Below are 243793 nucleotides of genomic sequence, written 5' to 3' on the forward strand. Positions count from 1 at the left end.
CTAGGATAGTAACAACGGACGAAATCCCTGTACATATACGCTGTAACGGTCCTATCTACGAGCTCCTAGACTATTTCCTCATTTTCACTGTATTACAGCAACCTGCTAAACTCGAAAATCTACATCTATCAATTAGTATATTAAAGGACGTCACCTCACATATTATATGATTGTATTAAAGCAGGAGTCAAATTTCATGACCATGTAAGGAGCGTGACGTCACTCTACTTATAGATATAGATATACCAATTTTTATTGTTCAATTAAAATACTTTATTAAGAGTAATTTCAATGAACCACAGTATATACTCGTAGATTTTAAGGCATATATTAAGATTATCATATTTTTAAGCACTTTTAACTATTGAATATTATTGAATTTTAATGTACAAACTTACTTTATTTATAATTATAGAAATATTAATTATTGTAATAAAGCGAATATTCTGAGCTCTAGATAATAATCCTAGGAACATGAGTAAAAATTCGTTTTATTGATAGCAACTTACTAAGGAACCATTCCAACCCTCCGCCTCCGATTTTTCTGCAATTAAGATATGTTATAATTCGTAAAAAATAAAAGACCGGTATTTTTTTTATCAGCGAAAAAAGCTATCTAAGGGATGAAACCCACCCCAAAAAAACAGCCGCAAAAGCAGTTGTATAGCAATATCTTTAGTTGTAATGAATATTTTTTTATGAAACAAAAAACACAAGATACTTATAAAAAACGTAACAGACACACATCAATTTTGTCCCTGGGGGTTGCAACCCTTATGTTGTATAAAGGAAAAACTGTACTTTTACCTTACAAAATCGAAAAATTATGTTAAAAAAATTTAAAAAATGATATTCTAGTAGAAAATGATGAAAGAAAATTAACGTGTTTCGGGGTTATCCTATTATCTATTTCGAGGGTGAACTGCCCCTTAATGTTATTAATACAATATAAGCAGTTGTTAATCGCAGATTATACTGGTTATTTCATGTTCTATGACGCTCCAAAAAGCTTAACACATGTATACTTTTGTTTTGCCGAATAAACTATTTAGTGGGTGAAAGCTACCCCCGAAAGATACCCCTCAACACCATTTTATAGCAAAATTTTCGTATTTTATGCACAGTTTTCGATGAAACAAACTCTAAAAAATTATTTAAAAAATTTTAGTTAAATATATGGATTTCGTCTACAGGGGTTACAACCCTCTAAGTTGCTTGAAAAAAAAGCAATGTTTTCAAATATTTTCTTGAAAAATTTTTCCAGAAGAAATGAAGTTTATGAAATTCCGGTTAAAATCTAACACAAAAGTATACAGTATCCGTCACTAGGGGCTGCTACCCCATCATTAGAGAGTGAACAGAGCATTCATTTGTTACCCTGATCCCCTACCGCCCCGAACCCAATTTCCTTAAATCTCGAGCAAGTTACCCTGCCACGCTATAACACGTAACTCCTACACCCCAATTTCATCAATCCACGAGCTGGTTACCCTGCCACGCTGTAACCCCGAACTCCTACACCCGAATTTCATCAATGCTCGAGCTGGTTACCCTGCCACGTTATAACCCGTAACTCCTACACCCCAATTTCATCAACGCTCGAGCTGATTACCTTGTAACTCTGTAACCCCAAACTCTTAACCCCAATTTCCTCAACCCTCGAGCCGGTTACCCTGCCAAGCTCTAACCCCGAACTCCTACACCCGAATTTTATCAATCCTCGAGCTGGTTACCCTGCCACACTGTAACCCCGAACTTCTGCATTCCAATTTTCTGAAATCCGGAACCCAGCTTCCTGTCATTCATAATCCCGATTTCGAAATATTTATAGTATCGTCAAATAAAAGGACATATGCACGTTTTTTGTAGATGATAACGTTTAATTAATTACGTATATTTATGTACAGGTAGGAAAAAGCAAATGCAACTACGAAATCATGCAAATTTTTGAAGTTTGAAATAGCTACGGGGAATTTCATTTTTAAATCATTATGTTCAACATATATTACTACTATCCCTGAGGAAATTCGATTATTATGTTATAATGAAAAAATTCATTAGACAAACTGATTTTGCCATACTAATAGGTATATGTACGTATTTCGCGAGGCGGTTTTAGCCAATATAAAAATACTGACATGAGATAATGTTACTCTTATTTTCCACCTTAAACACACTCGAGTATGTGCGTGGCAAAACAAAATCAAACTGTGGCATGACGTGGAAACCACAATCAACGAATGCGGTTCATGTGGTTCAAGTAGTAAGATTGGAACTGCAACTGTTTTTTTCCTTGATAGAAATCGCAATCATTGACGTATGTGATAAGCCAAGATCTAACAGTGGAGGAACCTCGGGCACCTTGATTTGATATCGGTTTGTGTGGTGCCAACTTCAAAACATGTTTTGTTCACTTACAGTATATATAAGCATATTCGATCAGCATACTTCAGTAAATTAGTAATAGAACATTGCATTACATCTACGTTTTTGAATATCAAAATTGTGTTTGAATGGCAATTGAAATTCACAACGTCAGTCAAAAATTACTGAAAACATTCCACATAAGTGCGGTTGTAGAAAGCATACGTATATTAAACGATGCAGAGAAGCAGCTACACGATTATGTTGAAGATATATTGAGAAAAAGCATTGAAACGAATTCAGGTATCGAATGTGAGACAAGTGACAACATATGTTTTCTGGATGATGATTTTGATATTAATCCAGAAGTAATTGACGATCAATTTGAAGAAATACATAGTGTAGACTATGCCGATGTACCTACTTGTACGGTAACAAATACGGTACTCGACGATGGATATAAAAGAAAAGCTGTTGAATACTGGGAAAGTGGTAAGAAAAAGAAACTGTCTTTAAGTTCCGTCCAGAGAAAATATAAACAAGTTTCGTCAGAACGTCAGTTGAGAACATGGAAACAGCAAATTTTGAAAGGCGGGACCAAAAGAGAGAATCTGTTTAAAGTTTCAGAATATACTTTACAACAACTGAAAAATGCTTTAGATCGGAAGTTAACAGTGCATGATTTAGATCTTAAAAGATGGGCTTTACAAAAAAAGTAAGAGTTAGATATGCCTTGGTTTAAAGCTTCATTCAAGTGGATATTACTATTCAAAAAAAAAAGAATAAAATTGTATCGCGTAAAATAACTAAATATGTGACTAAAGTATCTGTTGAAAATGAGGCTAGTTTAAAGTTAGATTGTCAAAATTTTACCAACCTCATAAAAACAGAATTATCAACCAAAAGTGCAAGTAACATATACAATACCGATCAAAGTGGAGTCAATTTAGAAATGCATACTGGCAGAACATTGAGCGAAAAAGGTAAGAAGACAGTCGAATCAGTAGTACAATCAGTATCATCGACTACGTATAGTTATACGATTTAACCGACAATATCTGCAGAAGGTACATTGCTATCACCCCTTTTTATGGTATTAAAAGAAACAAATGGAGAATTCGGACCCATTGTTTCAAAAAAACTATTCAATGCACCTAATATATTTTTGCGAGCAAGTGCATCATGAAAGCTGTCGAGTGAATTACTTCAAACATGGTTGCAACATGTATTTTTTCCTAACTGTGGGAAAACAGTAGTCTTATTACTAGACTCATGGAGTGGACAGTGTGAACGAACTGTAAAAGAAGTGACACCAGCAGATACAAATTTTCGATTGATGACAATTCCTAAGGGTACGACAGTCAAAATTCAACCACTAGATGTATTCGGTTTTCGATTTTGGAAAAACTTTGTAAGAAAAATATCTGATGTTATTATTTTATTCGGATCAGACATCAGTTTACATGAGAGGAATAATATTATAAAATTACAGTCTATCACACATAATCAATTATTTTCACCTAGATTCAAAAGCGTATTTGAATATGCTTGATACAAAAATGGGTACTTGGATAAAAAACCTGATTCGTTCGTCAATCCTGTTGAATATTGCTTCGAAATTTCAGAACAGCCTATCTGCGAGATTTGTGAGAAAATAACAATTATAAAATGTGCATGGTTCAAGGAACTAATATGTCTACAGCATTTATTTATAGAGTATCATTATTGTTCACAATATTTACAGTGATAATGAGCGCGGATCGTCTTTTTATATTCAAAAAATATCAGATGAAATGACGAATTAATATATCGTAAATATAACATAAAAATAAAATAAATTTAACGTTATCTTCTACAATTATTTCGCCTATGTCCTTTTCTTCAGAGATATTACAAATATGGTGAAATTGGGATTATGAATAACAGAGAACCGGATTTCGGACTAGCAAATTGGAAAGGGCAGGGTAACCAAATCGAGGGTTGATGAAATTCGGGTGTAGGAGTTCGGGGTTAGAGCGTTGCAGGGTAACCAAATCGAGGGTGGATGAAATTCGGGTGTAGGAGTTCGGGTTTAGAGCGTGGCAGGGTAACTAGCTCGAGGATTGATGAAATTCGGGTGTAGGAGTTCGGGGTTAGAGCGTGGCAAGGTAACCAGCTCGAGGGTTAAGGAAATTGGGGTTAAGAGTTTGAAATTACAGCGTGGCAGGGTAACCAGCTCAAGGTTTGATGAAATTGGGGTGTAGGAGTTACGTGGCAGGGTAACTAGCTCGAAGTTTAAAGAAATTGGGTTCGGAGTGGTAGGGGATCAGGGCAACAAATGAATGCTCTGTACACTCTCTAATGAAGGGGTAGCAGCCCCTGATGACGGATACTGTATAATTTTGTGTTAGATTTTAAACGGAATTTCATAAACTTCATTTCTTCTGAAAAAATTTTGCAAGAAAATATTTGAAAACATAGCTTTTCTTTCAGGCGACTTAGGGGGTTGCATCCTCTGTAGACGAAATCCATATATTTAGCTAAAATTTATTAAAAGAATTTTTTAGAGTTTATTTCGTCGAAAACTGTGCATAAAATACGAAAATTTCGCTATAAAATGGTGTTGAGTGGTAACTTTCGGGGGTAGCTTTCACCCACTAAATAGTTTATTCGGCAAAACAAAAGTATACATGTGTTAAGCTTTTTGGAGCGTCATAGAACATGAAATAACCAGTATAATCTGCGATTAACAACTGCTTATATTGTATTAATAACATTAAGGGGCAGTTCACCCTCGAAATAGATAATAGGATAACCCCGAAACACGTTAATTTTCTTTCATCATTTTCTACTAGAATATCATTTTTTAAATTTTTTTAACATAATTTTTCGATTTTGTAAGGTAAAAGTACAGTTTTTCCTTTATACAACATAAGGGTTGCAACCCCCAGGGACAAAATTGATGTGTGTCTGTTACGTTTTTTATAAGTATCTTGTGTTTTTTGTTTCATAAAAAAATATTCATTACAACTAAAGATATTGCTATACAACTGCTTTTGCGGCTGTTTTTTTGGGGTGGGTTTCATCCCTTAGATAGCTTTTTTCGCTGATAAAAAAAATACCGGTCTTTTATTTTTTACGAACTATAACATATCTCAATTGCAGAAAAATCGGAGCGAAGGGTTGGGGTGGTTTCCTAGTTAGCTAAAAATAAAATAATTTTATCCGTTGAATTCCTTAATACTTCTTCGTCTAAAGTTGACAATATTCTTTATAATGGATGGTCTAATAAAGAAAATATATCAACTTCTGAACCATTACTATCACTAAGAATGTATTCTGGATATTAGTTTTCTTTAGCTTCTATAATTTTGTCGTACTTCGGATAAACTTAGTTATCATAAATCCGTTTATTATGAAATCTTAATTTATTGTACTTACTTTTAGATAAACCTACATATACATACGTTGCTACAAATTATTTATATCCTGTACTTTTTGATTTTCTTTTAATTTGAGAACCTCTAGAAGTTCATCTTTATCATGATTGGCAGCAAGCTTTGAACAACGTCTTTTTTTCGTCCTGGAACATCCTTCTTCAAAAGAAGTACGTGGTCTACCTTTTCGAACATCACTAGATTGAGATAATGTATTAATGTTAATATTATGTGATCTTGTATTAGTAGATGTCGAAGACTGATAATCAGAAAAATCCACAACAAAATCCTTTTCTAAAAAACTATTGTATTTTGATATAAAACGATTTTTGTTTCGAGCAACATTAGACCAATTTGAGTTAAATTGTGATAAAAAAGTTTTCTTTAATTTATCACTTACAATTTTTTCGATATAATCAGAAAATGGATATTTTGATTTTAATTCAGCTAAAAGCAAATCCAATTTATCATTTTTCGATTCTCTATTTTCCCAAACTATTTTACACAGATCATGAAATTTTAATTGAATTAAAGTCATTGTCAAAATTTAAATTAAGTGTACAATGAGAATAAATAAAAAATTATAAAGTATAAGATAAAATGCGTTGCGTGGAGTTGTGTCACAGATTTCGCAAAAAATATGTAGGTAATAATCTTTACATACTACAACGTTTTTCAAAATTAGAATACAATAAATATATTATATTTTAATAAAAGTAGGTGGCAAGAATCCAGTTATTCTTTAAAAATATGTAAAACTAATAAACGTATTATTAATCAGTTAATTCATTTTTAACCTAATTAAAACATTGGTATACTTAAAATATAGTATATTGTATGACTTTAATGATTGTTGAAATTGGACTGGAAATTTGAAATCTATAAATGATGGGTATAACATTCATAACTTTATAATATCTACCTTAACATTTTAGGTTACAGATTTTTGAATTTTTTTCTACTACTTGAGAAGCCAATACTCAAACAAAAAAACTAATGTCATCTTACTTTATAATTCTGAGTTTCAAATTTTGTTGAATTTTAAATTCAAATTCATGTATATGTTGTTTATTACTATTAGAGTTAAAAAATATAAGTTTAGTAATTTTATTTCAGACTTGACCCTATTGAAAACCAAATTTACATGATCTTTTAATTTTATTGCCATTTATTTATTTTTATTTCAATTTTCACAATATAGTAATCATAGTTTCACTAAAATAAGTTACCAAGTATATTCGGATATGCATTTTTTAAAAAAGATGAAAGTTTATAAAAAACTTAAAAACAAAAAAAATGTGGATTATGATCAATTTCAAATTTTTTCTTTACTTTTTGTTTAACTAAAAGCACGATAGAGGTCTCTATATACTTATGTATTGTGTTAAATTGGTGTGGTTGAGATTTGGAATTTTTGGTTTTCAAATTTATCAGCTTCAGATTTTTTACTTTAGGATTTGGAATTTAAGATATTCAAGCATACGAGGATCAAGTTTATAATTTTTTGTTAAACCATTAAACGGTTTTTTCGAGTTTGAGGCTATGGGGTATTGGGTTTATGGTTTTAAGAATTTGGTTTATAGAATTAAAGATTACAAGGCTTATAGTTTTTATGCTTTTCTATTGAATCATTAAGAATTTTGAACCAAAAGAATGTTAAATTAAGATTTATAGGTTTAAGGTTTGAGGGTTTAAGATTTGTGGGTTAAGGGTGGTGAGATTATGGTTTAAAGGTGGGAGGTTTGTAGACTTTGGATTTACATGTTTGGGGTTGGTGGGTTTGTTTGTTTATGGACTTAGGGTTTGTTAACTTATTATTTAGGTAATGAATTAAGGTGAACTTTTGTGGTTTGAATTTTGTTCATAGCGTCTCGTAGGAAATAATTTATTTTAGGTTCTGGTCGCAGGCTCACTGTTAGAGTAGGTTACCCTGAACGGTTTAAAAAAGAACTGGTCGAAATTTATCACAGTATATGACTGATGGAGATTTTTGTCCACTTTGGCCCTACTCTGGGAGGGCACGGGATGGTGTCGGTCAACGGGCCTGGGCGGTCCGGGCAGGGTAGATGTACCAACTCTTCGTATGAAGGAGGCGGTGCGTCCAGGTGTTGGATTGTCGAGGCTGGTTTCACTGGGCGGGTCACTTCTGTAGTTGCATCCTGCCGGCACCAATATTCTTTTGCGCAACGCGGGTAGATTTCTACTTGGGTGTTCCTCCGGCCGCAGTTGCCACATGGCTTTTGACTGCCGCGGGCATGTACGATAACTAATTATTATAGTAAATGTTAATCCGTTATTTTGTCCGAATAGTATTTTATAATATTTTAATGACTGTATAACACTAGAACATGTTGAAAAAGTCAATTTGTTGTAAACTGTTATGTCATAAAATACTATAACATAATTTAAAATAAAAATAAGGTATAAATAAATGAATATATTATAAACATATTATCATTTGTTACAATATTTTTGAATAACTGCAATAGAAATTTTATATTACACACTTACATTCACCTTGAAATATAACTCGACTACACTTTTGTAGTCATGCAAGATCAAGTTAATGCGCTGAGCGCGATACTTCTAGCTCACAGCGGGCTAACGACGCCTTAGTGCTTTCGAAATATCAACTAAGAGTGATAGTTAGATAGACTTTCAGTTAACGCACAGTATTTTTGATGGTTCGAGGATTATGGTAGTGGGCTCTGAGCGGGTACAGGTTGACGTACCTTTGAGCAGCCGCATTAGCCGTTATCTTCAATCCAGCTCAAACACAATACCATGTCGGCGTATTCTTCGGTGGTATAAACGTTGCGTTTAGTCACCATCCTACAATGAAATATTTTGCGCCGAAAACGTTTATCAACTCCATCAATAACAATAAATAAATAACAATAAACGATTGCTATTCATTTTTTCAACACTTTTGCTGCTGCTGCTGCTTGGCTGTTCGAGAGGACATACATTACGAAATATTCTGATCTTCGAAACTCCGAGCTTTAATTAAAATAAATAAAAAGCTTTATAGCCAAAATCATCACCATCATTGCCTATTGCAACTATACGTATAAGTTCAATATGCATACCGTGCAGTTACGCGTGTATTTAGTTACAATACGTATAGTAATTATACATTTAATCGGAGCCATTAAAAAAATATAGGTACTGTGACGGTAAACGTCGTATTAGCGCTAACAGCCCAATCATGCGGCTGCCGGCGAGGGCAGCACCCGCCGGTTGGAGCGAAATGTATTGAGGGAATTCGGTACGAGACGCGACAGAACGGGCGCGAATGAAAACAAACCAGTCGAGGATTAGTTATCGATACCTCCAGCTGCTATTAAGAAGGACCAGAGTTTTCCCCGAGTTTTTCGGAGTGCAGAGACAAAGGAGAGAAGCTGTGCATAGCCTTACATCCGGAAAGTGTGCATGCAAGTGTGCGTGAGTGGAGAGTTTCGCCATCGAGGGCGAAACCGTGAACGAGAGGCATCATCGCCCACATATAAACATTTTCCGAAAGACTAGCGTGTGACGTACGAGCTTCCTTCATCTCACTTGTTACCCGTGCGAGAGTTAATAAGGTAAGCTGGCCAGCTTAATTTCGCGATCGCGATAAAATTGTCTATAACTAATCTCTCGTACTCGACAAGAAAGGCGCATGTAATAACTCTGCGAACAATGAGCGGCGAGCGATCCGACACTGCATGTTGTTGTCGTGCGCGCGGCATGTAAACATAAACACGCGGTCCGAATACAGTGTAGCATTAAGAGGCAATAAACGTTCTCGCTTGTGATATTAACAATATTTCCGACGTATTTATTTCATGTTAGTAAATAGTTGGTTGACTGACACCCGTTCCCTCCTGCTCTCCGGTTTTTGTGTTTGAACGTTCAGATAATCACGCGCGCTTTTCTATGGAATCGCGCGTTTGAAATAAATAAACGGTATTAACCCCGTTACATGGCGCCCAACGTAAAAGAACCTACAGCGTTTATGATTGTTCAGAACGCTGGTTCTAAACATTGACCTTGCGCTCAGTCAACCATCTACTTAGGTGGCAATCAAACTGTTGTGGTGCACACGTTGTATTCAAAGCCACATAGTAAACATAGCCTCTCTGTTAGTTAGCTTGCGAAAGCTCGCCGCGACGATAAATTGTAAACAGTCGCTGTAAGCGCGTGCGAGTGCGACCGAACGACTCTTAACCAAGCGTAAACACCAATAAGTTTTGAAAGTTGCCGCATAAAATATTGTACCCGTTGGCCCGGGGAAAACTAACACCGGCAACATTCAAACAAAAGAAATTCAAATCGGTAATTTTATTTGATATCGTGTTGTCTTAACGTAAATGTAATTTTTAAATATTGATAGCTGCGGTTATTGATAATTACGCACATAGACGCTCGTTATAATATTTTAGATACTAACCAACATAGCCGCGCTAACAAACAGTTAGTGCGCCTGATAGGCAGGATCATTATATTGCGCAATAACGAGCAAAGAGCCTTTCGGTAAATACAATAGTGAATACCTTTGGTTGAGCCTATTGTCGGCTAATAAAGTCTAAATTTTTACTTGTTTACCGATTTTTAATATAGCACTCGCACTCGCATCACGCGTGGAACAAGCTTGTAAATTTACGTTAAAAATAGCCGCAACACAACTAACAGATGACAATGGACCGCACTCAAAAAGAGGTAAAAGACTGGGTGTTGACGCTCCAAGACGAGGAAATTAATGAGTACCTCGAGCACCTGGAGCTCAAGACAAGCGGGAATAAGCTCTCGAGAGCTGGACGACTGCAAAACTGGTTGTTAGGCAACTACTCTGCTTCGGATTTCGCGGAAGTCGACAACCAGCACAGCAATCCAGCAAGAAGGGCAGCCCTACGCTCGGAGCTAATAGTATCCTTATGCGCGGAACACACAGCATCCGAGCAAGAAGGAGAACACCCGCTAGCCCAGCTAATGCAGAGTGCGGAAGTGATATCGCGGATTCAAGAAACAGCGATAAACATCACAAACGTACTAGATGACGGCGAGAGTACGAGGAGTAACAAAAACATCACGATAACGGCTAACGATGGTAGCCAATTCCAACTCTCGCCGGCATTCGCTGTGATGATTCAAGATCTCATTTTCTGGTCCAGAGAGAATGAGAAGAAGCTCGAGCTGCTAGACTCATTAAGAGTGAATGTGTCGAGTCTAACGAAAGTATCAGACCAAATATACAACAACTGCAGCCAACTGGACGACCTATCTACCAGGATGAGCGTATTGGAAAATGCCGAAAACAGAAATGTACAGCAAGACAATGCGAATAATTCCAGCGAAATGCGAGAACAAGAGAACACGCGTAGGAGTGTAGCATTCCCAGATACCTTCACCTACCATTACAACACCAGGTTACCTCAAAGTACTCCAGCTGGACCAGGACAGAGGCCCACGGGGGCCACCGGCAGGACCCCCCTCTTTCGGAGAGGGTGGACACCATCAACTCAGTGGAGTTAATGCTGAAGTGAATAACCACCCGCCGAGTACGTGGTCATCTCAGCAGACAACAAACCCTTGGTCGACTACAAGGGATGTTGGTCGCATTGTCCGAGGTTGGAAACTGAAGTTTTCAGGAGAGGGCAATGCGAGTATTGACACCTTCCTGTCTAGGCTGGACAACTTGAGGAATGGCGCAGGACTCACAGAAGACGAGATGCTCCTAACGGTATCGGAGCAGCTCGTCGGTCCCGCCCTCACCTGGTACGTGGCGATGAAGGAGGAATGGCTCTCCTACGCTGAGTTCTAGATGGACGCAAGAGAGTGGTTTGGGACCAGTGTGCAGTAGCAACAGCGTCTAATGAGGGAAATTCAGAGCCAGTATCAGGGCGCCGACGAACCCGTGAATGTTTACGTCGCTAACATGATGGGCCTGATGAAGCGGATGAACCCCCAGATGACGCCTGATTGTCAATTGGACCTGCTGCATGCCAACCTTCTCCCGGACATCTAGGGCTAAATACGGCGGTCAGAAGTGGATTTCATACGGACCCTGAACGCGCTGGCCACGGCGGCACAGAACAGCTTACACCAGCGAAAGGTAGAACGGGTGGTACCAGACCCTCAGTCAACTCTGTACCCAGAATTAGCGTAGCACCCTCGCACCGATGGAAACAAGGGCCGTAAGGGCAAAGTGGCAGCGATGTCCAGTGATAAACCGGAGGTCAGCGACAGGTTGGACCGTATGGAGAAAGTGCTCGAGAAGGTGACGCACCAGGTAGTCTATACGCCGACGCCCTCAGGGGCGACACCTAGTCCGAGCCTAGAGGCAGTTGATGGCGAGAAGAAGGCTCCACCCACCGATATACTGAGCCAAGTGCTGCTATCTCTCAAGGAGATATCGGAAGGGATGAAGAATAACTTCGCCCGGAAAAATCTGCCCTAGAGGACTAAACTAAGAAGCCGGAAGCTCCTCGAAGACGGGAGAAAGACTTCTCCAAGTCACTCAAATGCATCGAGTGTGGATTACTGGGGTACAGCAGGAAGTACTGTCCCCAATGCAATAAGGGAAACGAGGAAAGGAGTGGTTAGGTGGGGTTAACCCCACTCCTTCGTCCCCTAAACCAAGCCCCGTAAACGAGATCTCGTGGCCTTCGCCAACACAGTCAGCACCGATAGTAGCGAGCGTTTTAAGCGACGAGAGCGAGAACTCCCCTGGTGACGCCAATAATGAACGTGGCGGTAGAGTGAACGCGGAGAGAGAGGGTATCGACGTTAGTAAAGCCTAAGATTCTGGACCGGCCGAGGTGGTGGCGAATGGATCGCACACGCCCTCGGGGGCGCGGGTAACGGCAGATAAACCGTCCAAGGGTAACCCCATGGAAACTCCGATCGTCAGAACCAAGGTGGTTCGAGCGACAAGTGACGTCACTTTACCACGCGAGAGCACAGTACCTAGCGCTATGGTGTGCAAAGAGCGAGGCTGTGGAGCCGCCGAATCTGTTTCGCTATATTCCCCGGAACAGGAAACGCGCTGGTGGCTACCGGTGAAAATAGGAGACTTCCAGATACGGGCTCTCTATGATCCGGGAGCTTCCACCACAGCAATGGGTAGTAATGCTCTGCAGATAGCGTCTGTGCTAGGCATCAGGTTAGATACCACTCACGCGGGTACGGCAGGACTACCTGATGGTCGTAAGTTGACGATCTTTAGCCATGCCAGGTTGCCGTTTACCGTAGAGGAGATGACGATGCCGACGAGGGTAGCTATCCTCCCAACCCTCGTCGAGGAATGTATCCTGGGAGTGAATTTTGTCAGATTATTTAAAGCGATACTTGACCCCGACGATAATATGTTGCTGTTCAAGGAATCACAAGCCAAGATGATGTTAGAGGTAGCTAGCTTAGAGGCTGGTCCGAGATTAGCTACGATCGGACTAGCCGAGGTGACAGCCTCTCAACAGGCGATATTGCAGAGGACCATCGAAGAGGCTTTATCGCAGGCCCCCGTGGGCTTGGGATGCGCGGCAGGCATTGAACGCGAGATTCGGGTCGGTGATACGAAACCGATAAAACAGCGCTACTATCCGGTATCACACAAGGTCGAGCAAGAAATGCATAGACTGGTAAGGGAGATGTTAGACCAAGGGATGATCGAGCCAGCGGACAGTGGCTGGTCGAGCCCAGTGGTTATGATACGAAAGAAGGATGGCTCGTATCGATTCTGTATAGACTTCAGAAAGGTCAACAAGGTCACCGAGCCAGATGCGTACCCCTTACCGTTTATGCAAGATATATTGAGGCGCTTACGAAAGGCGCGCTATATTTCCTCGCTCGACCTCAGTAGCGCGTATCACCAAATACCACTCAAGACCGAATCTCGACCTATCTCTGCCTTTACCGTGCCCGGACTGGAACATTTCCAGTTCGTGCGAATGCCATTCGATCTCTCGTACGCCGGCGCCACCTTCCAACGGTCGATAGATAGCGTGATCGGACCCGAGCTTGGCGATTTCGCCTTCGCCTATTTGGACGATATCATCGTAGTATCGTCCAAATTTGAAGATCACCTACAACATCTTAAAACCGTGTTGGATAGGTTGTGTAGAGCTGGCCTCTCGATTAATCGAGAAAAGAGCGTCTTCTGCAAGCCTGAGGCCAAATACCTGGGTTTGTTGATTAACCGCGAGGGTATCAGCGACCCTGAAAAGGTACGCTCTATCGTGGAATACCCACGACCAGGAAACGTGCGACAGCTGCGCAGCTTCCTGGAGGTTGCTTCATGGTACCGCCGGTTCTTGAGTGACTTCGCCACACACGCCCAACCGTTAACGAAATTGTCGGGGAAAATAGAGCGAATATGTGTGGGGACCAGACCAAGAACAAGCCTTCGCCAAACTTAAGGCACTCATGATATCCGCACCATGCCTCGGGTTATCGGAACCCGACGGGCAGTACGTGCCGGAGACAGATGCTAGCGCTACGGGAATCGGTGCCGTCCTAATTGGAAGAGTAGGAGACGGAGACCGGATCATCGAGTACGGTAGCAGAGTCCTTAACCCGGCGGAGCAAAATTACTCTGCCACGGAGCGCGAGTGCTTGGCGGTCGTATGGGCTAACAAAAGTTCCACCCATACATAGAGGCGTACCGGTTCAAGGTGGTAACGGACCATAACAGTCTGAAATGGCTGTACAATCTGAAGAACACGATTGGACGTCTAGCCCGATGGGCCTTACAACTACAAGGCCTACTTTCGAGATCGAGTATCGAAAGGGGGCAGACAACGTGTTGCCCGACGCGTTATCACGCGCTTTTGAGCCCACGAAGGCTGAGGTTGGCGCAATGGACCAACCGAAGTCAGGGAACGACGCCTGGTACACGGAATAGTTTCAGCACGCCGAGGACCACCCGGAAGACTACCCGGACTGGAAAGTTGATGTACTATCACCAAAAGCCGAACTGTGACTACCAAGGCGGAGATGGGTACGAGGACACTTGGAAGCTTGTCGTACCGCCGGAAGACCGAAAGGCGGTCCTGTTCGAGAGCCACGACCTTGAGACTGCGGGACATTTGGCCCGCGTCGCCCAGTCCTACTATTGGCCAGGGATGTACGCGGATGTCAAGGGTTACGTCCAAAAGTGTCAGGATTGTCAGCAGTGTAAGGTCGAACAACGACTGCCGCGCGGGCTCATGCAGGATCGGATGTTGTCCACGCCTTGGCAAGTGGTAGCAGGCGACATCGCCGGACCCTTTCCGAGGACCCCTCGAGGGCATGAATACGTGTTGGTATTCATCGATTTATTCACACGATGGGTCGAGTACGTACCTATACGTAGTGGCAACGGCAAGACGATCGCGAAGGAACTCCGGGAACGAGTAATCCTGCGGTTCGGTGCGCCTAAGATCTTCCTGTCCGATAATGGCACCGAGTTCCGTAACCAGCTTTTAGACGGGTACCTGAGAGACCAAGGGATAAAACGGACCTTTACCCCGACTTATACCTCACAGGCTAACCCTACGGAAAGGGTTAACAGAACGTTGAAGACGATGATAACCTCGTACCTGTGAGGGAATCACAAGGAATAGGACCGAGCGTTACCTGAACTCACGTTCGCGTTGAACACTGCTGTCCACAGTTCCATGGGAACCAGCCCTGCCATGCTCAACTACGGCAGGCAACCGGAAGCCCCGAACACCCTTCGGAGACGAATGGACGAGCTTGTAGCTCGTGAGGAAAGTTTGCTCCGAATCGGACAATGGAACGAGCATATGCAGAATAACCGCTTCGTTATTCAGCAAGCTCGCGAAAGCGCTTCGGAGGAGTCCCTGAGGCAGGCGAGATATTATAACGCCAAGCACAGGACCCCCGGGTTTAAGGAAAGGGACTAGTTATGGAAGAAGAATCGTATACAGTCCAGTGCAACGCAGGGTATTTTCACGAAGTTAGCGCCAAAGTTCATAGATCCCTTTATCGTCACGAAGGTACTCGGAGTCAACTCGTACCGCCTTGCCAACCAGAGAGTCACGGAATTGGTCCACGCCAAGGACCTCAAGCCCTACTATGGACAGGAGGACGACTTACCGGAAGATGGAACCCGACGACGAGATGACGACGATATCTCTACCACCGAGGGAACCAAGGCGACGAGCGTCCCGCCTACTGCGAGCGATGCGACGATACGCGGAAACGGGCGCGCCAACACTACGGATAACATACTCCGGAATGATAACGCGACAACTTCGAGCCCACCTCGTCACGCCCCTTCCGATCCCTCCGACAAGATCCCAATAACCACCCCCTCAACTAATACGGTGAAGCGCCCACGAGGGAGACCTCGCAAGAATGCACTAACCACACATACTACACCGCATCGACAGAATCCACGTATCTCCCCTTCCATTGTCGGGAAAAGTAAGAGAGGTAGACCAACGAGAACACCGACCGTGGATGCATGAGGCCCTGCGAACGAAAGACCTGGGAGACCGACGCCAAGGACCCCACCTTCAACCCCGGCGACGAAGGCCCTGGGCAGCCGAAGAGGCTGGATATTGATGTGTGGGCTTGTTACAGGATGCAGATCACGCTCGAGCAATTTGAGCAGGCGGCGGCCGCCCTCACTGGGCTAGACTTGGGCCCCGCCGTTGAAGACGTAGTACACGCCGCCCTACACCTCCTGGGGGAAAAGAAGGAGGAGGAGGAACAATCACGGATGCGAGCTCACGTGAGCTCGTCATCCGTGATCATCGAAGAGATTACGGGCGAAGAACCACTGCGCCCCTCGACGGTGCAGGACGTCGTACGTGAAGAGGCCCCCCCCCCTTGCCAGGAGTAACTGCGGCAGCGATCCCGATGAAGGCCCCACCAACCCCCACGGGAACGCAGACGGAGGAGACTTTCAGCGATGCGACCTGGCGCCCCAGGTTCACTAGCAAGGCAACCTCGCCTGGCGAACGGACCTGGCAGGAGATCGTGGAGGGTTTGAGGGAGGTCGAACAAGGCTGGACCACCCTCAACACACTCCAACGAGCCGTATACGCGGAATACGACGTAAATCACCATTTTCGCACTTTTAGGTTAGGATATCTCAAAATCCTGACGTTCTGGAGAAATTCTGAAGCCGGATTCGGTTTCAGCGACAAAAATTCTTCGGAAAACCATGTATGGTTTGCCTGTACAAAAATCTTCTCGGACTGTGTAATAGAAATGGAAACAAAAAGCAACAACTCGAGTATTTTCGAAGAGAGTAGATTGCTGAATTCTGTGGGCACATTTGAGCTGTCAAGAAAAAGACTCGAAATGCCACAGTGCCTAAACTAGCAAGAGTTTTGGCATACTAAGTATTACTGCACCAAGACTCCCGTATGTGTCAAATGTGCTGAACAAAAATTGACCATTGAAGGGAAAAATAATCAATGTAATATGTGAAAACTAAAAAGGAAATCTTCCTACTAGTGTTAGAGGTTGCTCAGTACATAAGCAACTATAACAAAAACTTTTTCCTGCCTTAAAAGAAAAATCAACTGATCCACGTAACGCAGCAAACATAAAATCAAAAAATTTAATATCACAAACAACAAATCCGAACCACACATACGCAGAAGCCGCGGCTGGTATATTACGGACTGATTCCGCGATCCAAAATGAATCAGAAACCATCATAAATCTCCAATCAGGACCAACTGAAACAAACAGTGAAAAACAGTTAGAAGTAATGATGGCAAAACTTATGAATAGAATGGATACGATGTTGAACCTGCCGACAAATACTGATTAGCAAAATATCAAAATGAATAACAAATTTAAAATAGTAATTTGAAACGCTAACAGTTTAAGTTAAGGGAAACTAGAATTTGAAAACTTTTCCACTCGTGAAGAAATCGATGTCATCCTAATTTCAGAAATACATTGTACAAGTAAGCACTTCTTTAAGATTCGTTATTATTCTGTTTATCAGTCTGATAATCCAAATAATAAAGCTCACGGAGGAACTGCTTTATAATCAAATCATCCATGAATCATTACCCTATTGCTAATCATCATACAGTAAACATGCAATCTACAAACATGTAGTAATAATAACAGACAAAATGGGGACAATAACATTGTCAGCAATATACTGCTTTTCAAATCCCTCAATTGACAAAGATGACTTCTCTTCTTTATTCAAGCACTTATAACGGAGTTCCAGATCATCCACTCCGACACCAAGGGGAAAGCAACTATATGAAACAATAAAGAAAAATGGCTGTTCTACTTTATGAACCTACTTATTTGCCAACATATTTTATAGATTTTGTAATAGTAAAGGGGATTAACTCCTCCTACTTTGAAGCTAGTTCTTGTTTGGATTTGTCATCAAACCACCCCTAGTAATAATTACGCTAAATACCAAAATAACAAGGAACGAATATAGAAAGAAATTTACCGTTTGGACTAAATATAATCAATACATAGAAGATAATATGTACATCAACATACCTCTTAAATCCATTGGTGATAAAGAAAACAGCATAGAACAATTTAATAAGTTGATCACAGAAGCATATCATCAATCTACTACAGTTTCATTCCAGAAAAGCGAACAATACCAATCAAGTCACGTAATAAGAACAATTAAAGAAACAAGAAAACTCAGAAAAAACTCGTATATTACTCGACACTGGAGAGACGAAAAAAATTGAATATTGCAAATAATGAATTGAAAAACATGTTGCTAAATGAAAGAAATCGAAAAGTGGAAAAACACCTAAGTAAACTCACACCCACAGTATTCACAGATTATTCACTTTGGATATCTACCAGAAATCTTAAGAATCCACAACAGTTTATCCCACCAATCGATCAATCCTGCGGCAATTAGGCAATGAGCAATAAAAAGAAAGCTGAAGCCTTTGCAAAATATCTTAGCAATACTTTCACACAAAATCTCAGAAGTATAACAGAATTAGAGGAAAAACAATTGCTACGAAATTCAAATAGAAAGTCGGATTTCCAGATGAAATGAATTCAGATGGCTGAAGTAATTAATATTGTCAAGACAATGAAAAACAAAAAAGCACCTAGCTTCGACAGTGTAAGTGTAAAATGGTCAAATAACTACCTACCAAAGTAATCAGACATATTATCTACAACGCCTGTCTCCGTCTGTACCACTTTCCAGTTAATCGGAAAATGGCGCAAATTATAGTTATATCAAAACCTGGGAAGATTCTAGAGCAAGTCACATCTTATAAACCTATCAGACTTTTGCCAGCCTTTTCAAAGATGTTGGATAAAGTAATTTTTGCTAAAATGAAACCATTTATAGAGGAAGGAAATCTTATTCTAGACCACCAATTTGGATTTCGCCGTAAACACTCTAAAATAGAGGGAGTACATTGTAGTTCAGATAAGAAAGGTACTGAAGGATAAGAGGTATTGCTCAGCCGTGTTTCTTGACATCCAACAGGCATTTGATAGGGTCTGGCACGATTTATTCCAGATAAATTTTTAATAAAACCAGGTGTCCCATAAGGAAATGTCCTGGGTCTTACTCTATATACAATCTATGTAACGGATATTCCAGTAATGAAGGAAATAACAATAGGAACATATGCTGACGACACAGCTTTGTTAACTACACAGAAAATTATGGTGGAGCCTCATCGACTCTACAGAAATATTTTAATAAAACTTGATTGAACAAGTGGAGAATCAAGGTGAACGAAGATAAATGTAGCCTTATAACGTTCACATTCAAAAATAAAATCTGCCCACCACTCAGATTAAACGGAAAAAATGTCCCTCAAAGTACAAAGTAAAATATCTTGAAATGTATCTGGATTGTCGACTTAATTGGAGAGAATACGTACATCTGGATAAAGAGAAAACAGCTAAATCTCAAACTATACTAGTTGATCGGTAGAAAATGACAATTAACTCTTCAAAATAAAATTCTTATATACAAATCTATTCTCAAACCACTATGGACTTATGAAATTTAACTTTGAGGGATGGCATCAAACTCAAATATAGAAATTTTAGAAAGGTTCCAATGTAAGACCTTATGGACACTAGTTGCCGCACCCTCGTTTATTCCTAACGATATCATCAGAAACGACCTGGAAATACCAAGAGTGACAGAAAAAATTATAACATACTTCAATACATACAAAAAGAGGTTACAAGCTCATCCCAACTCAATGGCAACTCGCAATCGTCAAACACATATTAGCAAATCACGCCTTAAAAAATACAATCAACTAATTTAGTTTTCTCACATAATTAATTAACAGTTAAAAATCATACAAATTATCCTTGAAACGAGTCTTTAAATAGAAACCCCACCTTAATAGTGCTATTTATTGTATTAAAATTAAATAATTAACTAAATGTCATAAACAGACTGTAAATAAAAATGGGAGAAAAAAAATTATTTATATTTTATTCTGGACATGAAAAGAGTGAAAAAACTTATATTTAGGCTAATTAAAACTTTGGGACCCAATAAATCTTCCAAGATGTGATGATGCGTCATCACATAAAATAAACTTCGCGTCTACAAACTCACGCAACGCACGAAAATCCTTTCGCGACAAGAGGACGCGAACGATCGATCAGCTGACACTGTAGCTGATATGCCCACACCTAAGCATCGCCTCGAGACCTCGCGAAAAAGACATTTCAGGACTCGCTCGACCAACGCGTACCATCCTTACACCCGCGTACGTATACTCTTACACACACTCTTCCTCAGGAAACAAAGCGACGATGAAGATTGCAGCCGAGATCAGCTGATCTTGATAGCTGATCACACAGGGGGAGCACTGCACATATTGGCATTGAACAGCACGCAATCAACATATCCGAAAGACAGCTCGACAGACATATACGTACAGACTGACCTTAGGAGCACCGTGAGACGACCATGGAGAGCGGCAACAAGAGCAGACTGACCAACTAATTATAGATAAGATAGAGGTGGGCCGACAAATAGAATAATTAGGCTTTAAGTAACTGACCAGTAGCAAAATTACGCGGGGCAGAATAACGAAATAAACGGTTGATATGATGCCACTTTGGATCAATTAAACGAAATTCCGTGACTAGAAAGAAAAGGAAGCGAAAGAGACGCAATGCGATGCTGCGATAGTCACTGCCTATTCCCTGGAAGCCGTAGCCGAGCACGGATCTATTCTCGTGGAAGCCGCAGTCGAGCCCGGATCGGATAGTCAACCAGTGCGCTAAAAAGAGCCATTTTCATTGTATGAGTCTCGGAAATGGAAAAAGATAACAAGAACTTCGTCGGAGATCACCTGTGAGTACCGTGTTGTATCTACATCGTGATCGGGAATGTGCGAATTCACGCAAGTCTCGCGGACTCACGACCTGACCGATTGATTCACGACTCGCCAATGCGTAATCCGTCGTCCATTTTGATTCTCTTGAGTGTTCGTGTCGGAATGCACCTACGGAAGAGATGGTTCGTGTGCTGTGCGACGGGGAATAGCAACGATGCGATTAGCTAGGGCAGGCCGTAAGGTTAGCTAACGCGTTGATTGAGTAATATATAGACCATGTAGTAGAATTTCACTGGATGATTCGAGAATTCGAAAATCCAGTGTTATCCTCAATTATAAGGCATATTTAGGTTCGTTTGCTTTTAAAAGCCAGTAGTGCGCATGCGTGCGATAACTTTTCTCTTTGTTTTTTTCTGCTGTTGCTGTTATCATTTTGTTGCTGTTACTGTATTTTGTTGCTATTATTGTTCGTATTGTTTTTTATAGTTCTTGAAAGTTACTGTGATGGCGGTAAGCCATATTTTTTATTTATTATTTCTAATATTTTATATATATGGGACGTTCTGTGTTAAATGGAACAAGACTCTTCCTAAAATTCATACTAATAAATTTTAATGATCATGAGCTTAAAATGTTTGTTAATAAATCCTCTTCATGGGCTAGTGTGGCCTTTTTAAAAAATTCAAAATGGCGGCTCAATATGGCTTTCCAAAATCAGGAAAAATCAAGATTTTGCAGATAAACGTTAGCAAAACAAAAAAAAAGATGCTCAATTCAATCGGATTTAGGCGAAAAAAGTCTGTTATTAGCATGCTTAAAATTTGAATAGGCAAGTTAGCGAAATCCAACTTGGCGGGTCCAAGATGACCTCTAACAACCCAAAAATCGTCAAAAATTGATATAAATCGAGACTGTGACTCGAGATTTTGATATTTACACTCTTTAAATTAATGTCAATTGCTACAATTAGATTACAAATTTCATATTTAGATTTTCAGAAATGGAAAATCTAAAATTGCGGCTTAAATCGACCCAAAAATTTCATTAAAACAGAGGAAAATATTCTTAGACAAATATATTAGTGATTAACTCATCAACAAATGTTTGTTTTTGTACTATACCATGATTTTGATTTCATAAAATCATCATAGTGGAACTAAGGTGGCACCTGAAACCTAAAAATTTTTGAGAATGATGTAAATCAAGACTATTACTAGAGCCGCCATTTTATATTTTCCATTTCTGAAAACCTAAATATGAAATTTGTAACCAAACTGTAGCAATTGAGTTTAATTTAAAGAGGGTAAATATCAAAATCTTGAGTCACAGTCTTGATTTTATAACGAGTTTGATGTCAACTCGTTATGTCTCTCTTTCTACGGCGATAATATTAAGAATACAATATATCTATAATGTTATATTATTTGAATTATGTTTCTCCTTAGCAGCAGCAGACGACGACTGCGGAGAACAAGGTAAGAGAGAGTGCCGGCAGAGAGAGACCGCGTGCGCGTGTAGGCATAACTATATGTATGACGAGCCGCGTGCAGAGTGCCGCGTGCCGCGTGACGAAGGGCCGACAATTAGCCGATAGCTCGCGAGCCGTGCAGAGGCGTTCGGACATGCCTATACTTTTATTAGCTTTTCTTTGTGAATCGCCTCATGGCAAGAGAATGACCTTTGACTGTGAGTGGTTTGTGAGGAGCAACTGTGCGTGCGACACCTCCTCTCCTTCGTGATAAGCGACTATTCAAATAGGCGAATTCATTAATCTTGCCGAATTGTAATCGAGAAGCTCTGATTAATGTAAGTACCGACCGTTCCTTGAATCTCTCTCTCGCTTTGCCTCTCTTGCCGCTATCTCTGAACCATCCTGTACACTGACACGTACATAGACTATATATATACTACTACAACTGCATGGCTTTTCTTTCAGACTACCTTTCCTTCCTGTCGCTTCCCTCAACTTTCGCGATTTAAGCTGCGCGACCCACGACGCTCTCCGCGGGCCAGTTGGCGATCTGACCTACCGGGCCGGTCTTGCGTAGCAGAACGTAATTCCACAAAGAGCTGCAATAATGCCAGCCACTACTTGATCTCGGTTAAATTAATATATTGTAGCGGTCTAAATTCCCGTTACAATTTATATCAATATTTGGCGATTTTTGGGTTTTCAAGCGCCATCTTAGATTCGCGATGTTGGATTTCGCTAATTTGCCTATTCAACTTTTTAAGCATGCTAATAACAGATTTTTTTCGCCTAAATTCGATTGAATTAGGCATCTTTTTCTTTTGTTTTACTAACGTTTATCTGCAAAACCTTGATTTTTCTTAATTTCTGGAAACTATATTGAGCCGTCATTTTGAATTTTTTAAAAAGGCCACACTAGCACACGAAGAGGTTTTATTAACAAACAATTTATGCTCAAGATCATTAAAATCCATTAGCATGAATTTTGAGCAGAACCTTGTTCCGTTTGACACAGAACGTCCCATGTATATTAAAATCTTTTCTTTGTTCACTTAGCTTGCTGCCGCTGCTGCCGTTGTGTCTTACACTGTTGCTCGCTGCTGCTATACTGTGCTCGCTGCTACTGTACTGATGCTCCCACATGCTGTGCTGTCTGCTGCTATTGTGTCTGCTGGGATTACTGTTGTTTGTATTGATGCTACTGTTGTCAATTCCATTTTATTTCAGATAAATAAAGTACATATTTAATATATATGTATAATCTAAAAATATATGTATAATAAAAATTTAACTTTTTTTTCTTTTCCAGACAATAAAAGTCATTCTGGAAGAGATGACATCGTCTCCTCCTCACATGGAACAACTACTAGGGGGATCGATTTTTGATCCCAACATTGTAGATCCGCGACTATACACGGAGTATAATTTGGTCACGTGTATATTCCCGTTACCATCCTTTGCTTCCTACTCGGAACTTATAAAGTTAACGGTAGAGAAGCAAAAGCTGCTGCACGAGAAGCAGCAATTAGCGGAGAAAAATTTAAGTTTTCTTTTTATATATGTGTGTGTGTGTGTGCGCGCGCGCGCGCTCATGTGTGTGTATTTTGTTAATATTAAAGATGATAATTCTCTTTTTTTCTTTTACGGGCTGAAGCTTCCCGCCTTGGCTTCTTCTGAGCGCTGAGATTGATTCGCGTGCTGAGGAAGCTACAGTAGTCCCGAGAGAAGGACCTTGCCCGTCACAACAATTTTGTTCTGCTAAAGGTCGAAGTTGTCGCCATGCGTAGCAGGAGGGCGCTACGCAAGACGCGCACTCGGTGGGATACGTGTACAAGCGCTGTCTCATCGATTCATCCTCCTCTCTCCAATGATCGAGAAATCATTGAAGATCATGAGCAAGATATAAGAGCACTTCCTGATGCAACAGCGGAAGAGGCGACACCGCAGCAGTAGCAGCAAATAAAACGCAGGATGAGTCGAATCACCGACTCAAACAGGCGGCTGCTCCCTCTCCTCGGCTCTACCGAGATAAATGTGGAGAACGTGCCTCCTCCTTCACCACTACCAACACCATCACCACCACCATCACCAAGGAAGACCTCCCGCCAACGTTGAAAATAATCATACGTAATGGTGGTAGTTTATTTTCAATATTGTTTAATTTATGTATATATATTTTGATTTATATATTTATATATATTATTTTTTAATAAAAATTATTGAACAAATAATGTAATATTTTATTCAACGACCTATTCGCCCTACCCATTCATTATATAATTCATACTCGATTACTTTAATCAAGATTTTTTTAAATCTTAAATATATATTAATAATAATATTAATAATAATATTAATAATCGATATTTATTGATCAACTAGTGTATTGATCAAATTCGATTCAACGTCCTATCCCGGCACATTTTTTATATATACAGTGCCGGTCAGCCACTTTTACCCCCCCCACGAGCAAAATCAGTCTAACTTCAAAGTTTTATATCTCTGGTAGAAATTAACGTACAGAGACGCGCGTGGGTGCGTTTGAAAGGTCTTTCGGAGAGCTTTCAAATGATATGACTCACGGTTACCATCGATTGTTTTTTTAAATTTTGCAACAATTATGCAAAATTGAAAATTCTGAAATTTTTTTATTATTTTTGACAATTAGCCAATTTTGGAAAAAAAATCGTACGAAAATTTGAAGTACACCATTTTTTAGCTATTATCAAGCCCTATCTGAATCACTCATCAAAAATTTATTTTCGTCAAATATAACGCGCGCACGGGCATTTTTTCCTGGAAGTGACAGTTTTTTTCAACATTTTTTATCTCCGTCAAATTGTAACAATCGAAAAAAATTTATAGGAGAAAAAATGTTTGTTTTTTCACGTAGAATACTGCAATAATTTTTTTTTTGGTTTTTCGAAAAATTTTTTTTTTCGGTTTAAATTATTTTTCAAGGTCGAAAAAAAAAAGATTTTTTTTTTGATGTAATTTACGATACTTGTTATGTAGTATTATTGAATGGGTGGAAAAAAATTTTTTTTTGTGGTTTCTCATCTTCTTAGCGTACCGACTGAGAAAAAAAAATTGAAAAAAACCCAAAAAAAAAAATTTTTCGAAAAACCGAAAAAAAAATTATTACAGTATTCTACGTGAAAAAACAAACATTTTTTCTCCTATAAATTTTTTTCGATTGTTACAATTTGACGGAGATAAAAAATGTTGAAAAAAACTGTCACTTCCAGGAAAAAATGCCCGTGCGCGCGTCATATTTGACGAAAATAAATTTTTGATGAGTGATTCAGATAGGGCTTGGTAATAGCTAAAAAATGGTGTACTTCAAATTTTCGTACGATTTTTTTTCCAAAATTGGCTAATTGTCAAAAATAATAAAAAAATTTCAGAATTTTCAATTTTGCATAATTGTTGCAAAATTTAAAAAAACAATCGATGGCAACCGTGAGTCATATCATTTGAAAGCTCTCCAAAAGACCTTTCAAACGCACCCACGCGCGTCTCTGTACGTTATATTCTACCAGAGATATAAAACTTCGAAGTTAGACTGATTTTGCCCGTGGGGGGGTAAAAGTGGCTGACCGGCACTGTATAATTTATTTATTAAATAAATGTTAACACTAATTTTATAAATAGGAACGAGATTCCTCTCAAAGGCATATCAGATAGCTAATACAGCCCAAAACACTAGCTATTTCAGTACGGAAACAGCATTGTCATTTATTTATAATAATAAATAAATTTTCGTCTTTTTATTGCATTTTTAAAGTAGGGGCATCTTGACTAACAAAAATAAATTTTTTTTCCATAAATAACTTCATTAGGCTCTGTAAAAACATAGATTGCGTTATTTATAATAATTAATAAATTCTTTTTTTTTCAATTTTTAGAATAGGAACGTCTTCACGAACCATGATACACTTTTTTCGCTAATAACTGCATTGGGCTTCGTGATAACTCTGTTGCGATTCGAAAACACAGATTGTGTTATTTATAATAATTATAAATTGTTGTCTTTTTTTTTACATTTTAAGAATAGGGGCGTCTTGATTAACAACAATAAATTTTTTTTTGTAAGTACTGTAGTAGTATAGCAATGTATGTTCCAGCACACCGGAAGTCATACCTGCGGGGGGGGGGGGGGTATTGTTAATAATTGTTAATGCTAACAAATAGTTAATGTTAACAATTATTATTAACAATATTCGTGGGGGGTCCCTGGTATAACCCTTTGATTCCCTGGCCTAACGCTTCAGTGTTAATTATTATTAATGTTAATAATTATTTATAATTTTTTGAGGAAGATTTCTAGGGCTCCTAGTCACTAGGGCTCCTATTCCCTAGGGACCCTATACCTAGCGCTTTCAGTCTAATTAAATTTAAAATTTTATTTTTTTTTAAAGTTATAAATATATATTATTGACAATTTACTTGCTTTATTGAAAATGAAACGAGTAGAAAATAGCGACGATTTTTGAAAAAAATGAAGAGACAGACGGGAGATTCGAACCGGAGTCCTCTGGGTTGGCAGGCTAGCGTTCTAGCACTAGAGCCAATGCCACATGTACCTTAGAGGATGCATATTGTGTATATTAGCTACACACGCATACGTTTGGTATTGGGCCTGAGCGTGCGGAGGAGGGGGAGCGCATGCTATCTATAGTTCTAAATTGAGGATGCGTGCTCTCTCTTTCTCTCTCCTACGCTCTGACTCAGCGTGGACCATAGCGCGCGGAGGAGGAGGGGAGCGCATATGCAGCTATGCTTACTACCTACTCTCTTATCTTAAGTTGACTATGTCTATCACAAATGTAGATCACAGCTGGTTTGAGGATGATCAAGCTTCTCCACTACTTTCCGGAAGAGAGAAAAAGAGAGCAGCTATGCTTTGCTACCTCTTTATCTTATACTTCATGTTGTAGAAAAATATTATCTGTTATTATTACAAGCGTTCAGTAGGATTTTCGACGGTCAGTCTCAAGGCAAACATCAAGTTAGTCATAGCACATTGTGAAATTAGTTTTTCTATTTATTTGTATAAAAAATTTGTGTTAGTGAAAATGGAAAGTATAATTAATGTTTGTCAGCTTTTAGAAACTGTAAGTAATCATTTTAAAAATTAAAAATAATTATATATATATAATTTTATTAATTTTTAATTATAATTTACAGAATACTAATGCTATCCCACGTGAGCTGCTGTATCGGCTGCTCATTGTTATTTTAAACGTAGTAAGGTCTTTTTATTTATATTATTTAATATTTAAATATTTATTTATTTATTTTCAGTTGCTTAGGTGTGCAGGCAACGCACAACACGTTGCCCAACTCACCCAGATTATTGCGATTGTTCGTGAAGTAAGTATATTAATATTATTATTTAATTCTATACATGTACTTATATAGATTTTTCATTTTCAGTGGATCAAAGAATCAATGACTGAAAGACTGGTCGCACAACAATTGGCCTATCAGATTGAGAAGACTATTTAGCTATGTCGCCAGAAGCGCGCAGAAATAATGAGAAAAAAACAAGAATTCTCACGATTAGAGCGCAAGAGAAAAGCTGAGCTGGCCAAGACGGTGCAGGATGAATTAGCGGCCAAAATAAAAAAAAGATTAGTTCCAGCAGAATCATCGTCATCAGCGTCGTCCTCATCTGCATCATCTTCAGTATCGAAGACGTTGTCATCATCGTCTACGTCAGCATCGTCTACGTCTGTGTCATCTACGTCTGCGTCTGCAACATCATCGATGCCTTCGCTCGACATTTTACAACAAGATGAGGCAATTGATTTGTCTACTAAGGTAAGAAAACACTTATATTTATTATAAAATTTATATATTTTATGCGTTTATTTTAAACAAAATTAATTAATATTTTTAATATTTTACAGAGAACTGTGCCGAAGAAGCCACAAATCAAGAGTAGTGAGGCTATTCGGCGTAGAATAATTATGATTCCAGCTAAACCGACAACGAGAAAGCCGACTCGCCCCCTCAAGGTAGTAGGAACGTATAAGAAGAAAGAAGACAAAATAAAATAATATTGTTTTTGTAATTATTAATATAAATTTTGAATAAAATAAATTAAAAGAAATAAAATGCTTAATTTTTTTAATTAGAGAGAGGGAGAGAAAGAAGTGAGAGATTGAGAGAACTAGTGGTAGAAAGATAGAGAGAGGGAGAGAGAGAGAGTTACATATGCTGTTATGATTAGGTATTATATATTTAAAATTAAATTATTATTATATTTAAAATTAAATGCTTTTATTCATAAAATTTAACGTGATGTACTGAATGTTACACATTTAAATTTGTTTAGCTTATATTTAATTGTATTAATTCCAATTTATATTTAAAATTAAATTATTATTATATTTAAAATTAAATGCTTTTATTCATAAAATTTAACGTGATGTACTGTATGTTACACATTTAAATTTATTTAGCTTATATTTAATTGTATTAATTCCAATTTATTTAGAGAGTAAACTATATAAACTAATTTCTTCACATCATCGCTGATTGGATCTGCCAGTAGGCCCTCCGACAGAGTGCCTTCCCCAACCACCCATCCACCTACTCTACCCACCCACACCCACCTACAGAGGTTATTAAGGTAGGATGCTGTAGAAGTTGGTAGGGTATTGAGTAAGCTATATGATGGTTTCTCTCATTCTCCTTCTATAGTAGGGAGCATAGTAAGCTTATGCTGGCTAAGTTTGGGCCCTCGGAGAGGGGGTAGCGTCTCTAGCTTGCTAGGCGCGTACGCCGTTTAGTGTGAATGCTATTCTCTCTCTCTCTCTCTCTCTCTCTCTCTCTCTCTCTCTCTATGATTATAGGCAGTTTGTATTAAATTCTAACAATATATATATAGTGTATATGTATATATATATATAATTTTATTTTTTTATTGAAAAGCATTGTGTACATTGATCATATAATGTCTTGTTAATTTTAAACTAATTTTTTAACATCACCACTAATTGGATTATATTGTACAATACGATCATGTAATATTAAGCAGTAGGCTGCAGTATCTTCAGAAAAATCGGTCCGAGTTTCAAATTCTAAGCGAACATAGACTGGAGCGCTTTTGAATGTTTCATTTTGTTTGGAGCAGTCTATAACTATTAACGGCACTTTATTAATGAAATCCTTTTTATTGAGTAACGGCTCGTTTTCTTTACCATAGTAAGCGTTTTGAAAATTAGTATACATATCGTAGAGAACAGAAAACTGATTTTGATTGATATTTAAATTGAGATTTCCATACGGATAGCATTGTGAATTGAGGAATAGCTTCACATTACTAATATTACAATGATCAAAATTACTAGAATTAACACTTGCTGAACTTTTACGTTTAGTTTGAAAAGCTAAAATAACAAAGCGAGGCTTTTCCAATTGATTGGAAGTCTTAACACTCCAAACATGCTTTGATGTTCGAGGTAATTTTGGATACTCATACATTTCCCAAGTACGATAACTCATAGTAATTGCACGATCTCGTCTAATCTGATTGAGCAATTTGATTTTTTCTTTGTCTGCAACAATCACATATGGCATCAACCATTCAACCTTAGTTAAAGTAATTTTTGATTTTTCTGAAGCATCAGGATTCCTTACTAGAATACTTAAAATAGCATTCAAATCATCTTTTGATCTTGTGAAAATAAGTTCATGCTTGACATTGACTACAATTTTCCGATAATCTTCAGCAAAGCCCAGCCACATACTGAGAGGGATAGTCACATCAAAAAAACCTTGAGCGTTACATATTAAAACTTCATTGTTATCACCATTCCATCCGGCATTTTCAGCGATAGAGTTTTGACATGGATTGAGTGAAAGCCAATTTTTCATAAAGCTCGTTAAGCCTACATTTTTCACTTTATCAATTTCAATAGCATTTATTTCATATCGTATTTCCTCGAACAAATGACAGAGGGCGTTGTTGACTAATAAAGTGTTCTCCACTGGCGTAGTACCGTCCGGCTTGGTCAACCGACCACAAATATGAATCATACTGCGTGATGGAAGCAGAGATAAATCTTGATGTTGAATTGCTATATGGATTTCATCACTATTATTAAAATATGATAATGAATAAGGCTGATGCGTATGAACTTCATAATGAGCTATAGACTCATTGAAAGCGACACCTGAATGAATGTCTAGAATTCCCTCCATATTGTTGTTGTTGTTTTATACAGCACATTAATATGCACAATATTGACTTCCACGATTTTCGACGACTTTCAGTCTCAAGCTTTTCAGGAATTGTCTGTTCTGAGGTGTGAGCGGTCTGATAGCTCGCTGTTGACTGGTTGTTGATTGACATTTTTGTCTCTTAATATAGCCTCGACCGGACTTTATATTGTAAATGATACCCATTACTAAGATATGGTCTTTATATGTACTCGCACTGTGATGACTTCTCCTCGAAAGTTAACTAGGTTTCCGTCTTGATCAACTATACGAATTTGAAAATGCTCCTCACAGCGACTGGAAGGTAAATGACTTGAGAGGGAACTTCTATAATCTTATATCCAGCTGGGACTGCTGGGAAAAATTCATGTATGGTATGTACTTTGCGTTCGTTTATGTAAGAGCCTGTAGTAATATTACACTCTACACGTAAAGCGTTGACTTTGAGAATAGTGACGGGTAAGTCAGAACTATGTGTTTCGTTTTCAACGAGCACACGTCTAGTGAAGCCTATAATTGATCCAATAGAATCTTCTGGTTCAAAATGTATTTTTTGACTGCACTGAATGACACTACGTAAAGTATTATTATTTGGTTTCAGGCTAAACAATATACCTTTAGATGCTAATGCTTCTTGGAGAAAGCTTTCAATATCTTCTATTTCGTAGCTACCAGTTGGTAAAGCGATAGCTTCTTGACCTTCAATGTAAAACTTATTATAACCAACGTCAATGTTTGGTATTGAATTAAATGTTAATAGCTCAACTAGACTAAGAACGTATTTTTTGTTTGGTATCAATTCGATCGGTGGAAAATAATATGTTTCGAATACGGATGATGTTCCTGAGAGACTCAATGTCATTCTCCATGACAGATTCATGTCAAATGATAGTCATTCTTTGAATGAGTATTTTATATACTAGTCGTCTTTTCTATAGTTTGTTTAAAAGAAATTTGAGACAAAGATGGCCGCAATTATATGTATTAAAATCTTGATATCTAATATAATTATACATGATTCTATTAACTTTGAGATAAAGTAATAGGTGGTTGTAGATTACCAAAACTATCAAAATACATAACCTCATCACCTTTCTTTTTGTATGCCACCCAATGAGTACTTGGTCCACGTTTATCATCTAAATTTACAATAGCTGTCTCTTTATATCGTGGTCCATCAGCTGGCAGAGTATTACGCATGAAAACACCTCGAAAATTTGCAATTTTTAGTATTTTAGCATATTTTCTTATATCATGCTCTGTCAGTGCTCGATTAGGTAAAGTTATTTCGAGCTTTTTTTTTTAAACCTTTTCCACTTGAATATGGTTTCAGATGAAGACCATAACCTTTACGATATGGTTTCAAATAAAGTCCTTTACCAATAGCAATAGCTTCCATAGTTTTCAAGGAAAGTCGTCTTGTAAATTTTATTTATTGCTGAGAAATTCATTCTGTAAAATAAAAAATCAAAAAATTAATTATTTATTTATTTATTACTAAGGTATTAATAAACTAAAATTATTTAAATATCTTACTTGTTTCAATAGTTAGTGGAAGATGTATTAGAGGTTGAGGTAAGACCGTTGCTTGAGTGAGAGCTGAGCAACTATTTCGAACAAGAGTGAGCTCTTAGTTTTATAAATGGCATCCCCACTCTTAAAGCTCAAGCCGCCGTCGCCGCTTCCGTCTCTTTCAGTCTCCCCTCTTTCATGATTCTTCATCTAAAACCATTCTCCCACTCTGTAGACTCAGGTATCCATTGTTTCTCCCTCTCCATTACTAATCATCAGCGCCATCTAGTAACTGTCGAAGGAGTAGAATTCTTTCGCTAGTGCTGCCCTCTAGAATTATTTTCTTCAATTCTGAATCTTTTCATATTACTATTTTGTTCTATCACTTCGTCTTCTTCTCTACTATATACCTCTTTCTTCATAGCTGTTCAACTCTTTCTTTCATTTGAGCAATTTCGAGAGTTTTATAATGCCCCCATGGAAGTGTGTCCGGATTATTATCAAAAATACAACGTTTATCATCATGAGGGCTTAGTGCTGTCTTTTCCTCTCTCTCTGTTATTACTTGATGTAATTTAGATCGAATATTACATTGAGTACGTTTAATAATTTCCATTTCGTTTAAACACTTTCGATAATCTGGGTGAGTTATTGTATTTTTTACTGTTATTTTATGTTTTTTCACTCCTTTTGCCTTTTTCAAGGGATCCTTATTTATTATTTCAATACTGTATAGTTTACTTCATAACCCAATGTACTCCCTCATAATAGCAGCATTACACTCATCCTTCATAACACCAAGAACTTTTTTGTTAGCTAGAGGCATTCCAAATTGATTATCAGCAGGATAGTCCTATGTGTCAAATTTATCAATGTCTATTTTCATGATCTCATACATATCGACATCTTGAATTTCATAAATGAGACTGTCAGTATCAGTATAAAGTAATTTACATTTTTCACCAATTCGTTGCTTCATGTAACCATAATGAAAGTCATAGACTAATGTTTTTGAAAGATCTAATACACATAGGCCGATGTATATAGGTTTTTTAATACTGATAGTTGTCCAGGATAATTGAATAGCAGCTAAATTTTCATGAAAGATGGAACTACTATGGAAATTTGGTTGAGCAATTTGAGCTTCAGCGCCATATCTACCACCCCATTGATTGATCAGTTTGACATTTTTTCGTTTTCTTTCGTCTTCCATCGTTTTTCCATATACTGCATTAATCATAAGCTTGTAAAATAATTTTTCAAACTCATTTTTAGCTTGCTTTCTTTTTTTAGTATTTAAATCAACATATGGTTTCAGCAATTGTTTTTGGTTGAATTCTAGCGTTCTATATATCTTTTTGAGTTTTAGTCCATATTTGAGAGCCTGTTTTAACGCTCTATAATGAATAACGTATCGTTTTTTATCATAAAGCGTTGTCAAAAGTTTTTTCTGTTTAGATCCGGGTGGTTTAGTATTTTCAGGACAAAGAGGTAGGTCTTTATGATCATCATGCAGCTCTTGCGGATACTCTAGATCTACTTCTAAAATATAGCCTACGTTGCTATCATCAGAGATATTGAAAAAATTTGATATATCCACATTTGAAACCCATTTAAAACCCTCAAATGGTAGTGATTGAGTCATAGCCCAACCATAAAGGTTGTTTACGTCATAATACATTAAAAATTTGTTTGGCTCATCCTTATTGAATTCTTCACCCATATATTTATTGTTTGCTTTTGAAAATCTATTGCAGCATTGACTAATACCTCCACGAATACCTTTTTGAATGAATAAAACCATATCTATATCTGTTAATAGTTCAAGTTTCATATTTGTATATTTTAACATCGCGTCCCATGTTAATCCAGGGGTAGTGTAATAATGAGCAGGATCGAGATCATATATGCATTCTTACAGGTTAATCGAAAATTCTCAAAAATATCAGCTAGTAAAAGTACATCAGTTTTCAGATAGAGATCAGAATACATTCCTAAATCTATTTTCTTCCAAATACTACCGAAAATATTCCATACGTTTTGAGCATGCTTATATTCTTTAGTAGAAATATCACTATCTGTCAATTAACTATGAAATTTTTCAATAGATGGTAACTCTGTCTTAGTTAATCTATTTAACCCGTTGCGGCATAGTGGTAAGTATACTTACCACCTTTTTGAAATGAGATTTTCATGTATGAAGGGCTCTAATAAATCGTTGCTCACGGGGATTTTTAATATTTTATCCTTCTAATATGTTAATGAATGTATAACTATATCAAATTATCGATTTTTAGTCGCCATTTTTTAAAAAATGGCTGAAAAGTGCACCAAAATGACGATTTTTTTGAAAAAAAATCATAATTGAAAGCAAATGTTACTATAATCGTGCAAAAAAAATTACTTGTAGGTTTTCAGGGTCACTGAATACGAATCTGCAGTCAGAATTTGAAAATTTTAATTTCCAAGATGGCGGATCCAATATGGCGGATCCATTTTTCAGCTAAATTTTATTTTTTTATTTATTTTGAGTCAATTTCGGTACTAAGGGGTTTTTGGGGTCGCTGATTATGAAGCTGAATTCAGAATTTGAAAATTTTAATTTCCAAGATGGCGGATCCAATGTGGTGGATGAATTTTTCAGCTAAGTTTGCTTTTTCCATATATTTTAGATCAAACTCGTTACTTTGGGGTTTTGAGGGTCGTTGATTACGATTTTTAAGTCAAAGTTTGAAAATATTTAATTCCAAGTTGGCAGATTTAATATGGCGGATCCATTGTTTAGGTGATTTTCTTTATAAAATACTATAACGTGTGGTAAATCACTCGTTATGTCTCTCTCTCTCTAACAACCACTCTTATATATATATATATGTATACTTATATATTTATATTTAAATCATCCCATGTAACTATATGTACGAAGCCTAGATGTGGCAGTCGCAGCAGACAACAGCGTGCGAGGTAAGAGAGAGATAGCCGCGCGACAGGAACCGACTTAGGTTCGACAGAGTAGAGGAGAGAGAGTGGGGGAACGCTTCCGCGACATTAGCTTGAGAATCGCGGCCGAGAACGCACGTGCTCCTGCCGACCGGCTTTCACAAAGAAATAGAAATATTGCCCTTCTACACATAGACGTTTCGGTTTGGCCCAGCGGCTGTAGAGAATAGAGGCTTGCTACTGTAGATAGTGCGCAGTGCTGCAAGATAGTGTGTGGGACTATTCAAGTGCGAACTAGTTGATCGTCTCCCTTGCATTCAAGTATTTGACAAGGCTCGTCGGTGGCCCCGCGCGCTCTTGTAAGTACCTACTTGCGTACCTTGTCTCTCTCTCGTTAGCTAGCCGTTCTCTCTCTCTTTATCGCCGCACTGCTTTCTTTGTAAACTTATAAGCTGTATAAATATTATTTATTTTACGTAACCTATTTTCTTATTTACACCTGACTCTACAACTTTCCACGCTTTTCCATCAGTGAATTTACTTAGAGATTAGCTGCTGTGTCCACGACGCTCCCGCGGGCTTTAAGGCGTAATTAAGTATCCGGGCATATTCTCGCGCGGTTGCTGTACACCCGCATCGAGTCATATAAAATAATAATTGATCTCTCGCGAAATAACGCGGGCAAATATAAACCCCGTTATATTGGCGCCCAACCGACAGTGGCATTCGAAGTAGCTTTTCTTCTTGTGCGAGAGACACGACACCGCATGTTTACGAAAGCGATAGAGTACCAGTGCGTGTATAACAGCGACTCAGATTGCGCAGCGAATGTAAACACAGTGTGTTATTTACACGGCAGCCTTGAAATTGCTATAAGCCTCGCTAGTCGAGCAATTTCAATTTCAAACTTTTTCGATATCGAAATATAATATATTTTTCAAGGCTACGCCGTTTGAGAAATATCACACAATTGTAAGTAAGAGAATGCGTATGTAAACATAAGACTCGGCAAGAAGCGTGTAGCGATACGCGAATTCGACAAACGAAGACTTTCGCTCGCCCGTAATTAAACAAGCTAATCAAATTAAAACAATAATATACAGATTAAAATACACATATATAAAAATATATAACAACCTTTCTCAACAGCGCATACACATGTTTTCTTCCTTTAACATAATTGCCTCGCGATTATTCTTAGCACGAACCCAACTAAACGGACGCCAGGAAGAATTCCAACTCTGCTTTTAGAGCGAACGCAGTATACATTGCGCTAGATATCGAATTAATTAACAATCGTTTAACCTAACCTTTAACAACTCCGGCAACAACTTTTGTTCGTCTTCTTCGGCAGCGCCTACGAACTAGCTCAGTCCGCTAATAAGCAAAATAATAAAAATAAACTCAAGAAACGACAACAATGGCGACTAATTGGACGCTCGACGACTTAACAATCTTTAAAGAAAGATTGAACGAGCAACTGCTGGCCTGGGTCCGAAACTTATCAAGTATCGACTTAGACAACGCACTGTCACAATTGGAATTGCACAACGAGGGACGCTTTCTTGAGCGAGCGGACAGATTATACCGCAGACTACAAGGAGACTATACAGCACAGGACTTCGTGGCGCCCAAAGACGAAGATGACATGTCGACCCGTACAAGACGAGACGACTTAGCCAAAACATTCTTCGAATCAGGTACACTACTGTCCGACATTAGTAAAGACCTACATACAGCTTTAGAAATGGAAAGATATTTAAGCCTTCAAATCACCATAAATGAAGAAAATGAAGAGCATCTGGCAACCAGCTCACCTCACAACAATAACAGCGAAATGTCGCTAACTCTCGGAGCAGACTCACAATCTCCCGAACTCACAAGGCAAAGCCATCAAGTATCACAATCACCACAAATAAGTACATTTATGACGACAAAAATAACTCCCGTAAACAACGTCACTACTACCGCGCCAACGCCAAAGTACGACAGCACTAGTCAAGAACTAATAAAAATCGTACTGCCCAATGGCCAGACAGAAATTACGACGAAGCCGATAGCGGACGAACTGCGTAGTGGATGGAAACTAGAAATGGCAAGACAAGCAGAACGAACACAATTCCAGACGCAATTCGCAGCCTGGCAAAAAGAAGTAGCAGAAACTAAAAACCTGCTGAAACAATACGAAAACCATTTCAGTCGCCTTGGAACGGACTTACAAAAGCTCAAAACAGAAAAAAACACGCTATACACAGCGAACATACAACTGCACGAGCAACTAAAAACAAGCTGGTCCATCAACCAACAACAAGCAGCGGAAATCACTCGCCTAGAAACACAAAATTCAAAAACAGTACAGTTCCAAGATACCTTAAGTTATAACTACTACGACGAAACAAAAATTCGACGACACAGTTCATCCCCCAACCACTTCGTCACTAAACCCACGGACGCCGATGTTCCATTCCACCACAAATCCCTCTGCGATGGCGGCGCCGAATACATTCCTCTCCACAATCACCTCGACGGCCCAAAGGCATTTTACGCCCCCGCAAGCCTACTCACACGACATGCGGCATGCCCCATGCACTGTCCTTTCTTCGCTCGGCCTGACGGCTTCCCTCGTTACCTCGACTGCCCCGGCAAGCTCGAGCTGGGGGAGGGGGGCCATACCTAGCGCGACAGTGAACTCATCACAACAGGGTGCATGTTTCTACCCACCGGCAGCCAGCCAGACGACTAGTTTACATCAAACAGGTCCAGCTTATTACCCCTCGAACAGGAACCTGGGGAAAACAGTCAGAGAATGGAAAATCAAATTTTCTGGTGCCGAAGGGCTAAGCATTGAAGAGTTCCTGGAAAGAGTAGAGGAGAACCGACGCCTAGACCGAGTGGCGGATACAGAGCTGTTGGACTCCATGACTCCCTTATTCACTGGATCAGCTCTCTTTTGGTATAGGGCCCTAAGAAAAACCTGGGACACTTTCGACGAATTCAAAGAAACTGCTCTCACAACCTACAGCAAATCTAAGAAAAATCGGAGAAACCTAGTGGTAGAAGCTCATTGCCGGACCCAGGGTGCAGAAGAACCGGTGACAGAATATACCGTAGCTCTGCTTACCATTTTGAAAAGAATGGATCCGCCGTGGGAGATGAAAGACCAGATAACTCTCGTCATAGATAATATGCTGCCTAAGCTTCACAAGAAACTGAAGCACTATAGGAACAACTTGGAGGACGTGCGGGTTCTTTTGACCAAAGCCCAAGAGGCCAAAGATGATGAAGCTGGACAGTGGAAGCCCCCACCTCCGGCTGAGTACAGCATCCTACCGGAGACCGCATATAGGCCTCCGAGAGGCACCAAGAATAAGCCATCCGGCCTATCCTCCATGAACGAGAGCTCCCTTAGCGCCTCGGCGGACGAGTTGGAAAAGTTGATGACGAGAATCCTAGAGAAGAAGCTCAGAGAAATGGAAAACTCCAAGTCACCTACTATTCAGACCAAGGAAGGGAGCCCTGGTACCAACTCCGAGCCCAACCGCCGTGAGGAGCCTAAAAACCCTCGTTGAGACTCGCCTAGAGGCAGAGGCCGTGGTCGGGGAGGTCTTAGACCCCGTGACAAAAATCCCTCCTTCGTGGCTACGCCCAAGTCGGATAAGAATAAGGACCGGGCAGCCGGCCCTGACGGAGATAAACTTCTCTGTTGGAACTGCAGTTGGCCCGGCTATGCGAAAAAGTCCTGCCCTGAGTGCGGTCCTCTGGAAAGCGCTAGACTCAAAGCAAAAAACGACGAAGGGAGCACGTAGATGAGGTCCCTACTGCTCCCCCACACCACGGGACCTTCGAAACTAGCGGCGACAGAGGAGCTCCGCAGGCTGTACACAACAGGGTGAACGACCCGATGCTAGCTCAGGTTAGTTCTTCCGACGTGCGACAGCCCTGCGACGGTGGTACTGTGGCCAGCGCCCAGGTTGAGAAGTCACCTCGCTGGTGGCTGACCGTGAGTGTCGGCGACTATAAATTCAGAGGCCTCTGGGATACCGGATCTTCCCGTACTGTCCTTGGTCCACACGCAATTTCGATTGCCACCGCCTTGAATAGGCGCGTACACCCCTACGTGGGCCCAGGAGCCAAGGCAGTCGATGGTCACTACGTACCTATTATGGGTATCGTAAAGTTACCCTTTACTTTAGGGGGGGGGGGGGTAACTCATGCGATTAACGCTCTCATTTTATCAGAAGTCGACACCGAGTGCACTCTAGGTGCTGACTTCAAACGCGCCTTTTCGGCCATGTTAGATCCCACGACTAACAGGCTGACTCTCAAAGGTTGCTCCAAAGGCGTGCCTGCGACTCTCTCCTCCGAGAAGTCTGAAGAGGCAATGGCCTTGTTCTCTCTGGGGATCGAAGATCTCACAGGTGAGCAGAGAGCCGAAATCGATAGGGTTATGCATAGCTTGATCCCCGAAATCTCTGGTGAACAGTTAGGTTGCACCAGGTGGATCGCTCATGAAATTAACCTCACGAGCCCGCGTCCGATTAAGCAAAGATACTATCCAGTGTCTAAGAAAATTGAGGACGAAATGCACGAGCAAGTACGTAAAATGTTGCAGATGGGAGTGATCCGAAGATCCAAGAGCGAATGGTCTAGCCCAGTGGTAATGATCCTGAAACCAGATGGAACGTATAGGTTTTGTGTAGACTATCGCAAAGTTAATGCGGTTTCAAAGATATCGGCGTATCCATTGCCTTATATGGATGTTATTTTACGCAAGATACAACACGCCAAATATATAAGCGCCCTAGATTGTTCGGGAGCCTTTTGGCAGATTCCGCTTAAGGAAGAGTCTATTCCGATTACGGCCTTCACTGTCCCTGGTATGGGTTTATTTGAATTTACTCGGATGCCTTATGGTTTGGCTGGCGGTCCTGCTACGTTTCAAATGCTGGCGGATAAACTTATCACGCCCGAAATGGAGCCTTTTGCCTTTGTCTATTTAGACGATCTGATCATTGCAACGGATACTTTTGCCGATCACGTAAGGTGGCTCACGCTGATTTTGAAGCGAGTTAACGAGGCTGGGCTCACTATAAATAGGAAAAAGTCCAAGATTTGTATGTCCGAGATGCACTACCTCGGCGTACTGGTGAATCGAGATGGTTGCCGCCCGGATCCAGAGAGTGTGAAACCCATCTTACAATACCCAAGACCTAAAAACTTGCGTCAACTACGTCGCTTCCTGGGCATGGCCTCATGGTACAGGAAGTTTCTGAGTGACTTTGCAGCTATTGCGGAACCACTCACTTCCCTTACTCGGAAAGACTCCAAATATGTATGGACCGAAGAACATTGGGCCTCCTTCGAGCAAGTTAAAGCTCTCCTTGCCTCCGCTCCAGTTCTGGCTAGACCAGACCCTAGTGCTCCCTTCTCTATCGAATGTGACGCCAGTGACACGGGCATTGGTTTCGTGTTGGCTCAAAAGGTAAATGAAATCGAATATGTCATTTGCTATGGCAGCAGAATCCTTACTGCTGCCGAGCGTCGTCTGTCAGTCACCGAACGAGAATGCCTTGCGGTAATCTGGTCGATTGAGAAGTGTCGCCCGTACATCGAAGGCTATCACTTTACAGTGGTTACAGACCACCATAGCTTGACTTGGCTCAGGAATCTGAAGAACCCCAATGGGAAACTGGGCCGCTGGTCGTTACGCCTTCAAGGCTACGACTTTGATATAGTGCACCGCAAAGGTAAGGACAACGTCGTGCCCGATGCACTTTCGCGTATATTCGAGACAGACGAGGATGTCGCCGCCGCTTTAGCTTCATTCTCCCTCGATGACAATTCCAAAGACCCCTGGTATAGACGCAAGATCTCGCAAGTCGCTCAGGATCCAAAAGCGCATCCCTACTGGAAGATAGTGGGTGGCCGCTTATATGTTTATCGGCCTGACCCGATAGTCGATGATTTGTTGGGGAATGATGACGACGCCTGGAAGCTAGTAGTTCCTCGAGAACAACGAGAGAAAGTCCTGGCGGAATAACATGACGAACCGACAGCGGGCCATCAAGGGCGATATAAGACCCATCAACGAGCCGTATTACGCTATCATTGGCCTGGCATATACAAAGATGTTGCGCATTTCGTGCGTAACTGTATGATTTGCCAACAAGTGAAAGTGGAACAAAAATTCCCTGCAGGACTCATGGGTAAACACGTAACTACCCGTCCCTGGGAAGTGGTCTGCGGTAACACTATGGGGCCTTTGCCTCGCTCGCCCCAAGGCCATGAGCACCTGCTCATCTTTATGGATGTGTTCACTCGTTGGATCGAATGTATTCCGATTCGTAAGGTTAACGGTAAAACCATTAAGAGAGAACTCAATCAACGGGTCTTCCTTCGCTTCGGAACCGCTGACCGTTTTCTTTCGGATAATGGCACGCCCTTCAAAAACAACTTAGTCGATGAGTTCTTGAAGTCACACGGGGTAATCCATGGAACATGCGCCCCGTATAGCCCTCAGTCGAACCCCACTGAGCGAGTAAATCGGACTATTAAAACTATGATTGCCGCTTTCATCGAAGATAAGCATGCGAAATGGGATGAACACATTGCGGAATTTGCATTCGCCTATAACTCAGCCATCCATGAAGCTACTCGCTCAAGTCCTGCTTTCCTCAACTACGGGCGACATCCTGCGCCTCCTTACACAGTTCGACGCGAGGAGGAGCGTGCGGCGGTTCTGCAATTGGAGGCTACAGCCCGTGACGAATGGCGCGACCGTATGGAAAAACTCGGCGAAGTACGAGCCGGAGCTCTGGAAAATAGCAAGGCCGCGCAAACGCGACAAGAAAAGTACTTTAACGACTGCCATCGCGACGTCGTCTATAATGTCGGCGACAAAGTCTGGGCGAAAAATCACGTCCTCTCTTCAGCGGCTAAAGCCATTGCCGCCAAACATTGCCCAAAATTCTGTGGTCCGTTCATCGTGGCTAAACGTCTGGGAATGAATTCCTACCTGCTCCAATCAGAAAGTGGAGTAGATATTGGAAAAGTAGCCGTAAATCAGCTGAAAATATGCAACGACAAGGAACAATTCCCCCACGACGCCCCCTCAGAATCGGTAGACAACACAGAAGGGCAATATAATTTAACTATTCGAGAGAAGAACCCGGAGGCAGCGGGTCATTCGGCGACTCAGGACTCTACTACAGTGGCTACGCCTTCTCCTACGGCTGACCTGACTTCTCAACCAGACTCAAGTCAAGCTCTACCCGCTCGGGAGGCGGTAGCCCCACGTAAAAGAGGCAGGCCCCGTAAGTCCCAAAATCTACCGCCTGCGTGGCCACCAGTTATACTTTCACCTCGCCGACTACGTTCGAGACACAATCCCTCATCGTAGTTATTAGTGAATATACGCTGCCTTGTCACTAACCCTTCCTACTGCTCTAACGCTTCTTTATATAATAAGCTATGTTTTTGCTTTTCCTTGAACATATTATGTAATTACTCATACATGTATTATGAACGACGATCTTCCTTACAGATCATGTTACCGGTAAAGCAAATGTCCGGTAAGCAAGAGACCGTTAAGGTCGAGGTTCCGCGCTTCGTTGCCACCCGGCTTTTGGAACTGGTCAATGAAATGGCCATGCGAACGGCCACACTCCCTTCCGAGCTGATTCCTCAGCTCCCATCCATCGAAGAGCTGCTCCTCACCTGGGCCGATACAGCTGGTGATCGACAACCCATCCGTGAGGCCCTAGCCAAGCCTTGGGTACCGGCTCTTCCGGCCCCTACGGCCTCGACCCGTCAAGGAGGAGATATGGCCAATGCCGTCTCCCCCCAAGAACAATGGTCGGCCGTTAGGCAGAAGATAAAAGATCTTCGTGCGGCTCGCCATAAGGCCGAGCAAGCCGAAGGCCAGGCCTACTCTGAGGCCCTAGCCCTGGCCAACCATCCTGACCAGCGGATCCGGGCCCACGCCCCCGAAGATCTGATCTGCAAGATCCAGGACGAGGTGGAGCGCCGCGTTTTCCTAGCCGATGCAGCGTCTCGCTGGGATACGGCGAAAAATATCCAGAAGGAGCGAGTTCGCCTGCTGGAGCTCCAGGAACAAAAGCGCCGGGAGGGAGAAGAAATTCAGCGCCAATTAGCCCAGCTAAACCTACTGGAAGCGGAAGTCAAACCGCTTTCCGTGCCTGCTGGGGTGTCAAAGGTCCCTTCCAATCCTGCCGCCGAAGCCGAAGACCTAGCGTCGAGAGAGATCCAATTCTCTCTCGATCAGCGCCGAGAGCTGGCTCATAGGGCCCAAGCCGCTCACTATTGCGAGGGCAACCAGAACCTGGTCCCTCAGCACCACGCGCTAAAGCACATGCATGCTACCGAGCCCTGTGGCAAGTGGGATGGGCCTAATGTGCCATAAAAAGGTGTCCGGTACTGCTTCGTGTGCAACCTCACCGGCGTAAGCAGGACCGAAAACTGCCCGAACTTCTTCCAGCACTGGAAGTTCGAGCTGGGACTGGCAGACAGGTACAATTACCTCGAGGATTACGGCCCCAGGGCCTTCCATTAGAGAACCATCCAGTAGCCGTCCCCACGCCTCTTTGGCTACGCCGAAGACTGAAGAGGACGACCCCTCGTCGAGAGATCACCATTTTTCTTTTTTTTGGCCATTGCCTTCTGTTACGCGTTTCACTTATTGCGTTTATCTAACAACTCATTGTAATCCGCGTGAATTAGCTACTTTCTTTAATTCTTTTTTTTGGGGCATCGCCTCAGTCCTAACCTGTAAGTCCTGTAAATAAAGCGAGGGAGAATAAAGGGGCTACTCGTAATAAAACATTATGATTCTTATCCAGTCTAGTTATTATACTCATTTTGTCCTAAACCATTACAGTTACCGACCTGCTCGATGATTAGCAGTCTTTGTCTTTCATATACCCCTGGTAGTTTTCTTCCCAGGACGAGAGAGATCAAGGTATCGAGTGGGTACCGCCGGCGTTACCAACGTCTGGGGGAGGGGGATATAACGTGTGGTAAATCACTCGTTATGTCTCTCTCTCTCTCTAACAACCACTCTTATATATATATGTATACTTATATATTTATATTTAAATCATCCCATGTAACTATATGTACGAAGCCTAGATGTGGCAGTCGCAGCAGACAACAGCGTGCGAGGTAAGAGAGAGACGGCCGCGCGACAGGAACCGACTTAGGTTCGACAGAGTAGAGGAGAGAGAGTGGGGGAACGCTTCCGCGACATTAGCTTGAGAATCGCGGCCGAGAACGCACGTGCTCCTGCCGACCGGCTTTCACAAAGAAATAGAAATATTGCCCTTTTACACATAGACGTTTCGGTTTGGCCCAGCGGCTGTAGAGAATAGAGGCTTGCTACTGTAGATAGTGCGCAGTGCTGCAAGATAGTGTGTGGGACTATTCAAGTGCGAACTAGTTGATCGTCTCCCTTGCATTCAAGTATTTGACAAGGCTCATCGGTGGCCCCGCGCGCTCTTGTAAGTACCTACAGTGCCGGTCAGCCACTTTTACCCCCCCACGGGCAAAATCAGTCTAACTTCAAAGTTTTATATCTCTGGTAGAAATTAACGTACAGAGACGCGCGTAAGTGCATTTGAAAGGTCTTTTGGAGAGCTTTCAAATGATATGACTCACGGTTGCCATCGATTGTTTTTTTAAAATTTGCAACAATTATGCAAAATTGAAAATTCTGAAATTTTTTTATTTTTGACAATTAGCCAATTTTGGAAAAAAAATCGTACGAAAATTTGAAGTACACCATTTTTTAGCTATTACCAAGCCCTATCTGAATCACTCATCAAAAATTTATTTTCGTCAAATATGACGCGCGCACGGGCATTTTTTCCTGGAAGTGACAGTTTTTTTCAACATTTTTTATCTCCGTCAAATTGTAACAATCGAAAAAAATTTTATAGGAGAAAAAATGTTTGTTTTTTCACGTAGAATACTGCAATAATTTTTTTTTCGGTTTTTCGAAAAATTTTTTTTTTCGGTTTTTTTCAATTTTTTTTTCTCACAGTCGGTACGCTAAAAAGATGAGAAACCACAAAAAAAAATTTTTTTCCACCCATTCAATAATACTACATAACAAGTATCGTAAATTACATAAAAAAAAAAATCTTTTTTTTTTCGACCTTGAAAAATAATTTAAACCGAAAAAAAAAATTTTTCGAAAAACCGAAAAAAAAATTATTGCAGTATTCTACGTGAAAAAACAAACGTTTTTTCTCCTATAAATTTTTTTCGATTGTTACAATTTGACGGAGATAAAAAATGTTGAAAAAAACTGTCACTTCCAGGAAAAAATGCCCGTGCGCGCGTCATATTTGACGAAAATAAATTTTTGATGAGTGATTCAGATAGGGCTTGATAATAGCTAAAAAATGGTGTACTTCAAATTTTCGTACGATTTTTTTTCCAAAATTGGCTAATTGTCAAAAATAAAAAAATTTCAGAATTTTCAATTTTGCATAATTGTTGCAAAATTTAAAAAAACAATCGATGGCAACCGCGAGTCATATCATTTGAAAGCTCTCCGAAAGACCTTTCAAACGCACCCACGCGCGTCTCTGTACGTTAATTTCTACCAGAGATATAAAACTTTGAAGTTAGACTGATTTTGCCCGTGGGGGGGTAAAAGTGGCTGACCGGCACTGTACTTGCGTACCTTGTCTCTCTCTCGTTAGCTAGCCGTTTTCTCTCTCTTTATCGCCGCACTGCTTTCTTTGTAAACTTATAAGCTGTATAAATATTATTTATTTTACGTAACCTATTTTCTTATTTACACCTGACTCTACAACTTTCCACGCTTTTCCGTCAGTGAATTTACTTAGAGATTAGCTGCTGTGTCCACGACGCTCCCGCGGGCCTTAAGGCGTAATTAAGTATCCGGGCATATTCTCGCGCGGTTGCTGTACACCCGCATCGAGTCATATAAAATAATAATTGATCTCTCGCGAAATAACGCGGGCAAATATAAACCCCGTTATAATACATTTCATGTATCGTAAAAAGAAATTTTACCTAAAAATCGGATTTCAATATTTCGACTTTATAATATAAATTGAGCGATAGAGTAAATTTTTTTAATTCTAAGTTTCGGTGTACTTTGATTATCCCATGTGTGTTCAAAAATTATTTATCATTTTTTTATGACGAAATTATTATTTGAGTGTTTTGCATGTTGTGCCTAAAGTCAGAAACAATTTTAAATATCTATTTTTTTTGTTAAAATTGGGGTAAGTTGATTTGTTGTTTGGTGATAGAACCTGCTGTTCACAAATCAAAATTCAGAAATTGGAATTTTACAATTCAAAATAACGGGCTATTTTTCATTTAAATTTTTTTCAATTCCAAATTTTCCATGTATAAAAATTACAAGTAAATTTTTCATAAATTTTAAAATACTTTATTTTACCATTTTCGCAGCTACAAAAATTTAGTCGTTTTTCAAATATATAGCTAATATATTTTTTATGTTCATTATCTTTGGTATTTGTTTGGTAATGTTTTTCCTGTTATAATTAATTTGATACACATCAAAATATGACTAGAGCACGTAGGGTTCTTGTGACAGTTATTCCTAGTGATTCGGAATCTATTAACGGATTATGCAATTCTGATATAGAACGAAATGAAAATGAGATAGAAGAAGAAGATGAAGATGCACAAGAGGAAGAAGATGATGAAGATGAGGAAGTAGGAGATGAAGTTTGAACTGAAGATGAAGAGGTGGAAGATGAAGTGGTGGAAGTATTGGAAAAAGATGCAAAAAGTAAAGAAAACTGGGTCAATAAAGCCAGATCGAAGGATGACATCCCTTTTACTAAAAATTTTGGCCCTAATATACCAGAAGATATTAGAACTCCATTGGATTTGTTTTCGTGTTTATTTTCAGAAGATCTTTTAGACCTCATAGTTCTGCAAACAAATAATTATGCTCATCAAAATAATAGAAAACAAATACCTATAACGAAAAATGAACTGATCATCTTTTTAGGCATTAATATTCTTATGGGAATCAAAAAAATGCCATCGTATCGTGATTATTGGTCTTCTGACCCTAAACTGAATGATCCTTACATAAGTTCATTGATGACCGTAAATCGTTTCGGATTTTTTCTTGGTAACATTCACATGACTGATAACAGCAAGGAACCAAAAAGAACAGAACCAAATTATGACAAATTATATAAATTGCGACCTATGATAGATAAGCTAAATGAAAATTTTAAAAAATATATGACTCCAAGTAAATACCAATCCATAGACGAATCAATGATAAAATTCAAAGGCCGCAGTAGCTTAAAACAATACATGCCTCAAAAACCAATCAAACGTGGGTACAAATGTTGGGTTCGTGCAGATGAATCGGGTTACATATGTGAATTTCAGATATACACGGGTAAAAAGGAAAGTACTGAAAAAGATCTTGGGCCACGAGTTGTAAAAGAACTTACACGAGAACTTGTTGGTGATAATCATCACGTATATTTTGACAACTACTTTACAAGCGTTAAATTAATGATTGATCTGAAACGAGACAATATTTTTGCTTGCGGGACAGTTCGTAAAGATCGAAAAAGACTACCTAAGAGTACCTGACAAGAATTTAGAACCTGGTAAATTTGAATATAAATGCTCGAATACAGGCGTTCGGTGGATAAAATGGATGGATAAAAAACCAGTTAATTTTTTATCGAACTATCATAATCCTTCTGAGGTAAGTACAGTCATGCGTAAACAAAAAGATGGCTCGTCAAAAAATGTTAGTTGTCCTGTAATGTGTTCAGACTATAATAAATACATGGGTTTTGTTGATAAATCAGATCAACTAATATCTACTTACAAAATTGACCGAAAATCAAAAAAATGGTGGCATCGAATATTTTGGCATCTCGTGGATACAACTATTCTTAATTCGTTCATTTTATATAGCAAAAAAGATTTCAAACCTTGCATGAGTTCTAAACAATTTCGCTTGACTTTAGTGGACCAACTGGTTGAGGGTAAATTCCCAACTTCTAAAGGTAGAAAACGTTTGAGAACAATTGTAACAACCACAGCCAAGCCTCAGGTTTCAATTGAAAAAAGACGATGTGAATCGTCTCATTTACCCATTTACACTGACAAATCGAGGCGTTGTGCTCATTATAGCACAAAAAAGGATCAAAAACGTTCATCATGGATATGTAAGATTTGTGAAGTACCATTGTGTATAACACCTTCAAGAAACTGTTTTCATTTGTATCATAACTAAATAAAATATAATTTTTAACAGAAATTAAAATAAAATATATAAAAAAATGAAAAAATGAAAAATAAAAAAAAAAAATAAAATAAAGAAAAAATAAGAAAAAAATTAAAAAAAAATAAAAAAATAAAAAATAAACAAAAATACAAAAGTGGAGACTTACCACCACGTCCTCGCTCGTGTCTCTGGGTTCGGCTAAGAGTGGTAATATTATCAAAAATGTAAAAATTATAGCAGAATATAGTATGGAATGGCGAGTGTAAAAAAAACACTGAACAAACACATGGGTCTGTCATATATCGGCTTTCTACTTCCATTCAGGATACTTCAATCTAGCTGAAAAATGGATCCGCCATATTGGATCCGCCATCTTGGAAATAAAAATTTTCAAATTCTGACTTCAGATTCGTAATCAGTGACCCCAAAAACCTACCAGGTAACAGTTTTCATATTTATATTATTGTTTCAAAAATGTGTGCCGCAAAGAGTTAAATTTTGTATGTATTCATATGGGAAAACTCCTTTTCCTTTGAGTAAATTAATCTGTTCTAAAGTGTAATTATCTTTCTGAAATTCTCTCTGTACAATATCTAGCTAAGGTAAATAATATGCTAATTTATCTAGAGATGTAGGCATAAATCGAAAGGAATCAATGAAACGAAAGCTGATTCGACTGTTTGCAACTTCTTTTGTGAAGGATATGTATCGCTCCTTGTTTTCAGCGAGAACAGAGATCTTTCCTTCAAATTCTGAGTTAGTAGCAATTTCTGTTATAATAAAATGTGAGTTATAGCCTGTAAAGTTATGAAATACGACTGGTATGAAAGCAGCATTTTTATAATTCAAATTGCAATGATTGTGAGCTGCACCTCTAAATTTTCCTGTTAAATGACAATGATCACGAACTCGTTTTTTGTTATCTTAAAAATATTCGTTGCAAATATGACATCTTCTTGCCGTTTTGAATGTCTGTTCATTAATAAATCATAAATCCATTTTTATTGCATTGTTATATATCTTTTCTAACTCAATCACTAGGGACTTCAATTCCTTTATAAACCATAATGCTGGTGATTCGTCTTCATTTAATTTTTTTCTATATGACTTATATATCGACTTACTATCATCATAACGGCATTTTACATATAATCCAATGCTATAGGCTTCATGTTCTTGGAAACTATGTCTCTTAACATTCAGATTTCTATTCCGATCTTCTATAGGTTTTAACAGACATTCAAAATCAGCGTATATAATAAATGGATCTGTGGTGTCCCACGCGAGGTCGCTACTGACACCACTCGGACGCCTGTGCCTTCAGCAGTGCTAACATCCACGCAGCGGGGAAATGGCTGTGGTGGCGCTCAGGTGCTGGAGGAGAAGACAGCAACTCATGAGGCTGATCGGAGCAAACCTTCCCTTCTCCTTCCGGACGCCGACCAGCGAACTCTCGCTCTCGCGCACGCCGTCGGGTCGATTATTACAGTTGCCTCGTGGCAATTCAGTTTTGTAATTCCGCTCGTTTTCGACTTTGATTTTGTGCTCCGTCCTGTTGGAAATCTCTAATAATAAATATTGTAATTCTACCCAGTTCACGCCTATCTTCATTTCTGTTCCAACCGCCTGAAGAATAACTAAAGATCTTCCTCTTTATGCTTAAAATTTTTAAATTCTAAAGTAGCATTGTCAGGTAAATTAGTCCTACACTTATTTATTTTGGAACAGTCAACTTCATGAGATTTCAAATTTTCCTCGTTAGTAAAATAATGAAGGCAACGTTCGCAAAGATAAATTTTTTCAGTATGTTGACTAACTTGTCTACGAAGAAGAGCAGATAAAGTTTTAATCCATACGTAGTGAGTTTCTAATTTGAATTTTTCATCATTTATTGATATTTGTGGTCTGTTAGTATCATTTTCATCAATATATTCGTTTTGTATTAAGAGTAAGTTCACATGTTTAGTTTGTTTTAATTTCGTTATATAGTACGGTGAGACTGCATATTTCGATCCATATTTTTTTAGTATATATAAATTTACACTTATATTATTCAACTTTTCAAATTTAGGTATACTTTTTATTTTTACAGGGAAGCTTATACCATCAAAATTCAGTTCATTCTCATAGGGCTTGTACTTAATTACTCTGTTTGGATTTCTTTCTGTGACGAGAGCAGGCCATGTGCCGGTCTCTCGTCTGCGTTCTCCCTCCCCCACTCGGCAAGGCGTGTTAGCCAACGTTAGGCGCATTAAAGTATGCGCCTAACACTTGGTCTTTTTGTTTCAGCGCCAAGGACGGGCCAGCGCAGTTGAGCGCAAGAAAAAGTTGAAGAGCGCGGAGAGAGAGTGAGAAAGAGAGAGAGAGAGAGTATTAGGCCCACGCAGGGATTGGCAGGCGCGCAACGCGTGACCGATAAGCGGCGCGTCGCGTGCCGCCTAACTAATAGGTCAAGGTAGGGAGAGGAGCGAGCGCCGTTAAGCGGCTGCAAGACGAGCGCAAGAATTAGTGCGTGAGGGAGTCGAAGCCGAGTCCTACTAGAGTGAGGGAGTCGAAGCCGAGTCCTACTAGAGTGAGGGAGTCGAAGCCCAGTCCTGCTAGAGTGCAGTAGTCCTACAGAGAGTGCAGTTTGGGATAGCCGGAAGGAAGGTCAACCCTACCGGCAACGGCTTTGTCTGCGACCGCAGCCAGCCACCCTTGCAAGGAGAGTCAACGTCGCCTGCGGATACCTGGTCGGCGATAGCAGCCAGCAGCTAGCAACGATCTGACCAGCGACGACGATCGGTACTTCTTGCGGCAGCATATCGCCCGGGATCCACGACGTTGCTAGGAGCGGTGAACAAAGGTCAAGCCTTCTTTTCTTCTTTCTCTCTACACTCTCTCTCTCTCTCGTGATACGACGGCCGGTGCGCGTTGAAAGAAATAGCCTGGCACTCACATGCCGGCTATCTGAAGGTTCGCGCTAAGTTTAATTTATAGTGATGTAAGTTGCGACCGGTGAATTGTCCAGGCGCCCACGTGCCGGGCAATTTACCCGGTATTAGTTCGCGTAGTTTTTTTAAGTAAGTTTGTAATAGGTTAAGTGCGCGATTAGGTATTAAGATGAAATGCGAAATGTTCATTTGTGATTATCTTAAGTAGTTTATTGTTCTATTTGTAGTTTGTTGGTCGGTAATTTAGATTATGTTATGCGCGCGTATGTTTAGTGTGAATAATGATTAATAATAATAGGTTGTAAGTGGGATTTGATTCCTGTCTTTCTATAATTCATTTATCAGCCTCTCCTCATTTACTCCCTCAATTGCCTTGAGCGAAAGTGCCTCACTTACCCCGCAAAGAATTGGTAACAAAGGAACGAGTTTTGTTACATGGCATCACTTGTGAGTTTGGCAATTGAGAGACAAATGAGGGAAATGGTTTGAAGATGAAATTTAGAAATAACGGTTAACTGATTTTCTTTGTGAACTAAGGGCAAAAGAGTGCGCGTAAAAGAATTTCGAGTTTTCGGTATTTTGAATTCCTTGTTAATGCTTGCCAGTGACCTTTCTTAGTAGCGGTGTCGGATGACAACGGTGCGTCATTGAGTCGCTTTGACGCTAGACGACTGCGTTCTTTCCTCGCTTTAGTTTTTCTTCGTTTTAAGAATTTTACTAAACTGCCTATTCAAAAATTACGGTAAGTAAATTTTGATAAATTATAATTTCTTTCTATAGACGTAAGCAAGGCGATTTCTTGCCGGCTTATAGCTTGGAAAGAAATTAGTCAGTAAGGTATCAGGTTACACGGACCGGTCGAGACTTGCTTAATCCCATAAGCTCGCGTCGTAGTCAAGTTACGGATGTTCACTTTTAGAAATAACAATGTCGCTAGCCTGTAGAGATAAAATAGTCTTGCGCAGAATATTACGCGATGCGCATGCGAAAAAATTAAAACGCAAAATTGATTCCACAGAACCGGCTGTTCTGTTGGAATTAATGCGCTATCGCGAGCTTAGTCTACACGGCAATCTTGAAGAGTTACAAACCCGGTATTTTCGATATATGCTGTTAAGAGAGCGGCCAGATTTGCAGCCACCGTTGCGCTCGAGCGATTTTGCGTCAGGCCGAATTCCGGAAAAGCTGTACGATGAACAGCAAGAAACGACGGTAAGCAGTGCGCGGAATGCGAACCTGGGCGATGAGTTCACGGTAGCTGCAGCACCTTTGGCGGCCGAATTATCATGTGAACAAGAGCAGGCGACACAGGCTAAAGCAAGTGTTGCCGCTTCTTGTGAACAAATTCGACCGCCGGGCGAAAATGCAGTCGCGCTCGGTAATAACGACGTGTTACCGATGGCGGCTCGCTCGCCGTCGGACAACAGGACCGAACGCGCACGCGAACAGGTCGCGCAAAACCAAGGCGAGCGTAGCACTAGCGCGATAAGCCAGATTTGGGGAGCCCTCACAGCAGTACCGCGTTGGATATATAGACGAGAAGTGCGGCAAGGTGTTACAGACGGTGCGAATACAGTATTTAGAGTTGAAAGAGAGGCGATGCACAGTAGAGCGGCTCAGGCCGAACAGCAGGCTTCATTGCCGCCTCAGGCCAAGCCGCTCGGCGACCGCGAGACACTAAACGCGCCAGCGGTTGCGACTGAGCCATTGGCCCACGCGAACGCACCAAACAATAGAGCAGATAGTACATTCCTCTATGCCGATTCAAATAGATCGGCGAGCACGAAATATCACGCGCCTAGAGTAAGTTCATGGGTTGAAGACTGGGAGCGCGAGGTACGGGTAGCTACTAGAGAGGAAATGGAAATACCAGCTCCATTAGGTGAAGGTTCGATTATTAGCGAGAAAAGCGTAATGAGCATAAGGCGACCTAAACAAAAGCAGGTGAGACAGGTAGAAAATATCAGTGGAAGCGACACTAGCTCGAGTCTATCGGATACTGATAGCTGCAACACCTATAAAGTTAAATCGCCGCGGAAAACCAAGCAAGTAAGAGCGGAAAGACCGAGCAAAAAGAGTGCTCCTCCAATAATCAAGTATATAAATGGTATACCTGCGGATGGAGTAAGCGCGCTCAATGCCTGGACTCTCCGTTTTTCCGGTAAGGATAGTACAAACGCACTAAGTTTTCTATCAGGTTTGAGTGATTGCCAGCGCTATTATGGCATCTCGGATGAAAATATGCTGATAGCAATGCATTCCGCGATAAGGCGCGTCCGTGGTACGAGGTTAATCGCGGTATGTGGAGGACGCTGAAAGACTTTAAAAAGAGTTTTTCTAGCGAATTCTGTCGACGACTGAACAGAGAACAACTTTACGGCGAATTACGTCAAAGAACACAGGGCGAGAATGAGAACATTACGGACTATATCGCGGCTTTTCAGACGATTTTACGCCGTTTTGATCCGCCCGTTTCGGTGAGACGCCAGTTAGCTATGATTATAGAGGGTCTACATCCAAGATATAAGCGATATCTTGAAACTAAGACTTTCTCGGATCTAAATAGTTTTAAAGAAGCGGGTATGGCGCTCGAAGATCGTATGGCCGGTTGGAAAAGGTGGCAAAAGCCGCCCACGGCTGACGTAACGCTAATTCCGGAATCCGCGTACACAGAGACGAAGAAGTCACCCGGTAAGCAAAAATCGGTCGAAACTATTGACGGTTTAAATGACGCGATTGACGAGGTCTTAATAGTCGAATCTCCTAAAAAGAAAGCGCAGCAGCAGAACAAAAAACTAGGTATAAAGGGCAAGAAGCAGAACGGTGAAATTGCCGTGGCTATTGCCGATAGGCAACAGCCACAGGCAAGAAACCAGCCTGCGAACGAAGCCGCGCCTGCTCATCAGAGCGCGCAGGCTTCGTTGGCCCCGGCTGCAGGTGTAGCCCCTAGTCTGGTCCGGCAGCAGCGCAATCAGGGAGGTAGCAACTTAAATAGGCCATTCACGGGGGCTTGCTTCAATTGTAACGCGGTGGGACATAGGAGGGCGCAATGCCCGATAGCTCAGGTCAATCCGCGGGTAGTTTGTTATAAATGCCGACAACCTGGGCATTACGCTAATAACTGTCCAACGCGAACTTCAGAGCCGACATTATATTGTCAGGTTTGTGGAACAATCGGCTACGTTTATAGAGATTGCCCCACTTGTAATCAAGTGAAGCAGGGAAACCTCAGCGCGGGAACCGTCGACCGCTCGACGACTCCTGCCTAAGACGGATTGAGCTGGCCATTGAGGTAGAGAAAGTGCTTCGCGCAAAGAGCGAAGACATCGTAGAAGAAAGGAATAGAGTTGAGGCAAAATGGGAAGGCGAGAACAAGGCAGAAACTGCCGGTTCTGCGCCTCCTTTCGTGAATTTGGTAAAAGAGGAAGGCGAGAACAAGGCAGGAACTGCCAGTTCTGCGCCACCTCTCTTAGACGAGGTAATAGGAGAATATTTGAAAGTCAAGGCTAAGGTTAAGCGTGCAGTATTTGTAGAATATGAGGATCCGGAAAAAGGGAGTAAGGAAATTGTTGAGTTTAAAAACGTGTTTAAAGGCGAGTTTAGTCGTTCGACATTGAAAGAAGTTCAGGCGCAGAGTGACGAGGGCGTAAGTTTCCCTAGTAGGATCAGCAATGAACCCGAAGAGGCAAATAAACGCGACTCGTTACAGCAAGACGCGGAAAGTCTTCAAAAAGGTCGACACACTATCACGCGAAAAACTTTGCCCGATAAGGATATGTACGATCCGATAGGGTTTAATGAATTTTGCGCGATAGTTACCTCGCCTGAGAAGTGCCCAGTGAGGCAAAATGAGTTGCCATCGATGCGCACGAACACGAATGAGGCAGGTTCGAGTATTTCGACCACGGTTGGGCAGACTTCGGAAAAGGCCGTTACTTTAGGAAATCAGGGTGAATCTGTGAAAGAATCTGTTGATAAGGAAATGAGCTCAGGCGCTGCGGTCCCGTCGGAGCGGGCTGCGACATAGGTCATGGTCACGCGCGATAGAAGTGGGCTTGTTGATAGCAGGGTTTTGTTGTTTGGACGTTCGGTCGTCGGTGCCGACGCACCTTCCGTTTTAGTGAGGGGAGGGTCTGAGTGGAACTCAGAAATCCCGAAGAAAACGGCAGATGAATCAGATGCAGCGTTAGTCGCAGTAGTAGAGAATAGGTTCTTTATTAAGGTCGACATAGGCGGGCAAGTCTATACAGCGCTACTAGATTCAGGTGCTCAGGTATCGGTAGTAGGACCGAATCTTGGTTTACGTTTCAAGGACCGGTTAAAGCCGCCTATTTTTGTACAGGGCATCTCAGGCGAGAAGCCGCAAACGTGGGGCGACTTGAGGTTAAGTATTGAAATTAGCGGTAGGACGAATTGGTTAATTGCGACGGTAGTATCTACGCTTAAGCACGACTTGATTTTAGGAGCCGACTTTTGGATAGCGTGGAATATAAATATTAGCTACGGTAATCGCGCTTGGCGGACAGGTGACCAAGGCGATTGGTATCCGTTAGCAGAGCAAAATAGTAACGAGATAGTTCTTTTTGCGGAATGCGCAGGTTTAAGCAGCTACGAGGAGGCTCAACGAGAGACAATCTTGACGCTCATTCGCCGGATTGTCCCGGAGCCTGGTGAATCTCCGGCGGTTACAAAAGTTATCGAGCACGTCATAGATGTAGGCGATGCGCGTCCGATAAAGACGCCGATGCGCCGAATGTCGCCTCCTATATTAGCATTCACGCAGGAAGAAACCATGCGGCTATGGAAGGCGAAAATAATTAGGCCATCGAATAGTCAGTGGAGTAGTGCGCCGGTAATCGTACGTAAACAGGACGGCGGCTATAGGTTCTGTCTCGATTTTAGACCAGTAAATAAGGTGACGAAAGTAGACGCGTATCCAATGCCTAGCATTGACGCTATTTTAGATAGGTTGCGCGAAGCAGTCTACCTGTCGAAAATAGATCTGCGAGCGGTGTTTTGGCAAATTCCACTTTCAGAGAATAGCAAACAATATACGGCGTTCGTGGTACCAGGTCTTGGTTTATGGGAGTTTGAGCGAATTCCGTTTGGTTTGGTAAATGCGCCGGCTACTTTCATGCGCCTCATGGACGCACTTTTCGGTCCAGAATATGAGCCGCACGTTTTCTGGTATCTTGACGATCTGCTAGTAGTTAGCGCAGATTTCAACAGCCACGTGATCTGGCTAGAGAAAGTTTTGAAGCGTTTAGTAAACGTTGGCTTAGAAATCAACTTAGAAAAGTCCGATTTCTTCTGTACCGAGGTAACTTACTTGGGGTACAGGTTAGATAGTGAGGGTCTGCGTCCGGACGATGACAAGGTGAAACCGATAGTAGATTATCCTGCGCCGAATAACGTAGCTCAATTACGCCGATTCCTAGGTATGGTAGGATGGTATGCGCGTTTTATCGAACACGAGAGTGAGATAAAGGTCCCGTTGACTAAACTCATCCGAAAGGACCAGCCATGGGAATGGAAGGAAGAACAGCAAGTTGCATTTGAGAGGCTAAAGCGCGCATTAACGGAGGCGCCGGTACTCGCGCGCCCTGATTTTACGCGCCCCTTTTACTTGCACTGCGATGGCTCTTCCTTCGCGGTTGGCGCGTGTTTGGTCCAGGTATTCGACGACGGCGAGCATCCCATATGCTACGCCAGTCGGATGCTGAATGCGCACGAGCGAAATTACACGGTGAGCGAAATCGAGTTTTTGGCAGTACTTTTTGCGGTAAAAAAGTTTAGGCCTTATATAGAAGGCTCACACTTTGTCATCGTTACGGATCATAGTGCGCTCATTAGGATTCTTAACAAACGCGAACTTACGGGTCGATTGGAAAGATGGGTACTAGAATTTCAGCAGTTAGATTGTGAAATAGTACATAGAAAGGGAGCGCTGCACCATGCGCCGGATGCACTTTCGCGAGAATTTGAGGACGAACTCGAGATTTGCGCATTTGATAAGATACAGGATGCTTGGTATCTACAACGCGTGAAAAACGTTCTTCAAAGACCGAAGAAATTCGAGAATTGGAGAGTAGAGAATAACGTCCTGTATCGGTTCATGCGCGATCACCTGCTCGATCCAATAACTAATCGCGAGGAATGTTGGCGCATGGTGGTGCCGCTGGAGTACCGAGAAAGGGTGTTGAGAGACGCTCATTGCGAGCCATTCTCTGGACATTTCGGCCGTGAAAAATAATACTTACGATCGAATTGCTCGTGAGTATTACTGGCCAGGAGTATGGTATGATGTGAGGACGTTCGTAAGTGAGTGCTCTCAATGTCAGAAGTACAAGGTAGTCCAGCAGGCACCCCAAGGTCTAATGGGTAAACGCGTGGTAGAAAGACCATGGGCCGTAGTAGCGACTGACGTCGTAGAGCTGCTCCGTAGCAAAAATAGGTTTAAATACCTGGTGGTTTTTCAAGACTTATTTACTAAGTGGGTCGAGCTGAAACCACTGCGATCGGCGGACGGCCCTGCTCTTGTTGCCGTGCTTGAGGAGTTAATCCTGTTCAGATGGGAAACTCCGGAATATATCATTAGTGATAATGCGAAGGCATATAGGAGCAAAGTATTTCAAGACAGGTTGCGAGAATATGGTATCGAACATATATTTTGTCCTGCGTATCATCAGCAAAGTGACCCGGTTGAGCGCGTAAATCGTACGCTAAAGACGATGATAGCGATGTTTGTAGATGCCGATCACAGGAGCTGGGATAGGTATTTGCATGAATTTCGTCATGCTATCAATACGGCGACTCAGGCGTCTACAAAGGTATCGCCGGCGTTTCTAAACTTTGGTAGGGATCCACGTCCGGTAAAGAGTTTAAGGCGCGAGATCGAGACAAAGGCCCCTATTGTTAAGATAGATACGAAGGCGTGGGAAGATAGGCTATCACGTTTAAATGCATTACGCGACTTGGTAGCTAGGCACATTGATGAAGCTCAGGAAAAGCAAAAGAAACACTACGATAAGGGTAGGCGTCAAGTACTTTTTCAGGTAGGTGATTTGGTTTTGCGCAAAGTGCATACGCTTTCGAGCGCAGCGGATGGTAAAAACGCGAAACTTGATCCAAAATTTGACGGACCGTTTGAAATTATTTCAGTAATTTCACCCGAGATCTACGAGCTAACGACGAACAATTAGCATCGTACAGCTAGGGTACACGTCTCGGAAATTAAGCGATATATACCACCGCGTAAGGTAAATAAATAGTGTGCGAAATAGGACAGGTGTAGTAACTGAATCGTTCTGTTTTAAGGTACAAGAGGTTCATCGACGTCGGGTGATGATGGCTGAAACCGAGGAGTCGGGCCGCATCGCTCAAGTCGCCGAGGCTCAAACACCTACAGGCGACGTGACCGCATCGGTGAACTCGGCGGGAATTGCTGAGGCTATGGAGGTAGACCGAGCGTCGGAGTCTGCCGCCCGGTTTTCAGGCTTTGGGTAGGCGGCCTCCTTTGACGTCGATGTTGCCTCCTGTGTTTCATAGTTGGCACGGGCGTCGGTTGGCGGAGGCGGTGACGGGCAGGCGAAGGGGTTTCCTTTGCCGCCGCCTTTGCCTTCGCCCCCGACGCCGTTCGTGAGCGACCGGCGAGGGGTCCGTTTGCTAACGGGAAATCGCCGTGCGGGTTCGATAATTCGTCTGGCTGCGCCCACGCGTACCTGGGACGAGGCGGTATGTCGCAGCGCAGCGTTTCGGCTCACGACGCTTTGCATACGCGAAGTATCCGAGAAGTCGAGAGTTATCGCCGCAAAAGAGGGAATTGTCTTCTCGCAGGCGGGCACGAGTAGCCAAGGCGAGAAATCGCCGGGCTCTCGAGCTGCCGCGGGAGGATATCTCGCGGGTAGGGCGGCAAATCAGAGCCGTACCGCGAGGGCTTGTATTGGAAGGGGAAGCTGGAGTCCCACAAAGCGAGGCGCCACCAACGGTATACTGGAGGTGGTGCTAAGCTCGAGCGACTCCGAGGATGAGGCGATGCCGGTGCAGGAGCTGCCTCGAGTGGCTCCACAACCACATGTCCATCCTAATCTCCCTTTCAAACTGCTCGCGTTACAGAGGCTAGACCCCGCGTACCAATTCGTCCGCAGGGGTGGGCCCGCGCAATTCTACCCAGCGAGGTATTTGGAGGACGAGAGAAGGAAGGAGGCTGAGGCTCGCCAGAACGCGGGTTGGAGGAAGCGCACGATGCGTTTCAACCTATCCGCGTGTAATTTTGAGAGGCCATCCTCCGGTTCGACTCCAACTCTATCCGAGATGGCAGAGGGAGCCGTTGCTGAGGCAACAGGGGAGTTGGTGCGAGCACAGTCACCATGAAGACGGGAGAGGTGGGCACAAGGATGGAAGTGGTGGTGCCGCCGGCCCCGCGAAGAGTGGAGCCGGTTGTGCCGGAGCGACCAACCCTTAGGCCGGTACGACCTGTCCCGACTCCTCAGGTGGCGAGCCCGGCCTCGTCCTCTGCGTCGCCGTGTTAGGTCGACGAAACAGGGTTTCGGTTGGTAAGAGGTAGCTTCCTGCAAAACCTGGCTCCGGTCCTCTGGGATGAGGAATTGGACGTGCCCTCGTTCCGCTGCTTTAATTGCAGAACGGGGTCACATCCCAGGTCGGCCTGCAGGAACCCGCCTCTCTCGCGTCCGGTTTGTAGAAACTGTGGGCGACTCGATGTCCGCGTGCAAGACTGTCCGCGTTGCCGCGACGCCTTCATGGCAGACCAGGCGCGCGCACGATCGGTGGAGGAGGTAAGGGTTCGGGCTCGCCCGGGCGAACCAGTAGAGCTCCCGGCAACGCAGGCAAAGACTGTAGAGCCGGAGCTCGAAGTTTCTAGGTCAATGCCCGAGGTAGCCAGCGAAATTACGGGAATGGGAGTCGCACCGCGGACGGAGCAGGCGTCGGTCCCCGCGGGTGAGCCGAGCGATCGGAGTGCCGAGGTGATTGGGTCCGAGGCGACTGATAATGCCGGCCAAAGACTATCCGGGGCAAGTGCCTCGTTTCCTTCGGCGGAGGAGCTTCGAACGCTCAGGCTCCGGTATTTGGAGTCGTTGGAGCGGCAGTAGATGGTAAGATTCTTGGTTTAATTAAATACTGAGTTAGTCGCGATCTTGGCGCAGTGGATTAGTCGGCTTGCTATGACGAAAGGTTAGGCATATCACTCGGATTAGACTATTGGGTTTGTTAGACTTTGCTCTTAGTTGATCTGGTTGTTACCAACTTAGAATTAATTATGATTTAAGCTAAGTCTAAGATATTATTATATAATTAAGCGTCTATCGTTGGTTGCCACTGCCGGTCGACAGGGAGAGAGAGAGGGAGAAACGGAGTCAGGCCGTTCGCGGTTGCGAACTTTGGCCTTGGAAGGGGGTGTGACGAGAGCAGGCCATGTGCCGGTCTCTCGTCTGCGTTTTCCCTCCCCCACTCGGCAAGGCGTGTTAGCCAACGTTAGGCGCATTAAAGTATGCGCCTAACACTTGGTCTTTTTGTTTCAGCGCCAAGGACGGGCCAGCGCAGTTGAGCGCAAGAAAAAGTTGAAGAGCGCGGAGAGAGAGTGAGAAAGAGAGAGAGAGAGAGTATTAGGCCCACGCAGGGATTGGCAGGCGCGCAACGCGTGACCGATAAGCGGCGCGTCGCGTGCCGCCTAACTAATAGGTCAAGGTAGGGAGAGGAGCGAGCGCCGTTGAGCGGCTGCAAGACGAGCGCAAGAATTAGTGCGTGAGGGAGTCGAAGCCGAGTCCTACCAGAGTGAGGGAGTCGAAGCCGAGTCCTACTAGAGTGAGGGAGTCGAAGCCCAGTCCTGCTAGAGTGCAGTAGTCCTACAGAGAGTGCAGTTTGGGATAGCCGGAAGGAAGGTCAACCCTACCGGCAACGGCTTTGTCTGCGACCGCAGCCAGCCACCCTTGCAAGGAGAGTCAACGTCGCCTGCGGATACCTGGTCGGCGATAGCAGCCAGCAGCTAGCAACGATCTGACCAGCGACGACGATCGGTACTTCCTGCGGCAGCATATCGCCCGGGATCCACGACGTTGCTAGGAGCGGTGAACAAAGGTCAAGCCTTCTTTTCTTCTTTCTCTCTACACTCTCTCTCTCTCTCTCGTGATACGACGGCCGGTGCGCGTTGAAAGAAATAGCCTGGCACTCACATGCCGGCTATCTGAAGGTTCGCGCTAAGTTTAATTTATAGTGATGTAAGTTGCGACGGGTGAATTGTCCAGGCGCCCACGTGCCGGGCAATTTACCCGGTATTAGTTCGCGTAGTTTTTTTAAGTAAGTTTGTAATAGGTTAAGTGCGCGATTAGGTATTAAGATGAAATGCGAAATGTTCATTTGTGATTATCTTAAGTAGTTTATTGTTCTATTTGTAGTTTGTTGGTCGGTAATTTAGATTATGTTATGCGCGCGTATGTTTAGTGTGAATAATGATTAATAATAATAGGTTGTAAGTGGGATTTGATTCCTGTCTTTCTATAATTCATTTATCAGCCTCTCCTCATTTACTCCCTCAATTGCCTTGAGCGAAAGTGCCTCACTTACCCCGCAAAGAATTGGTAACAAAGGAACGAGTTTTGTTACATTTCAACTAGATGAAGGCATGAAAGTATAGCCCATTTAAAACATTCATTGTCTTCATTTTTAACATTAACACAGGCTCTTTTATTATCTATGCTTGACGGTAATGGTGAGCATGGTTTAAATGGATTATACTTATTTATATTAATAGTGAGACCAACAATAGTTTTTAACGACCAGCCTGAGTCTCTTTCTTGAAATTCTTCGATTTGTTTAAGTATAATATCTTTAACGTTATTTTGAAACTGTCAGCAAACTAAGGGCGCTGCCAGCAAATTATGGGTGCTGCCTACAAAGTGTGGGCGCTGTAGGCAGTATATGGAAGAGTTAGCTCAAACGAAAGAGCGGGGGTGAACCGACTGTAGCACCATCTAACTTATTAATTTAGTATTAAAGGGTTTGTATATAGATCTTCAGGATAAAAATAAAGTCATTATTGCTTTGAGATACGATTCAGTTCACATATCATAGAGAATAATGGGATTTATACTGTAAGATGGACTATATTTTAGATATTCAAGGCTTTCAGAGTCCTAATAATACTTTTATTTGTAAGGAGTTTGCCTATTTACCAGTATGTTCTAATACTTCACCTACAGTACTACTTTTTAAACCTCCATATCATTGGCTCAAATTGTCTATTGAATATCAAAGTGTTAATAAGTGGTTGGAATTACATCATCATGGTATTTATTTTTATTATCGTTAATTAACAATGATTTTATTTGAAATATTTAATATAATCAATTTTATAGGTATATTATGGAGAAATAGTATTTTACCATATAATTTTTTAAATTGTACTATACATAGTTATTTACATAATTGTAGAAATATTTATGTGAAAGGATTACAAAAGAAGCAATGGCTCAAAAAAATTATTCCTGAAAAGTAGGTTCAAATAATATATAATAGTACAAAATTCTAAATTCGAATTTAATTAATTTTTTTTAATTACAGAAATATTTTAGATATCGAAACTGAAATGAGATGTCCGCGATTGGAAGATTTAAGTCTTAAATTTAAACCATCATGCATATATCATAGTCAAAATCGCGAGAATATAGTATGTACTGCAGTAAATACACAAAAGATACACGATTGGATGATGGAAAGACAAAAACAAGCAAAATCAAAAGGGATCGACACAGTCGAAAGATTTACAGATGACTATAATTCATATAAAAATTCAACTGAATATTTAAAAATAGCTATGTCAGACACTGAACATAAAGATTATAGACAAAGTGTACTCTATTCAATGTATAATTAAAAATAATAAAAATTAAATAAATAATAAATGTGTGCTTATTTAAATAGTAAAATAATAAGGTTCTTTCCTAGCAGAGATGTTTAGGAGGAACATCTCAAGGAGGTGTCAGTCGAGCGACTGCATTCGTAGTCTCTAGCATTCTCACGAAAACAGTTCACTTCGTGGAGAGAGCACGCATTGACTATAGACAGCATACGCTCCCCTCCGCGCACCATGGTCCACACTTAGCTAGAGCGTAGGAGAGAGAGAGAGAAAGAGAGAGAGCGCACGTTTACTACTACTATAGTAGCGCATCCCCATCAGGCCTAATAGAACTATAGACAGCATGCGCTCCCCTCCTCCTCCGCACGCTCAGGTCCAATACCAAACGTATGCGTGTGTAGCTAATATACACAATATGCATCCTCTAAGGTACATGTGGCATTGGTTCTAGTGGTAGAACGCTAGCCTGCCAACCCAGAGGATTCCGGTTCGAATCTCCCGTCTGTCTCTTCATTTTTTTCAAAAATCGTCGCTATTTTCTACTCGTTTCATTTTCAATAAAGCAAGTAAATTGTCAATAATATATATTTATAACTTTAAAAAAAAAAATTTTTAATTTAATTAGACTGAAAGCGCTAGGTATAGGATCCCTAGGGAATAGGAGCCCTAGTGACTAGGAGCCCTAGAAATCTTCCTCAAAAAATTATAAATAATTATTAACATTAATAATAATTAACACTGAAGCGTTAGGCCAGGGAATCAAAGGGTTAAACCAGGGACCCCCCACGAATATTGTTAATAATAATTGTTAACATTAACAATTTGTTAACATTAACAATTATTAACTACACCCCCCGCAGGTGTGACTTCCGGTGTGCTGGAACATACGTATGTTCCAGCAAACCGGAAGTGTGCTGGAACATACATTGCTATACTACTTACTGTATCCGTCTTCGCGAAAAATCTGTGGCGGTTCTAAAACATGGATAGCGTTATCGGGAGCTCTCAAATGTTTTAGAATAGTTTATCTACTCATTCTTATTTCCTTATCCCATTAAGTACTGCAGCAATAATATTTTTGCCAATCATGCTAGCAGAATTGAATAATTACATAGATCTGCAAAATATGAGATTATGATTGTTATGAAAATAATGATAATCATTTCTGAAGTAATTTTTAGCTAGAAACCATATCCGGGCTTAAAATTTTTTCATCACGTTAGGTTTTTTAGCGATCCTAATTTAAAAGTGTAAAAACACGTAATTCCACTTTATTTAAGCACCAATAACTTCGCAAATTATTATTCTTTTTCAAATCTGATAAAACAATCAAAACAGATCACTTTTTAGCTTCCTATTTCACTATTTACATTTATGATTTGAATACTTCTAACCAAAGACATCGCCAATAAAAAAAGAACACAAGTTTCTTATTGACTGATATACGAAAAGAAAAAATGATAGAAATCAAATTTGTTTTTCATTCTTATTTTTGATAAACGAGGCATTACATGAACAAAAGATCATTAACAGCAAGTACAACTATGATAAATTTTACGACCTATTATTTTTCCCTTTTTATTGGGAAATCCATGGAACCTTTAACTTTTCTATGATTCAACTTTTTATCTCGGAAAACATTTTTTGAAGTGAATATAAAGTACGTAGCCTTTTACGTATAACTTTATGAAACCATCATGAATGGATTTGAAAATTTCAGAAAATTTGTAATTTCGAATTTATAATTTCCATTTCATGACAACGCAGTTTTCTGAAAAACAAAAAAAACTGTGTTTTCAAAATTTATGTTCTATTAAAAACCATGAAGTTAGAAGGCAAAGTATTTTAAAATTTACCCGCTTAACTTTATTTAAAATCATATTTTTTTATAAGCTCAGCTCCAATTTTAAATCTTACAAGTTAACACTCTTTAATTTATGTGTGCTCGTTATAAAAGTTTACTACCATAACCTTCATCTTCAGATTTTCAGTTTTATGAAAGTTGCAAAGCTTTGTTGAAAAAATTTTCTAATATTATAAGATACATTAGAAAAAATATTGAATCATGAAATTTTTTGAATCTGATCAATATAAACATGAACTTATATCGTAAATGAATATAAAAAAAATTAAATATAAAAAATGTTGAGAAAAGTCGAAAATATATGATATTGTATAAATTTGTATAGAGTACGCACTATTAATTCGAAAATTTAGAGTTTTGTTTATAGATTTGACAGCTTGAATCGATTGTATGCTAACTAATGTTTCGATCGTTGGAATTTTATAATAATATAACAAGTATTAAATTACCAATTATTATCACTATGCAAACAAGAGAAATTTTTTTTTGGTTGAATAATCAATATTTTTATTTTTCTATGAAAACACAGAAAAGACTTCATGTAAATGAGTAACGCGGGTATATTTTTTTACTTTTAGTGATCTAAACTTAATAAGTTTAACAAATATGGTTCCAAATAAAAAAATTATTTACACTTTCAAACAAAATTAAGGGTTCCATGAATTTCCCTATGTGTTGGTCATTGCGAAGCCTGCAATTTTTAATCGACGATATCTCCAGTTAAAATAATTCAAATCATAAATGTAAATAGTGAAATAGGAAGCTAAAAAGTGATCCATTTTCATAGTTTTATCAGATATAAAAAAAAATATTGCGAAAAAAAGTATTGATGTTCAAATGAAACGGAAAACCGTATTTTCATATATTTAAGTTAGAATCACTTAAAAATCTGATGTAATGGAGTAATTCTGAGTCCGGGTTTGGTTTCTAGTCTCAAATTACTTCGAAAATCTTTCTTAGCTATTAAGAAAACAATGCAGACCTGTGATTATTCTCAGATCGGTTTATAAACTATCGAATTATAAATAATTGTTTTATAATAATTCCTAAAGTAGACAATAGAATGACAACGTTCATTTTCCGTATACTTGTCGTACATTTGGTCATTTCTTTGTGCACATGAAACGTTTGTGAATTCATATGTTTAAAAACAATGATATGAGAAACTATAGCAATTAATTATTTAAATTTTATATTGGGTTCGTTATTCATGAGTTTTTTATTGGATTGAATAAAAACCCTAAGAAATTCAGAAATTTTCGGGCTAAAATTATTTGATTCTAATTCCGATATGATAAAGTTCAATAATAGAATCAACAATAATTACATGTACGTATTTATGTTTGCACGTATGTATGTATGAACACGCACATATGAGACGCAATGCTAAATTATTCAACAACTATGCTAATAAATGAAATATGTTTCAACTGCTAAATAATATTTAGGATCGTAAAATTAATTCATTTTGAATATTTGAAGTTCAATAAAATGATCGTTACTAATGTTCCACACCCTAACTACAATGACTGCTCTCTCAATTTGCTTGTCTACTGTACCTTTGAAATATAAGGGTTGTAAAGCTAGTACGTATGCGCGCGCAACTCCGTCCTTCGCCAACATAATCGAACAGGGAGTTTTCTGCTTCGTCGTCATCGAGTCATGAGTAATATTAAACTATTTAACTATTTTAGTTTGTTCCATTAGCAATCAGACAACAAAATCATTTGATAGTTTTTTTATTACTTATCATAAAAAAAAGATAAGTTCTTATACTAGTACTGCTTATCCACAGTCTATAATATAATTAATTATTTGTTAAGGTTATTAGGAACTATCAGTGAAATATTCTAAAATTGTCCAACCGATTTTGTTATTTTTAATGCATGGGTTCGTGATCACCGTTTGGTAAGCAAAAGGCAGAAGTATTCTTTTCCCTTATTTATTATTGAACAGAACTTTTAGTTGATTACATACAATCAATATTTTTATTTCGGAATTTTTAATTTTATTATCTTGCTACAATCTGTTAAAATAAGAATATTATATGATGTTGACAACAACTTTAATATAATATTCTGCAATAACAACGTTCTATTGATTTGAGTATATTTTGATATTGATTTCATTACTTCAGAGGCAAGATGAACTTATTCAAGTTCTGAAAGAACACGTTAATAAATTTAAATTTTATATTAAAACATTAAAGTCTGGAATGTAGAAAACCGAAATATACAAACTGAAAAAAATATACGTAATTAAATTAATTTATTTCATTTTAATAACTTTTATAATAAATACATTTTAAAAATTCTTTCAAGTCGATACCAAGAGATAAAAAATAGTTATCATCATTACGTAAACGTCTTGTACGTAAAAACGTAAAACTCTTGTATTACTGATGTATGGAAAACATATTTCCATATAAAGAGTAATTTGCAATCTGTATTGATATTTGTTAAGCTAAATAGAACATTTAAAAATTAGTAGTTTCTGTCAAGTTATAATGTTCATTCTTGAAAGTAGGCTGAGTGTTCTAATCTCTGGCAGTGTACAAGTTATCTTCTTTTGCAAGTTCTCAGAAACATAAAATAATCACATAAAAACTTCGAATTTTAAACGAATTGTTTTATAGAGAGAATAAATATTATTATAGTATAATCATTTTTGAATTATTGTATACATTTAATAATATTTTACCTAAACCAACGATTTCATTAGTATTATTATTTATCGAGCCGGGTGAGCCAGTATGCTTCACATATTCTGTCATCTAGAAGTAATATTTGGTATATAGAAGAATGCTACCAAACGAACTATCGTTTAAATTTATGATACTCAAAGATGTGAATATTAATTAATTGTTTTTTTATTATAATTATATCACCGTCAATGGTGAAAAATATTTATTAATGAAATGCACATGTAAAAATGAGGTTCAGTTTAGAATTACGATTGTTTGCCATTAACTCGACGGTTTATCGATAAAAAGGTATATTATTTATTTTGACAAGATATTAAAAGTTCAATCAATTACTCAATGCTTAAATATAAAGTACTATGTCCGGATAATGGAATATTAAGCTTTACTGTTCCGGCCTTGTAAAGTAGATACTTTGCGAAACTGTTACAACGCGAAATTGAGTATATAAATATTTCTAAATGAAATAGATATTTTTTTTATAGGTCAAAAGAAAATATAATCTACAAAGGGTCAATAGAATCTTGAATAATATTTTTTATTGTAATTATGTAGAAATACGCAACATATTTAATAAAGGAGCTGGGTATTTAAGTCACGGCTGGTAATTGGTACACTCATCCTGTATCACATTGTAATTAAAATGCAAAAGATATTGAAATATCATATTTCTTGCATTTTAATAAAAATGACAGTTTTAGATATTTTTATAAAAAGATAAAGATATTTGAAATTCAAAACCAACACGTTTACTGAATAGTATATTTATTTGGTGAATTGATAAATTTATAAACTTACATAAAAGGAAAATAATTGATTTATAATTTATAGAAGTAATCAGTCAATATTCGTGTTAAAAGTGGATAACTTATTTATTTACCATAAGTCAGGAAATTCAAAAATTTTAAACAAAATTTTTTTGCATTTTTTAAGTGATGTTTCGAAATCTTTAAAAAAAAGAATAATCATGTTTATTGAATTTTACTATGTTTTAGACTATTGATCGACTGATGCTAATTTGAATCATGTTATTATTGTAAAACATTTAAAATAGCAGATGGTACAAATATTCAATAAAATATAAAAATGTTGAAGACACCAATGAAATTAGATGAAATGGAAAAATTTTCAAATGAACTATAAAATAATTACGAAGTCAATATGCACTCTAAAACTAAGGGTAAAATTGTAAGTTTTAAAAATATTACACGACGTAAATCACGATGCTAAATAAAAGGTCATAGATTTCATTAAGGTAAGCAAATAAAGTACATGATGCAGCAAAGTAAACAAAATCCAACAGGATCGTGCAACCAAGATAGTTATCAATACGTTGGTCCTTATAGACTTGAAAAGACCTTAGGCAAGGGACAGACTGGTAAGTATGTATCTATGCATTAATTAAAATAATTTTCAGCCATATATTATATATATAACCACAAACCTTAAACACGCATAATGGAATTATAAAAAAGGCTTTTATTTATTTTTTGTTTTTGTATTCCTATTCAATATAACAATGGTTGACTTGTAAATCTTGTTATATATTATATAAATAAAATCATTATTATTTCATTGATTCTGAAAATGGATATAAAAAACATAATTGGAAATCAAAATGATTCTGACGACTTTTCATCAATCTATTTATTATTTAAAAATTTTACGAAAGTTTCGGCCATTTTGAGATATTCTCCGGCCCTCTTCAGGAAGTCTTAAAAATCAGACGTATTTAAATTATAATTACATATTTACTAAGAACTTGATATCTCGCTCTTTGCTAAACTTTTCAATTTTAACACTGATATAAATTGAAAGTAAGAATTTTAAATATCTATAAAGTTAACAACATCATTCCAAATTTTTCAAAAATAATTTCATTCATGCTAAACAAGAAATTGATTTATTAGTTAGTACGGTTTCAGTATTTGGCTAAGTTTATTAGTTCTAAAACTTTTTCATAAACATATAACATACTAAATTATTTTAAGAGCCTTTAGCCGTAAAGTTTTAGTCCGAAAACATTGCCACAATTATTATTTTGCAAACTTTCCTTAAACTTTGTATTGATTATGTGTACTTATATTATATGCAACTTTGTATGATATATAGGTAAATTATTTCAACGATGTTTGAATTTCTTAATTGTTAATGTATTTCGTTTTGGCGATCGACGGCGCAATGGTACGTACATTATTTCAAACCTCGTTGAAGTATTTTTGTTATCGCAATATTCTTACAACCTATAATAAATATCAATATTTCGACGACATCATGTCAGCGTTATAGAACAGTTGTGACAGTGTGAATATTCAAGAATTAAAATGTTATTTTCATTGAGGCAGCTTTGTATAACCATTATCAATATCTTTTATTGTTCCCACTTTGAGTAACAATGATTATTCAGTTATTCTTTATTAAACAAAATATTAACACCAATAACCACGATATCTCAACGGAGTTTACCTGCTAAGGAGAAGACAAGTTGTCAGGGACGATTTATGTTGATTATTTAGCATATTTGGTTATACAAACTACCTTAGCCAATATTTACTGCTTTTCATATTATGAAATATTGTAACCATAAAATTGAATAAACTATGAATGTTATTATAGGTTTGGTAAAACTAGGGGTGCATTGCGTTTCCGGAAAAAAAGTGGCAATCAAGATTATCAACAGAGAAAAATTATCGGAATCAGTGTTAATTAAAGTAGAAAGGGAAATTGCTATTATGAAGCTTATAGATCATCCTCATGTTCTGGGTCTATCTGATGTTTACGAAAATAAGAAATATCTGTAAGTTTTTCATTAAATATTATTTTATTATTTTTACTTTAGTTAGATCAAATGATAATTTCAAAATTGCACATATGTATATTTAAAAATAAGGTTATTTTTCAAGGTTATTGATATATCTTTGCTTTATTATCTTGAATGAAAGTATCTTGATTTTTTGATAAATATTTTATTTAAATCGATTGCATTCGTAAATTCAGTCAAATGTAAGTTCCAAAAAGTTGAAAACTGTAAATTATATATTCTGACCGTCTTAAACTTTTATTAAATGATCGACTCTATTATTTACATAAATATATTGATGATAATTCTAACAGTGTAAATAAGGATATATTTTTATTGAATCAAAATACATTTGAAAATTATATCTACAGCGAAATGTACTTTTTTAATTGAAAAGAGTATATCATCTTAGATCTTCGAGCTGATACTTTGAGTATGATACTCTTACTTTTAGTTGGGGAATATATGGTATAACGATATGAGTGGAAAATAATTATGTTCAGAAAATTGAAAAGATTTGAGAATAAAAGTTCAAATCAATTGACTACGATTCTATATCATTTTATTAGGTAAATTGGAACATACATTTATGAAAAATATTTCTCTGCAAACATCGCTGCAAAGTGACGTTTCTACGCACCGACATCCAGATACAAAGTACTATATCTTTGGTCATGATCATTTCCGCTACGTTCGCAAAAATCCATATTTATGCTAATGGCTGCGTCTCAAATAGAAAAAGGTGCAATTGTATATACACAAAATACGAGGAAAAGTTATATTATTTTTCAGCAAGTCTCTTAACCCGCGGAAAATGTGTTTACAGTTGGGAGCAAGGAGGATCATGCCTGTCAAGATCTTACAAACCGTTGATGGGAATGGCCTACTTTGCTCTCGTGTAGCGTAATGTAGTAACTGTAGTAATCAATTTTTTATTTTTTTCATCGCGGCTAGAATTCCGTTATCCACATCTTAATTCTAAGCAAAGAAATTTGTTTTCTGATATGTGATTACTTTTTCCTTTTTTTTGTTTTGAAGATGGTGATTACGTTTTTGGCTTCTTTCTTTTTCATTTGAGCGAGATTGAGTTACTTCCAGTAACTTATTGTGTAACTTAGCTAAAATTGTTTTCCTTGATATTAAACTAATCGACTAACCATGAATATAATTATTTTTCGTATAATTGATACCAATTATTCAATTAGCTAAGTTAACGACATTAAAGCATTTAAAAATGACGGACCGAAAACTACAATGAATTACTAAACAATGATGAAACTAGTGGAATGTAGAAGTATATAATTTCTGGAAAAGAATCAATATCATACTTTAGAGATTATAAAAATCATTTTTGAATTAAATATAACAAATTAAGAGAACGATAAACTCATATTTGTAATATATCGTATGAATAAAATTAACTCATACATAAATTATACTAGATTCTTGTAAATGCATCTATAAAGAAAATACTAAAAATTATGTAAGTATAATCTTTAGAGAATAAATTTATTTTTTAGGTATCTAGTTTTGGAACATGTTTCTGGTGGTGAATTGTTTGATTATTTAGTCAAGAAAGGAAGACTCACGCCTAAAGAAGCAAGACGATTTTTCAGACAAATAATATCAGCACTCGACTTCTGCCACAGTCACAGCATATGGTAATTACATATTCGTTATTGTATAGTGTATTTTTATCATATTTTCCAGTTTTGTATGCGAACAATTTCATAATGGATCGAAACTACAAAAAATATATTTTATAATTATCATAGAGGAGTTTTATTAATCATCATATTGTTATGATTGAGTTTCTTTTTTTAAACTGCATGCATTACATTATTGTATATTCTCGTTTGTAAAACTCAAATAATAGAAACAAATATATAGTTTACCTCGAATATAATCTTATAAGCGAATTACGTTATTGTTCTAGTCACCGTGATTTAAAACCAGAAAATTTACTTCTCGATGAGAAAAATAACATTAAAATAGCTGATTTTGGAATGGCTTCTTTACAACCAGCTGGTTCTATGCTTGAAACAAGTTGTGGATCACCTCATTATGCTTGCCCTGAAGTAATTAGAGTAAGTCATGAAAATGAGAGTGAATTAAGCTTTTCCTACCCTTAAAGTTAATTTGAGGATACCAACGTCATTATTTTTTATAACATTTAGTGCAAACCTAAATTAATTTTAGACTATATATAAATTAATCAAAATGTAGTTCTTGAAAGTCATAAATCAAGTTAAATTTATGTTTTAATGTTGTTAATTTGATACACTCTTTGGAAAGATTGTTTTCTTTTATAATACGTCAATATAACATTTACATTTACTTATACTACATAAAATTTTCGTATTTTATTGTTAAATTAAATTATAACTATTTCAAATTAATCATCTCATTTATAAAAAATATTAACGGATTTAGAGTGCTTCCTCATGAAATTTAATGATTATTTTTGTGCTACTGTTAAATACATTTCTTGGAATTCCAACCACAGGGAGAAAAATATGATGGGAGAAAAGCCGATGTTTGGTCTTGTGGAGTAATTTTATATGCACTGCTTGTTGGAGCCTTACCGTTCGATGACGACAATTTAAGGCAATTACTTGAAAAAGTAAAACGTGGTGTGTTTCATATCCCACATTTTGTTCCTCCAGATTGCCAAAGTCTTTTAAGGGGTATGATAGAAGTTAATCCTGAAAAACGACTAACTGTAAGTAATTTCTTTTATGAATGCAAAATAGAACCAAATATATAAATAAAATATAACCAAAAAAGGGATCAATATATTGTTCATAGTAATTACATGATTAATCTTTATCAACTCTTACTTTATAAACTCAGCGCCGGATTTAGACATTAGCTGCCTGTAGGCTTAGACGAGGTGAAAACTTTCTTAAAAAAGTTTGATTTTGAATAATTTTTGTAAAGTATAATTATTTATTACAATTATAATATTGATTTATTTTAAATATGAATATTTCGTACAAATTAGTACGCTTTTTCCTTGTACTGATTTTGACGAAGTCATTAATAAAGATCTTTCACGACTGGAGTTTGTTGTTCGAAAACACAGGTTCAAAAATATCCCCAAAAGTATTTCAACATTCGTAAAGTCTAATTTAACTTTCTATTGGACTAAAAGTTTAAACATTAATAATTTTGAAATTAGTTTATCATCTATTTCTTTAATAAATTCTTTTAAGTGCACGAGTTCTGTGCCAAAATATTAATTCAAATCATTTTGATACACTGTAATTAATATACTTTAGCATTTCATTAATTAAAAAGCGATCTACCGGCTTACCACTTTTTTCGATGTAATGAAAAATTAAAACTAACTGATCAATATGACTGTCATCTTTTGTGGATTATATTGTAAAGGAAAAATATTTCAACTTTTTTATTTGACGAATAATTTCGTTGCTTCTTGCTGTGCCATAAGTTTTCTTATTTTAGTACAACTTATAAATGAGAGATAATTAGTATGAATTGAACTACGATTTACGTGATTTTTTATATGATCCCTTAAAAAATCATCATACAATGCAATCAATTGGAGCATTCCGAAATTATTTCCTTTGTGAGGCGAACCAAATATTTCATCATTTCTTCAAAAAGATAAACTTCGCTTGCTAATAAAACTACTCTAGTGAGTATTTTGCACTAATACTCTTTTTCTTGTTTCTAACTGCTTCATCATTTCAAAATTTATGAGTCCAAACTCTTATGAACGATACTGTAATGTAATTTAAGCTTTGAGATGTACAGAACAAGTTTCGTCATCTTTTAATCGAGCTGCGACATTTTTCCAGTCACGAAAGCTCACGATTAAATTGAGTTAAAGTATTTCCAAACAATTTATAGTTAAAACAATATAATTTCCCATCATTTGGCGAAAAACGTAATCATTCACGATTTATAATTTCACCGTTCTTATTCGTACATAATTGGAATCATTTTGCTAAAAAGATTTCTCTCTCAAAATATCAGGATTACATTTTAATTTTTTCTACGCTCCTCTTCTCACTAGTAAATAATCATTAGAGGCTTGCAATGGCTCGGTCGGTAGGGCGACGGACTCGCACCCGGTAGGCCTGGGTTCGATTCCCAGTCCCTGCTGATTGATACAAGCACCACTGAAAAAAGTTTCATGTGCTTTGTTCTCAAACACATTGCAAGCCTCCGTCGCTGATTAGCACTGATGGGCATAAATAGAGCGACGTTAAATAAAAAAAAAAAAAAAAAAAAATAATCATATTATTCTTATTACTTAAATCTGGTAATATTTTATTTAGAGGTTATTATCGATTTTATATTTTTATTACTGTTAAATTTGTTATTGCATTCTCAATATTGTCCATAACCTAAAGCAATAAAAATTACTATTTAAAGCTTTATTAATTCGTTAAAAAAATTATGTAAAAGTTTTATAACGGAAGATCTTATTGAATTAACTTGTTAATAGGATTTTTCACTATAAAACTAGTCAAATGTGGAGTTTGCGAAAGGACTTTGATTTCGCTTTCTTGTAGGTTTATATTGGTATACGATTCTCTTCGTATTATTAAATCATTATTATCTAACGAATGAAAAAAGATATTTGATAACCACAATAGAATAAAAAGGTCACAGTGCGCTTGAACGGTCGTTAAACACGAGGTGAAAACCACATTGAATTTTCTTCTTGTAATTGATTCTAGAGCATGTATAGACCCTATTTCCGAAAGAAATTAAAAAATCCGCTTAGCCGTTTTTTTTTTTTTCATTTTTTTATTCTTGAAAAAATTGATGCTTTGAAATAACATTCAAAATTATTTAAAAAATAGTTTATTTATGTTAATAATTCATAGTAAGTTCTTATACATCTATAAAATGTATATATATAAAATATGTAATATACTTATTAGAGAGTATATGTTCATTTATATATATGTATATATATATTCTGTAATAAATACCTTATACTACAATAGTACTATCATAACATCACATGTACTGGCATGAGTCTATAAACACGACCGAGCAGAGTGTTTACAAATGTAGTTGGATTTTTTATCAGTCCGTGGTTATCAATCGAAGGTAGCAAATGTGCGAAAACGCGCCTTATATATTATCGATGGACTACTCAAATATTGAAAAATGTCTAAACCGTTCAAAACTCACAAACGAACTCATGCAGATTGTCGTAAAAGTTTATGTTTACTCTGCTTAAAGAAAAAACCTAAGTTAATAATAATAAATGATGAACTTGAACAAAAAGTTCGTAAAGTTACCGGTTATAATAATCAAGACACTCGACTACCAAATGTTGTTTGTGAAACTTGTCGAATTAATATTTATCGACTATATAAAAGTAATTATTCAGTTAAAGAATTTCAATTACCTGACTTTTCAAAGTGGACATATCCGAAGCCTATTACTAGATCTAGTTCCGACAAAAATTGTGGCTGTACTTTGTGTGAAAAAGTAAGTGATGTCAGTCAGTACAATTTTACGAGAAAAAAGAAATTAGTCAAATCCAAAAACATTGTGAAAAAATGCGCTAAGTGTTTAAGTAATTTATCGCAAGGTCACCCTCACAAGTGTACTGCAGCAAGTAGTTACGACAATGTTGACAAGTTTATTAGTGAAAATTTAACAACACGCCAAAAAGAACAGTTAACAAGTAGTTTATTGAAAAATGTCGTATCACGAAACATTACCTCTCCTTCTTCGGGTGATGTGAAATTGACTCAAAAGCATGGTAAGCCTGTGAGAGTTGCTATTGTAAATAGCATGCTAGCAAGAAACGTAAACATGAGCAAATATCGGCGAAAGCTATGTCTACCATTGCATCCAATAACGGTTTATCTACGCGGAAAATAGCAAAAATAGCTTCAGAAATTCGTTATTCAACTAGAAATAGGAAGATCATTGAACCTAATTTATTGAAGAAATTAAAAACTTATAACCATAGACTTGATGATTTCTTTGAAATTAAAAAAGTGAACTTGTTGACAGCAAAAAAGGGTGAGAGAGAAATAAATTCACAAAACGTGATTATTTGTAACGATGTAGGTAAATTAATTGAGCAGATTCAATTGTACAGAAAATTAGACAAACAATTTCATTTAAAATTTGGGATAGATGGTGGAGGAGGATTTCTTAAAGTGTGTCTGTCGTTGCAATCATTAAGTGATAGTGATACAAAAATAAAAAATAAAAAAAGACAATTCTTCACAGATCTTAATTTATCGGAAAATATGAAAGATTCAGGTGTAAAAAAATTGTTTTTGATTGGCTTAGCAGATGCGTCTCAAGAAAATTATGAGAACGTTGAGTTATTGTGGTCAACGTTAAAAATAAAAAGTTTCTCCAACTCTACTATTGCTACTGACTTGAAACTAGCGAACATTCTTGTGGGAATAATGAATCATGCCAGTACATTTCCGTGTACTTGGTGTACAGCAGAAAAAAAAGATTTGAATTCAATCGGACAGTACAGAACAATTGGTGAGTGCATAGACAATTATAGAAAATGGGAAGAACGTGGTAGTAAGTTAAACGATGCGAAAAAATTCAAGAATTGTGTTCATTTGCCAATCATTTCTGATGAGAGAAGACAAGAACTCATTGACATTATTCCACCACCCGAACTCCATCTCATGTTAGGCGTTGTAAATCATTTGTTTCAAAATATGTCATTATCATTTGAAAAAATAAGCTTAGATTGGGCAAAACAGTGCAACGTTTCTAAAGACTTTTTTAATGGGAACGCAAGTTTTGCCGGCAATGCTTGCAAAACTCTACTTAACAAAACAGATATCTTGCGCTCTTTAGTCAGCATTGATTGTTTGAAGTATGTGAGATGTTTTGATGATTTTTGCAATGTTGTGAATTCTTGTTTCGGTATGAATCTCGACCCAAATTACAGTACTTATATTGAAAAGTTTAAGGGAAGTTATATAGATTTAAATATAAGCATCACACCTAAAGTGCATGCTGTATTCTTTCATGTAAAATATTTTTGTGATAAAAGTGAGAAAAGTCTTGGTTTTTTTAGTGAACAATCCATTGAGTCAATTCATTCTGATTTTGCAAAGACTTGGGAAAAGTATAAATTGAATAAAACTCATGAAAATTATGCTAAAAATTTACTCAGAGCAGTTCAAGAATTTAATAGTCAACATATATAGTTTATGCTGCAGTGTTTATATGTTAAGTAACTATATATTATGTACACATATTTTGATAATTTGTTATATTTGTATACATGGTTATACCTTCACAATGTTACTGTGATTTATTGTGATTACTGTCAATAAATATTTTATTAAATAATTTTGAATGTTATTTCAAAGTATCAATTTTTTCAAGAATAAAATAATCAAAAAAAAAAAACGGCTAAGCGGATTTTTTTTATTTCTTTCGGAAATAGGGTCTATACATGCTCTAGAATCAATTACAAGAAGAAAATTCAATGTGGTTTTCACCTCGTGTTTAACGACCGTTCAAGCGCACTGTGAGGTATTATTACACAAGCCTACAAATTTTCAAAAAAGTCCGGAACCAGAGACCAGAGAAGTAACTGATGGAATTTAATGTGTTGAGTTCGAATCCGGACTCAAACACTTTCTTACCTTAAATTTTTTTTAATATCGTAACCTAAATGTGCAAAAAACACTGTTTTTTTGTAGTTTTTAGGTTTTTCTCACATCGCGAATTGTTATTCTATTACATAGCAAATCGGGAAACGGTATCGGAATAACCAAATATTCTACTTTAGAAAACACTACTTAATTTTTTGAAACTGATTATTACTAGATAAAACGAGGCGGCTTGCTCTTCAAGTTGCTCATAATGCCTGTGTCCGTTTTGCAACTGGTTTCATCTCTTTCATCCCATGCCCTAACATTGAAACCCATGTCACATTTCATAGGCTACGTCTTGAATGGCTTTCCCTTGAATCTCATCGAAACATTTCATTAATCCTTCTTACCTATAAAACAGTTTGTCTCTCACAACCTTCATATCTCGCCACCTATCCTCATATAAAACGCTCCTCCCGTAATCTACCTACAGCTTTCTCTTATCCGGCCCCACGCACTGTATCATGGAACCACTCATTTACAATTCGCGTCATGTTTTTACTAAACCAATTGCCTATCACTGATTTCAATATTGCTAGATACATGAGGCGGTTGCGATCACGACGCTCTCAGGAAGCTCGATTATAATCCGCTTAGCAAAAACATGGATGATGCACATAGTGCACCATATGGCCAGCCGCGAGGCTGGCCAGGTCACCTTGTGCAAAAATCTTTTGTCAAAGCGGCGGACAGTAGTTGTCTTCCTTAACAGAGAGTGGAGACTTCTCAAACAAACACTTTGTTGTTTTGGCAGAGGATGTCGTAAACTTCTCTTACCTGTACGGGCATGAGCAAATGCAAATGCTGAAGTACAAAATGCGTCACCGATTGCCCTCGACAAGCAACTAATGCTAGTCGACCCGAAGTGAATGCAATGTGTATTTGAACAAAGACTTGCAATCACATGTGCGGATGTGTGTACCTTCACGTGGTGAGGCTGAAAACGCTGTTTCTGTAAAGAAACAGTAGGCAAAACACACAACGCTCGCCCCTAGGGCAAATGGCCAATAGGCTAAACGACAATAAACAACACGGAAACGCCCAAACATTCAACGTGGAGTCTACCGCACACCAAGAGCTCAACTCAAGCCCAGAAAAGCCAAAATCCGGGAATCATTCGAGGGGAAATCTCTTGGGATTGTGGTACCACGCGCCCTCTTAGAGGACGGGAGACCGCTCCGGGAGCTAGTTGCAGAGGACCAATGGTCCCGGCAATCCGAATCTAATTCGGATAGATAAGAAATTACTCCCTATCGACTGGCAATCGGTAGGTGCCACTATTGTGGGTAAAGAGTCGTGGCCGTGGTCATAGCAGCCACCCAAAGTTCTTTGCCTCGAGTTCCGGGAGTAAGGCCCGACACCTTTGTGTGAGAAAACACAATTTGAACGCTAATCTCGAACGCTAAAACACCTGATTTTAGCCTGGATCTCGGAAATTGATTTGAATGAGTGGCATGACTGGCACGAATATTGAAAACTGCCTAGGGAGTCGCCTTGTCGGCTAGGCGAGACCCCGCCCTTGACCCAAGTCAGAAAATTAATCGAAAGAGCAGAGATCAATATCAGCGAGTCATAAAAGCCTTCCATGGAAAGCGAAATCCGAGACTCGGGCAAAATCAGAACACAACCTTTCGAATGACGGATACCCACCAGCGTGAGCGGGGACGACCGAAACGCAATGGGAAGACATGCCTCGGCACGTCGAAGCGATGGACCTGTGAGTCGTGGGAGAAATCCCTTAATACAGGTACGCAGGGTGGGATGTATTTCGAACGCGAGCCCAGGAGGAGACGTTTAGTTGGTTGATCGTCTTAGGAATCTTCCTCTGGCTGTCCTGGCTGAGTCTCTTCTGACATCCCAATCTTGGGTTGGCCTCTGCGGGGTAGTGGTACCAGGTCAAGCAAATCTCGTAAGATTTGTACGCTGCGTGCTTCCGACGCAGTAGACGTTGGGGCAACTAGAGTCCCGTCGCGCCCAAACCGAGGGTCAAGCCTTTAGTTCCGCTCTCCTTGAGCGTCGAACCTTGAAAAGATCGGTACTCCTCTCGAGGAGGTCGCCGCCTTAGATGAAAAAGGTTCCGACTCGCTGTGTGCGTCAGGGATGTCGCAGCAAACTTGACTTCCGGATCTCTAAAAATATTTGAAAGCGAAGGAGTGAAAGACAGTGGGCTATGCCAACCTGTTGGCGCCCAGTGAGAAGGGTGGTAATGTTTGATTACGCTGTGCCTCCCTCAAATAGGAAAAGTGTGACAACACACATACACTAACTGCTAGATACATGGAACTTAACACGAACTTAACATGAACTTCATTCAGAGGGTCCCTCACAAATACCTCATTCCTCCCAAAATTACCGCCAGTTTCCCTCCCTTTTAACGTTTCTGCCTCCATCGCAAGTTCAAGTTATCTTCAAACTCCTGGTTCCTACCTCTCTTACAACTGCTCTCCCTTCAAGTCATAAAACTAAATTTTCTTCCGTTTTTCCGTCCAGCTTTCATTTCTTCTCTCTACGATTATCACTTTCCCTACTTCTCTTTTTCTCTTCTTTCCTTCCTTTCATTCGATTTCCTACGAGATTTATAGCATCCTTCATTGTTTTCAGATTGAATTTTTTTATCTGGAAGCTCTCTCATCCTCGTTGCTCACACGATTTTCTTCCCGGCTCCTTTTATGCGAATTTACGTTTTTATGTTCTGCGGTTCACGTTTTTCTTGGTTGATTGTCTTGTCTTGTAAATTCCCTTTTTTGTCATGTGATCCTGACTGCGTTATTACATTATTGTATCTCCATTACTCCTTGTTGGTATAATTGTTCAGTCTTTCCGACTTAACTTTATCTTCATCGTTTAACTATATTTCGTTGTATATTGCATTTTTTCACTGCCATATTGATATTAATATATTATCGACGGTTCAGATACTTACTTTACTTCTTATTATCTCTTCTATTATTGCGATTCCATTTTAATATGTATCTTTATTTTATTGCCTTTATTATCTTATCTCACTACCGTTATATAATTTTAATTATATTAATGTTTTAACCATCGATCGAATTTTATAACAGATTTACTCAAACTAGCTAATTGTTAATTGTTTAATTATTTATCGATTATTGTTTGTTATTCACCTTATTACAATTGTTATTGTAATTGCGATTTGTAGTATCGCAAAGCCTACGGGGTTATACCCCATGGTTAAATAAAAAAATGTATTAATCTAATCTAATCTCTCTCTCTCTCTCTCTCTTTATCTCAATAAATAATAGACCATTATATACGAGGGTGGTCCGATAAGTACTTAGCCTCACCGCCCGATGGCGCCACTCGCTCAAAAGAAATATTTTATCACGTAGTACAACCTTCTCGATAGTTACTGTCAAGATTTCAGCCGGATCGGAGTTGTAGTTTATTTTTAAGAGCGTGTGAAAGCAAGTGTGTCCAATAATTTTTGAAAAATGGAAAAAGAGCAGTATCGGTGGGTCATTCGATTCTTGTTTTTGGAAGGGAAATCGCGCAGCGAAATCAAAAAGCGCTTGTATGCTGTGTACGGTGTCTCTTCTCCTTCGATGGCGACCGTCAAAAATTGGTTTAACGAGTTTCAACGTGGTCGCACGGCGATTTTTGAAGAGCCACGTCCAGGTGCTCTGAAAACGGCTACCACAGAGGATAACGTGACAAAAATTCACTATCTCGTATTGGCATATCGACGATTGAAGGTGCGCGAGATAGCTAAGATCGTAGGCATCTCAAAAGACCGCGTGGGTCATGTCCTGCATGAAATTTTGGGCATGAGAAAGCTGTCGGCGCGATGGATGCCGCGTTTCCTCACTCCGAACAACAAGCGCAACCGTAAGACAACTTCAAAGCAATTTCTGACGTTTCGTGACAGTCGACGAAACATGTATCCACTGGTATACACCAGAGACCAAGGAACAGTCGAAACAGTGGACTTTACCTGGCGAAAGTGCTCCGAAGAAGGCAAAGACTGCCCCATCGGCCGGAAAGGTGATGGCCACCGTTTTCTTGGATTCATAAGGTGTGATCTACATCGACTACCTGGAGAGGGGCAAAACGGTCACAGGGCTGTACTATACGGAATTATTGGGCCGATTCGACGTCGAATTGCAAAAAAACGGCCCCATTTGGCGAAGAAAAAAGTGCTCTCCCACCATGACAACGCACCGGCTCACACCTCCGCCGTCGCCATGGCCAAATTACTCGAATTAGGTTACGAACTGCTGCCCCATCCACCGTATTCTCCAGATTTAGCCCCGTACGACTTCTTTTTGTTCCAAACTTGAAAAAGTCACTCGCCGGGCAGAAATTTGAGTCGAATGAGGAGGTAATCGCTGCCACGGAAGCCTACTTTTCAGACCTCGAGGAAACGTATTTTTCAGACGGGTTAAAGAAGTTGGAGCATCGCTGGGCCAAGTGTATCGAACTAAAAGGAGACTATGTTGAAAAATAAAATGCCACTTTTCCAAAATTTTCGTTTTTCTTTTGTAGGCTAAGTACTTATCGGACCACCCTCGTATATATATTGGTTACCAATCTATTGATTATATATATATATATAATTATATATATAATTATATAATTAATATATTATAAGTAGTATAGGCTATAAGGGTTCTAAGCCACTTTTACCATGTGAGTATTCATTCCTTCCTTACCAGCAGTCGGTAACATGATTAATCCTGCCTTACCGGCCACTGAAATGTTTTATCGGCCGATTTTGTATCGACGGTTTGCATTGTAGCCGACCGAGCATGTGCACGTGCACGTCAAATCAAATCTGCTGGGATTTTTAGTTTGATCAGACTTGCGTTTTGTTTGAAAACCTAATATAATATATCTTGGTTTTTCTAATTGATTGGATGTTTTTACTGTCCAAAGATGTTTTGACGTTTGTGGTAATGCTGGATACTCATAAAGTTCCCACGATCGAAAACTCATAGAAATAGGAATATCCTTTTGAATGAAATTGAATAACTGTATTTTACACTTATCTGACGTAATTACATAAGGCATCAACCATTCGATTCGTATGAGTTCTATTTTAAAAGGTTCATATTGCTCAGTATCATCAATTCTCACCAAGTTTTGTATGACTGCGTTTAAATTATCTCTTGATCGGGTAAGAATAAGTTCATGCTTTACATTCACAACAATTTTGTGATAATCTTCAGCGAATCCTAAAATCATGGAAAGTGGTATCGACACATCAAAGTAACCATTGTTGTCAATTATTGTCTTAGTTTCTACAATATCAAGCCATCCGGCATTTTCGAGGAATGCACTTTGATTTTGATTCAATGAAATCAAACCTTTCATAGACTTGTCAATCCAATATTTTTACATCTGTCTATCTCAATGGCATTAATTTCATAGCGGATATCTTCAAATAGATGGCATATAGCATTATTTACGAACTTTGTCTCAGTAACAGCATTACCATCACTTCTTCTTATTTTTCCTACAATGTGTAGAGAACTTTTCGATGGTAAGAGACATAAGTCTTGATGTTGTATTAATATACGAATTTCATCGCTATTGTTAAATGCTTGTGAATTGTAAGGTTGATGTGCATGAACTTCATAATGAGCTATAGATTCATCAAAGTTGATAGGTGCTTGCACACTAAGTATTTCTTCCATCTTTGAAATGACAACAGCATACAAATATACACGTTAATTTTTTAAACTGTTGACGTTTCTTTTTCTTCTTTTTGTTGCGACGTCTCGAACAATCTTCAGCCCGAGACTTTTCAGGAACTGAATGTTTCGACGTGTTAGACCTCTGACTATCCGTCGATGACTGACTTTTTGAGCGCATAGCGGTGTTGTTATATAGCCACTCCCTACTTTAGCATTATAAACTATTCCCATTATACTCTCTTTATATGTAAACGAATCGTGATTACTTCTCCACGAAAGTTTATTAAATTACCGTCTTGGTCAATTAGTCGTAGCTGTAAATGATCAATAACTCTGACAGTTAGAGGTAAATATATAATCTGTTTAGGAACTTCAATGATCTTATATCCTGGTGGTACAGCTGGAAAGAATTCATGAATGATATGACCTCTATTTTGATTAATATAAGCTCCAGATGTTATATTACATTCAACGCGTAGAGCGTTTACTTTGAGAATGGTTACAGGCATGTCGGAGACATTATTTATATTGGTTGGCAACAATCGTTTAGTGAAACCTAATAAACGTCCTATAGAGTTAGTTGGTCGAAAATCGACAAATTCATTGCAAATTATTTCACTGCATAAAGTATTGTTATTAGGTTTTATTTCAATTTTTATATCTGTTGACTTTAACTTTTCTTTCAAATATCGATCTATGTCACCAATTTCATAACTACCTGTAGGTAGCTCAATTTCAATATCACCAACTTTGAATTTATTGTGTCCGACGTCAATATTTGGTATCGAATTAAATGTAAGTAATTCTACCAAACCAAGAGTATAAGTTTTATCTTTATCCAGTTCTATAGGTGGGAAATAGTATGTTTCTAATACAGATTATGTATCAGACAAACTGAGGGTCAATGATTCAACCATGTCGAGTGATTGTACACAACTGAATTCTTTATTCACAATTCTTACTATTTATACAAATGATAATTGTCATGATGTTCTAACAAATTACATAAAAATTTTAAACATAAATGGCCACAGGTGTAAGTATTATAATTTTGATATTTGTTATAATTGTACTTGATTTGATCAACTTTCAAATATTTCAAGAGGTCTAGAGGTGGTCGTAAATCACCAAAACTATCAAAGTAGAAGACATTTTTACCATTTTTTCGGTATGCCACCCAATGTGTACCTGGTCCAGAATTATCATCAAGGTTTACAACTGCACACTCGTTGATGCGTGGTCGCGTGGGTAGAGAGTTTCTCATAAAAACACCACGAAAGTTTGGAATTCGTAATTCATGAGCATACTTTTTTATATCGTAATCTGTTAAAGGACGATGTGGCAGTTTTAAATTAAAGTTTTTTTTTTTTTTAATGTCTTTGTAATTTTTTTTTTCTTAATAACTTTATTTTTAGGCTTCTTGACTTTACTATTTGTACTGAAGGCTAAACCAAAACCTTTTTGATATGGTCTCAAATATAAACCTTTACCAAGAGCTAAAGCTTCAACACGTTTGTTATGCCTCGACTGTTCTTCTAATTGTTTTTTAGCAGCGTTTGCTCGGTTTACAGCTTGTGCTATTCCTGCTGCACCACCTGCCAAAGATCCAAGTGCGCTAAGTCCCGCGAAAACAGGAACGAGTGCTGGTAGGAAACCTCTAACTTTAGGGATTGGAAGTATTCTTGGTAAATTAATATTTTTCTTTCCACCAACATTTTTTATAGTTTTTCGTACTGCGTTTAAAGCACTCTTGATAACAATTTTCGAATCATTGTTAGGAGTTATACATTTTTTTGTCATGCTGATAAGTTTTTTCATTGTTAAAGTCTTTCTTTTTTTAGAATTTTTTTTCGACGAAGTCTTCCTTTTCTTAGAACGCTTCTTGCTAAGTCCCATTCCGAACATTGATTTTGCTTTCATGATGTTTGTAACGGCATATGCTGCAGCTCTTTCACTTAAGTTAGCGTCAGAACTATGTACACGTTGCCAAGCTTTTTCAGCCAATACTTTGTCTGCAATGTTTCGTGCTTGAATATCCTTATTTTTAGAGTAAGCAATGTCGTGATCTTTACATGCAGCGTCCAGAGGATTAATGCCAGGGTCTCCTCGATTTAATCGCTTATATAGTTTTGTACCAGGTCCGCAATATTGATAACCTGGTATGTGAGCCTCAAAGGGTAGATTATTTATCAAGTTATTTACTAAACCTCTACCAGTCTTCCTTTTCTTTTTTCTCTCGTGGGCGATCATGGTCGAGTGTTTAGTAGTGAATGCGTAAAAACTTATAAATACACTCTTTTATAGCATCGATTATCAGTTGCGATTTAGAGCTTAGAGTGAAATGGATGTAGAGGAACAGTCTCTCAAGCTTCCTGTGATAAATTTTGACGCGCCGACAGACAAAAGTGAAAAGAAAAGTAAAAGACATGGGGATCTATTGCCCGACAGCATACGTGCAGTATGCTGTGGTGCATCTAATTGTGGTAAGACGAATGCGCTCTTAGCTCTTTTAACCCATCCTAATGGTGTAAAGTTTGAAAATATTTACATATATTCTAAGTCACTTAATCAACCAAAATACAAATTTCTTGAGCAACTTCTTGAACCCATCAAAGGTGTTGACTACTTACCTTTTAGCGAGCATGATCTCGTTGTATCACCAGACGAAGCACGTCCAAATTCTATTATGATTTTTGATGACATTGCTTGTGAGAAACAAGATAATGTGAAAGCTTTTTATTGTATGGGAAGACATAAAAATGTTGATTGCTTTTACTTATGTCAATCATATGCTCAAGTACCCAAACACTTAGTGAGAGATAATGTGAATTTTTTAATAATTTTCCGCCAAGATGATATGAATTTAAAACATATCTATAATGATCATGTGAATACTGATATGTCATACCAATGTTTTAAAGAAATTTGTTCTTCGTGTTGGAAAGAAGATTACAGCTTTCTTGTAATTGACAAAGATCGAAAAATAGATGCTGGCAGATTCAGAAAAGGTTTTGATAAGTTCATTATAAATGCGAATCACTCAACATAAAACAGACAGTAGACAACAAGATTGCAAATAGACAACATGACTGAGTTAGGTCAACAGATTGGTGTTCTTCGTCAAGTGGAAAAAGCTCGTGAAGCCATAAAACATAAATATAATTTGTTGAAGTCTGACAAATTAGCAACTGAAAAATTTGTCAAAGAGACTTTCAAGCCTGTGATTGAACCACTTGAAAAGTTGGTTGATGAAACAACACTTAGTCAGCAGAGAAAAACCAAACGTAAAAAATTATTGCAACCTAAAAAAGAAGAAAAAGATAGCTATGACATACAAGAATTATTTAAAAAAGAGGAAAAACCATTTGAAAAATTATATGATAGTGGATTGGAAGAAGCATTGAATGCTAATGAACAACTGAAAAATAATGATGTTGATGTATTTCATACTCCTGAAAGTGATTCACTTAATAAGTATTTATCAATGTTGCGGAAAAATCAAGTAGCAACATTAGATACTATCTGTGGAGTACGTCAAAATAAAGATGGTACTCTTAAGATTGGTGATAGGTCAGTGAATTTTGAAAATAATAAAATTATTATAGGTAAAGATACTTATGAAAAAAGCTCTGGATTGATTGAACTGTTATTCAAAAAAAAGCCTGATAGCTCCATTGTAACTCAAGACGATTTAGGTACCTACGGTCGTATTATAAATAAAACGAATGCATATAAAAAGCATTACAAACCTGACGAGGAAATACGCTATCAAACAAGTGAAAAATTTCGAGATATCATATCTCAGTTAATCAAAGTTACACCTTATAATTCACCAAGTGGCAGAGGGTTTTCTTTGAAGTCACCTTATAAAATTGCGCGGCCTAATAATCTTACTGATTATATATATTGGAATGATCCCAATGAGCTTGTAGAACGTCTTAGATTATTAATTGCAGAGACATCGGCAGGCAATCAAAATCATGTGAATGAAATTCAGTCTATAATCGAAGAATTAAGAGAAGCTGAAATTATATATTAATAGTATTAGTTAGCTTTCAAGTTCATTATCATTATAAGCATTGATCTCTTTGGATTGAAGAAAAACTTTTGCGTTTGAAAAAATGAACAATAAGTATAAAACAGTTGTAGATGAGCTTCATAAGCCAGCTCGTCGTAATTATTTAAGAAGATCATTTGACATTCGTGATATTGACGAGACATGGCAAATCGATCTTGTTGAAATGATACCATATCAACGAGAAAATAAAAATTACAAGTATATCTTGTGCGCTATTGACTGCCTTTCCAAGTACGCTTGGTGTGAGGCAGTCAAACAAAAAACTGGTAAAGATGTTGCAAAGGCTATGAAAACCATACTTGAAAAAGGACGTGTGCCAAAAAAGATATGTCTTGACAGAGGTCGTGAATTTTATAATAAAGATTTTGAAAGTTTAATGACCAAATATAAAATTCATATGTATTCTACATATAGTAAATTGAAAGCATCAATTTGTGAACGATTTAATAGAACTTTGAAAAATAAGATGTGGAAAAGGTTCTCGCTGAATGGTAATCGTAAATGGTTGGATATACTACCTGATCTGGTTTCACAATACAATAACTCCAAACATCGAATAATTGGAATGAAACCTATCGAAGTAACTACTGCTAGAGTTTTAGAAATATTGAAACGACTGTCTGCGAAAAAAACTCTACCTCTAACGAAACGTGCAAAATTCAAAGTTGGTGACAAAGTACGAGTAAGCAAAAGTAAACAGATTTTTGAGAAAGGCTATACACCGAATTGGTCAACAGAAATTTTTACAGTTTATAAAGTTATGAAAACAGTTCCATTTACTTATCGTTTGAAAGATTATCAAGACAAACCTATCGCTGGTGGCTTTTACGAAGAAGAATTACTCAAGACAAAATATCCTGATATTTATTTGATAGAAAAAGTTGTAAAAAAACATGGTGATCATTATTATGTAAAATGGTTAGGATTTGACGAATCACATAATAGTTATGTTCATAAAGATGATATGTAAACGGTATTAAATAAATAAAATGATAGAATATATTCTGTTTTTTTATTTTTTCATTTCTATACATTTTTTTACAAGTACAGGTGTAATAATTTCACTCAAACGATTGATTCTCATTTTAAACCGTTCTCTATCACGAGCCATCTGCATCCATTCTCCATGACGAGCAGTTCGATGCAATTTAGATCTGATCGTACATTGCTGTCTTTTATGAATATGTAAATTTTGTAAACAGTCCAAATAATGATCAAATTCAATAGTTTTCTCGACAACGGAAGCCTTCACACCTTTAATTTTTTTCATAGCATCAATACCATTTACACGAGTACAGTACATTTTATTCCTCAAACCAATAAATTCTGTTAGTATATTTCCATTACACTCGTCCTTCATTAAACCAACTACCTTCTTATTTACCCTTGGCATATCGAATATGTTGTCAGCAGGATAGTCAGAAGTGTCAAAATAATTTATGTTAGCTTTCATATCAGCATAAATGTCTTGACACTTTATTGAGTATATGAAACTATCAGTATCCGTATAGAGAAGCTTACAGTTTTTTCCATACATTCTTTTCATGTAATCATAATGAAAGCTGTACATTAATGTTTTGGATACGTCTAATACTGTAAGACCGACATAAATAGGTTTATTCAAATATACCTGAGTTTTACGCAACTGAACAGCGACCAAGTTTTCATCAAAAATAGCTCTACTATGAAAGTTAGGTTTTGAAACGAAAGCTACCATACCATATCGTCCATCCCACTTTGTTAAAAGTTTTACATCAACATGTTTGCGAACGTTTTCCATAGTTTTACCATATATACTATTATTCATGAGTTTGAAAAGATTTTTTTGAAACTCATTTTTAGCTTTCGCTCTCATCGAACTATTCAGGTCGATGTATGGTTTTAGCCATGCAGATTGCTCGAATTTCAATACTCTATGAATTTTTACAAGCTTGAGTCCATGTTCAACAGCTTGTTTAAGAGCTCGATAATGTATCACATAATTTCTCTTATTCATGAGAGTAGCACATAATTTTTCATGCTTAGAACCATGAAGCCTGATGTGCTCTGAGCAAAATGGAAAATCATTATGCTCATCGTGAATCGATTGCGGATAATCTAAATCGACTTCTAAAATATAACCAGTTGGAGCATCATCTGCAACTTGTAGAAAGTCAATTTTATCAAAATTTTCTTCCCACTCAATTTTATCTCGTGGCAAATATTGTGTCATCGCATATCCATACAAGTTATTAGCGTCTAGATAAACAAGGTACTCCTCTTCTACGCTACTATCAAATTTTTCTTTCATATATCTGTTGTTAGCTGCACCGTATCGACCTGAGCATTGACTCAAACCACCACGAATACCTGATTCTATAAATAAATGCATATCTATATCCGTCAAAAGTCTTAATGATATCTTTGTAAACTTGAGCATTGCATCCCATGAAAAACCTGGAGTTGTGTAATAGTGGGCTGGATCTAGACCATACGCTGTTAGACATTGCTCGCGAAATTGTTCAAAAACTTCTGCGAGTAATAAAATATCGATTTTCATGTATAAATCGCAATATTCACCTAAATTTTTTATGTTGAATGCTTTCCAAACTTGGAGGGCATGCTCGTAATCAGCATCCGATACTTCTGAATCAGTGAGACAACTGTAAAAGTATTTTTTTTCAGGCAAGTTGATTTCTTCAAGTTTTTCCCAGCAATCGATGTATTCATATGGAAGCACTCCTTTCCGCGTCAACAAATTTATTTTTTCTTCTTCAGTATCTTGAAATTCTGAATTCACAATTTCATAACTATCCAAATATGAAGCCAATTTGTCAAGTGACGAAGCCATAAACTTGAATGAATCAATGAATCGTAATTTGATTCCAGTATCTGCAACAGTCTTTGTGAATGCAATATACTTTTCTTTCGTCAAAGGTAAAATTTCAATATTTTCAGAAAAGTGATTGGATATATCACGAATAATAAAATGAGCATCATAACCACTAAGATTGTGAAAAACTACAGGTACTATACGAGAATCTTGATAGTTCAGATTGCAACTTTGATGGGCTGCACCTCGATATATTTTTATCAAGTGACAATGGTCATGAACTTTCATTGATTCGTTAATTAATTTTTCACAAATATGACATACGTTTGTTGCCTCGAATTGAGCGATTTCCTCTGGCGTAAGATCATTCATAGGTTTTGGATCATCATAAATATTTTTTATGTAATAAGAAATATTTTTTAACTCTTCTGCGAACCATTCCGCTGGCTCAGGCCCGCGATAAGAATTATATCTTGATAAACTGTCATCATAACTACATTTCAAGTAGTAGCCTATGCTAAACATTTCGTGGCGTTGAATAGTAATCGTATTTTTATGAACATCTTGCTCATCAACTTTTGGTTTTTTCAATAAGCATTCACAGTCTCCATAGATAATGAATGGTGATTTTAATTTGAATCCATAGTTCTTGAATTCAATCACATCTTGACCTTTTCTTGGCATCTGTACACTACACTTATTTATTTGCTTACAGTTCCTTTCATGTGCAACGAGTTTCTCTGAGGTGTTAAAATAATGCAAACATTGATCACAAATAAATTTTTTAGTTTTGCAGCGCGATAAACTGCTTCCTACTAATCTTGCAAGGTCTTTTATATAAATATAATGATAATTATTTGATATTTCATCATTTATCAATAAAAGATTGACATGATTTAATTTTTTATCATCTGTATGATAAAGAGGAATTATTTTTTTACCCTCTAAACCAAACACATTGATTGATATGCTGTTTTGTTTTTCAAATTTTGAAATTTGATTTAAAGAGACTGGATATGATATACCATTCAAATGGAGTTTATTCTCGTATGATATGTAATGACTTACTCTTTGAGGATGATTTGTATATTTAATTTTACATAAAGCTGCTAAGATTGCCCATATAAAGCATTTCTTATCATTATTTTCTACATTGATACAAGCATGCTTGTTTTTTAAAAATGTTGGTAGAGGTATATAAGAACTTCCACTTCGCATTGGATTCAATTTATTAATATTAATTTGAAGATTAATAATAGAATCCAAAGACCAACCTGACTCGTTACTTTCAAATTCCTCCACCTCTTTTAATAATGGACTTTTAATATTATCATCAAACCATTTCTTGAGAGAGCTTGAAGGATATACTTCAATATTTCGAGTAGTAAAGTGCTTTGTGTCAAAAGATTTTTTCAATTTATCTTGATTACTTGAATATTTCCAAAATTTGCATGATAGTACAGCATTAATTTTACAAGCATTATTCACTCTTAAAATACTTTTGACATGTCTTGCAAATAAATCGCAAGCATCTTTTAAGAATGATTCAATATCAATGTGTTGAATATTGGCTATAATACTAGTTTTCAAACGGTTTTCGAATGCGCTTTCCAAGTCCACCCATTGTATACGATTTCTTATACTATCATCCAAACCTCTTCCATAAACTCTACAATTTTCTAGTCTTAAATAAATACATTCAAGTTTACCAATGGTACTGAGCAATGATTGTTTTTGTGGCACACTAAGCGATAATGACTGTCTCAAAATTTTTTTCAAAGTTCGCAAAGATAAGACACATTGTTTTTTCCATCGTTCTATAATTATTTCATCACGTAGGTTTTTAGAAATAATAAGATTTACAGCTCTTTCAATTAGATGGAAGTGTTCCAAACAGTTTTGTAAAATTTCCATTTTGTTTTTAGCATAGACGTTGACTGTTGCAGGTATCGATCAAGAATGAATTGAGATCGACTTCTACTATTTTATATATATATATGTTATTAATCTTCTTCACCACATGTACTACAAGTATCTGAAGTTCCTATCTCAGACTCTTCATTTTGAATATAATCATCATCATCATTATCATCACTAAGTATTTCTATGTCGGATTGAGCTTCTTCTTCTTCCAGCTCCATAAGCAACTCTACGAACGTTCTTACAGTTGGAAAGCAGAATTTATTGATGTCTTGAGCGTGTTTTGGATAACACATTTTGAGCTTCTATATTTCTTGATAGATGACAAGAGAATGATCACATTCGCAAAGGAAATCTTATTTATATACATATTTAACAAAGGGAGGGGTACAGCTTTAAATTTGTGTGCAAGTGCTTTTTTAATTTAGATGCAGTAATACTCGCATTGAAGAACCATGTCAGACTATAGGTAATTATTTTAAAGTATTCTTAGTAATTTTTTTTTTACAAATTCATTTTTTCCAGATCTGAACAAGTTAGGCTGCAAAGCTTTGACAACTGGCCATGCTCATATGTGCAGCCTAAGGATTTAGCAGCTGCCGGATTTTACTTTGTGAATGAAATTGACAAAGTCCGATGCTTCGAGTGTAAGATAGAGATTTTTCGTTGGGAAGAGGGTGACGATCCTAAGATGGAACACCAGCGATGGGGTGGCTGCTGTCGATTCATTCGCAGCGTGCCTTGTGGTAATATTCCGATCGGAGTTGATCCGAGTACCATACCTCTACCAAATCCACCAAGTTTTGATGTATGTGGTATATACGAGCTTGAGTACCGATCGGTTGCAATAAATATAGATTCAAACACAACATCATCACCAGAAGAAAATATCGATAAAGTTAGCGATGAACGAATTTGCAAAATATGCTTCGCTAAGGAACTTAGAAAAATTTTTTTACCTTGTGGACATATCGCAACATGCTCCACGTGTTCAATTAGATTAAGTTCTTGTCCTATTTGCCGCAAGAAACTAAAGCAAATTTATGATGCATATTTTGTTTAATTTAAAGATGAATTAATACTTTGAATAAAAAATTATTAACACAAGATTTTAATATATTCTTTTTATTATAAAAGTATAAAAGTATAAAAGTATAAAAGTATAAAAGTATAAAAGTATAAAAGTATAAAAGCGCAAAATTTACAATCGTACATAAAAAATATTTACATTTTAAAATTTAAAAACTTATTCAGTCGCTTATGTATCGAGGAACACGAATTCGATCGTTTTCGAGAATGTTGAAATGGTTTTGGTCGAGAGGTGTTAGTGTCTGGAGGAGTACGTTTGTCATTGGAGTCTTGTCTTTGTGGAGAATTTTCAGAAGAGGAGCTGCTGGAAGAACTAGAGGAGCTTGAACTTGAATTAGAGGAACTAGAGCTTGAACTCGAGGAACTCGAGGAACTTGAAGTTTTTTTTGTTGGAGAAGTTTTTGGGGGGGATTTTTTTTTCTTCGGAGGAGGTGAATTATCAGAACTCGTGGTACTGATAATTGACTTTGAACGAGGAGTGGGTTTTCGTTGTCTAATTTTTGGTCGCGATTTACGAGTATTCGTCGCGTCCGTATTTTTATCTGTCTGTTTTATATTTTTTTTGTCTATTTTTGTCGCTTCAGTCTTTTTTATATTTTTGTTTAATATAACGCGCGTCTTCACGTCACTTATTATTTTTGGTAATGTTTTTTTGTCATAAGTTTTCTTTTTTTGTCCGTCCGTTTTCGGTATCGTCACGTGTTTTTTTACTGAGTCTTTAGACGCTACATACTTATATGAGTTATCCTTTAATTTTTCATTCTTTTTTTTCGGTACGCGTGGCAAGGACTCAATTTTATTATTTGGACGGTAAATGTCCAAATGGTCTACCACGTCCGGCTGCTGTTTCTGAAAAATAGAATTTTTTTCATTATATATTCATTAAAATTATGTTAATAAAAGAGAATATACGAGGATAAAAAATAAGTACCTCTGCACTTTTTTCTGCAACTTTATTAGATTTTTTTTCCATTTTGCCGTTTCCATTCCACGTATTGTTTCTTCTGATTACACTATAAAAATAAATAAGTAAAAATGATTAACTTTGGAAATTAAAAAAAATTAACGTTAGAAATTAAAAAAATATTTTACCTCTGAAGAGGGAACATATTCCTCGTATCCCTGCGTATTATCCTGATTTTTCGTTGTACTGTAGCTGTTTGATGGATTCTGAAAAATTTATGATAATAAATGGGTGTGCAAAAAATTTTTTTATAAAATATGATTTTGAAAATAAAAACTTACGATAGGTACTGGATAATATTCAGTTACAGCCACATTACTTTTTTCTTCGTTATACATTTTCTCAAAATCCTCCTGCAATCAGAATAATAAGTCGTTATGCAAATAATTTTTTTTTATAAAAATAAAATAGTGTTTCAACATACCTTTTCATAATCGGTGATGAAATTACCAATATCCAAAAGTGTCTAAAATTAGAAAAAAATTAATTTAACTTAAAAAATTCAATTTCTACTCCGACGTTAAAATTTTTTTTTAATTTACCATTGAAACGGGCAAATATTGAGTTGCAGACTCTTCATTTTTTTCGCCAACACGTGATTTCTGTAAATTCTGCAATCAAAATAATAAATCATTAGAAAAAAATTAATTTCAAAAATTTCCATTTCCATTGCGATGTTAAAATTTTTTTATACTTACAACATTAGGAACGATGACTTCTACAGTGACGTTTTCTTTCGAAGTCACAGATTTTGGATCTTCTATTTCCGTTTGCGTTCCAATTTCTTTAGTTTCGCGCTTATAAAAATTAAGTGACTAAAATAATAAAGCAATCACTACACTGTTAAAACTACTTTTAAAAAACACATATATCAATTTATGAAAATTAACAAACTTACAACATGCTTATGTAACGGTGATCTCTCTAACTGCTGAAGTCGTGGATCCATTAAATGTTCATGTGCACGATTACAATTTTCACTTTTACATATTTCATGGATGAAATAACGCCTCGAATAACGCGACATTTTTCACTTTCAAAATCAGACGTTTAAACAGCACCACAGCTTTACACTGACTGAGATTTTTTCTTTCTTTCTTTCAAATCGAACTATGCACTAAAAATGAGATAAAGTGGGTGTATTTTTGTTTTGAGAATTTGTATTATAACATGACCTACGGCGCGACGTTTCAAATTTTTACGACTATGGATCAACTAACGTAACCGAGAGCACTCGTTACTATACACATGTATAGCAATGAACTAACTGTATTAGACTATGAATTCTAAGAAAAATGATCGAAAAAATTTTAATTTTCAAAAATTGTCAAAGTCAAGTGAGGATATTGACACTTGTAATATATCGTAAGTCTAATATGTTCGCGCGCGACTAAGTCCCTACATATCAATCAATGCATAGCAAAAGAAAAAAAATGATTGAAAAAATTTTAATTTTCAAAAATTGTTAAAGTCAAGTGAGGGTTGATTGAAAAAATTTTAATTTTCAAAAATGTTAAAGTAAAGTGAGGATATTGACATTTGTAATATATCATAAGTCTCGAATATGCTTGTATGTAACTAAGTCCTAATATGTTCGCGCGCGACTAAGTCCCTACATATCTATCAATGCATAGCAAAAGAAAAAAAATGATTGAAAAAATTTTAATTTTCAAAAAATTGTCAAAGTCAAGTGAGGATATTAACACTTGTAATTTATCAATCAATGCATAGCAAAAGAAAAAATTTTAATTTTCAAAAATTGTCAAAGTCAAGTGAGGATATTGACACTTGTAATATATCGTAAGTCTAATATGTTCGCGCGCGACTAAGTCCCTACATATCTATCAATGCATAGCAAAAGAAAAAAATGATTGAAAAAATTTTAATTTTCAAAAATTGTTAAAGTCAAGTGAGGGTTGATTGAAAAAATTTTAATTTTCAAAAAATGTTAAAGTCAAGTGAGGGTATTGACACTTGTAATATTTTATAAGTGTCGAATATGCTTGTATGTAACTAAGTCCCTACATATCAATCAATGCATAGGAAGTCAAAGGCTACTTCATGATGGGGAGCTCCACGCAGTCATTTAACTCTGAACTCTCGCAGCGAGAGGATGAGGTCATTCGGTTGTGGACTTAGAAAATTTTCGTGCATGGTGTTTATGCTCGCTCGCGCAACTAAGACCACTTATACTCGCGCGCGTGGCTATGTTCTTTCATGCGTGCACGCGCAGTCATTTAAATTTGAGCTCTCGCAGCGACAGGATGAAGTCATACGGTTGACTTAGAAAATTTTCATGCAGCCGGTTGTCGACTTAGAAAATTTTCGTGCAGCCGGTTGTGGACTTAGAAAATTTTCGTGCAGTTAATACTCGCGCAATTAAGACCACTTATACTCGCACGCGTAGTTATGTCCTTTCATGCGTGCACGCTTCTAACTATCACGCTAACTACTTTCTTCGATAACTTCAAAAAAATTTTCAAGACAAATACATTACATTTAGAGCAATGAATTCTTGAAAATTTTTTCAAAGTTAAAATGAGCGCGTTGATTTAGTAATTCATAGACTACAGTCGTGATGCTGTTCAATCATCAATTAACGCGTGTGCATTATGATCGCTCTTTATATTAATTCATGAATGAGAGAGAGAGCGCGCACGCATAGCTCGTAGCCACGCGCTACATGGCTAACTTTTGGGAGAGGGGGAGAGTGTGACGCATTGCACTGCTCCACGGCTAAGACCATATTACGTTCACACGTGTAAGTTCTCATATGACCGAAAACTTATGTTTTTCAGCGTGCGGCATAGCTAATAGAGCTATGTCACTTCGCAGGCGCACGATTTTAAGTTTTTTTTGTTTTGTATGCTGTAGAGACTAAGTGTCGATAGCAGAGAGAGAAATGAAACTTAGCCGCGTGCGCATTGGAAAGAAAGGAAAAAAATTGGTATAAGTCATCTAGCGTCAGCTCGTTTAAAGGGACTTAACTATATTCGCTCGGAGCTAGAGTTCTTGTAGCATATAAAAAGAACTTAGCCGCATTCATTTTAAAGGGACTTGACTATATTTAAACTATATTCGCTCGGAGCTAGAGTTCTTGTAGCATATAAAAAGAACTTAGCAGCATTTATAAAGACTCTTGATTTGACATAGACGTGTGAGCGAATTTTGATTTTCAAAATGTAACACTCACACTCTAAGTTTTTTTCTGTTTTGTATGCTGTAGAGACTAAGTGTCGATAGCAGAGAGAGAGAGAGAAATGAAACTTAGCCGCGTGCGCATTGGAAAGAAAGGTTATAGTATAAGTCATCTAGCGTCAGCTCGTTTAAAGGGACTTAACTATATTCGCTCGGAGCTAGAGTTCTTGCAGCATATAAAAAGAACTTAGCCGTATTCATTTTAAAGGGACTTAACTATATTCGCTCGGAGCTAGAGTTCTTGTAGCATATAAAAAGAACTTAGCCGTATTCATAAAGACTCTTGAATGGACATAGACGTATGAGCGAATTTTGATTATCGCGCTATTACTAACATATGAAAAAGTGGGAAGGGTTAAATGTATAAAATGCGTGTCAAAATCGATGCTACATCATATTCAGTCGAGCACTCATCGGTTCGAGCGATCATGGCACGTTGCAATCCTTTAACAAGGTATTGGAAAAATCAATGAACTAACATATTATTTAAACTATATTTCTGTCTAATATATTTTTTTTCATTATAGATTTAGCATGGAAATTATCGTTGATATACAAGCTTTTAAGAACGATGATCAACCAGTTTTTAAAGAACTTGCAATGATAAATCTCAATGACGATATAGAACCCGCTCATTGGATTTTCAAGCCACCATGTCCTTGGGAAGAACTTCCCAGTCATTCAAAACGTGAAAATTCATGGCTTACAAATAACTATCATGGGCTTGATTGGAATACAGGAAACTTACCATACGATTGCCATCCGCTTATTATACAAGACCTATGTCGCTTAGCAGCTGACACTGACAAAGTTCTTATTTATGTAAAGGGACGTCAAAAAGTGGAGTGGCTCACTAGATTTATTGATCATGTCTTCGATCTCGAAGATCTGGGTTGCCCTTCCTTACATCAGCCAGGATTTTGCGAACCTATAGTTTGCAATTATCATCCTCCAGGCTGGACAGAAAACTGCGCGCTTCAAAATGTCGTGGCTCTTAAAAATTGGTTGAAAAATCGTTATAGTCGACAATTAAGTCAGACTTGCGACTTCCCTGACAGCGATTCTTCAACGTCAGAGTCGAATAATGATAATGATGATTATGATTATGATTACGATGTGATCAGCAAACTAAAAATGTTAGATTTAGAGGATGAGGAAGATGAAGTAGAGGTGGGGGATTGGTACAAAGCCTTCAATTAAAATGATCGGTTTAACCCTATATATACAGTAGCATAAAGGTACGGATTCATTCGCTCGTCTGCGCTCACAGTAGATACTTCATATAGCTTGAATACTCTTTTTAATCAAAAATTGTATGTCAACTGTTACTCATAGAATTTTTTCATTTTTTATATTTGAAATTTTACATGTCGTAGGTATCAATCTTCATTATGGAAGCTATTAACGCTGTAGCTCGTACCCCATCCTACTTGCCAACGAAAAAATTAAAAGAATTGAATCCTTCAATCCTTTACACAGTCACTGGCATGAAAAAAGTTCAAACAAAATTCGGAGCAAGAGTCGTCGTCGAACTGGATGCTGAGTTTAACATTTTCCTTCCCAGCAAACTAAGCGAACATTTCGTTGTGAACCCGGAATCGTACAATACTCTGCTCAGTCAACTTGAAAAAAGAATTGTTAAGATTAAGTATCTTGGCGGCAGCTTATTAGAATTTATATAAGTTACAATAATTCAATAAATATAAAAAAACTTAAAGAAATTAAGCATTTTCAATTTACTATTTATCATCCATTCATTACTTTTCTTTATTCATTTTAACAATGAGCATTGATGTGTTTGGACGCAAGCTCAGAGGAGCTGACGAACTAAATTTGAAAACTTCACATGAGATTCTTTTAACAGAGATTGAAAATATTAAAGATTCTATTTTAAAATTGAAAGCTGAATTAAAAGAAACTTATACATTGATTGATCTTCATCGAGAAGAACTTGATATGAAAATCATAGAAGTTTTATCTGACATTCATAAGTTGAATGAGTCATTTACCCTCTCCATGACGCAGTTGCCGTTACAAAAGGAGCGCGATTCATTCGCCGCAGCTCATTTGCCGTCTGCGACAGCATCAGACACATTATGAATTCATTAAGTACCAACATTCGAAGTCGGGCTATAGCCTGCTTGCATGAATATCTTAGTAAACCGTATAATATAGATGATTCTATGATTCAAACAACGATGAATTATGTACAGTCACTCATTGACGAAGGTGCGGACCTGATACATTTTTCTAACATTTTCAACCTATCAACGCATGATCTCATAATAATTGAATATTCTATAGCCTTATTGAAAGGTATCTGGTACATGACAAAGGATAAGAAAACGAACAATTTATCTGAATATTCAATGGGTCTTTGTCATAAATTTACTCAGGAAGATATTCCTAGTTCTAGAACTGATAGGTTAGCTACAAAAGTAGTGATCAATGTTAGTCATTCCATACTAAACGTCTTTATACAATATGTTGCTGAATGTGTTCGCATCACCATTGACAATTATCTCCGAAATGAATTGGTTCTGGATGTACATTTTATATTCACAGTTTTATATCTACATCGTGAATATACCGATTCCAATCCCAAATTCAAAGTTAAACTTTTCAAAGTGAAATATATTCCTGTTTATTCGGCTTACACATATCGAAGATGGTTCTGCATAAAAGTGCTACAACCTCTGAAAACCAAGATTGAAAATTATTAAACACAGAATCCAATTTACACTCTTGGCTGTGTAACTAACGTAATTGTCAGCTATTATAAATAAGACAACGCAAGGATCAGATTATTCATCAGCCAGCATTCGAATAAAATGGACCGTTATCCGTCAGTCAAGTATTCGCGTCTTCCCCAAGAAGACCCAGATGAAAAGAAAAAACAATCTACATGGAAACAAGTCACTTCCAAATTTTCAACCAACACTAGTCAATTTCCAGAACAAAAAGGCTACAAACAGTTCGACAATAAAAAGAAGTAATACAAATAATTAGATTACAAAAATTGTATAAGTATTATAATATAATAAACATGTATACTTTTTTTATCAAATAAATGTTTTTTTAATTTTAAACGTATTCAAAATTTCGATGATTTTTTGTTGATTTTTCAATGATAATAAACCTTATCCCCCACCTCATTCCATGAGATATACCGACTGGGCGCGTCATGCCTGTACGCCACCGTCGATAATATTACAACCCCCAAAACACACTTAATCACATATATCTTTTTTTCTTTCATCAATCTGGCGCATCATCGATCGATCATCAGGGGGGAGGGAGAGGGCTATAGGGCCGGGGGGGCATGGGGCCTGCATCACCCACGTCGATAACTACCGACCGAGCATACACATGCACATGCACATGCACATGCTCGGTCGGCTACAATGCAAACCGTCGATACAAAATCGGCCGATAAAACATTTCAGTGGCCGGTAAGGCAGGATTAATCATGTTACCGACTGCTGGTAAGGAAGGAATGAATACTCACATGGTAAAAGTGGCTTAGAACCCTTATAGCCTATACTACTATTATATATATAATTTATAATTGTTGTCTCTTTAACCTGAAACTCTGTAAGGAGTCCTGTACTACCTCTTACAAATTATAAAGTATACCTTACACTGTACAAAGTGCGAGAGAGAGAGAGAGCTCTCTATGCCTGTTTCCCCGCTCGCGCACCGGTCACACCGATGACTTTGTCCCGTGCGCGCTTCTATAGACTTAACTGCTCGACGTTCTCAGCAGGTCTGATTGTGAGATACCTCTTTCATCGGCGACATTGCTGTGCTACCAGGCCAGGCTACTGATTGCCTGCACTGACACCTGCCAGAGCTGACTCTGTCTGATCAACGAGACGTTCTCTTAGTTAACTCACCCGGAGACATTCGCTTCTCATTTATATCAACGAGAAATATCGGGATCTAGACAAAGTCCCATTGTAAATTAACAAGTGTGAAAATGTATCTTATACATATCGTATACATCTAAAACAAAAATTTTCTATTTTGCAATGAATGATATCACAGGTTGTAATAATCGATTTCAAAAAATGAAGTAGTGTTTTTTGAAGTAGAGGATTTGCTCTTTCTGATGTTGTTTTCAGATTTTCAATAGAACAGAAATTTGCGATGTGAGAAAAGTCTAAAAAGTATGAAAATTAATATTTTTTGTACTTTTAGGTTAAAATATCTTAAAAATCTAGGGTGACGGAGCACGTTTGAGCCCAAATGTGTGTTCAGCACACAAAATTCCTTTCGGTACACTACCTTTGGTCTCTGCTTCTGAAATGCATTGACTTATGTTATTATTGTAGTGTTATAAAAACAGACTTTACGTTAAAAAATACCTTCTCAACAAATGCTTGGATGAATAAAATAATTATTAACAAATTCACATCTTAAAATATGAGCGATTAATTTGTGAATGTATTTATATAGAAAATTATAAATCCGTGGTGCAAATTATGTTTGACTGATCACAAATATTCGATGAGAATGATTCGGAAAGAAAACAAAAACTAGTCTAATTATAAGTAAAAAAGATATAAGTATGAAGATATTACGTGGAAAAACCTCTCAAAGAACGATGTGTTGCATCACTTTCGCTTTTGATCAATTATTTTAGAAATTGTCTGACCTCAAAAATCATGATGTTAAAATATTATATTCAATAAAAACTCCAAATTAATCGAATATAATAGATTATACCAATTTTTTTGGTTAGAGTATGAAACGATATAGTCTTTAAAAAGGCACAATACTAATAATTTATGGTAATATCTTACACCTATTAGGATACAATATTATAATAATAACAGTGTTTCATTCGGTATTTTAAAAAGTTTAGCATTAATATAGTTATCGAATAACCTTAATTACTATCGTATGGTATTACAGCTTCATTCCTCGTTAAATCTATATATTATGTGTGTGTGGGTGTCTGAATGTGCGCGCGCCTGTTTTTATATGTGTGCGTATACATCGAGTATTTTTACTTCAAATAATACCGATTTACAATAAAATAGTTGACTATACATAAGTATTATTTTAACATTAAATACTATACTTTATATATTGTAGACAGAAATTGAAAATAATTAATTAAATTTAATAAAATAATGATTGTCAAGTAAGAGATCTAGTATAATAAAGTTATAGATCGGTTTTTGTTATTTTCCAATGTTACCCGCCAACAATTTTCGACAAAGTTTGAAAAACGTGTGTATTATCATAGGTGTATATTAATAGCTGGCACATTCGCGGTATTTAGTTTCATAAAATATAAGGGATAATACACCGTTTATTAAAATTTTTTATCACAAAAATTTACGTAAGTAGAATTTTGGCGTTTGGGGGGGGCACTGTATGTCGGTTTGTGTTTGTTAGTATGGAAATACCCAGAAAAACCTTACACACATTATATAAAAAATTAAAACCATCAGCAAAATTATTTATAAATCAATTTTATGAAATGAAATGAATTTCTTATAAATCATTGAATATATGTTTTAGTTAGCCGACATAAACCGCCATGTGTGGGTAACAGCAGCTGGAAAAGGAGAGTTAGAACTAGAACTTTCCATGATGGATGTAGTACAAACGCATGTTATTCCGTCCGAAGATGCTATAGATCCTGATGTCCTACAAGCTATAGCGAGCCTTGGCTGTTTTAAAGAACGAGAAAAACTCATTAAAGAACTCCTTAGTCTGAAGTAAGTAGAACCATTAAAAATAGATATAACAATTTTATTTTAAAACAATTTAATACTTTTCGAAAAACTTTATATGAAACTAATGCATATCTATTAATTGTATTATTACTCTTAATCATATTAAATCTTGCGAAATTAGAAAGTAAAAAAATACGAGAGTCACACCTATAAACAACTATAAACAAAAACTAACTCAACTAAATTTATTTTCGACAATGTTTCGCTGGTTTGTCTTTCAGCCTCATTAGATCATTTATTCAAAATATTGATATCTATTATGGTATACATTTTCTTGATTTCTGATCGTTCAGGAATGATTTGGGTACTTACCTCTTCAGGTAAGTGGTGGATAGAGAGACGCTTATTAATTCAATTAATACGAGGTTAACAACCCGATAGAAAATATTGTCATTTATATATAACATTTAATGGTGCTTTGTTATGACTATTTTTTGTATTTTTTATTTTTTATATTGCATTAATGCATACATATACTATAGTATCTCTTTTATATGGGGTTGACATCTCTTTATAATTTATTATAAATAATGATTCGATGAATGATAACACAAGCACACGCTAAACCATTTTAATTCCAGCAACCAAGATTTTCGTGTATTTTTATTCACTCAATCTGAATTCATCGTCTCTTTTTACTCATCAGATCTAAATATTTTTTAAAGCTAAAAATCCCTAAAATTAACCGAAAATATCATATGTTACAAATAAAAAATGATACATGTGGAATCTACTTACAAAATTCTTTATTCATTTCTTTATACATTTTTGGTCGCTGTAATCGAATTCGTCATAATTTTTACCCATAAAGTCTATTTAAAAAAAAAAAATCTAATTCTCATTTCTCCATTCAAGTAAAGGTACAAACCTTTTATCACAAATTTGAAACATATCTGAGTGAATAGATTAATAAATCGAACAAGCTATTGTATCGATATTTCGCTCTCAATCGTAGATTGAGCTCGTCGGTGAAAACATTACAACCTTATTTTAGTTACCAATGTTAAAGTGAGAAATAAATTCTACTGGCTTCAATATATATATATATATACTCTACAGAATATATATTCTATAGCAACAAGAATAAAAAAATAACGATATTTTTTTGTAATATTGTATTCTCTTAAAACCAACATCGTGAAACTAAACAACATTGTGAAAGCTCTATTATTGAAAAAAAGATTACAAGTGTCAATATAGTAGACGGTGCTAATAATCATATCAATAATGAACATGACAGTTTCATATTGAAAGGTGAAAATGAGGATCCAGCAATACAAATTGAATGAATATTTTTTCAGGTATGTCAATAATTATCGAAATAATTAGAAGCGTTAAACGTGGTTTTTATTTTGAATTTTGTTTAATTCACTAAAATAATAGTTATTTCAACTAGAATGGCAAAAATATTGTTACAAGTTTAACGTAAATAGTCGCGAAGTAATTTGAATCTATTTTAATTTGTTTATTATTGTTATAAATGTAATAACTGTACATTAAGATTATGGTTTGTGCCCCTAGCATTTAACTAAAAACAAACGTCGGAAGTATTCAAATAAAAAATATAGATAATTCAAAGCGAAAATATAATCAATAAAATTGATACTTTCCAGCAAAATATTTTGCAAAAGCGTTAAAAAATAGTGAAAAAATCGAACGGAATTAAATTATGTTCTCCGAATCTATTAGAAATAGTTTTTTTTCTCTATAAACTATTTGCTAACGAGATGAATTCTATAACATGTTTGTGAACTAAAAATTCTCAAATTGCAAGGAAATCAATGAATTAATAAATGATCTTAAAAATAGTAACGAACGTGGAAGGTGTCAAATCAGTTATTTTTAATATACGTGAAAAAAGAAAAAAAAGAGTACGTAGATAAAAGCTTGACAGATACACTTGAAAGAGAAATGAAGTATTGAGTAGAAGTTTTAAGACGAGTTGTAATGATTATTTATTTCCTTGATTCTTGCATTTCGTGGCGTAGATAAGTATTTAGCCTCGTAATGTGAATTATTTAGGTGCTTTAGAATTGATCGCGAAATTCCATCTTTTTCTGATACAACATACATATTTTAAGCAATGGGAATAAAAGAAATGAGATCGTTTTCTAGTTATTAAAAAGGGTTTATCACTTTGACGGAATAATACATTACGATACTAGTGCGGGAAAGTAAATTTTTGTCTCGTGTGGCGTTTACAGCCGAGCGAAGCGAGGGTAGCAAGGTACAGGAAACGAGAAACTCTTTCCTGAACATGTGCCATACCGTATTTTTTTATACGACGTCTGGAAAGTGCGATTTTCAACGCACGTTTTCTGCCGAGCGTGCGGGAAAGACGCACTTTGCGCACGGAGTGTCGAAAAATACTATATTTGAGCGAATTAAAAGTGAAATAAAAGATACATAATACCGGTAAAAGTCTATTCTTGCTAGCTTACACACAGACCAATTGTCAATTATATTCCACTATTATTTAAAATATTATGTACATGAAAGATTTTTTTGTTTTATTTCTATTCATCGACATAAGAGCGAATCTTTAAAAGATGAATTAGTAAATGCATTCAAAATGCATGATTGAAACGTAAGAGACTGCAAGTTTTAATCATATAACAATACCCCTAAAATGTTAAGAAAATATGAAAGTTTATAAGTTCACATAAAAAAAGAATAGCTTAGCTTTCTATGTACCATGTATCGCACATACGATTAATTTATTCGGAGAATATTCTGTAAAAGTACGCTATAGCGTTTTTCTCTCTGCTACAATTGCTTTATAATTTTTTCCTCATCGATGGGAGGTTTTAAACAATAAATGCAAAACTTACATAGTTTGTTGACTTTCCGGTTGTTGTGACGGAGCAATACGGTAAAAGATTTAAATAATCATTAAAATAGCATATATCAAGCATTGGTCAGTATAAGAGAAAATATATCAGAAAAATCCAGTCCGTCGCGAAGCTCGTTCTTTTGCTAATAAATTAACCATGTTTGAAAATGCTTTTATGATTGTTTTCGTCTTCTATTTTGAGTAAATTTGAGAATGTGAATAAATATATCTATAATATTATATAGGTCGAATGAAAGTTATGTATGGTGACTGATGTACTTTTATCTCAATTTAATTTCTTTTAAATTGCAAAGGGGGGGAAGAATTTATCCTCGAAACATAGCGAAGTGCGCCACTGCTATGCCCCCTGCGAGTTATTAAGGGTCCTTTTCCGGTGAAGGAAGCCGGCGCTGACTTCCACAGGAGCAAACCTACCGCAATGACGGGAAGGTGAACTGACAGAATCGAAATAAGTACAAAGAGGCGATCCCTTTTATTTACGCCAATAAAAGTTACAGCAACGGTTTCATACAAACGAAATGGTGAGCGCGCTCGCTCAATCCTCAAAACGCGACAACAAACGGCGATTAGGAGCGTAATCGCTCAACTATTATACGCGACGATTATACAATGATTAGGAGCGGATTCGCTCAACTAATATTCGCGACAACTCAATTCGCGGCGTTGTACCGGGCGAGAGCTGGTACGTGAGAGAGAGATCCACAAAATATTAAGGGAACAAACCCACCGGGTGGCCCCTCCCGCGGCTCGCTGGTGGAAAGCCGACGACGGCGAAATCGCAGTCCGGCTGGCAGCGGGGCTCGCTGGATCACCGGCAGCGGCTGGTTGGCAGCTGGCGGCCGGGATCGGCTTCTCGATCGCCTTATGATGATCGCTGAAGGACTGCTAGAACAGCAGCCGGAGATCCACCACACGAAGACTTTTCTCGCCCTGGGGTTCCTTTCTCCTGGCGCGTCGTCTCTGACTTCTCTCGCGCCGTGACCTCTTTAGCGTACGGTCACTCTCCAACTGTCCTCAATTTCTCTCCCGCTCTCATAATTCTCGCGGCGCGAGCCGCGCTTTCCGCGTTCTCGCCTATTCTTCTTCCTCTCTCGCTCTCTCTCACGCTCTTCGCGCTCTCGCTTCCTCTCGCACCGTCTTCTCCGCCAGTCGCGCTCTCCCCTCTCCAGGCCCTGCAACGACACGAGCGCGCGAATGCCATGTCAACTATAGCCACGCTCGGCCGCTACATCCGTGCGAGGAGAGTGCCGCACACAGGGTTAGCGAGTATCGCTATCAACCCTGTCACAAAATTTGCGTGAAATTTTTTAAAATTTAAAAAGAAAGCTGAAAATTATAGTGAATGCGTACTTGCTGAATATTCCAATAAAAAAAGAGAACAATAATAAAAAAATTATCTAATGCATCTACTATCACTAATGATTTGTCAGGAGCTGATAAATTTAAAATTGTTACTTTCAATGTGATAATTGATAAATTTATTGTAGAGTCAAGAGTAAGAAATGAAGTGTAATCGCACATAGTAGATATATTCGAATTTTTATTGAAATTACATGATATCTAAAATGACATTTTAGAGATTAAAGCTAAACGCTTAGTGTACAAATTTATTTAGATAACTTGAATGACGATTTTTTAAATGAATTTAATCAGTTTTTTACTTTTGATCAAAATGAATAGCGATTCTTTTGACAATCATCATGGTACAGAGGTATAAGTTTCAATCCTTTATAAATTTTGAATTGGATTCTCTGAAACAGCATGATTGATGTATTTCCTAATATTTATATAGCATAATGTATATTTGTTACAATATCGATAGTTAATTACGAAGCAGAAAGTTCTTTTTCAACGTTAAAAAGAGTAAAATATGTTTTATATTTAAAAATGTTAATGTGTAACTTTACTCAACAATTGTACAAAATTTAAAAAAGATTTCTATCACTCGGTGTCTCCAGGCCTATCGAAATAGTTACGAATCACTCATGTGTCGACCCTAATGACGTTGATTGAGAATCTCATTATATCAATATAGATTTTTTGATGAAAAATAATGATTGTTGCGCTTATTCAGATTTATATTACTATTGAATATAACTCCATCATTGAAATAAACATTCCAAAGAAATAAAAATAGGATTTTCATTCAACATACCAAGAACCACCTACGATATTGTATCATGAACACATGATCTTTTATACTTAATTGCTGTACTAGAGGAATGTGATAAGGATGGTACGGAATAGGTTTAATTAATCTATAAGTCGTAGATCAGGAGACTCATGCTTGCCGTTTAATTTAATTTTCATTCCAACTTGTATGTTTAAATAGAACAATGTCTAAATTATAAGTAACTTCGAATCATTATTATTTTAGAGTCTATTTCTTTGTCTTCCGTTGATGTAAAGGATGTTACCGGTTGGATAATCTTTAGACTTATGTATGAGGAGTAAGTTTGTACTTCCTATTGCATTCACGTAACATTATGAGGATGCCAACTACTTTAGCAGGAGTATAGTTAGCCATTCTATGTATGAAAAAAAATTTAATAAGGTTAATTAATTCTCAGTTATTGCGTATCAATAGTAATCAATAAAACATACTTATCCCGGATCTACTCGAAACTGTGGTAATTAACATAACATTTAATAATGCATGCGAATGATCAGTGTCTCTTAAAGATATTAAACACACGAGGCCGTATAATAGAGAATAATGAAATTGAAAAAAGTTTCTAATAAATCATATGTAAGAGAAAGATATTTTGATTGTTAAAAGAAAGTGTTCTTATCAACGGAAAAAAAGTTTCATATTTTTCTGGAATCTAACTATCAAGTTTATTGAAGCTACAATAATCTGTCCCATGTGATGATTATACTTGACCTTTTTTATTAAAATCGTAAACTTAAACACCACTAAGTCAGAGATTTCGTATCCTGTGAATGATATATTCTATCAATATCGCGGTAAATAGCCAGTGAGAGAGGCCCCTTAGAAAAGAGAAATATCGATTCTTACACTTTTGAAAAAAAAAGAAAATAGACCATTCAAAGCCGTTCTTAAAAACATGCATCTCTCAGTTTACATAAATGATTTAAAATAAGAAAATGAATTTTACAATAATAAAATAATAAGAATTTCTATGATTAAACACAGAATAATTGAACCACCATTACCAATTTCTTCCGCGGAAATCAAATAAATCAAACAACAAAATTTACAAAATTAAAAAACTTATGAACCAAATAATTATTTTCGAAGAACCGCGCAAAAAAAGATATTCCTCAATACGTATGATGCCAGGTATACAAACACATAAAAGATTATTAAAATAGAACTCCAGTCTATGTTATATGCGCGAAAAATCATTTTAATTCAAATTGTCTTTTTTAAGCAAAATCAAAAGATGTCACATTTACCAATTGCAGTGGATATCACGTAGCTAGTTATAAGGGTTGCAACACAAGGAAACTTCTACAGTAAAAATTATTTCTATCACTTTGAGCAAAATAAATAACAAGAACAGAAAATACTATTAAATCAATCACCTCATACGTTCAAGTAGCAAGCAGTAACGGTCAAAAATTTCCGAAAATTTTGTAAACTAAAAGCCATTCTCTAACCAAGAATATCCCCGATTTTATTGATCGTAAAATGAAAATAAAAAAGGCAAATTTAAGAAGGAGAAAAATATTAACTTTCTATGGAGCGCGAATTGTTCTTATTGATTAAAATGGACCATCCTGTACATCTCTACGAGTATATAAAAGGGAGCGAGTTCTTAGAGCGCCGCTATATTGGTAAGCATTAAATATCGTTGGTCGAGAAAGCGTAAGCACCATATTATTGATGAAGAGTCGAGTATGGCGGAGAATTTGAATGTGTGGAAGCAGGAGAGGTAATCGAGTGAGGACTGCGAGGATAGCCCTCGGGTTTTTTCCAATGAAAAAATTGTTGTTAGCCAAAAAGGGAAAACCGCGTTAATTGTAATGAATAATATGATACATGGTTCTTGTGGAGATTGGTGTATCATTGATGGAAAATGTTGGAAAAACATCCTAAAAAATTTTAAGAAGAAACAATAATTGATTATGAAAACGGTTGCGTTTCTTATTGCCGAAGAGATACTGGAAAAACATATTTACGTCCTAATGATTATGAAGTAGATAATCGCCAAGTTTGTTCAAGTATGAAATCCATTATATATTTACATAAATATCTTTACAAAGGACGTGATGCAGTATCTGTAATTGTAACTAATTCTAATGACCCTATTATTGACCATGAAAATTTTGAATGTACGATATGTAGGATCAGTAGAATCCATTTGGCGGATTTTGTTTTGACTAATGCACGATAAAAGTTATGTTATTATTCGTTTACCTGTGCATCTTCCAAATTTTCAAAACATAACAATTCGCACAGAACGTACTGATATCGACGAGATAAAAAATGCAATTGATTCATAAATTTCAATGTTGATAGATTATTTTGATTTGAAATATGCGAGATCCTAATGCGCATCAATATTATTACCCTGAAATTCTAGAAAAATATGTTTTTAAGCAAATTAAAGTTGAAGAACGGAAAGTAAGAAGGTAGGAATTATAATTTTTCCGTGCAGTTCTAGAGGAGTTATCCAAGTGAAAGTGTGTGAATTTCAAATGAGGAAGTCTACACATTATTTTTCGTCAATGGTAATATTCAATCACTTGTGATTTTTTAAAAAAGCATCGTAGTGAAAAAGGCTTTTACAAATTATTAGGTTTTTTAAAAATATTTCGATCTCTATCAGAATTTTTTCACTATCACCGATATTTTCAAAAATATAAGTAATTGATTAAATTTAAAAAAACTTAGGAAAATTGATACTTTTTAAAGTGGTATAAAAAAATAGAGAAAATGATTTTAAGTCTCAGAAATAAACAACATTAAAACTGAAAAGAGTCCAAGGTACGATAACCTTAACGGTAAATTATTAAAGAAACTACCTCTAAAAGCCAAAAGATTCATTACTGTTGTGATGAACACAATATTTCGACTATCTTATTTTTCGGTTATAAGAAAAATAAGGTAATCAATCAACAGATAATTGTGATAAAGTACTTGGCGTCGGTTCAGTCAAAATTTCTCAAATGTACAGGGGAAAACAAAATTCTTTTTCAAAAGTAATTAGTAACAGCATGTTTTCGAAACCGACATAAGCATTGGTTATACATCATTGAAGGTCTCGAAGTTAAAAAGTACTTGTATGCCATTGCTACCAAAATTGTCTCTAGAAACATTGTAGCAAGATTTAAAATATCGCTAAATAGATTTTATTGTTACCTGAATGACGAAAGACTAGTTGATGAATTAATCGAAGAAGGAAACAATGTGATTGAATACAAAGGACACGTATTAAAGATGAGACCGTTTGTGACAAACATGAACTTGTAATATGGCTACTGGCATACCAGAGCATGTTTCAATGTTTTTTTTTCAATAACAATAGATGTCCTAGCAAAATTTATAGCTGGAACATATCAATCCACCTACGCAAAAGTTCTACAAACAGCTAAAAAGTACACAGATAATATAGTATCCATAGTGGTTATGCTGATGAAAATGAATAACTACGTTAAAGAAAAATCACTCAAAGCTAAATTCACAAAAATCGCAAACATACTGCGTTGCCGACCATTTCCCCGAATCCCGCTCCCCGAATTGCACTTTTCCCGAATTGCACTTTTCCCGAATTTATTATTTCCCGAAAATCCAATCCCCGAATCCTTTTTTCCCCGAATCCTTTTTCCCCGAATAAATATAAGAAACGTATTCAGGAGTCTGATTTTATTTATTACAGAACAATTGTTTGTCCAATGGCGTTCAAATAGTCGCGCATCTCGTACGTTTCATAGTTCAATACAATTCTGCGCAATTTTGCCTGCACTTCGACCCATTTCTTTTTTGGTGCTGCTTTAATTCTTCGTCCGAGAGACAATTCAACAACTGCGATGTCGGTGTCACCTTGCTCTTTCACAACCTCTTTTATAAACGAATATATGTCGGGATGGTTCTTTCTCATTAGCAGATGGAATCTGTTATGCCACCCTTCCGACACGTTATTCGTTTTAGCCTGACCTTCTATCACGGCGTCATGTTGATTCCATATGTGTATAGGATATCTTGGTGGCACTGCTCTTCGTCTGCCTCTGCGTGGGTGCCGGTAACGTAAGTTGCATCGAAGTACTCGACATACTCTTTCATGTCTGGAGGAGCGCTGCCTTTCAAGCTTGCAAAGTAACACTCTACATCACCGATTGGCACAAATGCCAAAGTGGCAAGCATGTGCGTGAACTCTTTTATGGATCTATCTTCTTTATCATTGTAGGCTGCCTGTAGACCTTTTGTTTGAATTTGTCGATACAAGCTCTGGCCCAAGTGAAAAAAGCACGCACATAGCGCCGTATAAGGAAATACTTCTTTGCAGGCGTTTATTATCGCAAGCTCAAAATCGCACATGATTGCTTCGGGTGCACAATTTCGTATACCGTACTTTTCAGCTGCTGACACGATGGCACGTAGGACCGATGCATACTGTTCACCTTCTTTTGATGAGAGCAGTGCATACACAAATGGCAATGCAACAATCTCTCGTTCGTCTCCATCAGAAGCTCTCGACACCGTTCCCAGTACTGTGAAAACTTAGGTGAATATATGAGGAGCAACCTATAAAATAAAAGTTTATTGTAGGAATAGTTTCACTTTAATAACCTTGTTTACGTACTTTAAATGTTCCGTCGACGAACCACATTTGGCTTGACGACAATAGCTCGAGATTTTTTTGTGTTGCAAAAACAAGGACTCGACTTTCTGCTGGCTCATTATCGTCTCTTGAATCATAAATTAAAAATTGATCACCAGTTGCCTTTTTCTATAATTTTCAGGAATTTCATCCAAATCCGCGAGTGAAGTTGGACTAGGCGGCACATTCTTTTTCTTGGCTCTGCGAAGCATTCTTTTCAAATGTTCTCTCTCGGGAAGCTGACTGAGTACTCCAGATGCAACTCCTGCCAGTTCTTCTCGCAACATTGCAGCTGGGAGGTCTGGATGAGTCTCAGCCCTGCGTTTTGAACTAAATTTTCGTTTTTCCCCTTCAGCTTCTTCGCGGTTGGGGGGATGCTCATGCGGTGATGTATCCGGGCCTTGTATTACTACAATTTGCCCTCCTGCACTTCGAGTTAATGTCACGGCTCGGGCTGTACACTCCTTACTCCTTACTCTTTTACAATTCCAATGCGTATGTACACCGGCATCTTTCGATTTCACGTACACGAAACCGTCCAAAAATAAGTGATGAGAACGACCAAAAACAATGATTTCCGGTTCACTATTCATTTTACTTAAAAATTTTGAGTTCTTGTCACTGATAATTTGTTGCCGCCTATACTGCTAATTTTATATGATTAGGTTATCGGCAAATAACAAAAAAAATGAAATTCGTTTTTTTTTCTATTCGGGGGAAACGTCGTCGGGGGTTCCGTTTTCGGGGCATTCGTCATTCGGGGAGTTTTTCGGGGGATTGGCGATTCAGGGAAAAGTATTCGGGGAAATGGTAGAGAATCAACATACTGTGCCTCAGACAGGATTAATCAACAGATGAAGGTATGGACATCGAAGACAAGGAGTTGTCCGCATATATGACCGGAGTTGAAGAACCTCAGATAACTTCTTAACTACCTAATGTACGTTTTAATACTTTTATCTTCTATACTACCGTAAGCATAAACTCTAACAATAATTATAGCAGCTTAGATCAACTCTATACTAGAATATTGCTTATGATGTATTGGAATCCCCACAGTGTATGTAATAAAAAAGAGGAAATTTAAAAAATTATCCTTGATTTGGAAATTTTGATTTGCATTGAATCTCAGCTCAAAGAAAACGATTACTTTAATTACGCGGAATTTAACACTTTTCGTAAAGATAGAGACGTAGATATGGGTGAAGCCATTGTGTTTCTAATTAGAAAGAGTTTATGCTTATGCTGAATTAGAAAACTTTTTAAATAGTAATTTTCAAGTGGAAATATATCGTGTTGAAATCTTAAACCTAAAAGAACCTGTTGCTATCATTAGCTGTTATAAACCGCTTAATTTGGAACTAAACGGGGATGAATGGAATGTTATTTTTAGTATTACTAGAGTTAAACAGTGCTATATTTTTTTGGGAGGTTTCATTACCCATAAATGCAATAATACTGATAAAAATGGCAAGATATTATTACAACAAACAGTAATTTTTTATTTGTTTCTGTATAATCACAATACATATACAAAATTGAGTAGTTCTACTAATCATTTAACATCGCGCACTCACTTCAGGTCAAAGTATCGGATGATTCCCGTGGATCTGATCACTTCTCCATAAATATTGAGTTAGACAAACAAAAAATAACTAATAATAAAATATCGTTTAAAATTCAGTCAGAGTGTACTAACTGGGATAAAGTAAATTAACTTCTGGGGGAGGAGTATGTAAAGTTCTTAAAAGAAGATTATGATAATTTACCAACGTTAGATAAATAACACTTTTTCGTCAATACTTCTAAAGAAGCTATCATTAAGTTCACTTCCAAAAAAAAGAAATTCAATAAGAATAAACATCATAACTCAATCGCATGGTGGGACTCTGATTGTGATCGAATCAAGTGTGTAACGGATAATCTCGGCTAGTCCGATTTCGTCCGTTTAGCTCTCGCCAATGTCCGCGCGCCGCGCCAAGCTGAGAGTGTGTGCGTGTGGTATGGATTTTGTTTTCGAGGTGCTGTGTACGGGCTGAGCTGACGGCTACAGCAATCGAGACGGCGCAGAAATGGAAGAGAGAGAGAGAGAGAGAGCGCGCGCTCTAGTTGCGGATCACCGCGAAAATTTCAGAGAGTATTTGCTGGGCTTTAGCAGAGAAAGGCACGCCTGTGAATTTAACCGAAGTCAACGTTCGTTTCCGGAGACACGCCCGGTGCGCGGACGAGAATTAGTGTTGTGGCTGGATCGCGCCCGACCGTGTCCCAAAGGATACCCGGCACCGGTGTATGTGGGTAACCGGCGAGGTGTGCGGGTGCGCGCGTGAGCGGACTTCGTCGCTGCTGCAGACACCGAGCGACCGAAGGGCAGCGGGAACAACGGCAACTGCAGCGGAAGCAACAACAACAACAACGAGCGTAACAACAGGTTGAGACAGCAATATTGGTAAAGCAAACGAGAGGACGAGCGAGAGAACAAACAGCAGCGACAATAACACCAGCGAATCAGTCAGCAAAAAGGAGCGCACCAGTGACATCATACAGCGAAGTGTTCTAGCCGTCAGAGAGGCTGAAGGTCGTGGTCGGTGCCGTGTTCTCTCTTTTCTCTCTCTCTCTCTCTGGGCGCCACTGATGGGTGGGTAGTGTGGCAGATCTACCAGCTACCCCGTTGACGAAATAATGGCAGAAATTGTTTATCGGATATTCATTGTAATAATTAGCTTTAAAAAGGGAATCGTCAGGTTGACCAGCCACCGATTCATCTTCACGCCCGCGTTTGTTATTGTGCCGCTCGTAGTATATCAGCGTGAGATCACCGTATTGTAACCGATTGTTGACAAGTAAAGGATTAGTGTGTTAATCCGGTGTTGTGTTTATTCGCCACTGTATCACTCCTCATCCCGACTTCGAATCCGTGCGTTTAACGTGGGTTTGCTCGACGTGTTATTCAGTCATGGCAACGTCTCTTGCTTCCCGAATCCCCAAATAAAGAATTTGTGCAGACGGCTGCCAGCTACCCAGATGGGAACGGTCGCAAATTCTCCGTTACAAGCATAAGACATTTTTGTCATTTAAATTACGTGCATTAAAATATTTATTGTTTCTTACAACTTATTGTTTAAACGTAGAATATTCTTTTTTTTAATTTTTGATATCGTTGTTTCATTTATTTAATCGTCATTAAAATCAAATATGACCTTGAAATGGCCTTCAGGAGTTACTTTGACCCAAGGTCAAGTTCATATCTGAACGTAAAATTATTCGCTCTTTCCATTTCTGAAATAAAAACTAGGAGTTCCCATTTGAAAAAAAAGTTGACCTTGAAATGACCTTGTCAAATCTAAGGTCTCTTTTGGATTCCACGTCGAAAGCTACTAATGAATCGATCTCCTCTAAAATGACAAAAACCTTACACAACGTCAGACTGTCATGAATTTTAAATGACCTTTAAATGAACTTTAAGGTCATCATTGATCTATGACCTGAGCACATGTTTGGACGTAAAATTTCCCGCTCTTTCGATTGTCGTTGTCAAAAATAGGGGTTCCCATTTGAAAAAATGTTGACCTTGAAATGATCTTGAAGGTCAAGCTCAAGGTTAAATCCAAGGTCACCATTGGATTCCTCGATGAATTTTACTACAAGAGTGACCTTCAGTATTTATAAAAATATTGTAAGCTGGAAAATTTTTTAGGTGTATCGTTAGTTTTGTTACACCATGTATAAATATTTATATAAAGCTCAATGATGGTTTAATCAATGGAGAATAATAAATTAAACAAAGTCAATACTCAGGTAAACCTTAAAGAACCTTAAAGAAAGAGTCTAATCCTTCAGTACATATAAGCAACATATAAATTCCTCAAGAAGATAATGCCAAATGCATTTAGATCGACGACATATATGAAGAGATCATATTTCGACTAAACATCAACATCTTAACCTATAGCTACAAAAATTCTACTGGCTAATTTACAAATGTATAATCAATCCAGTATGGACGTATCCACCTCTAGGGCACAGCCTCAAAATCAATCATTGATATCATTGAAATATTTCAAAATAAGGCTTTAATATCAATTACGAATTCACCGTAGTTCTTTGAAAATTAAATAATCGGGAAGGACGTTAACATCCTAACTATAAACCATTAGCATCTTGAACGTTTTACTGTGTAGACGTGTTTAACAGTGTGACACTGCTTCGCGGTATTTAAAGTCTGATGTGTGTAATTTTGCCTATGTACTACAAGTCAAGTTACACGAAAATCTATATAGATGCCTCTGTCAAATAAGATAGTTTTTTATTTTCTATCAGTTAAGTGCAAATTGGTTAAGAGCTGCTATCTCTGTGAAGCGTTACTAACAGCTCCAAATGACATCCTTCAATGAAAATCCTCACTCAACGAAAGCAAAAATACCTTCTCAAATATTGTTAAGTAAGAAATAGTAATCTTACGTGACTATGTCATTATAGTTCTCACAATTGATTAAAAAATGGTTGAAGAATACGCAATCGCACTAGCTACAGTAGTTCGTCCGAAAAACATTCTATATGTGTCAAGAATAAGTCGAAATCGAATCTGCTTCCATTTGAGATCAATTAAAATTGTAGACATCCTGATCAAGAATTCTACTTAACTCCAAATTAGACAAGTGGGTTAAAATAAACCGCTAAAGAGCAAAGCAAAAAGATTTCTTATATCGAACGTTCAGAACTATTAAAAATTAACGTTACTCCAACCTCGCAAATTACCACTATAAAAGCCGGTATCCACAATCCGAAACTAAGACATAGTCTCAGTTTTCGGAAGTAAATGTATACTGAACAAAAAGATCTCGCTAAAATTTCAAGTAGCCTAAAAATTTTACACGAAGATCTCAATTACTGGATATAATTCTCCACAGAAAAGCTGAGCTACTTTCAATTCAAGCAAGAAAGTCACCTCACCAAATTCTGTACAGCCATACCCTTCCAAACGGATAACACACAAAAAAATACAACTCTTCCCTTAAGAAACAATAATTTAGATAATATTTCGATATTTAGATAAGAAATACTTTCTTCTCCAATCGAAATAGTTAAAAGATCCTCTTAGATTAAGCTACAAATTTTGTTTTAGAATTCTCGCAGTGTGATTAAGTGACAATTTAATTTATATAAAACATTGCATGACATCGATATTTTGGATCGATGATGGAATTGTCTTTTTTATTTATTTTTTATTTCCACGTTAACATATACTTTGTCTATCCTATTAATTAGATAATAAATAAATTTATTTACGAGGGGAAATTCCAGTGAATATTCTAGCTCGATTTTAAGTATTATGACGGTAAACGTCCGGTTTGCTTTACCGTCTCGATCGCGCGGCTGCCTGCGAGGGCAGCACCTACCGGCTCGGGTAAGACGAGAACGGGAACTCGGTCCGAAATGGGAAGGAACGCGCGCGAAGAGAAAAGGACCAGTGGGAGAGGTTTGACACCGGTAACAACGTACAGGAGTCCAGGAGCACTAACGCTAGAGTTGCGCAGCTAACCGATAATCGCGAATAACGTGCCCGAACCCAGGAGTACCTCTATCATCGGCAACGGCGTGCGTGCGTGTGAACGCCACAAGGAGTGTGAACGTCAGATGGCCCATAGTTCTTTGTTGTTGCTGCGAGTTTGAGTGGCTAACTGAGATGCCATCGGAGGCTAACCACGAGGTTGCTGAATCCGTCCGACGGAAGCAGCACGACGACAGAGAGAGCCTCGTCTTTAATTCGGAAAAGTGGCAACCTGAGCCACGCGTTGAACTACGACGTTGAACTGTTCCCCCTGACAGCGCGGCTATTCGCATAAGGTAAGCTGGCCAGCTTCGCGTTATTATTTTCGATAAGCGACCGCGCGTAACATCTTAGCTCTCCCCTCACACCTGCGAATACGAGAAAATCGCTAACGAGCGAGCATGCAAGCGAACAACTCGATCGAACAATTGTAAATGTAATAATCGTGCGTAAGATCGTCACGCACGTAGTATAAGCATAAATGCGCGGGCCAAGTGCGTTGTAGATTACTTGATGAATAAACTAGTCTGTGTGCAATTAAAACGTTAATCGATGGTTATTTTTGCTATTAGTAAGTTGGTTGACTGACACCTGTCCTCTCCTGCTCTCCGGTGAGTTAATTGAATTGATTATTTCGATCTCGCCGCGCGCATTCCGGTACGACTGCGCATCGAGCGAGATAAAGAAATTAAAACGGAATTCACACCCCGTTACAGTATATAGGTAAACTTGAAACTTAAATATTTACAAGAGAATTATAATTAATTCACGCAGTTAGAATTTTATGTTTCTTGAGTCTGGAGTTTTCAATGGATGTACCGAGGAGTTTACTGATTAGTTGATTTGGGTTGCTGCGTAGTCTGATTTTGTATTTTTTGTAGAACGTTATTTTTTCTTCTTTGATGGCTGGTATCTGAAGGTTACGGATTATTTCGTTTGGTACAAACCGGGAAGCTTGTATGATGTTTCTTAGTACTTTTGATTGAAATCTTTCAATTATTCCAATATTTAAATTTCTAGAGGTACCTCATAGCAAATGTCTTTGCTTTATGTAAATTACAATTATTTTATTTTATTCACCTATTTCAACGTACATTAATAAATCAGGTTTTATTAAAATTTCATTTAATGTTTTTAATGATTCTACTGTTTTTAACAAATTGTTTTTTACGCACCAAAGTTCATCTACTGATAGTAATTTGCAGTAAACGATGTAGTGTTTCAAGTTCTTATCATACGTTGAATAAGGGTGAAATATTGCCCCTACAAGTTGCGATGATGCGTCATCACGTAAAAAACTTCGCGCCTGCAAGCACTCGCGCAACACACAAAAATCTTCGACAAGAGAACCAGAACGACCGATCAGCTGACACAGTAGCTCACATGCTTATGTCTAAGCATCATCTCAAGACTTCGCGAAAAAGACCTGTCAGAACCCACCCGACCTACGCGCACCATCCTTACATCCACACGGACACACTCTCGTAGACAGGAACCCGCACCGATGCTTTCCCAGAAAACGATGTGATGAAAAAAATTGCAGCCGAAATCAGCTGATTCTGATAGCTGACCACACAAAGGAGAGCAGCGCATACATCAGTATTGGACAGCACCTAATCAACGAACCCGAAAGTCAGTCCAACACACATATTCACACACAAACCGACCTCGCAAGCACTAAGAGGCGACCATGGAGAGTGGCGATAAGAAGTGTCGTTGATGCGGGAGCCAAGCGTCGGCCATATTGTGATGCGACCGGCAACGAGTGTGAGCCAGAGTGAACGGAGAGGGAGCGAGAGTGTGAGTGCGAGTGAGATGACCAAGTAGGGACATAAGTAGACGCCAGTGGAAGGTAAAAGAGAGCGTGTGTGTGAATAAGATAACCGATAAAGAAGAAAAGAGATACCGGGGGATACCGATACGCTGATAGGAACGATCGGTAGGGCTAACGAGCATGAGAGCAAAAAGGATAGTCGATAGGCAACTAATAACAAGTAGACTCAGCGACGCGCTCACCTTGACCGATCAATTGCAAATAGGATAGGGGTAGACCGACAAATAGAATAATTAAATGCCAACTAATCGATCGGTAACAAAATTACATAGCACAAAATAGTAAAATAGACGGCGCTAATAATCAAAGTGACGCCACTTTGAGTCAATGAGGTAAGAATCCGGGACCGAAAAGAAAGGGAAACGAAAGAGACGCAATGCGACACCGTATGCCGCGTCCTATTCTCTTAGAAGCCGCAGTTAAGCCGGGATCGAACCCTCAATTAGTGCGCGAAAAAAAAGAGCCATTGTTATTGTGTGAGTCACGGAAATGGAAAGAGATAACAAGAGCTTCGTCGGATATCACCTGTGAGTACCATATTATATCTACGAGTACATCGCGATCGGGAGTACGCGAATTAACGTAAGTCTCGCAGACCCACGATTGACCCGCGACTAGCCAGTGCGTAATCCGTCGTCCGTCTTTTAGTTCTCTCGAGTGATTCTAGACCAACCGACCGATCTGACCTGCGGGAATCGCAAGTGCGGGATGCGATTGCATCGCGGTGTGCCTACAAAAGAACTGGTTTTTGTGCTGCACGAACAGGAATAGCGTCGATGTGAGCAGTTAAAGTAGACTCAAGGTTAGCTGACGCGTCAGCTGAGTAGACAATATAAGCCATAAGGCAAATTTTTGGAAGATTCAAGAATTAGTACCGCATAGCAACAGCAGATTATTCGAATATAGTGGCATAGCTTGACCTGGGCAGACCATGGGGAGCTTGAGTTCGATTTTCTTATTCTATATAACCTGCAAACATACACATCTCCCGCGGTCGAATAATAAAGAGCAGACTAGAGCGTATCGACACGCCGATGCCATCTTGTTCGTGCCCCGAGCGCCTGGATCAACAAAATTGCTTCGCAACCATTCATTATGCACGTCAACCTGGAGGGCTTCCTTTTCCGACTATCTGCTCCTAAGTGGAACCGCCTACCGAGGATCTGACTAGTCGACCGCCCTTAGTTGTACGCAGCTAACAGGGTTTTCGCGATCCTACTACACCTACAGGTGGTACAGGAGGCCATTGCATATTGCAGAAGACAACCGATTTCCAACTCACCGTGATTCTGTCACAACCCCCCATCCAGCCCCCACCGGTTTCCAGCGCTAACCACCTTCTCAGTATGAAGTCAATCTGTATGAAGTCGGTAGCTGGCGCCCAATACAACAAAAAAAGAAAAGCTTCGAACCAGCCGATTGCGGCACTGGTGAGACAGCCATCGAGGAAGGAGAAAATTGACGAATTATTTTCTCCACCCCTCTCCCGTCACAAAGTTTATAAGTAATACCTCTTAGTTGCATTTTATATGGTAGTATGTCTAAACTCTCTTTTTGATTAGTAAAATTTCGTAAATCGATAAATAAAAAATAATTTAACCATCATGTTTGATTTGTTCTAAAATATAAAAATTTAAGTTACAAATATTAATTAATTCTTCTGGTAATATTACATTTACTTTTATATAATATTTTTCAAATATGCAATAACTACATATGTCAAAGACTGTCTAATAGGTTCTCTATAGCTCAATTCATTTTTTGTTAGTTGAAAATATTTTGAACAAAGTTAGAATCTATCTAAGTACAGATTCTTTTCTCTATTTTCACAAGCATATTTTTTCGTAATTTTTGTTAAAGAATTATTATGATATTTGCCATGAAATATTACTTGAAATTTTGAATATGTAAGATATGCCATCAAACACAATTCCATTGGTGAATCAACCATACAAGTACTCTTATAAGTACCTATTTTATTATTTTTAATCATTTATTACCAAAAGAAATCATGGTCGCACTTCTGTCGATAGTGATTTTCGTTCCAGCCGACCTTCAACGACAAAAACCGCAGATAATATTGAGCGGGTACGACTTGCAATCGAACAAGATCGTCGTATGACTGTGCGAGAACTAGAAGAAGACCTTGGGATACCAAAAACTATCATTTCGGAAATTTTAACCGAAAATTTAGGAATGGAACGCGTGTGTGCGAAATTCATCCCAAAATTGCTCACAGCAGAGCAGAAGAACATTCGCTTAGAAATCGCTCTGGACAATCTAGAAATGGTCAATAATGATGATAATGTGCTTAGAAAAGTTATTACAGGTGATGAATCGTGGGTTTATGGTTATGATCCTGAAACAAAACAACAATCTTCACAGTGGAAGCATTCTGAATGGTCAAGACCAAAAAAAGCACGTCAAAGTCGGAGCAATGTTAAGTCAATGTTGATTGTTTTTTTCGATTGTGAAGGTGTTATACATCACGAATATGCACCAATAGGTCAGACAATTAATAAAGAATACTACGTTGAAATTTTGAAACGTTTGCGTGATGCAGTAAGAAGAAAACGGCCGCACTTTTGGGAAAGTGGTGACTGGCTTCTCCATCACGATAATGCGCCAGCGCATTCATCCAATCTTGTGCAGCAGTTTTTAAGCAAACACAATATCGCATTGCTTCGACAACCTCCATACAGTCCCGACATTGCCCCTTGTGACTTTTGGCTGTTTCCAAAACTAAAAAAACCACTCAAAGGACACCGATTCGATGATAAAACAACGGTTGAAAACAATGCGACGAGTGTACTTAAGGCTATCCCTAAAAGTGAGTTCCAGGACTGTTTTGAAAAGTGGAAACATCGATGGAACCGTGTTATTCAATCAAGTGGGGATTACTTTGAAGGATGCCACCCACCAGATGATAAAGAATAACGCTAGCACGAAAATATAAAGGTAGGCCCGATACTTTCTGGACAGACCTCGTATATTGTTTTTTGATTGGTCTTGCAAGTTGCAACTTTATATCAGAACACGGAAATAAATAATAGCCTCTGGTAATATCTATAATATTATTCAGAACTTTTTGAGTGATATCTACAGATGATTGAATTGGAAGTAACAATATAATGTTTTCGAAAAACGCCTCTTCAGTTTTGATTATTCTTTTTAAAAATTCAATATATATGGATAAAAATAATTGAATCCAAATAGGCCTATTTATATTGGTAATATTTCGTAAATTAGAGAAAAGAGCTTCTGAATGATCTGACGTAACTATAAGCACTTTCGATTAAAATAAATTGAACATAATATTTGTTATATATATAGTTGAACATATATATTATATCAGTACTTGATGTCACTGTTACTGCTTAAGTATAGCCACAAGATGAATGTGAACCGAAAAATAAAAAAAAGAGCTGACGTAAGAGCTATTCATCATGAAAAAAGATACCAATTACTTATTGAGATAAGGCTTTTTGATAAAAACAATTAATTATTAAATGAAAACGAAAAAAATAAAGAGATTTAGGAAGAAGCTCGGATTAAGTTAAGCATGAATTCGGTAAGAACTGTGTATCGGTATGTAGTATCAAATGTAAATAATATTCAAGACCGATTATTAAATTATCACAAGAAAAATTTTGAAGATTAACAGTAAATGGTACAAGCAATAGAAGTTTGAAAGTAAATAACAAAATTAAAAACTGTATAACTAAATCTGTAGTAACTAAATATAAATATAATAATGGTAATCCTACAGGTATGAACTGTAACGGATTATGATTTAGAAAGGGGCTACGCTGTGTACGGGCTGCAGGTTTGCCTTATGTATGTACGCAAATGAGCGCGAATTGCGTGAACGTTGCCGGTTCGTCATATAATGGCGCATGCTTTAGCGGTGCTCTGTGAATTTTTAGAAGATTACCTCCCCCCTCCACGAGCAATCACAAACGTCTTCTCTGCGGCAATCCTCCCACTGCTACCTTACCTCGGGCGTATGCTCTTTCCTCCGAGCAAAGTTACCGTTGGTTGCTACCATTATTTTATTCGGCAGCCTCAGCCTCACTCGGAAGTATTTAAGGAAACTGTGCTAATTAAAAATGGGCGCGAAAGCACAAAGTCGTTTTACCACAACGAACGTACCGATGAGGATAGGGATTCTATTAATGGGCCAGTCAATGGTTATCTCACATAGAATTTATTTATCACTAAGGTGTCCTTTATTGTTTCGACAGCCATATATAAATTTTAGGCCTGCGTTGCTATCACGATTTTCTAGACGTGGCATATACGGGCCCGCCATCTTATCCACTGCCACGTACGAGCCACGCTCACTCGCTTTCGCTATAATCACAGTACACGCGCGATCGCCTTTTATCGTTTTGCGATCTCACGTGAGTATAACATAGCTACTCTTTTAGATAACTTCATAAAAACGTCAACAGATCACTTTGAGTTTAAAGTTTGTCTGGAAGTGTGTCATATTCATTTTAAGAGAAGTTATCATTGACAATTATAGTGCCAGAGTGGAACAGTATTATTATTATAAATGGAATATCCATTTTAAATGAAGCGGTGCTGAAGAGTCAATAAAGTAAATACTGCTACCATTACAGCTATTCAAGTCTTGTAGGTAACCTACAATTCATAAAAATTATGAAATAAATTCTTTTATTATAATAGATATAGAAGATTGTTATCGCAGTTATTTACAAAGTTTAACCAATGATAATAAACATTCAAATTATACAGGAGTTTTTGCAAAACCGCATGAAGTTCCAAAAGAGCTGAATATAATTGATAATTTGTACTGTCTGTTCGGAAATATATGCTTCGAAGGACAAGAATTGATTCATTGGACTATAAATTATCATGATAATAATAAGTGGGTAAAATACGACGGATTAAAGAAACTATTTCGCATACAAATAAATGATGAACATTTCAATCTTACTATAAAAATATCATTATTTTTTTATGTAAAAAAATAATTAAATAAAATGTTTTAAATATAGATAAACAATAAAAATAGCTACTTAGAAGCAGTGAAAATTTAAAGCAAATATAAAAAGCAAGCTATAAAATCGAATTCAACTACAAGAGGATAACTATGGAAGATAAAATTAACTGCAAGGAATTGAATTAAATACTGGAAATGTGGTATGGAAATCGATATCCTACATCAGAAGTCAAAAAGATTACATTATAGAATAACAATGTACAATTATAAAAAAATTCAATCAAAAATTAAGAAAGTGGAAACCATAGTTAATTTGGTAAATAATATTATAAAATCAAAAATAAATGAAATAGAATCACCACAACAACCAGTATACAAACACAAACAACAAATGGATAAGAGTCTCAAAATATTTATACGATCTTCATACGATGAAAATGAAACAGCAACTGCATCTGATAATCCAGCGAATAAACCTATTGAAGCAGTATTTGACAGAATAGACAAAATAACAGAAAGAAATAGCAACAAAGCTCTTAACATAATAGCAAAACCATCACTAGGTATACCCACAGCACAAATTAACCATATTAAAATGACTTATGAGGATCTGAATGATATTTGCAATAATAAAGCGATACACTATTTTGATAGAGGTATCAAAGGTAAATAAACTTTTATCAATTTTGTATATTTATTGGAACTACAACTTAAATATAAAGACATCGTAATTATTAATGTAATCGTCTTCACATTTTTCTGCAAATGTGATTCACCTTTTCAACATCGAAATATTAGTCCATATTAGAGAGTAATATATGCAGTTGGATTAACTTGTCCTTCAAGATTAAACTAAATTAAAAGAATCGTATTTGCGAAAAATATGAAAACACCTGCAGAGTTTTTGCCAAATAAATACTCATGAGATTCTGATAAAGATTTGAATAAAGTGCAATATTTAGTTTATGAGTTTGCTTATAACAGCAGTACAATACTGCTGAATATTAGTCAAAGAAATAAAACCTACTTTTTTTTTAAATAAAATCTTATAATTTATGTATAATAAAAATAAATTTAAATTAACTTAGTATGTAAGTTAAAATACGTAAGTTTCTTTTATGTATCCCGCATATGGTGCAATCCATGAACTTCGTATTTTTGGATAAAATAAATCTGTTAACCCATTAAGGCCCAAATGTCCTAAATTTTCAACGAATCTTCATGCAGTTATTTTTCATATTATCTGCACCAAAAAAAATTTCCAACACATCATATCCGACGTAAAATTTGATGTTCTTTCAGAATATGGCTTCAGAATTTGTCTAAAGTCACTGCTAAAAAAGTTATAATTAAATATTTGCAAAAGAAAGCGATTTTTTCAACTTAAAAAGATTTTTTATTCAAAATTTTTTTAAGAAATTGATAAAGATGCACATCTTTTTACAGCTAGAAACGTGTCCTCGAGTCCTAAATTTTAAGACATATGGGGTACAAAATCGAAAATCCAACATGGCGGTTCTCAAAATGGCGTCCGAAGTGATAATTTTTTTGAAAAATTTCAGGATGCTATAACTTGAAAACTATGAGCTTTTCTGAAAAAATGCTTAGAATGAAAAGTTCTTAGAATTCATGAAGAAATACACTGGAATTATTTCAGATTTTTTTTCATGAAATTTTGAAAATTTTTTTTTTTGGATTTTTGAAAATTTTTAAAAATTTATAAATAATTCTGGAAAAATTCCAGTGTATTTTTTGATGAATTCTAAGTATTTTTTGTTCTTTCTAATTTTTTCCAAAAGTTGATAGTTTTCGAGAAAAAAAATCATAAACAAGTTATATATATTTATATACATGCATATGTTAATCGGCTTCCGCTGGGTCGCCGTCCATGAGCAGAACAGAGAAGCTTACTCTGTAAGTAAAAGCGAGTTACCCAATAAGATTATGAGTTTGACTAAAGGGTACAGTGTGTAATACAGTAGACCCATTCTTTTAAAGTCACTTGACCGTTAATCGTTAAATAGTGATTTTTACATTTTTCTTTGAGAGAATAGAATTGCGAAATCATTATCGTTTTTTCTATATTCTTTGAAAAATTTTCATTTCATTATTTCCGAAAATAATAAGAGTACGCATAAGTCGATTCCATTTTTTATCTTCTTGAACAGTGCTGCTCATAGGAGTTGAAAGAGATTTTCCTTTTTATCGTAATTTTTTGAACATTGCCGTGTACAAAATATGTCGAGTACGGCAAAAAAAAGGAAATCGTCTCGAATAAAATCAAATGTATGTGTTGAGGAAGATGAAAATTCTCGAATAATCATTCTTCCTTCTGCCGATTATTCCGGCGAGTCAGATTCGGATGTTGAATCTGAAGAAGTAGGTGTCGCAGATCATGCTGCTATTACAGATTTTCAGGATGAAAATGTATTACACGAGTACTCAGAATTATCGGGTGATGTTCCTGGTATATCTTATCGTAAAGTTTTGGACGCTTATGGTGAGAACCAAGAAAAATTAGAACCAGACCATGAGTATGAATGGGTGGATGGTGAATGTGTTATCAATGATACTCCTGATAATGCTTTATTGCTCCCAACAAATGTTCAAAATAAAATTCGCGATTCTTCTTTGGTAGATCTATTTCAACTATTTTTTTCTTTAGAGTTGAAGGAAGTTATTGTTGATGCTACTCGTGAAAATGGATATGATCTTACGATTGAAGAGCTAGATGTTTTTGTTGGGATATTAATTATATCTATGTTCAATGGCAGAAAATCCCAAAAGGATTATTGGTCCAGACTGCCACTTTTACGTTGTGAACCTATAGCTGCTGCTATGTCAAGAAATAAATATTCCACTATCAAAGAAAAAATTAAAATGTCTAAAGATAGCGATGGTAACTCAAATGACAGAGCTTGGCGTGTCCGAAAGCCATTAGAGATTTTTAGAAAGAATATAAAATGCTTTGGTTACTTTTCAACAGCTCTATCCGTTGATGAGATGATGATTAAGTTCTATGGTCGAACGGTCTTGAAGCAGTACATACAAAATAAACCTGATCATTTTATGAGAAAAAAGCAGCCTTAGACTATCTCCTCTTTCAAAAATAATATTGCCTAGAGATTGGACTAAGTATTCGTTGAGGCGCTGTCGGGCCTTTTCTCGATAGAGATACAATAGTACTTAGTTGTATTCCAAACGGACCGTCGAAACAGCGAACTACATGAATAACGCTATGTTCGCTATTCGATGATCGTAACAATATCAAAACACAAAGGACTTTTACGTGTCAACTTCTTTCTTAGTCTAGGAAACTCGATTATCAATACATCTGTAATACGGTACATTATAAGGCTTTGCCTGAGAGTGTTGCACTATTTGCAACATCTAAGAAAAGCCATCTCCGTCCTTTGCCGCCCCAATCAGCCGGATAATTATAACCGACGCGCGCCCTAATCCGGACACTAATTTATTTCCATATCTGCCTATCCATACCCGAGAAAATGACGCAATAAGTCGAAGAACGCGATCCGATTGATGAGTGAAAAACTGAGCGCTCGACGAAGAAAAGAGAGCGTACGCATACACATACTCCCGACACATTATGCTGGTTGGAAAGAAAAACACGAAAACTTGACTGGGAAATGCAGCGGAAATGTATGTTAGCGATAATGCAGATTCGTAACACTCCCAGATACTGACATGGACATTTTGGAGATGATGGCACACCTGGGACGACCAGAAAATCGTCAATGAAGCGGCAGCCGGCAATCAGCTGTGTCAAGCTGCTGCGCACCATCGGCGACATCCTGAGCGCCACACACACACAAACACTGCTGCCGATCACTGACAACAACCGGAGGCACACACACATAACACCCGGGTACACACTTACACCACGTGACCAAACGGGAGCGCTCGAGGAGGCGCTTCGGAGACCGGAAACAAAGCACGAGGTTAACATGCGGGAGCGAGGGCGGCCATTTTGAAGAGTGATATAGACTAAGTGAGAGCGAGCGAGACAGATTAAACAAGAGCGAGCGAGACAGATTAAACAACAGCGAGCGAGACAGACCATATGAAAGCGAGCGAACCAAAAAAATTACCATACTAATTCAAATGTAAATGCGATGTTGAGGGCGCTACGAAGATAAAACCGAAATACAGATATTGTATCATTACAAAATATCTAGTGATGCGATTTAGAACATGGAACATACTAAAATAAAAATAAGAAAATACTTGTATGCGGCCGCTACAATCCCTCAAGTGTATTAATAAGCGACAAACAATCTGATGTATTAAATTGATAATTGTTTGATGAAATTTGAACCTCTGACGAAACTTGCCGGTGACATCACGACCAATAAGCGAATTAGAATGAAATTTGGTTTCCGTTCGCAAAGAAAAATAAATGGAAGTAAGGGTAGATCTTTCTCATCAATCAATGCTGGCCTACTTAGTGGGGGGTGAGAGAGGGTAAATAGCGACGATTTCATATATGACCAATCTTGACGATGTAGGAGATAAATGACTAATGACGAAATATTCGGTGGGCGCTACCGATATCCGAATTAGCGTATCGACCAATAATAGGATTTTTTCTCGGAAAGAGGAGAGGAAAAAGGATCTTTGATCGCATAGAGCCGTTTCTTGTCCATTTTGCCACTGATCGCTACCGCTGTAGGAAGCAAATCCGAGAGTCGCTGAGTTTGCCGAGTTTTTTCAGCAGTAATCTGTAAGTAGATAAAGTGTCACTAACTAATACTAGTTGTGAAGTGCGCTGACCACCCGCCATTTTTCGAATTAGTGTGAGTAAAAAAATCGAAAACAAATTTAGATATTTAGGTGCAGTGTGAATTACAGTTACGAATTCGAAGATCGGGCGTATTACCGTTGCAGATTCAAGTCGCCGGGACGTGTGGATTTGTTTCCACCGCGCATTAAATCACGTCAAGTCGCGCTAGATAGATAGCACTGCATGCACTATAGAGCTCATAGGAATATCTGGTTATTCAGCAAATATTTAACCTATTTTATCGACTTATTTTCGCATATGATCAATCTTGACATTTTCACAATTTTAGATAAAAAATCAACAAAAGAAAAATTGTTTCGTAATGCGGGAATAAGAAGCTATTATTCGATATCGATATTATTTCCTTTTAAACAGGAGGAAAATATTTGATTGCATATTGCGTGTTGTCCGAACACCCGTTTTTTTCGCAATTATCTCAAAAAGTAGAAGTGCGGAAATAAAATTTCAAACGGAGACTTTATCCCGAAATAGAGAGAAAACGTTTTAACTTATGGAAACTCAAATATATTTTAAGAATATATTTTGGGCGTCAGTTTAATAAGTCTGTTATTGTCATACGATATTGCGAATTCTTTCTACCTCGTATCCACATTCCTGTATGGTAGTTTTTAAATCATCAGTATCAATTTAGGGGTGCATAGTTCGCAAAATTACTTAAAATCTCTTATCTTTTTTAGGTTATTACGTATGACATTGTGTAATCTTTTCTTTTAGTCATTAACTATCGGTAAATATTTTTTTATCGTTGCTAGTATCATTTTTGTTATTTTATCCTAGCACTTTTAATAATTATAGTTGATTCATTCAGAAGATCATTCAGAAAATTTTCTAATGGATGAATATTTTCATTGTAAATTATTTACGTTGTAAATAAAAAATATGTTTAATCTACTCAAAGATCAAATACTAACTGAATTATTGTTATTGTTATTGTTACTTCAAAAACTACTTCCACGTGGAACGCTGCAGAGGTAAACTAAGTACCTGTACGCATTAATTTTGGTTCCCTTTAGTCATGAATATGCAGACTCACCTCCTTAACCATTTTTTTTAAATGGTGTAGGAGAATAAAGTTTAACACTGTTTTTTTGAAGATAAAGTTTAATTTTAATAAAATTTAGAACAAAAATACTACTTATTAGCTGTCAGTAGTGAGTACAGATCTAATGATCCAAAGATTTCAAGTTAAATTTTCTAACAAATTTTTTGTTTTTTAATAATCATATATCACTTTCTGGATATATTGGCTATTAACATTGTAATAAGATATAAAAACAATTTATTTTATGAATAAATAAATTCTGACATTTTTCAAATAATGTCATTGTATCAAAAGACTTTATTATAAGTAAGAAAAAAATGTCGTTTTGTTTCAAATCGGTCAAAATTTTGGACAAAATAAAGTCTTTTTGTAATGTCACTTTATGACGTCATTATGTGCAATAAGGGTAGGTTTTTCTTAAAACCTTGAGGATATAGAAACAATAGTATCATGAATGGTAGTTAAATACCGACGGCTATTACATTGTATTTCTTATCTTCAAGGTGTCAAATAAGTAACGGAACAAGGCTGTAGCTTTTTAGATACAGATTATTAGACCAAGGTCAAGGTCATTCCTTTAGTAACTTTCAACGCGGAATCCGATGGTGACCTTGGATTTGACCTTGAGATTGACCTTCAAGGTTATTTCAAGGTCAACTTTGTTTTTTTAAATGGGAACCCCTATTTTTGACAACGGCAATCGAAAGAGCGGAAAATTTTACGTCCAAAACGGTATTTTTAAATTTTTTTTCATGGCCTTGAGAAGGTCGATTTAAAGTCAAATGCTTGAAAAACTGCCTAAAAGCGTTTTTTTTATTTTTAAGATATCGAAAAATGACCTCTACAAAATTTGTTCAGAACAGAGTGGGCCACCCAATGCACCAAAAACCTTTGACCTTTAACCTCATTTTGAAGGTCATTTCAAGGTCGAAGTGTTTTTTGTAATGGAAACCCCTATTTTTGACCCCGGATTCGCATATAGCGCGAAATCCGACGTTTGGATAAGGTATTATGTTGAGTTTCGATTGATCCACGACGTTCATCGCTAAGGTCATGTGAAATTTAGATCCAATATTATTCGCGAAACATTTACAAAATGTTTCGGGCTAAATTTATTAAATTTTACTGAGAGCATGTTGCAGTGACCTTATCTTTGACCTTTGATTGTTTGAATAATAAAGTAACGGGTTATCCACACCGAAAGTCAAGTTGTTTTAAATGAGGAGCAAGCAGAGACATAGGTACAGTTTTTTTGCCGGATAAGTTTTTTCCACTCACTGCGTTTTGAATGTTTCTTTCTGATTTCGCGCTATATGCGAATCCGGGGTCAAAAATAGGGGTTTCCATTACAAAAAACTCTTCGACCTTGAAATGACCTTCAAAATGAGGTTAAAGGTCAAAGGTTTTTGGTGCATTGGGTGGCCCACTCTGTTCTGAACAAATTTTGTAGAGGTCATTTTTCGATATCTTAAAAATAAAAAAAACGCTTTTAGGCAGTTTTTCAAGCATTTGACCTTAAATCGACCTTCTCAAGGCCATGAAAAAAAATTTAAAAATACCGTTTTGGACGTAAAATTTTCCGCTCTTTCGATTGCCGTTGTCAAAAATAGAGGTTCCCATTTAAAAAAACAAAGTTGACCTTGAAATAACCTTGAAGGTCAATCTCAAGGTCAAATCCAAGGTCACCATCGGATTCCGCGTTGAAAGTTACTAAAGGAATGACCTTGACCTTGGTCTAATAATCTGTACCTAAAAAGCTACAGCCTTGTTCCGTTACTTATTTGACACCTTGTTTAATACAGTCTGCATGATGATGATTAATGATCATACGAAACTGACCAGATGCTTTCCTTAGACGAGATCGAACTTACGACGGAAAGATAGGCTGAAAAGTAAATCAAATAGGGTCATGATAAATATTATTAATGAGAAATAACTTTCTCAAATTGTATCAAATATACTTATACTTTTTTACTAAATCAAAGTTGGTAATCTGAAGTTTTGATCCCAATACGTGTAAAAGAACTACACTGTGTGATATAGAAAGAGTTGGACATATTATAAAAATTTTGAAAGAGACATAGATTGTTATGTTTCTTATTAATGTCGCACACTCTACTCTCGACCCTTGTGATTAGAGCGTGCAAAAGTTCATAAATTTAAAATTCTTATAACATCACTGTATATTAACTATATTGGTTATAGAATATGTTATTTCCATGCACAAAAGAGGATTTAAGAATCATAAATTAAGAATGTAATCCTATGTGAGTGTATATTTATGTACTTGAATATATACGTTTTTCAAGCTAAATAGTTTAAAAAACGTCGAAAAAATGAAAATTTATTAGATAATCTGGATGAATTTGTGGTTCTTACAAAAATTACTGAGTATTTTAATAATGATTAAATCGATAAGCGGGTATCCAGTTTACATAACATGTCTGCCATTATGAGTACGTGTGCTGAATTATTGCGAGCGAGCACCAACTGCATTAAATTAAAACAAAATCTAACTAATCTACTTGCCTTGTGTTTCCAGGGAAAAAATATCGCAAATTTTAAATAACGATTTGTAATCAAATATATTAATTACTTGAAGGAATAAATATTTATATTTATAGTTTTATAATGATATTAAAGTCAATAAATTTATAAAATTTGTCAATTAAAATTAGAATTTTATATGAAGATGATTTTACATGTAAAAGTTTACATATTCCAGTGGTGGGGACAATGATATCTGATTACATGTAAACAAGTTTTCATTAGTTTTAGTCAGTGCTATATAAACAATTTTTTTGCAGTGTACAATGGTGCTTATTGTAAAAATAGTAATGAATTTCACACCACGTAAATGCATTTCTAATATTACTGTTTAATTTTGAAGTTGGTTTTTTTTTTTTTTTAAATAGCATTAGTCATATTGTTCTTACAACGACTGTAGGGCCGAATGTCTAAAGGTCACCATGCAATGTGATTACGTACCCGTTGATATTGTACGTCTTCGGTTTGCCATTAGTTCTCTTTCTCTCTCTTGATGTCTGCAAAACCGTTTCTCTTATAAACTTTTCTTGATTGCAAATCTTATAATATGATACTTTTTACTAATTTCCTGAAGTCATACTACGTTTAAATTACTTTTTCTTTTGTCATTTCTGCATTTGACTCTTACACTTGCGTTAAAATTGTAATTACCTTTTCTCAAAAATAGGCTTTCCTTGCTTTTACCTAAATCAAAGATTGTTAATGCGATACTTGTAATTGGAGTGGCCCATGGTACAGTCGTGCAGTAAATGTTCAGGCCATAAACATCGTATTATACTATTTTTCTTTTATTTATAACTAATTAAATCTTTGCTTGTTATTTCAGCCACAATACAGAAAAAGTAATTTATTTTCTACTTCTTGAAAGAAAACGTAAAAGACCGGCTTGTGAAGATGAACTAGAAATAATGAAGAATGCTGCAAGAGGTACGCTTAATCAACAAGAAGATCCACCAAAGAAACGCATTGATACTTGCCGGATCAATGGCAACAGTAATTTTAATTTAGGACAAATAAGTCATGGTTCGCCATTAACACCCAGAAGACAATCTAGGTATGTTCATGATTAAGGAATTGATAGATAGTAAAATTATTTAACAATTACGTAGTAATTTTTTAACAATTCTATGATTTTATTAGTTCATATTGAAATTCTTGATCATCATGTGAAATAGTAGAATCCAAAAATTACTAGGACATAATTATATTTGTCCGCTTTATACGAAAAAAATTACACTCCATTTGCCTATCCTTGTGTCTTATCAGTGGCACGTTAAGATATCTATCTTATCCAGCCACGGTAGTTTAAGATATTGGATGTGTAACATCACACTTTCTATAATACGTAAAACAAATTACAATTAAAATCTTTTCTTGTTGAGTAGCTCTGAAAAAAACCGCAAGTATTTTTCAGAATCATTACTTTATTATTTTTCAATATAATGTCTTTTTTGGACAATGTATTTTTCTCAACATTTTGGCCATTTTAATAAATCCTTTAAAACATATAATTTACCAAATTTATAAAAATAAGTGTCTATCCGAACCTTGTTTGAGCTGAACTATTTCCTCTCGAGCCACGTTTTCATGTTGGGAAAAAGTCAAATGTGATAGGAACTCAGATTAGATGAGTACGGTATATACGATAGTAATTCATAGCAGAGTTAAAATTTGTCCATAACGAATCCGGATGAGGGAGCTGGTACGTAGGCCGTAACTCTTTCAGCTCTTTTACTAGAACTAGTCAAATAAAGAACTTTAATAATTTCTCATAATCGTGCTGTCCTCTGGAAACTCAATGAGGAGTATTACCTTTAAATTCTGAAAAACCATAGTCACGACCTTTCCAGCCGATGGAACTGTTTTGATCTTTTTTAAAATTGATAATCTTTTCCGTTTATTCTGCGTATTGTCGACTGAAAACAATCCTGGTACTCATTGAGGCTACAATTTGCTCATTATTAATTTATCATAAAAAATGTTGATTGTCATTCTATATGATACGTCTATAGCGTCTGCTATATTGCGTATTTTTGTTCGACAATAATTATGTTATGAACCTATTTAGCGATTTCTTCACATATCTGTCGGACGGCCTAGGTGCTCTTCATTAAAAATAGATATGCTGCTACCTTAAACGTTTTACGTTTTCGTTAAACCAATAGCTCACTATTGTCATAGATAGCAAAGAAACCGTATCAAATTAAACAATTTTGTTTTTAATTTTTTATACACAATCAGCGTTTGATCAATGAAGTGTGCAGATGTACCAATACTATGCTTTATCCGAAAAACTAAAATATTAAACAATCACTGAAGTGACAATTACATTCAAAATTTAATTTAATAAACTCCAAAAAAAGAAAACAACGGCCGAAATGGCCCCTGAGTCAGGAAATGACAAGACCACTCCTAATAAAACAACGAAAACTGGAAAATTGTAAGCGGCAAAAAACAAAGATACAGCCCAGAAAATCAAACTCAAAACAAAAAACGACAAGCAGAATTATCAGATTATTGGCTAACTAACACAAGCAACAAATATGAAACTCTTCAAAAAAATAAAGAAAATAAAGAAAATCATAATGAAAAAGAAAACAGCGAAGCAAATAATTAAAAAGCAAATCCCCTCCATTTTCGTTTACATTGTAGAGAATATCAAGACGTTTGAAGAAAATAACACCTTAAAAGTGATAGTATCAAACAAAATTAAAATTCAACCGACAACGTCAGAATAATATTTGCCAATTATTACTGTATTAAAAGAAAAAAAAACACGTAATTTTACACTTACCAGCGCAAAGAAGAAAAAGGTTTCAAAGTTATATTAAGCATACACCCGTCAGTTGTTATAGATGAATTAAAAATAGCCGTAGACGAATATGGATATAAAGTAATAAGTATTTATAACATAAGGCATCGCATCACAAAACTACCATTGCCGCTTTTCACAGTTGAAATTGAACATGATTATAAAAGCCAAGAAATTCATAAAGAAAACAGATTATTAAACACGGTAACCATATTCAAGCCACTGGACGTTAAAAGAGAAATTCCTCAATGTCAAAACTGCCAAGAATATAGGCATACAAAATCTATTATTATAAAAGTGCAGTGTGTGTAAAATATGCTGAACAACGCCAAACTAAAGAATGTCTAATTAACCAAAAAATAAAAGTCGTAACATGTGCAAATTGCAACGAAAATTACACCGCAAACTATAAAGGATACCCAGTTCGTAAGCAATTACAGCAAAAACTATTTCTTAGACTACGAGAAAAAACACTAAATCATACAGTATTCAATTTCATCAAAATCCTAATTCAAATTTAAATGCTAACCAAACATAATATATGCACAGGTAATCAAAACAAAACGATCAGAGTGAGATCGAAATATCAAAACAAACAGTTGTTCAAGCAGAGCTAAGTAAATATACCAACAAAGTAAACGCGAATAATAAACTTGAACATATAACGGAGCAATTGATGCAAATAATGGATACTAAGTTAAATTTTTTAATTGTACTAGTAAACAAAATGACATAATAAGCAGTCTAAGACTCGCTATCTGTAATGCAAACGGTCTTATACAAAGGTATCTTGAATTAAAAGCATTTTTAATCTATGAAAATGTAGACATCACGTTGATATCAGAAACATACTTTACAAGTAGAAACTATCTTAATATACCAAATTACACTGTACATAAAACTGATCATCCGCTTAATAAAGCTCACAGGTACTGCGATTATAATCAAAACAAAAATAAACCACAATATCCATACTTATATTAGTGAAATCTACTTACAAGCAACAAGTGTCATCATCAAGGATAACAATATCAACTGTTTACTGTCCTCCCAACAAAACAAAAGAAAATTAGACTGATTTTTTTTAACACACTTGGAAATCGCTTTATAGTATGAGGTGATTATAATGCGAAACATCCGTGGTGAGGATCAAGATCATCAACTCCGACATACACAGGTAGAGTATTCTATGACATACTACAAAAAAATAACTATATTACGATGTCCACTGAAGAACCAACATACTGGCCTACAGATATAAACAAGCTTCCGGGGATTTGATTGATTTTGCTATAGTAAAAGGTATAAACAAAAATTATTTTAAAGTGTCATCATGTTTAGATTTATCATCAAATCATTCATCGGTACTAATTACTCTAAACTACCAAGTATTGAATAAAGTAAACTATAACGGTCTACTAGAAAAAATATGCTGTTTACATAGAGAAAGGCATAACATGTAACGTTCCTCTTAAAACAGCTAATAATGTAGAAAACAGTATCAAGTCACTCAACGTAAGTCTAACTGAAACTATTAACAAATGCTCTACTACAATAAATAGAAATAAAACGCAGCAAATTACATTCACTAAAATAACTAGATTAAAATAAATAGATCGAGTCAAGGCAAAATTAAAGTAAATAAAGCATCGAAAAATCTAAAGAAAATGTTATATGAAGAAAAGAACACACAAACGTAGAATTATCTCAGATCACTGAGTCCGACAGAAGCTACAGATTACTCATTATGGGAAGCTACTAAACGACTTGAAAGACCAACTATCAGTACTAATATGCAAAAACAACCAACTACATTTATACCACCTATTAGAAAACCTGATGATTACTAGGCAAGACCAGACGAGAAAAATGCTGAAACGTTCGTAAATCATCTTAATACAGCCTCACCAAAGATTAATCACCGAAGAAAAGAAGAAATCTTACTAGAAGACTGTGACATCCAAGACAGTACACTAATTAAATCGATTAAAATAAAATAAGTATTTCAAATTATTAATAATATTAAGAATAGAAAAGCTCCTGGTTCTGATAATGTCACAAGAAAATGCTCAAAATGGTACTCTCAATTGCAGTAAGATACCTAACTTTTTCAATGCATGCTTCCGTCTCTACTATATTATTTCCCAGTGGAAAGTAGCAGAAATTATTTTAATACCTAAACCTAATAAAGAACTAGAACTAGTAACTTCATATAGACCGATTAGCCTTTTATCAGCACTTTCTAAAATCTTTGAAAAACTAATCTTAGCTAGAATTAACCCATTGATACTAAATAGAAAACCTATCCCTGACCATCAATTCGGTTTCAGGTGTAACCATTCCACGATTGAGCAAAAAATTAAAATAGTATCTGTATATTTCTAGATGTTTCTTAGGCTTTTGACACGATTTGACATAAAGGGCTACTGCACAAGCTCAAAAGATTTTTTCCTCACCCCCCACTAAGAACTGTTACAGTTATATCTATATAATATAGCCTATCAAGTTAAAATAAATAAAAACGTATCAAAACGTTAGTTAATAAAAGTAAGAGTATCGCATGGTAGTGTTCTAGATCCAACACTATATCTGTTATATACCTCGGACCTATTCCAAAGTCTATTAATATCTTGACAGCAGCGTATGCAAATGTTACAGTAATTTCAACAGTACAGCCAGAGGAAACAATAGCAAACAAAAACATTACAAAATTGCATAAAAAATCACTTTCAAAATTGGTTTAACTCCTGGAGAATAATAGTAAATGAAAGCAAATCAATACATACGACATTCACACTTCAAAAAGATATTTGTCCTCCTATTAAATTAAACGATAAATATATTCCACAAAGCAAGTAAAATATTTAGATATTCACCTAGGCCGAAGACTTACACGGAAAGAACATATATTTACTAAACGTAGACTGGCGTTCAACTATGGGGTGCTGCTTCTAATTCGAATATCATCATTCAAATAATCCAATATCATCATCGAATATCGTCATTTTCCTCGAACTATAACTTCAGATTATGAAATACAATTCACTCCTCACTTTTTTAAAAATTTCCCAAAACTCTGTGGAATTAAACTCAATTAGACCAGCTGGCATCCAGCTCCGAACGTTCTAATTGAACGCTTACATCGCCATTTAAAAGCTGCAATCATGGCTCAGTCAGACACCGATTACCTCTCTTGCTTCTTGAAATCCGTTCTATTTTCAAAGAAGATATTAAAGCTACCTCTGCAGAGATGCTTTATGGAGAAACCCTACGATTTCCTCAAGAATTTTTTGCTTCAAATCCTTCAAAAACAAGAAACTCGATGATTCAAAAAGCTTCCTTCTAAGCTTATGTGAGTTCACATTACATTTACGTCTAGTTCCTGCATCGAGACATTGCCAGCCTGGAATTTTCGTTTTCAAGGAGCTATGTCCTTGTACACGCATTTGTTGTAAATGTATACATTCATTTATGAAAGAAGACCTACTCAGTACGGTCGTCCCTAAGATCCGATATGGTTGCGCTCTAAATTCCTAGCTCAATTTTATAAGTGAATTTTATACGTGGATGATATGTGTATTGTTCTCTTTGTAATCTTACATAAAAATAACTTAAAATTTTATTTTCAACTGTTAATACTTAAATCACACAGTTTATAGTAAATATATGAAAAGTATATTGATATTTATACATATACGAGGTGTGATCAAAAAGTAAGATGAATTTTTATTTTTCTCAAAAAATATTTATTTATTCATCAATTTTTATTTTATCTCCTTCAAAGTAATCCCCCTCGGATATAATGCACTTGTGCCAACGCTTTTTCCAATCCTCAAAGCATTTCAAAAAATCATTTTTTGTGATCTTGTTTAGTTTATCCTTCGATGCCGTGTTTATCTCCTCAATCGTGGCAAAACGCCGTCCTTTCATGGGCCTCTTCAGTTTTGGGAACAAGAAGAAGTCACAGGGGGCCAGATCTGGGGAATACGGTGCCTGTGGCATCGTTACTGTGTTGGTTTTAGCCAAAAATTCGCGCACAAGCAACGATGTGTGAGCAGGGGCGTTATCATGGTGCAAAAGCCAATTTTTATTTTTCCACAAATTCGGACGTTTCTGGCGGATTGCTTCGCGCAAATTGCGCATAACTTGCAGGTAATATTCCTTATTTACTGTTCTACCCTGTGGCAAGAACTCATGATGTACCACGCCCCTGCAGTCAAAGAAAACTGTAAGCAAAACCTTTACATTTGATCGAACTTGGCGTGCTTTTTTTGGTCTTGGTGATCCAGAATGCCTCCACTGGGACGATTGAGTCTTAGTTTCGACGTCATAACTATATACCCATGTTTCGTCACCTGTTATAACCCTGTTGAGTAAATCTGGATCATCGTTGACGTCATTCAGTAGCTCTTGGGCGATGCTCATGCGACGTTTCTTTTGGTCGAAATTGAGCAATTTCGGAACAAACTTCGCTGACACACGTCTCATGTCTAAAACACTCGTCAAAATTGATTGGCACGAACCAAATGAGATGCCAATATCATCAGCAATTTCTCTAATGGTAAATCGACGATTTCCCAACACTATTTTCTTCACTTCTTCAACATTCTCATCAGTTGTTGATGTGCTGGGGCGTCCAGAACGAGGTTCGTCGTCGGTGTCTTCTCGGCCTTCTTGGAAGAGTTTATACCACTTGTAAACATTTTTTTGGCTTAAAGTAGACTCACCGTATACCACTTTCAGCATTTCAAGTGTTTTGGCACATTTGATTCCATTTTTCACACAAAATTTAATGCAAACTCTTTGATCCATATTTTTAGACAGCAGCAAATCGTGGAGCACGCAAAACACTTCTAACCTTGCTGCCTCTCACAAACAAACCAAACATACTACAAAGCTGAAATTTGGAACGTATGTTCTAGACGAGTGTACCGACATAACCAAATAAAAAAGTCGAAGATCGAACGGACGTAGCCCGCTAAATTTCAAAATTCACCTTACTTTTTGATCACACCTCGTATATACTTACACACAACAATGTAACAGCTAATTACACGATTATCTTTCAGCCAAGTAGATTATGAATAAACCATTTTCACTTTGATATGGTCTTTTTTATAAATGACTGTAGTATGGTCAAGCGCGCCGCGAGCGCTTATCTCTCCCTTGCAATCAGTAATAAATAGTTACATGCTTGGATCAAATTAAAATTATTATAAGCGAAATAACAGAATTCTAAAATATACTATACATACATAAAACAATTCCATGTTTTAAAATGCTAACCATATGAGTACATCGATATTCATTAATAACTAATTCAATCACATTGATATTTGCCGATGGTAATAATTTCATATCTAATGTAGTAACACGTTTTTAGATTTTTAGCTATATATAGGTAATATAGGTATCATACAAAATGAATTTTTTTTATTTTTCAAATAAACAGAACCGTCAGCTACACATAACAATTCAGTTCTATTTATTTTTTAACATATTGTTTTATGATATCAAGTTTTTCGTAAGATATCAACAAATATATTATTTTAATGTAACTGTTTTGCAACTGTTTCAATTATTCCTCTGTGACCATTTGGAGAATTTGTTTACATTGATAAATTAAAGTTCAAATTTTTTAAAAATGTATTAATAATACCAAATGCATCAAAATCAATTCATAAAATTCCATATGAAATATGATTTATCATTCTCTTCATTTTTGATGACGTTTATCCAAAATTAAACTGTACAGTAGTAATATTCAATAAATTATATCCTATAAATAATTCTAATTGGAGTGCATTAAGATTACTTTTATCGTATTATTTTAAGATTAGGTCGTTTAGAAAATGTAGGTTTCATTATTTTCTCATTACCTAACATAATTACAATCAGTCAATAAAATCCATAAAAAGGGAACCAGCCCTTAGAGCGCCGCCATATTCGTAAACATTAAATATCGTTGGTCGAGAGAGCGTAAGCGCGATGTTATTGGTGGAGAGTCTAGTACGGCGGAGAATTCTTATGTGTTGAAGCAGAAGAGTATAATCGAGTGAGAACTGCGAGGATAGTCCACGGATTTTTTTCAAGGGAAAAAATTGTTGTAAGCCAAAAAGGGAAAACCGCGTTAATTGTAATGATTAATATGATACACGGTCCTTGTGGAGATTGGTGTATTATTGATGGAAAATCTTCGAAAAAATATCCTAAACAATTTTAAGAAGAAACAATAATTGATAAAAACGGTTGCGTTTCTTAACACCGAAAAGATACTGGAAAAACATGTTTACGTCCTAATGATTATGAAGTAGATAATCGTCATGTAGTGCCTTATGCTCCAGTGTTATCTTTGAAGCTTAATTGTCATATTTTAACGTAGAAGTTTGTTCAAGTATTAAATCCGTTAAATATTTACATAAATATTTTTACAAAGAACATGATGCAGCATCTGTAATTGTAACTAATTCAATGACCTTGTTATTATGCATGATGAAATTATTCAATATTTAAATGCACGATATGGAGGACCAGCAGAATCCATTTGGGGGATTTTGTTTCGACCAATGCATGATAAAAGTTATGTTATTATTCGTTTACCTGTGCATCAAATTTTCAAAACATAACAATTTGCACAAAATCTACTCATATTCATGAGATATATAATGCAATTGATTCGCAAACATCAATGTTGATGGATTATTTTGATTTGAATATGCGAGATCCTAATGTGCAACAATATTATTAGTCAAAAATTCCAAAAAAATAAGTTTTTAAGCAAACTCAAGTTGATGAATAAAAGTAAGAAGGTAGATTGAAAGAAAAATCGATATTCCGTGCATTGGACGTATGTACACAGTTAATCCAAGTCAATTTGAATTATTTCATTTGAGAATTTTATTGCTTTGAGTAAAACCTGCTACAAGCTTTAAAATTTTAAGAACAGTGAACGGAGAATTACATGAATCTTTCTCTTAAGTTTGTTTAGCATATGGTTTTATTGAAAGTGATAATGAGTAGACAAATGAGTGGACAAATGCAATGAGAGAAGTTGTTGTATTTATGATGCCAAAACCCCTTCAACGCTTATTTGTATAAATTTCAATTCATTGTAATCCTCTTGATCCAATAAAACTGGACAAATTTTAAGGATGTGATGTCTGAAGATTATAGTTGTTAATTCAATACACACGAAAGTCATACCAAAGCACTTATAGATATACGAATTTTAATTCAAATTGAAGGTAAAAGTCTTGATGAATTTCCGCAATTTCTAAATTTATTGCAAAATGTTAACGATATTTGCGCCGTTTGCGCTGTGGAAATTTTTTCTTTACTGAGAGAGAGAGAGAGAGAGAGAGAGAGAGAGAGAGAAAGAGAGAGAGATAGTTGTGCTGTAATAGGTTCTTAAATTACGGTGCATGCTCGGACCGTCTTTGCTACATCTGTCTGTGTTTGCGTACAACTATCGCTGCACATTTGTGCGCCTCATGTTTGATCCCAGCCCTGAGATACCCGAAGAGTAAAAGATACATGTCGGTGATGCCATGAGATAAGGACACGCGTTGGACGAGCGCAGGTAGTCAACGCGGACCACGGGGCCATTTTAGTTCTCACCAAAAAGGGGAATCCTCTAATGAGTTTTGCAAGGGCCTCAGAAATGGGGAAAAATCTTCTTGTAAAGGAAAATAGGTGATGACAGTCAGTTCCATCAGGGAAATCAGCAGTGACACTTCTCTCTCAATCTCGCAGAGTCGCGAGCCGTGTGTGATACCGCGTTTAGTGACAGCCAACGACATTGTGTAAAACGGCAATTGAACTGTGCGTGTTTGTGTGTGCACGAGTGCAGTGTGAGAAGTTGCGCTAGGTGTTTTCGTGATTGCCGGCGAACCGACAAAAGGGCTAACTACGTTAGAAGAGGACGTCTTCACGATTCTAGGTGCTGCCACAACTCTTTAAGCCCATCAGATCGGCATAACAGGTCATCGCAGTATCGTGTGCCCAAAAGGTCGGGGTTGCGGTGTACCGAGGTGTTTGTGTGTGTGTGTGTGTGTGTGTGTGTGTGTGTGTGTGTGTGTGTGTGGTGGGACTTCCTGGTTATCTGCGTGTGTAAACAATGATCTGGTAAGCGAACGCCTATTTTTAAGTCGAGTAGCCATTCAACGTACGTGCCTTGTACAGGCTCAGCGAGCCTTCAGATAACAAGTCTGTAATTACCGTTTTTAGTTATTTGTCAAATGTTCAATTTTGTACTTAGATGGCTTTTCCCCCACTTAGGACTGGGGTTTTTTATGCCGGATAAGTACATATGTTAGGTCTTGTTTCTTTTCTTAATTAAAGTAAGATTTTCACTTAATCTCTGAGTTGGATTTTTGCTTATATTACGCACACACCCCTAACCCTAATCTAATTTAAGTACAGAGTACAAGCCTTCATTTCCAGGTGAGATTATTAACAAAATTTCTCTTTTCATTACTATTACGTAGTAATTGAACAAACGAAATTTTACCGAATTATGAAATTCCAGGAATTCATTTGACTGTTGGTCGTGAACGATATCTGAAATGAAGCGAAAAACAAAAAGAAATAGCAGACACCATTTTTAATATTATTTTAAATAATAATTATGATGAAAATTCAGAACAGAGTAACTGTTTCTTTATAGATGGTCCTAGTGGATCTGGTAAAATCTTGTTATATGAATATCTTTGGTATCTTTTCAAGGAAAACAATATAAAAGTATATACTATGGCACTTACCGGAATAGCAGCTACATTATTACCTTAAGGTAAAATAGTATATAAAGTTTTTCAGTTACCTGTACCTTTTTTACCAGATTCATCATCGAACATAAAATAAGAATCAGAAGAAGTTGCTAATTTGAAAGAAATAGATGTTTTTATTTGGGATGAAGTACCTATGGCTCCAAGATATGCTATTGAAGTGATAGATAAACTGTGTGTAACGTAATTAACAATGATAAATTATTTGATGGGAAAATAACTGTTTTAGGAGATTACAACCAGTTACTTCCTGTGAAAGTAAATAGTACGCGTAGTGAAACTGTTGATCTATAAATCGTTGTTTACAATGGGAAAATATTAAATTTTCTTTATCCCAAAATATGCGAGCTTTATGTGAAGAATTTTTACAAAAGTAAATTGAATTTTTGAAATTTTTTTTAAACGTTGGTTATGGAATATTAAATGACAATCAAGATAACTTGAATTTACAACATTTTCCTCAAAATTGTATTAGAGTAATTAGTAACGCAGAAGACATAGTACATAACATTTATATATATTATTATTATATATTACGCAACAAACAATATAGAAAACCAATTAGTTTTGCTATTTTATTTATACGAAACATTCGCACGTTAATGAAATAAATGGAAAAGTTGTTAATTTACTGGATGAAACAACAGAAAAAATTTACACAAGTATTAATAGTATAGAAAACTGTGAGAATGAAGGTTTTGAAGATGTTATATCAATTGAAGAATTGAATGCACTTTCTTTCTCGTCTCTTCCTCCTTACAAATTAAAATTGCATTTGTATACTAATCCGAAATCTTACTATTAATGAAGATTTATGTAATAGTACTAGATTCTTGATTTTAGAACTATGTAAAAATTTATTAAAATGTGAAATATTAAATGGTGATAAAAAAGGAGAAATATTCTTTATAAATCGTATAATGTTGTATTCCTCAGAAAATAAATATCCATTTATTTTTAAACGCTAACTATTTCCTATCAAATTACATTTGTAATAACAATAAATAAATCACAAGGTCACGAATAAAATGACTTCATTCGACAAGTCATTACTTTTTTATATTTTATTTTATTCGCCATGATAATTAGATAGGAATATTGAACCATTCAATATTTGAATATTCAATGGTGGAGAATTATCCCTCGAATTGTTCAATAAATAAGAAAAGCCCTTGCTTCTTTCTTTAACCGCGGCTTACCGGATCGTAATTACATACATATATATATATATATATATCGTACTTTGGAGACTGTGGACGAAAAACTTTCCGTCTCATAAGTATTGGTATAATTTCACGAGGAGGTTCAACTTTAGGAGGTTGCCTCTGCAACAACAAAGTGAACGTAAGAGTGAAGAAGATAAGTAAGAGCTGAAAAGTTAAAGTTCAAGTGCAAACCAAAGCCCAAAAAGTGTAAACCCCTTAGTGAAAATGGCACAAACGTAACTGAAAATCGAAACAAAATAAATACAAGTCCAACTTTTTCGAGAGTACTCAGTGACAGTACGTTACCCAAGAAAGAACAAGCGATAATTATTGACATAGTAGATGGTCTTAAAATCAAAGACTATCTACGTGCCATAGCTTCTAAAACCTCCCCGGCAAATACCCGCTGCTTCGAAAATTTCACAGAATAGATTCTGCTGCTATATAAACGAAGAAAAGTTAGTAGAAACTTTAGCAAATGAAAATAGCAACACAATCACATACAAAAATCACGAACTAAAACTGAGACCTTATGTCTTGAAATTAAGACGCGTAATCTTTTCCAGCGTACATCCTAGTATTCCCCACGATGAAATCGTATTAATCTTGAAGACTAAAGGTATTATACCGAAATCAAATATAAATAGCATTAAGCTTGGATTCGCTGAACTAGGGTTTACGCATATTTTGAGTTTTCGAAGACAATTGCTTATTGATCCAGATGACGTCAGCAAGTTGCCTGTCGAAATTACAATCAATTACAAAAATTTAATACATGACATATCTCATATATAATACTACAGATAAGATTTTATGTTGTAATTGTAAACAAGAAGGACACACTGCCAGATGGTATAAGACGTACAACAACTCGCACGAAAATATTGAAATTGCATAAGAGACCAATAGTACACAAGTACAGTCTAGCTTTGAAAATTACGAAGACGATTCTCTCGAGCCTCAGGTGACTCGGACTAATAATACAAAAAAGATGTGTGTAACGACTCTCTGTACAAAACTACTCACGTGTTCAATGGACAACATTTATTCAATAAACCACTTACACCTAAAAGAGCACTTTCAACTGTTTCATCATCCACTATAAACACCAGTAATATCAATAGCATTTTAGAATCTAATTCTACGCAGACTAAAAACAAGCAAAAGAAGAAGGTGAAAACGGCAAACTGCAAACTACCTCCTCCAAACCTACAATCGATAATTGACACAGCTGCTATCAATTTCGAAGATGACACTAAGGCAACATACCCATTGACTCTCACATAACTAGGTAACTTTCTTATTGATACCTATGGGAAAGAATATAAAGAGTTACCACAGATCGCGTTTAAGTATGTCAGTAATCTAAATGGACTGAGAATTATGCTAACAAATTTATACTCAAATATTAAAAGACGAACCATCAATCGAGCTACTATAGAAAAAGACGACATGGATATTGAAGAACCATTAATCTCCGACGAAAGTCAAACCGAAGATAAATAAACGATAGTCTGCAATGATAACTCACAAAATGAGCAAAAATAATATTCGCTTCTCGCCTACAAAACTACAAATACGTTATTTTAACTGATGTAAATGGGGCAAAATTGTACGAACAATCCAAAAATTTTGACTTGTTGCTGTACAATACCAATACATATACACACGTAAATCTAAGCAATGAGACCAAATCTAATATAGATTTAGCATTCTTAACGGTCAATATATCTCATTTGCTAAACGTTGAAGTCACTGATGATACACGCAGCTCAGATCACTTTCCTATACTTATCATCTACTCGTATAACGCGGAAAAAATTTAACATCACAAACTTTCTTTGAAAATTCAATCAAAACGCACGAATTAGGGACAAATAAATAACTTACTTGATCAATATCATCAAGCTTTTTTCAGCCTGGAATATGAAAATTTATCTATAATAGAAAATGTGAGCTTTTTATTAAAACTATTCATGATGCTGTTACGAAAAGTACGTCAAAAAAAGGAAAATATAATAAAAAGCACCATAGAAATCCTGTAGCTTGGTGGGATAATGATTGAAAAAGTGGAACGGCTAAGATAGAGCGGTTATAAAAAATGGGAATATTCAGGTAAAATTGAGGATTTTATTGAATATCAGAAACTCATAGCTTCTGTTCTTGACGAACCCTTCAGTTTTGTAGAATTTAATACAGCCTTAAACTCGAGGGTCGATAAGTCTGCTTCAGGCATTGACGGGATCAACTATAAAGTTTTACACTATCTCTCTATTAAATATCGCCTCTTATTGCTAGATATATAATATGAATGTTATAAAAATAATGTATATCCAGACAAATAACTACATACATATTGTAACACTGCAAGTTACATACATCGCGAGCGCCGAGAGCCAACGCAAGTGTGAGGACACACACACACACGATTATACGTCACGACGAAAGAGAGAGAGAGAGAGAGACAGTACAGCGATTAGCCGACAATCACCGAAGATTGCCGAAACACGATAGCGAAGACCTCCTGCGAACGCGCGAATGGACATCGCGGCTTTTCGTCTCGCTACGCTCGACGTGTTCACATCGGTATCCGAATATTGCGCTCGAGGCGACGACGTCTCACCACCTCCGTGATTCGACCAGCAGGCCTGCAGCCGCGTAGCAACGGAGCCCTTCGTTGACCAGCCGACGGCACGAAGTAAAACCGTCTGATCCACGTGTGAGGGTGATCCGGAGGATAGCCTCCCGTCGACGAAACTCGCAAGCTCGTAAGTACGGTACGACTCATTCTCTCTCTCTCACGCGGTATCAATTATATTGCGGCGCAGAGTTTCGGCGGAAACTCCTGATTGCACCTCTGCGAGAAGGTCGCACATTGTATAAGGATTGTCGCTGACACAATAAATCTACCAACGTTTTACTATAACGTAGCTCTTTATTTACGTTGCATATCCTTCACCTCTAATTCAATCGACGGGTTAAACCCCGACCGCCTCCGCGGGTCAATCGACACTAGGTCGATTGACAATTATACTGACCTAGTCGGAGCATACCTGTCTATTATCGGTGGATCTTACGGGTGGATTTAAGGGCAAGCCCCACCACCGTTTTAATATATATACTTTGTAGATAAACCAATCGGTAACGGTTTGTGACCATTAGCTTTGACATCATGCATATGGAAATTCTTCTAACTTATGATTTCACATAGACTAAGGTGAGGGGTAGAAAATGAAAATATTCTGCCCAAGAGCTAGTCAGGTTTTAGAAAAGGAATGTTTAGTATGGATAAACTTACTGCTCTTAAACTTGAAATCGAAAATGCTTTCAAAAATAAGGAACATGTACTTGCGATATTCCTTGATATTAGTGAAGCTTTTAACAATGTTCACAGCCAAATACTAGTTACAAAACTAGCCAATTACGGATGCTCAAATAAGGTTTTAAAATTCATTAATTTTTTAACGTATCATAGATTACTGTTTTCTGAACTTGATATCAATATACCCAAACATTCCTATAAAGGCGTATCGCAAGGCGGAGTTCTTAGTTCGCTGTCATTCGTAATATACGTTGCTCTAGCTTTCATCATTAATGATAAAAAGAAAAAATCATTGTATTCAATGAAGGTGACAAAAGAGTAATTAGTGTCGAACATTTGATACATGTCGACGAATACCCTAATATATATATATATATATATATATATATATATATATATATATATATATATATATATATATATATAACTATGACTATTCTATAATGAAATCTTGCATCAACACTAACATTGAGTTCGGTATGAAACTACAAAAAAGCAATAACCCTAATATAATGTTCAATGAAAAGTTTGATAAGATCGACCCTTTAAAGTTTACACGGATGGCAGTAAAAATGAATTCGGCCCATTAGTAGGCACAGCTTTCGTATGCCCTGAATTAAACTATTACAAAACAAGCAGTATAATTAACAAGACTTGAATATTTACTACCGAATTTATGGCTTTATTTATTATAAGGAAAAAATTATTTCGAAAGATAATATACAGAAAGAACCACAAAGCCGTGGTTTGTCAGACAAACACAAACACTATCTAAGGAGCTAGTTGTTACAATATGCAGGTGTCGTAGTAACCATAACAGTTTGTGAGAATCGCTTGGTACTAGACACTAAATGCGACTGCGGGCATCCTATTCAAGATTTAAAATATAATATGGCAATGTCCAATGTACGATCAGCAGACGAAAAGTTTAGCCAAAGCATTATCAAAACTAAAGTTATTCCTCCCTTTAGATATTAAATGCTTTTTAGAACAACCAAATGTTGAAGCCATGAGTACTGTGCTTAACTTCTTAAAAAATTGTAACATGTGAATTTAGTATCTGACGTAAATTCCTACGCATATCGGCACAAAATATAAATTACTCAAAGGATATCACACATGCGAATAATTATGTATATAGTGTACGTAACTAACAGATAATTACGTACCCCTCTCAAATTTTGTAACTATTGTAACGGTTGTGATTTATCCGAGAGAATAAATCGATATCCGTTAACAAAAATCAGTCACCGTCGCTTCCACGTTGCGAAGCTAACCGCCGCTTCGTCGAAGGAGGACTTACCTCCCGGCTGTTGTGCCGGCTGCTTCGTCGAATGCGGGCTCGGCGTACTGCTCACGCGGGGAAGTCGGTGGGTTCGGGTGGCTGGGCAGAGGAGGTACGTGCGCTTCTGCCCACGTCAATAAGCAAAGCGGCCGATCAATTACATACAGCCTTTATTCACTTGACATTTGATACACGTTTCATGAAGAAAAAGGCCGAGAGCTTTTCCGAATGACACACTGCTCAGTCGCGCATTTACAATGCGCGATGTCTCGCCGTGAGAGAGAGAGAGATATACGAATTTACTCTCGCGCGCCTAATTTAACGTGATCTTTTCGCAGTTAATTACGTATCGGAGAAGTTACTCACTTCTCTTCGCTGTAATTCCACGGAAAATTTAGCTGCCGATTCTTCAATTTCCGAGCTCACGTGATGGTTCTCGTTGCCCGGGAGGCGTTTCCTCCTCTTGGTCCTCTCGACACTCTTCAAATCCGGTGTCACCTGGGCGACGACACTCACTCTTGGCGTACTTGCTTCGGTATTGCTCTTCGATTCCACTTTTTTCCTTTATCGTCTAATGAGCAGTGATTTTCCTTTGTATCCTTCCGCTCGGTAAGCTGGTTCACACGTGAGTGTCTCTCCTCACTACCCCCACCCCTCACCGTCCTTTCTCTCTATTCTCCGCTCGCGCACGGTTTTTCTGCGCAGCTGGCCCGCGCATGGCACGCGCTGGCCCTATATTCAGCGGATTTTTCCCTGTAACGAGCCGGCTCGTTACAACTCCCCCTCCAGGCGGAAATACTTTCCATGTGCCGAATCAAACCGAAAAGGGGAAAATCGCTTGATGAAAGTAAGGAGTGGATGGGTGGAGGGATAAATGAGGGACAAATGCTGGTTTCATTCACGTTTTTATTTTAACGTCACTCTCTATATTGCCGATGGTCCCGTATCCTTGGGCACCGACTAGATCTCGTGACGCCTGGGTACCCACACACTGCGCATCCCTCGACCGCCGATCGTGACTCGCCGCCTCTTACCCCGCGTGGGTCCCGTTCGTTGGGGTTGGGCTGGCGAGCCGGGTCGTAGTTTCTCCTGGACCGCTTGACTTTGAAGTCTCGGGGCGGTGCGGAACCGCACTGCCCAGAGGGGCCAATACCGCCGTTGTTGTTCACAGCCACGTTTATTGTGCTGTGGGCTCCCGACGACGTTGCCTCGACCGAGACGTTGGTTGCGGAGGACGACTGGGAGAGTCTTTCTCCCCGGTATCTGGGCGCGAGCGGTGGAGGCTGTCTCGCGCCCTCTTCTGCCTCTGGCGGCTCGGTTGTAGGGAAGTGTGAGTCGGCCGTCGGATGGTATGGGGGCACTCGTGACTCGCGCGCGTGGCGGACGGCTCCCACGTAGGCCTGCCAACGCGCACACTTCTCCAGCCACTCTTCTGCGAATCTCTCGGTTCCGGGGCCTCGGATGAAATCCCCGAACCGGGCGAGTACACCGAGGGTGACCAGACGCACGAAATTCCATGCTCTGCCGACTTCGCTCAGCGCGAATGCCAGGGAGCGCTCTTTCGCCTCGGCCGGATATTCTTGCGGCCACTCCAGGCACGTTGTTGGCCAGTCATCCCTGTTGTAGGGGCGGGCAAACAACGGGTATCGTCGTGATGGCCAGGGCGTTTCCGCTAAGGTGCGCGCGGATCTGGATGAAGCGGATTCCGTGAGTTCGGCTGGTGCGGTCTCTTCTCCTCTTCCGCGGGACCCAAAACCGACTGGGTCAGTCATGGTGGCGGCGTTGATTGTCATCGCCTCCACGGTGTTGGTGGCCACCTCGACCCTCTGGGGTACGCTGGTCCTGTCAGTGTTGACGGCCGAATTCCGGGTTCGGGCGCCGGCGGCTCCTCCGACCTGCACGCCCACGTTCCATCTTCTGGGCAACCCCGTGTTAGTTCCGATGTCCCGGAACTGGGACGAGGGGCGGTCCCGGTTGGTGATGGGCCGTCCAGAGCCCATGGGTAAGAAGTGCCCAAACAATTCGTCCCCCGTTGTCCTCATTGAAGGGGGAGGGCCTCCGAAGGACGCGGTTGCCCTCACCGACCAGTCTGCCGGCGCCTCTTCTACCTCGGTCAGGGTAGCCGGGACGTAACGGAGCTCGCTTTTGAGCGGGCGTAACAGACGGCCGTCCCTCTGGGCACGCTGGACCTCCACGAGGAATTTCGCCCCTGCGTGCCCAAGGCAGTCCCTGATGGTTCTCCCTATCTTTTGGTTCATCAGGATGTCTGCCAGCTCTTGAACGGCCGCGCTGAGCTCCTGCTCCCGGTTCTTCTGACCGTGGGCTTCCGCGGCTTCCGCGAGGCGTCGCCCCAGGGCAATGGCCGCGACGTCGAGCAGCTCCTTGACGTCTTCGGGGATGTCGAACATGGCGATTATCCCCACGAAATACTGTACGGTGTCCTTGATGATCTGTTCCATACTGTAACATGGTGAAATGATGGTGATGAAGGGTGAGGAGGGGAATGGAATGATATGACATGCTCGCTCGCAGAATAGTTATGATTTTCGGGGTCGTCCCCTTGCGCGCGTCGCAGCATTCGCGTCGAGGTCGACTCGCTTCGCAACGCGACCTATCTCTCGACGCACCGTCGTTACCGATTTCTTTGGCCGGCCTCTCCCTCGGGCGCTAGGTTTGGCGGTTGCTCCTGGCAGCGTTATTTTGCGAGGTCGCCCTCGCTCGCATCGTGGGGGTGAGGCCTCCCCGTCCGCGCGTGTCGGATCGTTTTCTCCGCCTTCGTTGCCGTCGCTCGGCCGCTCGCACGCCTGGGGCGGGTCGCTCTTCGCCACGTTTTCCATCGGTGGTTGTTCTTCTTCCTCCTGGTCGTCTTCGGAGCCTTGGTGGAAAGGCTTGAGGTCTTCCGCGTGTACCGCCCCTTCCAACTCCTCTTGATGGTTTGCTAAGCGGAAGGTGTTCGTTCCTAACTTCTCGGAGACGACGTATGGTCCCGCATATGGCGGGGCCAGCTTCGCCGTGATTTCCTTAGCGGCTGATGACAGCACTCGATTGACTCGCCATATCCAATCTCCTACTTCGAACGGGGTTTTTCGACGCTTCGTGTCATACGATCTGGCCTGTCGGGCCTGCTCTCGTTGCGAGTTCTCGGCTGCTGTCTCTAGCAACCCGGGCAGCAGGCCCATGTGGTCAGTCCATTCACGACGAGCCTGATCCTTGAGCCGCCGCTGGCTCAACTGCTCCTGTTCTCGCCGAAGGGTGACGGGCGGTAAAGGTTGCCGCCCATAGTTGAGCATGGCAGGGCTTACCTTGGTTGTGCTGTGTATCGCGGTGTTAAGAGCGAACATCAGTTCACTTATCTTATCGTCCCAGTTCTTATGGTCGTCTTCGATGAATGACCTTATCATCGTCTTCAGGGTCCTGTTATATCTTTCGGTCGGGTTGGCTCGTGGGCAATACACGGGCGTTAGATCGTGTTGAATCCCTTGTTCGCGCAGATACTCATCGACTAACTTATTCTTGAACTCGGTGCCATTGCCCGAGAGGAATATCTCTGGCGCTCCGAAGCGAGCCAAGATCCTCTCGTGAAATTCTCGCACGATTGTCTTGGCAATAGCTTTCCGAATAGGGATACACTCGACCCACCTTGTGAATAGATCGACGAAGACTAAGATATACTCATAGCCCTTCGCACTGCGGGGAAAAGGTCCGGTGATATCTCCGGCGACGATTTGCCACGGCTTGCTAACTTGTCGCCTCCCCATCAGCCCATACGGTGAGCGTTGTTCGACCTTACACTGCTGACATATCACGCAGTTACGCACATGACGCGATGTGTCATCGATTAGCGTAGGCCAGTAGTACAACCTCCTTACTCTGGCGATCGTTTTATCACGCCCGAGATGGCCGGCTGTGGGGGCGTCGTGACATTCCTCTAACACTTTCCTTCGATGCTCCTTGGGTACCACTATCTTCCAGTCATCAGCGTCGTCGATCAGTTCTCCAAGGGATCCGCCTGGGCGGTAAGTGTAGACGTTACCGCCCACGACCTTCCATGTCGGATGCGCTTCCGGCTTATCCAGTATTTCTCGCTTCTTAGCCAGCAGCCATTCATCCTTTACCTCTTCGGACCATGACACCGCGCTGATCATCGTTTCTTCCTCCTCCTCTGGTTCATTCATTCGCGACAGACAGTCGGGCACGTGGTGCAGGGCCCCTTTCCGATGTTCCACGTCGAAAACATACCCCTGCAACTTCAGGGCCCATCTTGCTAGGCGGCTCGTGGGATTCTTCATATTCCGCAGCCATTTCAAGCAACTATGGTCAGTTATCACTTTGAAATGATAGCCTTCCACATACTGCCGGAATTTCTCAATGGCCCATACCACCCCGAGACATTCCCGTTCGGACACCGAGAAATTACGTTCGGCTCGGGTGAGGGTGCGACTGGCAAACTCAATCACCCGCTCTTGCCCGTCGACGATCTGGGTCAGGACGGCGCCGATGCCCGTATCACTGGCGTCGGTGTATAACACGAATTCTCCGTTCGGATCTGGGGGCTGCAATATCAGGGCGGACACCATGAGGTTCTTTAATTCGGAGAAGGCTCTTTCCTGATCTGGGCCCCATTCATATGGTGTTGACTTGCGCAACAACTTATTCAATGGCTCCGCTACTGTTGCGAAATCATCGATGAAGCGCCGGTACCACGAGGCCATGCCCATGAAACTACGCAGCTTCTTGACATTCCTGGGTGCTGGGAACTCCAATATAGGGCGCGTTTTCTCCGGGTCAGGTCTGACGCCGTCCCGGTTCACTAACACGCCCAAATACCGTACTTCCGCCTTGCAAAAGGCACTTTTTTCCAAGTTCACGGAAATCCCAGCGCTCCTTAAGGCCTCTAATACTCGTTTGAGGTGTTCTTTGTGTTCCTCAAACGTAGCCGACACTACGATGATATCATCGAGGTACGCAAAGGCAAAGGTGGCCATCTCCGGACCTATTACTGAGTCGATGGCTCGTTGGAAGGTGGCCCCGGCGTAGGATAAGCCGAAAGGCATCCTGACAAACTGGAAGTGGCCCATCCCTGGCACCGTGAAGGCCGTCAATGGTCGACTCTCCTCTCTTAAGTTGATCTGGTGGTAGGCTGAGTTGAGGTCCAACGTCGAGATAAACCTTGCGTTCCTCAATCGCCGCAGTATGTCTTGCATAAAGGGGATCGGATAGGCATCGGGCTCTGTTACTGCGTTCACTTGACGCATATCTACGCAAAATCGCCACGAACCGTCCGACTTCTTGACCATCACTACAGGGCTGGACCATCCACTCTTGGACGGCTCGATCACCCCCGCGATCAACATTTCCTTCACCAGTCGGTGCATTTCTTGTTCCACCTTTGGTGATACTGGGTAATACCTTTGCTTGATCGGTTTAGTATCCCCGACGTTAATCACGTGCTCTGCGCCGGTGATACAACCCAGAACTTTTCGGTCCGGCATTATCTTCGAGACCATTTCTCTAATTTCCTCGCGCTGGGCATCCGTTGCTTCCGCGATGCCCACCGCGGCTGGGCGAATCTGGCCCTCCAAACTTGCTAATGTTAATGGGACTCTGACTTCTTCATCCTTCATGAATAGCACGTCCTCCTCTGGATCCACCATTATCTTAAATGCCTTGATGAAGTTGACACCGACGTAGCATTCGTCCTTCAGATCTGGGATTATAGCCACTCTGATGTCCCTTGTTACTCCACCTACGGTCCAGGGCATGTGAACATGACCTAATACTGCCACGGTTGAGCCATCCGGCAGGCGGCAAGTACCTGCGTTGCGCGCCTGTAGCTCTAACCCCAGTTGAGCAGCAATCATGATCCCTAACGTGCCCATTGTTGTACAAGATGCACCTGAATCGTACAAAGCTCTGATTCGGTAATCTGCAATATCAATGGGCACGTACCATCTCGTCTCATCTTCGGGTGCATAAGCTCTTCCTCGCTGACTGCCTTTGTGCTTCCCGTCGGTCGATCCTATGGCTGCGAAAGTCTGCCCTTCGTCGTCGTCTGGACTAGTGTTGGCCAACACCTCGCTAGTCAACGCCTCTGTGTCGTCCGACGATCTTCGGCTGCACTTCCTCGCCGTGTCCTGAGGATCTTCCTGCATCGCACGTCGGGTCCTGGGGGAGGAAGTAGCTCCTTCGATCCCGCTTGACGGGTTGGTATCTTGACTCTCGGTCGCATGTTCCTCTATTCGTAATGGCTGGATCTCATTATCACCATTGCCTCTCACTCTTGATACTTTCTCTGTAGGCTCCCTTTCATTTGTGGCGGAGCTAGTCGATATCGGGGGCGACTCGCGCGGAATCTCGTCGCGCTGCCGCCTAGAGTAAGGGATATCTTTACTACTCGAAGCAACTATGACCCCGTCTAGTTGCTTCCTTTGTCGTTTCCCGATGACGTTGCTCCTTTGCAGTCGGGGCAGTATCGGACGCTGAAGCCCAGTTCAGCGCCGCGATTTCGATCTCTGCGTCATCTTCCTCGACTTCATCATCGTCGGCTGCTATCGCCGATACCCTAGGCTTGCGGACACTTGCCGCCGTCCCAGCTTGTGCGGGTTGATATGCCCACTCTGGGAATAGCGCCGCCTTCGGCTCTAGCAATATTCTCCTTTGTCGTGCTTGGGCAATGTCATTTTGTGCCTCTGTTGCCAGCCGACACAGCTCTCTTACCGACGTCGCGTCTCTTCGCTTGACGTTCGTCTTTATTTCAGGAAGCAGGTTCGAGTACATCAGCTCCAGCACTTCTATACTAGGCATCGGAGGCTGTATCTTGTTTACCATGGCCTGTAGCTTGGTCAGGTAAACCTTCACCGACTCCTGTTCGCCTTGGTATCTGACTTGAGCCTCCCTCTTCAGCCTCTGTTATTGCTGGATGCTCGTGCCGAACCATTCTCTCGCATCCTGTACGAACTCCTGGTAACCGATCCAATCCTTGTAGTTGTTGATGTACCATGTATGGGCTACTCCAGTTAACACGTCTGGTAGCCCCAACAACATCTCTTCCTCGGATAGCTCAGCCGCTATTCTTTGTGCCTCTAGCTTCTCCAAGAATAAGTCGACGCTTTGCTCTTCTCCGCCGGAGAACTTCACGCGCCAGTCTCTGACGATCTTGCCGATATCTCTGGTGGTCGACAGCCCTGATGGGTAATTCTGCGTTGAATAACTTGTTGGTCTTGAGTAGGCGCCTACAGAAGAATTCGCTGTGAAATTCTGCTGTCTGCCCTCTCCTAAGGGCTGTGCGGGGGGGTCGTCTGCAGACCACCGGGCCCCTACGGGCGGCTGTGGCCTTTTTGGCGTGCTGCCTGGTACCACCGTGTCGTAGTGGAACGTCAGTGTGTCTTGAAAATTCACTGATTTGCTTGGCTGTTTTTCTTCTTTGGTTTCTGTTGTGCACGTGTTGCTCTCTTGTAATTCGTACATCTCATTTTCTAGTACTCCTATGCGGTCTAGTGCTTTGGATAGACGAGAGGTTTCTGTTGCCTGTGTTGCGCAAATTGTTTGTGCCATTTGCGCAATTGACAGGACGTACTCTCTTTCTCTCGTCATTGCCCTTTCGATCTTCGTGAGGCGTTTTATCCATTCCGTCATTACCTTGGCTATCTCTGGTGGCACTGTTATTGGGTTGCCCTTTGCATCCTTTAACGTGGGCATCTCCTCCTCTATGTCTTCCATAGAGTCTTGATGGATCGTTTTACCATCATCCTTAGAGTTCTTCTCTGCTTCCTTTGATAGGGTCTTGCCGACTGTCAAGTTCATTTTTGTCTTGATTTCATCGTCCGTCAGCAGTCTGTATAGCGGATGGCTGTCCAGGTCCGCTGCATCTTCAAGAGTTTTGCATTCTTCGGATATAAATGACTGGCGCAGATCTGTTCTTCTAATTGGGTCTGTTGTCTTGTCAACTGCCCTTGTCTGGTCGAAATCTGCCTCGGAGTAATTGCCGAGTAGCCACTTCTGCAATCTGTTAGCTTGCGCGGCTCTGTCGCCGTCGCTTCGCAGCTCTAGTTCGGATAGCGTCTCTTTTAGACGTTTGTCATCGAACTCGCTTACCCATGTTTGTATTTCGTCCTCCGTGGTGTCCAAGTCGAATAACAGCGTTTGATTTGTTGACTTAGCCATTGTTTACGCACGCTCGTTTTGTTTAAACAGTGGCTAGTCCCCAAGAGCGTGAGTACGAGTGTTTGTATTTTTTTGAAAAATCTACTTAAAAAAAAACAAACGGTCTTATTGCCACCGGTTTTATTTTGATTTTATCTAGACGTACGAAATTGTTGGCTCTATCCCGCGAGGTTGTTTTGGCGCGCCCTTACTACGCAAAAACAGTAATCCTACCTATCAGCTTTGCTAACTGTTTGTTAGCAAAGCTGTGTTAATTTTTGTTGGGCGCGCCCTCTTCGCTATTGTTCGTCGCTTCTTAGCAGTCGGTTTAATTCAGGCGTTTTGGAGACGAAAGAAAGAAAACAAAATATAGAGATTTGCTATATGCAATCAAAACAAAATTTATAGAAAAAAAAGATATTACTTTTTAATTTGTTTTCTTAATGTAGCCTGAAAAAAAAACGTAAGTAGCCCTGTACTTCTTAAAGTCAAATCTGTAAATGGGCACTTGTTGACTATTTGTGCGCGCGGCAGTATTTACGTTTCGCCTGTCGCGCGCGGCTTTTGTCTCACCGACTGCTGTTCGTCTCTGGCCTTGGCTATCACGTTGTTAGTATTACTCTCGGCCTTACAAGAGTTTTACAAAATTCAAAATGCCTAGGCCAGAGTAGGCGCAACGAACAACGCTTCGCCTACCTCGCGGTGTTTACCACTCGCACTCACGTGTACACGTATCGGTCGCCGCGGCTCTCTCTCTCAGAATCAAAACACAGCTAGAAGACACGCGTGCCCTTGACGCTCTCGTAGGAGGCCTTGTACTCCTGTGCCCAGTCACTTTAAGTTGGGCGCCGCTGTAACGGTTGTGATTTATCCGAGAGAATAAATCGATATCCGTTAACAAAAATCAGTCACCGTCGCTTCCACGTTGCGAAGCTAACCGCCGCTTCGTCGAAGGAGGACTTACCTCCCGGCTGTTGTACCGGCTGCTTCGTCGAATGCGGGCTCGGCGTACTGCTCACGCGGGGAAGTCGGTGGGTTCGGGTATCTGGGCAGAGGAGGTACGTGCGCTTCTGCCCACGTCAATAAGCAAAGCGGCCGATCAATTACATACACCCTTTATTCACTTGACATTTGATACACGTTTCATGAAGAAAAAGGCCGAGAGCTTTTCCGAATGACACACTGCTAAGTCGCGCATTTATAATGCGCGATGTCTCGCCGTGAGAGAGAGAGTGAGAGATATACGAATTTACTCTCGCGCTCCTAATTTAACGTGATCTTTTCGCAGTTAATTACGTATCGGAGAAGTTACTCACTTCTCTTCGCTGTAATTCCACGGAAAATTTAGCTGCCGATTCTTCAGTTTCCGAGCTCACGTGATGGTTCTCGTTGCCCGGGAGGCGTTTCCTCCTCTTGGTCCTCTCGACACTCTTCAAATCCGGTATCACCTGGGCGACGACACTCACTCTTGGCGTACTTGCTTCGGTATTGCTCTTCGATTCCACTTTTTTCCTTTATCGTCTAATGAGCAGTGATTTTCCTTTGTATCCTTCCGCTCGGTAAGCCGGTTCACACGTGAGTGTCTCTCCTCACTACCCCCACCCCTCACCGTCCTCTCTCTCTACTCTCCGCTCGCGCACGGTTTTTCTGCGCAGCTGGCCCGCGCATGGCACGCGCTGGCCCTATATTCAGCGGATTTTTCCCTGTAACGAGCCGGCTCGTTACACTATATTATCTATTTATTTATTTCCCTTGTAATAATAAGCTAAATAACTTATACAATAAAAGTTAATAAAGCTATAATTAAAAAAATGAATTGACATAAGAATTTTTAGCAGGGATAGAAATATTATACTAATTCAATTATTTTTGTTAATCAGTCACTTTTCATGTGAGACTGAAGCAAACAAGAATAGACTTAATTTTCGAAACAGTTAATGTTACGGTACCAGAGGTAACAAGCTATCCATGTAGGAAATTAAATAATTTAATTTGGTACATGCGATAATTGTTGTTTCTCAATTTTCTAGCGTGATAACTTAAGGATTTAAATGGTACGATCCTGTGTTTTGTTTTCGGATTTAATCTTCATTAAGAACATTCATGCACAATGCAACCCATTATATTTAAGATAAAATAATTTTTAGATTGTACTGAACATGGGTATATTAGCATTCATAAGATAAACACTAATTTTCTATTTAGTATTTTTATTATCAGCTTAAATGTTACTCCTGTTTACGTATCGTAGTGCAATTTCAATAATATACACAAAATATACTCGCTAAGCATAAATGAAAGTCAGTATTTTAAAGTCATAATGTCTCTACTTTCAATAGAAAACGTTTTCCGTTTATTCTATCACAATTTATCAGCTGAAATCAATCAATCCGACGATTATAAAAAGTCCAAGTTCCTAATAATAATTTCTCTACAAATTAATAAAATCTACTACAATATATATATATATATATTTTTTTTTTTTATGTTAAATCTTTTTTCTTATAGCATAAGGCATCATGCTAAAAGATCTTCCAGTGGAACATATATTAATGTAACGAATTACGTTACATCAACACCGAATACATCACCACTTCATGTAACAAATGCAATTGGCTGCCATAAAACGGTATCATCTGCGCTAAATACTCGAACAAATAGTCCAAGACGAATATCTTCATCCAATGCTACTGGTCATGAAAGTATTAATGAATCAAATTTATCAACGCCTTCTTCTCTAACAAATATTGACGTTAACGATGTTCAACCAGGTAAATGAAATGAAATATTCAATTGCTTATTAATTGTTATACTTTCAAGTCATTTTATAATGAGTTTAATAACTTTAAAAATCATATTTTATCAGTATTTAAAGTACTTCAGTGAAATTCTGTGATAAAATCATGTTTTTCCATCCGATTAAGTGTTGGAAAAAGTTTTTCTTATCATCCATACACTTTTGGTTAAAGAAATAAAAAACAATTAACCTTAAAATCACCTTTGTAGAAGCTCAAAATTATGCAGAAAACATGCTGTATGAATAAATAGTTTCATTCTCTGAATCTAAATCTTCATACACACTTTCGTTAATAAAATTCATTTGAATATATATATATATACTTATATAGATATATATTTAGTAACGTTGCGAATATTTTTCTACTTGGCGTGACAGAATTGCTCACCGGTAGAGCTTGAGTTGTTCTTTTCGAATATTGCAGAAACGTCCTTCGCTGCATCCCATTAAGTCTAGGAGTAAAATATCATTTATAAAAGTCCACTGCAAAAGGTTATGCTATGAGAGAATTCGAAAAACGTCGAAAATTATTCTTGTGGCTCGTTAAAGTTTGAAAGCGGGAAATTTAGCATAGTCAACACATAGCAAAAAGCTACATTGTTGAAAATAATGATTAATCGCTCGCGCTACAGTTTACACAAACAACATAAAATGACGATAGGAAATATTAGATACGTTCATTATCAGATCACCCAAATTACATCTGAATCAATTAGGAAAGGGAGAGAGAGAGAATTCGTAAGCGACGACATTGTTATACTAGCGATCAAAAGGAAAAAAATACGAAATTTTAATAGAACTTCGCAAAAAAAATTCAGCCTGTAGTTTGAAGCTTCCTCAATACAATTGTGGAATCTTGAAAAAAAAACAAATACAACATACAAATAAATTTATAAACAATAATCTTAAAAAAAATTATCACTTCGGTGGTTTATTCGATTGACGTCGGATTTGATACAAATTATTAAAATGATTAAACATAATTTTCAATCATTTTATGAATAAATTTTATAAAAATTTAAATGCCAATCTGATAAAATTTTAAATTAATTTCAATAGAAGTTGCGCTTGGTATGTTTGAGTTGTTATAATATAAACACAAAACATTCTAGAGCGTAATGTAATACCAACAGTAGCTTATCTTCATCGGTAGTAGTCATTTCAAATACTTTTTGTGAAGAAATTGAAACCCAACGAAATTTTTTCATGTCTCCGCAAATAATGCACATAAATAATAAATAATGCCATTTTTTTTAACTAGTGTTAATTAGCGTGATTCGCGCGCTCTTTCTTCCGTGTTTTTCTGTTATTTATTGCATTATTTGAATCTTTTATATGCCAACTTGGAGATTCTAATAGGTACGAATAAGTTGTGCTGTTTAAAATAGACTACATGCATCAATAGTCATTGATGAATAAAAATAAAACTTACACCCATTTTTTCACGAAAACTGATGAACTTTTACTCATTTCAGAATATATCGGAAAAATTATTCAAAAAATTAATTCAACCTAAGATCAATAAAGCTATTATCCTATTATACAACACTAAACTTACATATTCAATGAGTATTACATTTAACACCGTGCACTTTTTGTTGCCTCGATAAAAAACATCCGTGAATATTTTGTCTGGTTTAATATTATAATAATTAATTTCCGTTGTTTGCATACATCTTAATTTCCAATGTAGAAAAGATAAATATATATTCTCTATTTTATTCTATGCATTTTCTTTTACTTTCTACTAAATTTTAACAAGATTTTAATTTCAGTATTACAGATGGTTATAAAATTAATGATTTGTATTGATCATTTCAAAACATAACGTATTACGTTCTGTAACGGGAGAGGTTATCTAATAAAAATGAGAAATTTATTTAAGCACAAACTCCTACGATGCAGAGCTAACCGTCGCTCCGTTAAACATGTATAATTATACGTGTATTCGCCTTTATGTCAGATGATTTCGTTTCGGTGTCTTCTTTCCAACTGAGTTGAACTCACCTTAACTCACTTGACTTGTGACTCTCGATCTATTTTAGGTGTGACTGATTTTATGCCTGATCCGTTTAATCCTCTAGATGAAATCGGATTAAAACCTAAGCCTTTATAAATCGCTTAAGCTAATAGGAAATGAAATGACGTAATCGGCAAATAAAATTAACTAAGTTTAATCAATAAAAACTACAGTCTTTTATGGGCCGAAAGACTAACGCACGCGATAGGATTTACAATTATAACTTATAATTAAGTGAGAGAGAGAGAGAGAGAGAGAGAGAGAGAATTTGACAATTTCCGCAAAAACTAACGCTCGGCGCGAATACAAAATTTAAGATCGCAATTGACAAAATACTTTCGAACGTATTTTGTCACACAACAATAAAGGGAGGTGCACTTATTCTGCGGTGCAATTACGGTGATCAGCCGTAATTGTTGATGAAGGAAATCAACTGTCGATGCTCCTTCACTTGATCAGCTGTGCTACCTCACTCTCCAATAGCACCAGTGTGTAGCTTTCTTCGGGCACCGCTGGGAATTGGTCTCCTCGGGCTCCCTGCATACGAGGTGTGTTCAAAATGTAAGGTGACTTTGTATTTTTAAGAAAAAATATTTATTTATTTATCAATATTTATGTTGTCCCCTTCAAAGTAATCCCCTTCAGATACAATACACTTATGCCAATGGTTTTTCCAATCCTCAAAACACTTCTCATAAGCACTTTTCGGTATAACCTTGAGCTCTTTCAGCGATGCAGTCTTTATCTCTTCAATCGTTGCAAATCTCCGTCCTTTCATAGGTCTCTTTAGTTTTAGGAACAAGGAAAAGTCACATGGGGCCAAATCCGGTGAATATGGTGGCTGAGGCATGATTGTGGTGTTGTTTTTGGCCAAAAAATCTCTCACAAGCAAAGATGAGTAAGCAGGGGCATTATCGTGATGCAAAAGCCATGAATGGTTTTTCCACAATTCTGGGCGTTTTCTTCGTATTGCTTCTCGCAAACGGCGCATAACTTCAAGATAATACTGTTTATTGACCGTACGTTCATATGGTAAGAACTCCTGATGCACCACGCCATGGTAATCGAAGAAAACAGTGAGCAAAACTTTGACATTTGATCGAACTTGGTGTGCTTTTTTCGGTCTTGGCTCATCTGGGCTCTTCCATTGGGACGATTGGACTTTGGTTTCGATATCATAACCATATACCCATGATTCGTCACCAGTTATGACCCTTTTGAGTAAATCTGGGTCGTCGTTGACGTCATTCAACAGTTCTTGAGCGATGCTCATGCGACGGTTCTTTTGGTCAAAATTTAGCAATTTCGGAACAAACTTCGCTGATACACGTCTCATGCCCAAAACGTTAGAAAAAATTTCATGGCACGAGCTAAGCGATATACCAACATCCTCAGCAACTTCTCTGATAGTGATTCGACAATTTTCCAGAACAATTTTCTTCACTGCTTGAACGTTTTCATCAGTTGTTGACGTGCTTGGGCGTCCAGAGCAAGGCTCGTCATTGGCATCTTCCCGGCCATCTTGGAAGAATTTGTACCACTTGTAAATATTTTTTTTACTCAGAACAGTTTCACCGTATGCCACCGTCAACATTTCAAGTGTTTCGGAGCACTTTATTTTATTTTATACACAAAATTTGATGCAAATCCTTTGATCCATATTTTTCGATAGCAAGAAATCGCCGAGCACGCAAAACACTTATAACCTTTACGCCTCTCACAACCAAACAAAAAATGCTATACACTTGAAACTTGGTACAGATGTTCGGGAAGAGTGTACCAACATAACAAAACAAAAAAATCGATAATCGAAAATACGTTGCCCGTAAAATATCAAAAGTCACCTTACTTTTTGAACACACCTCGTATATAGCAGCCTTCCGATCTTGTGTGACCTGCTCAGCGGACCGAAGGGACTGCTGGGCGCTGACTCCCTGGGAGGCGGCGATGGTGACGCCTCCCACCGTGGCGGTTACACGTCCATCTGACCACGATTGTGGTGTCAGAAGCCACACGCTCGTCCACATGGACCGTGAGCATCGGCCCAGCGCCAGTAGCTCCTGGGGCTCTTTTCTCCTGATCCGGCGCCGGGAGCGCTGCGGGAGACTCATTTCGTTGTTCTACCCGAAGCAGAGCCTCTCCATAGGCCCTCTGGCATTGAACCACCTCTGCCCACGTCCCGAGTAGCTCTTCTGCGCCCTGGCGGTTCAGAAAGCATCTCAGGTGCTCCTGCACCTGAGACTGGAGATCCTCCACCTCGTTTATCCCCAGATGTACGTGTATGAAGTCGAGAAAGAGAGTACTGCTCCGGGAGACGGGGGTGGTTGCAGATCCCGTGCTATGCCCCACAGGTTTCCCTGGGTTCTGGGCACTGACTCGCACTGTCCGACGTCTGGGGTACGCCGGACTTGAGAGTCAGCACTGAGAGTTCTGTTCTGAGACTTCTCTGAGAGTCGAAGCGTTCCTGGAAGCCTTCTTCGGGGCGACCCGCGATGCGTCCCGGAGAATGTCCGTCACCGATGCGTTGTGGCGCCCCCTTCGGGTGGTCCCCTCCAACTGGACCTTGACGAAGCGCCGCAGATCTTCTATTAACTGCGTCGCATCAGAGCCCAGCTGCAGATCTAACAACATCTGTGTGACCACCTCGAAGGTCTCTTCCTTCACGAAGATTCTCCGGACCATCTTTAACATCCAAAACAAAAAAAATCTTGGAAGAAACTCCCTGCGCGAAGAAAAACCCTATCAAATGCCGCATCCCACCGAGTTATGCGTTCCCTCGCTATTCCTTGCGGGAACGTCCTAGCCCTTGTCGGTTACCGTTTGGGTTTATCGGCCCAACCGTCCATTACACGACGGGTATGGCCTTTCGAGGCCTACCTCTCCCTCTAGATTCCTTTAAGGGAGAGTTGTTGCCTCTTGTTTGACCAGTGACTGTCTCTGGGACCTATCGAGATCGACCTCGACCTCTCTTAGTTGGGGCAGATACCGGCAAATCCGACGTCTCGGTGGGATCATTATCTACGGTCGTGGGGGCTGCTAATTCGATACGTGCGCTATTCTATAAATCCCCCCTCGGATCGTCGTACGCGTTCGCGGATTCGTTCGCCTCCAACGGCTGTTCCTTTTGCGACTCGCTAGAATCGATGACTTTCTCGCTTTCCTCTTCATCCCCTGAACCGTAGTACGGCTTAAGGTCTTTGGCATGGAAGAGCTCGGGTAGGATCTCCAGCTGATTGCCCAGTCTGTATGTGTTGCAACCATAAACCTCTTCAATCACGTACAGACCGGCGTATTTTGGCGCCAATTTGGCTAAAATGCCTTGGGCAGCCGAAGAGAGAATCTTATTCCTCTTCCAGACCCAATCTCCGACCTGAAACTCGGGTTGCCGTCTTTCCGGTCATAATAAGCCGCCTGACGCGCAGCTTCCTCCTTTAATTTGGAGTTGCCCCGCTCCCATAGATTAGGGAGCATCTCCATATGTTCAGCCCATTCTACTTCAGCTTGACCCTCCGAACACTCAAGGACCTGTTGATCTTGGGTTCTTCTGAACGTCAAAGAAGGTACCGGCTGACGCCCAAACATGAGCATTGCAGGACTATATCCAGTGGCACTATGAGTTGCCGAGTTCAAGGCGAAGTTGAACTCTGACAAGTGTTCGTCCAGCTCTTATGATCACAGCTCACATAAGGCGTAAGACCACGAAGACGTCCCGCTGCCGTTGCGACGGCATCTTCTTTTGATTAGGGCTACGCCTTCCGATATGTCGGGCCCTTGAATTTTATGATTGATTTCGATAGCAAAAATCCTCAGGAACACGCCGGAGCAAGAATTTTTCAACAACAAAAATATACTTTTTGAGATATTAGCAATTGTTTAAACAAAAAGTTAATAACTTTCGAAAAAAATTGTTTTATGTTTATTGTTGTAATTGTTTCGAAAGCTCAAGGTATTATAAGTATTTTGGAAAAAATCCGACTTCGGTATCTTTATTAGTTTTTAAAATATAGCCGTTTGAAAATTTTTTATCATTTTTCTTTAATTGATTAACAATAAATAATTAATAATTAATAATAATATATTAATTAATAATAAATAATTATTAAAACTTTTGATATAATTGATGTATTGTTATCAAAATTTGGGAAAAATCTCACTTTCATGTGTACAACAATTGTGCCAAATTAAAAAAAAAATCCGTAACCTAAGGGTTATAAGTCAATCGAAATAGCCAAGATTAAACCAGATTTGAAACGGAGGTCTGAGATGCAGGTTTTAATTTGAACTCTTACGAACTACTTACTGGTACGCTTTACAGGCTTTTATAGCTGCCGAATTTCGATAAATTTCCGATATTTGCAATTTTAAGTAGGTTTTGCTTACTTCATCGCAATTTGCAGACTAAGACTTTTTAGTTTATCACCTGTCTGAGAGTTCATGAGAGTGCAATGACTTTTGCTGATGTACACAGAATTTGAGTTTCTTTAAGAGCTTGAGTTTTAAACTTTTATAAAGGAATTTGGGAGACGTCGTAAGATGTAACGTATAGATAATTAATTAACCATATTATTGCTCTCAATCATATTAAATTTTGTGAAATTATAGAACAAAGAAATGAGAGAGTGACACCCAATCCCTATAAATAAAAACTATCTCCACTCAATTTATTTTTGACAACGTTTTGCTAGTTTGTCCTCGAGCCTCATCAGATCCTTTATTTATAAAATATATAGATAAATTTGTTGTACAAATATCATGACAATTTTACAATAATAATGGTATCAAATCGAATAACAAAAAACACATAGCAACGCAATTGAAGTATTTTTCAAGATTACATTATCGATTGTTATGAGTCAACAAAAAATTTATTGTAAATTTTGTTAAACAAAATAAACAATATAGTTAAGTTACTACTCATAATACAGGGTGTCCCATTTTAAAGGAACCACCCCGAAATTTTCGACGGTTGGCGTTGTACAAAAAAATTGTTCAGACAACAGTTGTTTGGAACAATGGGGGCAACCTTTCTGTGAAATCCAATTTGACCTTGAGATTTATTTTCAAGGTCATTTGAAGGTCAAAGTCATTTTTGAATAGGAACCCATATTTTTTATCCCGGATTCGGAAAGAGCGGAAAATTCTACGTTTAGATAATGTATTATGTGTGGGGTGCGGTTAACCCCTCCCCCCCTCGCCTAAGGTCATGTAGGGGTCAAATTTATGATTTTCTTCATCTATGCACAGGGATGATCGGGCATGGGTAAGGTTAATTGTAATAACCCAATAACTGCAAAACCCAATAACTCGATAACCACAATATATCCCCAATAACCCAATACCCAAGAGATATTTTGAATAAGGACCCCCATTTTTTATCCCGGATTCGAAAAGAGCGGAAAATTCTACGTTTAGATAAAGTTTTATGTTGGGGAAGCGGTTCACCCCCCCCCCAGCCCACCGAGGCAAGGGTGAGGTTAATAAGGTATTGATTACCCAGCCAGTGAAGGCAAGGTATTGATTACCAAGCCAATGAAGGTAAGGTATCGACTACCCAGCCAATGAAGGCAAGGTATTGATTACCCAGCAAATGAAGGTAAGGTATTGATTACCCAGCCAATGAAGGCAAGGTATTGATTACCCAGCCAATGAAGGCAAGGTATTGATTACCCAGCTAATGAAGGCAAGGTAGGAATGCTCAGCCGATCAAGACAAGACGTTGACTACAGATAGAGTTATGGTCAAAATTGTAACACAAACATTTATCTCATAAGATGTTCAAAAATACCCCCGTTCAAATTTATGCAGTGTTGAATTCTACGTTCAAAATTTTCAACTGTGGACATCAAAACGTGACGCGAAATAGCTCTGCAAGCTTGTATGATGCGTTGCATCATATCTTGCCATGTTGTTGGTTGCTGTGCATAAACAACATTATTCAAATAGCCCCATAAAAAGAAATCTGGACTTGTCAGATCTGGTGATCTTGGACACCACTCAGTAATGTCCATGCCTATCCATCGTCTTCGGTATCGTTGGTTCAAGAAGTGACGAACCATTAGTGAGCGATGACACGGTGTACCATCCTGTTGAAGCCATAATCGTCTTCTGGTTTCCAAGTCCACATCTTCCAATAATTCTGGTAATTCATTCTGCAGAAAATCAAGATATGCTGCGCCGTTGACATTCCCATCGAAAAAATAAGGTCCTATCAGATAACCATTTAGTATACCGCACCAAACTACGAGGCTCCATCTATGCTGATTATTAATATGACGTATCCAATGAGGGTTCTGGATAGACCAATAATGACTATTATGGCGATTGAGTTGCCCATTACCATGAAATGTAGCTTCGTCCGAAAACATGACGTATCTGAAAAATTCAGGATCTTCACGAATCCTTGCTTGTGCCCAATTGCAGAATTCGAGTCTGCGGCGGAGATCATCTGGCATCAAAGTTATGTGATACGGATGAAATCTGTACAGCCGCAAAAATCTAGCGGCTGTTGATCTTGGGATTCCAGTACGTCTCTGAATTTCACGCCACGAGATATGATGATCCAAATCAACCATTGCCAAAACGACGAGAATTCGCGGATCATCGTTGTTCGGCATCATAATGCGACGACGATTTCTGCATATTCGGGGTCGACGTCTCTCTCTTTACTCAATGATTCGGATTCTCACGTGGTTCGGGTAGTGAAGCCTCCCTGGGTAATTTTGGCGGTAATACCTTGCCGCAGCACGATATCGGCCTTGACATGCCCCGAGAGACAACAGAATATCAACAATTTCGTTTCTCGAAAAATCCGGCATATTCCCTCCTTTTAAGTCGACTAAGAAAATTACACTTGAACTATTCTGAGAAGGACTGTTCGCGAATCACTATTGTCATAAACAATACTAAAAAAGTGTTATTAAACAATTTAGTTGAAACTTTGTAGGCTTGTCCGGAATCACACCAGAAAAAAGAATGGAAATAACATGTTATCCCACAAAATGGAAAATGACACTTATCATGAAGGCTTTGAATACATGAAGTCGACTTTGAAAATCAACCTGAAGTTTAAGCTCAAGGTCACTGTTGTTTGACCTTACAATTTTTTGGGGATATTGGGGTTGTTGAATTATTGGGGTTATCGGGTTATTGGATTATTGGGTTATTTGAATTATCGAGTTATTGGGTTATTACAATTAACCTTACTCTTGCCCGATCATCCCTGTGCATAGATGAAGAAAATCATAAATTTGACCCCTACATGACCTTAGGCGGGGGGGGGGGGGTTAACTGCACCCCACACATAATACGTTATCTAAACGTAGAATTTTCCGCTTATTCCGAATCCCGGATCAAAAATATAGGTTCCTATTCAAAAAAAACTTTGACCTTCAAATGAGCTTGAAAATGAATCTCAAGGTCAAATCGGATTTCACAGAAAGGTTGCCCCCTTTGTCCCAAACAACTGTTGTCTGAACAATATTTTTGTACAACGCCAACCGTCGAAAATTTCGGGGTGGTTCCTTTAAAATGGGACACCCTGTATAGCTCATAGCAGTCAAAAAACAATACAAAATATAAACGAGAAGTTACTCGTTACAAGTCAAACTGAGAAACAATGAGAAAAACACGAGTACAAAACAAAATTAATCTTATTAATATATGGATTTATTAGCAAAGCTCATTTTTAATGAAACAAGGATACGAAAATATTAGATGAAACAATAGCTTATGAAGTTGGATAACCAATAAATCTATTTAAGAAGTTTAAAAATGCTATTGTATTGTTTACTGTGATATTGAGTATTCTCTTGTATGTTAACAGTATTACTGTATGTATTAATTAATATCGTTTCGGAAATTAATTTTTTATTCTTACTAATCTCTTTGTCTAAAATTCGAGCATTATTAAAATCAAAACGGTGTGTCAGATTTTCAGTAAGATTTTTAGATTTCGGCAGTAATCTGTCTATTGGAGTATTTTCATGTTCTTTAATTCATTGTTTGAGTTTTCTTTTTGTTTGCCCTATATAAACAACCGGATATTTACAGAGATTAGTAAGATTAGAAGATTAATTTCCAAAATTATATTTATTAATACATACACTAATACTATTAATAGACAAGAGGATACTCAATATCTCAGTAAACAATGCAATAGTATTTTTCAACTTCTTAATTAGATTTATTGTTATTGGTTATCCAACTTCATGAGATATTGTTTTATCTAATATTTTCTTATCCTTGTTTCATTAAAAATCAGCTTTGCTAATAAATCCATATATTAATAGGATTAATTTTGTTTTGTACTCGTGTTTTTCTTATTGTTTCTCAGTTTGACTTGTGTCATGTAATTTCTCGCTCGTAATTTTTATTGCGTTTTCTGTATGTGTATTTTATTTTCTTTAGGCTTTATTTTAGCTACATATGAGATATGTTATAAAAACAATAGTACTTAAATAGATATATAGTTTTCTTACATAAGAATTATATATGTTTTAAATGTAAGCGCCTCTAAACTATATTTAAATGTTACATTTTTTGTAGAAGTAATAAATGAGATTTATAATAATGACTATATTGTTTATTTTTGTAACAAAATTTACAATAAATTTTTAGTTAACTCATAGCAGTCGATAATATAATCTTGAAAAATTCTTCAGTTGCGTTGGTATGTGTTTTTTTGTTGTTCGATTTGATACTATTTTTATTGTAAAATTGTCATCATGTTTGTACAACGGATTGATCTATACATTTTTTAAATAAAGGACCTGATGAGGCTGAAAGACAAACCAGTGAAACGTTGTCAAAAATAAATTGAGTGGAGATAGTTTTTATTTATAGGGATTGGGTGTCACGCTCTCATTTCTTTGCTCTATAATTCCATTTCATTTAATTACGATACAAATTAATCGTTTAATATTTTATTATATATACTGCAAAGCGAATGATATACATACCGTAAATTAAATAAATTATGCAGGATAAATTTTAAAATATTGTACAAAAATACTGACCAATATTAAAATGTTTTTAAATTAATAAAAATTTTACATAAAAATTGATTATGTAAAAGTTAATATTACATCAAGTTACACCAAATTATAGAAAACGAGGGATAAAAGTTAGCAAAAACAAGTTTTCTTATTTTGCAAGGTATGGTATTAATCTTCGGTGAAGAAGTTTCAAATAAAAGTCTTAACTATCTTTACAATTAATTGATATTTACTATAGTAATTAATACATAAATACAGTACACCTATAATAAACTTACATTTTTCAATTTTTTTATTAACGTATCGAAGTTTCTCATGAATCTCTATTTTCGATTTCATCACTGTCTACGTTACTTTGTTCGTCATCTTGATTATCTATTTGAAGAATAAATGATTGAATTGAGTTTGATAAGCTCGACTCTGGATTTATGTGCATGTTTTTAAACTTCATTGCATACCTTACACAATTTTCTTATAGATCAGACGGTACTGATTCCATAGTTTGAAGACACAGTTTTCACTGGCAACTTCACTCTTTGCATAGGCCTATACAAGTTCTATCAGATTAATTTCACAGTGAACAACGAACAGCCAAAGAATTTTAATATGGTTCCTCACTTTTTTGATAATCATTTTTAATAAATAAATCTTTATGTTTACACCAATTTAATAACACTCGTTTTGTAGCTTTTTTAAATGATTCCTATTCTGGTGGTGATGACGTTGATTGATTTTCTATGCAATTGATAGTATCTTATTTGCACCATCTTTTTCTTGAATTTTTAAAATTTAAGTGAATCATGGTGTTATATAGCGCTTGATTCATAACGATATTTACGTTTGGTGCATTTATTTTATTGTGGTGATCTGTTGTATTATTTTTGCCAATAAAACAACTTAAACCTTCTTTCAGAAAACCATTTTTGCTCCTAAAATACATTATGATTATTCTTGATCCTGCCCCGCTTGGAATTACAAGACCACCTTGACAGCAAATATTGCACACCTTGTCACTATTGATCAGAATTATCAAAATTTATATCAACTTGTTGGACTGTAGTTGTCCAACAAGTTGATATAAATTTTGATAATTCTGATCAATAGTAAACCGTAGTTGTTTGCTCGACATGTTACAGAAACAATTATAAAGATGGAAAGATTTGTGGAGGCCGAGTCGCCACGCGTCGTCTCCGCTCCGCGGCAGCACCGGCGCAAGCAGTCGTTGACGCCACGGAACTTCCTCTCTCTTGTACAATACGACAAGGTCTCGAGCGCGCGCACATGTCTCGAGCTTGCTCACCAAATTGTAGCCAAATATTGCGTGTAGGTTTAAGATTAATAAATATTAACGTATTTTCTCAGCCTCCAGCTTACACATTATTATTTCCGCCGAATCCATCTCCAAAGATTATTCTTCCAGACCACTCGAAATTTAATTTTCGTTCTACAAGATCAAGTGATGGTACATGCAACTGTTTTCTTTGTGAAACAATCATAAATCGAAAACATACAAAAGTGCAAAAAGCAAAGAAAAAGGAAAAATCTGTGGAAAAAAAGTGTGCAAAGTGCTTTTCTCGAATAAATAGAGGAGTTTTACATAAATGTGTTAGTAAAGTTGAAAAACTTTCTAATATTGTGCAAAATTTGAAAAACAAACAAACAAATCATATCTCATCTTCAATGATAAATTTTGTAATAATGACAAGAAGGGAAATAGTGAGAGACAGAAATTCACTTAATTTTAATTATATTCAGCAACGTTTTGTCAGCGCATTTGCTGACTTTTTCAGGCTTTATTAACAGAAAAACAACAAATTATTAACAATAAAGTTGCAAGTGTAATTTTAAAGCCAACTTATATGTATATGTATGTACCTGATTTCTCTCGTAGTAAAATTATTATAGGCTAAAACGAACAACTCGTAGCCAGTCACGTTACAATACAGTAAGAAATCAAGTATTTCAACACACACACACATATATATATATATATTCTTCATCTATCATCCCTTCCTCATCGATCTTAATAAAGACTTATATATGTGACTAAGATACTGTATATCCTCTTTTCTATTTAAAGTGTTGTTTTGTAAGCCGATGTGCAACATATCGGATATTCTGCATTTCTTGTAATTCTTTTCATAATCCAATATTTTAGCTTTGTCCTAGTCAAATTCGTGTGAGAGAGTTCTTCTATGTGTTGCTACTACTGTATCCGAGTCAATGTTTTTTTTGTGTTCATTTAATTTAATTTTTAAGGATCGCTTACTTTCACCTATGTAGACAGCTGAACATTGTTTGCAGTTAAAACTGTAGACAATACCAGTATTATCTAATAAATCAGATTAGTCTTTTTTTTCTCTAAACGTATGAACTCTTGTAATGGTTTTTGTAATAAAGATATTGGAGTAATATCATGTTTTTTTAACACAGAAGAACATTTTTTAATGACGTTGCAATTATTTGGAATAGCGACTGTAGGTAGTTTTTGATTTATTGATTTTTTAGAATCATTCTTCCCTTTTTTATATTTGTTAATCTGCTTGTGTATGTGTTTTTTGTAAAATCCAAATGGATAAATATTCTTTTTCAGGATATTAGTAACTATTTTTAAATTGCGTGAATGAAATTTTTTTTCAGCAAGTAAAAACACCTGATCAACTAAATTTGAAACTATATTAACTTTTTGATGAATTGTACGTTCCGAGTTAAAATTTAAAATTCTATCAGTTTGTGTTGTTTTTCTAAACCAGTCAAATTCTAATTTATTATTATTTCTGATCAATTTTAAGCCGAGAAATGGAATAAAATTATTCATTTCAATTTCAAACGTAAATTGTAGTCTATTATGATAAAAATTGAACGTCTCGACAACTAAATCAATTTTAACTTTCGGAACGAATATCAAAGTATCATCAACATACCTATAGTAGAAAACAGGATTAATTTGATATTTATTCCACACACGTTCAGGCAGTGTTTCTCTAACAAGTCTTCCATTACAATATCAGCCAATAAAGGAGAGATAGGAGAGCCCATCGGGCTTCCAAATATTTGTTTATAATAAATTTTGTTAAACACAAAATACGTGTTATTAAATAAAAATTTTATACCTCTCCGAATCTCTTCCATTGGAATCTCACAATTTTTAATTTGTTCATAAACTTTGTCCAATCCCTCCAAGACTAAATCACAAGATATGTTCGTGAATAAGGAACCTACATCTAATGATATTAAAACGTGATCGTTTGGAATAAAAATATGTTTTAATTTCTATTTTGACTGTCCACTGTTTAAAATGTGAGAGTTAGGTTTATTTAAATCTGTTTTAAGAGCATTATTTAGGAGTTTTGCTAATTTATGAGTAGGCTTATTAAATGATGAAATTACTGGTCGTAGCGGCACATTTTCTTTATGTATTTTTAGTAATCCATAGTATTTTGCTATAGATGTGTCGGTTTGAGTCAAATCATTATTATGCCAATCAATCACGTTTTAATATCATTAGATGTAAGTTCAGTTCGGTCCGATCGCTCAACCAGTGTAGACGTATTTACAAACGCTCAGCAAGGTTGCGAAATACAGTGAAGCATAGTGCGCAACGGTCGAGATTACTTGAAGCGCCTGAAATGGCAACTCCCTCAAAGGACGTTAAGTCCATCTCGGTGCAAAACGACGTAAATGCCGGTGCAAAAAAATACAGAAAATTGGTCTACTATAAAAAACAAAAGGGTACATAGTTCCAGAACTAGCTAAATCCATCAGTAGGGCGAGCAAGCAAAAGTGCATAAGCGACTACTGGCTCAGTGCTCCACCAACGATTACAACTAACAAATTTGCTCCATTACAAGAACAAGAAAATAGTTCCCCTAACACTACAGGAGAAGTGATCCCACCGGTCACTAAACCTCCACCAATTTTTATAAATAACGTAGGAAATATTCGCCCACTTGAAGAACTACTAGACAAAATAGCCAAAGATGGATACACCATAAAGATAGTAGGACAAGACAAAGTAAAAATCCAACTTAGTCAGCCGGACAAATATCTTCCTACAGTGACAGAATTGAAACAAAAAAACACACAATTTTATATGTATCAACGTAAACAAGATAAGGGACTCAAAGTTATCCTTCGAAGCATACATCCATCGGTAGACATCAACGATTTAAAAAGTGCAATAGAAGAACATGGTCACAAAGTTAATAGTATTTTCAACATCCGCCACCGCACTACAAAAGCTCCATTACCGCTGTTTTCAGTTGAAATAGAAACAAAACCCAACAACTTCGAAATTTATAACCTGAATCATCTGTTAAACACAGTTGTAAAATTCGAACCACCTCACGCAAAAAGAGAAATCCCTCAGTGCTTAAAATGCCAAGAATTCGGCCACACAAAAACTTATTGTTTTAAAAGTGCAAAGTGTGTAAAATGCGCAGAAGGGCATTTAACTAATAGTCCAGGCGTTATAGACTCGAACGCAATGTTGGCTCGGGGCAGGCTGGAACTTTGTGTGTGGGTCGTACATAGTATGTACAATAACCAAAAAAAATTCTTGGTAATTCGTAGAATGTGTTCATTGTTTAAAGCCCGTTAATTTGACGAATTTTTGTGAAATTTCAGGTTATTTGCTAATAACTTCGAAGCTACTGATTCTACAGGAAAAAACCTTTATACTTTTTTGTTTGTCTTGAAATACCGAACAGAAATAGCTGTTGCACGAAAAAAACAATCAATTTGTTGGAAAATTACACGCAAAAAACCAATCAATAATTAATTATAAATAAACTATCGAGAGACGATTATATTTGTATTGTAACGCCTCGTAATTGACATAAATTACTCTCTTCTAACTAGAGAACACGTGTGCGAAATCTGTACTCGGTAAGTGAAATAGTTTACGACTAATAGCGTTATAAACAAATTAACGAAAGTTCACTCTGTACAAACCTGAGTTGAATTCGTCGTGACGGTGATTTTTTCATAGGTAGATTTCGTTATGATATATGGAAAACCGTTATTACTTGGCAAAAAATGCAATTTTGCGACTAAGAGAATTTTTTGTTTGAATGTCCTTAGTTGCAAAATGCAATTTACACTGTTTGCAACTTTTATTTTAAACTTTTGATTACACACGTTGATGGCAAATTCAAAGAGCTTTCATTAAAAAAAAAAAAATTTCAATTATCTTGAAAATTGAAGGAGCTACGGCCCGATAAACATTATAACCAGCTATTCAACAATTTTAGTATTTAGCGAGAAACAAAAAATATAACTATGATCGGTAGCTTTTCCAATATCATTACTCCAAAGATCGTATGTACGATGTAAAGGTAAGTTGAAAAAAAAAATTAATTAACATCGGCGGAACACGGATGCTTTCGTTGCGCAGCTGCGTGGCGGCAGGGTGGGGGAAGCTGCTGCGAGTCCGAGTGAAAGTCGACTTGGACGTTCAAATTTAATGCGCGACTTTAATAACTTATTACTCGGGAACTAGTTGAGATAAATTTATGTTTTTTTTTTTTTTAATTTGATACCTCGCAACGAGAGGAATTCATTTCTGTTGATATAAATTCTGTGATATCGTAAATTTACTTCTGAAATTCGTAAAATTTACTATGTATTATTTTATATTCGTTTTATTGAATAGTAGGATCATATAGCGCGCTACGCGCGCCGTAAATTATTATCATTTATCATTTTGTAACATAATTATTATGTTATAAAAATTTATTTTTTATGGCTATAAGTATAACTCCTTGTAAACATAATTTTTAACCGTGTGACTGTTTTGTTGATGGCTACCGAGATAAATTTTCAGAGTATTCCACGATCGTACTCTAGACATTACGACATACAATTGACCATGATTGAAAACATCCCTACGAAGATCGATAGCGATGTTATCAAATGTTTGACCTTGCGCTTTATTAATTGTCATTGCAAACGCTAGCTTTACTGGAAATTGGCGTCTTTTGAAAGAAAGTGGATACTCATTTGTGCAAAATAACGAAATCCGATTTAAAATACAATATTATTTTTCTTATCTACCGTTAAAACTCGGCATTTCAATAGATGATTAGAAAAATCTAATACCCGTAAACGTGTACCATTGCATAAACCTTCATGAACACTTATATTTCTAATAAGCATTACAATCGAGTTTTCCCTCAATCGTAATTCATACGGAGGTAAACTGGAAGGATTCAGAGTATTTAAATATTCAGGTAAAACTATTTCAGCAAATTCACCACTGTCACAATTTTCAGTACTATCAATTGCAGTATATATATGTTCTGTATTTATATCTAGCAAATCAGTAACTGCTTTGTTTAATTCATCAACATCGACATTACGTGCAGCTAAAATGGCACATGTACTCATTTTATCATATTTCTTTTCTGCGATAAGTCTACCAAATATGCTCTGAATAACGTCATCATTCTTGTCAAGAATACAATGATCTGGTAGTATCAAATTATCATGTTTGTCATTTAAAGTTCCATCACCAACTAATAAAAGAAATTTAGTAAAGTCGGTTTCATTAGATAAGACTCTCATATTTATTGTAAGGGTATACTTGACAAAATAATTCCATAATTCACTATATTTAATAGATAGATTCAAAATTTCGGTGCGTGTTCCATTAATTTTAATTGGAAGAAGTTGTCTAAAATCGCCGCCTAAAACCATAATTTTACCACCAAAAGGTAAATCATTTTTCATAATATTTTGAAGCGTTCTATTTATTATTTCCAATGCATATCTCGGAGCCATAGGTGCTTCATCCCAAATAAAAACTTTTGTTTCTTTTAATAGAAGACCTTCTTTAGATTGTACTGTAATATTTGACGATGAATCGTTAAACATAGGAACAGGGAGACCAAATGTTTTGTGCACTGTTTTTCCTTGTGGAAGTAATATTGCTGCAATTCCAGTGAAAGCCATTGTTGATACTTTAATATTTTTCGAGCATAAAATGTTGTAAATAGTCGTATAAATAAACGTTTTTCCGGATCCTCCTGGACCATCAATATATATACAATTCTTTATATTTCTATCAGGATTGTTTACTAAATTTAAAACCACATCAACACATTTTTTTTGTTGTTCGTTCAGTAATCTATACTGTTGTCTACCAATTTTTTCAAAATCTGTTTGTAATAATTCATCACTTCCATCAGGTAATAAATGATTAATCACTGTTTGGTTCATTGAAGGAAAATCAGATAAACTTTTGCCTTCATGATTCAACATATTATTGATATCAGCATATGCCATTTGATAACTTACATAAATATCGTTTATTCGTGAATAATCTTCTGATAATGCATCTTTATACTTATCCCATAATTCTTCTGGATGTATTGGTTGACAGTGTATTAAGATGCGAACAAATAATTGCCGGAATCTGCGTGGCATCATCCAAATAATTGCTTCTTGCATCGCTTTATTCCACTCTTCGTCGTTTTCTATTAATCCCAATTCAAGGCATGCTGCTGTAAACGAAGGTTGTACTATACCATTAACAGCTTTTAACGAATCGAAGCTTGTTGCTCCTCTTACATGTAACAACAATAATCGTAAATGAAATAGCTCTATTTGTGTAGGACTGACAGAAAACATCAAAAGACGAAGACGTTAAAATGTTTTTTGCGTGTTACCCACTTTGTCGTAGTGATGCCATTGGTTTTTTCTTTTTTATAAGTGAAAAATGATGGAATATCGTTATATAAATATTGACGCGCATTATTTTCAATTAAGTTTAATTTGAAATAATCAAGTAGTTTACTACTTGTTTCATTAACATTTGTTACGAAGTCATTTGCATCATTGGAAATTATAACGTATTGTTGGTTTGGTAAATGAACCGGTAATCGTTCTATAGCATGACTTTTATCTTGTAAAGATTTACTTAAAATTCGATAACATGCTTCGACTGGTCCAACATATCGAGTTTCTATAAACTCATTAATTTCATCGTGGTTTATGATATTTGTAGATTCGTTTACATTTCCAATAGTTACCGTAGCAGCGTCATGGCCTTTGTAAATATATTTATATAAATATTTCACAGCTTTAATACTTGAAACAATTTCTACATTTATATGACAGTTAAACATTTTTAATAATTCCCGATAATGTGGTACAACCCATCTATTATCAATGATATGACCATTCGGTAATTCATGAGTAATACCATTATCTCTTCTCTGGTAAGATACCCATTTTCGTCCATAATGGTTTCATTTTGAAATTCTTTTGGAAATTTTTTTGAACATTTATTATTAATCATACACCAATTACCGCAAGGTCCATGAGTCATACTTTTTACAATAATGTCATATAAAATAGGATCACTCTCTTTGTTAGGAAGTTCAGCAGATATAAACTTATTAACAATATCAGGCGTAGTGATTTTATAAGGAGTTTTCAAAGTTATTAACAAATGCATGTGCGGTAGACCACGTTTTTGAAATTCAACAACGTAAACATGAGATGCTACTTCACCAAAAAACTTTTTTCTTGTAACGATATCAAGTAAACGATTCTTTTTTAAATGAAATACTCGAGCTACAATATCAGGTCTATCAGATGCCTGTTGGCCTGGGAAAAGATTCTCTTGAATCTCTTTCCACTTTGGATTACAAGTCATTGTTAGAAAAATATCTGGTTTACCAGTTTTACCAACTAAAGTCATTGCATCTTGATAACTTTGTTGCATATGGCGAGGAGAACCCAAAAAAGTCGACGGTAATATTACAGTTTTTCCTACGTGGCCATCGACATCATTAGCAGAATTTCGCAAGTAATCATGTAATCCTTGATATGTGTCAGCTTTTATTTCTTTTTGATGATCTTTACACCATCGAATTCTGTCCTTTTCAACTTTAACATATGAGTCTACTATCCATTGCTGAAATAATCGACGACCTAGCAATATCGGATTAAATTCATCCGACCTTATAGCGATTTTATATTTAGTATACGCCATTCGAGTTACTCGCCTACTTGGATCACTATCATTCATTTTGATACGCTCTAAATTTCTATGCCACCCAAGCGATCCGTAAGGATAAAATAATGGGTATACCCATGGTTCTACATTTGGATCCATAGTACTAACATATTGCAATACTTTAATATTTTTATTTCTAATAGTTACGTAAGATTCTGGGATTTCACCATCTGCGGTCGTAGAAAAAATAGCAGCAACTTCATTTGTTCGCTGAAAATTAAATCTTCGTCGGTCAGTTCCTGGTTTCAGGCAAAACAATAATTGCAATTCAGGTTCATCTGTAGTATTCATTCGTAATTTTTGATCATGTATTTCTTGTTTCATCATAGCGTAAGACTGAGCAAAAATATTATTTTCTCTTATTATTTCATCTAACATTGAAAGTGTTTCTTGTTGAAGATGAGGATTTTGTGATAGTCTAACATTAAGAGCTTCTTCTGGATCGACAAAAAAGAGTTGTCCATATGCAGGCATTTCATTTTCACAAGGATACAATGTTGTATTAATTTGATAATATATTTGACCGTGAATCTTAAAGCAATACGGTCCAAGACGCTGGGACTGAAAATTAACAAAGTTAGCATTGAAAGATGCGAAAAAAAGTGAATTATTATAATAACGGATATTTTCAAAAAAATTTTTTGAATTTGAATGAGTTCCATTGAATAAAGATGAGAGTTCTTCTGGAAAAGTTTGAGTACAGCTGTTTAGAGCTACTGCTCCATGTGAACAGCAATCATTGAAAGACAAACCTTTATGTGCAACTTTTTCTAATTCGAAATGTTTTGCATTACAATGTATACATAACATATCCATTTTTCCTAAGTAATCTTCATCTACTACAGGTGCAGCGTTTCGATGTTCATCATTTATAATGTTACGTGCAGCTTGCCGCCTTATTCTCTGACATTCAGCATTCCTCAAACGCCTTTGGGCTTGACAAATTAGCTTTTCCTCTGAACTACGTGAATTTTTTCTTCTACCCATAATGAAATTTATAATCGATTTAATAAGTTTTAAACAAATATTTCTAAGGAGTAAATGTTTTGCAAAACTATTGTAGGGAAAAAAAATTAAATTTTTAATATAGTATAATCTTTTAACCCATTAAAGCCCACGCTAAGACTGGTTGAGATAGCGACAAACAAACTGTGCTATCTTTTGCATAAGTGAAAAATAAAATATACGTATTTTTTTTTATGTTATTTTCAATTGTTTATAACAAATTATTTAAACAAATTACAAAAAAATTCATAATTATCAAAATCTAAATGCGGGAATCGATTCTGGAGGTGAAATCAAGACGAAAACCTATATAACACTTTTTTGTCAGAATTCAATTTGTTAGTGTAACGTAGGAATAAACAATTGTATGTTGGGGAGAAAAAGTGACCATGTCAAGTCCCAAGCAAAATCTATCTGGAATAGCAAAAAATAAACTGTGCTATCCTTTGCATAAGTGAAAAATAAAATATATATATTTTTTCTTATGTCATTTGCAATTGTTTATAACAAACTATTTAAACAAATTATAAAAAAATTTATAATTTTCAAAATCTGAATGCGGAAATCGATTCTGGGGGTAAAGTTTAGACGAAAACCTATATAACACTTTTCTGTCAGAGGCCAATTAGTTATTGTAATGAAGGAAGAAACATTCGGCCTCCTGAGAGTGTTTCAAAAAATCGTATAAAATGAAGCTAATTATTGTATTTATCCATCAATATTGGCATGAATTATTGTAAATATAATCGGTGGGATTGAATTATTGTTCATTGCCATGTCCTTCTTTATGACTTTTGCAAACAGGCATAGAACATTTCTCACAATACCATTCCGTTCTTGTCCGACATGTTGAAATTCCACATTTCCTAAGACTCCCATGTTTCATCACGTGTTCTTGGGATGAAGTTTCACTCTGTTTCTGTCGTTTGGGGGGACGTTTGGAAGATAACTTGTCAATATAATATTCACAAACTTCTTGAACAATATCTTTGGAACCTTTTCTTTCGTCTAGATGTAACTTATTGTAAATCACTGTAGCGTTTGCTAAGGATGCTTGGATGAGCCGTAATACAAGGCACCATGTCCATTTCTTACTTCGAATTGTAGGCATCAAAGCATTACAGTGTTGATCATGTAGATCGACGTCACCCATGTGTTCATTATACATAGAGAAACAATGAGGAAAAAGAATAGATTTTTTCGATGATTCCTGCCATCTCTGCATTTCAACTTTTGGTTCATTTCCATATTTCGAAGAGAGAATCGATAATGGCTTTGAGTCCATAACTGTAATATAATTCAATTTTGAATTCACTTCATGCATTGAAATAGTGTATCCTCTTTTAGCTTTTTTTGGCATTTCGACTTTCACTTTCACACGATTATGCCGAACAGTTCCTGTCGCCGATAAACCATTTTTTTTCAAATGAATCATAAGATCTGGGTTTGTGAAAAAGTTGTCAAAATAAATATGATACTTTTTCAGTTCTTCTCTCTGTGTTTTTTCTAATAAATTCGAAAGTAACTTTATCACCACTCTAGACCCTAAACCAACGGCAACTAAAGGATTTCGTTCATCGATTCCTGATTTACCAGTGTAAATATCAAGATCATATATATACCCATCAGAAGAACAGACTGCCCATTCTTTTATTCCAAATCTAATGGGTTTATTCCTTATACATTGCTTGATACCAAACCTACCAAAGTATTTTACCATTATCTCATCTATTGATAAATTATAGTCAAAGAAACCAAATTGCATACAATTCTCACGAAACATATCATACAGAGTTCTAACCTTCCAGACTTTATCATTTTGATCAGTTTCTTGAAGTTTATAGAATCGTATGTTCTTTTTTATGGCAACGAAATTATTTCTAGACATAAGTTCCGCAATTACTGGACACTGAAGTATTCGCTTTTTTGACCAGTAATCACGAATACTTTTTCTAGAATTGAAGATAGTAATCATTATGATTGTAATAAATTTTTCTAGATCATCCATACATAAATCAAAATGATTTTCAGAAGTGGCTTCAATGATATGGTTTTTCATTGATTTCGAAAAGAAAACCTCAAACAACTCAAAAGCATTTTTGGATTGCAATGATGAAATAGGTGAAATATTGAAGTTGCTCTCGACATGCGGAGAAATATCATTCAAAGCATCATTTTTCCAACTGTACTTATGATTCGGTTCCAACAATTTCTGAGTACTTGTGTATGTACTTTTAACATGTTCGTAAGAACCTGATGGTAATTCATTTGATAATGTATCTTCATTTGGATCACCGTCCGAATCTCCATCTGAACTTTCATATTCATTAGGAATGAATGCTATATCAATATGTTGACCTTCATCACTATCAGAATCTTCAACTAAATTTGGTAGATCGCTAATTCTCCGTCTCGGCATTATCAGTAACGTTACCAATTTAGAACAAAATAAAAACTAAAAGTTTTCCGAAATTATTATTTCAAAGAATAGATCCAATGTATAAATGTTTTCAACCGTTAGCCCGCCACTCAAACGTGATCTCTAACACGGAAGGATTTACGAAATGAAATAAACTTATCCAATTACAGTATAAGATCTCAAAATTTATCAGTAAAAAATACTGATATGATTCCAGATACCATGTGTGAGAATGAAAACACTTATTTGTCAATAGTTTATTTCTACATAAAGATATCAAATTGAACTCTGACAAAAAAGTGTTATATAGGTTTTCATCTCAATTTTATCCCCCGAATCGATTTCCGCATTCAGATTTTGAAAATTATGAATTTTTTTGTAATTTGTTTAAATAATTTGTTATAAACAATTGCAAATGACATAAGAAAAAATATATATATTTTATTTTTCACTTATGCAAAGGATAGCACAGTTTATTTTTTGCTATTCCAGATAGATTTTGCTTGGGACTTGACATGGTCACTTTTTCTCCCCAACATGCAATTGTTTATTCCTACGTTACACTAACAAATTGAATTCTGACAAAAAAGTGTTATATAGGTTTTCGTCTTGATTTCACCTCCAGAATCGATTCCCGCATTTAGATTTTGATAATTATGAATTTTTTTGTAATTTGTTTAAATAATTTGTTATAAACAATTGAAAATAACATAAAAAAAAATACGTATATTTTATTTTTCACTTATGCAAAAGATAGCACAGTTTGTTTGTCGCTATCTCAACCAGTCTTAGCGTGGGCTTTAATGGGTTAATACTGGTTTGGCATATGAATAATGTATGATATAGATAGAATTGGTTTGTGATGTAAGTTAGATGTTCGATATAGGATTGGCTTTTGATATAAATTTGATATTTGATATAGAATTTGCTTTTGATATAGATTTAATATTTGACATAGGCTTGGATTTTGATATGTATTTGTATGTTGGGTTTCTTTTGTCAAGTTATATTTTCAAGTCTTATTTTTTTTATATTCTCTTGTAGTCGTGTTTTCTTTGGTATATAAATTTTTTTTTAGAAATGTTTAATATCAAATTGTTTATAACTAAAGTCAATTGAAACAGTTTGAAGATGTTGTAAGTTAAAGTTATAGATAAATTCTAGGAATTTACATAATTAACAAAAAACTTGATAATACTTGATAAAAATTCTTTATTAAAATTTAGTTTTGACAATAAAAAAAATTAACTAATATTTGAACAAATGTTAAAGATCAATGAAATTGGTTCTAAAACACTTTTGTTCATGAAAAAAATGATACCTATGAAATTGGCCAATTGATTACAATTGAAGAACCTGAAAAAAATAGGATTTTATTATATTATGAAGACCATGTGAAAATATTATTTATACTAAAATAAATGCATATCATATTGTCATAATAAGCACATTCACTAATTTTATAATAGACAAAAATAGTAGATGAAATTTATAGTTGTATTGTGAGATAAAAATGTATACAAGTTGGTTCTTAGTTTTTCCAATTGTCTGTATAAAAAGGGATTTTACCCAAAAAAAATATTTCAGAAAGCAAAGAAAGTTGTATTTTCTATTTATTTGAAAACCGCCAAAGAATAACATGAATTAAGAACATGAGATTTGTTCTTTTTATGTTTTTCAAAGTCTCATGTAATGTAAATATTTTTTATTGCACTCAATGAAATACAATCAAATCTCAGTACATACCTTTTGGAGATAATATACTATAGAATTAAGTTATCTTGTTTGGTCTTTAAGGTAGACGTGTACCAGTTTCAGATTTTTAATTTTTTTAAATACTTGTCTAACCAAAAGTCTGTACTCCAAATCTCCCAATTAGATAACACTGTAATATAGTTTATATGGTTTCAATATTATCTTAAATTTATATCTTGTTAAATATTAAAAAAACACTATGTACATCTTATAGTCTTTCTTACTACTTTCAATAGCACTCTACAATATTGGTTTATCAACTATTTGAATGAAATAATAATCTTAATCTCGCAATAGTTTTCTTGTATTATTATTAACTTTTATTATACATCCTATATAAAATTACAATAGTAGGAAGCACCTTAACTGTTTTGCGAATGTATATTTCAGTAGTTGTGAATAATTTTATAAATATTTATTTATATTTATTTATATTTATTTTTATTTATTTTATATTTATATTTATATTTTTTTATTTTTTTTTTGTGAATAATAAGTATATCAAAATTCACTACAAAAACAATGAATAAAATAGGTTAAGACTTCTGTGCAACTGTTTTGATGTTGTTAGAAACAATATGTTTGTCATTTATTACTTATAAATATATTATAAATATATACTTACGTATGTTGAAAAGTATTTGAATTGTTATAAAAACTGATTACTGATAGTATAAAAGAATCATGCAAGCAGGCACCGAACTAAAACAGCGTAGTTACAATTAGAGATCGCATAATCTGTGGTTAGTTGTATGTCGTGTAACGGTAGTTATTTCTTCGTTGTTGTAAGTCGCTATCCGTTAACAAAATATCTATGCCGCCGTTGTTTCCCACTTCCGACCAGCTCCGTGCTGAAAGCGCAATCTGAAAACGGGCGCGAAAGCACGGGGAAATGCAAGGGAGCGACGGTCGCAGGTTCTCGGAAAACGTTGCGAAAGAAAGGGGGGGGGGGGACGTAGAGGATATCTGGTATCGCCGAATAAATTCGCCGTCTCACTCAAAATAATTAGGGAGAATTTTATTCGTTGTTCGTTCATACACTCGCGCACATTCCGCATCGACCGAGAGATTCGAGCCGCACGGTCCGCTTAGACATACGCGTGAGAGAGAGACGGGAGATACGGTTTCGGTCGGCGCGCAGGCCGCGCAATTTTCCGCACGCGAATATTACAATATTGGGGAGGACTTACGCGAGCGAATGCTGCTGCAGACAGCTTCGCCTTACAATCCTAGTTCAGTCCCGCGAAGGTCGTCGCCCAAAGTCCTCGAGGCCAGGTGAACTATGGTTTTGTTCTTGTTTATCGTGGGCGACGATTCGCGACGAGTCGGATTCCCCCGTTCGGATGGTATTTCTCAATTCTGTCGCCGTCACACGATTCTTCTCACAGGACACCAACCTCAATTTCGGCACTCTCTCTTCGCGATGACTATTCCGCCTCGCTTGATTATTTTTCGCACCCAAAAGTTAACAGAGGAAGCAAAAAAAAGGACAAAGGATCTATACGCGCGTGTTATCTGCTTGCCGGTCTCACGTGTACTACCTACCTCGCGTGTCGCAACTATCTCCTTCTCTTTCTCGCTGCGCGGGCCCGTTGCGCATGGCGCGCCATTTCGAATCCCGCTCATCTACCCCTTTAACGAGTCCACTCGTTACAGTCGAGATCTGATGTTCGTATAATACAGGCTACGACCTCTCACGAAGCAGTTATTTGTATAAATCTAAATATGACTATAAAAATATGTATACTATATATATTTATAAAAACACATTTTATACGATTCAAATTATTTATCTTATTCAATGAACACAATTGTTTTTGCTCGTTTTAAATTCCGTTAAAAAGAAATAATAATTGTTAAAAATGTAGCAATTTTATGTTATATTAAATCACTATTGTTTATATTACGCTTTAAAAATGTGGAAATGGATAATATAAAATAAATATAGATTTTTTAATTTTATAAACAAAATTAGTAAATGAAAGGTTATAATTATTAATTCTTTCATAGATAAATAAGGATAGGGAACTTTCTTTTTACTAAAAAACAAACTGTACGTACAAACATTTCGTTAAAAAATTTTTTGATCAGTGCAAATATCAAATGTTTTTACAAAAATGTTATGATAATAATTCACAAATATACTCTATATGAGGATCGCTATCACGTTAAAATGATAGTTAATACATAAGACAATGTTTCATTAAGAAATACATTATACCACTACAATTTTCTTGTATTGTATTCCTTACATAAATTTAATGTGTGTCGTTAAAAATGTTAATTGTCATATATTTTCTTCTTAATCTTTTTAAATAATTTAACTATTTTCAAATGAATAAATATTAAATTTGCGTCATTTAAAAATTACAACGAACATTAAATGTTAGGTTTCTCTAAATACTACAGTCTTGCAAATTCATACATATTATACTTATCATTTTTATAAATAACTTATTAATATATAATTGTTTATTCATAGGAACACATTGAAAAATCTGAACTATCCAACAGATATCAATACGGATCTATCAAACCTTAAAACTATAATACTTAAAAAATCTGAAGCTATTCAAGAATGTTTTCAACTACATCTAAATTCAGTCTTTGAATGGCCGTATCAACAAAACTGTGGTTTTTTATTTTATATAACGTTTAAGATGAGTAATGTAAGAAATCCGACTTATTTCTTTTCTTATATATAGAGAAACCTTGAATGACTTATTATATTAGTAAACTTTTTAAACATTATTAAACTTTAAATTAATAAATATAACTATGAATCTTGGAAATGTTATAAGGAATAAAAACCTAGCATTATATAAATAAAGTCAAGTACTCAAAGTTCAATTGCGCTTTTATGTTTTGGGAATTTTCTAGCCTTAGACATCTCTGCGACTGACATACTTGGAATATTTTTATCCGGAATAATCCCACTCATATCTTTACAAGTAATAGTAGTCAGCTGACCTAGAAAATATATTAGATTTATTTCATTGAAAGAAAACTTATTTTAAGAGTTAGAATAATAGCACGATTACATTAATTTAAATTCTACATACCACAGTTAACCAGTTGACCAATCACCTTGACAAAAGTTCAAAGTGCAATATTTGTAGGAATGTAATTAGTTATTTCAATATTAATTTTAATAGATCCATTTGTTATGGCTGTGCTGCCGTAGCTTATATTGCCATAACGACTTTCAACCACTCTCAATGTTTGCTTCAAATATCCAGAGATTGCTGTTATAATATTAATAAGGTTAATTCAGTTATTTGTTTTCAAATTATACGTTGTAGCTTTTTTTAATTAAATAATATGATAAAATAAGATTTTTTAATGAATTATACGATAATAAAATTTATATAATATATATGTTAAAATGCTCAATACTCACATACTAATCCACTTGTATGATCAGCAATAGAATCGAAATCTACTTCAAGTACTTGATTGCTAGTAACATCGGTTACTGCATTGTAGAAGCCCAAGTATTCCACATTCGTACTTTTAACAATTACGATTTCATAAGGTACGAAGCCCTCATTCTTCTTGGTAAAAGAAGATTTTACTGCTCTTGTCAACCCTCCAGTGATGTTCAATATCTTTACAAAATAATAATAATGTATGATTTTACCATGCAACCTTCATTTATAATCAAAATGATGGATTTTGTAAATGTAATACTTACTCTGTTCACTCTTAATTCTGCTTCATATTGGTTAATCAATTCATCTCCCCATATACAAATATAAATCTTTTATTTCCATTTGTCAAAGCAAATTTGAACAACTTGAACTTTTTGTCTTGGCCAACTTCCTTTGGAGCAGAAACTTCATACACAAACCCACATATTTCACTATAAATAAACCAAATTAAATAGTATTAGTTGAAAGATAAAAGAGATTATTAGACAAAATTTTTTAGTTTATATATAATATCTACACATACGTAGTTTTATCCTTGTCTATAAGTTCCATGAAAGCTTCATCTTCAGAAAAAATAACATTTTGATTGTTGAGAGGATTATTCTCGTCATTCATTATTTTGTAGATAGACAAAGTAATCTAAAATGTGAACAAAAAATCAATTTGCATGTTTGTGACGGTTAAACAATAATGCTAGCGAATTTCAAACACGTGGTAAACATAACCATCACTTTTTTTATAAGAAAAAAAAATCAAAGTTTAGTAAAGAATAAAGAATGATAAAATATGTAATCAATAAAAATATAGACGTATTAATAATTAAAATACTTACCTCTCTAAATTATTGAATGATTTTCTTAATACGGATGATAATGGATTTTTCTCTTACAATAAACAATAAATAAGCACATCAATTCCAATCTCTAATAGATTTATACATGCGTGAAGTCTGTCACACATCGATTATTCGTTTTTCACACACAAAAGCAAGTAGCCGTCATATCTACGTTAGCGATCAGCCAATCAGATCCATATACTACGTCAGCGATCAGCCAATCAGATCACGAATAAATTGGCTTCACTTAAATCAGTATCACTTTTTTATAGGGGGATTATCGGGTGAAAAATAATGAAAAGCGTTTTACAGAAAATAGATTACGCTTATTATGTACATATAATACGTATTTATTATTAATATTCGTTACAGTATTAATTTTTTTTTGATTTTTTAGTAGGCGGGCTATTTATATTATCACTTTCATCACTTTCTGACCCTTCTTTATCGGTTAATTCACTTGTCGCAGGAATATCGTAAGTGATTTCGGTAGTAAATGTATTTTCATCATCGTACAGTTCTTCATTGTCTTCATATTCATCTTCTTGTTCTTCGTCTTGTTTTTTATTATAATTTATTGGTGGCAAATCAATAGATGCTTTTTTATTGGAGCAGCTGTGTCCCCTACATATTTTGCAGAAATCCGAACATTTCAAACCATTTTTGACGCAACCACAAGATTTCGTGCAGTTTTTTTTGCAGCTGCATTTGATATTTTTTAAAATATCATTGGGCACTAGATTTCCTTCCGTAAAAATTGGTTTATAAATATTATTTTCTAGTTTCCAGCCCCAGTTCAATGGTTGAAAACTATTGTCGGATTCTACAATATTTTGATCGGAGTCATCTTTCCGACCAAACCAAGTTTGCACTTGATAATATACACGGTATGCGTAATACACGGCTGCCGATTCACTCGGAGGTAAGCATTGCAAAGAAAATGACTTGTTACGCACGCCCTTTTCATAACAATGATACCTAAATTGGTTCAATGTCATATTTTGGTTTTACTTATCTCCGTATATTGCTATTATTGCCTCGTTAGCAGCAGCAGTTATTTCAATTTTCGATGCTTCAGGGTTATTATATAGCTAGTTTTGCAGCTAATTGCTCATTTGACTCTGCAGCTTTCAATAATTTATTTTTTCCTTGATTGAAAAAAGTGGAGGTTGCATCGCAGCCTGTAAAAGCGTGCAACAACAAAACTAATGATTTTAATTGTTTATGCTTGAAGCTGTTCGAATCATAGAGACTAATAACACCTTTCGTCTCTTTTTTTAGATATACTAATTTGTCGCTCGGAGTAAGTTGCACCATAATTACTAAAAGATCCGTATCAGAACCTATTATCACTGAGGGTATTACACTCGAGCTGAGTTCTATGGCAGTTTGTACGATTAAAAGATCAGCATCTTCTTCAGCTTGTCTGACTTCAATTGCTGTTGGTAATTCACTCGCCAAAAATGCAATAAAATTTTTTTTATTGACTTCATTATCTAAAAAGTCGGCTTGCTTTTGAGTCAGCGGCGTTTGTGCACTAAACTCAACTTGTGAACAAATTCTCTTAGCCTTGCGACGCATCCGTTCAGCTGATTTTGTTCCTACTTTATCATATCCATCAAACACTATAACCAACTTGCAGTCCTCGCATTCATATTTTTTCAAATGATTGACGTATTGTTGAACCAGGTCACCGAATGTCAAATCCATCTCTGTCGGGTTATTCCAAATTAATTTTTTTAATAAATATCCACCATCAATAAAATGATAAGCTGTTGAAGGTAGTACAGAAATTTTTTCGAAATTACTAGCAAATTTAGATTTGTCGGTTTTTCGCAGCATTCCGTTTTCAAATATTATTACTGGGTAAGGTGCAAGCTCGTATGCAAGATATTGCATTAAAGTAGCTTCATTTCTCACAGCCATGAAATACGTTGGAGCATCAAGGTTGGATTAATTGTTATGATTTCCACGCTGTCTACAATAACTTTTCCTACCGCGGCTTGTAATGATACGACTAGATTTTTTTTTGTGAATTTCATTTCATCAAACATTGGCGCCGATGCGACTACATTTCGCAAAAGTTCTGTTCCTACCTGCATGGCGAGATGACATGTGATACTAGAATCTCCCATTATGCCAGTACTAAGAGATACTTGGACTGACGCAACTGAGAAAGGATTATTCTTGTGAAAAAAGCAAGAATCTTTTGCAGTTCTGCGTAGTCTCTTTTCATGCGTATTTGTCGAGAATCTTTGTGTTGCTCACTCGAGATAAAATTCACGTTGGAATATGATTGTAATTCTTCGCTCAAATCTACCATAGCTGGGGTAGATAAAGTCCACTGTGCTTGAACACTCGGCGTGACACCACGACCACGTGTAAGACCTCCTGTGGTTTTCATCAGTCGCATCAACGACTGCTCTATAACCATATCAGACCAGACCCCGGACCAAAATTTATCCGTGCGCCTGATCGTAAAATAACCTAATTTGGTAAATTGTTCTATTTCCTCTGCAGCTTTACCTTCAAGTTTATGCTCTGTGAATTTTGTATAAAGATCGATCATTTGCTGTAAATATAACCAAAGACATTTAGCGTAGTGAAATTGCCCAGTTGCTATAAAAATAGGTAGCATTCGATGGCAACTTTCTAAGTGCATATCAAAATCTCCACTTTTTTCAGCTTGAATAAATAATTTCATTATTGTCAGCAGTTTAAAGTATAAAATCCACAGCCGAGCCGTCGGCCCCCGAGTTTCGAGATTGTTTAATCGATCGTGGAATTTTAGGTAAGATGAATGGAAGTTGAGATTATCTAAATATTGATTCAATTCTGGGCCTTCTTTCACCAAAACATTATTCATAATTTGTTGTTCTTGTTGGCTAAAATCGCAACTATCCATTATTAGCTTACCCAAGACTGCGTGTACCATTAAATGAGCTATGACTGATCTGGAGTAGGCCGTTCCATTCAGTACTTTCTCACAAGAGTTCTCGGCGAAGAGCTCGCAAAATACGAGGTGTGATCAAAAAGTAAGGTGAATTTTTATTTTTCTCAAAAAATATTTATTTATTCATCAATTTTTATTTTATCTCCTTCAAAGTAATCCCCCTCGGATATAATGCACTTGTGCCAACGCTTTTTCCAATCCTCAAAGAATTTCAAAAAATCATTTTTTGTGATCTTGTTTAGTTCATCCTTCGATGCCGTCTTTATCTCCTCAATCGTGGCAAAACGCCGTCCTTTCATGGGTCTCTTCAGTTTTGAGAACAAGAAGAAGTCACAGGGGACCAGATCTGGGGAATACGGTGCCTGTGGCATCGTTACTGTGTTGGTTTTAGCCAAAAATTCGCGCACAAGCAACGATGTGTAAGCAGGGGCGTTATCATGGTGCAAAAGCCATTTTTTATTTTTCCACAAATTCGGACGTTTCTGGCGGATTGCTTTGCGCAAATTGCGCATAACTTGCAGGTAATATTCCTTATTTACTGTTCTACCCTGTGGCAAGAACTCATGATGCACCACGCCCCTGCAGTCAAAGAAAACTGTAAGCAAAACCTTTAAATTTGATCGAACTTGGCGTGCTTTTTTTGGTCTTGGTGATCCAGAATGCCTCCACTGGGACGATTGAGTCTTAGTCTCGACGTCATAACCGTATACCCATGTTTCGTCACCTGTTATAACCCTGTTGAGTAAATCTGGATCATCGTTGACGTCATTCAGTAGCTCTTGGGCGATGCTCATGCGACGTTTCTTTTGGTCGAAATTGAGCAATTTCGGAACAAACTTCGCTGACACACGTCTCATGTCTAAAACACTCGTCAAAATTGATTGGCACGAACCAAATGAGATGCCAATATCATCAGCAATTTCTCTAATGGTAATTCGACGATTTCCTAACACTATTTTCTTCACTTCTTCAACATTCTCATCAGTTGTTGATCTGCTGGGGCGTCCAGAACGAGGTTCGTCGTCGGTGTCTTCTCGGCCTTCTTGGAAGAGTTTATACCACTTGTAAACATTTTTTTGGCTTAAAGTAGACTCACCGTATGCCACTTTCAGCATTTCAAGTGTTTTGGAACATTTGATTCCATTTTTCACACAAAATTTAATGCAAACTCTTTGATCCATGTTTTTAGACAGCAGCAAATCGTGGAGCACGCAAAACACTTCTAACCTTGATGCCTCTCACAAACAAACCAAACATACTACAAAGCTGAAATTTGGAACGTATGTTCTAGACGAGTGTACCGACATAACCAAAAAAGTCGAAGATCGAACGGACGTAGCCCGCTAAATTTCAAAATTCACCTTACTTTTTGATCACACCTCGTATGTTGCGTTTAACAAAATTTATTATAAACAAATATTTGGAAGCCCGATGGGCTCTCCTATCTCTCCTTTATTAGCTGATATTATAATGGAAGACTTAAAAAAACACTGCTTGAACGTGTTGTGGAATAAATATCAAATTAATTCTGTTTTCTACTATAGATATGTTAATGATACTTTGATATGCGTTCCGAAAGATAAAATTGATTTAGTTGTCGAGACGTTCAATTTTTATCATAATAGACTACAATTTACGTTTGAAATTGAAATGAATAATTTTATTCCATTTCTCGGCTTAAAATTGATCAGAAATAATAATAAATTAGAATTTGACTGGTTTAGAAAAACAACACAAACTGATAGAATTTTAAATTTTAACTCAGAACATACAATTCATCAAAAAGTTAATATAGTTTCAAATTTAGTTGATCGGGTGTTTTTACTTGCTGAAAAAAAATTTCGTTCACGCAATTTAAAAATAGTTACTAATATCCTGAAAAAGAATATTTATCCATTTGGATTTTACAAAAAACACATACACAAGCAGATTAACAAATATAAAAAAGGGAAGAATGATTCTAAAAAATCAATAAATCAAAAACTACCTACAGTCGCTATTCCAAATAATTGCAACATCATTAAAAAATGTTCTTCTGTGTTAAAAAAAACATGATATTACTCCAATATCTTTATTACAAAAACCATTACGAGAGTTCATACGTTTAGAAAAATAAAAGACTAATCTGATTTATTAGATAATACTGGTATTGTCTACAGTTTTAACTGCAAACAATGTTCAGCTGTTTACATAGGTGAAAGTAAGCGATCCTTAAAAATTAAATTAAATCAACACAAAAAAAAAACATTGACTCGGATACAGTAGTAGCTACACATAGAAGAACTCTCTCACACGAATTTGACTGGGACAAAGCTAAAATATTGGATTATGAAAAGAATTACAAGAAATGCAGAATATCCGATATGTTGCACATCGGCTTACAAAACAACACTTTCAATAGAAAAGAGGATATACAGTATCTTACAAGTAACACTACCCAACCGTTACTCACCGATCAGAATGAAACTTTGCACATCCATAGAACACTAAAAAATATGGAACCCCTATTTTTTCATTTTCTCGGAATTAGCTTTTAAGGGGCAGAAACCACCCCTAGAAAATGATAAAGGCGGAAACCTTCATGGACAAAATATAAAAAAAAAATATATATATATATCATACAAACTCATTCTTGCAAACCTACCCACTGAACCCACTCAAACGAAACATCCGCCTTACCCCAAATCTTACCCCTTCTCCAAATCATCCCATCTCCTTCCCCGAACATAGAGCGTCCAACTAAACTAATTAAACATTTTCGTCTTGACTATACCACTCTCACGTAAATCAATCAAACCTTATTATCGCTTCCACATAAACTAACCCCATCACGACCACCCACCCACCCACCCTGGATAGGCTTTCAAGGGGTAAAATCCAACCCCAGATACTTAAACCCAATTTCCTTGATCCCCGAGCCCTGTAACCTGCGAGGCTATAAACCCCAGACCCTTAATCCCAATTTCCTTATGAGCCCTGTAACCTGCGAGGAACTTGAACCTTGAAGGTCATTTTAAGGTCAGGAACAACGACGTGGATGTAGTAAATTCTGTTCCCTTTGGGGTGCTTGTTTCACGTGAGTCCCCTTGCCTCTCTCGATCGAGGTGCTTGTTTCACGTGAGTCCCCTTGCCTCTCACGTACTTCACCTCGTACATACATTACTGTATCAAAAGATATCCTCTATTATACAAGTTCGTTACAATAATGAGGTGGGTTTTCTTCACTGATCGCAAAAAAATGCTGTATGCACAAGTTTTCAGAACACCAAGCACATTTGATAATTGCAGATTGGCAACAAAATGCACATTTTCTATCAACATTCTGAAAGCAGTATTGCACAGGAATTTGACATTTATTCGGTTGATCTGTCACGTAGCCACTTTTCCACCATCCGTATTTAAACATATTTATGAATCTTGGCGCTGAAAACTGATAATGTGTCAATGACTGTAATTTTAAAATGGTATTTCTCAAATGTAAATTTATTTCAAAATTGTTTAACATTACCATATCAGAAAAACATTTGACGAAATTTTTCCACGGTCTAAAGCCATAGACATCTAAAGGTTGGATCATCCCAGTCGTTCCAGCAGGTATAGTACGAATTTGGACGACTTTATTTCCTTTTTTTATCTTTTCAAATACTTTTTCAGTTTGCCCTGTCCAAGAATCCAACAATAGTGAAGAGTCCAGACCGGCAAAAGAGAGAAAGACTTTTTCAAACCATTTTGCGGCAATTTGAGATGTCAATTTTCCAGAATTAGAAGGGTAAACAAAAATATTATTTGCTGTATACAAATTCTTTCATACAATTGGTCCAAACTCGCCATCTGTTTCTTTCAAGACTATTAATAAGGGAGAATGGAGTTTGCCATCAGCTGAAATAATCGGTTGTATAGTGTAACTATGGGTTAATGAGTTTATTGATTGAGCAAGACATTCTACTTGTAGTGATCCCTTAATTGACAACGTACGACCTGCATGAGCTTCCAAATTGAATCCCGATTGATCAGAATTATAAATATTGGCTACACCTTTCGATTGAATATCTTTGCGAATCTCTTCTACGAATTTCGAAGCCGACTGTGATAATTCAGAAGCATTTGACAATTGTGCAGTAGTAACAAATTTATTGATTTTTCTAGAGACTATTCTATGCTTCACTTTAAAGTTATGTATCCATTTTGATGAAGCCTTAAATAATTTCGAAGATAACTTTACATTTTCTCTAGCTTCGAGCGCCCACCTTTTCAAATCTGAATCGTGAATCGGTAAACATTTATCAGAAACACTATTAAACTTTTCTAAAACATACTTTGAAATTTCAAGTAGTTTTTCTGACTTTGATCCTCCGTTTTCAATTTAATTTTCCCATCTGTACAGCATCATTTGATGTTTTACATTTGCTAATTTACTTTGTACAGATTCAAGACTTCTTCTTTTTCTCTTACCTGAACGCCAGTAAGTGACCGCTCTTATTTTATACTCCAAATCTGCACTACCGTCTAATGGCAGATGTTTATCATCTTCATTTGAATCATCAGATTCTTCTAAATGCAAATCATCAACTTTCGATGCTTCAGCTATTACGCTTTCTTCATTGTAAGACAAACTTTCATAACTGTCAATAAATAATGAGCAATCGGATGCTGTTTTTATAAGATCTGCCAGGTTAGAAGCGAAAGATTGTTCTTCATCAGTTATTCTAGATTCGATGTTATATTCAGCACCGTCGAAAGCAGAACGCAGCAAATTTAAAATATTTTTTGGATTCATCAGCATTTTGAATTTATAAATTTTTGGTCAAACAAAAAGCAGTCTTCAATATATTATTTAACTATTGCTATTTGAAAATCGAACTATTATTTTAAATATGGAAAGAAAAAGAATCAAAACGTGACATATGAAGGCTAATTAACAAAGAAAGATTAATAGGTATATTAAATATCTTTTACTACAAAAATTATTAAGTACATACAAATGTTTATAAAGAGGAGATTTTACTTTAAATGTGTTAAAGCATGAAATTAATCTAGACCGGCAACTTTTTATGAAAATCATTTATTCTTTATAAAGTAATAACTTCGCAGTATATTTTTTTATGTTTTACCGACTTGTGTTATGGGAAAGCCAGAAAATATAAAAAAAACTTATAGTTTGTGTATTTAAATTATACTAATTATGAATGAACAGTTTTATACTTATTTTCATTTCGAAGTATTTTTATTCGAATTTTTGAAAATACATTATACTTATTAATTAATCAGATGTTTCTCAAACTGTTTTTAAGATTAATATGTTTTAACAACACATAAATTATCAAAAATTATAAAAAATTGATATCAATTCTTTTTCAAATTAACATCAAGGAATTTAATATAACTACAACACAGGTCGACAAAATTTGGCAAAAATATGTTACCAGAACACGAGTATACTTTCCCGAAGTTTTGCCAAGTGCTGAATCCAAATTCGAGGTCAGAATTTCTCTGGTGGCTCAGACTTTCGAGATATCCTAACCTAAATGTACGAAACAAGCGGTTTTGGCCTATTTTTGAGGTTATGTAGCTTCGCAACTTCTTTCCTTAAAAAAAATCACTTTAAAGTAGACCTACACTGTTCTTCCAAATACCGTTGAGTTTGCTTAAATATTTCTTTCAGCCAAAATACTCATTTTTCAAAATATCGAATTTCATGAATTTTCCGAAGATTAAAATATTCGTTCCCATAACTTAAAACGAATATTTAAGGAAGGAAAGATAGGACAAGTCCACAAACCCGGCTCGGGGGTTAAGAAAATTGAGGTTAAGGGTCTGGGGTTATAGCCTCGAAGATTATAGGGCTCGGGGGTTAAGGAAATTGGGGTAAAGGGTCTGGGGTTATAGCCTCGCAGGTTACAGGGTTCGGGGGTTAAGGAAATTAGGGTTAAGAGTTTGAGGTCATAGCCTCGCAGGATGCAGAGCTCTCGGGTTAAGGAAATTAGGGTGAAGGGTCTGGGGTTATAGCCTCGAAGATTATAGGGCTCGGGGGTTAAGGAAATTGGGGTGAAGGGTCTGGGGTTATAGCCTTGCAGGTTACAGGGCTCGGGGATCAAGGAAATTGGGTTTAAGTATCTGAGGTTGGATTCTACCCCTTGAAAGCCTATCCAGGGTGGGTGGGTGGGTGGTTGTGATGAGGTTAGTTTATGTGGAAGCGATAATAAGGTTTGATTGATTTACGTGAGAGTGGTATAGTCAAGACGAAAATGTTTAATTAGTTTAGTTGGACGCTCTATGTTCGGGTAAGGGGATGGGATGATTTGGAAAAGGGGTAAGATTTGGGGTAAGGCGGATGTTTCGTTTGAGTGGGTTCTGTGGGTAGGTTTGGGAGAATGAGTTTGTATGATATATATATATATATATTTTTTTATATTTTGTTCATGGAGGTTTCCGTCTTTATCATTTTCTAGAGGTGGTTTCTACCCCTTAAAAGCTAATTCCGAGAAAATGAAAAAATAGGGGTTCCATATTTTTTAGTGTTCTATGGATGTGCAAAGTTTCATTCTGATCGGTGAGTAGCGGTTGGGTAGTGTTACTTATGCGTCACATACTCGTATATAAGTCTTTATTAAGATCGATGAGGAAGGGATGATAGATGAAGAATATATATACATATATGTGTGTGTGTGTTGAAATACTTGATTTCTTACTGTATTGTAACTTGACTGGCTACGAGTTGTTCGTTTTAGCCTATAATAATTTGACTACGAGAGAAATTAGGTACATACATATACATATAAGTTGGCTTTAAAATTACATTTGCTACTTTATTGTTAATAATTTGTTGTTTTTCTGTTAATAAAGCCTGATGAAGACAGCAAATGTGCTGACGAAACGTTGCTGAATATAATTAAAATTAAATGAATTTCTATCTCTCACTATTTCCCTTCTTGTCATTATTACAAAATTTATCATGGAAGAAAACTATAAGGGAATCAAGATATATGTTACATATATCTCATCTTCATTATTGAAAAAAAATGCATCTTATCTTATGACAAAATCTTGTTAAAGAGAATACCAGCGCAGATAACACAGTCCGACAAGATTTTTGCACAAGCAAACCATACATAGTTCCCCGAAAAATTTTTGGCGCTGAAGCCGAATCCGGCCACAGAATTTCTCTAGCACGTTAGGATTTTGAGATATCCTAACCTAAAAGTGCGAAAATGGCGATTATATTTGAGGTTATGTAGCACCACAACATTCTCTGTACACAAAAAACTACAAACGACGCCTTAATGTAGCAGTCTAACCCTTTCAAATGCCGTTGAGTTTGCTCAAATAGCTTATTTTTTCTTTGAGATATTGCATTTTAAAGTTTTTCAATTTCATAAATATTGTACCTCTCAACATACGGCTTTGAACGTGTCGACATCGAATTTTGTGTCAAGCGATTTCAATGAACTACTGTTTTACAAGAAAATTAAGATACATACCATAAACAGGCTAATCCAACTTCAACCTAAATTACATCATCCCCATAAACCCTTATAATCCTTAAAGACCATCCCTACCAACCCCGAAACAGACTAACCCACCTAAATCTAGGTAGAGTGAGTTTAATCCACTGCTTTTCTATGAGGAACCTAAAATATCAACCACAGATAGGTTTATCTGTTTTCTCTTTGATCCCCAGATACCCTTACAACCCTCATAAAACGCCCCTACTAACCTCAAGCAGGCTTACTTACCTAACTCTGGGCAGAGCGAGTTTAATCAACTGCTTTTCTATGAGGAACGTAACATCTGAACCACAGATAGGCTTACCTGTTTTCTCCTTGATGTACTCTATCTCTAGATACCCCTACAACCCTCATAAATCCCCTTTATCAACCCCCAAGCAGGCTAACACATCTAACCCTTGGTAGAGCCAGTTTAATCAACTGCTTTCCTGTAATAAAATAAATATCTCATTGACATTATCTCTGATATACCCCTCCTCAGGTAGAAGTGGTTTATAAAGGTTGTAAGGGTTTGTGGAGATGAGGTATATCAGGGTTAAAATGGGTTAGCCTATCTGCGGTTGAGATTTTATTTTTCTTATAGATAAACAATTGATTAAACTCGTTCTACCCAGGCTACGGTGTGTTAGCCTGCTTGGAGGTTAGTAGGGGTAGTTTATAAGGGTTGTAAGGGTTCGTGGGGATGATGTAATTTAGGTTGAAGTTGGGTTAGCCTGTCTATGGTATATATCTTAATTTTCTTGTAGAATAGTAATTGATTAAAGCCGCTTGAACAAGTATTCTAGAGTCAATGATTGCCAATTTGTCTTTATTAATAGTAATCTCTTTACTTTTTTTGATCAATGTTCATAGCACAAGAAAATACACTTTTACTTATAAGAAGTTCACGTTCTCCAATATTTTACAGAGCTGGAACTACTGCACAGAAATTTTTAGATTGATGTACCTCAAACGAACGTAACTACTAAAGTAACCAGATCAAACTCGAAGATCGGCTTTTAAGCGAACATTTTTGTTATAAAAATTAAAAATAAATAACCGATTGATAGGTTTAAGATTCCAACTATTGATCGAGATACATAATTAGTAGATTTGGATGAATTCTTCTTTAATTATTTTCCATTTCTATCCGTGAGATTCAGAAATAGACGTAAAGCGGATTTTTTTCCAATCCGGTTCAATATTCGTGATTTAATAGAAATCGATATTGAACAGATATTAAAAAATGTTAAGATTAAGATAGTTGATAATGGTTTTATAAGAAAATTGGTTTAACTGAAGGCGCACGGTAATTTTTCTCGAAACTCGGCTCCAACCTAGAATCTCTTTCCTTCCACCATCTAACAGCGTGCAATAGTATAAATCCGTTAATTATTTACTTTTACGTTTGGCGACGTGGAGACTAACGGTATTTTGATTTAGTACCACGCCGTAAAAGTACTAGTAACATATTAGATAGCCTATTAAAAAAAATTGTATGTGCAATGTCAATGTTTTAATCGAATTTATACTATAATAAATGCTTGACAAAAAATTACAATTTTATTAATATCCGCGAATTGCATTCGTATCACACTATTTTTTCAAAAAAAGTATTTTGAATAATTACTACCAAAAAAGATAAGCTATTATTGATATTATGTTGCACTCGAGCTTGTTTTGGTCATGGTGGCTCAGTGGGTTAGAGCACAGGCGTTTGTGCAAGAGGTTGAACCCCGGACATGTGATAATTTTCAGGTAGGTTCGAGCCCCGGTCATGTGATAATTTTCAGAAATTTTTGTTACCGTGATTCCCGTGGTTCGAATTCCATCTTAAACTATAGGTCCGGTCATGATATGTGTAAAACCATTTTAACAAAATGCTGGGAAAGGCGAGCCTGCATATTCATGACTAGAGAGAACCAAAAATAATCCGTATAGGTAACTAGTTTACCTCTGCAGCGTTCCACGTGGACGTAATTCTTGAAGTTACAATAACAATAATAATATTATAAAAACTCAAAAATACAAATCGCGGCTTCTATTGAAATTAGTTGGAAACTTTAGCAGCTTCGCCTTTAAATATTTGAAAACGTTATTTACAAAATAATTGAAAATTTTGTTTAATCATTTTAATAACTTGTATCAAGTCCGACGTCAATTAATAAGCCATTTAAGAGATAATTTTTTTTGAAGATTGCACTATATAAATAAACTAATTATCTGTTTTTTTAAAAATTCTACCACAATTGCATTGAGGAAGCTTTAAGCTATACGCTGAATTTTTTTTTGCGATGTTCTATTCATTTTTTATAGAACGTCTTTGAAGCTGTCCTCGTAAAAAGTAGTTCAAACTTTCGTATTTTTTTTCGTTCTGATTGCTGTTACAACTTTGCAAATTAAGCTAGATCGACCGCTAATAAACCAATTGACGCGCAAGCTTGAACGCTATTTTTTTTTATAGCATTGTGCGATTTTCTTTCACAGAGCCACACGCTTAAAAAGTAGGAAGTCTATTAATAATATTTTAACCGATAGTAGAGCTCGCTTTCCTTCTCTCTTACTCCCTTATCCACTTAATACATTGAGTAGGTGTCAAGTCACGTCCAGCCTGTGGTACCCTGTTGCGTTCGTGCACGAGTACCTTACTAAGTCTTGCGAAGTAATGGCTTACCCGTGAACGCACGCGTGCGTGTGTGTATGCGTGTATGGGTACGCGGGTGTAACAACTTAGCTGCAATGCATCAGTTTATTTTCTCAAAATATATCAGCTTCAATTTTCCAAAAATACTATGGAAATTCAGGTTTTAGTGACTAGTGGCTTTTTGATTAAAATGTTTAAAAATAAAATATTACAATATTAAAAGTATTTGACGCACTATTAAATAGTCGTGCATTACTATAAAAAAATTTATTTTACTTTCACTATAATAAAAATCGAATAAATAGTTTATGCTAAGTCATTTGAAAAATCCTTACAAATATAAAAATCTATAAAAAACCAATAAAAATAAAAATTGTTTATTTTTAACTTTAAGAAAGAGTTTTTTTATTACTCTAATATAATTTTCTTATTTCATAAATTCTAGTTATTAGCGTGAACGATGTTCCTTCAGGATCTCCTCACGCTGCAACCAGTTCAGGTGTACATCATTGGCGATCAAGACTTAGTACAATAAAGAATTCTTTCCTTGGAAGTCCACGTTTCCATAGACGCAAATTATTAACAAATGTGGATGACGTAAGAATTTCGATAATCATCATAAATTCAAATTATTTCATATCATGTAACGTGTGTAAAAAAATTGTCTTTTACACGTTTTATATAAATTTTATACAAAATTTGCACGAAATTTGTAGAAATTTTGTACTTAATAGTAGTAATAAAGTACAAAATAGTAGTAGTTAGTAAATAATAATACTAAGTAGTAGTAGTTAGTAAAAAAATCTTATTATTTTTAAACTGTATACTAAAATTATTTTGTGGTTGTTTTTTTTTAAATTGAAGTATATTTTCTAATTGTGTGATTGATTACAAATACATTTTTCGATACTATTCATTTTATCACTCTGATGTTCAATAAATATTATAAAGCTTGAAAATTGACATAATTTAATCTCTGTTCCGATATTTTTCAATCAAGAAATTTTTCTTTTGTTGTTGCTGTATATCATTGCATGAAGTTTTATATTTACTACCATATAGAGAACGTTTTAACGGTGTTAGAATCATTAAAAATATAATAATCAAGCAAATTTTAAAGAGAAAATAAAATTTCCCGCTTTAAATTTTTATCAAGTGAGGTCACATTTACTTCATTAGTAAATTTACTATAGTGCCCTGTACAACTTCGAATTTCCTCTCGATATAAGCATACAAATATTTTCACAAAAAATTCTTTTATACAATTTCTAGATTATATATAAATTTCTGGTACATATATTTATATGATTCTGAATATGGCCTTGAAAAACTTAAGTATAGTCCTTAAGGAGGTTACTATCCAAAATCCATTTCCTTAGGATTTTGCTTAAATTCACACCAAATATTTATTATCATGCAACACGTTACTAGTTAAAGTTTGGTGAGGCGTAGCGTCACGGTTTACGAGATATGAAACCTCAACGTTTCAGAATTTAACACGCATCATATAGGCGTAGTCGCCATGTCACATTAGTTTTGGAAACATTTCCAATTATAACATAAAAACGGCTTTTAGCGATTTGTTACAAAAATAGTATGATATTTTTCAAAAGTTAATAAAGATAACATCCAAAAGTCAGGAAGTCTAGCGTCACCGTTAGCAAGATATTTGAATGTAAAGTTTGATACATAGTATTAGATTTATTGCATAAGTCGCGTGAGCTGAGGAAAGAGCAGACCATGTGGCAACACCGCCGATACTTCCAACTTGCTGCTATACATATATTGTGTGTAGCCGCGATGAATATTGCAGGCTACTGCAAATATATTTTATTATTTGTATATAAAAAAGCTTTGTTCGAAAATTTGACATAAATGTTTTCCAAAAACAATTCCGGGTTACAAACATTGCAATTGGAAAATGCGCAAAAAAAATACTTCTTGAATTACAATTAATTTTTTTGGAAGCATAATAACTTTACACATCGTATCATATTATAACTATTCTTTATTTACTTATGAAAATACTGACGGATTCCATTGAACAATAACGATTTTTTATAAATTGTAACTAAGTAAATACATAAAAAAATTGACGGACTTTTCCGTAGATAAATGACATAACATTATTGACTTTTTACCCTATTAATAATTTTTTCTAAACATTTTTTCTTATTAGTGACTCTTAGTTTCTTATTCTCTAATTTTTCAGTCAAAAAAGCTACTAGTTTTTCTTCACCTGCTGCATAGAAACTTTTCAGATGAGAAAAAATGGCGACGCGATGTTGCCAAATCTCTCTTTCTCTCTCTCTTTCTCTCGCTAGTCTCACTCTGTGTGTACACATGAACACTGACTCGAATGAGTGCGTGTGCACACAGGTGAGCGTGATCTGTATAGCTAGTCACTTACAAAATTTTCATATTCGTTAGATAGCGTTACGAGTGGCGCTAGTGTAATAGTAAGCTTCAAACTTTTGAAAGTGATGGTAAGGTATAGTAGTAACCTCCTTAATAAAGACTGAGTTGAGTAATATAACATAGAGGCATCGAGAAGAATTGGAGAACAATCAAAATAAAATATTAAGTGTTAGAACCGCTTCAATGGATACTTGGAATAGTACTTGGAAAAAGAGAGAGAGAGAGAGAGTGTGTGTGTGTGTGTATGTGTGTGTTTAATAAGGCTGATTCTACAGTGATGATTGATTTCAGTAAAGCTACTCTAGTTTACTTAGAATATCAAATTAAAAGAAAAATTATCATTTATTGATTAATTTCTATTTTAAAAAGATAAAGTTTATTGATGACTATAAAAATCCTTTAAAATGTAGAAAAATTAAGAACTCATTATTTAATTATTGTACAAATATGTATTAATTTACTAAAATCTCCATTCCAAATAAGATATTAATTTTAAATAATTTTATTCCTGTATTTTTAGGTTCAACTTACTCCAGAATCTTCGCCAGAATTGACAAAAAAATCTTGGTTTGGAAATCTGATGACTACCGAAAAAGATGAAACATATACAGTATTAGTAAAAGGGAAACCTATCGCTACTCTTAAAGCTGATTTGATCCACGCCTTTCTTTCGGTACATATACTTTACATATGTATTCGTTTTTAAAACGTTTTGGACACGGGAAATGTTTCCAACTATTTTTTTTAGTTTCTAGAGTAAGTTAACATTTTGAAAACGCTTGAAGAACATTTTAAATACATTTTTCAATAAAAATATTTGTAACCTGAAACACTGAAATGTTTGTGAAATGTTTATAAAATGTTCTCTTTTTTACTAATTTTATAGAACCGGAAACGTAGATCTGATAAAATAATCGAACAAATTTATTTAGTACAACCTATTTTAAATTTTATTTGATGATTATATATGATCATTTATTTGCTTTCTCATAGAAAATATGTACGAGGCGTAACAGTTAATATTAATTTTTTCTACTATTATATTGAAAGGAATTGTTGAATTTCTTAAATATTTACAATTATTGAGCATTTATTTACAGCTTTGGTTAATAGTAATTTAAGGTTTTGAACACTGTTTTCTATGTTATCTTATTTAAGAAGTATGTTATACGTAAGAGTTCATCAGTGTAAAAAGCAAATTTTTTCCAGTCTGTTTTAATAAAGCTGTTGAGTACTTGTGTGTACAGTATAATTAATAATGGCGAATGGTCCGATGTTAGGTTCAAACATGATCTATTGATCAATATGTCGGTTTTTCATAAAAAATTCTACCTCTAAGGATTGCAGCTGGTGAACTTAATCCCCATCACGGATACTGCGCATTATAATTGTCTCCCGACATAAAGCAATTTTCTAGACAGTGAAAAAAGTTTGTCCAATTTTTTTATATTATTGTTTTGTTTGGGAGATCACAGGACAAACAGATGACACTGTTATCGGCCCTGTGTTGTCGTTTATAGATACACTGGTTACTTATAAATAATTTTCACTGGTGTGTCTGCGTGATTGTGAACGTAATAATTAATTTTTCTTTTGGTGATGATCGCACTATCTCCATGTACATGCATTACCTTCACACAAAAAAAATATATACCGCTCTACAAAACAATAATCAAACCAATCTAGACCTATGGTGGGCGACTTCAAATTTAAATATTGAAGTCTTAGAAAGATTTTAATTAAAAGTTATACGAAACATTATACGTATTCAATGGTTCGTACTAAACGACATCATCTGGAACGACATACAGATACCATCAGTAAAAAAAAAATACAAACGTTTTACGTAAAATACAACACTAAATTATAAAACCATACAAATAAATTCATCAGCAAACTTCTTAATACAATGCAAGAAACACAAATTGATGAAGATATAAAGAAATCAAAATCTATCTTATATATATAAGCTAAAAATAAAAACAGAAAACTCACTGGAGTATTCTACTGAATATCTACATGGTGTCTCATTTTAATTCATGTAGCCAAATATCTTCGAATGCAAGCCAGATGCAAAAAAGTGGTTTAGATAAAAATTATTCGTGTCGTTAGAGGTCAACTTTTGGTCACCTTCAATTTGACCTTGAGGTAATTTTTCAAGGGCATTTCAAGATTAAGATAATTTTTTAAAATGGGAATCTCTATTTCTGATGTCGGAATCGGAAAGAGCGGGAAATTTTATGTCTAAAACCGTTCTCCAAACATTTCATTTACAACCTCCACAAGCTTCAATTAAGATCAAATGCTTAAAAAATGGTAGTCTTAAGCAAAATAAGCCTTGATCAATCGAACCGATCAATTAAAAAATTTTTGTAGTCGCGAATTATGAATTTGATGTTAGGTTTCTATGGGGTGCGACGCAATGGTATCGCATGGAGGCTGAATCGTTTTAAGTAGGGTCAATGTTCAAATTTCCATGAAAATCGCTAAAAATACTGTCTTGTGGGTTTCCACGGTCATTTATCTGCAAAAATTATAACAACGTTACTCTATTGGTTTTAAGCTCTTTCTGATAATACTGGATCCTTACTTTTAGTGTTATCGACGCGCACATAGTAAGGTCTGTTTCCTTTGGAGTCCTCTTGCTTTTCACTGGACTGCTTGTTTAACGTGAGTCCCCTTGTTTCTTACCATCATTACTTCGGTTGATATTATCTATCCACGGAGTAAACGTTCAAAGTTACATCCGTTAGTTTCCAGGCACAGACGTAATCATAAGATCTACGAATTCTATCCGTACAATCTTCCCTTGTTATAAGTCGTTGAGCAAAAACTACATTTAATACGTACCTTTATATAAGAAAAATTCTTGTGACGTCATATCTGGTGAATTAAGAGGCCAGACTTTCTCGTCCAATCCACCTCTCATTGTAGTTGTTATTTAAAAATTCTCGAATTATTCATGCAAAATGCAGTGCTGTACCATCTTGCTCAAATCACATTCTTTGTCTTGTAGCTAGGACTACGTTTTCCAAAAGTACTGTCAAGTGGTCTCTTGATAGCTCTTAATAGTTGTTTCTATCGACATTTCGCTTAAAGAAATACGGACTCATCAAATAACTATTAAGTATTCCATACCATACCATGATGCTTCACCGATTTTGATGATTTATCGCTCCAGGCCTGTGAGGGTTCATATTTGCCCAATAATGGTAATTGTGCCTGTTTAGGCGCCCATCGCTATAAAATGTTGCCTCATCCAAAAAAAGGATGTATTTGAAAAAGTCTGGATAATTTTCTATCATTCTTAAAGCCCAGTGACAACATTCAATGCACAATTGAATATGGTTCTGACTTAGTTCCTAACTAAAGTTATATGGTAGGCGTCATAGCTAAGAATTCTCAGAATCCTTGAAACTGTCGCACGAATAATATCAATTTCTCTTTCAATTTGGCATATGCTAATATGTGGATCGAAATGAACTATTACTAAAATAGTCACGACACAAGCGTCGTTTTCATCGTATTCGTGGTACCTGCACTAACGAATAAAGTGGCCACCACGAGCCCTTTCGGTTATAGTTCTCATTGACATAGTAGTAGGATATTTCCTTTATAAATACAGCTCAGCATACCGCCTAGCTACTGCACGATAATTACCATTACATTGCTCTAAAACCATTATCATGTCAGCTATTTGATCAGCTAGATAATCAGCTATGATATAATTTTACTTATAGACGAGACAATTAAAAAAGATTTAATTTTTAAAATACTGAGAACAAATAAACATGCAATATCGCATTCGTCAAGCATGTGCACAAATTCCGAGACAGACTCTATTGAACACTGTACGCCATTTTCAACGGCGCTTAACATTGTGCCTACATGCAAATGGAGATAACTTTGAACATTTCCATCGTGGTTAAACAGTGAGAGGTAACGGGACTTACTTTAAATAAGCACCCCAGACAGCGAGAGGCAAGGAGACTCACTTTAAACAAGCATCCCACACAGTGAGAGGCAAGGGAACTCACTTTAATCAAGTACCCCAAAGGAAATACAATCCTATTAAGTCCACGTCGTTGTTCCTAGGTAACGCTAAAGATAGGATAAGCGTATTATGTTATGTGACCTTGAATTAACCTCCTCTAGTAGATCCATTCAAGACAAAACAAACTTGGAATATCATTTTTCATCATTCTAACTTCAAAACGACTACTTTGATACCCTGTTTTGAGGTTCCTATGCTAAAAAATATTATTTCGACCTGGTGCGAGAAGTGTTTTTGTACCTTGCTCGATGTTTTCACTCGCTTCACTCGTGCGAACAACCTCGAGCAAGGTAACTTCAGAAGTGGTAAGGTGACCTTCCGAAAGTCATGAAAAAAATTTGAAATACCGTTTCGGACGTAAAATTTCTGGCTCTTTCCGAACCCGATTTGAAAAAATAGGCGTTCTCATTAGAAAAAATCCAATTTTCGTGTAAAAGCAAGTTTTTTTGAAATTTGACATTGAAATGACCTTGTAAGGGTCATAAAAAATGTTCAGATACCGTTTCGGACGTGAAATTTCCCGCTCTTTTTGAATCCGTGGTCAAAAATAGGTGTTACCATTAAAAAAACACTTTCACCTTGAAATAACTTTGAAGGTCAAGTCCAAGGTCAAAGACGTTAGCGTCACTGAGTGAACCACTTTGCCCCATACAACTTTTGTCTGAACCGTTTTTCCCTATCTCACTTAGGTTCCGCGAAATCCGGGTGCGTAGATAAAAATGGCTCATCCTGTATATACGAGGTGTGTTCAAAAAATAACGAGAATTTTCGTTTTATGAAAAAATATTTATTTATTCATCTACATTAATGTTGTCGCCTTCAAAGTAGTCCCCTTCGGATACAATACACTTTTGCCAACGCTTTTTCCAATCCTCGAAACGCTTTTGAAACTCGATCTTTGTAATAGCTTTTAGCTCTTTCAGCGATTCGCTTTTAATGTCATCTATGCTTGTAAAACGACGGCCTTTTAATGTTCTCTTTATTTTTGGAAATAGAAAAAAGTCACATGGAGCCATATCTGGCGAATATGGAGGCTGAGGCATCGTTACAGTTTCGTTTTTGGCCAAAAATTCACGAACAAGCAATGAAGTGTAAGCAGGCGCATTATCGTGGTGCAAAAGCCATGAATTGTTTTGCCACAAATCCGGGCGTTTTTTTCGGATTGCTTCACGCAAACGACGTTGAACTTGTAGGTAGTACTGCTTATTGATTGTTTGACCTTGTGGCAAGAATTCATAATGCACTATGCCATTAAAATCGAAGAACACAGTGAGCATAACCTTCACATTCGACCGTACTTGTCGAGCCTTTTTCGGTCTTGGCGATCCAGAATGCCTCCACTGGGACGATTGAGCCTTAGTTTCGACATCATATCCGTAAACCCATGTTTCGTCACCTGTTATAACACGTGTTAGTAGTTCTGCATCGTTATTGACTTCATTTAGCGACTCCTGAGCAACTTCCATTCGCCGCTGTTTTTGTTTGAAATTCAACAATTTTGGAACGAATTTTGCTGCCACACGTTTCATACCCAAAACATTCGAAAAAATTTGATGGCATGAGCCAACTGATATGCCAACATCATCAGCGACTTCTCTGATTGTGATTCGGCGATCGTTCATAACCATTTCTTTCACTTTTTTCACGTTTTCATCGGTTGTTGATGTGCTTGGGCGTCCGGGTCGTTCGTCATCTTCAACGTTTTCGTGGCCATCTTGGAAACGCTTATACCACTCATAAATCCTTGCTTTACTCATAGCAGACTCACTATATGCCTTTGTTAACATTTGACAAACTTTACTACACTTTATTTCATTTTTTACGCAAAATTTAGTACAAATTCTTTGATCCATTTTTTTTCACAAACGAAAATCGCCGAGCTCGAAAAACACGTCTAACGTTAGCGGCTGCCACTTAAAAAGTAAGCAATGAATATTGCTGAAAATTTTATCGTACTTCAGGGGCATGTGTACCAACATAATAAAAAAAAATTTTATACAAGCGGACTCTCCAAACCCGCGAAATTTAAAAATTCTCGTTACTTTTTGAACACACCTCGTATACCGGATGTTCCAGACCATCCGTACAGCCATTTTAAAATCAAAAATTCGCGTTTTTGTGAAAAATGTTTCAGAAGAAAGTTGTTTACGACAAAGGGGGCCATCTATCTGTATGATTAGTTTTGATCTTGAACATCGTTTTCAAGGTCATTTGAAGGTCGAATTGTTATTTTTTTAATGGGAACCCCTATTTTTGACATCGGATTCGAAAAGAGCGGGAAATTTTACGTCCACAAAGATATTTTAAAATTTTTTTTCATGGCCTTGAGAAGGTCGATTTAAGGTCAAATGCTTGAAAAACTGCCTAAAAGCGTTTTTTTAGTTTTTAAGATATCGAAAAATGACCTTTACAAAATTTGTTCAGAACAGAGTGGGCCACCCAATGCACCAAAAACCTTTGACCTTTAACCTCATTTTGTAGGTCATTTCAAGGTCGAAGTGTTTTTTGTAATGGAAACCCCTCTTTTTGACCCCGGATTCGCACATAGCGAAAAATCCGACGTTTGGATAAGGTATTATGTTGAGTTTCGATTGATCCACGACGTTCATCGCTAAGGTAATGTGAAATTTAGATCCAATATTATTCGCGAAACATTTACAAAATGTTTTTGACTTCCAACATCATTTCAAGGTTGCAAAAAGTAGTACACAAATTTTAGTGATTGAAAATTTATTTTCTTTTTATTGAATTACAATGACGTTACCTTTTTTGTCAACATGAACAAGAATAACAGAAAAGTAACCATAAATGAAAAATTTAAACGACAATGTTTAATCTGATCCCTAGCTAGATGTAGTGCTAAAATTTTTGTACTACTTTTTGCAACCTTGAAATGATGTTGGAAGTCAAAAACATTTTGTAAATGTTTCGCGAATAATATTGGATCTAAATTTCACATTACCTTAGCGATGAACGTCGTGGATCAATCGAAACTCAACATAATACCTTATCCAAACGTCGGATTTTTCGCTATGTGCGAATCCGGGGTCAAAAAGAGGGGTTTCCATTACAAAAAACACTTCGACCTTGAAATGACCTACAAAATGAGGTTAAAGGTCAAAGGTTTTTGGTGCATTGGGTGGCCCACTCTGTTCTGAACAAATTTTGTAAAGGTCATTTTTCGATATCTTAAAAACTAAAAAAACGCTTTTAGGCAGTTTTTCAAGCATTTGACCTTAAATCGACCTTCTCAAGGCCATGAAAAAAAATTTTAAAATATCTTTGTGGACGTAAAATTTCCCGCTCTTTTCGAATCCGATGTCAAAAATAGGGGTTCCCATTAAAAAAAAAAACAATTCGACCTTCAAATGACCTTTAAAACGATGTTCAAGGTCAAAACTAATTATACAGATAGATGGCCCCCTTTGTCGTAAACAACCTTCTTCTGAAACATTTTTCACAAAAACACGAATTTTTGATTTTAAAATGGCTGTACGGATGGTCTGGAACACCCGGTATATATATATATATATATATATATATATATATATAATAATTTATTATTATATATATATAATTAATTTTTTATTTAATAAAAATAAGAATTTCTTTTACTTTATATTTTTTTACGTAATGCTTATTCACATAAAATCAGGAATGTTCGTATGTGGGAAGATGATTTCTTGAGTTTTAATAAGAAATGGAGGGTGATGGCATAATTCTACCCCAGATTTGGTTTTAGCACATCAAAATTCATGAGTTGATGGATCTTTTATTAAGTACAGATCTTTTTTATTGTCTCTGTGAATTATCCAGCTGATTAAATATTTGACATGATAATGGTTTTAGGGCAATATAAAGGTAATTATCGTGCAGTAGCTAGGCGGTATAATTAGTTGTATCTACAAGGAAGATATTCTATGATTGTTTGGGTTTATGACGGTCTGTTCTGCTCGAGACAAATATGACATTTTTCTGACTCAGACTATTTTTTAAGCATTTTACCTTGGTTGAACCTTGTGGAGGTCATAAAAAAAATATTTGAAATATGATTTTGGAAGTAAAAATTCCCGCTGTATTCGATTCCGACATCATAAATAAGGATTTCTCATTTAAAAAAGTGGTTTTAATTTTTAAATGACCTTGGAAAATTACCTCAAGGTCAATTTTAAAGTAACCAAAAGTTGACCCATCCCAACCCCCATTGATACGAACAATTTTCGTCTAAATCAATTTTTGTATCTGGCTTGCGTTTGAAGATATTTGACTACATAGATTAAAATGAGAGAGCATGTATATGTTAAATGCTAACTTGTCATAATAGTAATCACATTTACTTATTGTTTTATTGTAAGAGACAGACTGTAAATAAATTTGGAGTAAATAAAAATAAATTTCAACAGTAAATAACTACATTGGCAATTTAGAAAAAAGATGCTGCATATTACGGATGCTTAATACTTTGTATCCATATTTTTTTATAGCAGTTTTCAATTCTCCAAAATCTACTGAAGAGTACATGCTTCTTAATACTACTTTGAAACTTTCATCTTCTTTATGCTAGCATGTGTGGAATAGTGTGTTTCTTTCTCATAGTGCCCTAATGTTTGATAGGTATTTTTCTGAAATTGATTATTGGATTTTAATTTTGTTTTGTCCTATTACTTTTAGTACATAACTGTTTTTTGTTATTTCGTTCAATAGTTATCTTATTGGACGAATATCTTCTACGTTGTGTACAAAAATAAGAGGTGATTTATTTTTCTACGTATTTACCTCACTGTTCTCAGTATTTTTTTCTTGAGTTTGATTTTTTTTATTGCCTTGCAGTAGCTCGTATTTATTTCTTGATTTACTTAGCCAGTAATCCAGTTATTTGGCTTGTTGCTTTATGTACACATTTTGGTTGTCTAGGCTGCTTCGCGATTTTTTGCCACATACAATTTTCTAGTTTTCGTCGTTGTTTTTATTCTCCTATCAAAGTGGCTATTTTGGCCGTTATTTCCTTTTTATTATGCGTTTGGAGAATACTAATAGAAATTTAACTATCATGTCACTTGATAAGCTAATACTTTAGTTTTTTGGATAGAACACAGTGTTGGCATGTCTGTTCACCTCGATGTTCAATCACTAAATAAATAATAATTAAATTGTCTTATTTATTTATTCAAAGTACATATATTAATTACATAAACGATACAAAAATAATGTTAATTGCAACAAAGAAAATGCTGCAATCTGTCAGAGGGTAAAATTGGTGGATAAAAGATTAAGATATTATAGTAACACAATCTAAAAGTGAATTTATAAGTAAACAAAAATTCATTGTTAAATAAAATATTAAAAAATGATTTAAATTTTTTCTATAAATATAATATCTGCAAGAATAATAAAAAAATATAAAATATTACATTTTTATACATTAAATGTAACAATGGTATTATTTTTAAATGACTACGTCGAATTTTTGCAGATAGCTGAACTATCCCACAATGTAAATTCTCCTATGTCATTCAGAGTAGAATACAGAAGAAACAGTACCGGGCCCGTAATGTTTCAAAGGCAGGTCCGTTTTCAAGTTGATATAAGTGAAATTTCCAAACAATCATCAGATTCTCTTTTTGCAATAACTTTTACACTCCACAATGGTAAGATATTTTTTGTACTGTGTAAATAATGAATTATTAAAATTTAATTTTTGAACTCATAAGGAATATTAAACTTAATTTTTAGGAAACATTCGACGGTTTCGAAGGATATGTGAACATATACAATCCCAAGTTTGTGGAAAAAGCACAATGATTCATCTTGGGGCATGTTGCAAAGGGACCGTGTCAAGTCCTCGATCATCAAGAAAGCATTCATTAGAAATGAGTGAAAGTTCTAGTTGCGGAAGTGATACTAGCGATAGGTTATTGCTAACTTCCCAGTCTATCACAAGACAAGTAAGTAAATAAGCTAGAAACTATATACAACGGTTTATACAGGGTGAGAAAAATGTATGGAAACCCCGGTAAATTCGGAAAACAGTATGAGGTTAGTCATGAAACAAAGGTCATACCTATGTAACTTTCAACGAGGAACCCAACAGTGACCTCTGATTTGACCTTGAACCTCATTTTCAAGGTTATTTCAAGGTCAATCTTATTTTTTCATATGGGAACCCCTATTTTTTATACTGGAACAAAAATAGCGATATATTTTACGGGTGGGAACGACTTAAAGATAGCGTGACCCCTAACCCTCCTTAAAACCATGTATTTTCAAAATCATCACATCTTAACGCCTGGATAGCTGAAACAATCTGATTTCACAAAAGTTACAACGTTTAAATTTCCTGTGATAAAAAAAGGACCCATTATTGTACCGCCTACCATTTATGCCCACACGTATAATTTTTGAGGATATTGAGTGTGACTATATCTCATTCAATGAGGATTTATGTTGGACCAATATCTAAAGTTATGGCGATTGACTTCGCCATTTAATTAACGTGTAGCTTCGTCTGAGAAAACAATATTTTTTTATAAATACAAAAACAGGGTTGATTTTTGCTAGAAAACGAATAAAAAGCAATTTGAAGATCTGTCCCGTTCCCCATGGTTCCCATATGAAAAAATGAAGTTGACCTTGAAATAATTTTGAAAATGAGGTTCAAGGTTAAATCAGAGGTCACCGTTGAGCTCCTCGTTGAAAGTTACATAGGGTATAAACTTTGTTTAATGACTATCCTCATGCGGTTTTCCGAATTTTCCGGGGTTTCCATACTTGTTCCTCACCCGGTATACAATTGTCTTGAGTAAAATATAAAACATTATTGCTTTTTAATTATACTAAAAAATGCATATTTGTTGCTACTTATGGCTCTCGTAAGAAAAAATACTATTTTAACCTATACGGGACCATCTTTTTCTACAAAAATTATTAATTATTTTCCTTGGATTTGATTTACAATCGTAGTGAGACCTTTTCTTATTCGATACTTATCCTTCGTGAAAAATGAAATATTTTTTAGAATAAAAAATAAGTTATAAAGGGAGATCTTACTCTTCAGATTGCGGATTTTGATCAAATTTGGTTACTGGACTTATTCATGATACAAATAAAAATCATGCGAAACATTCTATCTTATTGATTATAGTTTGAGAGTTATGAGGATTCATATTTGGTATATTATAAAATAAATATAATGAACTTATAAAATACTGACTCTACGTTGATCACTTTGATCTAAAATAACATAGGCCGACAGCTTTTAGATCCAGAAACCAGACATAGCGTATTCGAAGGAATTTGATGCGTTGAATCCGAATCTAGTCTCAGAATTCATTGATCACCCTCAGTTTCTGATATATCCTAACTTAAAAGTGCAAAAGAGACTGTTTTTTGCTGTTTTTAAACTTTTCTCACGTCGTTAATTTCTATTTTAGTCTAAAATGGAAATTAGCGATATGAGAAGAGTTCAAAAACAGCCAAAAACAGTCTTTTTGCACTTTTAGTTTAAGATATCTCAGAAACTGGAGGTGATGGATCAATTCTGAGACCAGATTTGGATTCAGCGCATCAAATTCCTTCGGGTATACTAGGTCTGGTCTCTGGGTCTGGATTTCGTCAAATTTTGTCGGCCTGTGTAATTTATTGTTGTTTATTTGATATCTTAGTTTTGCGTAAAATACCAAGGAGATCGATCACTGATACGACGTACAGTATCTCGTATAACACCCAGCAATATCATTAAGTTTACGGGTAATATACTCAAGTGGCCATAACCTTCAAACACTTGCCAGTACGCTATTTCGCATGTATATGTTACATTTAATGCACTGAGAAAAATAAAAAAAATTCAGAAGCGTTTCGGATCAAGAATGATATCACCTTTTATACACCAAAAATGGAAACCATTTCACGATTTTTTGCCTCGAAAACTTTTACGGAACGTCAAAATTACAAAAAATACTTTTTTTTTTAATCTTGCAAAATTATAGAGCAAAGAAATGAGATCCAAATACTATAAATAAAAACTATCTCCTCTTAATTTATATTTAACAACATTTCACTGGTTTATCTCTAGCCTCATCAGGTCATTTATTCAAAAAATGAATTAATTTGTTTTAGAAACATGATGACAATTTTACAATAAAAATCGTATCAAATCGACTAACAAAAACATACCAACACAACTGAAGAATTTTTCAAGATTACATTATCGATTACTATGTGTCAACGAAAAATTTATTGTTAATTTTGTTGAATAAAATAAACATAATAGTCAAGGTACTACTCATAATATAATACATATCAATCAGAAAACACAATACAAAATACAAGCGAAAAGTTACACGTCACAAGTCAAACAGAGAAACAATGAGAAAAACACGAGTACAAAACAAAATTGATCTTATTAATATACATAGAATTATTAACAAAGCTTATTTTTAATAAAACAAGGATATTTGAAATAATATGATATTTGATAACCAATAACAATTAATCTATTTAAGGTAGTTCATCAGAGAACTGAAAAATGGAAGATCGTAATGAAATGTTGTAAGGTGGTTAAAAAAAATACGGAGAACCCTTCTGTCACATTTTAAGCCCCTGTGAACATGCAAAATTTTAAAAACGAGCCTTTTGATTATTACAAATTTAACGTACCTCTTATGAAAGACCGACCAGAAGTGAAGTTTGATTTATCAACCCATTAAGGCCCAGGCCAAACCTGGGAAAGATAGCGCCAAACTAACTATGCCAATCGTAGCTAAATCGTAAAAAAAAATACCCGTGTTTTTTCTTTTGCCGTTTGCAATTGTTTATAAAAAATTATTTAAACAAATTATGAAAAAGTTATTATTTTCAAAAAACTGATAGCGGCAATCGATTCTACGGGAAAAAAAATGAAAGAAATGTATATAACGTTTTTTTGTCAGACGTCAATTTGTTAATGTAAAATGGCTATAAACAATTGCAAGTCTGTCAGGTACCTGTGTATACGCCAAATCCCAAGCAAAATCTATTGCCGATAGCGCCAAACTAACTATGCCAATCGTAGCTAAATCGAAAAAAAAATACCCCTGTTTTTTCTTTTGCCGTTTGCAATTGTTTATAAAAAATTATTTAAACAATTTATCAAAAAGGTATTATTTTTAAAAAACTGATAGCGGCAATCGATTCTACGGGAAAAAACATGAAAGAAATGTATATAACGTTTTTTTGTCAAATGTCAATTTGTTCCAAAAACAAATAACTGTAAAATAGCGATTTTCTATAATACATTCAAATTTCTATGAAGCTTCATCCATCCATCCAAATGTACAATTTGTGAAAATTCAAAGCTTTCTGTCCTATTTTCTTAAACAAATTGACGCCTGACAAAAAAACGTTATATACATTTCTTTCATGTTTTTTCCCGTAGAATCGATTGCCGCTATCAGTTTTTTGAAAATAATAACTTTTTGATAATTTGTTTAAATAATTTTTTATAAACAATTGCAAACGGCAAAAGAAAAAACAGGGGTATTTTTTTTCGATTTAGCTACGATTGGCATAGTTAGTTTGGCGCTATCGGCAATAGATTTTGCTTGGTATTTGGCGTATACACAGGTACCTGACAGACTTGCAATTGTTTATAGCCATTTTACACTAACAAATTGACGTCTGACAAAAAAACGTTATATACATTTCTTTCATGTTTCTTCCCGTAGAATCGATTGCCGCTATCAGTTTTTTGAAAATAATAACTTTTTGATAATTTGTTTAAATAATTTTTTATAAACAATTGAAAATGGCAAAAGAAAAAACACGGGTATTTTTTTTTACGATTTAGCTACGATTGGCATAGTTAGTTTGGCGCTATCTTTCCCAGGTTTGGCCTGGGCCTTAATGGGTTAATTACTATGCAGAAAAACGGGAGATCATACTCATAAATTAACTGTGTAATAATTATTTCTTAAAGATTCAAATGATTCTAAATCGTAAATCATAAAAGATAAGTGTCGACGTGAATTTCGAAGAGATATTTAACGACAAAAGTGGCCTTATCGTCAATTTGCAAAATTAAGATGTCTGCCATATACAAGTGAGCAGACTAACGTCCGAAGCGCGTAATTCAAAATTGCATGAGATCTAATAAGTATCATATATTCGCTATGAATAGATATTTCATAAAAATTATTGCAAATCAATATGGTTTTGAACATTTTATTACGTCAACTGTGTCAATCATGACAAACAATTAATGAAAATTGCAATCATTACAGAATAACGAATATAATTTCAAACAACTAACCATTGAAAAAATCAAGCAATTTGATACTATAGTTGAGAGGCTACACTAATGTTATGATCGACGATCGAAACAGTTGGCTTTAACGACTGCATCAGCCGTCAGCTGCGCATGCGAAGTAAGACATAATATATTCAAGTTAATAACTACTATTACTATTATTTTATTATAAATTATAAACTAATTTTTAATCAGACTATTGTCAAAAATTATAATTTAAGCTTATTTTGAGACTTTCAGAATAAAGGTGATTGTATTCAAACATTTTTTTTTAAATATAATTTTGACTACTTCAATCATACGACAATTACTGATGAGCTACCCGAAGAAGCTTAAAAATACTATTGTATTGTTTACTGAGATATTGGGTATCCTCTTGTCTGTTAATAGTATTACTGTATGTATCAATAAATATCATTTCGGAAATTAATCTTTTATTCTTACTAATCTCTGTCTAAAATTTTAACATTGTTAAAATCAAAACGGTGCATCGAATTTTCAGTAAGATGTTTAGGTATCGGTAGTAATCTGTCTATTGGAGTATTTTCATGTTCCTTAATTCATTGTTTGAGTTTCCTTTTTATCTGCTCTAGATAAACAGCCAGACTTTCGTTATATTGAAACTTGTAAACAATGCAAGTCTCTGACCATTTCTCATTTTTATCCTTACCAAATTTTACAATATTATTTAATTTACAACTTATGTATGGAACAACAAGTAATTTTTCAATTAATAGAAAATTATTATTAATATGAAACTGAGGTTTTGAAATTTAGTTTATCTAAAATTTTTGATAAGAAATTAGTAGGGCTATTATCAGTCTGAGAGTAATGCCATGTTTGTGAATCTTAGGCAGAGTAAGGGTCTTCGCAATCACCGTATTGGATTAAGTGAGACTTTCATTACTATATTCTATATTTAAATAGTTATTTCCATTAAATTTACGTAAAATCTTATATACCTTTGTTTGTAAAGCTTGTAAAGGATTTCTCTTTATAATTTTGTATATATTAGAATCTTCAAGTAACACATTCATTTTAGCAATATAATCTTCTTTATTAAGGCAAACTGTAATATTACCCTTATCTACACGTGTAAAAAATATATTAGGATTGGCTTTATAAATTGTTTTGTATAATTTAAATCTTTCGAAAATTATTTTTCTTTAACAATGTTAGAATTTTAGATAAAGATATTAGTCAGAATAATAGATTAATTTCCGAAATTATATTTATTAATCCATATATTAACAAAGAAGAGGATACTCAATATCATAGTAAATAATACAATAGTACTTTTAAACTTCTTAAATAGATTTATTATTATTGGTTATCCGCTATCATATTATTTCATAAGCTATTTTTCCTTGTAATATTTTCGTATCCTTGTTTCATTAGAAATGGACTTTCCTAATAATTCTATATATTAACCCGTTAACGTCCACAGGACACATTTTTTAAGTTTGAGTTTGAATTGTTACCTCGCAATGAATTCGAACTCAAATAACTTAAAACTAACCGTACCCTATGTTTTCGAGGGTGCTCTTTCGAATGGTGATGATCAGAAGTCGAAAAAAAGATTTCTAACCTCTAAAAAATCAAAATTAAAAAAAAAAACGTGATTTTGAAAAAAAAAATTTTTTTTTAAACTGATTTTCTGGAGCCTATACATTTTTGTATCGGTCTAAAACCAGTTAGAAAGGTGTCCTCGATATCTGAACTAAATCTTAGGATGATGACATTTATTTGAATAATTTTTCATCTAAGCAAAATGGTGGCCGAAATAAAAAAATTTTGTTCTAAACTTGATAAATTTTTTTCTCAGAAAGTATAGGTGTTAGCAAAAAATTTATAAGAATAAAAATATCTTAAAATCGGCTAAGAAATACTCTTAAATTTTTTCAAAACGTTTTGAAACAATTTTCGATTTTTGGAAAATTCAAAAAAATGAAATTTCAAAAAAGTTGAAAAAACATTTTGAAAAAATTCAAGAGCATTCCCTGATTAATTCTAAGATATTTTTGTTCTAATAAATTTTTAGTTAAACTGCATAGTTTTGAAGAAAAAATGTGTGAAATTGTAAAAAAACTTATTTGTATATTCAAAATAATGAGCAACAAATAAATAAAAAGGCCGAACCAACGGGATTTTCGGTTCTCTAATTGTTATGCCTGTACATCACCGTTGTCCATCTCTTACCACGGGGAGGTCGACAATAGAAAGAGACATTTTCTTTTTTTTTGTTTTTTGCCTTGTTTTTTTACTTTTTTTTTATTTTTTTTTGTTTCTCGCCTTATTCAATTTTTTTTTATACTTAAATGTTTTGGATAAAATCTGATAACTAGATTTAATTGAAACTTATAAAATTATTTATGAAAATCAAGGAAACATGTAGAACAAAAATATTTTTGGCAATCAACGCAAAATTGTTGTGTTCTTTTATAACATTTTGTGTGGTTGAAACATTTCTTTTTTTCCATGACTTTTTCGTGTGTGTGAGATTGTCGATTATTGGTTTCATTCAAGTATTTTGATGCTACAGCTAGTGCAATGTCTTTTATGGTTACAACTTTTTTACCACACACCAAATTCTTGAGTACGGCGGCATTTGTAATTGATCCTTGAATAATTCTCATTAAAACTACCCAAGTCCACTTTTTCGACCTAATACACGGCAACAGACTGCTACAGTAATAATCATGTTGGTCTACTCCACCCATAAAATTGTTGTACAAATTGAAAGCATAAGGACAAGGTATTTCAACTTTACCATGTTCATCTTTAGAATATCGTTTTGCTGAAGACAATGGAGTAATGCCAGCAGCCGTTGAGAGCAATGAGACAATTTTAGAGTCCATGACTGATATGTAGTTGACACCACTATTTTTGTCATGTTTCACAAAATATGTTCCTCTCTTTGATTTATTATTAAGATCAATAGTGACTCCGCTTACTCTATTTGCTCTCACAGTACCTGTAGCTCGAAGACCAATTTTTCGTAGATGAACGAAAAGATCTGGTGAACTGAAAAAGTTATCGAAATAAATGTGATAACGACTGATCTTTCTTGGTGACATAGTTGTTAGGAGCCTCTGGAGCATTTGTAGAACAACGCGGCTACCCAAAGCACAATTTCTTAAATTCTCTAACTGCTTCGAAGGGAGATGGTTTGATCCTTTCCCACAATATATATCAAAATCAAAAATAAATCCTTCTTTATTGCAAATAGCCCACAGTTTCAAACCAAAACGTACAGGTTTACCTTTCATAAACTGCTTCAAGACTGTCCTACCATAAAATTTGATCATACATTCATCAATTGATAAAGCTGTGGAAAAAATCGCAAATTGTTGGCAGTTTTTTCGAAAAATATATAAAGGAACACGTATACGCCAAGCTCTATCATTTGCATTTTTGTCTTCATTTTTTGATAGCTTTATTTCTGATTTTATTTTTTCAAATTTTTGACGACTCATGGCTAATTTTACTAATTCGTAGACTAGAAAAGGATTATTTGACCAGTAATCTCTCTGACTTTTTCTTGAATTAGAGATCGATAAAATAATAATTCCTAAAAATGTGTTCAAGTCTTGTAGAGTAAGATCACCACCATTGCATACTGTTGCTTCTACTATAAATGCCTTTAATTCATCAGAAAAAAATAATTCAAACAAATCAGTCAGAGAATAATCGAAGATCTTTTTACAATCAGATTCTGAAAGAAAAACTTCACTTGTTAACTTTTCCCCATAAACTTTTTCGCCATCCAACCACTCATAAACATGGTTTGGTTCTAACTTCTTTTGATTTTCCGAGTAGCTATCAAGAACTTGATTGTATAAAGTAGTAGGTATAAGATTTTCAAGGAATGAGCATACATCAATGTGATCATTTTCATTTTCTGAATTTGAATCAGACTCAGAATCTTGAGAATCGTCTAAACTGGGAATCATAATGACATCAAAATTCTCGTCATTTTCTTCGGTTTCAATATCATATTGTTGATCAGAATTTTTTGATCGTTTTTAGGGTGGCATTTTTCCGACTTCACAATAAAATAATTCTACTATTTTCTTATAAGAATATGTAATAATGCAATAAAAAATTATTATTTAAGTTATCTAAACAACTAAAAATTGTTTCCGAACTCAATGAAGAAATAAAAAAAATTGTTAGAGCTTTAGTAATCATCAAACTACTTAGTGTAAAGATAACATATTTTTACATTTTATACAAAGATTCTTTTATATATTTTCTGAAAGTAGTATAATATTATGTGAAGCTGACAATACGTTGACAGTTAATTATCAAAATAATAATTTAAAAAACTGATTTGAAATGCATGAAGATTAAATTGTATCCAACTATACAAATAAGAAGTGCTTTTTTACAAATTCACGTAATTTTTTCTTCAAAACTATGCAGTTTAACTAAAAATTTATTAGAACAAAAATATCTTAGAATTAATCAGGGAATGCTCTTGAATTTTTTCAAAATGTTTTTTCAACTTTTTTGAAATTTCATTTTTTTGAATTTTCCAAAAATCGAAAATTGTTTCAAAACGTTTTGAAAAAATTTAAGAGTATTTCTTAGCCGATTTTAAGATATTTTTATTCTTATAAATTTTTTGCTAACACCTATACTTTCTGAGAAAAAAATTTATCAAGTTTAGAACAAAATTTTTTTATTTCGGCCACCATTTTGCTTAGATGAAAAATTATTCAAATAAATGTCATCATCCTAAGATTTAGTTCAGATATCGAGGACACCTTTCTAACCGGTTTTAGACCGATACAAAAATGTATAGGCTCCAGAAAATCAGTTTAAAAAAAAATTTTTTTTTTCAAAATCACGTTTTTTTTTTTAATTTTGATTTTTTAGAGGTTAGAAATCTTTTTTACGACTTCTGATCATCACCATTCGAAAGAGTACCCTCGAAAACATAGGGTACGGTTAGTTTTAAGTTATTTGAGTTCGAATTCATTGCGAGGTAACAATTCAAACTCAAACTTAAAAAATGTGTCCTGTGGACGTTAACGGGTTAAGGAGGTTCAGGAGTGTCATGAAAATGCACAGATTTTCATGAAATTGAAAACTATGGTAGAGTATGACGTAACATTGATGTCTGATTTTTTTCAAAATTTTTGACCACGTAGTTTTGGAGAAATTAATGCGTATAATTAGCATTGTTTTAAATAGACTTCTCGTGTAAATGAGTAAATTGACTTCATCTTATGGGAATAACTTGATGAAAAAAGCACAGATTTTTAATTTGCAAAGACGGTTTGAAAGAGAATTAATCGATGATTGTTTTTATGTGTTTAAACTCATGGCTTACCGTGATTCCGATTAAATAATAGTAATTTTAGTATAAAAATTTTCTAGTTTAATCCAAGCTCACGGTGCTAACTAATGAAGTACGGCAACACAGCAAACACTATATCGATATATTTACCGTAGCCGGTATTGCAGAGCAGATACGATTATATTTATTATGAATTGAAATTGAATTAATTTTCAAATGATTTAGACGAAACTTATTCAACATTATGATTTTTTTTATTAATTAAATTGAATTGAAAATACATTAGTGGAATAAATATTTTATTGAAAACGCTTTATTGTCGTTTCAAATAACCAATAAATAATGTACATTAATCTTTGGCATGCAAATAATTTAAATAAATACTGTGAATTCGACGTATAAATTGTAATCAAACTTGAGTTTTTAAAAAATTCAAAATATTCTGAAGTATTTTTTTAGATTTTGACAGTTTGCTTTCCGTTGTTGCATCCTTCCAGCAGATTCGTTGATGACAACTTAAGAAAAATAAATTTCGAAGTATGCTATGTTGCCAGATCGTTACCTCCAATTCATACTTTCATAATTCAAATAAAAACATAAAAATTGACGACTAACGCATATTAGAAGTAGATACTTGTGATGAATGTTCAATTCTCATCATTTTTACCAGTTCATACTCTTCTAAGTACAATAATACAGAACATTGAATTCAGTTATCTACAGTTTGCGCCACTGATTTCTTCCTATGTTAAAGCATAGGCACTTTCCCCTTACCCCAACCCCCCTGGTGACTGTCCCGAACCTCCTTAATAGGATTAAGGTAGCTCGATAACGCTGGGGCTCTCAACTACGGCTCCGCGTGGAGAAAAAACTACGCGCGTGTTCGACTCGCTCTTAACAAAAGTATTATTGATAGATTGAGGCAAAAAACATTCGGAGGTACTCCTCATAGTGTCTAGTTTCTCACAGTGTTTGCTAAAATGTGATAAATATTTCTGTTTATTAAGTGAAAATTATAACCTCAAAAGTTACAAAATCCGTAACTTCAAATGGTAAAAGTCTGTTACGAATTTTCAAAAATTAAAAATTTATTAATACTACATTATTTGTTAACATTTCAAGAATATGTATATCCATTTTCAACTCTTAATATTCATAGGAAAAAATACAAAAGCGATTTAATGAAACGACGCAACGTTTTTCGGCACTTTTTAGCAACATTTTTGTTAATAATTTTTCAAACAGTCGGTGACCTCCATTTTGCAACATGGCAATCATTTCAGGATTTAATAAACATCATCTTGTCACAGTTTCGCAAAATCGTAATAATTTTATGAGCTGAAAAATAGGAAAATTCAAGAAAAAACAAGTTTATTATGGAAAAATACATTGAAAATATTTTCTCATTGTTTAGCTGAAAAATAACATAGAACATCTTATTACCATTTCGCAAAACTGTGACACAATATAGTTTATGAAATTTTTAAGAGATTATCGTGTTGAAAAACAGGGGTCACCAATTGTTTACGAAAATTATCAACAGAAATGTTGCTAAAAAGTGCCGAAAAACGTTCCGTCGTTTCACTAATTCGCTTCTGTATTTTTTTCTAATGAATATTAAGAACTGAAAATGGATATACATATTCTTAAAATATTAACAAATAACGTAGTCTTAATAAATTTTTAATTTTTTAAAATTCGTAACAGACTTTTTTCGTTTGAAGTTACGGATTTTGTAACTTTTAAGGTTATAATTTTTTCTCATTAAGTAAAAAGACTTATCAAATTTTGGCAAATACTATGAGAAACTAGATATTATAAGAAATACCTCCAATATTTATTTGTTTCATTCTATCAATAATTCTTTTATTACGAGCAAATCTAACACACGCGTAGTTTTTCCCCGCCCGGAGCCGTAGTTGAGAGCCCCAGCGCTGTTGAGCTACCTTAATTTTGTTTTGTACTCGTGTTTTTCTCATTGTTCCTTAGTTTGACTTATGACGAGTAACTTTTCGTTTATATTTTGTATTGTGTTTTCTGATTGCTATGTATTATATTATAAGAAGTAAATTGAGTATATTGTTTATTTTCTTTAACAAAATTAACAATAAATTTTTTGTTGACTCATAACAATCGATAACGTAATCTTGAAAAATTCTTCAGTTGTGTTGGTATGTTTGTGTTAGTCGATTTGATACTATTTTTATTGTAAAATTGTCATCATGTTTGTACAACGGATTGATCTATATATTTTTTAAATAGAGGACCTGATGAGGCTGAAAGACAAACCAGTGAAACGTTGTCAAAAATAAATTGAGTGGAGATAGTTTTTATTTATAGTGTTTAGGTGTCATTCTCTCATTTCTTTGCTTTATAATTTCGCAAGATGTAATATGTTTGCGACCAATAATATGATTAATTATCAAACTTTTTTTGAGTTTCTTTTTTATTAAATTGCTAATAAGCCAGCTCCAAGCAACCTTTAATAGATTTTTCTGTTACTTTGTTCGTGAGAAAATGTTCCAACCAATACATTTTTTAATTATTTTTTCTCAAGGTAAAAATCCCTAAAAATCTCTTTTTTTACAAAAAAAACTGGCATCTTATTTAATATTTGATCGATTTTTTACTTTTTTGAAGGTAAAGATCAAATTTCAGAAGAATGTGATGTATTCATTCGATTCCAATTAAAAAAATAAACAAAAAAAATATCTTTAGGTTTTAATTTATTGTGGTACTTCTGTACTTCAAAATGACTTTGAAACATGTGAAAACTAAAAAGTGGTTGTTTTTTGGCACACAATCGAGCCAAAAAGATGATTCTACTAGGAAATATTATTAAAAAAGATTATTCCGTTATTATTTTACTAAGTTGGAATGGTATAAAAATGAATTTAACAAAAAATATTAAATTATATAGCTAAGTCATTAAGTGCAATACTTTGTAAATTGTAAATTAATTTATTAACTCAAACTTTAGAAAACTAAAGAGGAGTTGCAAATTAATTGAAGTACATTTTTTTTTGTTAACTATTAAAAATAATTAATTCAGTTCAGTTCTTAACTGAAATGAAGTCCTTTATCAATCCAGAAACTTTCTAAACTTTCTATTCATGTCGATGGAGAAACTAATTACTTTATTGGATGTTTCTTATATTGCTTACCAATGTAATTAGAAATATTTAATTTATAATAATTTATTTTGTAAAATACTCAAAGTCAATTCAATTACGACTAGTACTGAAAATCAGCCTTCGTTATTTTTGTTTTCTTGATGATCGTCTTTGTTATAAACTTTTCTCTTTTTTTTATTTGATAAATTTAAATTTTTTGTATTAACCTTCTCTGGATTCTTCCTTTCCTTTTGGTTTTCTAGCTTTTTTTGGTCTTGCATTTTCTTTTTATACTTTGCTCTTCTGCTAATGCATTTCTTGTCTCCGAAAGTCTGTTAAAACATCTGATTTTCTTTTTGCTCTTGGCTTCCTCTTGCAATCTCTTGCTTGAACTTTAGGCATTGGTCTTATAGTTTCTAAATCGATATTAGAACTTGAAGCCATAGGACGCTCCGTACTGAATCCTAATAAATAATCTTTAAATAACTGACCATTAAATGGGCATATGCTTGTAGATTTAATACCTGCTTTAATGTTATTTTGTGTTGATGCTAATGGCAGAACTGTCTTAACAAGTTTAGGTACTTTATAAATAGTTAAAATTTAACCTAGATTAATTGTAATCCCGTCATCGTAGGTTTTATTATATTTTTTCAATGGTCCGTAAAGACATTTATCTTTATATAATATAATATATGTTTAATAGATAATTCTCTAAACTGATAAAACAAAATCTAAATCATATGAAATATGTAGAACAAACATCCACTACAAAGCTACATTAACGTATTTCTTAAAATCATAAATTTATTAAGTTATTTGATTTTTTCTAAATTAAAAATTTTATGATACAGTTGACAATAATTTTCAAACTTACTTGTTTCCACACTGAGCGATTCCTTACGACTAATAATATACACAGAAATTCCTTAGGTTTTTAACCTAAGGAATTTCTACGACTACATCGCTAATATCAATCGTAACGCGATTTATTAATTGTGAATTATTAATGCCCCGTCGGCCAACCTGCCCCGGTCACCCCTACTCGAAGATACATGCGTGCTTCGTGCACACAGTAGACATAGGATATACATATGATATTATTTTTTATTTTATAATTTGTTATATCTTCTATAAGTTTGCATCAAAAGTAAAATATTAATCATTCTAAAGTAGAATATTAATACCAAAGTTATAAGTAAAATAATAAATAAGAAAGTGTTATTAATCTATTAACGACCATAGACGTCATTTTTTGGACATACTTTTGAACACAAAATCCATATGTAAGACGAAACAATATATTGATCCAAGGTACCATTCCTTTTGTTATTGAGTATGCTGAATACGAATCCAGGCTCAAAATTTTATTTGCAAAATTAAATATGACGGGTGTTTTTACAAAAAAAATAGTAAAAATTCAAATATTTTTCTATCAATTTTTTTCTAGCATGAAACGCGTCAATATCGAAATCTTTCTTCAACCATCGATATAAAAAATTGTTGAACTACAACAGGAAATTTACATACAGGAAATTTTTATATAAGTTTTCTTTCCAAAATGACGGATTAAATGCAAAAACCTGAAAAAAAATTCGCTTTTGTTACCACTGTTTTTCTTAAAAAATTGATATTTCCGGAAATGTTATAAAAAAATCTGAAAAAATTCTAAAGTATTTTTTGGCTAATTCTAAGACTTTATTTCCTTATAAATTTTTTCTAAAGCCTATAGTTTTCGAGCTAAACATTATCAAACATTCTGCGAATTCTTTCTAGCAGTTTTGATTTCTTTTGATTAATCAAAAATTTTCTCCAAAAAATTTTAAAAAATTTGAGTGGTTCTTGATAAATTTTAAGATATTTTTCTTCTATAAAATTTTTTTCTATACCTTATATTTTTTAAAAAAACAATGGCAACGAAAGCAAATTTTTTTTCAGGTTTTTGCATGTTATACGACATTTTGGAAAAAAAAACTCTTATATAAAAATTTCCAGTTAAAGTTCAATAATTTCAAGAATAATTTCAATATTGACACGTTTCAAGTTAAAAAAATTAATAAAAAATTGTCATTATTTTTTGTAAAAAACATCCTTCATATTTAATTTTGCAAACAGAATTTTTTAATTTTGAGCCCGGATTCGTATTCAGCATCCCCAATGACATAAGGAACGGTACCCTGGATCAATTTATTGTTTCGTTTTACATATGAAATGTGTGATCAAATCCATTTCCAAAAATGACGTCTATGGTCCTTAATAGGTTAATTATTCCGAAAAAGTTCTTTATGAATGTAGTTTTTTACTTTTTGTTCATACGTATGGGCTCCAAAAAATATTTTAATAGAATCTCATGATTTAACTTAAAAAATGCATTATATAATAGTCTGTAAATAAAGACATAAGTCAATGACCACTTTTCAGAAAGTTTGTCCTTGAAATTTGTGAATAGTCATAGTATGAACTAATTTAATTAGAATTTGCTTTCTCTTGAAGATAAATGGATATTCATTATCGTGAAACGAAGATATTCGATTCAAGAAAACTATTTGACCAACTTTTTCGCATGTTAAAATTTTGTATTTGAATAATTGATCTGATCAATTCATAATTTATAATCATAAGTTACATTAATATTACAATATAGATCAGAGGGGTAAAGTGGGAAACGGGGTAATGTTGGAAATGTCACTTTCCAGACAAATTATCAAAGTATATTTGTCATGCGCTACTGGCATGTATTTGTAGTGATCGTAAGCAAATCTTTATAGTATACCAACGCATGCAGACGTATTTTTGTGCTCTTTAGAATTTTTTAAAGTTTTTGAAAAGTTTCCCACTTTACCCCACTTACTTCTACAATTTATTTTTAAATTCAATTTGTGAGATGGTAAGCATGATGGATTGCGAGAATTTAAATATTCGGTCATAATGTCATCTAATTCTTTCATTATTATTATGTATCACGCTATCAATTACAGTATATAAAAATTTATTAGTAACTAATAAAATGGAAATTTGTTCATTGATATCGTCTATATTTTCATTTCTAATTAATAATATCGCACAACTATCCGTTTCATCAAATTTCTTGTCACAAATAAATTTACCAAAAATATAATCAACAAAGTTTGTTGAAAATAGTAATATTCAATATTAAGGAATATCATTATAATCTGACAAAACAATATCTAACAAAAATTTGTAAATTAAATTTCATTTGGTGAAACTCTCATATTTAGTAGTTAACTTAAGTATTGTAAAATGTTTCCACGATAAATTTTTTTTATGGGTGGATTTAAAACGTCATTTTTTGTTCCTTTGATTTTAATCGGTAAGAGTTGTAAAATCACCACTCTAAATCAAAATTTTTCCACTAAATGGTAAATAATTTCTCATAATACATTACAAGAATTCATTTGCAATATCTAAAGCGTATCTATGAATCGTTGAAAATTGGTCTCGAATATTTTTCTTAATTTTTCAGCCTCTTAAGGTTGTACTTTGATATCCGATGAAAAATAGAATAACCTTGAGTATTTTAATGTCGCAATAAATAATGTTATAATAAATAAAGTTTTCTACTTTATTTAAACTTTCTTAATTTTTCAGCCTCTTAAGGATATTCAATGATTACAGTTAAAATGAAGCGTTGAATTTCTCGCAATTGCCCTAGGTGGTAATTGCGCCCACCTTTGTTGAATTTTTGTTTTTGTTTGATTGATTACGCTAATTAAGAAGAGGTTTGAATGTTTGGGGAATTAAGGAATGGAATTAGGAATGATTTGGAAATAACTCGACACTTTCATTTATGGGAAAAGCCTCGAAGGCATAAAAAACCCATTTTATTGACGGAACGAACAATGAGATTAAGAACGAGAATACAAAGAACAAGAAACGATTAACCACGTGTACGCGAACCGCGCGCGAACAATAGAAACTTCGACGCTATGGAAATTCCCGCACTCACACTCTCACACACAGATTTGGTATCACCTTGTTGGCTTTTCAGCCACCTAATACGCCTACACAGCCCGCAGGCGTTATTGTAGGACGCGATCTTTTTTTCTTTTAGTTGTAAAGCGGTTCGCTTTTTCTTACCGTTGACAAGTCTCTTATCACTTGCTGCTCACTCGTGTATTTCTCAACAACGTCTGACTGCTCGCTGTCCCCCTCTCCGCCGGCAAGCGAGAAACCGGAAGTCTCGCTCGCATAACCATACGCATACTCACACGCATACACACACATGTAACGTCGCAACGGAACAACAGTTAAATTTAAAAGAAATCTTTGAAATATAAATATGTCATTCTATAGATTAAATATAGGCACCGTGAATTTTTTCAATATTTATTACCATGGATTCCAAGGAAAAATTAAATCGGAAAAATGCTAATAACATGCGTTTTTATGGGCGACTAAATAATCAAATTAATTACGATGAAAATAGTTAACAGAAAAAAATCAAAAATGCATCTTACGTCAGCTTATAATTCAAAGAAATTTTCTATATATATTTTTGTATATTTTACCGAGCGATTTACAAAGTATTTAATTGTTAAATGAAGAAATTTTTTGAAATGGAGCCGACTACATAAGAGACTTGGCAACGCTGTAATCTATGTTGATATGCATATTCACATGCGTAAGTAATGCAGTAGCAGAAACTCAAACATAACTATGGTCCATTCAGTTAATCATCAGTGACTTTTTTTATATTTTAATCATGGGCTGTATACATTCTGATGCAAATGTGTCGTTTTACTTTGAGAATTAGTTATCAATTATTATAATGGATTAAAGACAGACGCACTTTAACAATTTTTCACAGCTGCAGTTTTTATTATCAAGTTACAATCGGAATTGGTGACCATATAATTAAAAAGTGTAATTCAAATATTAAATTTATAAAATATTGAAAACAATCCAGTGAATAAATGTGAAGATTTCTCATAGCTATGTGACAAGACGACAACTACCAATCTAAAGATACTAGCGCTGTTGCCAAGTCTATTAGCATAATGACGAACAAAAATCTATAAATAATGAATATAAGGAGACTCTAATACATTTAGTTTTGATCAAAGAATGATTTTGACGTAGTTTGATTAATATAATTCTGATTGAAAATTTATTGGTACAGTTTTTAAAGGTGACATATTTTACTTCTTTAAGTTAACAGTAATAGCTTACTCCTGTGTGAAAGCATAAGGCTGTGGCAGTTTCATGGTTCAACCATCCGCATCTAGATGGTAACGGCCAGCCACGAGCGGCAAGAAATACACTCACTGCATATATAACTCCGCATAGCGACACAAGCACTTCGAGCGTATGAGGCAGATGTTACCGGTCGTCGAGCCTCACTGATGAATCCAGTCGGTAGCATCGGGACGAAACGCTTTCTACCTTACCAACCTTCCGAGTGTGAGCCTGGCTACCTCTTTATGTGACCAACCTTTTACACGAGACTCCTCGTTCACACCTATACACACGCATACTTCTTCAATAGCCAAAGGGCCCTTCGCTATTCCCCCACCCTTCCGCTTCAGACCATTGAACATCTTTAAATTTCTGAGTCTTCTATGAAATTCGGAGCCTATAATGAAAGAATTATCACAAAAATTATTTAATTATAATAAATTTTTTTAAGTAATAGATGATACATTACTTTAACATGTAGTATAAATGATTCTCGACGCTCTCGTGTAGATAATTTTGTCAGCGTACCTTCTACCAATTGAATGTCATCTCTTCCGATACGCTTACTTTTACCACTTCTTTTAGGATTGATGAAATGGCATAGCACGTAGAATAATAATGTATCTATTTTTTTAGGAAATATAAAAAATAGAATTGATTAAATCATGTAAACGAATAACATAATTTCCTAGTGAAAAATTATATACATATTTTGTATGTAATAATATATAAGTAAACATAAAGATAATCTTAAAAAAACAATTCAAACTTATTAATATAACTAATTATCAAATGTTATCTGTGAATATTGTAGAATATGCAGTATTTAATTAGCAAATTTGATTAAAAATGTACTGGTTCATTTGAATTTATTTTACTAACCTGTAGTTAAATCACTAGATGTTAAAAGACCAAGCAATATTCTGGACAATTATTACTTTGGCATCTTGATTTAGTATTTTAATAAATGATTCTTTGACTTTTTTCTATTTGTCAATAAAACTTTATCACAATATAATTATCCAAAATAAATGTCAGATTGAAACACTTTTAATTAATAATTGATACTTAAAAATTTGTAAAACGAATTATTAATGAATTAGTTTTGTATCAGTTTTTTTTCCTTCTTAAGTTTGCAGGCATGGGAATTGATTCAGACTTGTGAATCTGACGCCTAAAAAAATTTTTTAATCATATTTTTGAGTTTTCATGAGGTAAAACGTTTTCTCCCTTTTTCCAGATTATGTCTCCGCTTGAAATTTTATTTCCGGATTTTCCGTTTTTAAGAAAATTGCGAAAAAAAATCGGGCGTTCGTACAGCGCGCAAAATGTATTAAACATTTTTCTCCTGTTTAAAAAGAAATAATATCGATAGCGGATGATAGCTCCTTATTCCCGGATTACGAAACAATTTTCCTTTTGTCGATTTTCTATCCAAAATTGAGGAAAATGTAAAAATTAGTACAGGTCAAACGTTTGCTAATCACCAGATATCCCTATATGAGTTCTACATTGCGTAATTATAATAATAAGTAATTCAAATTCTACTCAATTAACCATTCACATTTTATGTACATATACATAAATAATTTTGTCTAAGGTTTTCTATAAGTTTGTCAACATGTCAATTTTATAATTAATATTTTAACTATATAAAATAACATAAATCTGAACAAAGTAATAAAAAAATTGAATTGACTAGTTAAAATTGAAATAAACAATCATTGATCAAAAATTTATAACTTAGTTTTATATTTGTTGAATTATTTAATAACGAACTTAATTTTACTTCCATTCTTCTTAACAATATAAAGTAATAATCCATTGTAGCATATTATAAAAATACTTCAATATACAGGTCAGGTTAAAAAAAACTATATTTGTTTTGTCAAAAATATATTTGTTTCAACGTAGCAACAATTTTGCTAATTTTGTGGATAATGATTACGATTAGGTATTTGCATAAAAAAATATAAATAATCCAACCTTACTGTTTTATAGTTTTTAATATATTTTATAATACGACATATTTTTCACAATGTTTATCAATAAATATTGTATACGTAACATAAGCAAGGAAAAATAAATTATATATTTTTGACAAAACAAATATAGTTTATTTTAACCTGACCTGTATATTGAAGTATTTTTATAATATGCTACAATGGATTATTACTTTATATTGTTAAGAAGAATGGAAGTATAATTAAGTTCGTTATTAAATAATTCAACAAATATAAAACTAAGCTATAAGTTTTTGATCAATGATTGTTTTTTTCAATTTTAACTAGTCAATTCAATTTTTTTATTACTTTGTTCAGAATTATGTTATTTTATATAGTTAAAATATTAATTATAAAATTGACATGTTGCCAAACTTATAGAAAACCTTAGAAAAAATTATTTATGTATATGTACATAAAATGTGAATGGTTAATTGAGTAGAATTTGAATCACTGATTATTAAAATTACGCATTGTAGAACTCATATAGGGATATCTGGTGATTAGCAAACGTTTGACCTGTACTAATTTTTACATTTTCCTCAATTTTGGATAGAAAATCGACAAAAGGAAAATTGTTTCGTAATCCGGGAATAAGGAGCTATCATCCGTTACCGATATTATTTCTTTTTAAACAGGAGAAAAATGTTTAATGCATTTTGCGCGCTGTACGAACGCCCGATTTTTTTTCGCAATTTTCTTAAAAACGGAAAATCCGGAAATAAAATTTCAAGCGGAGACATAATCCGGAAAAAGGGAGAAAACGTTTTACCTCATGAAAACTCAAAAATATGATTAAAAAATTTTTTTGGGCGTCAGATTCACAAGTCTAATTGATTCATCTAATCTAACTAATTTTGAGAAATCTGAGCTAATTCACACGCGAAAAGAACGCACTAAACTAGTTATCAGATTATCCTAAGGTTGAAGGTTATTAGGATTCCATTCAATGTGTTCATCACCTAAGAGAAATATAATAAAATAATATCAGATTAAGAAATTATAATGAAAATGTGAAGAAGGATTAGATTTACTTACCAGTAATTGCAGTTTCTAATTCTTCTTCAGTCAATATATTGTAGGGTCATCCATGTTCTTTCACAAATAATTATTTGTCATCGCTCAACTTTTTTTTGATATAATAATATGGTTCCACAGCTTGCGACAAGCTAAAATATTAATTTTTTTATACTTAGTCACAGTTTGGTTAAAACTAGTTAAATAAGTAGTAAGATATTCATATTTAAAAATATGTGCTATTTCATTAGCTAATATTTCAAAGCGTTGCTTGGTATGCTAAAATATATAATAAAATATAATTTTTTGATTAAAAATATTATGTCTTTTTTAACTCACACAAATTTTCCTACTTGTTCACTTTCATTAACGTTTCTCAAAATAATAGCTTTTTCTCGAACAATGACCAATCTGCACAGTCTACTTATCTGATGTTCTTATACAATGGCACATTAGTAATCTGAGAATTTGCATATTATTTGAAAGTTTCTTTTCCTTCTATTTTTTTCATATAATCTAACAGACCCTAAGAATTTACAAATTCAATTTATTAGTTGAAATATTAAAAGTAGTTATTTAATACTTATGCACTAATATAATCAGGATTGATTGCATAGTGATTTGACTCTACTTCTACGTCATTAATTACATCTGAATTTTGTACCGCTTCTAGGTTATTTTCAGGTAGACTATATGCATTTTCGTAAAGAAAGTGAAATTTATTTGTAATATCTGGCAGAGCACTTCGGTTTTTATTTAGATTCAATTCCAGAAGCTATAGATAAATTGTTTATAATACAATTATAATTCTTGCACTAACTTGCATAGGAAACATTCAATGTACAATTTACCCCTTCACCATTGATTGAAATACTTTTGATAACTAAAACCAATCAATTTACTATTACTTGAAAATAGTGATACTCTAATTATCAAACAATAGTCCAAATCAATATGAAGACATACTTTTTTAATTAATGTAATATAAGATAATATATGTTTTTATAATAAACGTTTACTCAAAATAATAATTAGAAGTAGTTTTATGATATTGAGAATTAAGGTATGATGACATAACTAACTTAACGTTTTTTTAAAAAATAAGAGCAATAAAAGTTTTAAGGTGTAAATATTTGTATATTAAATATATTTTTTGAATGGAAATAAAAGTACGTTACATTTGTTATTGTTACTAACCAATTATCTGATTTTAACAATTTAAAGTTTTTATCGATATAGTAATAATGATAAACAATAATGCAGAATGATCATCCTAGATAATTGCAGTTGGAAAAATCGATGAAATAACAGTTTCAATGTGATCAATTATAACATTCAAATATATGAAATATAAATTAAATAAACTAACTTCCTAATTACAAACTGTAACCGATTAATGTTGTAAATTTATATGTTAACATTGAACAGAATATCAAGTAATGATAAATAAAAATGATAAATTAATTAAAATTTTAGTTCTAAAATATTTAAGCAAATAATTAACTTTAAGTAGATTTATTCATTTCTTCTTAACGGTAAAAGGTCAACTAAACTTTGCTATTTATAATATAAATTATGAATAAGATTTCATATATTAATATCTTGGGAAGTAATATTATTTGGCAATTTTTTCTATATTCATGTGTTTAAAACTATGACTTAATTTTCTTACTAATCTCAAACGCCAGTTGATTATTTATTTATATAATATTCAAAGTTGACAGTTGTGAAACGTTTCAACTTATATAATCACATAATGTATTCCATCGTGTATTGGAGTATTAAGTTGCTTTGTAAAAATTTTAGTTTATGAACAACCCGTGAGTAAGCAAAAAAAATGAAAAAGGTGGCATGACGTGTCTAGCCGTCTAATAATTTACATTATATACAATTTACTATATATATATAAGAACTAGGCTAATTTTAATATAATCAAAATAGTACCAGGGTATTTTATTAATGTATTATTAAATTTCAGATTAATTCAGACCTGGAATCGGATCGTACAAAGTTTGAATCTCAATCTGCAGTAGAGGAAAACAAGAACTCTTCTTGCTCGACGTTGCCGATTGAAAATAAAGATGCTAGAATAATAAACAGCCAGGCAAGTAGCGATAAAATTGAGGCATACCAAAACAACATGGAAGAGCAATTCACGAAAACCCAGAGTGATACCAACGTGGCGTGATACAACCAAATTTATATTCTTTTTCTTCATCATTCTAACAGAAGACTTTATTATTGTATTTTTTCGACACTCCGTGCGCAAAGTGCGTCTTTCCCGCACGCTCGGCAGAAAACGTGCGTTGAAAATCGCACTTTCCACACGTCGTATCAAAAGATACGGTACGGCACATGTTCGGGAAAGAGTTTCTCGTCTCGTGTCCCCTTCCACCCTCGCTTCGCTCGGGTGTAAACGCCACACGAGACCAGAATCTACTTTCCCGCACTTGTATCGTAATGTACTATTATTGTGTACTTTTCGTTTACTCCTATATTTGAGTTTGTAAAAATTATATTTTATTGATGAATGAATCGGCTTCATTTTAAATGAAATTGTAACAAGCTTCAAAAATTTCACTAAAGTTTGCGCGTTTTTTAATAGTGAAGAATATTTTATGATATAATTTACTGAATTAAATTGGATATTTTCAAACAGTTGTATGGAAATTCATATATATCTTATAATATAACAACAGTAATCAAGTAGGCATACATTAGAAATTGAAATTAGTATTCATTTCTATTTTCTGTTATATATATATAAGAATCATCGACGCCAATATTCGTAATTAAATTACCTGCATCAATATTATAAGTGTATAATATATACCTATTTTTTTAATGCTTTCACAATCATAGTTTATCAAATAAAGAAACACGTTGACACTTATTAATAATGAAAACATGATAAGCTTTGCTTGAGTATACTGCCTTTATAATATTGAATATTGTATTTTTCTCTTTTCAAATGTATTTAGATTATAAATAAAATGTTTTCTTACAACGGATGAGATTAAAACCTAATAAAATATATTTGTTAGTTTATGAAACATTTGAAAAAATTTGAATTTTTCTATAATTTCATTTTGAAAAGCCATCAATGAAACTTTTTTAATATGTTAATAAAAATATTATACAATAAGTATAAATAAAACATTTTTTGACAAACTCATCTCAATATTTGAAATTTGAGACTGAGTTCCTCTGCAAATAAAGTTTGTATAAAATTTTGAAAGTATTGATAATTGACGATGTAAGAATTAAGAAATTCATATCCTAAACTTTCGTTTTTTATTTGATCACTTACCGTATTTTATTTTTGTAAGAGATTAGTTTTTTTGGGGGGGATAATGGAAAAGAGTTGCATGAAACTACTCTTTTAATACAAAATCTGTGTAACGTTTCCAAATACATTCAAAATAAAATGTTTCTATATTATCCGATCATCGTGCAGATAATCTACTTTATTTAATAATAATCTATTGCAAGCATTGCCATGGAAACCATTCCTTGCTCGAGTTACTTATTTTTTGACATTACATTCTTTTTTCCAATTTGCAATACATTACTCAAAAGCATTTTCCATGTGTGTAACAATAGTATTTACAACACCCAATAATAAATGTAACTTAAAAGGTGATAATGTGATATATTTAAAATTTTAGTATCTCTATGGCCTGGAGTGATCATAGGATTTATACAGTTCTTACATTTGTAAGCATCTTTTTATTAGATCCTTTTTCACCCCAAGCATTCTAGTAATCTAAATTTTTTCCGAAAGTCCTATTCTTACCGACATTCTTAAGTTCATTTTTATGGATATGACACCATGTAGAAGGATAGCAGCTTGAATGTGATCCAATACCTAACAATACTTTCACGAGTTTCAAATCAATAGCTACATTATCAATAAATTCATCTATATTGAGTTTTTTCTAAATGTTATCAATGTTTTCACATATTTCTTATGCCAATTTAGATAAAGACAAAATAAATAATTTTTTTACATTTTTTGTTGCATTTTTTACATTTTTTAAAATATTGTTTGTTGCTACACCCAAAGCAGCTGCAAAATTCTTATTTTTGCCGCTGCCTAATTTCTTTTGTGCTGTAATTGAATTGGGTTTTGAGTTTACTGAAAGTTTCTATTGTAATTTTTTTTTATTATATGCATGTTTATTTACAATCTGTCTCGCATATTGAGGCAATAAGTAAATTTGATTACAGTTTAGCAAAAAAAATATACATGACGTTTAATAGAATACTTCATTGAGTATTCTATCTTTGTTTTACAAGATGCTTTGTAACGGGGTAAAACCGTTTAATTGTTATATTTGCGCGATTACCTTAAAAAGACACGCGAAATTGTCAAGGCTCAATACGTATTCGGGAGAGCACGAGAAAGTATGCGTCAGTCAACCGATATTCATTGATAACCTATACTAAATTGAGTGGAAGCTATGAGGTACGAGCGAATCGAAAAACACTTGTTAATAATACGAATTGAATTCTTTTTATTATACCTCAAAATCTACAGAAGGTCGGCCCGCGCGTTTGTTTACATTCGCGCTCGCTCATCGGCAACACGCTTTGCCGGTACGCTCGCTGCTCTTCGTTGTCAGAGCCGTTACATGCACGCATCGAATATTAAAAACGAGTTATTTTTCATGCAGTCACGATCGCGAGATTAAGCTGGCCAGCTTACCTTATTTTTGCAGACGGTCGGAGAACAACAAGGAGTAGTCGCACTGCACGAAACAGTCTATTATTGTTTTGTTCGCGGGTCGCGGACGCGCACACGGAGTGGTTTCGCCCTCGATGGCGAAACCTCACACACACACACTGCTTGGTCCCAAGCTGTTGGCAGGATGACTCCTTGGAGGCTGCGATCCCGGATCACTGGCTGCTGCTGCTCTGTCGCGTTGTATTCGTCGAGGATGCGTAATTTGGCGGTGATAATAGCGATAGCGGGCGGACACTATGATGGTCTATGCTTCACTGGTTCGAATTCTACCGCGTGCGTTCCGTCTGCTCGCGTGCCGAATTCCTTCGTTACGTATTTTGTCCCCCCGGGAGGTGCTGCCCTCACAGACAGCAATAAAGTTAAATGGTTAGCGCTAACTTGACGTTTACCGTCACAGCTTATAAAATTACAATTTATTTATTTATTTATGTACTTAATATTTTATGTTTCTTTAATCTGGTATTTGTAATGGATATCTTGAGTAGCTTGTTGACAAGTTTATTCGGCTGATTTTGAAGTCTGGAATTATATTTCTCGTAGAATGTTTTAATTTCTTCTTTGACTGATGGAA

At 35.9% G+C, this 243793-nt stretch overlaps 1 protein-coding gene across 5 annotated transcripts; it reads left to right on the forward strand.

The window, feature by feature from the left end:
• Positions 1-66799: 66799 nt before the first annotated feature.
• Positions 66800-241878, forward strand: LOC131673846 (serine/threonine-protein kinase BRSK2). Of its 5 annotated transcripts, none has more exons than XM_058953953.1 (15): positions 66800-67075; positions 68864-69246; positions 70485-70665; positions 72189-72329; positions 72605-72755; positions 73175-73390; positions 103559-103758; positions 135007-135234; positions 162238-162500; positions 205533-205684; positions 207467-207472; positions 208026-208178; positions 217033-217207; positions 217293-217504; positions 240454-241878. In XM_058953953.1, the coding sequence occupies exons 2-15, from the start codon at positions 69141-69143 to the stop codon at positions 240661-240663; spliced, it is 2394 nt and encodes a 797-aa protein (XP_058809936.1). In that variant the 5' UTR covers positions 66800-67075; positions 68864-69140; the 3' UTR covers positions 240664-241878. The 5 variants fall into 5 exon arrangements, with proteins under 5 accessions (XP_058809936.1, XP_058809299.1, XP_058809805.1 ...); XM_058953316.1 differs by lacking the exon at positions 207467-207472 and having other exon boundaries at positions 68864-69056; positions 69113-69246; positions 240454-241877; XM_058953822.1 differs by lacking the exon at positions 207467-207472 and having other exon boundaries at positions 68864-69048; positions 69113-69246; positions 240454-241877.
• The last annotated feature ends 1915 nt before the right edge of the window (positions 241879-243793 follow it).

This window comes from Phymastichus coffea, unplaced genomic scaffold, assembly GCF_024137745.1.
Source record: "Phymastichus coffea isolate CEN01 unplaced genomic scaffold, Cenicafe_Pcof_1.1 PCOF00001, whole genome shotgun sequence".
Taxonomy (NCBI): domain Eukaryota; kingdom Metazoa; phylum Arthropoda; class Insecta; order Hymenoptera; family Eulophidae; genus Phymastichus; species Phymastichus coffea.

Bases quoted from the DNA above. Each gene is read 5' to 3' on its own strand.
- LOC131673846 (XM_058953953.1), top strand. From the start codon at position 69,141: ATGATGCAGCAAAGTAAACAAAATCCAACAGGATCGTGCAACCAAGAT. The intron at 135,235-162,237 runs GTATGTTCATGA...TTTTTCTTATAG, and splicing joins ACACCCAGAAGACAATCTAG to CATAAGGCATCATGCTAAAA. The intron at 208,179-217,032 runs GTACATATACTT...GAATTTTTGCAG, and splicing joins TGATCCACGCCTTTCTTTCG to ATAGCTGAACTATCCCACAA.